The 288,358-nt window shown below is 41.0% G+C and overlaps 1 protein-coding gene across 1 annotated transcript; it reads left to right on the forward strand.

Annotated features, from left to right (window-relative positions):
- The first annotated feature begins 30,231 nt into the window (after window positions 1-30,231).
- On the forward strand, window positions 30,232-184,102 carry LOC136863582 (uncharacterized). The gene is made up of 5 exons (XM_067139961.2): window positions 30,232-30,396; window positions 129,594-129,736; window positions 140,864-141,020; window positions 158,015-158,129; window positions 180,815-184,102. Exons 1-5 carry the CDS (start codon window positions 30,329-30,331, stop codon window positions 180,953-180,955), a joined length of 624 nt encoding a protein of 207 aa, XP_066996062.2. The 5' UTR covers window positions 30,232-30,328; the 3' UTR covers window positions 180,956-184,102.
- Window positions 184,103-288,358: the final 104,256 nt, after the last annotated feature.

Consider the following 288,358-nt stretch of genomic DNA (forward strand, 5'->3'; position numbering starts at 1 on the left):
CTAAAAGGGGCGACCGAGGGATGATTGAATTAGAACCATGAAACTACTTTTGATTCGTACCATCACGTGGGGAACACCATGGGTTGCCTGTACTTGCGAGTAGTACCACTATATTAGGTACGAAATAGGTTTGTGATTAGTAGCAGCAAAAGGGGGTTCTCCTGTGGGTTTCCAGTACCCGTGCGTCATACCCATGTGAGCCACACCGCGGGTCTCGGCGTTGCCTGTGAGTTGTACCACTATATGAGCGACACCGTGTGTCTGCGTTGCCTGTGATTAGTACCCACTATGTGAGGAACACTGCGGGAATACCGGCACCCGTGACTAGTACACCTAGGTGAGGAACCTCATCGGTTTGCGTTGGCTATGAGTGGCGCCATTGAATGAGAAACACCATAGGTTTGCGTTACCTATACGAAGTACAATACTTGTGAGTAGTACCATCTTGTGTGGAACACCGTGGGTCTTCGCTACTTTTTATTAGTACCCCCAGCATGACAAATACCATGATTCTACTTTACTCGCGCCACGTACCATTTTGAGGGGCCTTAGACCCGGATTTTGGACCCCTTTAGACATCAAGCATCCTCAATTAAGGACTGTGCTATATAAGTGGTCCCTTGGCCAGTAATACTATTATTTATGACCTTTTTGAGTCGGATCCACTGTTTTTGTTTGTTTCTTGCGTGTTTTTATTTTTTGGGTTCATGTCCATCCATTCATTTTTCATGACATTTTTTTATTTTGGTCAGTGGATTTTTTGAACTTTTGTTGTCATTTCATTTCGTACCATTAGGGGTCGATGACCTCGATGCTATGTCCCTTTAAACAACAAGCATAAGCATATGTTTTACGCCACACTGACATAGGCAGGTCTTATTCCGACGATGGGATAGGAAAAGGCTAGGAATGGGAAGGAAGTGATCGTGGCCTTAAGGCACAATTTCTTCGCATACATTGCTTATAGCAGTCTCTCTCATCGAAAGTCTCATTATTGTAAATTTGCCTGGTGTGAAAATGGCAAACCAGGGAAATTCGTCTTCAGGACTGCTGATTAGGGCTGAAACCGTTAGCAACTCTTCGGCGTAGAATCATTCTTCAGTTGGCTGTCCTGAACGATCATCAAGTAAATAGGTAACTGAGTTAGTGAACTTAATTCTGTTGATATGATAATTCTCTGTGCTTCAGTTAGGGTAAGTTGAATTCTTCATAGGGTTGGAAGACAGACGTGTGTTCTCTTTTTAACACCTGTTAAAATATGCTATAATCTCCTATATCTTCTTCGTCAATTCAGGTCATTGATAGTTGTGTGTATAGTTATTTTTTCATCTAATTCTATATACTTAATTAATGGAGTTACCACTTGGGGGAAAAGGCCTTGTAATATCAAAACTTGATGCGATATGAAGAAGTGGCTGCAGGAGAAACCTGAATCTGAAAGGCAGATGACACGAAGGAAAGCAGTTCATAGAATGAACACCAGATGGGAGAAGCGAGCAATGAACAACGTTGCTGCTGTCTTATCAGTACATACTACACAGATACAATACAAACGGTGACTAATGTGCCGTGAATCGGATCACTGTATGGATTCAGTAACGTGAACAGAATGAAATGAATCGATTCAGTAAAATGAATAGAATATCCCATCAGTAATATGAGGACCTAGAACACCGTCAGATGTTGAGTCATCACTGTGAAGGACACGGAGATGCCGCGCACTCGTGCGGGAGAGCATTCTCAGCACCTGACATACTAAGAGTAGTTTGAAACGGGCCTCATTTTGGGTCGCCATTTGGCCCGCTGGCCAATTCTTGCAATATCAAGATATCTGGGGCATTCGGATATGGCAGTCGCCCGACGTTGGACTGCATGTGAACGTGAGGGACACGCGTACTCATCGTCAAGATTCCGGTCGACCACGTCTGACCACCACAATGGAGAATCGCCGTATTGTACACCGAGCACATCGTAAGCCCTTCACGTCTGCGCCTGCCATCCGAGAACAAGTAAATGACTCCCTGCAACATTCTGCGTTATTCCGCGCCATTGGTCGGAGACTAGCAGCAGCCGGACTTGCGTAGGCTTCCGTTAACACCACAACACAAATAGCTGATTAGGAAGTAGTGTGGTGACCGGGAGGCATGGACTGCTGATGAATGGCATCGCATTATCTTCAACGATAAATCGCGATTCTGTACGACCTTGGATGAACGTCGTCTACGGTTGTGGCGGCGACCTGGGGAGAGGTTCCCTTCCTCCCAATATTTTGGAGAGGCACAGCGGTGTTATTCCTGGCGTCATGGTGTGGGGAGCCATCGGGTATGACTTCAGGTCAAGGCTGGAAGTTATTTGACGGAACTTCGACGGCACAGCGGTACGCCACGGATATCCTGCGTCCTCGTGTATTACATCTCATGCGACAGTATCATGGTACCATTACTTAATAGGACAATGCTAGTCCACACACGGTGCGTGTCCCTATGAACTGTCTGTGTGATGTCGAGGTACTCCCGTGGCCATTAAGGTCACCAGATCTGTCCCCGATAGAACATGTGTGGGAGCAGCTCGAACTTACCCTGCATACTGGCACTGGGATGGAGTTTATCAAGGACCACTTACAAGAGGTGTGGGCTAGATTGCCTCTGGAGAGGATACATCGGCTTTGACACCCTTCCCAACAGAATCAGTTCTTGCACCCAGGCCGGAGGGTGTGTAACGTCATTACTGATAAAGGGGCTCGTACTGCCAAGTTCTTGGCAAATTTATTATGCAATCATTGAAATACCATCACACACCTTCTCAACACGTGAAGTATCATTTCGTTTCCACCTCCCCTTCTGGGTGCTTCAATATTTTGTCACGCAGTGTATAATAACCATTAGTTCTAATTCCAGAGTCTTCAGTTGATGTGAATAAAGCATTTAAACCAGTGATTACCTCTCTGTTCATCAGTAGTACTGAAACTCTGTGAGAAATGCACCCAAGTATATACTGCAAAATATTTCAGGTCTGCTGCAAAGTCCTGAAGGAAATCATTGAGCAGGACAGTAGCCTATTAGAGATCAACTTACGAGGCAAGACCAACATATCTCCTGCAATCTCCTGTTCACCAGTACGCTGCAATCTGAGAACAGCAGGGAGTAGAGTAATGAAACAATAGAATGAAACTGAAGACGTTCCGGAAATTGAAAAAAAGAACGTCGATGGATACTGGTCTAGAAACGAGCCGAAAAAGTCTTCGGTAAATAATATAACAGCGCTCTTAAATACAGGCTGGAGACTAAGATTGCCATTGATAATGTTATAATACTAAATGGGAACTGTCGTTAAAGCTAGTTATTTCAATGCGATGAGACCAAACTGCTGGCACAGAAAGTATTGGAACCTTAGTTCGAGACTGAATATCTGGAGAACCACCCGGTTTGTTTATTTATTTTATGCCTTTGTTTGTGGCGAACTTAGGGCTCACGGTCCTCTTACACTTAACCACATGAAATAAACCTCAAAAGTAATTTAAATTTAATAGTAAACAAGTGGAAATATATTCATATTTTAGACCGAATTAGTCATATTGTGGGATCGAGAATGGAAAAAGAGCCTTTTTAAAAATATCTTACGAGGTGGATAGAACTGTTGTTACTAACATTAATCTGCAACATTTATGAATCTTGTGTTAAAATATCTCACTGATACCTGTAAGAAGCTGCTGTTAATATTGTGGGACCCTTGTATTTGCGAACACAATGGTCCTAGAATGCATCACTCAGCGTCATTGGCGTCGTGAGGTGCTCGGTACCACGATTGCAGAATACTCGTAAACGTCAAGTTAAATGTATGTTATACAGTGATGTTCATTTTTTTAATATTTGTGTATCGCTTAATGTCGCTATCTGCAGGCAGGCATGCTGACAGAAACTGACCTCTCTCCCACACTGAGCTGTTCTTCAGAAACCAAGAGATGGAAATTAATTTATTTTACGTTTTCCCAACAATTTTTTCGCATAAACGCTCTAGACTTCCAAAGGAAGCTTAAAACATGCTTTTCTTGTTTATTTTATTTTTATTTTTGGAAGGTATTATTTGTTGTGGTTCGTGGTGTGGTTTACTGTAGTCACGTCCTAGTTCGTGAATCATGGGCAAGGACTAAGTAGTGGCCTCGCAGGTGGTCCTGAGAGTCGGGATACCAATTGCTGTGGACTGAAAGTGGACATCTCGGATATATTCTGAATAATGGCCTTCCTTGTTCCCAGGTGGCTTGAACTATACAATCCACTGTAGTCCCTAACCCGTTAAGAGAGATCCTCACTTGGACTATGTGTAAGTAAGGGTAGCATGCTGCTTCACTGAATTTTCACCGAGCACGCTCAGAACGTTTTAAGCAAGCCTCGGACCCATGGGAGTGACGGGGAAGAGGCAGGGGATTATAAAGTGTACTTGACAGGTGATAAAAAGGGAAGGGCAGAATGTGGGTTAGGACTGTTCATCAGGAGTACTATTGCATTCAACCCAGTTCCTGTAAGAACCCCTGTGGGTGGGGGACTCAGACGAAGAATACACCCATGGAATCCTCTGCCTATCGGAAAAGGCGACTAAAAGGGGCTCAGGGGCTCTCAACTTGGCAGCATGAGTTGGCGACCACGGGGCCCTTAGCTGGGTCCTGACATTGCGTCCACTTGTGTCAGGCTCCTCACTTTCATCTGCCCTGTCGGGCCTCCCTTGGTCAACTCTTGTTCTTTTCCTATCCAGGTGGTATTAGAGCGTTCGAGACCTGGGGAGACTCATTTTCACGCCCTTCGTGGCTCTTGCGTTTCTTCGTCCGTTACTTCATTTTTTCGAAGTAACTGATCCCTTCTCTCTCTCTCTCTCTCTCTCTCTCTCTCTCTCTCTCTCTCTCTCTCTCTCTCTCTCTCTCTTTTGTGGGTGGGGGACGCAGACGAAGAATACACACAGGGTATCTCATGCCTGTCGTAAGACGTGACAAAAAGCGGCGGCCAAGGGAAGATTGAATTAGAGCCATGAAACTACTTGTGATTACTACCATCACGCGGGGAACCCCATTGGTCGCTTTTACCTGCGAGTAGTACACTATGTAAGGTACACAATAGATTTGTGATTAGTAGCAGCAGAGAGGGTTTCGCTGTGGGTTTACAATACCTGTGTTTAGTACCACTCCATGCGAAACACCATGGGTCTGGACGTTGCCTGTGATTAGTACCACTACATGACAGACAGCGTGGGTCTGCGTTGCCTAAGATTTGTAACCACTGTGAGGAACAGCACGGGAATACCGGCGTCCTTGATTTGTACACCTGTGTGAGAAACAGCATGGGTTTGCTTTGGCTATGATTGGCACCATTGTGTGAGAAGTACTATAGGTCTGCCTTGCCTGTGCGACGTACTATACTTGTGAGTAGTACCGTAGTGTGTGGAATACCGTGAGTCTACGGTGCTTTTGATTACTACTGCAACATGAGATACCATTGGTCTACTTTACAAGCGATAAGTACCATTATGAGGGGCCGTTGACTAGGATTTTGGACCCCTTTAGACAACAAGCATCATAGATTCAGGATTGTGTCTTGGAAGCAGTCCATTGGTCAGTAATACTATTGTTTTAAGGTTGTTTCTGGGAAGGTAGGGCATTGTGGGTCGGATCCATTGTTAGTTTTAATTTCATAATCATTGTTGATCGTCGTCTTTATCAATTATCAGTGGATTGATTTTGGAATTGATTTTAACTTTCAGTATAGCGAGTTGGATCCGCTGATTATTTTAAATTAATATTCATCCATTCATTCATCATCACACTTTGAATTCTGGTCAGTGGATGAATTTTTTAATTGTCATTACCTTCCGTCATTTCGTACAATTATGGGCCGATAACCTAAATGTTAGGCTCTTTTAAACAACAAGCATAAGCGTCAAAATCTTGAATTCCTGTTAGGCACGTAAATGAGGAATGATGTGGGTAGATTTAGTAGTTGGAGGAATTAGGACGTTGATTGTGTCAGTGTACTCGCCATCTGAGGGTGCGGATGCGAATGAAGTTGACAAGTTTTATGAAGCATTGAGTGACACCGTAGTCATGGTCAGCTGCAAGGATAGAATAATGTTAAAGGACGATGTCAATGCACGAGTTGGAAATCGAACTGTGGGATACGAAAGTGTGATTGGTAAATGTAAGACAAGAAGGCTAAAAAATAGGAATGGGAAGTGTCTGCTGGACTTCTGTGCTAGTAAGGGATTAGCAGTTACGAATATTTTCTTCAAGCATAAGACTATTCACTGTGACATATGGGAGGGTGGGGCACTGGATTCATAACAGGCAGCATCAAAACCGACTTTGAATTCGGGAAACCTATTAGGAATATGTGGATTTTCCGGAGAATTTTCGATGATACGGACCACTATCTGATCTGTATTGAACTGAGTTGCTTTAGGTCTAAGATAGAAAAGTGAAATCCGTCTGCAGACGAACAAGGGTAGTACTTTTTCAGGACGAGTAAATTAGACGGACGTATATGGATATGATTAGTGAAAAAGTTACAAAAAATGAACAGTGAGCAGGTTCAGGATATAAAGAGTATGGTTGGCCTACAGGGATGCTGTAGTAGCAACAACAAGGGAATGCTTAGGAACAACTACTGTTTGTAAAGATGGGAAAAAGCGAACATCTTGGTGGATTGATAAAGTGAGAGCAGCTTTTTAGAGTAAAAAGAAGGCTTATCAGAAATGGGGTCCAATGGAGGGCTGACGTAGACGAGGAACTGCACGTAGAAGAATGAAACAGAACGAAACACTTGTTGAATCCAAGAAGGCGTGGGAATATTTGAAAATAACGGGCAGAGGCTACGACAAGCAGCAGGGAAATCTTTCTGAACAATGATAAAGAATCTTAGGAGGGCGGATGGGGGGGGGGGGGGAAGGAAATGAATAGAGTTTTGGGTAAATCAGGTGAACTCATAGATCCTGGGGTATCACTCGAAAGGTGGAAGAAATATTTTGAAATGTTGAGGAAAATGTTCGTGGCGATGTCGCGAACAACCGGCGCATGAAAGGAGGGAGGGCAGGGGGGGGGGGTTACAGTGATGCTGGTGAAATTACGTTTGAGGAAGTGGAAAGGATAGAAAATAAACTCCATTGTCATAAAGCAGCTGGAATAGATGAAATCAATCTGAAATTGTGAAATATAGTGGGGATAACATGGCTTCATAGAATCATATTAGCATGGACTAATAGTAAGGTACCTTCTGATAGGTTAAAAGCTACAATTCCACCTATCTATAAGCAAGGGAACAGGAAGGATTGCAACAACTAACAAGATAACTCATTGATCTCATCCATTATTATACCGCACAAGATGTTCACTGGCATATTGGAAGGGAGGTTGCGGTCAGTGGTTGAGATTATGTTCGATGAACGCTAGTTTGATTTCAGGCCACAGAGGGACTGTCAGGATCAGATTTTCAGTATACACCAGGCGATTGAATAATGCTACGAGAAGACTAAACAATTATGTTTGTTTCATAGTTCTAGAGAAGGCGCACGACAGAGTACGGAGGGAAAAATATATTCAAAGCAATCAAAGGTATTTGTTGCCAATTGGGCTGCTGTGAGAATTGATGGTAGAATGAGTTCTAGGTTCAAGGTACTTCCAGGGGCTGGACAAGTCTGTAATATTTCTCTGTTGTTCATAGTTTACTTGGATCATCTGCTGAAAGGTATAAAGTGGCAAGGAGGGATTCAGTTAGGTGTACTAAGCAGTTTGTCCTATGCCGACGACTTGGTCTTAATGGCAGACTGTGGTGAAAGTCTAATATCTCGGATCTTAAAAATAGGTGCAGTGAGTATGATTTGAAAATTAGTCTTTCCAAGACTGAAATTACACTGACTGACAGAGCAAATGCAACACCAAGAAGGAGTGGTCAGAACTTTATGCCAATTGCAGGGTAGACTGACGTCACTGAGGTATGCTCATGATGTGAAATGCGCCGCTGTGCTGCGCACGTAGCGAACGATAAATGGGACACGGCGTTGGCGAATGGCCCACTTCGTACCGTGATTTCTCAGCCGACAGTCATTGTAGAACGTGTTGTCGTGTGCCACAGGACACGTGTATAGCTACGAATGCCAGGCCGCCGTCAACGGAGGCATTTCCAGCAGACAGACGACTTTACGAGGGGTATGGTGATCGGGCTGAGAAGAGCAGGTTGGCCGCTTCGTCTAATCGCAGCCGATACCCATAGGGATGTGTCCACGGTGCAGCGCCTGTGGCGAAGATGGTTGGCGCAGGGACATGTGGCACGTGCGAGGGGTCCAGGCGCAGCCCGAGTGACGTCAGCACGCGAGGATCGGCGCATCCGCCGCCAAGCGGTGGCAGCCCCGCACGCCACGTCAACCGCCATTCTTCAGCATGTGCAAGACACCCTGGCTGTTCCAATATCGACCAGAACAATTTCCCGTCGATTGGTTGAAGGAGGCCTGCACTCCCGGCGTCCGCTCAGAAGACTACCATTGACTCCACAGCATAGACGTGCACGTCTGGCATGGTGGCGGGCTAGAGCGACTTGGATGAGGGAATGGCGGAACGTCGTGTTCTCCGATGAGTCACGCTTCTGTTCTGTCAGTGATAGTCACCGCAGACGAGTGTGGCGTCGGCGTGGAGAAAGGTCAAATTCGGCAGTAACTGTGGAGCGCCCTACCGCTAGACAACGCGGCATCATGGTTTGGGGCGCTATTGCGTATGATTCCACGTCACCTCTAGTGCGTATTCAAGGCACGTTAAATGCCCACCGCTACGTGCAGCATGTGCTGCGGCCGGTGGCACTCCCGTACCTTCAGGGGCTGCCCAATGCTCTGTTTCAGCAGGATAATGCCCACCCACACACTGCTCGCATCTCCCAACAGGCTCTACGAGGTGTACAGATGCTTCCGTGGCCAGCGTACTCTCCGGATCTCTCACCAATCGAACACGTGTGGGATCTCATTGGACGCCGTTTGCAAACTCTGCCCCAGCCTCGTACGGACGACCAACTGTGGCAAATGGTTGACAGAGAATGGAGAACCATCCCTCAGGACACCATCCGCACTCTTATTGACTCTGTACCTCGACATGTTTCTGCGTGCATCGCCGCTCGCGGTGGTCCTACATCCTACTGAGTCGATGCCGTGCGCATTGTGTAACCTGCATATCGGTTTGAAATAAACATCAATTATTCATCCGTGCCGTCTCTGTTTTTTCCCCAACTTTCATCCCTTTCGAACCACTCCTCCTTGGTGTTGCATTGTCACTGTCAGTCAGTGTATGTCAGTATGTAAGAAACCTACGAGAACTGAATGTCAGGTTGGATCATTTCAGGTACTTGGGGTGTGTGTTCTCCCAGGATGGCATTGTAGTAAGTGAGATTGAATCAAGGTGCAGCAAAGCTAATGCAGTGAGTTAGCAGTTGCGATCAACGGTATTCTGTAAGCAACAAGTCAGCTCCCGGACAAAACTATCTATACACCGGTCTTTTCTGTAAGAGGCTGAAATCTGGGTGGACTAAGGATATCCTGTTCATACATTAGACGTAACTGACGTGAAAGTAGCGAGAATGATCGCTGGTACAAACAGATGGGAACAATGAAAGGAGGGTACTCGGAATGAGGATATTAAGGCTTCTTAGAGATGAAGTTGCACGCATAAACCGGCTTCGGTGGTGGTGTCATGTCAGGCGAGTGGAGGAGGATAGGTTACGTAGGAGAATAATGGACTCTGTTAGGGAGGGTAAGAAGAGTAGGTGGAGACCAAGACAAGGATGTTTAAACTCAACTTCTAACGATTTACAGGTAAGAGGTATAAAACTAAGCGAAGCCACAGAACAAGTTACAAATAGAGAATTATGGCGGCGAATAGTAAATTCAGAGACTTCCAAACTGTATGCTGAAAGGTATAACAGTCCGTAAGCAAGATGTATGCGTACATTACTTGTTAGGATGTTTATGGTACTTACAGTATGTACACAGGCAGCTAAGATTTAATCTCCTTGTTCACAGTTCAGAATTATTCCTGTCAGTTCCCAGGTTTAAATCACTGTCAGGATTTGACCATAGTGGATAACTGACGATATCCTGTATACCTGCAATGTAAGTTCATCCATAAAATGTTTCTCTCAGTAATAGTTTTCAAATTTTTGGACATGATGTACGCATTTTTTTCACATTTCACGTGTAACTGAACGGAAATCTTCGTCATAAAGATTCCATATCTTATTAATAAGTCACTGTTGTCCCTTTCAGTCCTATTCCACCATGTCAACTTGAACAGTTTTAATATTTACGTAGGCCCAAGGTATCTCGATCCAATTTAACATGAATTGAGCTACTGGTTACTTAATCGTTTTCACATCAGTTCCTACTTCTTTCATGTTCTCGTAGGAGTTAAAAATGGGGCATGGCGCGTTCTGCGAGAGATGTTTTGGTAAAAAAAAATTCAAAATTCGTTGCATGGGGCAAAATAGCTGTATTTATTTTCTTCTAATCAGAAAGTTATATCAACTTCATTTCCCATGACATCGTCAGGTTCGTCGTTTCTTGATCGACCGTAATACGGTAGGGGGCTTGGTCTAGTAACACTGCCGACTCAGGTGGGAAAAGATTTGTAACCTTTCTATTCTCTGTAAAGTTGCGCGTTCTTCTCATTATGTTAAACTACTACTACTACTACTACTACTACTACTACTACTACTACTACTACTACTACTACTACTACTTCTGAGCGGCCGTTGCCTATAAAAGGAACTCTCCCGGCATTCTCGTATGGGAGCCGCTAAATCGACTGTGACTGGGTTTATTTGCTAGTGGCTTTACGTCGCACCGATACAGATAGATCTTATGGCGACGATGGGATAGGAAAGGCCTAGGAGTCTGAAGGAAGCGCCCGTGGCCTTAAGGTACAGCTCCAGCATTTGCCTGGTGTGAAAATTGGAAACAACGGAAAACCACCTTCACGGCTGCCGACAGTGGGATTCGAACCCACTATCTCCCGGATAAAAACTCACCGCCGCGCGCCCCTAACCGCACAGCCAGCTCGCCCGGTAACTGTGACTGTGTCGCTTTAGTGAGGAGAATGGAAAATCATTCTCAGGACTGCCAACGGTGGGGCCATCCCACTGCCTCTCGAATGCAGAGCTGTAAAGACACGATAATACCATATCCACTGTTAATCGGAGTTACCCTGCTGAGTTATAGTAATCTGAGCTGACCTCCTGGCCAACGAAACATAGTTCAGGTCCTCGCAGAAGGTCATTCTCACTTCCAAAGTGTATGTTAATGAAATGTTTTAGACCAGGAGAGGAGTTTTACAAACACCTTGCCAACCGGAAACTTTATGTAGATGTCCACGATACTGGTAATAATTCGCAACAGTACTCTGCAGCGCATCAATATTTCCTACCAGGACAATACATGGTTAGGTTTTGGCCAAACCAGGTTTGGTCAGTATAATATATTTGTAGCCATGACACCGTACGTTTCACACCATACATAAATGTGTGTGTCAAGCAGCAAATTCCATAAGCGCTGGCTTCTTATGCGGTGTTTTAAAACGAAACCCAATCAATATTATTTACTATTTGTCGAAGCTTTTTGTATATCGCTGGTCAGAAACACTCGATTGACGTAAAACTTCACAAATATTCCGAGGAAGATGCACAATCCAGAACGTCCACATTTTGAATGTTGCTTTTCAGTTGGCTGAGGTTCTTCTTTCTTCATATTTTCTTCGTTTAATGCTACGATTTTCTTAACAGCATTTACAGAAATGCTACGGCACACGGAGACAAGTGTGTAGACTGGAAATCGCTTAGTGTTAAATTTCTTACCTTTCTGTTAAAAAGACTTAGTTCAGCTGTAGTAATTCGTGTATCTTGCTGAGAGAATTGTGGTCTAGGTGGCATCTGGCACTTTAAGCTGGGACGTTCACTACACGGTATGAGAAGTTGAAGAAAGGATAATAATGTATAAATTTTTAATTGAGTATACTATAGGAAATTTTGACTATAGATAACAGGCAGCAGTAAAACGGATTTAAAACGCTGCAGGGCTGAATGTTAATAAACGGAGGGCTCTGCCAGCATATCTGCCTCCAGAACGGTACGTTCAGCGAGAGACAAATTTGAAGACAAATTCAATTATCTGTAAACTATAACTTTTACTTCACGTTTAAGAGCATTCTGTAACCGTAGTACCGAACACCTCGCGATGTCAACGATCTCGAGCGCTGGTTATTGAATCATTGTGTTTCCAGGTACCGGTACCGGGAACCACAGATACGACAACTCGTTAAACATGTAAGATACGGGTGAGAAATTTTGGCACAATGATGCAGGCATATGGCACTAAAATGTTGTAACAACATTTCAAGTCGTTTATTTATAACTGGCTTCCAAAGATCAGTTTTACTCGTAAGGTATAAAATACGCTATTTTTTTCTTTGTTATGATACCAGAGCATGACCTCATTTCAGTCTAAAATATATCATGCCGGGCTGAATGGCTCAGACAGTTGAGGCACTGGCTTTCTGACTCCAACTCGGCAGGTTCGATTCTGGCTAAGTCCGATCGTATTTGAAGGTGCTCAAATACGTCAGCCTCGTGTCGATAGATTTACTGGAACGTAAAAGAACTCCTGCGGAACTAAATTCCAGCACCTCGGCGTCTCCTAAAACTGTAAAAGTAGTTAGTGGGACGTAATGAACCCTTGAACTCGCCGTTCCATCGCTGGTCGTCTCCGTCGGCTGCTTCAGGAGAGCAATATCGAACTCATAGATCTTGGGGTCGTTGAGTTTTTTCTGTCACTTCATCGACCAAACGATAGGGTTCAGAGGAGAGCCTAAGTACTTTAAATTGGGAACAAAAATATGCTTACTAAAGTATTTATTCAAATTAAATCACGATAAAAATATGTATTAAATTAGCCACTTTAAATTTTTACAACGTGTTTTAATGCAGTCACATTGCATAACGTGAGTCTTAACTCTTTATTATTGTTTAACATTATATTTAAGAGAATGAAAATGTAGTGTAAAATTCGTGGACAGTAAAAAACCATAAAACGAGAATAAAACCAGAAAATCTGGCACCATTAATACAAACGATATCTGAGAGTTAATCCACACGATCCGTGGAAAATCTGACCTTCAACCAGTAGAATTCCAGATTTACATTTAATTATGTTTATCCACCAGTCTACTAGCCTATCGGATATTGGAACATCCCCCGAATGGACCCTTAATCGACTATCAGTTGCTTTGGATATGTTGCGAAATAGTACTAGAAAGCATGGTGTTCAATACAAGTTAACAGCAATTGTCATAATCAAAAATAAAATTCCACCATGTATTGTCATCTCGTGACATCCATAAGTTACAGGAGAATCCCGATGCTGAAACATGCATCACCCGAAACAGATGTTCAGAAGGAACCAACAACAACTTGATCTTACGTTACCTCGTCCTGAAGGAACAAAACTGCGAAATGTAGGAAAACATTAATTCATAATGCATTTAGAAGAAATGCCAAACACTGAAGTTAAAGAAAAGTGATGTCGCTTGAAAACGTTCTTACTAAACGAACTTTCAGGTTATAAAAAGGTTAAGTCGTAATGTTTGGTAAAATACATGTCCACAATATAACACAAATAAAAGGAAATCTTTCAAATATTGTAGAACTACGACTACTATTACAAATTTGCCTACCTACACTTGTCCCATTAAACTAAACTACAAGTAATCGGTAAATCAATGTCCCACCTACAATAAAGTGAATAACGAAAAATGAAAAAATTATATTAACAGGTGACGAATCGAAACCACATTCGTAGTGTAAATCCTGCATAAATATACTAAATGTCAACACAAGGCATTATCATAAGATACCGGACATCCGAACAATAAATCTAAAAGTAAAGAAAAAGTAAATAGAAAACTAAAGTTCATCGAACTTGAACACGCGCGAGTAAGCAGTAAGGATCGATCTCCATTAGCTAGGTTTCCACGTGGGACAACCCTTACATTCATGCCACTACTGATACAACGCTATTATGGGAGCACCTTCTGGCTAGTAAGAATTATGCCGAAACATGGTCTGAATAGTACCTGCTAATACCTTTCAGATTCGTATCCACTACTGCAGACACTAACATCGTTAAAGTCGATTCGTAAGACTGACTAACCTATGACTTGACCATATACAGACGGCGCCCAAATCCTATCGTTGATCCTACGTTACAGTGTCTACTCATCCTTAAATTATATAATACACGCAGCATCCTAAATCTATCGTTGAGCCAACGTTATGATATCTACAAATCATTTATATTGTCGGACGAAATCGAAACTATAATCAAAACCCCGGATATTTAAATCTAATCCTCGTAGAAACTCTAACACAATGAAGTGAAATTCGCCACCGGATGAACTCGAACTTGGAAATATAACTGTGTCCATTCCTTACTATAAAGCGTGAAATCGAAATTAAACATGTCCGAATAGTTTAATCTATTCCTCAATACAATCTCAACACATGCAGTGAAGTGCGCTAAATAATAACTAACTTAACTATCGTTTGACTTTACGTAATATCACTGAAAACAGTAATCACTACCATCACGATATCCACAGCATAACTCGAGTGTGAGGTTCCAAATTGCCCTTCATCCCAACGTTCCAAACATGTATCACTGTGAACTGTTCAATGAAGTATCATTTCATCAATCTACTCAAGCTAAACTATCGTTCTAATGAAATTCATTCTTTTCACACGAGCATTGTTTCTAGTCAGCGATAATTTCGTCTCGTAAAGATACAGAACAGAATACAATTTACAATAATCAAGTATTACCTTGACCGTGTGTCAGAATGTATTTTGTTCGTGAGGTCGGCTATCACAAAATGCACTTTGCTGGTACTGCATAGAATCGTCACTTGAACTTAATTACAAAGACCTACGGTCTCAGATAAAATAGTAATCACGGGAGAACATCAACTTGTACTTAAATACGCGTTACAAGGCGCTCACTTGTTTTTGACCACCTTTAAATTTGTTAACTGTTCTGGATTGCTTACAGGACATCGTCATCTTACACAGACTGTCTCAGAAATCTTAACACACACCCTGCAATAAAAATTCCTCTCCGTCGAAAAACAGGGCCTCTTATTTTCAGCCTTCTGTTCATTACACATCGCTCATAAAATACAGACTTACTCTGCTTTTAACATGTTCCTAACTATTCTCACTATACTCAATTTCCATTACAATCCATTTCTTCTTGTTTAAAACTTTTTCAAATACAAGCAATCCTATGACCAAACAATTTTATAAGGATCTCACAATTTTTCAGACCTCAAGAGCAAAATAGCCTACTGTGGTTTTCTGCATTACAAATACACGGTGTCACAAAATTTAAGTTACCCAAAAAATGCCAACTTTATCATACTTCACTGGATTTCGGTATAAATCGCAAATCTCGCTTGACATTATTCCTGAACACAATTTATCATCTCAAATTTATCCTGACGTGAATATTATTATTATTATTATTATTATTATTATTATTATTATTATTATTATTATTATTATATAATTTGATATTTGTCTTTATCACGCTCGCAACGGCTATTTTATCGTCATTGTAACTTTTACCGGCCCGAACATTATTTCATTGATTTTCATTACAATATTTAAAACTTCAACTTTTAAATTTTTCTAAAGAAATTCAAACACATTTTTAAAGTTTCGCGCACTGACATGAATAATAGACAATTTGCATCGACATTGCAATACACTTAATTTTTACACGCCACATATTAATTTAATGGGACAAGCTTGTACATTTCGAGCTACAGAACATGATATTTAAATTTGATAGACCTGTAACTTCGTCCTGGGCACGTAGTTATCTCTGCTCCATTTTGTGCCAGCTCGTCTCAAACTTAGCCAATCATAATTGAAGAGCACATTCTTCTCTTATGCATTCCTTATAATTACACAGACTCTACACCTTAATTGATCCAACACACGTAAATAACAAATTATTCTAGACACGCATAATATGTACAACAGCTCCGCTTCTTGCCGGGAACTCAAATCTCGTCTGTGGGAATTTCCACCTTCCCCTTAGGCCAGGTGTTTTAAAGATATGAAACCCGAAGCTTATCTCTGCCAGTCTACAGTTACCTTTACCGATTACAAAAATACACCGTGTCACAGTAATTCACGAAAGCTATCTATGAATTCGCTGTTTCCAATCGAGAAGTTCAGGAATACTATACCAATTCAATTAATAATTTTCTTTACTGATTATGATAGATGTCGGAACTACATTGTATCAATGGCTAATTGAGTCTTAATTTGTCATTTACCACTTGGTAAAATTCTTCTATCTCGAGCCAATTAACTTTATAAATTTCACAAGTTTCTTGAAGGGACAGTCAGAGACCTCTACTTGATGTCACCCGACGCAGGTTCACCCTTTCGAACCATGACACAATGAGTGAGTTGCTGTCTGAAGTGGGGGTATTTAAAGACTTTCTAGGGACGCTTTACTTTTGATGTATTGTGGTCTAATCATACAATTTGATAACCACTGGACCGAATTCTTCGAAACTCACCCCAAACATTCCACCTAATTTTCAAGTCATGATGGTGGTGTTTCCTGATTTTTGCCGTTCCTTTAACGGGCGTAATTAATTTTTTGCAGGCGATTTTGCGCGCATTTCGATTGCGTGCCCTTGAGACGTGCCTCCCATATGGCCAACATAAATGCCACTTCACTCCAGGCCTAATTAAATGCATTTCCACCCTGTGGATTTTGGCTTCATTAAGTATTTCTTAAAATTCTTAATTACGTATTTCTTTGTTTATGAAAGGGCCGAAATCTCTCGCAATGATGGTTGTTTCTAGAAGTTCATTATTAATTTCCCGAGGCCTGCCGAAGTGTTCCGACCTCGTTCGAATGGATGGCTTGCTTCCCACTTCGAGTTCTCATGCCACGGAATGTGAGATGAGCTTGCATTAAAGAATTACGGTTGCATTCGTAGTCGCATCTTGTAGTTGCAATTTTCTAGTTACAATATTTAGCAAGGTAGGATTATGGGTTCAGTAAAGCTAATAACATTATTATTAAAATATGTCATATTAACCACTTGATCGATATTAAGTGTTTCTTCATTTGGAAGATTATTTCGTGAAAATAGGCCGGTTTGGTTCTCCAGATATATCGTCAAAGTCTGATTCACATACTTTCTGCGCCTACAGTAGATACGTAAACTCTCAGTAGTCGGTGGTTATGGAAGCTCTGAATGTTCTTTTTGTCCAAAACATCTATCGTTTTCTTGGATTGCTAATTTGTGCATTTGTGTTAGTATTATAACACGACATTTAAACACCGGTTTACATACTGCGAATAGAAACGGTGTAAGTTTTCACGGCTGTCCCTTACAGAAAGAATATTTTCTGAGCTGTGGAGATGGGGTACACTTCAATTCCTCTTCCTTCCAGGCGTTTCTTCTACAACTTCTGTGGAAATCTTCAGTGACATGGTTGCCTTGATTATAGTTGGGTTCATGTCGCACAGGCAGCAACTGACTCAACTTCACGATAGAAGAACGATCCGGTGAAATTGGACAGGAAAAGGAAATTACACTGATAAGACACGTCTTGAAACACTGAGCACTTACTCAGCTCGTTTTCGAGTGAAGACCAGAGCATGAATATGACAGGATAGTGTAGATGTATTTTGTCACTGATGGAAAGGTTAGCGCAGGATACGATGTCGTTAAAAACTCCATGCTATAGACTGATGACAGCAACACCACCACCTATTTGTATTGACTTAAGAATAACCCGGGTTATTAGTTTCAACTAGCGGGAACTTGGATCTAATGACAATGATGACCTTCCGTGTCCTTGGCTTGCAATGTAAATTATTAACTTCATCAACTGGAATCAAGCCACAACTACCTCATCGAATTTACAGACATTTTTCACTTTTTCAGTAGGATCCCTTAACTCCTGGAGATTCACACACAATGGCACAGTGAGCATTTGTATTTAGTGCCAACATAACTTGAAGACTGAGTGTATTAATGGTCCTGCACCGGTGTCGTCATGCAGAGCTCAAGCGATGAGTTATTGTCAAGCCTTTTAAAATGTATACGATATACTGGGCGCTCGACTGTCCGGCTGCTATCGACCGTTATTACAATATTTCTGACTTCGCACATATTTCAACGAATAAATCCCCAATTGTGAACTGTAGACAGAGTTATGAAAGTTCCTATGGACATTTGTGAGAAGGAATGAGTGGAATGTGCAATGAATGAGGCAGTTTTAAAGAGCAAACTGGAAATCAATGTTGACACTCCCCATGTGTTCCATTCGCTGGCAGCGAGGATTATCTCGCTAGTGAAATTTTGCTAATGTAAATTCCATATTCCAAAAATATAATTCCTTCTTCAATAATTATGAGTAATGGAATAGTAGAACATTGACAGTAACCTTTTGTAGGGTTACATGGACAAATATGGAGTATGTTATGGAATTTTAGTTCAGTAGCGTAAAAATAATAAATAGCCCAGAGAGACGACTTGTTTTGTGGTTACTCGTATATTCATTAAAAACAAATTACATTTTTCCACCGAAGTCTGACGAATATTTCGGGCAATATAAATTCTCAAAGAAAATGAGGGAAGTAAAGATTAATAATAATAATAATAATAATAATTTCGTTCGAATCGGGCGAGTCGGTTACATGACACGGGTCGTGTGACTAGAAGCTTTCAAACGAGATATATTTCGATCCTTGCTGTCGGCAGCCCTCGGGATAAGTTTTCCATTCTTTTCCGCTATGCTTCGAGAGGCATTTTTATGGCATTATTTGAGCCGTTGATGTGTAGCGCCATCCACCTCTATAATCTCACGGGACTGTGATGAACAGCATCACTCCGAAGTCACTCATTTCTGTGCGTCTGTTTTGATCGAAGATCTTCCATCTCAGGATATCGTAAGTAAAACCCAATTCTCTTCATTTTAATACTTTCCCACTTAAATGTAAATTAGTCTCAACCCATAAATGAAATGGCTTATTATTATGAGAGTAAAATATATTGTATGTGCATCATAACGTATAGTCGTGACGAGGTAATATTTTGAATGTATAAACAATTACATTTCGCAACATGCCAATTCAAATTATTAATGACATCCAGTAAGTCTGTTACATAGGTTCGATTGCAGGTGTACTCCAGGAAGTTGCTGAGGAGGGGAGTGGGGCCGTACAGCTCCACCTTCATCTGTCTTAGATGACCTAGGCGTCACAAAAGAGAAGTACGGTACAAGGATACGAGGAGTGAGATACTTTCCCGCCGGTTTCCTCACCGAGGTAGAATATATACTATCATAAACACCACAGTCATACAGCATTAAGCAGATTAAATCTGATCACTGTGTTACCCCAATCTCTCTGAAGACAGTCTTCAAGCAATTAAGGACATACATTCTATGAAGAATTTAAGGACCATGCGACTGGCTGCGCGGTATGCACCACGTAGCTTTCGGCTTGCATTTAGGAAATAGTGGTTTCGAATCTTGCTGTCGAGAGTCCTGAAGACGATTTTCCGTTGTTTCCACATTTTCACACTGGGCTGCACCGTAATCATGGCCACGGTCGCCTCCTTCCCCTGGTTTCTTATGCCATCGTCGCCATAAGATCTATCTGTGTTTGCGACGTAAAACAAATTGTAAAAAAGTAATTGAAAGTATTGATGATTAGCAAGGCTCTCTAATAAGTGAATTGCCTTCGCTGACGAAATGTCGTCAATTTTGAACCCGTCCACCGTACCTCAGTAAATCGATCCACTGGTTCCGAAAAGTTTGCCATTAAGGAGCTGATTCAACTCAGAAAATTTGGAGGTAGATTTTCGCTATCTTGATTTCGTGTTTTGAATGACCTGTTCCTGGTAACTCATTGCCGATTAACGCGCCCTCCCCTCCTCCTGAGCAACTGCCTGGAGTACACCTAGAATCGAACCTATGTAACGGACTTTCTAGATGTTACTAACGGACTTTGAATTCTTATTGCATTACCATTTTCGGAAGAAGTGATCAGCATTTGAACCATGTCGGCCTTCAGGTTCAAGGCCCACATCGATATCTCGGCGCTTCACCACCGACTGGTAAAATGTGCCTGCGGCTCTCGTTGTCGTTATAAACAGAAGGTAATTGATCACTGTGACTTCAGCAGACGTGCAGGATGCCTCGCAGACGTATGCGCGAGAACCGTACCGTCAAATGGGAGCTTGAAAGGGGCCGCATTATTGGCATCAGAGAACGTGATGCATCCATCCGGGAAATTGCTACTCGTGTGGGACGAAGTGTGTCGGCAGTGCAACGGGTGAGCACAGAATGGTTCACAGAAGGCCGTAGAACACGCACCACGCAGACCATCTCCGAGGAGATCGTCACCTTATCCGAATGACACTGCAGGACAGATCTGAGTCGTCCTCGGCTCTGGCGCAACTGTGGAACAGTGTAACACATCGTACACTGTCAGGAGTGACAGTTATCTACTAGGCAACAGGACACATGCTGAACCTAGGTGACAGAAATGCTAATCGTTTCTGCAGAACATACTAATGAACATGTCCTGTGAATATGAAATTCCTATGTGTAGTCTTTCAAGGCGTTCTGCTTTTTGTGAACATGGGTGTAATTAACTGCGCCATTTACGGTGGGTAAAATAAGCATTCATACAGTACATGTGCGGTTTGTCACATATTTTCATTAAAAACGCAAATACTTCATGCGGTAGTACATGAATTATATTTCTTAAAGTGTGAAGAACCACCTACGAATAGAAATTATGCATTCAGTAAAACAAAACAAAACTAATATAATTTTCTGACCGCGTAATTGATATTAATACATGTTGAAACACTGTCCTGTAACACACACCGTTTGAAGTATGCATTCCACGGGTATCTACAACTGCTTGTAGCCTTCGTGACATAGAGCTTACAAGGTCTGATGTGGTTTGGCATCAATTTTCGACCATTGCTTCTTTAGATGATCGATAAAGTCTTCTTTCGACGAGCATGTAAGTTTTCTTACGCTCACAGAATTTTTATGCCATTGAGGTTTGGGGACTGCGGAGGCGTTAGAATTTGCTCGCGAAAATTATACGTCAGCCGTTCTTTAGTTATACGAGTTATACGAGCTGTTGAAAAGCAAATGAGTCCTCAAAGTTTAATTTCGCAAGGCTGTCCAGCAGATTGTCACGGAGTATGTTCACATACGCTATTGCAGTCATATTAACCCTCAACAACCAGTCCTCCCGCCCCACCCCACCCCACCCCACCCCACCCCACCCCACCCCACACCAGCGTAGCTCATGCATCCCCACACCAGGACATAACCTCCGCTATGCTTGACAGTTAGCAGGATACAATATTCTTAGGGTCAAATTCTTGAATTACTGTATGCCACACACATCTTTGCTCATCAGAACCAAAAAGTTGAACTAGCTCTCACCTGAGAATACAAACTTCTTCCAGTATTCCATGGGTTTGATATGTGCGAACAAACTCCAGTCTTTTCACCCTACTGCGCTGGTTGGTGATATTTTTCTTGCCACCTTGCCATTCAAGCTAGCTTCGTGAATGTAATTCCTTATGTTTTGAGCTCGTACTTCCTTGCCCGTTGCTCTTGCGATGTCTTCAGCAAGAATGGGGCGCTCACGCCCCAGTTCCTGGGCGTTTGTTACGCTACTACCACGACTCTCGATCCGTTAGAGTTCTTGGACGTCCAGACCCTCGCACATTCGCCGTAGATCTTGTTCGTTTGTATTTGTTCACAACATACTGGACAGCAGCATGCGAAAGGTTGTCTTTTAGCAATATTTCGGTACCAAGTCCCTCTTGCCATAAGAAAACTAGTTTCTTTCCTTCACACCAGTCTTCATCTCACCCAATCGACGTCCCATTCCTGTACACCATTGGTTCCAGGCACTAATACTCTGTTATTCTCGGTACACAATGATTTGTTTTCAGCCGTACTACTACTACTACTACTACTACTACTACTACTACTACTGAATAATTTCATTCTTCCCTTGAATGGGGAGGCGGGACTCCTTGCTGGTGACGCTGTCTCTCAGGCCAGGAGATTGATACCGGAGGAGATGTGCGGAGAAAGCGAGAGGGTTGGCGGCGGTCGTGGCCTACACTAAGAACTGCCCTGGCATTCGCCTTAGTAAAGGAGAATGGAAAAACACAGAAAACCACTGTCGGGACATCCGACGGTGGGGACCAGTCCCTCTCCCGAATACAGAGCAGTTTCTGTTTGTCTTTCTTCAAGTTTTCATTCCCCACCCAGAAAGGGTCGGGCGGGCCATCTAGAGGGTGTCGCCTTCTCCCTAACCAGGGGATTGGACGGGGATCTTAAGGATTGGAGGAAGAGGAAAATGATCATTGGTTTTGAGGATGTGTTGAAGGACTGGATGGTCTTGAGGCTATGGTACGATTACTCTTTATTAGATAGTTCAGGCATCGGAGGAACGGGTTTTTGTGCTTATTTACTTTTATTTATTTTTTGTTTAATTTTGTATTTCTTCACCTAAAATATAGGGCATCTGGTTGACATACTGGCATTCTTCGAGCAGTTATTTTTACAGACATCATGGATAGTTGCAATATGAACTTCGTGATTAACAAAAATTAACACAGTATATATAAGGAGATACGAGGGAAAATATGTTCGCCATACTGGGGGAATATGGAATTAAGGTTAGATTATTAAAATCAATCAAAGGCATTTATGTTGACAATTGGGCGTCATTGAGAATTGATGGTAGAATGAGTTCTTGATTCAGGGTACTTACAAGGGGTTAGACAAGGATGAAATCTTTCAACTTTGTTGTTCGTAGTTTACATGGGTCATCTGCTGAAAGGTATAAAATGGCAGGGAGTGATTCAGGTAGGTGGAAATTTAGTAAGCTGTCTGGCCTATGCTGACGACTAGGTCTTAATGGCAAATTGTGCCGAAAGCCTGCAGTCAAATATCTTGGAATTTGAAAAGAGGTGCAATGAGTATAGTATGAAAATTAGCCTTTTGAAGACTAAATTGATGTCAGTAGGTAAGAAATTCAACATAAATGAATGTCAGATTGGCGATACAAAGCTAGAACAGGTAGATAATTCCAAGTATTTAGGTTGCGTATTCTACCAGAATGGTAATACAGTGAGATTGAAACAAGTTGTGGTAAAGTTAATGCAGTGAGCTCGCAGTTGCGATCAGCAGTATTCTGTAAGAAGGAAGTCAGCTCCCGGACGAAACTATCTTTACATCGGTCTGTTTTCAGACCAACTTTGCTTTACGGGAGCGAAAGATGGGTGGACTCAGGATATCTTATTCATAAGTTAGAAGTAACAGGCATGAAAGACGCGAGAATGGTTGCTGGTACAGACAGGTAGGAACAATGGCAGGAGGGTATTCGGAATGAGAAGATAAAGGCTAATTTAGGAATGAACTCGATGAAGCTGTACGCATAAACCGGCTTCGGTGGTGGGGTTATATGAAGGGAATGGAGGAGGATAGGTTATGTAGGAGAATAAAGGACTCTGTTATTGAGGGTAAGAGAATTAAAGGAGACGAGGACGACGATGGTTAGATTCAGTTTCTAACGATTTAAAGTTAAGAGGTATAGAACTAAATGAGGCCACAACACTAATTGCAAATAGAGGATTGTGGCGACGTTTAGTAAATTCACAGAGGCTCGTAGACTGAACGCTGAAAGGCATAACGGTCTATAATGATTATGTATGTATACCTTTTACATAGTTGGAACAGAATAAATTAATAATAAATTATAATTACGTACACAGATATTTATCTTTTCTTATGGGTACCTGTGAACATGAACAGATTATTAGTACATCTAGACAATTACCTTGATATTTAATATATAATAATAGAGTATAAGTGAAGTATAAATGATCTTACACACGCACCTGAGGTTAAAATACATAAACTTTACATTAGAAAACTGGATTTAGCTGAAGCATTTACGTATGACCTATATTGAATGTAGCCTACTTATTTTGAGGGACTGAATTATCACTACACTAAGTATAAATTGATACAAAAAAGTTGACATGTACAGATTGACTACTGTGTGGTAGGCAAAAGGGGTGACGTGGTAACGATATTGGTAATTCGTGATTGTAATGAATATGAGAAATTGCGCCTACACAGTCTCCACATGCTGTCCGGGCGGAGGGGCCGGGTGAAGGGATTTGAGGATATGGAGTGAAGTACGGATAAAAAGAAGTGTTGAGAGGGAATTGTAGAAGAAGGGGGAGGATGGGAATTTTACGGCCAAGGTAACGTTGGAAATAGCGGGTAGCGAGAAGAGGGAGGAATGAATATAGTTTGGAATTGGGAAGATGTTGTACAGGTCAGAGGTGTGAAAGAGTGGAGGAAGGCGGACAGCGATGCGGAATAGGCGGCGTTCTATGGGTAGGAATGGTTTAAGGAGGTTTAGGTGGGACTCGGCAAGGGCCAGCCAGGCGGTGAAACCATAGACGAAGGCAGAGCGGATGAAGGCGGTGTAGGTGAGCAGGAGAAGTTTTGAGTTGAGACCCCAGTTGGTCCCGGCAAACCGATGAACCAAGTGGGCTCGACGGGAGGATTTGGTTGAAAGGATCCGGAAATGCGGGCGGGAAGTGAGGAACTTGTCTATGGCTACACCGGGGTACTTGAAGTGTTGAGAGGTAAGTGAGGGAGCGAGTTGGCCGTACGCGTAGAGGTGCGCGGCTGTGAGCTTGCATCCGGGAGATAGTAGGTTCGAATCCCACTATCGGCAGCCCTGAAAATGGTTTTCCGTGGTTTCCCCATTTTCACACCAGGCAAATGCTGGGGCTGTACCTTAATTAAGGCCACGGCCGCTTCCTTCCAACTCCTAGGCCTTTCCTATCCCATCGTCGCCATAAGACCTATCTGTGTCGGTGTGACGTAAAGCCCCTAGCAAAAAAAAAAGAAAGGTAAGTGAGGTGTCACGGACAGTGAGACGGAGGAGGTTGGGATCTCGGGTCTCAGAGAAGCGATGGGGGGTTACGACAGGTGAGGATTAATTTGGTTTTGCAGGGTATTATAAGGAGATGCCACTTGCCACACCCGGATAGGAAGGAGTCAAGGTAAGTTTGCAGGAGGTTGTTCATGGTAGCGACGGAGGGAAGGGGTGCAAGGATTGCAGTATCTTCCGCGAATTGAAGTAACTCAGTGTGGGTGGGTGGTTGAGTAATATCTGCTACGAACAAGATGAAGAGTACGGGGGATTTTGAGGAGCCTTGAGGAATGCCGTAGGACATGGTAAATGAAGAGGAAAGTACACGATTAATGGATATCCTGGTGGATCGGTGGGAGAGGTAAGAGGCGACGAGGCGAATGTAGATACCGGGTAGGGCAAAAAACCGTGAAGTTTAAAGATGACGGCTGCGTGTCAAACAGAGTCAAACGCCCTGTTAAAATCGAAAGTAATGAGAAGGGCGGATTTTCCATGGCTGAGGTGGTTGGAAACAATTTGGATGACCTTAAGGAGTTGGTCGTGGTAAAATAAGCCGAGACGGAAACCTCCTTGGGATAGCGGGAGAAGGTAATGGGAGGACAGGTGGGAGTGGAGGCGGCGGACCAGGATTTTATCTGGAAATTTGGTTAGGACGGCAATGAGACCTATTGGTCAGGATGAGTAGAGTTCGGACAGGGGTTTCCTGGACTTGGGGAAACAGGAGGATGATGGATTTCTTCCAGGTGGACCGAGCAAGTGGCCGTGCGGTTAGGGTCGCGCACCTGTGAGCTTGCATTCGGAAGATAGTGGGTTCGAACCCCACTGTCGGCAGCCCAGAAGATGGTTTTCCATGGTTTCCTATTTTCACGCAGGCAAATGCTGGGGCTGTACCTTAAGGCCACGACCGCTTCCTTCCGACTCCTAGCCATTTCCTGTCCCGTCGTCGCCATAAGACCTATCTGTGTCGGTGCGACGTAAAGCAAACTGTAAAAAAAATTCCTCCAGGTGGTTGGGTAGAAGCCGGTATGGAGGATCAAAGTGAAAAGGGTGGCAAGAAGGGTGAAGAGGATGGAAGGGGCTTCACGGATAGGGCGGTAACGAATATTGTTGGGGCCGGGTGCGGTGTTGCGAGTTTCAGAGAGGGCGATATGAATATCGGTGGGGGTGATGGGAGAATTGAGGGGGTTAGGGGAGGGTGTGTGTGCAGCAGAGGGTATGAGTTTAGGAGAAGATTGAACGGTGTGATAGAGTGGTACATCAGCAAGGCAGCAATGCTCGGAGCTTTGGTTGTTAGAAGCGCCAAGTGAAGTGTTCAGAGAAGATCTTCAGCTTTTCCATGGTGTTAGCGGGAGCCTTTCCTTGGTGAATGATAAGATAGGTAGGACTGCTATGCCGGCTGAGGAGGCTGGAAAGATGACGTCAATATTGGGAGGGATGAACATGTAAGGAGTTGAGGGTTGTGCAGGTTTGGGACCACGAGCGACGTTCATGGGCGATAAGGTTGTTACGTACTCCGCGGAGGAGTTGGCGTGGCAGGCCAACTTCCTGAGCTGGAAATTTCTGGAGAGGGAGAATTTTGGCGGGAGGTGCGGTTTGGAGTAGGAATTTAAAGTATTGGTCGGTGAGTGGTGGGAATTTGCGAGCGTGTTGGTGAGGGCGGAGCGATATGAATTAAAATTGGCTCGAGCGAAATTGTGTACTGGTTTTGGGGATGATTGGTTTGAGGCGACGATGGGGTAGGGAAGGCCTAGGAGTGGGAAGGAAGCGGTCGTGGCCTTAATTAAGGCACAGACCCAGCATTTGCCTGGTGTGAAAATGGGAAACCACGCATAGCCATCTTCAGGGCTACCGACAGTGTGATTCGAACCCACTATCTCCCGGATGCAATCTCACAGCCGCGCGACTCTAACTCGGCCAACTCGCCCGTTGGTGCGTGGGGATTTGTTGAAGAATAAGGAGACGGTCACTGCCAATGCTGGAAAGGAGTGTAATATTGATGAGATGCGTGAGTGTTACGGGTGATGATTGCATCAGGTATGCAGAGCCGTTAGTCGGCGACGTTTACAAACCATACATGACGGCGATCTAATTGTATGAAAATTTATTTTGTGTGCCGTTAAAAAAATACTCTTTATAAACCAGAGAATATAGTGCGTACATCCAATGTACATCACAGTTAATTACGTCAACCATTAATGCATCTGTAGTGTTGGCATAAATCGGATACCGATAACTCCTGTTTGTGTACCGTTTGAAACCATATATGTATGAATACTTACCTTACCCACCGTATGTGTTGTACAAATTTACCCATACATTTAAGTGTGAAAGTGTAAAAAAATAACAAAATTGAGTTTCACTTACGTTCTTCTGAGCTGGAAGATTTTTGATTAAAACATACTATGCACAAAAATAGGTGTCTTCAGAGCGATGCAGTTGGTCAGTCTCCGTGATAGATTGTAGAACTGGATGGCGCTACATATCAACGGCTCAAATAATGCAATGTGGAAAATACCGCTCCGAGTCAAGTGGCCGTTGGGAATATGAGGACTAATGCTTAGTACATTTTTCGACCTTTTGAGCAGGAGGTAAGAGGGTAAAATATTACAATGTGCTGGCTCCTACTTGTAGGCAGGAACAGGTCCGTACGCGTTATTTAATGCATACAGACATAAATGGAAGTCCATTTTTTGATGTTTGGTATCAAAACACCAATCTCCTGTTAGCACGATTTCCTCTAGCCCCTTACTAGTAGCACGCGGTAAGGAGTGCACGTAAGGGAGTTTCACATAACTCCATTATAAGGAATGTAGTTCGTTTTTCTTACCACATAAAGTCGCGGTCAGTTCTGTTCTGATAACTACCTATCATAGTGTGAAGTATTACTACAAATACTCAATTTACACATTTATTTCCATCCTCATTATTATGAAGTAAATGTTTATTTTAAAATATAATTTTTCCATATGTAGAATGTAAAGGCATCTACAGAACGCATTCCTAATTACATATGACCCATTAAAACGTTAAATATATAATTCTAAGATTACCAACTACTTTAACTAAAAACGAAAATCATAAAAAATAGGTAAAGTATTTATGAAGTCTACATACATGCGAAATACCACCCACTCATCAAGATTTCTGAAGAAACAGCAAACTGACGTGAGTGAAACATATTTGACAATACAGGTCGTAAGTAACTGCCAATAACGTTTTTGAAAAGCTTCGCCTCAAAGGGGTAAAATGTAACGATGTAAAACGTGAAAAATAGATGTTTCGAGGCGATGGGCCGCGTGCTATTATCGTACTTTATTATTATGCAACTTGGTGGCGTTCTCTTTTGCCGTTGCTTTCTGTATCGCTACAAGAAGACCATACTTTTTTGAGTATGAGCAGTTCGCAATTCTGTTTCTTGTTTTGTATCATGATTGAAAGTGAAAGATTCTACATATCTGATATCGAAGGAAATGTGACAATACGTTACTTGAATTTGCATTGTGTTAAATATACCCTGGGAATGTATGTTTGTTTATTCATGAGATAGGGGTACCGTGCTACATGGTGGCTATCAGGGGTTTTCTTTCATCCTCAGTATGTTTTCCATGACGACATAAGAATCAAGGAAACTTGATTATTTTATTTTTTACACACGTAAAAGGAACACAAAGTTTTATGAAGAGGAAAAACGTATGTGGAGAACGGGTGATTCCCATACTATGTACATAATTTAGAGCAGTTAAACTCTTTTGCTACTCTTCGAACTACAGCGGGAGAAGAATGGAGAGTTTGATTAAGGAAGGCAGTGATGTCTTTGAGCTGCCGTTCCAAATATTAATAGACGAAAAGCAAGCCCCAGAATGATGTTATAATTAATAAGATGAAGCGAAATGAACTCCGGGAGAGATGGTCGATCCATTTTACTCGTCAGGCACTTGTATGATATTCTACCATTCGCGCATTTATAACGTGAGTATAAGGATGCCATGACCTCTTAGATCATCTCATTCTCGGCGGAAGGGAGTGCAGTGGTAAAATACGAATAGCTGATTCACTTCCTGAACATCACTTGTCACTCTCATTTTTTTTAAAATGTATTGCTGCAACGGCAGCCGTACCCCGTAGCAGTATTCAAGTGATGACTTAATGAGGGAACAATATGTAACTTTCTTTTCGCTACAGTGGATGTAAATTCTAAATCGTTTCATTTTATAACACAAATTAGCATTGCTTCCATGGTAATGTGCTTATCAAATGAGTGCCTATCACTGTTCGAATTTATCATGTACAGTAGGCCTTCATTCACTATTCTATATAAAATAATTTATCGTAGTATCGTGCCAATCTGTGCTTAAATATTTTCCACTTGCATGAGAATAAAATAAGTGATACGTACATTTGAGTAATTTCTTCGAAGGATTTTATTTCCAAGTACGTCTGACATCACCCAAATCAAGCCGAGATAAATACATGAATGTACAATACTGATTGAATAAATTTATTTACGACAGGATAGAATTGAATTTTCTCCCTTGAATAATTGTAGTTGTTAAGTTTTTGTAGCTTTTATTTACAGGAAGAGCTGCATGGCATAGCTTGTTACTGGACAGTCCCGCAGTACATGTGGACCGTGGCATTCCGTGTCATAAATTCTCACAACGAGGAGACCAGCACACGCTACAAATAACAGTCTTGGCTTGAAGTTTAAACACTGTTTTATGCGGTCGAATACATCGAGAAACACTCACGGAAGATAGATTTTACCTGGCAGGGACAAAGCATCACCTTCGGTCTATATACTAATACAGTAATTTTCCCCGTATAAATCAAGCCAATATCATGAAAACTCATAGAGTATTGGAAAATAGAAGCCCTGATATTACGCGAACACCTCTGTTAGCTGTTGGAAATTTCCTTGCTTTATTGTTGTCTGAGTTTAATAATAGCCTTCAGTTCTACTTTCCATTTTACTGTAGGCCTCGTGAAACGTATTCCCTTGTTTAATTTGGTACCGAATGGCTAAGTAAATAAGTTACTTTTTCTCTGTTCTGTATTTAAAATCTTTCAAATTAATTTTTATAAAGGTGATGGTTTGGTGAGATATCAAATTATAAATCAATGGATTTCTTTATTTTCAGCTTGTGGAGGAGTCACAGCTCAGAATCATGAGGATGATCAAGGAGACTGTAGCAAAGATCAACTCATTCGCTGCTTAACCCCCCTAGAGATGATCACGGATGAAAACAAAGAGATAAGATTCGTGACCAACAAAGAAGAACTGGATCGAATGTGCCCGTGAGTATTTATTAGAGAAAGAAGTAATCGTTTCTGATCATTCTACTTTCCCTTGTCGTATAATAATTCCCAGTAATTCATAATACTTACCTAAGAGTGCTTCTATTTTTTTTTTACATTTCTTCAACTACTATTGAAATAAACGAATAGATGTCACACTCGTTGGCTGAACGGTCAGCGTACTGGCCTTCGGTTCAGAGGGTCCCGGGTTCGATTCCCGGCCGGGTCGGGTATTTTAACCTTAATTGGTTAATTCCAATGGCAAGGGGGCTGGGTGTATGTGTTGTCTTCATCATCATTTCATCCTCATCACGACGCGCAGGTCGCCTACGGGAGTCAAATAGAAAGACTTGCACCTGGCGAGCCGAACCCGTCCTGGGATATCCCGGCACTAAAATCCATACGCCATTTCATTTCAACGAATAGATGAACTGTTACGAAAATATAAATACGCCTTTCTTTTCCAAATGAACCTTGAAGTGTTGAAACTACAGTAAATGAGTGAATTTACTGTCTTGACCTTTAATATCTCTAAATAAAATTCGTTATTCAAGTAAATGCCGCCTTCTGGCTGCATAATGGAACTAAGCCCCAGTACTACCAACTGACAGTTTCTTTCAAATAGCAGCGGGCAATATACCTACTGCAATTTTATGTCGTCCGGCTGCATGCATAAATTGTTAGCATGCTGGCCTTTCGTCCAAGGTTTCAGGGAGTCCCAGGTTTGATTTCCGGTCGGGTCGGAGATTTTAACTTTCATTATTTAATTCATGTGGCTCGGGGACTGGGTATTCGTGCCGTCTTGAGCATTACTGTAGACTTCATCTTAAGTAGGGCCTCATCCTTACACACGTGCAGGTCACCTATACGGCGTCAACTCTAAAGACCTGCACCAGACCTCCCCGGGGGCCACATGTCATTATTATAAATTGATGTGAAAGGTAAAAAATGTATTATATTAGCTTTAAAACAACGGAAAAATATTTTTATTATAATACTAATAATAATAATAATAATAATAATAATAATAATAATAATAATAATAATAATAATAATAATAATAAACCTCGGTCTCTTTCATTCACCAGCCATTATTCTTCCCCTGTGGGTTTGGGTGGCAGAATAACATCCACAGTACGAGCCCCTGCCTGTCGTAAGGGAAGCAGGAGTCACCGCGCACCTCATCCCTCCTGCGGTCATCGCAAGCACCTGCTGTCCGGAGTCGTGCGTGAATTTTGAGACTAATTAGAATGTTTACTTTAGCTACCAGTTTGTAGTCGTGAGTTCTGATACTATTTGTAACTAATTTTAGCCCCTGAGTTTTGAAACTCGTGAGTTTTGAGACGTAACCGAGTTACGAAGCTCCATTTATATCTAAACCGAAGATCAAATTCAGTTAAGAATGTAACAGTTTCTCAATAAAACTCGGTCACTTCATACCCCTTGCTATATCATGGCCTCATCAACCTGCGACGCAACGCATATTCTAGGCACATTACAGCAATATATACAGGGTGGTTGACTAAAATGTTTCTACCAGGAAATCATGGACTAGCGTTCTAAATCTGCCGCCGTGATCCGAGTATTTCTTAGTTTTTCTCTTTTTTCACATTAAAGTCGCTTAGTTGCGTTATAATTTGCCACAACAAACAGTGAAAGTACCCCTCCTCCATGTCGTCTACAGTCTGTTGTTTCTGAAAGTGGAAAGGCATCACAGTAGCCAGTCACGTAAATTTATGGAGAATGTGCATACTGATATGTTAGAGTATCAATTCTAATTAATTACGGCTAAGATTTGTGAGCCGGTCGCTATGAAGTTCGGAGTACGGCATTTATTATGATTGGTGATGAGAAAGTGAGGGACAACCTTTCAAAGGTGACCAATGCTAAGATGAAACTCGTCTTCCGAGTTCAATAGCATTCAGGATCTGCTGGCCGGGTTGTGTAAGAAGCGCCAGAATAATATTTCTATGGCTCCCATGCCATGTGGTGTGATAGTACATATATCACACCCCCGAATTATATGTAGAAGTTAGAGATATTATTGTCAGTATTCAATTTATTATTATTATTATTATTATTATTATTAATATTATTATTATTATTATTATCAGTATATCATTTGTATATTTTGCCATTTATATTTTTAAGCTGGAAGATATCCACATGTGTAGGTATGAGTAATTTGTTTTGCACGAGTGGGAAAAACATTGCTTTAATAACTCTGGTAATGTGGTTCAGTCATATGGCTACCCCAGTGTTTGTTGTGATGTACTTGTGTCGGGTAATTCCATGAGTCATATATATATCCAAGCCTGATGAGATGAGCTTGTCGTTGTACCAGGGAAATTTGATGATTCATGTAAAACTCCCGAGTGTTTGTTTATAACTTGGGAGAAAGAAGAGGTTCACTCATGATTGGCTGGCAAGCACCAATCAAGATGTATCATGTGAGAGGAGGGGGATGTTGATGTCTATAGGCTAAAGGTTGATCATACGGCGGCAACGGAGACATTGTAAAGGTGATTGTAAAGGAACGAGAAGGAAGATAACTACAACCAGTGACACTGTATAAGAGAACTACAACTGACGCACTGTACGGGAAGGAAGTGGTGCTGATACACGGTACTGGAGTGACACGGCTGCAATGGACTGGACTTCACACGTTCGTGGAGCGTAGTCTTGTTATGTTCGTGGAAAGTGGCTGATTGTGGAGAGTGCTTGCACATTAAGTATTGTAGCACTTGTGGCGGCCTGGCATTATATGTTGGTGAAAGTTATCTCAGACTTTCCATAATTTATGTTGAGGATTGACAGACGTCTGTATATATCTTTACAATAAGTGTTAAAATATGTGAACACAGTATTACAAGATACAGTATCTGTGTGATGTCATAACTGCCGATTATGAGAATCGGTAAGTCGAATTGATATAGAGACAGTGAAGGGTATTCATCTTCATACATGTACATTGTTCATCGGACTATCTACAAATGGTAGCTTAGTTCTCGCTTTCGTTTTCCCACTGTTTTCATTATTGTTGTTATTGTAAATATGGAGTCTTCCAGCAATATTTTGTGTGTGTATTATATGTATAATGTTGTATGTTGATGAGGTGCTCATGCACAGAATTTGTTGAGAATATAGTTAGCTATTTTAGAATCAGTGTTATTGATGAACCTAGGTGCAGTTCCTACCTATTTAGTCGTTTTCAGGAGGTTAGGTAAGGCCTGCAGCAGATGTACCAGTACGCAGCATTATGTACACGCCCTGGGATATACAGTTTATCATGCTCTTATCTAAATTCGAGGGATTCATTCTGGTGAACTCTGGCGCCCATACTACGGATATTTCGGTTAATCATGTTTATTAATTTTATGAAATTTTTGAGTAATTTTATTTATATATTTTTATTCATGATTTTATTTATCAGTATTCATCACAAATATTACAGTGGGTACCGTGGGAAACTAATTAGCTGATAAAGCACATTGTCCCCGTTACCTTACAAGGTTCCAGTTAGCGATATTCGTTCCCAGCTGAGGAATTTACATATGGATCACGGGGGGGGGGGGTGTAGTGGGGGGAGTAGCAGGCCATCCCTCTTATAGCAAGATGCGAAAAGATGAAAGACAACCAAGGTATAGGAAGAAGACCAGTGGTCTTACGCAGTCTTTGGGTCGGCCAATAGTACTGTATAGCCACGCACTCTCTCTTTCTGAAAAGAGAAGGCCTCCTGGTGTGTAATTACGGTGTACATTTTACCGTAGTACACACCTCATGAATGCAAGGACCTGACCGATCTCAGCCGGGCTCTAAAATTACCTTGCACCAGATGTCGAATAATCAGTAACCTCGTCATCCCTTTTATGACGGATAGTGGTATGTTTTATCGTTTGACAACAGCAATATTTTATTTCTAAATTAAATTTATTTTAGTAATCCTTTTAACTTAAATTAAGCCTTCGACTGTCATCTACTAGTTATATATATATATATATATATATATATATATATATATATATATATATTTTATTTTTATTTTTTGCCTTTGAACAGTATAGATGAGTTTAACTCTTTCTGACGCAGTGATTTATATTTGAATCAAGTTTTCCTTTTTATTTGAGGTATAGTGATGCATATTATGCCTGATTCATGGTTTGGTATTACTGCCATGTGATGCAACGCGTAAATACCAAACTCGATAGCAGCAGTCGCTTAAGTGCGGTCAGTATTCAGTATTCGGGAGATAGTGGGTTCGAACCCGACTATCGGCAGCTCTGAAGACAGTTTTCCGTTGTTTCCCATTTTCACACCAGGCAAATACTGGTTGTACCTAAAGGCCACGGCCGCTTCCTTCCCACTCCTAGCCCTTTCCCATACCATTGTCGCCATAAGACCTATCTGTGTCGGTGCGACGTAAAACAATTTGTAAAAATAAAAGCAACGCGTAAATCACTTATTCGTCGTAGTTGTGAAGTTCTCTAACATTTGCCATTTGAGTGCTTACTCCGATATATGCACTTAGAGGCAAATAACCGAGGTCTGAACACTACTGCGTTGTGTTACCAATGTACAGGAAAGAGTTAAATCATTGCCTTACGGAATGTTACTGAATGTTATTCATTTTACGAAAAATAAAGCATTGTGAATGAGATCTACTGATTTTATATTCATAATCATATACATCCTAGTCAGTGGGTAAATTTTAAATTATCATTTCGCCTCCTACCATAAAGGGCCGATGACCTAGGTATTAGGCCTTTTGAAACCACCACCATCATCATCATCATCATCATCATCAACAGTAGTCTTCTGTAAATTTGCTTTGTTTCAAATAGACTGTACTAACTGGATGAAAGGTGCGAGTTTAGAGGGTCCCACGACGGTTCAATTCTGTGATCACAAGGTAAAGTTTAGTTGACATTAATATTACATGCTCGTGCCAGGTGAGCGCGAGATTTATCCATCTCTGGAGACTCTATATATTGACTTTTCGAGAGTCTGTGGCAGGCTATTGAAATCTGGGCTTTAAGTGCCAAAAATTCGTTATATATTCCGCTGAAGATGAGAACACACAGTATGTTATATTTTACAAATTGCTCTATGTCGCTCAGACACACAAAGGCCTTATGGCGACGATGGATAGGAAAGTGCTAGGAATGGGAAAGAAGTCACCATGGTCTCAATTAATTTGGGTCACCTAACTGTCAGCAAGGGCAGTGTGTATGCGAGGATCTACAGAAGGCAGAAGTATTCATTCACAGTATGCAAAGATTGTTGGTTACAAGGATAATGTCCAGATAAAGGAAGTGACAAATACTAAAGAAGTATTTACACTTAACTACGATAACAAAGATTTACAATAAGATACAAAGGATGAAAATAAGAAAAGTAGCTGGAATTGATAAGATTTTTGGGGATATACTAATTACAATGGGTTGGGATATAGTACCATATCTTAAATACTCATTTGATTGCTGTTTGCATGAAGGAGCTATACCAAACAAATGGAGAGTAGCTGCCCCTGTGTATAAAGTAAAATATGATAGACATAAAGCAGACTACATGCACGACTACCGGAAATTTTGAAAAGTGTGTCAACAATGGCGGTTTGTCTCCAGTCGTCTGCTACGGCGTTACTGCGATCACTAAGACATAATGCACGAGCTTCAAACGTATCCAAATGACAAGAAAATAAAAATCAAGAAAAGGCATCCCTAGCGACCCGTTCGACATTGAAGTACGTGTCCCATAAGTAACTGTTTCAACTTGAAAACGTTGCGCTCGTATCCTTTTAATACGAGTGAATTACTAGAAAATACCTGTCTGAAAGAACTCGACATAATAGACGACGAAACGAGGGAATTCAATTTAGTGCATGTAGATGGTCGATGCAGAGTTTAAAAATTCCTCACCATACACTGTATTTTTTAGCTGATCGCAAATCACAATATTTTACAAGGTTTACTACAGAGACATTGAAACCTTTTTTTAGGTGTTCGAATATGCAGATGGTGCAAAGATTTGTTTCTTTTATCCCAATATGCGGGGTGCACTAAACTAACTTCGTACATGGCGACAGGGGATACGGTCGAGAAATTGATAAACGCGCTCCTATATGCTAAGCGACACTTAAGTCGCTTGAAATTCCTTCACACCTTCACCGAGGATGATGCATTTGAGATGGAAAATGAAAGGTGCATGTGGCTCCTTTCCTTCTTCAAAAATCAATCCTTTAAACAAATAAGACTTGCAGATCAGTTGCTTGGAACCTCCTTATTACGAGCGCACCTGTGTAATAGATTGTCTCTCAACGTGTTGCCTGAATTTGACAAGTGTGCGACTGAATTCAGTGCATGAAGTTCCATTTTCGCTACGCACGTCTCGAAAGTTCTTCATTTGAAAAATCTGCAGTGTGCTAGGCTTTGACTCCGAGCATTTTACAGACACACATTAGGATTTTAGTCAATGGATATCGTTGTTACAGGACCTCGTTATTTGCAGAGAACGTGGACTCCCTACATGCCTATCTTCTAACAGATATGAACGTTCAACGAATGCTACAAAACCAAGTATACGCGTGAGAAAGCATATCCACGTTAGTGTTGACAACACAGTAGCAAGAATTGTAACTCACTGCTTACCGCACTCGTATGTTTACACAAAAGACATTTTTATTGTTTTTAAAAAACTGGGTATAAATATAAATGTTCTGTCTTTTGACACTATGAGCAACACTATGGAAACAATAACAGACACAGCAGTGCATCCGTTAGTGATGAAGCGTTTTAGTATCAGAGGCCGAACAACAACAATGACTGGTTCGACTGTTACATTTGTATGGAGCTCACTTCTACTGGTAGAAATACATTTTGGTTGAAAGGTGTGAACGTTGCCTCTTATTTAAGGTATAAAACGAGATGCTATACTGAATTACATACTCGAATAATATAAATGTACGTGGAAAGAGCTTCAAAAGAACTATTCCACAGGTTTTGCAAAGGGCGTCGGAAAATCCGAATCCATTGTTGAGCTGCCGCATAACTGGCAACCAATTATGTTAATGATATCAAAACATGGTTTATACGCTCTTGCGTTTCGCTCTAAACGTTCGACGGCTCAAATGTTTAACAGATGGGTGATCTACCTTGATGACACGTTACGACAAACTGGTACACACACGATGAACGGCAAGACAGTTGTACCAAACGAAACAGATAAAAAGTGGAAACTTAGCAATCATTTAGCGCAATCAAATTAGCAATTAACGCTAGTAAACGAAACACTTGTGCTGGAGCACAATGAAGCAGCAGAAGCGCGTAGAGAAGTAACTGCTCCAGCTAATAGGATGTCTGATATGGCACGAGACGTGGTCGCGAAACTGGCATAATTGCAACTGCGGCACACGCTTATAGTAACTGAGACTGTAAATGATGTCACAGAAGAACTTTCTGACGTTGAATTTTAATTTGTACGATAACTCAGAAACGTTTGACGGCCCGAGCACTCATTGTTGAATGCAAAGAACCGGGACGTGAAACACCTCTCTTTAGCTGTCTGCATGCCGAACGAAGAGACCGTTGTTAACTACCTGAACGAAACTCGGAAACGGACTAAAATTAGCTACACGGCTATGAACATCATCATTCGTCTGCTAGGCTCGTTGCGCAAAGTAGTAGTAATGGATTTGCTGACAGACATTTTAGAGACTAACAAAACAAAGAACTCTGTATAAATGCCTACTCGTTGAATGTAATTACAAAAGTTATGAATTCTTAACTACAGATTTGCTTTTTTGTGTAGTTTGATATTGCATTTTTGTAAATTGGTGCATGGTGCACATTAGGCCTGAATGTATTATAATCAAATAACAATTATGTTTAAGCTAAATTTGAAAGATTTAAATATTTTGTTTGTGTTTAAACGTCAACCCGCATTTTTCCTGTACAATAAACATATAATTGCAGTTAAAAACTGTTCCAAAGAGACCAGTAAAGGCAGCGCGTTTGACATTAGTTAGGTAATCACTTTTCAACTGTACATTTCATTGCAACAAAGAAATGTCAAGGGGAAATATTTTACACTACAATTTGAGGATATATGACGGGGCTGTTAAGTATGATCATTATTTTAGAAAACAATGAACATAGTTACAATCGACGGTTTGTAAGGCGAAATAATTCTGAACTCCTTCGATTATTTGGACGACGAGTACCCGAAAGTTACAGACGTGTGGTGTGAACGATGACGTTTCTTATTCAGGCATTTGCCACTGTTTCACTGCAATCACGAAATATCGTCAACGATTTTCAAATGTATCCTGATGCGAAAAAGGTATATAGTTGAATATCTGTCCGACATAACGCCGTTACGTTCGTTCTATCGTGTCCCAGTCTGCAAAATTTGAATATCGATTTGTCTGTAACTTTGGCCAAAAAATATATTTCGCACATTTTTGACCATTGTTCGTATATGAGAACGTTACGATCTCGTCCTTTCGATGCAAGAAAATTGCCAGAGAACAATTATCAGAAAACCGTTATTACAAACGCCGAAAACGAGCGAATTCGATGTACTCCACGTAGATGACCGATGCAAACGTTTAAAATGTCTCGGCATAGTTTGTGTTCGGTTAGCTGAACGCCAATTAGAATGTTTCAAATATTGTGTAAGTTTCAGGAAAGAAATGTTAAAATACTTTTCATTGGATGCTTGAGTAAGTAAGCGATGCATACATTTACTGCCCCTTTTATCGCAGTGTAGGGAATTAATAACGATAAAATTGTATCAGTCAATAATAGGTATGGAAAAGCAATTAGCGAACAATCTGTGCAAGTTTTGCAACGTGCAAATAAAAAATTTTCTATAATTTTTGATAAGATCTATTCGAAAGATAAAACAGTAAAAATAACATGAAAAGAATGCACGTTTCTATTTCAAAAGGTCAATCGCTTAAGCAATTAATAGTTGAAAATCAGTTACGTGTAGCATCTTTAATGTATAACGAGATTGCATACGACAGTATGTTTTGAAAATAATCTATTGACTTGTCCTAATTTGAAACGTTTTTACATGCTGTCTGTTTACGATTTCCCATTTTCGAATAACAAATTTTGTATTCTATTAATTAAACTAAAAATATTGCAAATGAATTCCTGTGTACCATTCCAGAAAATAAGGCGTTGTGAATCGGATCCACTGTTTGTTTTGGATTCATTGTGATTTTTTCATAATCATTCGTTTTAGATTCTAGTCAGTGGGTTATCGCTTCATTTCGTTGCACCTCGTATCATTAGAAGCCGATGACCTAGCTGTTAGTACCCTTAAACAACAAACATCATAATCATCATCAATTCTTGTTTGATCAAATGGGACGATTTACTGGCTCTTAACAAAGTATGGGAATGTAAAGCATTTCGACTTATCAAGAGTCTGCAGGAAGGTATTGAAGTTGTATTTCTCATTTTTCGAACGAAGTCATTCCCTCCATGGAACAATGGCAGCGTCTTGTTTTACACTACAGTACTACGCTACGCGCCTCTCGAACGTATGCCGTCTCACTTTGAAAATCTACAAAGTATCACTGTGGTAGGTTTCGACCCCGAGCATTTTACAGGCACGCCTTCTGACTTAATTCAACGGCAATCTTTGTTACAGGAGTCAAGGCCTAACCTCGTCATTTGCGAAGAACGTCGACGCCCTGCATACCAATGTTATGAGAGATAAATTCCAACAAAGAAGCTTTAAAATAACTTCTCCGAAGCATCAAGAAATATAGTGCATCCATCGAACTGCCGTATTGCTATAAACCAGATACTCTGATCTTACAACACAGCTTTCGTCCGCCCAGCGGTAAAGATTCATAATCACGCTGACCATGTTTCAGACAACAGTTTGAGGTTAGATATTGCGGAACTGTTAAATATGTTTATTAGCCTCTAAGGCATGAACGCTGTTACAATCGACGATTAGCCAGACGAAGTATTTCTGAACGTCTTCCACTATCAGCACGGCGACTACTTCCAAGTTCGAAGCATGTTTCAAAGATGGCGGTTCATGTCGAGTCATCTGCAACGGTATTACTGCCATCACGAAGACGTCGTCAACGGTCTTCAAACGTATCCAGGTGCAAAAAAATACACACCGCCGATACAGAATTGCTCAGGTGATAATTTTATCGTGTCCTAACCTGCAAGAGTTAAAAGTCGCTTCATATCGCACTTTGTCTACAGAATTCATTTCATGTTCATTTAGTAACCCCTTCCCATTCCTAGCCCTTTCCTGTCCCATCGTCGCCATAAGACCTATCTGTGTCGGTGCGACGTAGAGCAAGTAGCATTTAGTAACCGTTTGGACTTGAGAAAGTGCCACTCGTGTCCATTCGACACGAATGAATTGCCTGAGAACAATTGTCTCTAAGAACTCGTTGTAAACGACGAAACGGGTGAATTCATTTTAGTGCACATGGCTGACGGAAGCAGGCGTTTAAACCATTTTGTCGTACACCACATTTCATTATCTCAACGTCAGTTAAGGCATTTTAAATATTTTACCAACTTTAGCAACGAAACGTTGAAACACATTTCTTTGAATATTCGAATGTGTGAACAGTGTATAGATTTTTTACTCTTTGTCTCAATGCGCGGGACTAGCAAAATTCGTTTCGTACGCTCCGTTAAGGGACATGGACAGACGCTTGTCACGTGCATTTGTGCATGCTTGGCCTATACTTAACCGAATTAAAATATTTGGCATGCTTGGCATAGAAGATACGTTCGACATTGCAAATGTCGAGGATGGAAAACAAGACACTGTGCGTCGGTGTTGGACGCAGTGGATACGTAAGGGTACACACATTCTTTGGGAAGGCTCGTATCGACCCCGGTAGACCACCAGCAGGCAGGGTCATTTCATCGTGAAAAATGGTTTTCCGTGGTTTCCCATTTTCACACCAGGCGAATGCTGGGGCTGTAGCTTAATTAAGACCACGGCCGCTTCCTTCCCATTCCTAGGCCTTTCCTGTCCCATCGTCGCCATAAGACCTGTGTCGGTGCGACGTAAAGCAAATAGCAAAAAGTCATCGTGGACAAGGCTGCAAGCTTTCCACGAGCGTCACTTCACATCATCCCGAGACATGTAGCATCAGGGGATATGCCTGTGTCCACCGGTATTATATCCAGGTCGACACGGCGTCCCTTATGACTTCCACCATTACGACTTCTGCAGGAACGGACAGCGTGACAGTTTACGGATTGGCGAGGAGTGGTGTTGAGGGACGAGTACATACGATCGCTAAATTCGAGCCTAGACATGTCCTGACTTCATCGTACAGCTCCACGCTGCCCCAACGAGCGGTTTCATGATGTAGGGTGATATTTCCTACGATTCCCGCTCACCCACTGGTTGTGACTGAAGGGACCCTGATGGCGCTGCGATATGTCTACGAATTTCTGCTACCATATGTGGTTCACATCTCTGTGCAGCTCGACAACCCCATTTTCCAGCAGGTTAATGCCCGGGCTCACACAGGTATGGTATCTCCGGCTTAAATTCTTGATGTCAACATGTTTCCTAGGCTAGCATGTTCTGACTTCTCGTCCATCAAGAACGTTAGGGACTAAATTGTTCGGCAACTTCGACCAGCGGCAACTACGGCAGATTTGGAAGGCCCGTTTAAACAGCTGTGGCGGATCTTCCTCGGAAGATCGTCACACGTCTGCCTCCATGCGCGGTCGTACCGCCTCCGTATCTCAGTGCGGCAAATGGTCCAACACCGTTATTAAATGCATCCTGAGTTTGTGTAGTAATAAAGTATTTTAAAGTTAAGTTTGTACTGCCATGTCTTATTCCCGTATATACTTACGTGCCCCTGTAAAGGTTGCTTCATTTTCTAGTTTTTAAATTCATTAATTTCAAATACAAGTGTTTTTGTCAAAAACGAAAACATTTGTAATAACCAAGGCCAGGATCTAGATTACCTTAAGTTACTTATAGGACGACTTAAATGTTTTCAATAAATCACTGATAAAAAACAAGAAATTGAAAGAAGATATTAGTTTACTCAGAACTACATTTTATACACGTCTTGAAAATACCAGGTGGTTTCCGAACGCCGTACTTTCTACTTATAAATGTCCCGCATGCACAAATGATGAATGGGATATCTACCAACTGATTTTCACAGGTTACGTCAGAATATGAAGAGGTAACAACCGGACGGTCGCTCGCAGCATGTTACTCAGCGCTACGGGTCTAATGCACCCCTAGCATTAGTAAACCTAATTTTCCACCGCATAGTTCTAGGCTGGTGTAGGGTACAGCAGCACTATATTTGCTGTCTGCATATCGGCAATGGCTAGTGTGTTCAGCAGCGACGAATACACAGACATGTTAATCTGGACAACCTGGTCGGCATGCAGCTGAAGCTCCAAACAGATGTATGCCTTCTACACACGTATTTCGCCGAACAGTATTAGTTTCTGTTTCATACAAACAGCTCTTTTATCGAGTGGAATGTCTACACGTGTATAAATTAATGTTATTAAATTTCCTTTTCTGCATCTTTGGCGTTGTTACAAACAGTAGCGGCGAGTAGGGGGTGGGGCAAGGAGGGACAGTCGCCCCCCACTTTTTGGAGTAAAAATTACAATTTTATTCCACTTTAGCCAGCTGGTACTAGGAATTATAAAAAAAAAGCTATTTGTACAAGCCTTGCTGCCTTATCTGCTAGTTATTTCCTTTATTATCTTTAATTATTAACGTAATTATTGGCGGAAATACGCACAAAATGCCGTTCGTCGCGGCTAACCAATTTGTATAGCGCTACGGCAAGTAGTGGAGACTTCGCATGTGCTGTGAGGAAGGATAGTAGGGGTACATATTTTTTGCCAAGGTCGTGGACACTGAGTTATAATTCACTCGCTTGCCGCATGCAATAGTCAGTCTGGCAGTCTCTTTACTGTCTGTTAGTTTCTTTGTGTGTATTCAAATACGAAATGATTTTAATTGCATAATCATGTCGTACTTCTATTTAAATATACCGAGCAAGCTGGCCGTGGGGTTAGGGGCTCGCAGCTGTGAGCTTGCACCCGGGAGATAGTGGTTTCGAATCCCACTGTCGGCAGCCCAGAAGATTGTTTTCCGTGGTTTCACATTTTCATACCAGGAAAATGCTGGGACTGTACCTTCATTAAAGCCACGGCTGCTTCCTCCCAACGCCTAACCCTTTCCTGTCCCATCGTCACCGTAAGTCCTATCTGTGTGGGTGCGATGTAAAGTCAATTGTAAAGAAAACATATATTTAATTGTAATTGTAATTTCAACGGGAGATAATACCATCTTTACTTTCACCGGACTAAATTCTTTCGTTTGTGTTATTTATTATGTAAATGTAACTAACCTGCCCCGTGGTTTATTTGTAATAATAGTTTCTTTGAGATTTTGATTCAATGCTATAGAAAAAATTTCACATGTCTCCACATGAGCTTCGGCTGCATTCCGACCAGGTTGTCCAGATTAACATAATGTCTGTGTATTCGTCGCTGCTGAACACACTAGCCATTGCCGATATGCAGACAGCAAATGTAGTGCAACTGTACCATACACCAGCCTAGAAGTATGCGGTGGAAAACGAGGTTTACTAATGCAAGGGGTGCATTAGACCGGTAGCGCTGAGTAACATGCTGCGAGCGACCGTCCGCTTGCTACCTCTTCATATTCTGACGTAACCTGCCCGCTGGCAGTAGTGCGCCTGTGAAAATCAGTTGGTAGATATCCCATTCATCATTTGTGCATGCGGGACATTTATAAGTAGAACGTACGGCGTTCGGGAGCCACCTGGTATAAATAATATAATGGATTAATAATATTATTATTATTATAATTATAATAATTGTTATGGGGCTAACCGTGGACCAGCAGAGGTGAAAGAAGGTGGCGGGATGAATGGCTCTAACTACTATGTCAAGAAAGAAATTAAACTGAAGTGGAAGGTTACATTTTCAAAAAGCAACAAGTTAACAAATTTTCACTTAGTGAGATAACAATGACATATCAGGTACCATGACAAAGTTTAGACAAAGCAAGAAAATCTAAAATTTAGTGACTGTTTAGGGCTTCCAGCCCCTCGCTTCACAATTCTTGAGCACTCGGCTCAAATTTACAAAAAGAGCACAATTTTACAAGGGCAGAAATCCCCTAATACAATGGAGCACTAGCTCCGTAATTTACAATATCAAGCCTCCTACAGGCACTTTTACAACTATTGAAAAAGAGCTAACGTGCACTCAGTTTTCCAAGCCTATTCAAGGCGATATCAGAAAATTACAATCACTTGCCTTCAAGACACAACTTACAAATTTGAAACAGGGGTATCTAGTACCCAACCTATTGGGCTGTAGCGGGAAAGAACAGGTTAAGTAAATGTACCGAAACACAAATTGAATGGAGGCGTGTACTTGCACTCCTAATTATGCATTCTAAAAACCTAAGGGGCACTAGACCTATGAAACAGGGGCTATTCCCTAACTATGGAGGTGACTCGTATACGAAAGAAAATTTAAGACATCACGGAAAGGAAGAAAACTAGTTACAAAACGTAGTCAGCTCAAACCAATATGAAGGGGAGCTCGAGAGGGTACATCACTCTCTATCCCCGATTTACTGTTGAACTTTTATGAAGTTATTACAAAAGCCGGCAGAAGGTACATTTACAGAAATGTAGGTTACATTGTTAAGGTTTCGGACCTCTCCCTCGGGTTAAACTGTTGAGCTAGCAAGAAATAAAGATGTCAATTGCCTATTACCTTGCTGAAGAACTGCTGCCTGATGAACGAGGCGCCTCCCGCCTCCCGCTTGACACACACACACACACACACTAAGTCACATGACTATCAAATGGCCAAGAGACGTGAAAATCCGCAGTTTTTAAACCCTCGGGGAAAGTTCGAGACCTTTCATGAATAAACCAGCCACACCCTCTCACTTTATTGGTTAACATCAAAAGTGACACTCAAAATCGAGGAAGAAGCCTGTGAAAGGCAGAAAATTACAGAAATACATGATTGGCTAAATTAAAAACAGGCGGAAAGAAAAGATCAATATTCCCTACCCAAAAATGAATGAAAATCATTTAGTAAAAAAAAAAAGAACTTAGGAATTCAAAACTTCTTCAAATCAAAGTTCTTCCACTTTGCACCAGGGTGCATGATCATAGTTTTTTAGCAGTGACCTCTGTTAAAGAATGTCCTAACTTCTTGATAAATGGTAAACAAAACACGTAAAATTTCATACAGTACATGAAACTTCAAAATAACAAAATTTCATTAGATTTCTGTAGTGACATCTTCTGAGTAACGGTTTAAGTAGGTGTAGTTTCCAGTTCAAGATTCTCCAGAAGAGGAGTTCTTTTAGGCGCAAGATTTAAATGTGCGGCGTAGAGGTGTACCTCCTGGTACAATAATAATAATAATAATAATAATAATAATAATAATAATAATAATAATAATAATAATACACGACCACGAAAAAATAAGAAACGAGAATGTTACACTAGGAATGTCGATAACAAAACGTGAATAATGAATGCTGAAACACTTAACCACTGCAATATTTAAGTTGAAATTGACAAGGCATAAATCCCGATGACGCAGTGGATATTACTATTATTATTATTATTATTATTATTATTATTATTATTATTATTATTAGGTTGATTTCTGTGGTCCAGAGAGGGAAAGAAACGTGAGGTGTGAATGGCTGGACAAAGCAAGAATCAAAATTTTTCTTCAACACGATCTACTGGAAATGTTATTGTCTTTCTTTTCTTATTTGAGAATTCAGCAACAACCATAAACGTTTAACAAGAAGAATATTTCACAAAGGAACATAGAATCTCGGAAATTTACGACAGGGGAGCTTATGAGCTCAGAAAAATTACGTAATGGGGAGAATAACTCCCATCTAGAATAAGTTAAGAGGTTTCTGACCCGTAGATCTCATAAATTCACGCTTTACAAAAATAGGCTACCCTGTACATGACAATACACTAGTCAACACAGCTCAGAGAAAGAAGCCGTAGCTTCTAGAAACTACATCGGACGGGTCTCGAACCTTAGGTTTCAGTTTACAATATTACATTCACAAACGCTCTTTATTGGAACAGGAGATCACATTTATGGAAATTCTGACACTACAGACACTTGAAGCAGGGAATACTCTCTATTCCAATAAGTGAATAAGTTAATACCTTCGCTACCTTTATCATATAGGGGAGCCACACCCAAAGAAGGGTCGAAAGACGCAGATTAGAGGCCGAAGCCCATACTACACGACCACGGAAAAAATAAGAAACGAGAATGTTACACTAGGAAGGTCGATAACAAAACGTCAATAATGAATGCTGAAACACTTAACCACTCCAATATTTAAGTTGAAATGAAAACTAACAAGGCATAAAGCACGATGACGCAGTGGATAAGAAATTCTACTTCGTAACTAGGGAAGGCAAAACTAAAGTCCAAAATAAGGTAACAGAATTTGTAGGATGGAAAACTAGACGCTCGAAAGCAATTAGAAGGGAAACGTGTGTACACACTCGTGCGTCCTTACATTTTAGAAATTCGACATTAGGAGCGAGTCATTTTAAGTCCTAAATCAGCCTCAGAAAACGAACATGTGAAGTTTAAATGGAAAGAGAAAGGAAAACAAATTAAAGTTCAAGTAAACACTGGTCGAAGTAACCATTACATACTAATGGAGAACGCTGGAATCTTCTCACTAATAACACGTTCTTAATTTTCACACGATTAAAGGATAATTTGGCCTTCACCTTTTTCCGGTAGCTCCTCATACCAGCCCCCGCCTTAACATCCCCGGAGTGAGGACACTTTAGTGCGTTGCACACTCAAGGTTTCACTGATTAGACCTCTTACGAGGGGAACCCGCCAAGTGCAATATTCGATTTCCCACAAACTTCGCTCAGCGAAAGAGAGGCCGAAATAAGCGAACACATATTTCGACTTATCCATAGACACCCGACCGTTTCCGAGAACATGACTGTCAAAGATTCCGATATTTCCGCTTTTTAAAGCGTAACAGGTTGGTCTGACGCGGTGACGCAGCGGTTATCGCCGCGGCTTCACACTTTTACGCCCCGTGTTCAAGTCCACATTATTTTTTGTTTCATTTATCTACTTATGTCCATTGACGTTTACTACAGGAATGTTTCTTTTCAAGTTAGTGGATACAAGGGCGTTATGTTGATTGTACAATTACAACTGGGTTTCACAATAAGTGTTTTATATTATTTATTAGGCCTCTATATATATTTTGTATATGGTATTTTTCAGGGATTACAGTGTTTTGTAAGTCGATTCCTAGATTAACGCTTCAGGGAGATACGGTGCATTCTCTCGGATTATACGGATCGTAGGAACATGCGAAATATGAAAATTTCGCACAACACGAGCATAGTGCGAAGGTAGGTTTGCCACAGTTACATTTCTGGGTGGGAATGTCACTTGAGAAGGAAACTTCGTTAACATTACTGAAGATTTCATGTGCTGAAGATAAGTTTGCGACAAACCACGCATAACGGATTATTTTTCCAAAAACTGGCGCTCGCAATTCATTATGAATCAATGTTTGGATTTTTATTGCTTCGCATCTAGTTGTTATATCCCTTTTCTGTGCAATGAGTGTAAAACAATTGATGTTTTAAATTTCATTTAAAAGGGAGAACATTAATGGACGAGAAGAAATGACAACGATATTTCAAAATACGTTGAATAAAACCGTTCGTGTAGTAATCGTCAATGAATAACAGTAAATCAATGATATAAAACAACAACAATTTGTTGGTCTTTGAACGCGGGGTGCAGAAGTGTGAGGTCGCGGCGGGAGCAATTGCGCCACCGCGTCAGTTGAACTTGCTACGCACTAACAGGCACGTAAGGCACTTCGAGCGTCTACGGATAAGCCGAAACACGTGTTCGCTTATTTCGGCCCCCACGAACCTGCTACGCAGGCGTAGCAGAGGAGAGGTGATACTCCCACGTGGCGCGTCCCAGGTGGCGGATAGGGGGGTCCTAACCGGCTTGCCGGCGGACTTGAGGGAAATAAAATACCTCTCGCGGACCAAACACACACCCCCTGTGGGTGGGGGAGGCAGACGAATAATACACCCACGGTATCCCCTGCCTGTCGTGAGAGGCGACTAAAAGGGGCGAGCAAGGGATGTTTAAATTGGAACCATGAAACTGCTTTTGATTCGTGCCATCACGCGGGGAACACCAAGGGTTGCTTTTACTTGTGCGTAGTACCACTACATTAGGTACGAAATTGGTTTGTGATTAGTAGCACACAGGAGCACCGCGCGGTCGGCTTTTGCAGTACCTGTGATTAGTACCACCATATGAGCAGGACCATGGGATGATACCTACCATGGTTCTGCCTTGCCTATGATTAGTACCCACTATATGCGGAACACCACGGGATAGGGAGAGGTCCCTGTGGTTAGTACTCTTCTGTGATGAACACCATAGGTTTGCGTTGCCTGTAAATGGCGCCGCAAAGTGGGAAAACATAGGTCTGTATTAAATGTCGAATTTCATAAGCTCTGAGTAGTACAATAATGTGTGGAATGCCGCAAGTCTCTGCTACTTTTGATTAGTACCGTAACAGGACAGCTACCATGGTTCTATTTTGATAGCGATCAGTACCGTTATGAGGGGCCGATAACTTCGATTTAGGACCCCCTTATGACTGCACGCATAATCGATTCAGTGTTATGCTATAGCAGTAGTCCCTTGGTCAGTAATACGATATTGTCACGTCCGTTTATGTGACTGTGCGACATTGCGGGTCGCAACCACTGATTGTTTTAAATTCATGTCCATCCATTCATTCTTCGTTGTCACATTTTTGAATTCTGGTCAGTGGAGAATTTTAGACTTTTAATATGTCATTCCATTTCGTCTCATTTCGTACCATTAGGGGCCGATGACCTATATGTTAGGCCCCTTTAAACAACAATCATCAATCATCATATTTCGGCCCCTCTTTCGCTGAGTGAAGTATCCAGCAAATCGGGTTGTTAAAAGCTTTGTGGGTTCCCCTCGTTATTTAAAAAATCTCGCAGGTTTTATATGGGGCTGGCAGATAGTTCCAGAACAATTGTCATAAGTTTTGGATTGGGTGAATAGACTTTTATATCAAACCTTTCGATAGTCGGGTAAATTTATTAACAGTGATGATAACCCCAAAATATTCAATAAATAATTGAATGGTGATAAATTTACCAAACCTCCAAACACAAACATTCGCGATAAATATAGTCCCTTAACAAAAGGTAGCAGTAGGATATAAAATACTTCAGTCAGTTCAGAATAGATACCACTATCAGAGATGCGGCGGCAGTTTAAACTTATGTAGAGGCCTAACTCATTGTATAGTAATTGTACCTCTATGCCGCACATTTAAATCTTGCGCCTAAAAGAACTCCTCTTCTGGAGAAATCTTGAACTGGAAACTACACGTACTTAAACCGTTACTCAGAAGATGTCACTACAGAAATCTAATGAAATTTTGTTATTTTGAAGTTTCATGTACTGTGTGAAATTCTACGTGTTTTGTTTACCATTTATCAAGAAGTTGGGACTTTCTTCAACAGAGGTCACTGCTAAAAAACTATGATCATGCGCCCTGGTGCGAAGTGGAAGAACTTTGATTTGAAGAAGTTTTGAATTCCTAAGTTATTGTTTTTACTAAATAATGTTCATTCGTTTTTGGGTAGGGAATATTGATCTTTCCTTTCCGCCGGTTTTTAATTTAGCCTATCATGAATTTCTGTAATTAATTTTCCGCCTATCACAGGCTTCTTTCTCGATCCTGAGTGTCACTTTTGATGTTAACCAATAAAGTGAGAGGCTGTGGCTGGTTTATTCATGAAAGGTCTCGAACTTTCCCCGAGGGTTTATAAACTGCGGATTTTCACGTCTCTTGGCCATTTGATCGTCATTTGACTTAGTGTGTGTGTGTGTGTGTGTGTGTGTGTGTGTGTGTGTGTGTGTGTGTCAGGCGGGAGGCGCCTCGTTCATCAGGCAGCAGTTCTTCAGCAAGGTAATAGGCAATTGACATCTTTATTTCTTGCTAGCTCAACAGTTTAACCCGAGGGAGAGGTCCGAAACCTTAACAATGTAACCTACATTTCTGTAAATGTACCTTCTGCCGGCTTTTGTAATAACTTCATAAAAGTTCAACTGTAAATCGGGGATAGAGAGTGATGTACCCTCTCGAGCTCCCCTTCATATTGGTTTGAGCTGACTACGTTTTGTAACTAGTTTTCTTCCTTTCCGTGATGTCTTAAATTTTCTTTCGTATACGAGTCACCTCCATAGTTAGGGAATAGCCCCTGTTTCATAGGTCTAGTGCCCCTTAGGTTTTTAGAATGCATAATTAGGAGTGCAAGTACACGCCTCCATTCAATTTGTGTTTCGGTACATTTACTTAACCTGTTCTTTCCCGCTACAGCCCAATAGGTTGGGTACTAGATACCCCTGTTTCAAATTTGTAAGTTGTGTCTTGAAGGCAAGTGATTGTAATTTTCTGATATCGCCTTGAATAGGCTTGGAAAACTGAGTGCACGTTAGCTCTTTTTCAATAGTTGTAAAAGTGCCTGTAGGAGAGGCTTGATATTGTAAATTACGGAGCTAGTGCTCCATTGTATTAGGGGATTTCTGCCCTTGTAAAATTGTGCTCTTTTTGTAAATTTGAGCCGAGTGCTCAAGAATTGTGAAGCGAGGGGCTGGAAGCCCTAAACAGTCACTAAATTTTAGATTTTCTTGCTTTGTCTAAACTTTGTCATGGTACCTGATATGTCATTGTTATCTCACTAAGTGAGAATTTGTTAACTTGTTGTTTTTTGAAAATATAACCTTCCACCTCAGTTTAATTTCTTTCTTGACATAGTAGTTAGACCAATTCACCCCAGCACCTTCTTTCACCTCTGCTGGACCATGGGTAGCTCCGTAACAATAATAATAAAAATAAAAATAAATAATAATAATAATAATAATAATAATAATAATAATAAAGCCAATATCCAGTATTCGGGAGATAGTAGGTTCGAACCCTACTATCGGCAGCCCTGATCATGGTTTTCCGTGGTTTCCCATTTTCACACCAGGCAAATGCTTGGGCTGTACCTTAATTAAGCCCACGGACACTTCGTTCCCACTCCTAGCCCTTTCCTCTCTCATCGTCGCCATGAGACCTATCTGTGTCGGAGCGACGTAAAGCAACTAGCAAAAAAAAAAATAATGAATTCCCAGTCCCTTATGTTTCCAATGAAATCACTGACTATCTGCATGATATTGTTACAATAGAAGTATATAAGAGAAAATGTCTGATAAAAATTCATCACCGGCTAACCTAATACAATATCGAAAAACAACGGTGTAAACTATGCAACTGTAGTGTTCATCCCATGACCATATGTGGTCCTCGTTTTGTCCTTACTTCATTCCGGATTGTGGTAGTCTAGGTGTGAGTCGCCATGTGCATGATTCCGAAGATCAAAGGCTGACGGTTGCTGTCAGAATATTCTTGTACATCTTCAGATGGTTTTACTTTTGTATTCCCTACACAAGGAAACACGAATAAGGAACAATCACTCTATACCTCTCTCTCTCTGTTTAACACACATGTAGGTATATCTGTCCTTACATTACGTATTTCAACAACCGCACTGAAGTGGGAATTTGAAAATAAGTGCACTGCGTTACACGTGATTCGTCGCTAAGACCTACTCTTTGCTTATCACTTAGTCGCCCAGATTACCTCCAGGTTCTCGTCACTTCTGAAATGTGGGTTTTCAAAGTAAACGTTAAGGGGTGTACAAAGGTACTTTAGAAGTTCCTCAACTAAATGTTGGAAGTTAAGACGTCGTTTAATTCAAAGATGCAATTATATTGGAATGAATCGATCGAACATCACTGTGCAAAACGCAAAATAAAGGAAAAAGACCTAAAATATCTTGTCAACATAATGTATTTAGGAAAATGACACAATAAAGACACAAAACCGTGCAAAGTGACCTAAAAATAAGAAATAGAAAAAATGACCAAAATTGATTTTATAATTAAGCTTTTCTATAATCTAGGTATCATAATATAAGTTTCCATGCAAGTTAGCAATGCATGTGACATAGCATTTAAAAGATTACAGGACATCAATATCCGGGCTCTGAATAACGACGGTATGCGGGTAGGGCAAGGGATTTGCAGAGCTTTCATAGGGAAGCGCCAACTAGAGGAGCCTGGGAAACACTGTCCTAGACTGTGTTGTAAACGGTAAAATTTTAAGTTTGAATTTTCTGTTCTATTAAGAGAATCTGCAGCTTAAAGGTTAATCGCTCAATAAATAAAAAATAACGAGTGCAAATGATTTTGTGTTTCTTGTATCTAATATTTTATCAAACATAATTTTAATTAACGAAATATAATGCAACTACCATGCGGATACAAATCCTGTGGATACCCACAACAAACATTATAAATGCAGGATGTAAGAAGCATAATTTTTTAATATGTACCGTTCTTAAACATGGCCGCTGCAGCGCTTCGGTCGGCGTTCAGAGCATGCGCACTTAGTACGTACATCTGTAGGCTAGCACAAACGCCATTACGGAAGCATTCGCCCGTACTTACGTTTGTTTGTGGGTATTGAAAATGGCTCTGACAATTAACGGTCCCGGCGAGTGTGAAGTACGCTCCATGATTCGTTTTCTAATTGCAAAAGACGTGAAAGTTGTTGAAATTCATTGGCAGATTAGTAAAGTGTATGGGAGAGCACACTACGAGCGAAGGAATGGTAAGAAAATGGGTTAGAGCATTTAAAGAAGGCCGTACTAATGTCCACGACGAGAAGCGTAGTAGGCAATCGTCTGTCATTACTGAAGACTTGTGTGCAAAAAGTTGATGCAAAGATTTGTCAACCGAGCTCGATAGCTGCAGTCGTTTAAGTGCGGCCAGTATCCAGTATTCGGGAGAGAGTAGGTTCGAACCCCACTGTCGGCAGCCCTGAAAATGGTTTTCCGTGGTTTCCCATTTTTACACCAGGCAAATGCTGGGGCTGTACCTTAATTAAGGCCACGGCCGATTCCTTCCCACTCCTAGCCCTTCCCTGCCCCATCGTCGCCATAAGACCTATCTGTGTCGGTGCGACGTAAAGCAACTAGCCAAGATTTGTCAAAATGGACGCTCCACGATTTCACTATTAAGTTATTAGTTGCCTGAAATTTCAAGGGATGTTCAATATGAAATTATGTTAGGACGCTAAGAGTATCGGAAGTTGTGCTCACGCTGGGTACCGAGGATGCTGACAATGGTGCACAGAACTATGCGGCCGGGCTGAGTGCCTCAGACGGTTGAGGCGCTGGCCTTCTGACGCCAGCTTGGCAGGTTCGATCCTGGCTCAGCCCGGTGGTATTTTAAGGTGCTCAAATACGTCAGCCTCGTGTCGGTAGATTTACTGACACGTAAAATAACTCCTGCGGGATTAAATTCCGGCACCTCGGCATCTCTGAAAGCCGTATAAGTGTAGTTAGTGGGACGTGAAGCAAATAACATTAAATTAAAACTATGCGCGTAGGCAGTGCTTTGACTTTCGTTGAACGGTACTGTAATGATAGTGATGTGTTCGTAAGCCGAATTGTCACCGTCGACGAAACATGGGTGGCTTATGTTACGCCGGAATCGAAACAGCAATCCATGGAATGAAGACGCTGAACAGCACCCAAGAAAGTGAAGTGTAAGCAAACAATTTCAGATCGCAAACCCTGTGCACTGTGTTCTGAGATGGGCAGGGCATGTTGCTTGTGGACTTTTCGCATCGGGGTGACCCAGTAAATCCCGAAACTTATTGCGAGACCTTACGTAAACTCAGTCATGCGATCCAAAACAAACGGCGTGATATGCTCACAAGGGAATTCTTTTGCCTCATGACAACGCGAGACCTCACACGGCTAATCGAACCCTAGACTCCATAGCTTCATTTGGTAGGGAACAATTAGATCATCCTCCGTATAGTACTGGCCTAGCGCCTACTGACTGCCACTTGTTCCTGCATTTGTAAAAGCATTTAAGAGTTCAGTGCCACGATGACCTAAAAACGACCATGCTGCAGTAGGTGGCACATCAGGCGGCAGATTTCTGTAAGGATGGAATTCAACAGCTGGTTGGAACTTACGTGAGAAATAGTTTAATGTCCAGGCTTATATGTAAAAAAAAAAGTTTTGTAAAAATTGCATTACTAATTTTTTTATCAAAACGGTACTTACTTAAAAAAACACGCCCACCCCCTGCGGGTGGTACACAATAGGTTTGTGATTCGTAGCAGCAGTGTGTGTGCACTATGGGTTTCCAGTACCCGTGAGTCGTACCCATATGAGCAACACAACGAGTCTGGGCGTAGCCTGTGAGTTGTACCACTATAAGAGCGACACCGTGGGTCTGCGTTGCCGGTGATTGGTAACCACTATGTGAGAAACACCACGGGAATACCGGCGCCCGTGATTAGTACACCTAGATGATGAACCTCATCGGTTTGCGTTGGCTATGAGTGGCGCCATTGTTTGAGAAACACCATAGGTCTGCGTTACCTCTACGAGGTACAATACTTGTGATTAGCACCATAATATTTGGAACACCGTGAGTTTACGCTATCTTTGATTAGTACTTGAGAATTACCATGGTCCTACTTCACTAGAGATAAGTGCCATTATGCGGGATCGTTGACATAGATATCGGCCCATATATAATTTCCATTTATTCTGGAAAGACCTCCTGTATTTACAGGCTGCCGCTAAGAACAAGGTAAAACATATCAATTTTATGTACATATGTATTAATAAAAGAACATTCAAAATTAGCTGTAGAGGTGGTGCCTCATGATCTTGATGGAGGCTCGGAAGACGAGGGTCGCGATTTCCGGGATGAGCTTCAATGGGAGTTGGAAGTGCTTCCATGTGGCGACGAAGTGACGAGGTATGGTACCGCGAGCTCCGACCATTATCCCTATTATTTCAATTTCCTGAAGGTGGTATTTTGATTTGTAGTAAGGGATAGTTGGTTTGTATTTGTTAATATTTTCTAGATTAACCTCCTGTGGCTGACCGCTATGGTGCTCGAACCTGACCGTCGGATCTAATATGAATCCTTGAGAGCTGTTTTCTTTAAAGGCTATGATGTCAATTCTTTGCCAACTACCATTTACGGCCAGTCCGTGTACCACCTCATGTACACTGAATCCCTTCTTTCTCAGTTCTGCGGCAATGAAGGATCTGATCTGGTGGTGCCGCGTGTTTCTAAGGAGCTCCCCGCGTGTGGAGAATCCCAGGAGATGACCAAGAGTTTTCTCTCCGTGGCAATGCCGACAGAGGTTGTTGTCCAGGGATCTGCCTGGCACTGAGCGCACTGCAGAAACATTAGCAGTCATCTTTATAGCCTCTCTCCACTCATTACAAGACAGTCCGGTATGATCTCGCACCCAAGAGTTTGCTGGTGTATACTCTTTGTAAAGTTGTACTCCGAGTCCCTTTTGCGGTAGTGAACACCACGAGGTGAATTCACGTTCTCGTAGCTCTTGACGGATCTTCTTAGTATCGTACAAGCATCATCGATTCAGGATTGGGCTTTAGAAGCAGTCCCCTGGTCAGTAATATTGTTTCTGGGAATGTGAGGCATTGCGCGTGTTATCCACTGATTGTTCTAAATTCATATTCATCAGTTCATTCCTCATCATCATGTTTTGAATTTTGGTCAGTGGATGAATTTATTATTATTTTAAAATTGTAATCGCATTTCGTCATTTCGTACCATAGAGCCCGATGACCTAGATGTTAGTCCCCTCTAAACAACAAGCATCATCATAATCAAAAACAAGCCCCGCATAATACGGTACGGCCAATCGTTCAGGACTCTTCCTCATGCGTAGAAGAAAAAAAAACATGTTATATGGACACGGATCCAGAAACGCTTCATTTCCATGTTAGAACACATTTTTTACAACTCTACATAGTAAAATAACCATGGGGAAATGCACAGGAACAGAACGTACCAGCATAGCACATGAAACACTTTCTTACATGAAATGTTCAGAATGTCATCCGTTAACATGCATCAACCCGCTGTCAGCGCATTTGGAATTCAAGAAAGTTAAGTCTTGAAGCTTAATATGAACATAATTGTTTCTGCAAGCGATGTAATAATATCATTTAATATAGTAGAGTGTACCACAGCAGAATGTATTTGTTCCCTTTTGATAATAATAGTTGCCGTGTGTTGTAAGCCAAAAATGTGCAGTCATCATACGGTGACACTAAACACAGCAGCGCAAAAATAATTTGTTTCGTACACATCGAAAGTGGCTACTGTTCAATTGGTGATTTCGAGTTTTGCTGCCGAATTCCGAATGAAGAGGAATGGTTCACATTAAATGGCTCAGCGAAATATACTTACTTAAATTGTTCAAAACTAGGCCTTACGCACTTACGTTTCCTACTTTGTTATGGAAAGAGACGTTAGGTGAAAGCTGCTGTTTTGAGTATCGCGAAAATGCTTTACTCACGAGTGTGTTATGCTGGTCTTCGTCCACGAAAAAGGATGGGACGCTAGAATTCTGAAGAAAGCGGCTGAGCCTTGAAGTATTTATCTAGGTGTTCCTCCTTTTAAAACAATGACAAACACCTGCCCAGGCTGGTAAATTGGCTTCCATCCCGGCTTTCACCTGGACAGGACGAATAGAAATGAATAGTGTGACGACTCCCTCTGAATCACATGTTAACAGACACGGTGTACACGTTCTCCGCCACCTGCAGCGCTGCTGTCGATAAAAGGGCCAAGTACGCGCGCTTTTCGTCGGCTTACTGTGGAAGTGTGCAAACAGTTTGTGGTCTTTTTCAGTAGTTTTATACATTCTCCAGTTGTATACATGCAAATAGCTGGCATTAACTTTTCATGAACTGAAAAGTGAAAAAGATTATGCATTTGAGAAGTAGGACGTATACTTTGACATATGCTTCAATTTACTACCGCATGTGAATTGCTAGTTGCTTTACGTCGCACCGACACAGATAGGTCTTATAGCAACGATAGGATAGGAAAGGCATAGGAGTTGGAAGGAAGCGGCCGTGGCCTTAATTAAGGTACAGCCCCAGAATTTGCCTGGTGTGAAAATGGGAAACCACGGAAAACAATCTTCAGGGCTGCCGACAGTGGGATTCGAACCCACTATCTCCCGGATGCAAGCTCACAACCGCGTGCCACTAACCGCACAGCCAACTAGCTCGGTCCACCATTATCAAGTTGGAAAGATGAACAAATAGCTCCTTTCACCAGTTCAAAAATTGTCATTCATCAGTTCTATGGGTATATTGTTAAACATGCAAGCGAAGTGATAAGCTGTACACCATGTATTGGTTCTATGCAAAACAATACAGAGGAGGACCTAACAAGTCTAGAAGAATATTTTAACGCATCCAACTATCTTATTTATCCATCGAGTGAATTATTATTGATGTTTTCTCATGTAGAGGAAGTTGTTGTGAGAAATATTAGTGTACAAGAAGCATATGGGGTGAAATATTTCAAGAACGCCTGAATAGTTTACCTTCAATTACTGTTTCTTATAGACTTGGGTGCTGTACTGAACATGCTCAGGACTTGGTACCAAAATTAATTTTTTATTACATACGATGCCGATTTTATTTCCGAACAAAAGAAGTACGGAAAGAAATGCAAGCTTGTACGACCGCAAAACATACCCGGAAAATGTCCAAGGTGTCCTGTTAACTGACTGATGGGGTGAAGTGCTGATAAGATTCATTAATTTGAACATGTTAAATTATATATTAACTTAAGTACCGGTAGTTATGTAGGAATTACATATGTATGACATACCGGTACGTAACATCATCTGGGTGCCTGCAGAGTTTTAATGTGTTTATATTACGCAGCATGTACACTAACAGTCGAACGTGTGTTTTTTAAGGTTATAGCTGATAATTGCAACTGAATTTGATTTTGTGGTGAATTAATGAAATAGCCCGTTTGACATATTTAAGACACTGACGAACCAATTTCAGAAGTAATGTCATTAAATCATTACTAAATGTAAAATATTTCCTACGAATTTGTCACATTAGTTTCAAAACAAGGAACACTATAATCTTAATTTGCACGAAACACAGATCGCACATAAACACAGTCATCGGTCAGTAAAGAGAATGCACATTCCTGAAACATAACAATAATAGACACACGGTTTTAAATAATTTTTTAAACGATAAATTCCGAATTAAGTCGCATCAGATCTCATTTAAAATCACATGTTCAAGGACAGCTGATCCCTGTTTACCTACACCAGCGCCGCGTAGTGTAGGAACATATCAAACAGCAGAAGTCGTCACACTATGTATTTCTATTCGTCCTGACCGGGATTTTAAGTGGAAAAAAGATGTTGAACCACATCTAGGGTGGCCATGAGTGGGATTTTAATACACTACTTCTACCGAGCTCGATAGCTGTAGTCGATTAAGTGCGGCCAGTATCCAGTATTCGGGAGATAGTAGGTTCAAACCCCACTGTCGGCAGCCCTGAAGATGGTTTTCCGTGTTTTCCCATTTTCACACCAGGCAAATGCTGGGGCTGTACCTTAATTAAGGCCACGGCCGCTTCCTTCCCACTCCTAGCCCTTTCCTGTCCCATCGTCGCCATAAGACCTATCTGTGTCGGTGCGACGTAAAGCAACTAGCAAATATATATATATACACTACTTCTTAGTTCTGTGTCTTCCCATTCATGACCCCGTATATCTTGAAATGTGCCAGGGACAGAAATCGAATTCCGACGAACTGGATAGGGAGCAATGATGGTAATTCCTTCTCAACTGAGATATGAGCTTATGTGGGAGTATCACAGTGTACAATTTACATATAATGGTAATTATATTGTCTGGACCAGGGAGGTGAACACGTAGATTCCAGATTCCTAGTCAAGACAGGACGAGGTCAGTTCTGTCAAAACTCTGATAACAAAACTTGAAACATTTGAATTATATACCAGATTTTCTGGAAGTATCGCATCAACTTCCTCCCAGAGCACCTGAAGTAAGTACTGGGTAGGAGGTAGGATTAGCTATCCAGTTGCCTAAATAACATTTTTAAGATCTCTACAATTTCATTATATCTATAATTTGACATGATAAATACTCAGTGATTCACATCCAGGTGAGGATAGTCGTCCATAATTTCTTGACTTTCGGTCGATTGGTCGACGGTGCATCGTGGTTTGGCTGGTCCTTATTCCCAGAGGCCCATTAGTAATTCGTTTTGCTGGTGGGTGAGCTCACAAACAGCTACTGGAATGTAGGGGAAAAGCAAGTAACTTTGCTACAAACAGAGATCGAAATTGGGTCTTTTCTGTCAGCTTTTCTAATTTTAGAGTATAAGACTGCCATTGGCATGAAATAACCTTGCCATATTTTTCTAAATTACCGACAAAGAGTCTCGTAGTCAAATTTACGAACATTCAGACAATATTCAAGATTTTATTTTTGGATTCTGATTTCAAGATGCATTTTTAGTGACGTGTATATTCGACATAACTTATCTAATTTTGTATATATCTCCTACTCCGGAATGTTTTCGCTTATTATTATTATTATGTTGCTATATTTTTAACGTTGCACTAACATACTGAGGATTTCGGTGCTTATGATATTCTGTGTAGATACATACTACCATCTTATAATACGTTTGTAGACCATTACTTATTTTATATGAAATCCAATGGAGGTAGGCTTAATTCATAATTTCACTATTTCGGAAGCAAGGAAAACGTGGTTGAATTTGCTTAGTTTATCACCTTTACTTCCTGGTATAAAAGGCATGCGAGGTTGAAATTAAAAAAGAACAGTGTATAGCATAGAACAACAATTTGTCTCCTTTCCAAGGAGGAACCGTTAGAATTTACGAGGACTTCGCTTAACACATTATAGCGTTGTGAATAGAAGTAATGGACGTGACTGTGCGCTACTGGGCATTTATGTTTGCTGACATATCATTGGTAAGTGTGGTGATTTTTTAGTGTTGAGAAATCCGAAATTTATAATTCTGTAGCGTTTATATATTTGTAATTTAAGAGTTTATAGCATTTTGAAGGAAAAATACAAATTTAGGTTAGTTCTGGTAAATGGGGAAAGTCTATTGATGATGATGATGATGGTGATGATGATGATGATGATGATGATGATGATGATGATGATGATGATTGTACCAGGAGGTACATCTCGACTCCGCTCATTCAAAATAAGCGCCTTTATAAACTCCCCTATCGATCAAAAGTTGAAACTGATACTGCATGAACTTCGAACTTTAATCAGAAGATGTCACCACTGAAATATTAATTCTTTTATGGTGAAGTTTCCTAAACTGACTGAATTTCTCCAGACATTTTCCACAGATGTCACTACCAACAAACTCTGAACATGCACTCTGGTGCAAGGTGGAGGAACTTATAACTTAAGGAAATTTCATATTCGTAGGTTTTCAATAACTGCATCTATGTTCCTTTATTTTTGGGTTGGCAACACTTACTTTTCTTTCCGCTAGTTTTCAATCTGACCAATGAAAAATTTCTGTAATTAATTTTCAACCTATCACAAGCTTCTTGTTCGATTTTGAGTGTAACTTTTGAGTTCACCAATAAAATTTGAGAGGGCGGGTCTGGATTAGTCTTGAGTTCTCTCGAATCTTCGCTGAGGGTATATAAGTTGCGACTTTTCGAGTTTCCTTGCCAATTGATCGTCTTTCTGAGTGTGTGTGTTAAAACAGGAGGCGGGGCGCCTCTTTCTTCGGCCAGCAGAACATCTACAAGGTAATGGCCACATAAATTCTATATTTTCTTGCTGTATCCGCTAATTAAGGGGAATGTCAGAAAATTTAATTATGTAACAATACTTTTCTAAAATGTAAATCTTATTTCGGCTAATGTAAAGGTTTCATAAAATTTTAACTGTAAATCGGGGATAAAGAGTGAGTTACCCTCTCGAGCTCCCCTTCATCTTGGTTTGAGGTGGCTACGTTTTCGCAACCTTTCGTTTCTGTAATGTATTAAAGTTATTTCCATTCGAGCCACCTCATTAGTGTGGGAATAGCCCCAGTTTCATCGCCCAAGAACCCTGTAGGATTTTATATCTCATTATCTGGAGTGCAGGGTACGCCTCCATTCAGTATGTGTTCGGGCCGTTTATTTAACCTGTTCCTTTTCGCAAAGGCCCAGTAGGGTGGGTACTAGATACCCCTTTGTAAGATTATTCCCATTTATAATTCGTGCCTTGAAAGGCCAGAGATCGTAAGATTTTGATGCAATGTTGCCTTGAGTAGGCTGGAAGAAACTGAGAGCCTGTTAGCTCTTTTCAATATTTTGTAGTAGTGAAGGGTGCAACTGGAAGGCTAGACATTGTAGTTTAAGCGGCAAGTGCTCTTGAATTAGGGGATTTCTGCCCTTAACTGAATTATTTCTCATTTTGAATTGTAAATTTGAGCTGGTAGCTCAGAAATATTAAAACTAGTGGCTTGAAGCCCATAATTGTTAAAGTTCTAAAACTTGGAATTTTCCAAGTCTTGTTTCAAGATTGCTAATTGTACCTGTGATGTTATGTTTTAATTTTTGGAAATTCTAAAGAAATATAACCTTAATTAAAGTTTTAATTTAATTCTTGATGTTGTACTTAGACCCATTCAAGCCCGCACCTCCTTTTACTTCTTTCTGCGGTCCACAAATACCCCGGAACAATGATGATAAATTACATTTGCACCAGAGCTTATAGTAAAATAAAAATGCAATATATATAATGCAATTGTATATTTATTTTACATTTATGTAAGCTAAAACATAATAGAGAAATATTGATGCAAAATCAGAATAACCAGAAAATATAAAAATTAGCTCAAGGCATGTTCATGAATCATTAACGCTATTGAAGTACATCATAGAGAATATTTGAATATTTTATTTTGTTATTCAAGCTCTGCTGTCAGTTGAAATTAAAATACATATAGTGAAATACATTTCAGCATCTACGATCTTAGTCGGAGCCCAATTATACAATTTGCTTTACGTCTGACCGACACAGATAGGTTTTATGGCGACGATGGGACAGGAAAGGGCTAGGAGTGGGAAGGAAGCGGCCGTGTCCTTAATTAAGGTACAGCCCCAGCATTTGCCTGGTGTGAAAATGAGAAATTACGGAAAACCATCTTCAGGACTGCCGACAGTGGGGTTCGAACCCACTATCTCCCGAATACTGGATACTGGCCGCACTTAAGCGACTGCAGCTATCGAGCTCGGTACAGACAAGTCTAATGGCGACGGTGGGATAGGACGGAGTTAGGAGTGGGAAGGAAGCGGCCGTGGCATTCATTAAGGTACAGCCCCAGCATTTGCCTGATGTGAAAATGGGAAACCACGGAAAACCATCTTCGGGCTGCCGACAGTGGGGTTTGAACCCACTGTCTCCCGAATGCAATCTCACAGCTGCGCGACCCTAACCGCACTGCCAACTCACTCGGTAGCCAATTATATTGCAGAGCTGCTTGAGCATACTATGGGTATCTGAGCTTAACAGCCAACAGCATGTGCAGTGTGTCCAAACGTGCACTCATTTCGTGGTTTAAGCTTCTTGACGAAGCATTTTATTTTAAAAGCTCCTCGGTTTCGCATGTACAGTACATTTTTATTATATACTGCATATTTTGAGCAAATTTCGCATTTTACCTCTTTTCCCATTAAGAGTGGTTTACACGCCGTAAAAAGTGAAAGTACAAAAGTACAGGATTTTTAGAAGCATTTCACGTAATACCGCTATTGTGAAAAATCACCACCCGTATACACTGGTAAAGCAATGGGGCTTAGTGTTTTCGTATCCCCTATCTGTAGGTCAGCCCGGATTTTGTAGATCAATTCAGCTGTATGCTCGGTAAATAAATCCACAAATATAGTTAAAACTCCATGATTCGACAGTACACTTCTCCTGAATGAGATCGAAGTAAGACAACAGATTAAGATTTAACTCCAAATTTGGTTTTACTCCTTTTACCTAGTTAAGAAAAATATGGAAATACAAGAAAAAGCAAACTTATGACATTGTTTAACGTATCTTATGCCTTAATTATGTCGTGTTCGGAGCAAATAGTTTACCTGTTGACCATTTTGTTGTTTTAAATTTGCAGCATCAGTCTGTTTCTCCCGTTAAAACAATGATAATCATAACCACTGCCTAAATGCAGGACTTACTGTAGTTCTGCTCTGTGAGCTCCAGCTCTTTCACATTTAGCCACATTGATTTTCAATTTGACAACGTTGACATTTTATGAGTATTGAATAATAAACGAGTTTAAAGTGTTGCATAATGTGGTTAGACGAATATAATTCCAAAAACAGATGGCAGTAGTTACAGAGCCTCCTGAATACCTTCACCGGACAATTATAATTTAATCGGATTATATATGGTGACACGATTTTTATCACACTTCCGCAAGGTTCCCTTCCCATATTTCTCTGAGCATTCCCTGCCTAAATAAAATCAGGCTTAAATGGTAGGAGCTCATCTCACGTCACAAGTCACGCACGCATTCCTGCAAGAACCTCACGATTTCGGAAAAACGAGGGAAGTAGTTCCGGTTTCGTTTAGGACATACCAATATTTATTTAGTCATGTGCACTTAACTGTGAGGTTGTAACCTGTAATCGTAACACACGTTTTGACAAGTGAATCTCTTATTAGTTTCAGATAATTATGCTATGGTGATTAAGGAGCAAGATAAGAAAATGTTAATGTGAAGCACTAAATGGCTTGTTAGGCACTAGTTTCTTATCTTAATGATTCTTAGAAGGAATAGTAATGCGCGAGATGGGTTAGTGTCGTGGAACATGTGAAATTAACTGTACAGCCTGGAACTCTCACATTCCTAGAGATCGAGTATACACTGAGTGGTCGAAAGTCACGGGAAGAGGTGTTATGTTGAAAAATGTGCCGTGTATGACCCCTGAGCGTTGCTGCTAGCTTCAGAATAGCTGAGCAGTCTGTCATGACACCAGTGTCGTAAAGATGGCAACACGTCGCAAGTTAACAGATGATCATCGGCGCAAGACGAATGGATCGTAGCATTACGGAGATTACACGCGAATTCGGGTTTCCGAGGTCAGATGTGCCGAGAGAGAGAGAGAGAGAATCGCACACAGAATGTTACCACGCTCGTAAACCGCCGCACGCGAAGACAACATGTGTTTAACGGATATCACGTCGCTCCGCAGGAGTATACTGGGCGCTCGACAGGCTACTGTGTGTCAGATCACCGCCCAGTTGAATGTCGGGAGTCAGGAACCCATTTCTACCAGGAGCGTAAGGTGGTAACTGCACCACATAGGATTCACCAGCCGACGACCAACGCGTGTCCCTTTGCTGACACCTCGACACAGAGCTCAACGACGTGCGTGGGCCTGCGAACATCGGCAATGTACCATGGAACAGTGGTGGCGTGTGGTATGGTCCGATGAATCTCAGTTCCAGTTGTTTCGAGCTGATGGGCGCGTGAGAGTGTGGCTTATGCCCCATGAAGTATGGATCCTGCGTGTCAACAGGATTGTGTCCAGGAGGGAGGTAGCTCAGTTCTGGTCTGGGCGGTGTTCTCATGGTCTCAATTAGGAACCATTATCCAGATCTAGGGAGCGCTGACAGGTGCACGTTATGGGGACATTTTTCCAGACCATGTGCATCCCGTTCTGGCGCTAGAGAACCCTGATGGAGATGCCATGTTTCAACAGGACAATGTGCCATGTCACCGCTGTGTGGTGGCACGCATGTGGTAGGAGGAGCACTCCAATGAAGTTACGACCATTCATTGGTCCTCCAGATTCCCCAATCTTAATCCATTCGAGCATTTATGGGATGCTGTCGATGCTGGTGTAGGCTCCATGAACCCCGCACCAACTGCACAAGACTAATTGTGGGTAGCAGTGCAAGATGCGTGGGTGCATATCCCTTCAGATCGATTCCAACACCTTGTAGAGTCGATGACTCGCCGTAATGCTGCCGGTTTGACGGTTCGCGGAGGAGCAAATTGTTAACATCACACTCAGTGTCTTCCCATGACTTCTGGCTACTCAGTGTATTATACTTCAGATAATGTTGATCGAATCTGTACCCCTTGTGGTTTGGGGACGCAGACGAAGAATACACCCACGGCATTAGCCTGCCTGTCGTAGGAGGCGAACTAAAAAGGGCGTCCATGTGATGATCGAATTAGAACTACGAAACTATATGTGAATAGTACCATCACGCGGGGAACACCACGGATTTGGGCGTTGCCTTTGGATAGTGGTACTAATACCACCATATGAGCGACACCGTTTGTCAGCGTTGCCTGTGATTAGTACCCACTATGTGGGGAACACCAGGGGAATATCGGCGCCCGTGATTAGTACACCTATGTGAGGAACACTGTGGGTTTGCGTTACCTGTGCGACGTACAAAACTTGTGAGTAGTACCATAGTGTGTGGAACACTGTGAGTCTACGCTACTTTTGATTAGTGCCGCAACGTGAGAAGTATCGTGGTTCTACTTTACTAGCGATAAGTACCATTATGAGGTGCCGTTGACCTGGATTTTTGACCCCTTTGGAGAACAAGCATCATCGATTCAGAATTGTGCTTTGAAAGCAGTCCCGTGGTCAGCAATACTATTGTTTTAAGATAGTTTCTGGGAAGGTGGGGTATTGCGGGTCGGATCCACTGATGGTTTCAAGTTCATTATCACTGTTCTTCGTCCTCTTTTTGAGTTATAGTCAGTGGATCGATTTTGGAATTATTTTTAACATTCAGTATTGTGAATTGGATCCGCTGTTATTTTCAATTCATGAACATCCGTTAACTCTTCATTATCACGTTTTGAATTCTGGTCAGTGGATATTATTTTTAATTTTTAATTATCGTTACATTTCGTATCATTAGAGGTCGATGTCCTAGATATTGTGCCCCTTTAAAGAACAGGCATCATGATCGAATCTGTCGAAGCTTTATGAGCAATATTTAACATTGTTTCGTTCCGAATAAGAGTTTTCTGATTATTCTAATTACTCTTTGCAGATGTCTTGGTTGTCATATAGCAGGAGTACACAAGCGTATGGAAGCTGCAAAATTGACAGCAATACCAGTAATCTCAGAAAGTGATATTTTCATTTTGAACCGGAAAACAACTCGGAATGGCTCATGGCCGTAACTCGGAAACCGAAGACACATTTACTCAAACAACCATCGAATACTCTTTCATTCGGATAACTCGATTGTATGGATGAAAGCAGTTAACGAAAGTTGCTTCACATGATCACATGGAAGTATCGAAACGAGTGATCTTTTAGTTGTGCGAAAAATTCCTTTCCGAAATTACAGGCGAAAGCTGTCGTATTTTACTGTAGACACGCGGACTGAGCTGCATGTATATGATTTTCATTATGCAAACTTACCTCTACTGAGGTCTCATTCGGATACCCTTTCCATAATTAATATTCAGCAAACAGGAACTACTTTCATCACAATCCTGGAATTCGATAAATGTAGCACTAATAACTTTCAAATTATATAATTCGGCTTGGAGGATGCTGAAAAATTAACGGATACACTAATCACGGCTTGCACCTTCGTCCGACGCTATGATATAGGTATGTTCGAGTTATTAGGTTAGTTTCATAGTTATTTTAAATCAGGCTGCTCCAAATCCGTGATTTTGAGTATGCCCACGGGCGAGGACTCACCAGTGTTGCCCGGAGCACGGTGTGGGATGTGGGGGCGGGGGATAGGGGGTGGGTGGTGATAGCCAGTCACTGGGCGAAGGTCGTAGCACAAGTCCATCCGCTTCCCGCCAGTCTTGATGTTGTGTTGTTTCACATCACATCACAACATAACATAATATCCTATCACTATGTCAAGACCGGGAGGCCCGTTGTCTAATTCGTGGGAAGAACAATTCCTCTTTACGAAAAGGATAGACTCCCGCAGTGTCTGGTGTGTAAAAGAAAGTGCTATATTCAATGAGAAACTGGAACGTATGCTGTCATTACATAACACTTCATTCAAATCTGTATGAACAGATGGAAGGCGAATCACGGCAGGAGCTTATAGCTAGACTGAAAGCAGGCATACAGAAGAACGTATGTTTTTAAAAACAAATATAATTGTAGATTCCTTTGACATAAACCGTTAAAGATTGAATGGAAAACTTATTCATACGTTCTTTTCCAGGTGAATTATATTGAAGAAACTATACCAATAAGACAATACTTCGAGCAAGTTACAAAGTCGCTCACATCATTGCGATGAATGGGAAACGTTGTCGGTGGGGCCTATCGTGAAATCGTGTTTGCTGACTGTTGCGCAATGTTCAACTCCAGGGGAGAGGCAGAAATTTGAATCTGTCTCTCAAAACAGACAATGTCTCGTCGCATACGGGCGATGGGAGCGGATTTGGAGAGACAGCTGAAGTGTAGAATTCAAAACATGGTGGTCTTTTCGCTCGCACTTGATGAAAGTACGGATGTATTTGATTACGGTCAGCTAATTATATTTGTGCGCGGTGTTGACATGGGACTCCGAGTTACGGAGGAACTTTTATACGTGGTAACACTGGATTACACTGCTACTGGTCAAGATATATTCGCGGCGGTTTGTGAATCTGTGGACAGCATGAGCTTACCATGCGAAAAGCTCCATTGGTTTCAGACGGCGCGCCGCAAATGGTTGGGCGAGAGCAGGGCTTCGTGTCTCGGTTAAAAATAAAACTAAATGTGAATTCTGGAAGGACATGGTGACTATTCATTGTTTTATTCACCAAGAGGCACTTTGTGCCGCAACATTGTAACTGGAAATCTGTTATGAAATTTGTAGTGACGTGTGTATGTTAAATTTTGTCCGGCGATAATCGTTGTCGGTTGAAAGCATTTTAAAGATCTCGAAGCGGCTTACAGTGATATACCCTACCACAGCACTACTCGCTGGCTAAGCCAGGGAAAAGTTCTTGATGTTTTTTTTTTTTTGCCATTCGCGAAGAAACCGCTCTTTTCCTAGAAATGAAAGTACGGGCAGAGCAGTGTGTGTCTGATCCAACATGGGTAGCACCTCAACCAACCTGAATACGTCATTGCAGGGAAATGATCTGTTCATCGCAGATATGTACGATGAACTCAGAGCGTTCACAGAAAAGCTCCGTTTGTTTGAGAGGCAGATTCGAAATAGAGAATTGTTTTTCACTTGTCTTGTCTCTTTAAACATGCCTCCTGAGACCTTTTTGGACAGGTATCTAAAGAAGATCATGAGGCTTCTCCAGTCTTTTGAAATGAGGTTCCAAGAGCTTTATATTTGTGAAAAAAAATACGATTATTCAGCACTCCTTTCTCAGTTACTCCTGATGACTAACCGCCATCAATGCAGTTGGAAATAAGACTTCCAGAATTCTACTCTACTAAAAGACAGATATTACAGCACTCTGTATCTGTTACGATGGTATCGTTCACTGCACAAAGAAACCTTTCCCAGGCTGCACAAGAACGCCGCACAACTCATATATATGTTTGGGTCCACATTCTGTAGCGAGCAATTCTTCTCGGCCGTGAACCGAACAAAATGCAAAGACAGATTAATGCTTTACATATCATGTCAGCAAATTCATAGACTCCCGATATGAGCACTTGTCTGCATTGAACCGTGTACCCAATAAACATATTGTATTCTGTATCTTGAAATTGTCTTATGAATAACTCCTACATTCCCACTTCCACAGTCATGCAACCCCATTCAACAGTATTCTCCGTCACAGGTCTCCGTCAGTATCCGCCGCGCTGTGACGACAACTTATCCTAGAGTAATGTATTGCATGTTGCAGGCTTACTCACGCAAGGCGGCGAGTACTGCGCTGCTCATTGGTAAGCAGCTCGGCTAGAACAGCCTGTTGTAAATGGTTATTATGTACTGTACTTAGATTATAATTATGCATGAATCATTGTTTCTCTATTATTATTTTTCTTCTTCCTCTTATCATTAAATTATCAAACCTTATTCTGCGTCCGTACGTTTCCGTTTCAAAATAGTGTTTTAGCTCCAGTTGTAAAATTAGCTCTAGAGTGATCAGAGCTTCCTTGCAGTTTTTCTTACTTCGATATTCCTATATTTTACTCATGGACAATTTATTATAGCATTTCTTGAAACATACTGAACGCAGGTAAATATTAATTGTCTTCGTGGAGTATTTAGTTCGCAGGAAGTTCTTGTCACTCTGCCCAAGAGGCGTTTCAGTCCCAGAAACCATTTGTCGATTAGTGGCCTGTCAAGAAGTTGCCTGTGAGAGTAATTTACAAATGATAGTGGCGAATATTAATTGACTCTATACTGATATTTTTCCAATTTATCGAGCTGGTTACGAAGCCGAACATCCGGACCTACAGTTAGTTCCCGTTAATTTTTGATCCTGAATTCAACATTACACGATTTTGTTCCTGCAATATTTGAAATGTCTCTTCAAGTTAAAATTATACTGAAGATTCTATCGTAAAGAGTCATGGCGGAGAAAAATTCAATCTCATTGATCAACTACTGAATTCTTAAATAAGGAATCAGAAATCGGACAACTAATAAAATCCTTACTTAGACTTTCTCCCTTGCTCCTAGAAGAAATTGAATCATATTTGGTCGGAGATCTAATGGCTATCAAACTCATGAATGTAATGTTAGATGAAATGTTTGTCTCCTTGATACTTACATTCCCGCAGACAGTCAACATCTATCTGCAATTTGGGAGGAATTTTTAAGTTTGTCAGAACGAAACATCAATTGCTGTCAATCTTGTTACTGCAGTAGACAGTCCACTTGTGATTACAAAGCTCTCCTCTATTACTCAGAAAAGCTGATTGGGTGCAGTATTTAAAACAAAGAGCTATACTCGCAAAAAAAAGGCATTTTTCAAGATATACCGGATTGATTTATACTGCGCTCGATATAAACAGTCAATTTTATTTTCTTATGTTTATTCTCTCAAATAAAACTGACACGTAATTTTTTCTAACAATCCACAAAGGTACATGGTTTAAGCGTACAAGCTACGATTTACAATTAAAAAAAAGTAAAATTCCTGTTATTCATTAAGGAGAAAGTAATGTAATTACATAATTCAACAAGTTTACTGCTTGAATTTGTACAGTGTTGTAGTGTTGTGACTTTCTCTGTTCACTGAATTTCTGAAAATAGTATTTAAAATTTAACTGGCGCCTAATGATAATAGCTAGTCGCTGAATGGCGAGAGGGTGTTTCATCACAAGTGATGAAGTGGATATTTCCTATCCAAGATTAAAGTACAACAACAATGTAAATATATCTACCGGATAGCTATAAAGTATACCTTCAAATATATAACCTAACTGATGTTACTCGCGGTAAACGTGATTGGATTTTTGGTGAGTATATCAGATAGTTTAAACCTAACAACCACAAGCCACAGCTTTTGCACCGTAACTCCGTATTATATTAGAACTGTTTCTAAAGCACCTCTTAAAATTGAATAGTGAAAATTATAATTCATTACGTGCATTATAAAATATTTGGGATTGCAGGCGTAACTCCTTACTGTATCCGACCAAAATACATAAACTTCAATGAACATAAAAAACTAATATCTTACAAGGTAAATTGAAAATGACGTGAATTTTTGCCCTCTTTCTTTCATTATTTTCTCTCTCCATTTCAAACTCTGGTATCGCCTCAGTGATCGAGAGTGACTGAGAGACCTTCGTCCAGGCTTCACGCCTTGTGACGTAGCCACAACGTCACTGCGGTTAAATAGCATACGCTGCGCTCATCGCCTGCCAGTCCGCCGCTGCGAGCCCGCGGGACGGATTGCCCAGCGTGAGCACTTCTGGGTTAGAAGCAGAGCAGCTGGGAACTTTGGTGGACATTTCGAGTACGGTATTTTCAATTGCTTCGATACTGCAGAACTTGATTTAGCCAGAAACAATAGCGCTCTCACTCAAACACCCTGCACAACACAGGAAATCAGACAGCATTCCTAAGTAAAATCCACAAACCTTGACATCCGAAGGCCCCTAGACCACGAAAAAGCGCAAACAGGTCACCTGATACTAAATGATGTATGGTCCTAGATAAAGACACTTTGCCAGAACGGTTAGAACCACACTGGTACCGCAGAGGTTCACGATAACTTTCGGATATCCCGTGTCAAATCTCATTGCCGACATCGATTCCCTCCGAAATATCTCTTCCTGTACCCACTCGCTCCAGAAAACCGCTGGAATGTACATACCATATTTCAGACCACATGTCACAATTCGAATGACTTAATTCGGTTATAGTTACACACATTGCTGCAGATTCCAAAATAACACACTGTTTAACATACCTTTTCGAAATGAAGTGATTGGATCCGATGCAATCCTTACGCGAAAGTGTCTTCGATGGTGACTAACGACCACCTTTCTTTTCCCATACAGAGATATGACGGTGAATTAATGTCCTGAAGAAAATACTGTACGGATTTTATTTCAAATAATGGCAATTAAATACTGTATTAGTTGTACCGGGCGAGTTGGCCGTGCGATTAGGAGCGGTAGCTGTGAGCTTGCATCCGGGAGATAGTGGGTTCGAACCCCATTGTCGGCAGCCCTGAAGACGGTTTTCAGTGTTTTCCCATCTTCACACCAGGCAAATGCTGGGGATGTACCTTAATTAAGGCCAGGGCCGCTTCCTTCCCATTCCTAAGCCTTCCCTATCCCATTGTCGCCATAAGACCTATCTGTGTCGGTGCGACGTAAAGCAATTAGCAAAAAAAAATTAGTTGTTGGCAAAGGAATTTCTCTCGTCGCCCTTTCTTTGCTTTACGTCGCACCGATACAGACAGGTCTTATGGCGACGATGGGACAGGAAAGACCTAAGAATAGGAAGGAAGCGTCCGTGGCCTTAATTTACAGCCCCAGCATTTGCCTGGTGTGAAAATGGGAAACCACGGAAAACTATCTTCAGGGCTGCCGACAGAGGGGCTCGAACCCACCATCTCCCGGATGCGAGCTCACAGCTGTCGTCGCCTTTGTGTGAAATGATGGTTCCATCTTTTCCACATGAATACTATTATATTACTTGTATTTTCTTAATTAATATTTGAACTGAACCCGCGGCAACTAATTAAAACCTCGCGGTAATGAAGACTGTGATAATGTCGATAAGGAAGTAAATGATGCGGGAAGAGATTGACAAGCTGACAAGCTGCCATCATAGTGACTGACCGAGCGAGTGGCTCCGCGTTTTCAGTTGCGTAGCTTTTAACTTGTATGCGAAAGTTGGTATGTTCGAACCTCATTGCCGTCAGCCCTGAATATGGTTGCCCATTTTCACACAAAGGAGATGCTGGGCCTGTAGTTTAATTAAGGCCACGGTCGCTCCATTCCCATTCTTAGCTCTTTCCTATTTCATCCATAGTCGCTACAAGACCTCTGTATGTCAGTGCGATGTAAAACCAATATTTAAAAAAAACATAATGCCCATTTCACTCACTCCAGTGTTGCGTAAGTTGGAATTTAAATTTCCTTAAATACTAGATACATATATCACGAGATTTTCTGGTTCGTTTAAGAATTATTTTCTTCCATTGTATCGTTAGGCTGATATCACTGTAGTTGAGCGTTAATAAGAATTTTTCCTCTTCAACACCATTAGTTTTTAAAATATATATATTCAAGAGTTTCCATGATGTAATGAAAAGCCTGGAAGAGGACTAATAATAATGTTATTGGTTTAACGTCCCACCAATTCCTGCTACGGTTTTCGGAGCGCCGAGGTGCCAGAATTGTGTCCCTCAGTCGATTTTTGCGTGCCGGTTAAACTGCCGACACGAGGTTGACGTATTTGACCACCTTCAAATACCACCGGACTGAGACGGAATCGAACCCGTCAAATTCATCTTTAAAGTCAATATACTCAGACAAAAGGACTTAAGTGAGTTAATTGTTTGAGGAATAAGTTTCATATTTCGTGTTGGCGGTGTATGCGAAGATGAGCAGGTGTAAGAAATAGGCCGTAATAGGTCTACTGCTTGATGTAGTCAATTAGATGCTCTATTCCCCTGTCAAAATAGGCCTATGCAGTATTGAGTCCCAATGCAGTCAGTTTATACTGCTCCTGTACATGTGTATTTGCATGTGCATTGCAAGGGAAATTATAGGGTGAAATCCTGACTCCTTGGTGTCTCACATGACCATCTGCTTGTGAACCATTAAACGTATTTCATTACCCTCAATTAATAGTCTTTCGGGCTGAATGGCTCAGACGGTTGAGGCGCTGGGCTTCTGGCTCCATACTGGCAGGTTCGATCTTGGGCCAGTCCGGTGGTATTTGAAGGTGCTCAAATACGTCAGCCTCGCGTCGGTATTTAAAGGCACGTAAAAGAGCTGCTGCGGGACAAAATTGCGACACCATGGAGTCTCCAAAAACCGTCAGAATTAGTTAGTGGAATTTAAAGTGAATAACATTATTATTTAATAATCTGTATTCCAAACACACCGAAAGTGGAGAAATACCTAACTAAATATGCATTATGCTTCCTTTTGGTGGAAATATGATATCAAAAGTGGTGGGGAAGTACATTTAAGTTTAGCCAAATATGTCTTGTTCAATGGTTTACAAAACATGACAAAGCAAAATGGAAGTTGTAGTGCGAAATAAAGTATTGATAGTAATACTGTTATTGATTTAATGCTCTTGTGGTTTCTAGAGACTCTGAGGTGCTGGAATTTAGTCCCGCAGAAGTTCTACCGACACGAACCTGGCGTATTTGCGCACCTTCAAATGCTGCCCGACTGAACAGGATTTGAACCCGGCAGATTGGGTCCAGAAGACTGGCGTTTTACTGCCTGAGTCACTTCGCAAACCCCAAATATTAAAACCTCTGCGATATGGCCGAGAGAGTGTAGACTTGCTGTCAAGAGGGGAGTAGTTCGTTGTTACCTTGTGAAATGTTGCTTAATTCAATTGTATTTGATTAAAAACATCGATAAACTAAGATTTCATTTTCTCTCTTGTAAACAGGAATTGTTGCTGTAGGTTCTTCACAAACTCATTCCTTAGTTCTAGAGGTAATGCATACCAACAGAGGAAGTTGATTTACTTACACGAAGATTCCATTTAACCATATGACGTCCACGGTACGGCATTGGGAGTAGTGAAAGCACTTCCATCTTGGTGGAGGTCATATTCTGTGTGTAAACCATTTGAAATACCCCCTCCCCACTTCTCTCACGGTCTACTGGGATTATCAAGGCGTATTCCATCATAAACTAATTACAAACAGCCATATCGCTATTGCAGGATTTAGCGGTGCAAAACTGGACAGTCAGGGCAGATACAGTACTAAGCAGCCAGAGGGGAATAATTATGTCGCTTTGCTAGTATACGTCTGCGTACAATTAACAAGAAGAGCAATGCGGAAAATATAACGTATTATGCATTATTTTTCAAACCGAATGCTGATTTTTACAGCTGCCACCGTGATCTAAACGTTAGCATAGTAGGATTCCACCTGATTGGTGCTGGTTCGAAGCCCAGCTGTATATAATTAGAAAATAGTATTGTGGACAATTTTTAGGGGGAGAACAAATCCTCAACAGTGAGACATCCCAATAATACTATAATTTTCTACAAGTCTAGAGACTCTGATATGCTGGAATTTAGTCCCGCAGAAGTTCTACCGACACGAACCTGTCGTTTGAAATACCCACTCCCCACTTCCCACTTCTCTCATGGTCTACTGGGATTATCAAGGCGTATTCCATCATAAACTTCCTATCGACGTAAGGCATTCGGTCTCTTTTTTCTTAAAACATAATACCATGTGTTGAATATCGCTACTTTACAGCTGACCATCCACAACGTTCTGGTAATATACTGCGAAAGAAATTACAAAAATGAAGTCTATTGAAATTTCTGAAACCATTTCATTATTAATGTTTATTATTGGTGTAGGCCCTACTTCGGGTATGACATAACAGAAAGCGCAAAAGGGAAATATTAGAGGAGAAAGGTAGAATTGGTATAACTTTGCTTTCATTCAAACCGAGGGAAATTAATATCCTCTTTATTTACTTTTATTTATTCAAATAATATATTAAAGCGTGATCAAGAAGTGTGTATTTTTTGCTAAAAGGCCTATTTTAAAGATTCGATGACGAATTTAGCATCTAAACTCAACATTCACAGATTCGAAAGGTGCATGGTAGAGCTGTGCAAAAGGACGTGTAGACTCTTTCGAACTAGCTTGTAAAGGATTGGTCTCTCTCAATATTTGAAATCTAGACTCGTTCAGGTCTTCCTGATCGAGAACTCTGGTCAATGAGTGTTAGAAAGAATCAAACTCGAAAGGACGCTAAACTTCACCGAACAAATGAGTCTACTGACCTGTCCATACTGTCTGTTGGCAATGAGCAGACACGAATCTAGGCAGATCAAACAGCTCGGAAAGTCCGCGGTTGCAATGACTTACACACTATGACAGTATTGCCACATGTATTCCGGTTGGTTCTCTGTTGGCTCTTGACACATGTTTATTGTACAGCGTTCTTCTTTGCACCAACACTACATAACGCACGCACATGAAGTTGAAACATAGCAACAACTGTCTGATCACTCACTGTGTGGACTGTTATACCCAACCTGTTTTCGAGTTTCGGTTGACGCTCACTGCTCAGTTATCGCCCACTTTGAGCATCAATGAGTGGTTCGAATCTCTCTCTCTCTCGTCGTCGTAGCGATAGCGAAATGGCGGTTTCTTGACACTAATTTTTCTCGCTATTATTCCCCTTAGAAGTAATAACTTAAGTAGTATTCAGAAGGCAGGGATGAGTTAGATACTCATTTGTCTTTAATTTATCCAAAAGGCACTGATAATTTTGTTACTTGCGTGTGTCGGATTTATCCAGTTGTTTGCGTTTTTGCCGGAACCGTCAGCTGTCGTTTTATTTCTAGAACTAATGCTATTTAAGGTTTTTTTACAGTTGTATAAAACGTTTTTTTAATTACTTCTCTCTTAGTCAGAATCATTGTAGTCATTTAAACATACCTTCTATTACAGCCCCTTGTTTCTAAGATAATTGTGTTTCGCTAGGTTAGGTTACCTTTATCAGTCGACATGGGAAAGCAATAGCGAACGAGAATGCGAAATTTTAATGCATTTGAAAGTTGAATACTTGGTGACTTAAACGATTTCTTGCCGAAACAGGATTATTTCTACGAGTAGGGAACTCGAGTCGGTCATCTGTTCATTTCAACAAGGATGTCAGTCTCCTCCTCCAAACGAAACATGTTTTGAAACGAGGAGTACGTCCAATATTCGAATGAATTGCCCCTGTCTGTTTCTCTCTGTTCATTATCCTCAAGATATGGGAGATATGGTGCTAAATCCATTTTAACAATAAGATCATGGCACATTGGGTGCACGCAGTGTGGTGCTATATCGCTCACTCACGACCGGTAAACTTTTACATCGGATCACGAGACTTCCGATGCACGTGATATTCAACTTACTCGTGAGTTTATGTAGTAGATTACGAAGGCCTTGAAGCCTCTGTTAGTTGCTTCACCACTCGCTCACGACCGGTAAACATTTAACCGTAGTAAAACGTCAAAACATTTCAAAACCGTGCTTCATGCAACAGAAGATCAACTTAGCAATGGTAACCTATTCAGTTTACCACTGTTAAGTGGAATTGGGCTACAGATGACCTGATTTGTCGGTCCAAGGACTAAATCCGGTGTTGTTAACAGACGGCCTGACCAAGCGCCGGATTTCATTAGTTGGCTTTGGCCCCTGAACAGTACACCAGTTTAATGAAACGCCAAAATCGCGCTTGTAGCATCGTTAACCAATTTAAGGTAAAGAAAAATATGAGCACAGAAATGGCTAGTGGAACGAAATAATTGTCATGCGATGTTACTAAAACAACTGTCTGACTCGTTGGCTGAATGGTGAGCGTAATGGCATTCGGTTCAGAGGGTCCGGGGTTCGATTCCCGGCCGGGCCAGGGATTTTATCCTTAATTGGTTAATTCTAACGGCCCGGGGGCTGGGTGTGTGTGGCGTATTCAGCATTAAAATCATCCTAGGTAGTGAGACTTTCCTATATCTCTGACTAACTTTTGAAACATATTATCAATCTGCATTTAACTGGAAAATCTGAATATCTGCATTTAAAATGGAAATTATGAAAATTGACATTCATTAAATAAAATACACACTCGTCGAACCTTGTACTCACACTTACTAGTTACCTGCTTACTTACACATACGTTATTTGAAGGGCGCCAGCTGTCACTCAGTACAGCAATAATAGAATGAGACTCTTGACTATCTCTAGGGTGTAGGGTAATAAGCTTACTTTTGACAACATACCATATAAGTTCTGGGAAAAGGAGATTGGCGTTCGGTTTCCCCATTAATTTTGAGGTTAAGATATTTTACTTTCATTGAAATAAAACTATGAATTCGTTTGACAGAACAATATATATTCTTTAAATAATATATCAAAAAATAGTGAGTCTTGTTGCGATAAAACAGATGAGAATGTGAAATTATGACATTGCAACTGAAAGAAACTAGGCATGAATTTGAATTCTTCTTGACCGGACATTTAAGAATTTATACGAAATATTTCCCTCACTTATTCACTTGACTGTACCTTCAACACTTTTCGTGTAATTACGACGTATTCCTTTGATCTGGTGTTTACTGTAGATGTGTCACGCCTAACTTGGTGATACATCCTTGTGACTGCTTCTTCTCCATCTCATCTGACTTCTTTGTAAGTCAATATGGTATTACCTCTTGGTAGGTCCTGGGTTGCCCTCTCTGACTTCATGGTAAGCCCTTGCGTCCGTGTCTTCCACTAAGTGACGGACCAACCATTTGGTCTCACTCTCTCAATGACCAATAATGGCTCACTGAGTCTTCACCATCTCTCGTTCACACTGGTTGACTGACCAACTAAGGCCTCTTGATCTAGTAGACTACTTCACTGTACTGCATCCGTACAACTAATGAGTGACGCTACAATATGCATCCACCTTATATAGACGTTGGTTGACACCGCTACGTAATCTCCAGAAATAACAATGACATACTCCCACCTACGCGACAGATATTACATACAGTGGTGAAATAGCCCGGAGGCGGCTAACTCCGTGAGCGCATATCTAAATAAATACAATGCTGTAGCCATAGCGCGGCGATGACTTGGCAGAATCTCCACTAATCCTACACAATGTCCCAACGTCACATCCAATCTCTGATATATACAACAATTCTCACTGTACAGGTATTGAGTGTTATTCTACACATACGTATATATGCATACATCTAAGTACAATCTTGCAAGCAACAGGCAATTGCAAAATCGAATTGAATAAAACGGATAATTACAATAATAGTAACAATATCACAGATAACATAATGATAATACTGACATAGTAATAATAATAATAATAATAATAATAATAATAATAATAAAAATAAAATACAGATAAAATCATACAATAATAAAAATACAGATATCATCTTGTAACGAGATTTGAACCGTTACAGTAGGACCCTCATCTTCAGACATGCAGGTCGCCTAATAGGCCGTCTACGAGAAAAAGACCCGCACCAGGCCTCTCCGAAGGCGATACGCCATTATTTATTATACTAATACAACTGGCGAAATATCGAATTTGCCGTACAAGAACGAGGGAAAGCTCATATTAAGCCTCACGTCGCGAAGAACGAAATCACAGTCTAAGGCGCAAAAACGAACCATTTTCGAGATTCTAGCACCACACTACCTCCGCTGTAGAAATCTAATGAAGAAATGACCGGCCGTAACCATGGCAACTTCAGCTGAATGATTCTACAGTAGGACATAGGCCTGGTGTTCTAAGTAGGAACGTGCGTGAGCATAGACAACACCAAGGAGAGATTCTGTTTAAATATTTTAAACTCATAGCCGAGATACTTACAGCCACGTGATCCAGATTTCCGTACTATATCACGACAACGATTGTGAATAGCACCAAGGTGTTAATTTCGCCATTTACAAGAGATCCTGTTTAAATATGTCATTCATAAACAGCGTTAATCTGCCGATACACTTCCGATTTCTGGATCCACATTTTGATACTCTTATCACCACAGTGATTGCGAATACCACCAAAGTATTGAGATCGCTATTGAATGGCCGAGAAATGGAAGGAATTCTTTCGTCGTACATATACATGTTTAACTACTTCATTATGTGTTGTCGAAGGTAATTGCCTCAGTGTGTTTTGATTTTCTTCTCTCTGTTAGATCATTTCTATTGTTATTTCCATATAGACCCTGTGACATATCATTCTGAAGTCCGTACGTGATAGTTCGGTAATATATGTGCTATGTTATAAGGCAGGGGTTTTCAGAAAATTTGGAGCATTTGTAATCGTTAGACAGAGTGAAGCAGAGTACGACACCTTATTTCATAAAGTAATACCTTGCTGTCATAAACACATGTTTACATTCATAAATAGTTCTTTTACTTACTTTCTTCTATTCTCTTTTGTATAAAACCCTCATATTTTCTATTTTCTTCTTCACTGTCGCAATCGTTGCGTCACTTTCTGTAACTTTGAATTTTTCCAGTATGATCTGAAGAGCTTGATTTCTGACATCCTTATTAATATACTGCTTACTCGACATATCCTACAAGAAAATAATAATCCTTTATAAGTTACAGCTCCAGAATGTAGGACTGTTCGCACCGAAGGTTGCTGCTCAAATGACGAGTCAACCCGCCTGAAAACGCTCTAGACGATCTGATTCGGTCAGGCGGTCGTATGGCGCGGCCACCTGACTTCACCAGACAAGAGTTTCATTGGACGACAGAACTACACACAACCTGAGTTAGCGCCTGATCTGACCAAATCCACCCGACTGTCTGACCAAATCAGGTCGTCTGTAGGGCTTTGTAACAGAGGTTGACGCACCCGAGCATCGGACTTACACGTGGCACGGCTCCAGCGCACGGCCTATTGATAACCATCAAGAATGGTGGAATCACTCCTTGAAGATTCTCTCATAGACTAGGCTAAATGATAGTCCAGAAAAATACATTTTCGAACGTTATAATTAAACGAATTTGTGCTACTTTACGCTTATCTGATATCAAAGGTAATGTTGTCCGGCTCCATGGTTAAATGGTTAGAGTGCTGGCCTTTGGTCACAAGGGTACCGGGTTCGATTCACGGCAGGGTCGGGAATCTTAACCATAATTGGTTAATTTCGCTGGCACGGGGGCTAGGTGTATGTGCCGTCTTCGTCATCATTTCATCATCATCACGACGCGCAGGTCGCCTACCTGCATCTGGCGTGCCGAACTTGTCCTCGGACACTCCCGGCACTAAAAGCCATTCGCCATTTTCATTTCAAAGGTAATGTTATTTATGTGCATCCTTTTACTCTGCACAAATTTCATGCCTGTAGCTGTCGTCAATACGACATTCTTAGAGATATGACCTTCAACATAGTAAAATATGTATTTCGGGAGCTATTTATTTAAATAACTTACTATTTATTTTACGCCTAGGTTTCGCACGGTAATAGTTAATAATTTAAGGCGATATACTTCTTTTGACAGAGGACTTCCATACGACATTAGTCAGTTTTACTCCCGTAGTGCACAAGAAGAGTTTTTAATATAATACGCGAATGGGCCACGTAAAGCTGTCCATGGGAAAAACATTCTCCACAGAGATCAACTCTAGCCGCATTAAAGTGTCTGATCCTCCGCTTTGTTTGTCATGCCAAAGCAGACTCATACCAGGAATTAGACTCGTTTTGAAATCAAAGGGGAAATATGAAGGAATTATAGGGTTTCTCATTATTGAGACAATTTCTCCTATGGCACAGCCAGTTAAGAGTATTCTATTTCAAAGCTGACAAATATTGCCAGACAACAGACATTGTACATACCGAAACTGAAGCGTATTTTTTAAATTTACTAGCTGAAAGCCGTCAAAACATGGCGGTCGACGGGGTAAATATTTAGTGAAAGATTTCCATATATGACATTCTTTCTACAATTTTTTTTTAATTATTGCAACTTTAATGACGTCAAAGTTTCGCACTCTTGACGTTACAACTACATGGCTGAAAACTGGCTGAGGTAAATTGAAACCTGCACGTTCCAGTCTTTCCCCTTGAGCTTTATTTTTGCTAGTGGCTTTACGTCGCAACGACACAGATAGGTCTTATGGCGACGATGGGATAGGAAAGGCCTATGAGTTGGAAGGAAGCGGCCGTGTCCTTAATTAAGGTACAGCCCCAGCATTTGCCTGGTGTGAAAATGGGAAACTACGGAAAACAATATTGAGGGCTGCCGACAGTGGGATTCGAATCCACTATCTTCCGGATGCAAGCTCACAGCCGCGCGCCTCTAACCACACGACCAACTCTCCCGGTCCCTGTAGCTTTATTGATCATGATATAAAATGCCAAGCGAATTGGAGATTAGTGTCACTTAAAAGAAAATAAAAGTTTTTTATCTGTTTGAATTATATCATCTCGAGGGATTTTAGCGCTCTGCCTACATTGAATGTACAGTGCACTGGGCTCCTGGTTTGCTATGAACACAATGTTGGACAAATCATAATTGAAAATTGGCCCATTAGCAATTTGCCTGTAGTAAAAGGTGCAATCCTACGGGCTTTCCATGTCAGTAATTGACACTGAAGATCGACACACTTTCCTAATTACCGGAATGGAAGTAGTTCATAGCCTTAGTGTTAAAATGGCGGCATGGAGGAAAGGACTTTAACATTTCTCCCACATCACTTCAAGCTAGCTAGGGAAACCTACTAAGAGACAGTAACATTCCGATCTTCCCGACTACGCGACTCTCTGCAACACATCACAGACTGGAACAGCCTGACCAGGAAGACATCCGACTGCGCATGCGTGCTTGCCCCTTCCACCCCCCTCTCGTATTCCTTAGCGCTCCCTCAATCCAGATGGCCTTGAAGTACTGGTGGGCGCTTTGGCCAATCAGAATGCTACATTTGTCTTCAATAATTTAAGAATATACTGCAACAGAGGTTTATTCATTTAAAGACACTCTGTAAATCTAAAAGCCAGAGCTTCCGCCAGAACGCTTTAAGATATCGATAGGGTCAGTCGTTCCCTCAAACTGGCGGTAAAAAAAATCAGCCTTGTGTTTTAAGTATATAGATGGACTAATCATAACTCATAGCGGATACTCCTTATCGGGCCACAAACCACAAATATTTCTCCCCTGTCAAGACGAACTTGTACGTTTCTGTCAGATTATTTGCGATTGTTCCGCTCAACAAAGGATTCTCTCCCTCTGCGAATAATGTATGTTTCCATCATCCGAGAGACTGCCATTGCGGTCAGCAGATGGTTCTGCATTTCTCTTTGAATTATGTCTATCTCGATCTAAATACAGACGATTACGATCAAGAGGAGACTCCCTTTTTCTTTGTGAAGTAAATCCTTCTCTGTCCTGTGACAATCAAGAATCTCTTTGTTTCTCAATTTCATTGTTACGTGATAAACGCACTATTTTCGAAAGCAGTGTAGTGGGGTCTATATTCGCTTTCCGTCTCGGTATCATGAGTTATAATCTTTTTTTTATAGACAATGGAAAACAACTGGAAAACTATATACAGTTGTATCGTAGCATGCGCAACGAAATGTTCACAGGTGGAATTTAAGGAAAAGCTTAGGTGCATAAAATTAACAGCAAAACTCCTTGACTGTGTAGTCTGCGAAACGAAATCTTCGGAGACTGAACGAAGAAAAGTCTTGGTGCATCAAATTACTACGGAAACTCCAAACAGACTGGAACAAAATGTTCACAGGCGGAATACTGAAAAGCCGGGTGAATCGAATTAATAACGAAACTCCCAACACACTTGCAATTCTCTGAAATCCTAACTTTGCCGAGCTGAGTGGCTCAGACGGTTAAGGCGCTGGCCTTCTGACCCCAACTTGGCAGGTTCGATCCTGGCTCAGTCCGGTGGTATTTGAAGGTGCTCAAATACGTCAGCCTCGTGTCAATAGATTTACTGGTACCGTACGTAAAAGAACTCCAGCGGGACTAAATTTCGGCACCTCGGCGTGTCCGAAACCCATAAAAGAGTAGTTAGTGGGACGTAAAGCAAATAACATTATTATTATTATTATTATTATTATTATTATTATTATTATTATTATTATTATTATTATTATTATTATTATTATTATTATTATAAATCCTAACTCGACTATTAGAGCGTTAGCTGCTGGCCGAAGCCGCTGATAGCTTGGATGAGAGGTTCTCCCGCTGGCTCTTCTCACTCACTCTGTCTGAAACTGGTCATTTACATTTTCATAACTCAGAATGGAGATTGCGCGAAAAAATAAAAAGAGAAATCGACGATATCTCCGGAAGTATAGATGAAAAATTACATTCCGTAAATGGCATCGTAATCTTCATTAGTTAATTGAGGGAAATATAAAATTTATATTTTTAAAGATTTACTGATTAATTTAAAAATTTGTTTCTAAACTTGACCTGTTTTCCTCGGACACACAGAGACTGCTCGCCAGGCCGCGGATCCGCCGGCATTTATAGAAAACCGGCGGGCGCGTGTAAGGTGGAAACAGCAATCAGCAATCACGTAAAACTACAAGCTTGCTTCCTCTCAGTTTCTTAGAGAAGTCAGGGTGGTAGACATCGCACTTCAACACGGTCAAACATTGTTGCCGACGTAATCCAGGACCTAACTCTCCATTTTCGGAACAGGACAACGACTAACATACTGACCCATTCTAGTTAGTTCTATTACTGAAGGTTATAATCCCTCCTTCTCGACTTAATGCAATTAGAAGAAATTCTCGTACATAAGTCGTTTTCACGCAATGAGGGAAGTAGACCAAATCGTTTTCACGCAATGAGGGAAATCTACCAAATGCAACTGAACTAATTTTTCAATAGTGGCTAGAACATTTCATTTAGGAGATCATGAGTCGGAGTTCCACCGTCGATGGTCCTGAAGATTTTCCCCATTTTCACACTAGGCAAAAACTGCGGCTGTAACTTAAGGCCATGATTGATACCCCGCCAGTCCTGATCTTCTCCTTCTTAACGTTGCTGAAAACTCTAAGAAATTAGTGCGACATTCAACAAATTTAAAAAGAGGTTTGTACGCCAAATACGAAATTAAAGCGAAACATGTGAAAAGTAGATAACTCAATTTACAGTATATACAGATAGGTTTATATATTCGGAATGTGGAGTAAATATAATTGAATGTCCTTTGTAAGCAAGATGGTCCAGTGATACCAGAATGGCAGCTGAACCGTTAAAGGAAGTAGAAAGGTATGTAAAGTGCCCAGTGTGAGAAAGGGCATGCAACTTCAGTCTCCCCGTGGTGACATAGTTAAGGATATGCCCGCACGCTTCTCCGCGGGAAGTTATTTATTTCCTCTCGCGGGGGGTGGGGGGGTTGCACGCGGAGCAAGACTCGCAGACATCCTGCGGCGGCTCGTGTACAACAGCACAAGTGTACGTGAACACCCAAAATCTAGACCTAGGACCCTTGTTACCATTTACTTAATTGGTATCTGATTAATTAGAATTTTAATCTATCTCATTTTAAATTTTGCGGGTTCTACGCTTTAAACTTTCAGCATTGCGTGCATGTGCACATCGCTCTTTTGCTCTCGCTATGGTAGAGGTTGCGCGTTTGTGAGTGATGGTGAGGACATGCCTTACGGAGCTCTTACTGTATGGTAAATGTACACGTCCATTGTGCTCCTGTAACCAAAACTTACAGGATGGTGCTCCAATATCTACGAATTTTGTGCAAACTGATACTTCTTTTAATAGCGATAGTCTTGTTTTAGATTTCGGTATCCCGCGGAATATTATCTTTCGATTTTTAAAACGATTTCAGAAAATACGAAATTAGGTGGGAATATTCCAAATTAAGCTTTCTTTCGCCTTCATTTTATAGACAGGGGTATTCAGGTAGAAATATCATCTACTGCAATTTAATTATACATTTAACCCCACTGTCAGCAGCCCTGAAGATAGTTTTCCGTGGTTTCCCATTTTCACACTAAGCTGTACCTTAAGGCCAAGGCCACTTCCTTCCCACCCCTTGGCCTTTCTATCCCATCGTCGCCACAAGATCTATCTGCGTCGATGCGACCTGAAGCCAATTTAAAAAGTATGTGAATAAAATTTCACATTCTTCGTAGCGAAGTTGGGACACACAGCTAGTAAACTAAAAAACGTGTTTTTCTCAACCCACCGTCTCTTGTGCAGCTACCTAAACTTCTCGGTTATTTTGAGGCTCACTGGACTATTTGTCCCGGCTATACGTTGTTTGCGGTTATTTTGATACTGTTTTCTGTCAGTTGCAGTTTCGGATAGTTTGAGATTCCACCTTCTCATCGTCTGATAAATGACATGTATAAAGACGGGGAGGAGGAGAAGGAAGCATAGGGTGAACAGTATGAGAGCCTGTCTTCTAGTGTTGGTTTTAGGTAATTTAATTTTAAAGTAACCTTTAAATTTTTCAGTCTATCGAACACAAATGAACCACTAGTACATACCTAAAATTAAAAAAATAGAGATACAGTACACTGAAAGGCCAAAAGTAATGGGAAGACACTGAATGTGATGTTGAAATGAAATGGCGTATGAGTTTTAGTGCCTGGAGTGTCCGAGGATATGTTCGGCTCGCCAGGTCTTTTGATTTGACTCCCGTAGGCGACCTGCGCCTCGCGATGGGGATGAAATGATGAAGACTACACATACACCCAGCCTCCGAGCCAGCAAAATTAACCAATGATGATTAAAATTGCCGACCCTGCCGGGAATCAAACCCGGTACCCTGTGATCCAAGGCCAACACGCTAACCATTTAGCCATGGAGCCGGACAATGTGATGTTAATAACGAGTTGCTCCTCCGTGAGCCCTCAAAACGGCAGCATTACGACGAGGAGCTCGACAATGGGGCCTAATTGCGACCATGAGGACGCCGCCCAAACCAGAACTGAGCTACCTCTCTCCTGGACACAACCCTCTTGATACGCAGGATTCATACTTCATGGGGCATAAGCCACACTCTCACGTGCCCATCAGCTGGATACAACTGGAACCGAGATTCATCGGGCCCTACCACACGCCACCACTGTTCCATGGTACATTGCCGATGTTCGCAGGCCCATGCACGTCGTTGATCTCCGTGTGTAGGTGTCAGAAAGGGACACAAGTTGGTCGTCGGCTGGTGAAGCCTATGCGGTTCAGTTGCCTCCTTACAGTCCTGGCAGAAATGGGTTCCTGACTCCCAACATTGAACCGGGCGGTGATCTGACTCACAGTAGCCCGTCGAGCGCCCAGTATGGTTCTGCGGAGGCGACGTGATGTCCGTTCGTTAAACACCTGTAGTCTTTCCGTGCTGCGGTTCACGGGGGAGGTAACATTCTCTGTGCGATTCTCTCTCTTTCTCGACACTGCTGACATCGGAAACCCGAATTCGCTTGTAATCTCCGCAGTTCTATGACCCATGCGCCGTGCGCAGATGATCATCCCACGTTCAAAGTGGGTTAACTCGCGACGTGTTGCCATCTTCACGACACTGGTGTCTGTGGCAGACTACTCAGCTACGCTGCAGCTAGCCGCAACTCTCAGGGTCATACACGGCACATTTTATAATGGGTTACCACTCAGTGTAGTTTATAACGTGTGTCCCACACATGAAAAAGCTTGACGTTTATGTTAACTATGTTTTCACTGAAAATCATGGCTTACGTACTAATACATTTAATTTTAAGTAACTTCATCAGAACTTCGTTGTGGGCCTATCGTATTTATTAAAATCTTCCGAAATTTTTAAGTCCTATCTTCCGAAATATTACTTTGGATCTTGCAATACTGATCCCACCGACTTCAAGGTGGTAAAGACGATTTTGAGTTACTGTGATTGTGTAGTGTCAGTTTATCATTTGTGTAAATACAGGCTTCGAAAATGTACGGAGTAATCGTCCCTGACAGTTGAGTTTTCGAATAGATTTATTTTGATCAGGCAATTCAATCATAAGCTTGATAGATTCAGTGTTAAGAAGTGATACCTTTACTTAACAGCAGCGCAGTTGGGTGGGTGACAAGAATTTCATTTAATACGTTATTATTAACATTAAATTTTGCGAATATCCTATTTTCTCTTTGACGAGCCGTCACTGTTTATATCCCAGAAGTGGAAGTAGTTCTGAAACTTGCGAAGCGAAGAGGATGTAAGTGTTCTCTCAACATACACAAAAGAAGGTATTACTAAAGACAGGCACGATAGATGAAGCTTCTGCCAAAATATGAAACTTATTTAGGCTAAATATGAAACTATGAAAATATATTTATTAATATTACGAAAGAAATAAATAGTAAAAATGTTACCGTTTTAATTATCTTATTGGATTTAAATCAACACATAGTTATAACTGTTCTATTCACAGTGAGAGAACAAAATGAAACACTAGTTAGCAAGTACCGGGCGAGTTGGCCGTGCGCGTAGAGGCGCGCGGTTGTGAGCTTGCATCCGGGAGATAGTAGGTTCGAATCCCACTATCGGCAGCCCTGAAAATTTTCACACCAGGCAAATGGGGCTGTACCTTAATTAAGGCCACGGCCGCTTCCTTCCAACTCCTAGGCCTTTCCTATCCCATCGTCGCCATAAGACCTATCTGTGTCGGTGCGACGTAAAGCCCCTAGCGAAAAAGAAAAAAAGTTAGCAAGTAATAATTAATTAAAATATCCTCTTCTATCTGCCTAGTGTATAAAGCTATTTGCTGACATGTTTAATGAGAATTACAATAGGATACAAGCAGATTTTCAATATTTTCTCGCCAAAGATTGCGTCGTCTGTCAATAAGTACCGGTATTGTTTTGTACGATGAAAAATCGCTCCACATCACATGATGTAATGGGAGCATACTTGTACCGCGCTATATTTGGTGGCTTAATATTTACTATTATTCGACAGCTCTTACCTTCTACCATACCTTACTGATATGAAGGAGAGCAGGCCTGCTGTATGATGAATTATTTACCAGCAGTAAAGAAAAATTTGTAGGAACTGCTTTTCCAGGTGTCTCTGGAACTTGAGTCAATTCTCATTTCACGCTTTCTACGTAATGGACTGATGTCAGATGGAAACTTCTTCGCTTCCAATTTCTCCAGCACAATAGGTACTCTGGAAAAATGTACCTGTATGTACGCCAGATATCCTTTCATGTTTTTGCAGCGAAATTTCTCTTATGCAATTTAAACACTATTACTTGACGTGGGTCAAATCTATCTACAAAAATAATAAAATTCACAACAAATATTCCAAGTTTAAATAATGTAATTACCAGACGAGTTGGCCGTGCGGTTAGGAGCGCGTGGCTGTGAGCTAGCAACCGGGAGATAGTGGGTGCGAATACCACTGTCGGCAGTCCTGAAGATGGTTTTCTATGGTTTTCCACTTTCACACCAGACAAATGCTGGGGCTGTACCTTAAGGCCACGGCCGCTTCCTTTCAACTTCTAGGCCTTTCCTATCCCTTCGTCACCATAAGACCTATCTGTGTCGATGCGACGTAAAGCCATTAGCAAAGAAATCATTTAGTTATCTATCACTGTAGGAAAATTACCAAATAGGAGGATTATTGTCTTGAAGTTGCAATGCCTTGATGTCGTGTTAACATCTCCATTTAAAGAACTGTACTGTTTCCGAGATATTGGATTTGTATTAAGTTGTATATAATATTTTACAGAAGAATGGTTAATTACTTTAATTAGTAACATATATGGACTGGTATTAAAAATATTTCGGACCCCGCTTAGACATGTTTGTTCGTTCAACTGTTCGTCTGTGCCGCACCTGGACGGGCCTCCAAGTTGCGAAATTACGGAATATAAACAATTTCTGCGACGGCTTAGAGTGTGGTTTCAACCAAATTCTCAAACCATTTGTGTAATCTGAGGGCAAATAAGTTAACATCAGGCTTTAGGTAAAGCCGAGTATCGAACCCAGATTAATTTTGCGGAAAGCTACTATTTTGTAATCCTGTAACCACTGAGGCGTGCTTCGCTAAAGCAGTAATTCTGCACAACTAGGACTAGGTATTCGCCTCATTATTAAGTTCTAATGCCTCACCACTGTTTGGCAAGTCTTCAGTGTTAACATCAATGTCACAGTCTTGAGGCAAGAAGGCAACGCATCGTCTTCGTTAAGTCACAAGCCGATCGCAGGTAGGAGGACATTATCTATCCTGTTTGTTGATGCCGCAAGGACAGCGCTGCTCTATGTCCGCGATGTTCTGAGCTCTTATTTCCATCCTCGTTCAAAAAGGATTTGAAAATAAGTAACACCTCAATCTAAACGTCTCATATTGTCAAATTTCCCATTCTAAACCATGGCTACTCGCACCCTGGAAATTAGGATATTTACGAATGGCAAAGTAAAATCCTCATATTTTGTGAAAACCTTCATATTGCTTCACAATTTGTAAGATGTTAAAGGAATTCTTCCTTTAATATCTCCATTAACAATGCACCGCGTTTTCAAAATATTCTATCAATGCAGTTCTCCAGTGAACATGTCTGGAAACCCGAAGCCACACATTCTACACATTACAGAATCTTAGCAATCTGGCAAAACTTTATACCTACAGGCCGGACAAAGCACGAGATATTATTATTATTATTATTATTATTATTATTATTATTATTCAGTAAGGGCGACACCCTTGTTAGGTTCGCGCGCTGCGGCGTCACACCCCAAAAGCCAATGACGAGACAGATCTGTACCTGGAATGAACGTACAGGGCCTAATTACGTGTTCACTTGATGAGTGTACAGTAAGAATGTAAAACGAAGAGGTGCTCTAATTGAAATGCTTTACAAATGTAGTTCAGTTGTGGTGTGGTTCATTAAAATGGCCTACAATAATTGAGGATAACGTATCTGATAGGTTGGCCCCGTGGTGTAGGGGTAGCGTGCCTCCCCTTACCCGGTGTCCCCGGGTTCGATTCCCGGCCAGGACAGGGATTTTTACCTGGATCTGAGGGATGGTTCAAGGTCCACTCAGAATACGTGTTTGGAATTGGAGCTACCTGAATGTGAGGTAGCGACCCCGGTATAGTAAGCCCAGGATAACGGCCGAGAAGATTCGTCGTGTTGAACACACCACACCTCGTAATCTGAAGGCCTTCGGGCTGAGCAGTGGTCACTTGGTAGGCCAAGGCCCTTCAGGACTGTAGTGGCATGGGGGGGGGGGTGTTAATGTATCTGATAGTCTTTTCAAATAAATCTACACTGCCACGTACGATCAACGGCACAAAAATTGGCCGACAGAAAAATATTCAGACCCTAATTTTATAGATTCACGAAACGCAAGGATATTCGTAAGCAGGGATTGCCCGTGGCCAAAGAGATTATACAGTACTTGGAGCCTTACCTGCTGCACAATGCGTTCATCCTGTTTGAAACAATATGTTGAAAAGAAATCATCTGCGACGGCCATTTTTTGTTCGGTTGAGTGTACCTTAGTGTACACATCCAATTTATCGCGAAGAAGTTCGAGTCGTGTTCCTTGTACTTGGTTTCAGCTGCAAATAAAATTCTCACCAACGAGTGAAAATACTCAAATGCTATTGATTAATGATTTACTCAGTATATGACCATTGCAATCTACTATAGCATACATTTCACAACAATTTGAATGCATACAATTACAGTACATGGCTTCAAGTGAAATAGATACTGTATAAATGAAGAAACATTGCAGCAGTGTAAAGAAGTCCGTAACGTACAGAGTTTTATGAACGCCAGTTGCTATTTCTTAACTGCAGTGTTTTTGCATCCAACTTTTAGCACAGGTCAGAGAAAAATGTAGCTTCCACCAAGGTCCTCACTCAAATCATGCCTGGTACGCCTCTTTATGGCTACCAGCGGTTTCCCTTTGGTGTTGCTATTTGAGAATTCAGCCAGCCGCTGGTCCGATGTCAAGTAGACAGACAGACAGACAGACAGACAGACACAGACATGTGTCTGCTGAACACAGGAAGCTCTGTTCAAAACCAGTACTTACACCTTTAGCAGCACATTCACGCTTCTGTGATTCTTTGGGCTTAAACGTATGCTACTAAAATAGTAACGGATAGTAGGTTGTCCTTGAAGGACAGTTTAATGAATGAACCTGGTATGAACTCCAAACCTCCATTCCTTACTTACATACTTACTTACATAGTTACTTACTTAACTTTGCAGAGGTATAAACGACACTAGACTCCGGGAAAGTTCCTCACCGTCCGACAGGTGAATCTATAGATGATTACAAATTGTGGAACCAATTGCAGTCAAATTGACCGCATATGACACTTCACCTCATCCCATACATGTTCAGTAGGATAAGCTCTAGCAGAACAGTTGACACGTTTGATGTGCGCTGGTCCAGCGAAACAAACTGCGTGCACTGCGAAGAGGTTCTGAAGGAGCAGGATCACCTAGTGAAAATCCATAGCCTGTTTCTAGTCATTCGACCGGGTCAAGAATGGAATGAATGAAGCCCCCATCTAGTGTCGATGATAGGAATTGTGCCTGCTGCCGAAGCCTGTCGCATTCCTCTTGGGCAATGATTAATGAATTACAGATGAAATGATATTTCAGAGTGTTGCTGGAATGAAACACGACAGGGAAAACCGGATTACCCGTAGAAGAACCTGTCTCGCCTCCGCTTTTTCCAACAAAAATCTCGCATGGAGTGACCGGGATTTGAACCACGGAACGCAGCAGTGAGGCCGGCGCGCTGCCGAATAAGCCGCGGAGGCTCTCTAGGATCACCTAATTACTGGTTGAAAAATAGCTGTGAATTTGTATGTAAATTCTGTGTAATTCAGAGTTGTCATTCTCCTGTGACGTGTTGTTCTTGTTTGAATTATCCGTAACAGAGTGGCTTGATGCAGTTTTCCATGCCACCTAATCCTGTGCTAACATTTTCATTTCTGCGTAACTACTGCGTCCAACATCCGCTCGAATCTGCTTGTTATATTCATACCATTGTCTTCTCTTACCGTTCTTACCCGCCTACGCTTCCCTCAAAAACCAACTGAAAAGGTCCTGGGTGTCTTATGATATGTCCTATCATTCCATCTTTTCTTCTCGTCACATTTAGCCCAATTGATCTCCTCTTACTAGTTCGATTCAGTATCTCTTCATTCGTGATTCGATGTATCCATCTCACCTTAAGCATTCTTCTGTAACACCACATTTCAACTCCTATTCTCTTTCTTTCTGAGCTAGTTATCGTCAGTGTTTCACTTCCATACAATAACTTGCTCCATACGAAGATCTTTCAAAATATCTTTCTAATTCTTATATCAATTTTGGAAGTGAGCAATTTTATTTTCTTAAGAAAGGCCATTGTTGCTTGTGCTAGTCTGCATTTTATGTCCTCCTTACTTCTGCCAACGTTAGTTAGTTTATTAGCCATGTAACAATATTAATTTACTTCCTTTAGGACTTCATTACCATCAAGTATTTCCAGCACCATCTGACTTCGTACGACTGCACTCCATAACTTTTGTTTCGGACTTACTTATTATTTTATTATACTCCTTCCCCATGTGCCTCCGTGGCTCAGGCGGCAGTGCGCCGGCCTCTCACCGCTGAGTTCCGTCGATCAAATCCCGGTCACCCAATGTGAGATTTGTGCTGGACAAAGCGGAGGCGGGACAGTTTTTTCTCCGGGTACTCCGGTTTTCACTGTCATCATTCACTCCAGAAACATCCTCCAATATCATTTCATTTCATCCGTCAGTCATTAATCATTTCTCCAGGGGAGTGCGACAGGCTTCGGCAGCCGGCATAATTACAATCCTCGCCGATAGTTGGGGGCTTCATTCATTCCATTTCCTAACCCGGTCGTATGACCGGAACCGGCTGTGGATTTTCATTTTCATTCCTACCCCAGGACCATTCAGAAATTTCTCGAGATCTTCTGCAGTTTCAGATGACATAACGATATCATCGGTATATCTCAGGTTCATGATTTTCTTTCGTTAGATTGTGCTTTCCTTTCCAATTAATTTTATTTCCTCTACCACCCGTGCTATTTAAACATACAAAACGAGGGGGCGAGGCAGACGTAAGCCTTGCCTAACTCATCGATTCCTGCTTATTTTTCAAACCCCTCGATTCTTATCACTGCAAACTGATTTTTTGACAATTTGTAGATAATTTTTCGTTCTCGGTGTCTGATCCCGATCACCTTCATAATCTAAAGCAGCTTGGTGAAATCAACATTATCGAATGACTTTTCTAGCTCTACGAACGTCATGTACGTGGGCTTGTCCTTAATTCGTTCCTCTAAGATTAGACATATGGTCAGGATTGCTTCACGTGTTCCTACTTTTCATCTGAAGCCAACTCTCCCAACTCATTTTCTGCGTGTCTTCCCTTTCTTCTTTAAAGGATGTGTTAAAATTTTTCAGGCCGAGATGCTCAACTAATGGTGGGGTAGTTTTCATATTTGTCAGTACCGGCATTCTTGGGAATGGGTATAGCAATATTTTGCTTCTCCTGCACCATAAGTCTTTTACATTAATGGAATAACCTCGCCAGGCTGGTTTCTCTTAAGGCAGTCGATAATTCAGAGGGAATGTCATCAATTCCAGGTGCCTTCGTCCTGTTTAGGTCTCTCAAAACTCTGTCGAATTCTGACCTGAAAATTGGGTCTCCCATTTCATCAGCAGTACCATATCATCTACGTCTTTACATTGGTAAAACTGTTGGATACGTTCCTACTATCTTTCTGCCTTGTCTTCCTTCCCTATAAGTGGTCTTCCATCTGAGCTTTTATTATCCACACACAAAGTTCTCCTTTCTAAAAAGGTTTCCTAGATTTTGCTCTATGGAGCATCCACTGGGTGTCCACAATCAAAGTTATGGTATTCGGCGCGGTAAAGTACGGGTTGTAATGATCGTAGGAGTCTGAAATATCGTAGTTAGACTGACCAAGCAATGCGCTCACGAATTATGCCACAACAATTGTTAGTTCCAAGTTTTGCCATCAGACGAAGATATGGCATTGTAAGCGGCCAGGACGTGCAATATTCCGTAACCCTGACGTCAAAACGTTCTTCCGGTAGAATTGCGTTGTCAGTTTCTTGGTTGTTGCTTGGTGACGCTTGTTGATTCCTTTTGTGAAGTGAATCTTCGTTGTAACGTAAGAAAGTTGAATTTTTCCGTATGAAACGTAATGCCTATTGGGAAGAGAGACTGTGCACTACTAGTGAAGTTGTTTTATCAGAATGGCAGCAACAGAAACACTACATTGTGGTGATACCGCCGACGGAAACTGCAGAATAAGAAGTCCCATGACGGGACGGCGGCCCATCCTCATGGATGTTCTTGAAGTAGCTGTAGCAGACCATGCAGCACATTCTCCCAATTCTGTAACCAGTTCTAGAGCTGTTTAAAGTGAATTGTCGCTACCCAGGTTAACAGTTCACAAGATTTCGCGGCGCTTTTTACACTGGTATCCATAAAAACTTCATACTGTTCACAAATTTAAACCCCAAGATGTTGCACAACGCCATGATTTTGCCCTTCGGTTTCTGGCGCGCGTGAAAGTGGACAACATCTAGCCCAGGAATATTTTGTGGACTCACATGTCGCATTTTACCGTGGAGGGCGCAGTGAATGAACAGAACTGTCGCATATGAGTTTCGACTCCTCAAAACGTTGTGCAGGAACAAATATTGTCTTCAGCTTACATGACTCTTTGGTGTAATTTTACAGGCTACTTCATTCTCGGTTCGTTTTTCTTTGAGGAGGTGACCCCTCGTGGGCCTGTTAGGTGTAAAGTGACATCTGCACATTTTAGGGACCTAGTTGTGCAATATGCGATTCCAGCTTCAGGAACGCAACTTGACAACACCGTTATTTTCATGCAAGATGGGTCAACACCACATATCCCTCGCGAGGCGAAAGAATTGCTACGAGAATCCTTCAGTAAGAACCGCATTATCTCTGGCATTTGCCGGATGTGTGGCCTTCGAAGCCACCCGACCTAAATCCATGTGACTTCTGGTTGTGGGAATATCTGAAAGATCGTGTCTATATGGGATATGCCTGGTCTCTGCTGATCAAAAGGCTAACGACGACTTGTCGCTCTGATTTCACCAGACGTGCTGCGGGCAATTGTCGACCATGCAGTGTTACGGATGCAGCATGTTGGCGGGTTCGGAGGCCATATTGAACAGTGTTTGTAACCATAAATGTTAATAAACCTCACAGAACCACCGTCATCATGTGTTTGATCTTTCCTGCCTTTTTCTGCCTTTCTTACCATTGCATAGAGCGCCATATTTTCGCCTGGTGATGAAACTTGGAACTAATCATTTTTGTGGCATAATTCGCGAGCCCATTGCATAGTTAGAATATCTACGAAATTTCAGACTCCTACGATCATTACACTCCGTGGTGTACCGCGCTGTAGACCATAACTTTATTTGTGGACACCCGGTACCTTTCCTTGGACTATACAAATTTCAACGTCCTTGCACTTCTCTTTCAGCCATTTTTCCTTAGCTATCCTGCACTTTCTGTCCACTTCTTTCTTCAGTCGCCTGTTTTCCCTTCTGTCCTCATTATTTCCATTCTTTTATTTTCGTCCTTCATCAATCAAATAAAGTATCCCTGAGTTATCCATTCATTCTTAGATGATCTTACCTTTCTTCCTAACTTTTATTCAGCAACCCTACTGACCTCTTTCTTCAGTACTGTCCATTCTTCCTCTATTGCTTCCTTCAGCCATTTTTCGTGTAGTACTTATGCAACATGTTCCTTGAAACAATACCTCATACTCTTTTCTTTCAACTTGTCTAGATCCCCTCTCCTTGCATTCCTTCCTTTCTACAATTTCTGCAACTTCACATGGCATTTCATGACAAATTGTGGTCAGTCCACGTATGCTCCTAGGAAAGTCTTGCAATCCAACACGTGGTTTATGAATCTCTGCCTAATCATAATGAAGTATATTTGATACCTTCCAGTGTCTCCTAGTCTTGTCCATATATGCAGCTATCACTTGTGGTGTTTGAACCTAGTATTAGCAAGGACTAAATTATGATCGGTGAAGAATTCAGCCAGCCGAATTCTTCTTTCATTCCTTTGTTCCAATCCGAATTCTCGTGCAGTATTTTCTCTTCATTGGTCTACCACTGCATTCCAGTCTCCCATCGCAATTAGATTCTCGTCACCTTTGACATATTGTAATAAATCTTCATATATTCTTTCGATTTCTTCTTCATCCGTTGAACTGGTAAGCATATAGTCCTATACTATTGTGGTGGTCATTGGTTTGTGTCTGTCTTGACAACAATATTTCTTTCACTATGCTGGTCGTAGTAGCTTACCGGCTACCCTATTTTCGTATTCGTTATTAACCCTCCGTTAAACGCGCGCTCTGTTGTAACACCGCTACACGCGCGCGGACTGACATTCCGCGATTGTTTGTAAGCTTCCATTCCTTTCATTTCAATTTTTTTTAAGAATTCCTTATTTCTCTCTTTTGTCAATCTGTCTTACATCGTAATTACTTTATTTGATTTTATTTATATTGATAAATGTGTATACAATCTACATTTACAAGAAAATTTTAGTCCTTTAAATAAATTAGAAATTATCAACTGCAAATCACAGGACTTAGCAAAACTAATTGTAAATGAACAATAATTGGTTATTAATTTACTCCTTGGAATAAAATTGTAATCGTTACATTCTATTAATTGATGTCACGACGTCGTGATGTTCTTGCCATGGAGTAAGTGCATTTCATCCACCTTATCAACGCCCGACTTCGTGTCATTTTAGAAGGTAATCATTGAGGGTTTTGATCCATCTGAATCGTCATCAATAGAATGGTCTTCGTGGAAAGTAGATAGAACCAATACAACTTTGTCGTTCCTTGACTTGCATGACACAGGGGTATATATAGCGATTTGTGCATGTTACCATTTCTTGTAGCATTTCGTCGATAAAGAACAATTGCAGAGCTTCAACTGGCGTCTCAGTATTCATGGCAACTCCTACTACTCCAGGGAAATGTTTTATAATATTATGTTCAGGTTGCCTGACCCTTCTATTGCAGGGCGATGATTCCGCTCGGCCCCGTCCTTTCCAACATATATTCCATGTTGCTCACTTTCAATCACGTCCTCTTCGTACGTGGATTGTTTGCTCTCAGAATTATGATCACTATCGTTTACGACGTCCCGATCACTATAATCACTTGCACCAACTTCATCGTCGTCCAATGACTGCTCGATTTGATCCATAACTCTCGGAATAAATCGCACCAACACCTTGGAAAGAGGACGCAAAATAATTATTCATAGCTCATTTTGTAATATCGTGTTTATCCCACTGTAAATAATCACAAGTAGAAAATATATAAAAATGAGCCCACTACTACACTTGTACGTAATAAAAGTATATAATTTTATAATAAATAGTAACGGAAGAATGGATGACTTACCAAAAGAGTGAGTAAGACTAACAACTCACCAGTACACGCCTGCGGACTCAGACTCCGCAAGTCTGCAATTGACAATACAGCTCGGCGATTACTCAGACATTCTCACGCCGTCACGGCCTTTGTATTGTTGCATAAGCCCGCTGTCACACAGGGCATCGAACGATCAAGAGCGACCAACTGGCATCGAGTACTAACGACTGAATTTACCCTGTCACACTGCTCATCGATCGAGAGGGATCGACTGCACGGAAACAGCTGATACTCCCGCCCAGTACCGTACAGGCTACAGATGTATTCATATTCACGAGAGAAAAAGAATGTGTTGTGAAAGCGATAATTCGGGTGGAAATATGATTCTAACCTATGAATATATTAGGAGAAAGGAAAGAACCAGACGATCGCAGTGGACAAGGTAAAGAGCCATAGAGAATTCCACCAAAGTGTGCCTTCGTTGCGGAATGACGAAGAAAAATTCAGGAACTAGTACCGAATGCCCATCAATAATTACGGTATAAGGAATTAGAGGAAGAAATGAAGTCAATAATAAACATCAGGCAAACAAATTACAGGAAAAGTATAAGTTCTGAGGAAAGGCTGACACTATCGTTAAATTCAATATTCACAACGATTTTTTTAGGTTTAAAGTCAAAAGTGATGTTCACCTTCGAAACAACTACTGTATATCCGTGGCAAAATATATCAAATAAAAGATTAGTGGCATTCTGCAGGATTCTAATAAAATATTGATAAAAAGGACTGAAAACTGTTATGTACATCAATTTGAATTCATAATTTGAAGGTGCTACCATCAACAGTGGATATATATTTATTTAGGCCTACAGGTTTCTGGACATTGGTGACTCATACAGATTTAGGATTGCTCACAATACATCAGTGGATTTGTTCCTGTTATATATGATGCCATTCATAGAGCACTACAGCCACAATTCTTGACAGGGTGAAAATTCCAACAAAAGCCTCACAAAAGTGGCTCATTGTATTTCAAATATAAGACTAATACCATTTATGCTTATTTGTTTTAATGATGCTGGATCTTGAGGCATAATTACTGTCTTTTCAAATGATATTTTGAGGTGTTTATTAGATGGAGGTTAACAGCTTTTTTTTTTCATACCACTTGGTGAGATCCCACCTACCAAAATAATAGACATATCAAGAAATGCTTCCAGTCAAAATTTACATTACCTAATGTAGAAATAGTGTGTCAAGTTTCATTACAACCCTGTAAATAATTTTGAAAGAAAGAAAAATGGACATATGCTCTGAATATTGTGAAAATGATAAAAGCAATGGAGTTCCTTACATTGTTTCTCTCCCTCATGATCCTCTGCAAATCTCTTGTCACCTCTCCTCTTCTTTGTTATTGTGCCATGTTCAGAATAGTATCATATTGCTTTCATGACAAGCATGTTGCTGAATTTCTGTAGGCCTACTGTGTTTTGTGCAAAGAATCCAGGTCCATATCCAAACTTTGTAAGAATGACAATCCTGTCTTAATTTATATCATTGAAGACTACAGCAGCTTCGAAAGCAGCTAATTTTACCAAATGGCTGTGAAGAAAGGTTGTTTATGGACATCTCTTCCAAAGTAAATTCTCTTTAGGATTCTGTGTATTCACATATGTGTACATTTCTTGAGGAGTTCAGGTGAGGCTAGTGCTCTGTACACTAGCTTAATAACTATAGGAAAAGCTTCTGGAATATTGTTCTAATAAGTAAGTTGGCAGTGTAATGGACTGATACTTGTCACAACTACATGTAAATTACACACAAGGTCTTGTTTATTACCCTCATCACTAAGCATAAAGTACTGTCTCCCCAAACTTTGCACTGGCAAGCTGATCTAATTGCTCACTTGGCAATAATAAAACCAATTAATATAAATCCTGCACTTCCATCCAAATTGCTGGTAAACTCCTTGGTACAGAGTAACACCTTTTTCCGCAAAGGTCTGGTAGGACTCGCCTTCTTACCACAATGTTGATTTTGCCTTTCTGTATATTGTTCATATGTAACTTTTTTACTGATATGAACAGTGCCAAGCCTATCTATCCATCCTGAAATACTTTCCTTATGAATCAGTTCAAGGAAAATGAAAACTTTGCCTTCAATTTCACCAAAAATGAGAACCAACCACTGCAAAAAATAATAGGTGCTAATAACAAGCACCTTGCATTCTATTTTTAGAAGTGAAGAGTATGCCATTCTAACAACTAAATAGACTACTATTGCCGTCTACAGTAAAATGTTATTTAGGCCTCAGGTGGTAAATGATTTAATTTTGCTATATCTTACATTGCCTGTCAAAACTGTTTGTAAATACCAATTATATAAATGAATGTTTGACAGAGTAGGGTGTATGGGCCTTGTAAGATCTTGGATTGACTTACAGGGTAATTAATCTACTCAACCTTTTATTACAAGCATGTAACTGTCATATGAATATATTTTTTATAAATAATGTACATATTCTGCCATCATATCCCCTTAATATCACATCACACAAAATGCAGTTTTTTATGTTGTAGATTAAAATCTACAAAACTTTGGTGGAAACATCTGTCAAAATAGTTACAAATGAATTTTTCATCTTTGTTTTTCATTGTTTATAAGGATCTACAGCACAAGAAATAAAATAATCAGTCTACCTTGATGCCCTCTGTAGGCCTATATGTTATTAATAAATTATAAGTACAGTAACAGACATGAAAGTAGTGATCGCTGGTGCAGACAGGTACAATGGCAGGAGAGTACTTGGAATGAGGAGATAAAGGCTACCTAAGTTACAAAGTTATAAGGTGGCAGGGAGGGATTCTGTCAGGTATAACTGTAGTAAGAATTTTGTCCTATGCAAACAGCTTGGTCTATTGAAACTGTGCAATCTAATATTAATGGATCTACAGTACAAGAAATAAAATAATCAGTCTACCTTGATGCCCTCTGTAGGCCTATATGTTAATAAATTATAAGTACGGTAACAGACATGAAAGTAGTGATTGCTGGTGCAGACAGGTACAATGGCAGGAGAGTACTTGGAATGAGGAGATAAAATAGAACTGAATGTCAGGTTGAGAATACAAAACTGGAACAGGTAGATAATTTCAAATAGGTATTTAGGATGTGTATTTTCGCAGGATGGCAGTATAGCAAGCAACGTTGAACACAGATGCAGTAAACCCAATGCAATGAGCTTGCAGTTGTGATCAACAGTATTCTGTAAGAAGGCAGTCAGCTCCTGGACAAAACTACTAATGTCTTTACACTGGTCTGGTTTCAGACCACCTGTGCTGTACAAACCTAGTGCAATGAGTTTGCAGTTGCGATCAACAGTATACCGTAAGAAGGAAGTCAGCTCTTGGACAGAACTATCAATACGCTGGTCTGGTTTCAGACCACCTGTGCTGTACAAACCTAGTGCAATGAGTTTGCAGTTGTGATCAACAGTATACCGTAAGAAGGAAGTCAGCTCTTGGACAGAACTATCAATACGCTGGTCTGGTTTCAGACCACCTGTGCTGTACAACTGCTTACTACATACACACAGAAAGGACCTACTACATGTATTTCAAAATACTCCTTTCCTTGTAAACCATACATGTTCTACCACATAAAATATACAAATTAAGATGTTGTAATAATGCTAATAATTAATAAAAATTGGAGTTAAGGTTCTTTCCCATCAGGTGCTAATACACATAACTCACTGAGGATTCCAATAAATATTGATAGATAAGTATAACAAAAAATGATTTAATTTAAAAAGTAGAACATTTCTCAAGAACATAAATTTTATTAGATTCTTTCTTGGTCTAACACTGTATACAACAGTTTCTGAAAATTTTAACTTTGAAAACCCTTCGACCTAGTACACTCATTCTTTCCATGTTGTCATGAAGACACTAAAAATAACATTGATTATATTTTCTTTTCAGTTTTAAGTATCTTTTCTAAATATTCACTTAACACATCACTGTCACTTTCACATTTCTGTTTCTTTTATTTTTAACTGCTGGCAAAGCTGTTTGTAGAAGCAGAAGCCACTGGACTGGAAGTTGAAGTCCCTTCAGTAATTTCTGAACTGTAGGAGTTAAACCCCTCCAACACAAATTATTTCTGCTTCCTCCTCCTATATTTCAGCTTGGTGAAAAGGCTCTCATACACCAGGTGCCACTTCCATAGATGTGTTTGTTATAGAACTGAAAAAAATGAACAACATATTAATGCAATTCTTCTAAATTGGAGCTACATTTTAGTCTGGACACAAGCCTTCTGTTTAAGAAATTGTTACTTTCAATAATTATTTTAGTAAGATGATTGTTAGGTTAGATTATATTATATTACTTTCAGTTATATCTGATAAATTAATGAACAGATGGGTGGAACTTATGGCCTACAGACTGAATCTTCCCCTCACTCTTTCACAACTAGAACACTGGTCTGTAATGTAGGCCTACTTTTAAAAATAAATATTACAGAATTGTACCTTCTTCCAGCAATGAAGAGTTCCAGAAAGTTGAGGGCATTGAAGTAGACCCATTTTATGTTTTCTGTACAGCAGAACCTGGGAGGATAGGGAGGATGTTATCTCTCCAAGTTCGATATCCAGCCCTCAGAATTTGCCATGTTTTGGCACAACTTTTTCCTGAAACAATGAATCAGAATATTGTGACAAAGAAAATATACATGTAGTAGGCCTACTTATGGCATAGGCCTACACTTATTTGTCATTAAAGCAAACAATGGTATTCATTTCATTAGGTACGAGATGGAGGTTAGGAAAGCACTGCTTATGTTTTCAAACATTTCTTCAATTAAGTTACAAGAATGATAATTACTACTTCTCCTAGTGTAACTCTTTTTACCAATCTATTCCGTATAATATATTTTATCAATAAATAATCTAAGATAACACTATTCATAAGATAATCGTAATAAATCTAATAATTACTTACCAGTTTTTGTCCCAATTCTCCACACTATAGGATGCCATACAAAATTCACGGTCTCCCTATTACTATACCCAGGGAGTCTAGGATTATACACCACTTTGTTTTCATACACTAAGCAAATTAATGTTTCGATTTCATCAATAGATGACTATGTTGCGTCCGCCATTATCGAACGACTGCGACTGAAAAACGGACACGTCTGTTTTTACAAACCAGTCGATCTTCATCGCTCGTAGTTGATCGCTGACGATCGATGCTGTGTGACTGGTGCCACTGCCCTCTGTAGGTTTGTTTTCTTAGTCGGTAGATCGCAGTCGTTCGATCGAGCCTGTGTGACAACCCCCTGAGGAAGCTACAAGAAGGCAGCCCGTTCTGCCCTGCATTTTCGGCCTATGATACCAAAGAATAAGAAAGTGCGGACTCTCACTCCGCGCCGCGTGTAACGGAGGGTTAAACCAATTCCTGCATATCCCCCGTTTGATTTTGTCCAAAATTCTGTAGTTGCATGACAAAAAATATCCTTCCCTTCCTGCCACCGTACTTCACTCATAGCAACTACGTCTAAGTTTAGTCTATCCATCTCCCTTCTCAGATTCTCTAACCCCTTCCTGACGATTGCGCCCTCTCGTGTAGTCCCCAACCGGAGATCCGAATGGGAACTATTTTACCTCCGTAAAATTTTACCCGAGAGGAAGCTATCATCAGTATATCATTCATACAGAGATAGCTGCATGTCCTCGGGATTTAGTTACGGCTGTAGTTTCCCGTTGCTTTCAGCCGTGTAGTAGTAGTATCAATACAGCTAAGCCATGTTAAGTATTATTACAATTATCTAGACTGCTACCCTTGCCACTTCGAAGGGTTGCTACCCTCCTTTCGATGAACCATTCCTTAGTCTGGTCTCTCGACAGATACCCATCCTATATGGTTGCACCTGCGGCTCCGCTATCTGCTTCACTGGGATGCACTAGCCTCCCCACCCCGGCAAGGTCACATGGTTCGTATGGGTCGCATGGTTCCGTGACTCTGACCGATTTTCCTTGTCAGTTGACACCGTGGTTTCCATACCCAGGCGCTGCAAGTTGAAACGACGCATGTGACCAACTGCTTTATATGCTTTGAAACAACTGTAGTGAACGAGAACTAAAACACACTCCCTTAGAGTTTGTTGTACGAGGTATCGTTCCAGGCTATGGCAAGATTTCTCCCATATGCATACAAAGTGAGTAGTCTTAGGCTTATTTTGATAGTATTCGCCCTTTAAAGCAGTAAAATAATCAGAGTGAAACGATTATTCATGGGCACGATGGAACCTCAGACATTTCACTCGGAACAGCAATACAGTGTGGTACCACGTCTTCATTACGGGCGTTGCTTGACTTAACGTTTGTAAGATTTCTGTATTAGACTTGTTCAGTGTATGGCGTTTATCGGTTACTTGAACATGGAGATATTCTCACCTGTACACATCCGAAGGCACCTGAACTCGAAAGACTTTCCGCGTATACTTCTTCCTTCTGCCAGTTCCTCCTGGCGAGTTTGTACCTATGTATTTATGTATGAATGTATTGTTTTTATTTCCAAGAATACCTTGCTTAATGTTGTCGATACTTGTTTTAATTTAGGTTGCATGTTATCGAACTTGGGTAAGGCAGAGCAGTTCAGTACGGCGTCCTCTGTCCTGTAACTTCTGAATCCATTCTGAATATGAAATCGTGTCGAACAGGCGGAAGAAATATATATATTTATTTAGCTGTCTCCTTGAAATTAAATTATGATTCCTTGTTTTAAGTTATACGTGGTTATTTTTTCAATAACAGAATTGTAATTACATAACGATCGCTGTGTACTGTACCATGCGGAGCGCGCTCACTGACTGACAGTCCAAATTATCCCGGCCTCATCTTCAGTATGCTAAATCGATATCTGAACGGTCGATAGTTCACTTCGCCGGTAGTCAACTTTTCCACATCGGCAAATGTGGTGGTATCCTTCCCAAATAAAAACTTATTGTGCTGTTTATGGTGCAATAGTGATATCACCGGTGTGGGAGTGGGGGCGTGACAGCCGAAAGGTTTAGTCGCTTGCTTCTGACAAAGGTGACCGCGGTTCGAAACCTATCCAATGCATATGGGACTTCGAAATTTAAAGTCGCCTTCCTGTGATTCGGATTCTACGTAAACCTGGAGGAACTATTGCTATAAGCACAATATTGATAGCCACTCACGCCAACAATCATGTTTTTAATCTGGCTTAATGCGCTTCTTCTGTTTATAACTGGAATGGGTAAATTTTTGTTACTGGTTTTAGTAGGACTGGCCACTTCGAGTGCTCTATGCCCCATGTTCTTAAAACGTCCTACGCCAAATCCTTAAGAGTGCATCGCAAGTGCTTGTACAAGCTCTCCGCATTAACCTTGCTCTATTCAAGTACCTTATGAAGACTAATGATATTGCTAATCAAGATTCTGTGACAAAATTCCAAGTTTCTATTTAGCAAAACCGAAGGGAGTCATGTATCTCGTATTTGATAGTGCGCATTGGTACATTTGAATCACCGATGGGCGCGGAAGAGAAGACTGCACGGAAACTTGTGTAGAAGTCATAAAGGATTTGTCAATAACAAGTCTCTGAATTCTAAAAGGATTTATTGATAAAATACTGAATGCATTCAGGGAACATTATTACAACAAGGGTATGAAAATTTACCTTCATTTACATTCGTTGCTTGATTACTTCACTGACTTCATTTAGGCTTACGGAAAAGGTAACTGTGCACTGTTACGTCAGGTTTATTAGGTCGTTGAGAGGTGATGTGAAGGCATATGGAGTCTCAGTTTGCTTGCTTGTTTGCTATTTGTGGATGCTTAAGTGAGGAAACTCGGAACAATTCCGGAGAAGGAGAGATTATACAACGTTTCTTTCTGTAAAGGAAAATATGCCGATGACTTTAATTCCAGAAATATATATATATATATATATATATATATATATATATATATATATATACATACAGGGTGTTAGGTGTATACGTGCAGATATTTATTGTAGCAATAGAGAACGATGTGACGAACCACTATATATCAAACTTTTAGTAATCCGCGGAAGTTATTTTCGAGAGCAAAGGGGTACGATGTTTTTAGAATAGGTAGTATGCCTTGTTCTTGTGAATGAATAGCTTTCCTTTGATAACAGGCAAGTCACGCGCCATCCCTGCCAAACTGGTTTCTGTTCTGTTTATGTTAAGAGCAGCTACTGTGACAGCTGAGCGCTCCCTAATCAATGCCACGAGATGTTACGTAATATACTTGCCAAACTGGTTTTATGTTTACGAGCAACTGACCTACGGTAACAGCTGAAGGCTACCAGTCTACAACATGTTACGTTACATTATCGCCAGACTGGTTTGTTGTTGTTAGTATTTAGTTTCCGTCTTAGGGGTTTCAGACAACACTAGTTATCGGTTTCGGACCCTGGAGATGTATTGAATTCTCAGCGTTAATACTGGTTCATTTGCTGTTACGTCCTTTAGGGGATAGGGATATCTGTGGTCGTCAGCCCTGTGGTCTAGTGAGTATGGAAATGACCTGAAAACCTGTGTCGGTGCGCGACCTGTACGAGCGTGTGATATAATTATTGGTTGGGATACACACGCCGGGACGTGAAATGCGGTACGATCCCCGTTGTGCATTGAGTAAAGGTAGAAGAAGGAAGACAGTTCCTTGCGCCAACGAACAAATGCATGGCATAGGATATCCATATGAGTAGAATCAGAATTGAATTATCGAAGCACATCGAACGTTTTGTTTCAAACGAAAAATGGACATATTATACAACTAAGTAAATTAAACGTACCTACATTTCGTGCTTCCTGCCTGGTTGAGTGGCTAAAACGGTTGAGGTGCCAGCCTTTTGACTCCAACTTCGCATGTTCGAACCTGGCCCCGTGCAGTGGTATTTGAAGGTGCTCAAATACGCCAGCCTCGTGTCGGTATATGTACTGGTACACCGAGCTCGATAGCTGCAGTCGCTTAAGTGCTACCAGTATCCAGTATTCGGGAGATAGTGGGTTCGTACCCCACTGTCGGTAGCCCTGAAGATGGTTTTCCGTGGTTTCCCATTTTCACACGAGGCAAATGCTGGGGCTGTACCTTAATTAAGGCCATGGTTGCTTCCTTCCCACTCCTAACCCTTACCTGCCCCGTCATCGCTATAATACCTATCTGTGTCGGTGCGACGTAAAGCAACTTGTCATTCGAGCCAAGACACCACTGTGGTTCAGAATATCCTCTGGTGCTTAAACATACGTTCACGGAGGTCATCCGAAGTGGTTACCTCAGTTCGGTATACTTTGTTTCTCATGTCCCCCTAGGCATAACAATCCACTGGAATAAGGGCTGGCCAATTGATAGTTCCACATCGTCCTGTCTACCGTTGAGGAAATGTCTGCACCATCGTGTAAAATCCACGTGGTTCGGCGTAGTCGAAGCGACACGTCCTCTGAAAGCTCCAGTAACGTACTGTATCTACTGTACAGGAGCAAGATAACATTACTAAAAAGATGTAACCGACCTCCAACTACACCCATCCTGATATTAATTAGAACCGGTGCTGGAAACTATTGAATGGGGATATTCCACAGCTCATGAGTGGGATATAGTGGGTTCCAACCCCTCTGTCAGCAGCCCTAAAGGTGGTTTACCGTGGTTTTCCATGTTCACACCAGGCAAATGCTGGGGCTGTAACGTCATGAATGCCACGATCGCTTCCTTTCCGATACTAGCCCTTTCCCGTCCCATCGTCACCATAAGGAAAGCTACACCGATCAAATTTATGCAAGTAAGGTGATTGGTACCGGTCTGAGTGTCTGAGACCGTTGAGGTCCTTATCTTCCGACCTCCAACTTGGCAGGTTCAATCTTGGTTCAGTCTGATGATATTTGATGGGGCACACATACGTCAGTCTCGTGTCGTAGAAATACTGGCACGTAAATGAACTCCTGCGATATGACATTTCGTCACCTCAGCGTCTCAGAAAACGGTATAAATAGTATGTGGGACGTAAAGCAAAATAACGCTAATAAAAAGACGATTGGTCAAAGAGACAGACTTCCCACTGCATCCATCCAGATATTAATTGAGAGCCGGTGCTAGAGGTTGCCTTGGTATACTAAATATTAAACACTCCTTCTATAAAAATTGCCTCATGTGTCACTAATACACTTGACAGAAATTCTGGATTGAGTGCTTGATCAATTAACCAGCGGCAGAAATCCACTCTTAAATCATCACCGAGCTTGATAGTAGCAGTCGCTAAAGTTCGAACAGTATCCAATAATCGGGATGTACTGGGTTCGAATCCCTCTGTCGGCAGCTTTAAAGATGATTTTCCGTGGTTTTTCATGTTCACACCAGGCAAATGCTAGGGCTGTACCTTAATTAAGACCACGGTTGCTTCCTTCCCGATCCTAGTCCTTATATCTGTCGCCATAAAACCTATCTGTGTCGGTGCAACGCACCGATACAGATAGGTCTTATAGGACGATGGGATAGCAAAGGCCTAGGAGTTGGAAGGAGGCGGCCGTGGCCTTAATTAAGGTACAGCCCTAGCATTTGCCTGGTATGAAAATGGGAAACCACGGAAAACCATCTTCTGGGCTGCCGACAGTGGGATTCGAACCCATTATCTCCGGTATGCAAGCTCTCAGCCATGCGTCTCTAACCGCACGGCCAACTCGCCCGGTAATAATAATAATAATAATAATAATAATAATAATAATAATAATAATAATAATTTTTGCTGCCGGGCAGAGTGGCTCAGACGGTTGAGGCGCTGGCCTTCTGACCCCAACTTGGCAGGCTCGATCTTGGCTCAGTCCGATGGTATTGGAAGATGCTCAAATAAGTCAGCCTCGTGTCGGTAGATTTACTGGCGCGTAAAAAGAACTCCTGCGAGACTAAATTACAGCACCTCAGCGCCTCCAAAAACAGTAAGAGTAGTTAGTGGGACGTAAAGCAAATAACATTACCGGTATTATTATCAACAAGTCATTAGGAGCTGAAAGGCAGGGAAGAAAATAGTAAAATATGCGTGGTGTAGGAGGAAACAAGATGAAATGTACTTCACCCGTGCCTACATCGCTCGCAGTAGTTTACTACAGGATAGTATGCGTAAGTCCAGAACCAGGTCTCTTTGCGATGAGTTAGGTGTATCTTCGTATTGTGGTTAGCACTAGAGGACAAAGTGTGACAAACAGGTTTTGTGTATAAACATCAAACATACACACGCAATGTACCCAAACCAGTACAGTGTAGAATGAAGGACTGCCATGCTGTGTTCAAGGTCAATATCTAGCGTTTTAACAAGCACGTCTTCCGTGTGTTGTGTTCAGCTTGCGCCACGTACAAGGCAATCGCGAACTGAAACTCTAGATTTATAATTTTTGTTACCGGTACTTCAATTTTTCTGCTCGGATTTATGAGAATATCGAACTATCGAGACTCAAAATACTACATCGATTGAGAACTGAACTCCCAACTCAATACGCTGCAGAAATGGTGTAACATCTGACATACCAATGTGAAACACGTAGCAATTGTTCAAGTGACCACCCTGGACTACTCTGCAGGCTTCACTTCTCCGTACCCGGCGAGTTGGCCATGCGGTTAGGAGCGCACAGCTGTGAGCTCGCATCCGGGAGATTGGGGCTTCGAACCCCAATGTCGGCAGCCCTGAAGATGGTTTTCCGTGGTTTCCCAAGTTCACACCAGGCATTGCGGGGGTTGAACCTTAATTAAGGCCACGACCACTTTCTTACCATTCCTAGGCCTTCCTTGTCCGATTGTCGCCATAAGACCTCTCTGTGTTGGTGCGACGTAAAGCAACTAACAAAAGAAAATCACTTCTCCGAATCCAGTCTTCCGTAATATCCATTGGAGGTCTGGCGGGCCAGTTGATGGGTCCATGTCGTCCTATTCGCCATAGACCAAAGGACTGATCCAAATGATCACGCAGTAAGCGGCTTATATCAGGTGGTGGACCATCGTGTAAAAACCACATGTTTCGGCGTAGTCGAAACGGAGCGTCCTCTGAAAGCTCTAATAACGTACCTATGAGGAACTCCAGGTAAGATACCCCTATGAACTGTGCAGGTAAGATGATGATAATAATGTCATTGGCTTTACGTCCCACTAACTACTTTTCACGGTTTTCGGAGACGCGGATTTGCAGGAATTTAGTACCATAGGAGTTCTTCACGTACCAGTAAATCTACTGACACAAGGCTGACGTATTTGAGCACCTTGTCAAGACTGGACTCAGAAGGCCAGTGCCTCAACCGTCTGAGCCACTCAGCCCGGCAAGATGATTGGTGCAGCACTGCGTAAAGTGCTGGCCTTCTGAACCCAACTTGGGAGGCTTGGTCTTGGCTCAGTCCGGTGGTATTTGAAGGTGCTCAAATACGTCAGTCTCGTGTCTGTAGATTTATTTGCATTAAAAAATACTGCGATCAAAAAATTCTGGCATTTCAGCGTCTCCAAAAACCGTGAAACGTAACGTAAAGATATTATTATTATTATTATTATTATTATTAGTAGTAGTAGTAGTAGTAGTAGTATTTTTACCGAAGTTCTAATTAAACGGGTCCATTACAGTCATCATTTTACCTATCGGTACTTACTGTTCAGTAATAAGCCTTCCGTCCGCCTCTGTGGTGCAGTGGTTAGTGTGATTAGCTGCCACCCCCGAAGCTCGGGTTCGATTTCCAGCTCTGACAAGAAATTTGAAAAGTGGTACGAGGGCTGGAACGGGGTCCACTTAGCCTCGGGAGGTCAAATGAGTAGAGGTGGTCCGATTCCCACCTCAGCCATCCTGAAAGTTGTTTCCCGTAGTTCCCCCCTTCTCCAGGCAAATGCCGGGATGGTATCTAACTTAAGGCCACGGCCGCTTCCTTCCCTCTTCCTTCCCTCTTCCTTGTCTATCCTTTCTAATCTTCCCATACCCCCGCAAGGCCCCTGTTCAGCATAGCAGGTGAGGCCGCCTGGGTGAGGTACTGGTCATTCTCCCCAGTTGTATCCCCAATCCAATGTCTCACGCTCCAGGACACTACCCTTGAGGCGGTAGAGGTAGGATCCCTTGCTGAGTCCCATGAAAAACCAACCCTGGAAGGTAAACAAATTAGGAAAAAGAAGAATAAGCCTTCTATTAGAAATGCCCGGCGGCAATTCCACAGTAGGTCTTTTTCCTTCGAGCAATGTTCACGATGATGCAACTACGGTTTTTGACATTTGTCTCATTAATAAAAATTTCACTGAATACTTATAGCCTTTTCTTTCAGTGTCCACCGTCCTTTCAATGACCTAAAAAGTTTATGAATAATCATAGACAACCCGCATTATCTATTGCCAGAAATTCATCGTAGACTGTCGCAATAACAGCACAGAAATGTTGCGCCCATATTTCATTTACTTATTAACCATTTCCTTTCATTTTGTCAGCTTGGATCACTGAGTAATGCCATTGACGTCTTAAAAATCGCACACAAATACACAACACTTGATTCGCACGTATGTGCTTGTACGGATCTTCGACGTCACTGTAAGGATTCTGTGTACTTTTCACACAGAGTACCCTACACCGGTTTTCGAGTACAGCAAGTGACCTGGCACGTGAATCATCCTCTTCTACTTGCCAAGCCTTCAGGGGAAGTGCACAACAACATGTGTTGGCCTGCGATAAGAAACAGGTTCAACAAGCCCTATACTCGGCTACTGTACTTCCGCTACGCGTGGACAGAATGACATCACCGGCGTATCCTGCTACGGCCGTTCAAAACACATTAGGTCCTGAAATATTTGGCTCAGTTATGGGCAAACTAATAGGACAAGGTAAAAAGTACATAGCATATATTATGAGATGTATTTTTCTTAGCCGACTAGCTTAATATCTGCACGTATACACCTAACACCCTGTATATATATTACAATCTGTTTTACATCGCACCGACACAGATATGTCTTTTGTCGATGATGGGATAGGAAAGAACTAGAAGTAGGAAGGAAGTGGCCGTGCTCTTACTTAAGGTAAAGCCCCAGCCAACATTTGCCTAGTGTGAACGTGGGAAACCAAGGAAAACTATCAGAGCTGTCGAAAGTGGGGTTCGAAGCCACTATCTTACGAATGCAAGCTTATACTACGTGACCCAAACCGCACAGCCACTTTCTCGGTCCAGAAGGATTTAAGTCTAGCATGTAAATCTGTTACTGACGTTACAATCCGACACTGGCGTTGGGTCATGTATGGGCATTTTCTGTTTCACGAACCATTAGCCATTCTTGACCTCCGTGCAAACTATAAGGAATGACACTGCGGGAGGCCAGTGTTGTTTTGTCCGTCACTCTTTCTGTAAGTATTCAAACATTTCGTTGCTAAGCAAATCAAATTAAAATTGTCAGCTAAATATTGGCCATATTTGCTTCTATTTATTTATGTGAGCACCTATTTTCGCAGATGAAGTATACCAACTCAAAATATAGATCCCGTTTGACTGAAGAACAACTATGACTGAGCTGGAAATAGCTGAAGTAAATACAGATGTTAGTGAAATAATTGCAGATGTAAAAGAAACGTGTTCTAATCGAAAATAAAATCTTGTATTTTGTTATTTTTTACTGCTGTCTAAAGTATGCCTACATATAAACCGTAATCAGTATTTGTCTAAAGTCATTCTTATATCGTGAAGGAATAATGAGCTCTTACTCTCAGTACTTTCCTTGTATAAGAATAAAGCGTGCTTTTACCAAATATGTAGATTTTCAAATTTATATACACAAAAATAGTATATGTAATTTTATAGGAAATTTGATAGAAATCACGATAGTTATTACGAAAAATAGGTAAATTAGATTATTTTGTAAATGTACGTAGTTTCCCCACATTTACACATCCCCTTCCCATACCCTTCAGTTCTATTTCCAGCTCTAGCATTGAAATCCCACATTAGCACTGTCGTATCCCTGCTGTCGACCCTGACTGCGATGTCACTCATTGCTTCATAATTCTTGCGAAATTCATCCTGATTTGTTCCCTCACTGAGACAATTCTCTTCAAAATTCCTCCTTCTGATAAATATACCCACATCTTTTGCTAATTGACGTGCCATACAGAAACTGTTTTGCGGGCAATAGTAGTCCTGAAGAACAGTCCCACACCACACTCTGCCCTTCCATTTTTAACACAAGTTAAGGGCAGTTTATAATTACTAACCTTAACTCATGTAATCAATTTCTCTTTTATACCCGACATATCCATCTCTTCGGAAGAAGGCTATTGTGCTACCTCTTCCGAAAAGTCAAACGACTTCGAACGGGGGAGACTATCGTCCAATTATATTTTATCAGCTTCATCAAAAATCTTAGAATATGTAGTCCATACACAAATTTATCCTCGTAAAAATAAACTCCTTTTCCACCCCTGCCCCCCCATCCTCGTCAAGTTTATTCGCTCCCCTCAAATTTGTGTTTTTTAATTTTTAAAGGAGATTCCAAATACCAACTTTCACGTCAGTAACAATCAGTTTTTGAGATGTAAGTATCCCCATAAAAAGAATTATTATCACTTCCTTTCACCCTCCCCCTTAAGTGAATTTTCCGGAAAAAATAAGTGTTTCTTTATTTATAAACGAACTTCGAAATAACAATTATCACGACTGTAACGTATTCAGTTTTTGACATACATGTATCCTCATAAAGAATTCAACTCCTTTTTCACCCCAGGCCCCACCTTTCATTTACCCCAAAAAATGATTATTTCTTTACTTTTAAAGGAGATTACAAATATCCTACCAATTTTCATGTCTGTAACATCTTCAGTGTGTGAGAGATCGGTATTCTAACAACACCTTTTCAGTCCTTTCAACCCCCCCCCCCTTCCTAGTGTTTTTTTTCTAAAACAAACAAATACAGGTTTCTTTATTTTAAAAATATTAAAAGTACCAATTTTCACGTCCGTAACATGTTAATTTCTTAGATATACTCTAGATATGCTCATTTCAAAAATTCACCCATTTTTCAGTTCCCCTTAAGTGAATTTTCCGAAAACAAATCATCCATGTCTTTTGACTTTTACAGGACATTCCAAATACCAATTCGCACGCTTGTATCATGTTAACGTTTCTGGGATGTAGTTTTTTTCAAAATTCACCCCATTTTTCACTCCTGTTCATCCCTCCAATAATTGGAATTTCCAAAAACAAATGCGTGTATCTTTACTTTTAAAGGAGATTCCAAATATCAACTTTTACGTCTGTAAACTGTTCAGTTTTTGAGATATAGATGTACTCATTTAAACAATTCACGCCCCACCCCCACATTTTCACCCTCTTAGCGATGGAATATCCAAAATTCCTCCCTTAGTGAGCACCTGCACTTTAATATAAATATATTCCCAAAATTGCATTTCTTTATGTCCAGTAGTTTCGCTCGACGGTGATGAATCAGTCAGTCAGGACATGTTATATTATACGATGGTTGGGGCAAAAGTCATGACAACTATTTTTTTCTTTAAGATACCAGTCCGGTTGGAAAATGTGGCATATACAGACGAAAGGACAAGGTGTTAACTACATGTGTGGAGAATGAATAGCACTGAAATATCGTAACGCACCAGTTTATTACGGTAGTATACAGGGCAATGTGGCCTTCCCGGTGCAAAAGAATGACAACACAGTACACATAAAGTTGACATGACAAACCTGTGCCTAATGACCCTCAAAGTAGTCCCCTGCTGCTGACACCACGCGCTGCCGACGATGTGGGAGGCGCTGAATACCATCTGCCTCAGCATTTGCCGCACCATGTCTGAATCGGGTCACCTGTTGGCGCACAGCATTAGCAATGTCCTGTCGTGTTGCAAACCACCTACCACGCAGTGGTCCCTTAATCCTTCGAATGTCCTGGCTCAGTCCGGTGGTATTTGAAGGTGCTCAAATACGTCAGTCTCGTGTCGGTAGATTTACTGGCACGTAAAAGAACTCCTGCGGGACTAAATTCCGGCAGCTCGCCGTCTCCGAAACCGTAAAAGAGTAGTTAGTGGGACGTAAAACAAATAACAATATTATTATTATTATTATTATTATTATTATTATTATTATTATTATTATTATTAATCTTTCGAATGGGATCAAAGTCACAGGGCGAAATGTCGGGAGAGTGCGGTGGATGCTCCAATTATTCCCATCCCCAACGTCGCAGTAGCTGCCGTACACACTCTGCTTTATTTGGTTTTTCATTGTCGTGCAGGATTATTGCACTGTCCACAAGATCCGGACGTTTCTCCCTAACGCCACGTCGTACCTGTCGCACAAGGAAGTCCCTTGTAGTACTATGCGGTCACTATTCTGCCATGTAGAACAAAGTGGCAAACAATGACTCCCCTGACGTCATACGCGACGATCACCATCAATTTGACTGGGGAAGGATTCTGACGGACCTTTTGCCTCCTTGGTAATCCAGCATGTCGCCTCTCCACGGACTGACGTTTCAGTTCTGGTTCGTATGCCCAGTCCCAAAAATAATCGATGGCGATTATCCGTGACAAGAGTTGATCGCCGTCCTGTTGTCAGCGTGAAAGGTGGTCGGAGCATATTGCATAGCGCACCCACCTTTGAACTTCTATCAGTGCATGCGGTACCCACCGCGATGCGATTTTGCGCAGTAGTAGCTCATTACGCAATATCCTGTGGACGGTGCGTTTCTGGATGCCCTCTAATTCCAGTAGCGTCCATCGTCAGTCTTCATCCAGGAGCTGCTCGATGACGCCACGTGCTGCGTCGGTCCGCACACTGACAGGTCGTCCTGAACGTTGCTCATCACTGGTTGACACACGTACTTGCTGACTTGCTGAAACGTTCCTACCCACCGTGCTACTGTACGGTATGGTAGGGCATTATTCCGAAGGGCTTCCACTAATTCACTGTGACATTCCATCGCATTTCTCCCTCGAAGGACGGCTATTTTGATGTAAGCGCGCTGCTCAAGACGGGTTACGTCCATCTCGCACGATACTCGCTGACTGATTTCACAGCCCTCGCTGCGCTACTACCAGCTATCACATAGCCATCCATTATTCTGCAGACACACTATGCCTGCAGAACGTTCATACGACACATATACGTTTGTGATCCGTGCACACATCTACAAGAAAAAAATAGAGTTGCCATGACTTTTGCCCCAATCCCCTCGTGTGTGTGTGTGTGTGTGTGTGTGTGTGTGTGTGTGTGTGTGTGTGTGTGTGTGTGTGTGTACTAACCAGATACCCGTGCTTCGCTACGTTTTTAACTAAAAGTTATTCAAAGTTTTACATTTTGGAGAGTCCAGTCAGTTGAGCCTGTAAAATACGCCCTCAGTTTGTACGTCAAACGGTTTTAGGGGAATGATTATATTCTGATCTAACACTCATTTGGCCCCCGTACGGAAGAAATTGAATACTTTAAATCCTATCTTATTTATTTTCTAGGAGTTAAAGCGACCAGCCTGTGAAATTTTGATTTTGTACGTCGGACAGTAATGGAGGAATAGATACTTTTAAAGGAGTGAAGGTCTTTAAATATTTGTTAACATCTAGGATATAGAAGCCCACCCTTCATTAAAACAAATTTGTGTTTTTGAGATTCACCCACAATCTAAACCCCTTAGGGGTGAAATATTATGAAGTATGTGGTATTTTCCACCTAGGATATAAAAGAAAATCCTTCTCGTAAAATTACAACTGTGTACGTCAAACGGTTTTGGAAGGATGAATAATTTCGTTTACAGACCTAACCTCATTTAACACCGTAGGGGTGCAACGTAAGAAAATATTTCCTATTTCACACCTAGGATTTAAAATTTATACTGCTATTTGGAATTTTGTCTTCATACGTTAAACCGTTTTGGAGGAAGGAATGAATACATAACCCCCATTTAACTCTCCGAGGTGTTAAATTTGTTTCAACCGTTCTGTTATTTAACACCTAGGATATCATTTAAAATTTTAACTTCATAACTCGAACGGTTTCTTATAAATGCATACTTTTGTCATCATTCCTCAACCTCCCTCCCCCACAGTAAAAACCCCCTCAGGGGCCTATTGTTTTAAGTCCACTCCATATTTGTATCCTCATAAAATGAATTCAACTCCTTTTACAGCCCCTTAAGTATATTTCAACCCCCGGACCCTTCCCTGCCATAAAATACGTCATCCTTTTTAAAGGAGATTCCAAATACCAGTTTTCTCGTCCGTAACATCCTTCGCTTTCGAGATATAAGTATCCTCAAACAAAGAATTAAACCCGTTTTTCAATTCATTTGTCCCCCTTCCCTTAATTGGATTTTCCGAAAACAAAAGAATACTTGTTTATTTTTAAAGGAGATTAGAAATATAAAATTTTCATGTCTGTAACATCTTCATTATTTGAGATATAAGTATCCACATAAAAAGAATTCACCCTTAAGTGAATTTTCCGAAGAAAGAAATACGTGTTTCTTTGATTTTAAAGGAGATTGCACATACCAACTTTCACGTCTGTAATATCTTCAGTTTTGGAGATACCAGTATCCTAGTAAAAATAATTCAACCCGTTTTCTCAGTCGTTTTACCTCCCCTCCCCCCAAATTTTTCTTTCCGAAAAAAATGCGTGTTACTTTATTTTTAAAAAGATGAAAAATACCAGTTTTCATGTCTGTAATATGTTACGTTTTTTGAGATATGGATACACCCATTTTTAAAATTCACCCCTCTTTGCACCCCCATAGCAACGAATATCCAAATATCCTCCTTCAGTGATCACCTACATTGTAATATAAATGTGTCCTCAAAATTTCATTTATATATGCCCAGTAGATTTGGCTCGGCAATGATGAATCAGTCAGTCAGGGCATGTTATTTTATATACAGAGTGGCCCACGTAAATCATTCACAACAGATATATCTGGAACAACAGGAGATATTGAATGATGACTTTCACGGGCATGACGGCAGGAAAAGGGCTAATCAAAGTTAATACTATGAGCCAGTCAAAAACGTAAGAAAATATTTTCAACATAAACTTGTTTTTTTAAATGGGCACCCTGTATTATTCCTTACGCAATAGTTAAATGTATGGCGTGTGTTTCGTCGCAATAGGTCAGTTGCATCCCGAGGTATTGCGACGTGAAGTTAACGCTTGATATAAATGAAACGCGCAGCAGTTGCACATCCCGAGATTCAAGCGCGAAACTCACGTTTCTCTTAATCGCAATATGATTGACGTGCTAGGATGCGACAGGTGCTGTACTTAATGTTATTTGTACTGTTATGAAGAAGCTTGAAATAATACCTATCTCCATTCACACACAATGGAAAATAAAGAAAGATTTTGATGGTTCGTGTTCTAATGATCTCTACTACTGTACAGTACTAGAATGGACTTAACGGTAACGAAATTGAATATCACCGGTCGGGATATTACAAAATCAATCGCTGACCAAGGATCTAGCAGAGGGGGGAAAATGCTGGTTTACTGTACGTAGTTGTACGTCAATTACATAATGTTACATAACAAGTACAGAACATGTTACTGAACATTTTTAATTGCTATATTACAATTGAAATTTTGCACATGGTGAAGTGATGACATGAACATGTGTTTGTACAGTAGTACGTGCAAAACAAACTTACTTCTCAGTAACCCACAACCATGTAACTTTGCTATACGAATTATGTACACTAGTGTCCAAAAGTTAAGCATAATCACTAAATGAGGCCATACCGCCTGATAGGAATGTTAGACGGTTTGCTGAGCAAACTGAAGCTGACTCACGCACCATATGTCACACAACTTGTCCAAAAAGCCTGTGTCAGAAAGGTCCTGATAGCTAAGATACAGGTTTGACAACAACTAACAAAACTTGGCAATGTCTTTAACAACAAAATATGCTGTTAATAGGATGCATGGTTACATCTAACTGCCACACATGTCTCGCAACGACGTGGTATGCTCTCTATCAGATGGTGCAAGAGCTCTTGTGACAATCGAACCCATTCCTCCAAAAGGGCAATGCGAAGGTCTTGGAGGGTCCTTGGTGGAGGCTGGCGGGACGTAATTCGCCTCCCCAATGCATCCCAGGCATGTTCTACAGAATTCAGATCCGCAGACCTCGCTGGTCAGTCCATGCGATGAATGTCCTCCCCAGCCAGAAATTCATCCACCAGAGCAACGCGGTGCGGTCGGGCATTATCGTCCATTAAGAGGAAGTCTGGACCAACCGCACCTCTGAAGAGTCGGTACCTCATCCCTGTATCTCCTACCGTTAACAGTGTTTCTCGGACCACCATGAAGGTGTGCAGGTCAGTACGGCCATTCAACATGATATCGCCCCACACCATGACGCCACCACTACCATACTGGTCCCGTTCCACAATATTTTTCTGGTTGTATCGGCTACCCGGTTCTCTCCAGATTAATGTGCGACCGGAATCGTTCTACAAACTGAAGCGGGATTCATCTGTGAAACCACATGCCTCCATTCATTCATGGTCCAGTTTCGATGTTGACGGCTCCACAGTAAACGGGCCCGTCTCTGTGCTGGAGTGAACGGGACGCACACCGCTGGACGTCGGGCAAACGGCCCTGATGTTCTGAGCCTCCGGTACACAGTTTGATGGGAAACGGCAACCCCTGAGACGGCTGCGAGCTCCGCCGACAATTGTCTTGCAGGTGCACTCCGATTTCTTTTTTGTTTGTTTTGCTATTTGCTTTACGTCGCACCGACACAGATATGTCTTATGGCGACGATGGGATAGGAAAGGCCTAGGAATGGGAAGGAAGCGGCCGTGGCCTTAATTAAGGTACAGCCCCAGCATTTGCCTGGTGTGAAAATGATAAACCACGGAAAACCATCTTCAGGGCTGCCGACAGTGGGGTTTGAACCCACTATCTCCCGATTACTGGATACTGGCCGCACTTAAGCGACTGCAGCTATCGAGCTCGGTGACATTCCGATTTCGTCGGGCGGTTATGGCCAGACATCGGTACTGCTGTAGGGTGGTTACCCTTGGTCGACCTGGTACTGGCCTACGACTTAACATCTCTTGTCTCGAAATCGTCTCCAAAGCCTGGAAATGACACTTCGTGGCACATTCAATGATATGGCGACTTCGGTCTTTGTCTGACCTGCTTCCAGCCGGCGGAGTATTCTACCCTGCAAACCGGGGTCCAAATGGCGTCGTTGTGCCATTATGTTGTCACGTTCACCACGAGGCTACACTCCGCACACTATAACGGGGCAAACACGACTGAGGGAGTATGGGGCGCAGGTACCGACTGTGTTTACCTTGCGGTTACGCCGCTAGTCAAAGCAGGAATCTCTCCTTTCCTATACAGAGCGCACAAGTAGGTTTGGTAGGTGCATATGTCGTGCGATTTGCAGTCAATTTCCTGTTGCCCTGCTTACTCGTAACTTATGCTTAACTTTTGGACACTAGTGTAATTCAGGCAGAGTTACACTCAAACCCCCAGAAAGCAAAATCCCCTCATGATGAGCTCACCATTTGTCTTGTTTATTCAATAATTTCTGAAAATACCGGACCCATGTACTGTTACGTATATTGATGTCTCCCCCAAAACCCGGCTTCTTCTTAGTTATCTGGTTTATTCCATACTTTCCTCTCATAATTGTCCTTACACTTTTTATTTACGTCTGCAGCCTTCCTTTTTTACCATTCCGACTTCGTCTTTAGCTACTTGACATCCATCTGCTCTGTATCTCCTAAGGTCCTTCACATACCTCTTGACTTGTTCTTTACACGTTCTGTATTATACCATCCACATTTTATCTGCGTTTTACCTGAATTTAGCCTCATACATTTTCCTGCCATTTATATTAAATTTTCTTTCCTGGTTAGGACTTCTTCACCTCTATTCTCTTCTATCAATTTTGCAATACCTGATTTCCAAATCTCAAAATTCTCTCCAACGATACCTAGGTATCTTTCTTTCCTTTAAGCTATCGTAAACAATCTCCTGCACTCTTACATTTTGAATCATCATCTTCATAGATACTGGCATATGGTTTGCCTCCGTCCAATCTCTAATGTGTGTCTCTTTGATAAATTTCAAACTATCCCTACAGCCTACAGGTAGGTCAGTTGTACTGCCCCCCTTTTCTAATATATAGGTTAGCTTTCCACTCTCATCTCCGAACCACGGTCAATTCAATATATGAAGCTCTTCTACCGCGCATAATTCTAGTAGTTTTCCTCCTTTCTGTTACATTCTTTATCCCGGCTATTTCTATTAACTACTAACACCTCGTCCTCATGTTGACTGTAAACGGCCATCTTGTCCACCTATTCTCGCGTTAAGATGCCCCATAATTGTAATGCTTGCCGGATTATACTTACGTACTTCTCATTCGTCTAATTTCTGCCACTAAATTCTCAAAAAATTGTTCAGCGAAAATGAGAAGCTCAAAGGTGGATTATACATAAAAGCTATATTTCATTCCTCCAATTGTCCCTATCTAATATTCTTAACCAGATTAATTCATTAAACTCTGATTCTAAGAGCTGTATCTATAAATTGTCTTTGATTACAACCGAAATTCCGCCCGATATTTTTCCTCTATTGGATCTCCTTGATCCATTTTGACTCCATACAATACACCCTTCTATCTTTAGCTCTTTCTTACAATCAGACAAAGTTCCTAGAAGTACAAGGATGTCCATTTCATCAAGTAGTTCTTTAAAGCCTTTGTTACATATTTTGTTCCATATTCCTTCAATATTAACACATTCTACCTTTAACTCGTTATTTTTTAGTTCTGTGTTCTACTAAACTCCCTGACTTACTTCTAATCATTCTAGATCTCTCCATTTCCAATTTACTGCCCTCAGGTGAGCAAATAACGTCCTTCTCAGATACTGTAGTTCTTCTGTGATTTTTAATCTACTATCTGAACCCATCCCCTTCTTCTGAAAAATGTCTTTTAGACTCGCGAACTGTAGGTGCTTCTGCGTATTCTTTCACTTATAAGTGGCTTCTTTCGTGGACATCTACTACGCAGGTTCGCACTGTGCAATGCATTCCTTATAGTTTGCACACTCACCATTTTGTTGGACCTTGAAGCGAGGTCTCGACGATGGATGCAGCACTTCGAAATGGTTCCTTTCATGTCGAATGCACAATAATGCGTCGCTCCCGTACTGTCAGCACTTTTGGACCACCAGATCTTTTTTTTTCTGTTTGGCCGCTGCGCTTGTATTTATTAACTATTGAACTCACCGTAGTAAAGCTAATTTCCAGCTGTTTTCCAATCTGAGGATAACTTTTACCTTGTTTATACAGTTAACACCATTTTCTCTCGTTGACTCAATGAAAGTTCCGTTTTCTTTCGCCCCATACTAAATAATCTTATGGCAACGATAGAACAGTGATGACTGAAGAGAGAACAACCCCTACTGCAGACACAGCGGCGAAAATCTGTGCGACAACTGATTTAACCAATTACAAAGACAGTACATCCGTACTGTACGAATACTTTCTTGGCGGTACGATCTGCAGTTTGTATACAGTATCGTGCCGATCATATTACACTTTTAAACGATCTGTATGTTCAGCGTGTATATCTGATGTCTGTCATTATGCCATTTATAAATATGACTTCAGCTCGTATGCCGCAATGATATTCCATCACATTCCATAGGTGTACGAATACTTTTTGTGGCTACTGTATTTGACTCCACTGGAAGATCTGGCGTAGGCCGTTGAATCACCTGTCCAGTGTTATCAACACCAGCACTGCATGTAGACTCCGGAATCCCTCGTGTCATCACTCCTGCATCATGATGACCCCTTACTTACTTCCTTCTTTGAACATACCGCCCAGATCACTGACTGTCCACGTTCTCGGCCAGGTATCTCCTATCACATGCAAGCGGTTTCCTCATATAAATGCCCGTAGATTCGACTTTCTTGCTTGTCGTAATTGGAATTGTAGAACTATTTTCTCATGGAGAATTTTTCTGTCCATATCCCTTTTTATACAAACCTTGCTGCCCTTCAAGTTTCTCGCACTATTCAAAATACGGCTTGCCATTAATAAAGAAACAAACTTAAATCTAACAAGTCTTCTTCCCCTAATCTTTCCCATCCTGTACAAATAACCTACATTCCTTTCAGTACACTCAATGGCTAAATTTTCTCTCATTAGCTTTAAGACTGAGTTCATCAATTCCATCGTGGTCTATCCTTCAATTTCCTCCGGCCATAAATAATCATATTTCTTCTCTTCTCCTCCTCCGTTCTCCTGCTACCCCGCCATTGATGTACCTGAACTTGTTCTTCTAGCGCCTTTATCCCCCGATTTACTATCGCTCTTTCTTCTTTGTCTTCTCTTCTCTTCTTCTTTATTTCTGTTAGTCCTTTGGTTATGCTGTCCATATCGTTAATTTTTTTATACCGCACCTCGAACATTTCTTTGGTCTGGTCAACCTAAGAAACATCGCGCCACAACGTCCTTGATTTTCTCCATGTCCTCACATGTCAATGGGCCTGGTTTCATCTCGTTGTCTCCGATGACTAATAGAGTAGCCATTTTAGCTGCCGCCTTCAACAGTTCTGCCAGTCCTATTCTTTTATTAACTCGTAGTTTGCACTCCGTCTTGATAAACTTAACCCGGCTGTGCCATCGTTCGCAAGTCCTATTCTTTTATTAACTCGTAGTTTGCACTCCGTCTTGATCAACTTAACCCGGCTGTGTCATCACCCGCCAGTCCTATTCTTTCATTAACTCGTAGTTTGCATTCCGTCTTGATCAACTTAATCCGGCTGTGCCATCGCCCTATGGTACTTCTATACTGTTGCACTGTTACTCCCCTACTGCTTTCCCTGCACTTCCGGATCGTTGCCACACACGTCTGCTCACTAGCTCAGCTCAGCAAATACTGTGTGAACACAGTAACGCACACAATTAAAATGTATTAGAGTCCACTACGTGTAAACTAGCAGGCTCGATTGCGATGTAGGGAACAATGTATATTACGAATTAGTGCAATACAATTATGAAAAGCACACCTGCAACCCAACAGAATGCCGTACATTTACTGAGACAACAATGAATTATTCATTGTTCTTGTAGATTAATCTCACTCATTATTCGATCAGCAAGTCCAAGGCAAGATTTATAAAAAGGCAAAAACAAGCAATATAATGCTTGTACACTGCTATAAGTACTGAGACGACAATGAATTAGTGTCTGATGTAGTTTCATCTTGCTCATAACTAGTTCGAGGAGATCAAACTAGACGTATAAAAGAAGAAAAAAAAAAAAGCAAAATAATGGTGCCGTACTTAAAGGTAAAATAATAAAAATCATTAATGTATTAGCCGGGCCGAATAGCTCGGACGATAGAGCGCTAGCCTTCTGAGCCCAACTTGGCAGGTTCGATCCTGGCTTAGTCCGGTGCTCAAATACGTCAGCCTCGTGTCGTAGATTTACTGGCACGTAAACATTCCTGCGGGAAAAATTTGTGGCACATCTGTTTCTCCGAAAACCGTAAAAGTAGTTTGTGGGGCGTAAAGAAATTATGTTTATATTATTATTATTATTATTATTATTATTATTATTATTATTATTATTATTATTATTATTCATTCAATTTTGCTAATCGGCGTTGTACGGACCACGATTAGCCTCACTTTACATTCTGGCATTTGTTTATTCTTCGCTTGATCCACATCGTCTTCATGAGCTCAGAGTGTTTAGCACGATGTATTTCTGTAAATTTCGCACCAGTTGCCCGTTTTTCGTCCCGGAAAGTCCCAAATGTCTTGATGGCTGTCTGTAAAGATTTCGGTCTTGTGCATCTTCTGCTTGTATGCCCAGTTCTTCAAGATCTTTCTTGACATTAACGTACCATGGCATTGCCGGTTTTGGTTTTTAGTCAAATATACTAAAGATGCGCTTCGTCCATCCAGAGGCGATCATTCGTCGTTTGTGACCGTAGAAGCGAACTCTGCCTTTACGCATTGTTTCAGAGATCTTCTCAATCTTAGAGTATATTTCTTGCCTGGATTTTCTAATGAAGATGCCATTTTTGTAATTTGGTCCAAGTATGGTGTGTAGGATCTTTCTTTCTTTCCTCTAAATACGCGAGCAAACATTTCTGGGACAGGATAAGGCATTCAGATGCATACAGCTATACTGGTTTGTTGACAGTGTTGGAGTGACGAATTTTTGTGTTCATAGAAAAGCACTCTTTGTGTTATACTTTGCGGGTGGTTTGGAAAGTGACTTCCATTTTCTTGATTCTTGCTGCTATGGCCTCTTCGTCAAGTCCATTTTGCGTGATCTATTCCCCCAGGTATTCAGATTTATTAACACTGTTTTTCAGTCCATATTTGGTGTTCAGTTTTGCCGTCTCATCTTTGATGTTTTGCATTACTTCTGTCTATTGAAAGACCCCATGTAGGTAGGGGACGCAGACGAAGAATAACCCACGGTATCGCCTGCCTGTCGTAAGAGGCGACTAAAAGGGGCGACCAAGGGGGGTGATTGTATCAGAACCATGAAATTACTTTTGATTAGTACCACCACGCGGGGAACACCATAGGTCGCTTTTACTTGCGCGTAGTGCCACTATGTAAGGTAACAAATAGGTTTGTGATTAGTAGCAGTAGAGTGCGTTGCTGGCTTCTACAGTACCTGTGATTAGTACCACTTTAGGAGCGACACCATGGTTCTGGCTTGCCTATGATTTGTACCCACTATATGAGGAACAGCACGGGATAGTGCGGGTCCCTGTGGTTAGTACACGTATGTGATGAACTCCATAGGTTTGTGTTACCTGTAAATGGGGCCACAATGTGCAAAACACCATAGGTCTGTATTCCATGTGCGAATTTTATTACCTGTGAGTAGTACCATACTGTGTGGAATGTCGCGTGTCTACGCTACTTTTGATTAGTAGCGCAACATGACAAATACCATGGTTCTACTTTCCTAGCGATAAGTACCGTGAAAAGGGGCCGATGACTTGGATTTTAGACCTGCTTAGGCTAAAAGTATCATAGATTCAGTATTAACGTCAGTTTCTGTGAATGCGAGACATTGCGGGTCGGATTCACTGATTGTTTTAAATTCATAACCATTCATTCATTCTTCGTCTTCACGTTTTGAATTCGGTTCAGTGGAGGATTTTGGACTTCTAATTTGTCATTCAATTTCGTCTCATTTCGTACCATTAGGGGTGATGAACTAGGTGTTAGGTCCCTTTAAAAAACTAGCATCATCATCACCGCCACCATGTCTTTTGAAAGGAAATTTGTAAACCTGTTTGTTCTCCTACTTGCTTCAACACATTGATCTGTTCTGTCGCAATTTCGAAATTTTCCTTCATCAGCGAACGCTAAGGAATTTATTTCCACTCCGTTTTTCTTTGTCCCAGTCCTTAAGGGTTTGTAAAGTTTTCTTACTTTTAACGTCTTTCGCCACTCCTGTATTACCTTTTCAAGTACGCAGTTGAACAAAGGAGGTGACAGCCCATCTCCCTGTCGAACGCATTTCTTGATCTCAAAGGGTTCAGAGAGACATCCCTGGAATTTTACTTTGGATTTGGTGTTAGTTAGCGTTGCCCATATTAACGCCAGCAGTTTCTCGTCTCTGAAGATAATAAGCAATTTGATGTCTTTAGAGTGTACATACGGCGAAAGGGTAGCGCTGACGCTGATTCAGAATCATTTGATAAGATAATCAGCTAGGTGGGAAACTATAAGGAAAGGAACGTGATTGTAGCGCATGATATCAATTTACCAAATGCCAATTGGGAAGGTAATGCAAACGACATGAAGCATGACCAACAAATGGCAAATAAGTTAATATGGGAAGGGCATCTGATTCAGAAAGTGATGGAACGAACTAGAGGCAAAAATATTCTGGATGTGGTGCTGACAAAACCAGATGAGCTCTATAGAGAAACCGAACTAATAGATGGTACTAGTGATCACGAAGCTGTTTTTGTGGTAGTTAGTTAGGTAGTTAAAGATAAATATGAAAGAAAGGAAGGTATTAAAATTAGGACTATTAGGCAGTACCATATGGCTGATAAAACAGGCATGAGGGAGTTTTTAAAAAGTAACTCTGATCGGTGGAAAACGGCAAATAAAAATGTAAACAGACTCTGGGATGGGTTTAAAGCAATTGTTGAGGAATGTGAAAACATGTTTGTACCTTTTAAAGGTGGTAAGGATCCGCTATATTATAACAGAGAAGTAAAGAGACTAGGAAGGAGGTGCAGGTTGGAAAGAAATAGTAATGGCCGTGGAAGTAAGGAGAAATTTAAGGAACTTGCTAGGAAATTGAATTTAGCAAAGAATTCGGCTGAGGATAACATAATGGCAAGCATAACTGGGGTCATACAAATTTTACTGAAAAATGGAATAGTATGTATAGATACTTTCAGGCAATGCAAGAGGAATTCAAGAGGACAAACTGGGATAAATATTTGTATATAGGAACGGGAGTTGGGTATTGGAATAACTTACTAAGGGAGATGTTGAATAAATTTCCAATACCTTTGCAATCATTTAAGGCTAGGAAAACAGCAGATTAGGAATCTTCCACCTGGGCGACTGTCCTAAATGCGGATCAGTAGTGATCGATTGATTGATCGACTCCCATTTCTGCAAGTATCGACTCCCATTTCTTCAAGTAGGTTAAGCATGTTATTATTATCGAGTGGAGTGGCCGTGCGCGATAACACGCTACGGCTGTAGAGCCAAGTTCTGCATTCGGGATGCGCGTGGGTTCGAACCCCTCCGTTGGCTGTCATTCATTTCGTCTTAAATATCTCAGCTGAATTTGGCGTCAGGAAAGGCATTCGGCTGTAAGGACGCCATGTAAATTCATCTCGCCTCATCCCTAACCCCGTATCAAGAAATTGATCCAAGGGGTAAGCAGGTGATGATGTTGATTATGATTTTTATGATAATGTTGGAAAGCTTATGAAACGAACTTGCTGTGGCGATAGCGGTGGTCTATTCTGCAGGAAGTAAGTGAGTTCTCTCGGACGAAATTATCTTTACATCGGTCTGTTTTCAGGCCGACTTTGCTCTACGGAGACGAGATCTGGCGGGAAACTTGCTTCATTATTGGAAAGTATCAGATATGAAAGTGGCGAGAATGATTATTTGTACAATCAGGTGGGAACAACGGAAGGACTTCACTCACAGTGAAGGAGATGGAGGCTGTTGAGAATGAACTCGATGGATAAAGGTTTGCATATAAACCAGCCTCTGTTTTTGGCGTCGTGCGAGACGAATAGAAGAAGATAGGTTGCCTAGTAGAATAACAAGACTCAGCCACAGTGGATATGAGAAGCAGGGGGAGACCAAGGTAACGGATGATTTTAATGATTTAGAATTTGAATTAAATTAGACCACAGAACAAGGTGCAGAGGAACAGCTTAGGGCTGTGAGCTTGCATCCGGGAGATAGTAGGTTCGAATCCAACTATCGGCAGCCCTGAAGATGGTTTTCCGTGGTTTCCCACTTTCACACCGGGCAAATGTTGGGGCTGTACCTTAATTAAGGCCGCGGCCGCTTCCTTCCAACTCCTAGGCCTTTCCTATCACATCGTCGCCATAAGACCTATCTGTGTCGGTGCGACGTAAAGCCCCTAGCAAAAAAAAAGAACCGCTTAGTTAATTCACAGAAGGTTGCTGACTGAATAATCAAAGATATGACGGTCTATAACGAAGTAGTTTCCTTTCTCCTAATGGTTTTAACATCGCATTAACACATGGGAGGTTTTCGTGGCCTTAATTAAGGTACAACCGTGGCCTTGGTTACGATACAGCTTCAGCATTTGCCTAGTTTAGAAAAGGGAAACCACGAAAAACCATCTTCTGGTCGGGCTATGGTGAGACTCGAAACCAAGCGAGCAAGTAGCTGTGCAGTTTGGATCACATAGCTGTCAGCTTGCATTCAGGTGATAGTGTGTTCGAATCTCAATGTCGGCAGCTCTGAAGATGGTTTTCCGTGGTTTGCCATTTTCACAGCAGGCAAATGCTGGGGCTCTACCTTAATTAAGGCCACGGCCGCTTCCTTCCCATTCCTAGGCCTTTCCTGTCCCATCGTCGCCATAAGACCTCTCTGTGTAGGAGTGACGTAAAGCAACTAGCAAAAAGAAAACAGATTGTAATACATATGTATGTACGTTACGGATTTCGGGAATGACTTAACAGCCTCGTACATTAGGCGTGTGTGAAATCAATCTGATAGCCTGTTTCGGTATAGTGCCATCAATGTTGTGTGTTTTTAAAATCAATTTTCCTTTCAATTGGGATGGAAGAGACTGTGACCAGTATGTTGGTATCATTCCCAGACACTATACATATGAACTTATTTCTGGAATGTTCGTTTAGTTTCCGCATTTCTAGTAATACAGATTTTACTCATTGCAGACATCTGAATCATGGCCTGATATGCGTCTCGCAGTACACGCAGCGCTGCATGAAGCAGGAAGAACAGGACCAATTCCATCGACTTTACAGCGGAACCCGCAAAGTTATTGAAGACGTCTGCGAGGAAGGGCAGTATCAACAAGGTAAGAAAAATGGAATGTTTTTGTAGATCATGTGTCGTCAATTACCGTCAAATGTATTGATTTAATTGTTAACCTGCGATGAGTAGAAAATGATCTGTCGTTAAATTATGCATGGCAGGGATGATGGAAGATACCAGAGCAATAGTAGGTTTTAAATAATCATAACCGAGCTCGACAGCTGCAGTCGCTTAAGTGCGGCCAGTATCCAGTTTTCGGGAGATAGTAGGTTCGAAAGCCACTGTCGGCAGTCCTGAAAATGGTTTTCCTTGGTTTCCCATTTTCACACCAGGCAAATGCTGGGGCTGTACCTTAAGGCCACGGCCGCTTCCTTCCCACTCCTAGCCCTTTCCTGTCCCATCGTCGCCATAAGACCTATCTGTGTCGGTGCGACGTAAAGCATCTAGCAAAAAAAAAAAAACATATGTTGGAAACTGATAGCTGAGGTACCCTTTCACGAGATTAAGAAAGAAACTATTATATTTAAATTTAATTGTAGTCCTTTACAAAAACTGATCAAGAATGCCGACAAATAATAATGATCCTTCAGCATAACATTTTGAGGGTCACTGAATCTTACATTCTCACTCAATATGACACATTTTTCCACACACACTCGTCAATGAAGGCCTCGGATCTTCGGTTCTTTACATTTGCATCTGCGAGTTGTATTTAATTATACCAACTATTTTTATTAATTAGTGACTACAAAAATTTAAATAAAGCGAATAAAGATGAAAAACAATTGGAATGCCGTTAAATCAGTAAAAAAGTACCTATTTTTTTGTTTTTGTACCATTTAAAAGCACCAGATTCAACTGGTATGAATAAAGATCGCGTGATGCCAAATCTGCTTTGCAATATTTTGTACACTCCTTTGTTGGTTTGAGGGACTGCCTGGCCGAGACGGTAAAGGCATGCTCGGTTCGCCTGGAAGGACCTGGGTTCGAATCCCCGTCAGGAAGTCGTAAAATTTAAGAAACGTGATTTCCACTTCCGGAGGTTCACTCAGCCTACACCGAAAATGAGTACCAGGTTAATTCCTAGGGGCAAAGGCGGCCGGGCGTAGAGCTAACCACTCTACCCCACCCAGTGCCGAGAATACGGATAGTGGAAGCCTTTACCTTCCACCCATCCAAGGGCCTTCATGGCCTGTACGGGGATGACTTTGCTTTTTTTTGTTGGACTGCGATTATCCAGCAACCATCGTATGTTTCACTCATGACTTTCTCTATACTCGCTCTTCCAAAACCATACCAATAATACTTGCTAAACCTGCGCTACTTTTATCACATGAGGCATCGTACAAACCTACGAAACTATTCAATCGTATTTCAAACTCTGTACTGGAAAATTATGCTTAGTTAGCTGTTGCAAGACGCGTCTATTGTCTTGTTGCCTTGGATTGAAACAAGGCAATACTCTTGAATTTCTGACTTAATACTGGCCCAACAAAATTTATTATTTCAATTTCATTTTGAATCTCTGTGGAAATCCCTTCGTTGATGCAGGCTGTAAATGGTCTCGTATAACCGATTCATTCTGAGCAAGAAAATATAAAAGTTCTGAATAATTTCCCCTGTTATTTAATTCCATCTTTTCTGTAGCCACGTAAATGTATTTTTTGTTTGAACAAATACGATTATTTGAATTGGGTATCCAAGAATCTGTTCATATGATGTTACCTGTTTATTATGGTTTAATTCCTGAAGACGTGCAGCTTATGAAAACACATTCTGAATCCGATTTGTATCTGGGAAGCTAGTATTTTCCTTTATTTAACAAATGCACCTTTGATACTTGATGTTCATGGTGATTGATAATTCTTGTAAAGATACTTCCAATATGCCGTTCTGAATCTTTCTCATCGAATATGATACAAACGTAGCAATATATCTTGTTTGCTTCACAACTACCCGTAAATCAGGAGAACCTCTCATAACACGAAGATTAAAATTGACAGGTTTATGGTTTGTTAAGCTCCTTAATACTTAATTTTGGAGTAGGCCGTTTCGACTTCAATTCGTATTTTTCGTTATAAGTGTAATTTGATTGAGAGTTCGACCGTAATACACTAGTGTCCAACAGTTAAGCATAATCACTAAATGAGGCCATACTGCCTGATAAGAATGTCAGACGGATTGCTGAACAAACTGAAGCTGGCTCACACACTATATGTCACACAACTTGTCCAAAAACGTATCAAAAAGGTTCCTAGGGCTAAGGTACACCTTTAACTATTAATAAAACTTGGCAATGTCTTCCACAACAATATATGCTATTAATAAGGTGTATGGTTACCCCTAACGGCCACATATGCTTCGTAGCGACGTGGCTTGCTCTCTATCAGATGGTCCAAGGGCAATGCGAAGGTCTTGGAGGGTCCTTGGTGGAGGTTGACGGGATGCAATTGGACTTCCCCAATGCATCCCAGGCATGTTCTATAGGATTCAGATCCGCAGACCTCGCTAGCCAGTCCATGCGATGACTGTCTCCCCCAGCCAGAAAATCATCCACCAGAGCAGCGCGGTGCGGTCTGGCATTGCCGTCCATTAAGAGGAAGTCTGGACCAACCGCACCTCTGAAGAGTCGAACATGTGGTCTCAGTACCTCATCCCTGTATCTCCGAGCGTTAACAGTTTTCCTTGGACCACCCACGAATATGTGCAGGTCCGTATGGCCATTCAACATGATGCCGCTCAACACCATGATGCCACCACTTCCATACTGGTCCCGTTCCACGATGTACCTGTGTTTGTATCGGCTACCCGGTTCTCCCCAGATTAATATACGACCGGAATCGTTCAGCAATCTAAAGCGCGATTCATCTGTGAAGAGCACATGCTCCATTCATTCATGGTTCTGTTTCGATGTTGACGGCTCCACAGTAGACGGGCCCGTCTCTGTGCTGGAGTAAGCGGGACGCACACCGCTGGACGTCGGGCAAACAGCCCTCCTGTGCTGAGCCTCCGGTGCACAGTTTGCCGGGATACGGCAACCCCTGAGACGGCTGCAAGCTCCGCCGACAATTGTCTTGCAGGTGAACTCCGATTTCGTCGGGCAGTTATGGCCAGATATCGGTCCTGCTGTGGGTGGTCGCCCGTGGTCAACCTGGTACTGGCGTACGACCAACATATCCTGCGTCTCGAAATCGTCTCCAAAGACTGTAAATAACACTTTGTGGCACATTCAAGGATATGACGACTTCGGTCTGTCTGGCATGCTTCCAGGCAGCCGAGTATTCTACCCTGCAAAACGGGGTCCAACTGGCGTCGTTGTCATTATGTTGTCACATTCACCTCGAGGCTACACTCCGCACACTATAACAGGGCAAACACGACTGATAGTGTGGGGCGCAGTCAATGGCTGTGTTTACCTTGCGGTTACGCCGCTAGTCAAAGCAGGGAACACTCCTATCCTACACAGAGCGAACACGTAAAGTTGGTAGGTGTATATGCCGTGCGATTTGCGGTCTATTTCGTGTTGTCCTGCTTACTCGTAACTTATGTAAACTTCTTGGACACTAGTGTATGTTGCAGGTATGTCACTCGTTATGAAATAAACAACATACATTTTACTACACTTCACAAAGGAAATTCAAACGCGCGAAAAGAAACAGCAGCACTCACTCGGACTACAGTACTCGCGTACGCCAGCGTATAGCATGCTAGTATGTCAGGGGCTTGCGAGAATGGGAGGGGCAGGCAGGCGGTTGGTGAGGAGTTCGTGGTAGCCAGCGGGAAAGCCATATTAACCATATCACATGCAAGCAGCGAGACGCTGCCTGTTCCCACCGTAAGGCGCTGTTTTCGAACGCACGGAATGGCTTGTGACATTTGTGTTGCTAGTTGAATTATTGCTGGCCATCACTGCGATCTATGAAGAAACGCTCTTAAATGCCTATAGAAAATAACTTCCCTGCGTTAATGCTACTATAAAACAATTTAGCACACACAAACTGCGGGGACGCTCAGCGTACGAGCGTCCTCTGAAGGGATGCCACTGGTAACACTCTGCCATTGCCTGCCGTACACTTTGAAAGACTCCAGGCGTGTAATGTATGACAGAAAGCAGCTGCAAGCATCACGAGTGACGAGCTCTTCCCCATAAGTCATAATCAGTTGGAGTCCCATATAACAGGCTCTTTCAAGTGTTCCCTCACAGAAGCTCAAGAGATGTGAGGTCGGGAGAACGAGCTTTTATTGTGGTAGGAGGCTGCACTTTCGAGTATTCATAAGCGATTACAATCAAATTTAAATATAAATGTTTCATTCTCAACCCCACCAAAATGTTATTAACTTCGAACCTATGGGTAATTAAATCATCCATTTTGGTTTCTTCGGTTATCCCTCGAAGTTTGGGAATTTTTTACAACCTGTGTAATTGGATATCCGCCTATGTCTTAAAACTATTTGTCTGTGATGATGTGCGCGTCAATATATCGGTATTGTGCCCTACAGACTCCAATGTACGTCAAGCAAATGCTGAGAACGTACCGGAAGTACTGTAGTATCGTAGAAAGACATACCTTTGTGGGTCGCAAATATCGGCACATAGCTTACCAGAAAGTCCTGTCCTCTTCTGCACCAGGCTGCACAGTCGGAGATATGCGTGGAAAATGTTCTCGTGACTTATGAATGAAATTAAGAGAGAGAGGGAAAATGGCTAGGCCTGTCGTCTACACTTTTGTGAGCATTAGAATGATTCAACTTTCAATAACAATTTATTACAACATAAGGATGGATGTGAAATCCCAGAACAAACATTAAATTTTTAAGTAATTTTTTTGCAAGTGGCTTTACGTGGCACCGACACACAAACGTCTTATGGCGATGATGGAAGAGGAACGGGCTAGGAATGGGAAGCAGGCGGCCGTGCTCTTCATTAAGGTACAGCCCCAGCATTTGCCTGGTGTGAAAATGGGAATCCACGGAAAACCATCTTCAGGGCTGCCGACAGTGGGGTTCGAACCCACTATCTCCCGAATACTGGATACTGGCCGCACTTAAGCGACTGCAGCTATCCAGCTCGGTAAGTAATTATAGTACAATGCGTACACAATCTACAGCCATGAAGTGGCAAAAATCAATTTTCATTCGGCGTTCACCAGAGACAATTCATTAGTGCTGGAGAGGTGACTCGGCTTGGAGAGACTCGATTTCTAAGTTATTAAAAATTTTCACTTAAACAAAAATACACACGAGATTAGGGAGGGAATCACTTCGCATTACTTACTTCATCAGTTCCCATGTGTCGGGAAATATTTACACTACACTACAGGACTGTATAACCCATACAAAATACTGATATACTATACACGCAGACGTTACAGCAAGCACAGCTGGGATACGAATACGAGATCACGCCTCGCATCCATGCGATACCTCTAAGCGTAAAAAATGCAGACGAAGTAAAACAATACAATGACAACCCAAAAAAATGACTGCAGCTTCAATAACCTGAAAAAATGTACAATAATAGAATATGGAGAATCTTGCAGCATACAAGAATAATAATAATAATAATTTCGTGTGGCTATTTCTAGCCGAGTGCAGCCCTTGTAAGGCAGACCCTTCTTTGTGGATGGGAGGCATCTGCCATGTGTAGGTAACTTCGTGTTATTGTGGTGGAGGATAGTGTTATGTGTGGTGTTATTTGCAGGAATGTTGGTGACAGCACAAACACCCATTCCCCGGGCCATTGGAATTAACCAATGAAGGTTAAAATCCCCGACTCGGCCGGGAATCGAACCTGGGACCCTCTGAACCCAGGGCCAGTACGCTGACCATTCAGCCAACGAGTCGGATAGCATACAGAAATAACAGAGACCGTATTATCTCAAGCATCCTTACCTTGGGCTGATGACCTCCTTGTAGAGTGAGAGGCTCACAAACCCAAGTGATGTCACAGACAGCTCCCCATTTCCACTCAAGTTCCCAGATGTGGCCATACGTCACGGCAGCGGCCATTGCTACTGCAGTGCAGACCGCTTAAACTACAGACCCGTCAGTCTGATTCCTCTCTACTTGGCCCGTTACAAAATATTAATCACTTTCTTACATTGCGTGCACGCAAATAGTGATGCTTATCTGCCTGGCCATTTCTACGTCATTACGTATCACAATGTTTTAAATTATCACCCGCATCTCATGCGTATATACGCACAAAATAAGCCTCATCTGCCAAGCCATGTACAGGCCACTCAATATCGCACTTTTCTCATTTATCTCTTGCGTATCCACGCAAACAAAGTGCTAACTGGCCAAGCCATCTACAGGCCAATAAAACTTCACTGTATGTGGTTTGTGCACAATCTCTCTGGACTCTGTGCTCCGCAGTTCAAGCCATGCTCATGTCTAAGGAATACTTGAGGGAATCATTGTGATGACCTTTCTGACTAGAACGTTGAAAACATCTGATAGTGTTAAACTGCGCCTGTAATTCATGCGCATGCAAATCTTCTATCTAAATAGCTCACCTAAACCACAAGGTTTGCCTAATGATGTTAATGGGCCGTCCCTGTCTCATACCTTTTAATGATCTTACACTGCAAGAAATAATCCACAAATCTATTTACATAACACACTATCTAACTTACATCTCTGACCATAAGACACTAAACAATCCCTGATATAAAACTACATTATCTACACATGCAAGTCCTTAGTGTGACAAATACATCATTCTTGTCTGAAGGGCTTAAACTAATTATTTACAAACATTTGCGAAGATATCCTATACCTAAACCATGCATAAAAGAGGGTCTGTCGAACCTTACATAACCTTAGTGGTCTTCCATCTTGGACCATAGGCTACTAGCACTCCATGGTACTGCTGCTGTCAAAGGTCCACAGACCTCGGTTCATCTCCAGTAGCTGCACCATGGTTTTGCTTCTTGACAGTGTTGATCCTTGGTTGCTGCCTCCTACTCGACCGTGTTAATCCTGGGGCTTCTGCTTGGTCCTCGATCTTCTTCTCCCGGCGGCACATGTTGTCTTCTTACACCCTCTCGTACGACTGGGATGCGCAGTAGGTTATCAGCGCTTACTGATGGTTGTACATGAGCGGTCTAACATTAACTGCAAGGAGACATTGAATCAACGGTCATGTTTGTTTATGTTTATTTCTTCTTACTATAGCATAGCACCGTTGCTCCTATCATTCTCCTGAGGGAAAGTTCTCAGGTAAATTACCGTGAACAACCGCACACGCACCTTTGTCCTAGCACTCTATAAAGCAGAGTTTGATGCTAGTTCATTCCTCCTACTGCTATGCTTATTAATGCTAGTGCTATTCATAATCACAGTTGTAGCTTCATCTAGCTTAGCGCCCCGACCATCCGCAGATTAATTACTGTCCACACGAAAGCCCAATTAACGATATTTCTAATTTATACAGTTTAGTCTGAGTTAGCACAGTTCTTTAGAGCAAGTTGGCAATCTAGCTTTACTGGATTTAAGCCTACACAGTTGGCGATCCTAGCTAGACCGAGAATGTCCATGATTAGAGACATAATTATCTGATATCTGTTCGCTTTTACAATTCAGTCTAGAAGTAACTGACCGGTATTCTAACCGTCCAGACAAAGAAAAGTTCTCCAACTATCTAACACTGTTCAAATGATTATTCTTTGTTACACAAATTAAGCTTCAGCGCGACCGACACGCATTACGCACTTCCAAGATCAGAGTTGAGTATAGAATGGGGTCTCTGCTGCTGCTGCTGCTGCTGCTCAGTATTTATTCCCTCGACAACCCACACCAAGCCATGTTATTCCCCGTCTAACACATTTGAAGTCCACTTGACTCCCTTGTGTGGAGTTGGCTTGGTTCTCACGGTCCGCGAACACCTAGTTACAGGAGATGGTAATTAGCATTGCCAAGCATATCATATCAATCGAACAATTATTTCTTATTTTTCTATCATTTTATCTTCTCTAGGTTTCGTCTGTGGGCGAAGATACATCTCAAGTTTTTCTCGTCAGCCCTGGATACTCCCGCTTTTTTTCTCCATAGATTGGCATAAGAAAATCTCCGGGCATATAGTGGTTGGTTTCCCTTCTCTCTATCCTTGTTACACAGTGAAACACGCCCGAAACTGGCGCGGTGATTCTCCCAAGCGCACTGCAACTCCAGTTCGCGACCTTTTCTGTGGTCTCATATAATTATTACCAATGCATTAAATATTGCCTCAAACGGAGAATGAACAGAATGGTTCAGTATATTATGAGGTCACTTCTTTTTGGCTAATAGCTTTACTTCACACCGACACAGACAGGTCTTATGGCGACGATGGGTTAGGAAAGGCCTAGGAGTTGGAAGGAAGCGGCTGTGGCCTTAATTAAGGTACAAGCCCAGCATTTGCCTGGTGTGAAATCGGGAAACCACAGAAAACCATCTTCAGGACTGCCGACACTAGGATTCGAACCCATTATCTCCCGGATGCAAGTTCACAGCTGCGCGCCCCTAATCGCACGGCCAACTCGCCCGGTATATGAGATCACTAGGAACATAAGTGTCCAGAGGACATTTTAACTGTGGCTTTTCAATTTGATGCAGAATATAGTTCGAGTAGTACATGGAATCAGTTTCACTTCTTGATAAGCCTTATTATTAACAGTTGTCCGATGGAGGGTTCTGAATGCCGCTTAGTGAACGTGGATCAGCTCTCAGCCGCCAATATAAGTTACCATGACCTCTACAGCTTCTTGAACGTGGCTGATTTGCCTGCTTCTCATTTAATTATTTTATAATATAACGTAAAGCACGCTAACCATTTGACCATGGAGCCGGACATTTGATTCTTCTGAAATGTTGAATTAGTTTGTCGATCAAGATTCGTCATATCTGATCGAGATGTACAATTGGGGCAGTGTACATGTTCTATTCATGTAACGGGTGAGTCAGCTAAGTTGTTCAACTTAACTCGCGTACCGTTGCAGATATCGAAACTCCAAAAACCGTAAAAGTATTTAGTGGGACGTAGAAACAATAATATTATTGAAGATATCGGAAATTTATTTTCACTTTCAGTAGTGTTACTAAGGGCCTCACTGTCGAGCTTGCAGTACTTTTCCACAGTTGCGGTATCTGTCGAGGTAAATGTATTAACTTTATCAGTGGAACTACACTGTTTTCTTTATATACCATTAATCATGGACATAGTCAATTCAGAGGAGTGAATATTTTAAAAATCCTGTAAGTAGTTCTTGTGAAAAAGGAACGCATTCACGCAAGCTTCTCTTTTAAGCCGATGGGCCAGCCTTTTCGAATGAATCACTTACGAGGAGGCCGAAGCACCCGCTATGATTTGATCTTGAGCCCGTGTGCATACAGTGACCATACACCTTCGCCTGACGGCTATATATCCGTTTCAATGTACACGTAAATCCACTATAACATTTTATGATTATACACCTTTAATATTGTCGTAGTTAACGGGTAAAGGATACGCTGATAAGCAGTGGCTTCTGACAGACCCCTTATTATGCAAATCTAGCCTTTGTTGTGTATTCATATTATCGTTTACGTAATAAATAAGACTGTGATTTAATTTTGACCAGTGATATTTGTTAAATGACAGATTTTCGTAGTGTACTTACGTGCTCATTCTTCTTATAAAGTAATTTACCAATTGCTGTATCCACCTTTTCCTTGACCACCCTAAACCTCGTCTTCGCCTAGGAAAATACAATACCGGGCGAGTTGGCCGTGCGTTTAGGGGCGCGCTGCTGTGAGCTTGCATCCGGGAGATAGTGGGCAGCCCTGAAGGCCACGGTCGCTTCCAATTCCTAGCCCTTTCCTATCCCATCGTCGCCATAAGACCTATCTGTGTCGGTGCGACGTAAAGCCACTAGCAAAAAAAAAATACAATATTGTTTGTCATAGCAGACTATCATGAGGCATCCTTTCACCGTTGTTGCACCATTTCCTCTGATATTTTTGAGTGTCTTCTACCATGTTTGATTGGCAATACTCGTCTGATTTCTTTACTCCTTACCCTATCACTCAGACTGAGCACTACGGTTAATCTTGAAAACCTCATATTTCCTGTTTCTGTTCTTCTCAGGCTCCCTTCTCTTGTGACCCAAGTGTCTTTGACACAATATTCCGGGGTCGTTGTTACGTCTTCCTCAGTGTCTTCCATAATTGCTTTTTTGACACAACCATTCGTTATATTTTCTAATGGTGTAATATAAATAAAATACCTCACGCTTGAGCGTTTGTTTAAATCATAATATAATAAAATATAATAAACATGAAGAAAATAAAAGTATTAACTGAAACGTCCATAATTTGGGCACCAGAGTTCACAAAAATAAAACCATTGAATTTTGATAGAGTACAATAATTCTCTCTCCCCAGGGCGTGGACAAAAAACTGCTTTGGTACATTTACTACGTGTCTTATCGAACCATCTGAAAACGATTGAACAGGTAGGAGCTGTACCTAGGTTCTCCAACAACTTATCCACTGATTCTAAAATAACTATATTATGCCTTGCATCAGAGCATTAGCACTTCATCAATACACAAAATATACAATGCACATCCAGGCATTAACAGCTGCGAGAACAGAACTTCCATTTGTAGTGAATCCTACAGCCAATAATATTTACAATACAGATATATTGCTCTCGACTGTTTTTGTGTATCAGTACAAATTGCCGACTCTCACCAACGATAACACTTCGATGCTGTACTTCATTATGCACTGGCTTTTAACACTTGGTTTAAAGATACTTTCGTATACACACGCTGTTGGTCTATGCCTTGACATCTGCCTGTAGATTATTGAAAGTTGGCATAAGACATAGAAGTAAATAGTTCGATACACTACAACAAGAGTTGTGTAAGTATCAGTAAGTAAGCTATGACACTGCTCAGTTCGCAACATGTAAATAGTTAAGTGAGAAGTTACCTAAACCGCATCCATCACACCCATATATAGTCTTCCTGATCCCCGTCTCGATATGTCCCAGCTCGTTTGGGCAGACAAGAATTGAGAACTTTTCCTGTGCATTATTGAACTGAAAGAAAATATGATGGTGTACAACAGGCATAAGGTAAATGTAATTAAGAATACATTCTCATCGTATTGATGACTGAAATCCTTCATTATTTCTTTTCAGAATATCTCCGACATGCTCCTTGCGTCCAGAAGGTTCGAAGTGATGACGAGAACTGTGCGGCGAAGTACCAAAGAGAACTTCTAGATATAAACCAGGAAACTCCCTCGAACGTCAGCTCACAATCTGAAAGCAACAAGAATGTGCAGAAAGTTTGCTGGTAATGGTCTTAACATTATTTACACTGGCTGAAGAACCTCGATATCTTGTACCTCCATTGCTCGAATTTTCATTATCTCGAAGTAACTTAAATTTTCCTGCCGTCTGTCCTTTTCTCTGTAACCATACAATACTTCTTCATTTCTCAAAGCAGAATTTTCCTCCCTAGAAGCTGCAAATATTCTGTAACTACAATTTTGTACAACATTATCTGTGCATTACAGCATTTAATGTATGTGTGTTACTGTTCTTTACCTCTTCCTGGCCAGCCTCGGTACGTTTATATAGCGGCTTATCTGTCCACCCCTGGTGCGTTCACCATAGGCAGTTGGAACTTCACTAGCTGTCTCTCGTATTGTCAGCACACCAAGTGTTAGGTGTGCCGGGCTGAGTGGCTCAGACGGTTAAGGCGCTGGCCTTCTGAACCCAACTTGGCAGGTTCGATCCTGGCTCAGTCCGATGGTAATTGAAGGTGCTAAAATACGACAGCCTCGTGTCGGTAGATTTACTGGCACGTAAAAGAACTCCTGCGGGACTAAATTCCGGCACCTCGGCGTCTCCTAAAACCGTAAAAGAGTAGTTAGTGGGACGTAAAGCAAATATTATTATTATTATTATTATTATTATTATTATTATTATTATTAAGTGGTAGGTGCAGCAGCTATTCCCCGATCCTGCGTACAGAGTCAGTCGAATGTAAATTATAGTGTTTTCAGAGCAGTATCTGTTGCTGAAATCGATCTGGAAGAAAATAAGCTTAAGAGTAAGGAACATATGTAATTTACGACTTATTCCCATGGTATTAACGGAGGTAGGCCTATGTTTCACGTTATTCTACTATATGTACAGTAGGCCTATTCTGGTTTTGAGTTGCTATAATAAATGTAATTAAAATGACAAAATACTTAGATTTCATATTGTCGAATAATACTGTATAGAGTAGCAACCTGTAGATACATTTGGATCGATTATGTGCTATATAGTCTCAAAAACGGGAAATCTCTATATTTCGAATTTCTCTCACTGGCTTGAAATAAAATTTAACTCCCGAGGTGATATGAGATATCGAGGTTCAACTGTAATTATTGTATAATAATAATAATAATAATGGTTCATGGTGTGGGTTACTGTAGTCACGTCCTAGATTGTGAACCATGGGCAACGGCTGAGTGGCCTAGTAAGTGGCCCTGAGAGTCGGGATATCAGTTGCTATGGAATGGGAGTGGACTTCTGGGACATATTCTGAGTCGTGCCCCCCCCCCCCTTTGTGCTCAGGCGGCTAGGACTATACAATTCACCGGTGGCCCATAACCCGTTAGAGGAGAGATCCTCACTTGGACTATGTGCAAGTAGGGTAGCATCCTGCTTCATGAATTTGCCGAGCTCAGAACATTTTAAGCAAGCCTCGGACCTATGGGATTAACGGAGTCCCACTCCCATTTGACAGGCGAGGGACGCCTTGGAAACAACTTGGCAAACGAAGTGGAATTCGATGGGGAGCTATCAATATTAATGGGGCTTATGGGAGAAAGAAAGTAGAACTGGCTGAGTCAGCAAAGAGGATGCATCTGGATGTGCTAGGAGTAAGTGATATTCGGGTAAGGGGAGATAATGACGAAGAGATAGGAAATAATAAAGTGTACTTGACGTGTGTTAGAAAGAGAAGGGCAGAATCTGGGGTAGGGCTCGTTATCAGGATTCCATTGCACGCAACATAGTTTCTGTTAGGCACGTAAATGAGCGAATGGTGTTGGTAGATTTGTCATTTGCAGGAATTAGGACTAGAATTGTCGCCGTGTATTCACCATCTGAGAGTGCAGATGAGGAAGAAAATGACAAGTTTTATGAAGCATTGAGTGACATCGTGGTCAGGGTCAACAGCAAGGATAGAATAGTGCTAATGGGCGATGTCAATGCGAGTGTTGGGGATAGAACTGAAGGATACGAATGGGTGATTGGTAAATGTGGGGAAGATATGGAAGCTAATGGAAATGGGAAGTGTTTGCTGGACTTCTGTGCAAGTATGGGTTTAGCAGTTACGAATACATTCTTCAAGCATAAGGCTATTCACCGCCACACATGGGAGGCTAGGGGTACCAGATCCATAATAGACTATATCTTAACCGACTTCGAATTCAGGAAATCTGTTAGGAATGTACGAGTTTTCCGGGGATTTTTCGATGATACAGACCACTATCTGATCTGTAGTGAACTAAGTATATCGAAGCCTAGGGTAGAGAAAGTGAAATCTGTCTGCAGACGAATAAGGGTAGAAAATCTCCAGGACGAGGAAATTAGACAGAAGTACATGGATATGATTAGTGAGAAGTTTTGAACAGTAGACAGTAAGCAGGTTCAGGATATAGAAAGTGAATGGGTGGCATACAGGGATGCTGTAGTAGAAAACAGCAAGGGAATGCCTAGGAACAACTGTGTGTAAAGATGGGAAAAGGCGAACATCATGGTGGAATGATGAAGTGAGAGCAGCTTGTAAACTTAAAAAGAGGGCTTATCAGAAATGGCTCCAAACAAGGGCCGAGGCAGACAGGAATTTGTACGTAAATGAAAGAAACGGAGCGAAACAAATAGTTGTTTGTATCCAAACAGAAGTCGTGGGAAGATTTTGGTAATAACCTGGAAAGGCTAGGTCAAGCAGCAGGGAAACCTTTCTGGACAGTAATAAAGAATCTTAGGAAGAGAGGGAAAAAGGAAATGAACAGTGTTTTGAGTAGTTCAGGTGAACTCATAATAGATCCCAGGGAATCACTGGAGAGGTGGAGGGAATATTTCGAACATCTTCTCAATGTAAAAGGAAATCACCCTGGTGGTGTTGCGAACAGCCAAGCTGATGGGGAGGAGGAAAAGGATGTTGGTGTAATTATGCTTGAGGATGTGGAAAGGATGGTAAATAAAATCCATTGTCATAAGGCAGCAGGAATAGATGAAATTAGACCTGAAATGGTGAAGTATATTGGGAAGGCAGGAATGAAATGGCTTCATACAGTAGTATAATTAGCATGGAGTGTTGGTAAGGTACCTTCAGATTGGACAAAGGCAGTAATTGCACCTATCTATAAGCAAGGGAACAGGAAGGATTGCAACAACTATCGAGGTATCTCATTGATTAGTATACCAGGCAAAGTATTCACTGGCATCTTGGAAGGGAATGTGCGATCAGTCGTTGAGAGGAAGTTGGATAAAAACCAGTGTGGTTTCAGACCACAGAGAGCCTGTCAGGATCAGATTTTCAGTATGCGCCAGGTAATTGAAAAAGGCTACGAGAGGAATAGGCAGTTGTGTTTGTTTCATAGATCTACAGAAAGCATGTGACAGGGTACTGAGGGAAAAGATGTTCGCTACACTGGGGGGCTATGGAATTAAGGGTAGATTATTAAAATCAATCAAAGGCATTTATGTTGACTATTGGGCTTCAGTGAGAATTGATGGTTGAATGAGTTCTTGGTTCAGGGTACTTACAGGGTTTAGACAAGGCTGCAATCTTTCGCCTTTGCTGTTCGTAGTTTACATGGATCATCTGCTGAAAGATATAAAATGGCAGGGAGGGATTCAGTTAGGTGGAAATGTAGTAAGCAGTCTGGCCTATGCTGACGATTTGGTCTTAATGGCAGATTTTTCCGAAAGCCTGCAGTCTAATATCTTGGAACTTGAAAAGATGTGCAATGAGTAAGGTATGAAAATTAGCCTCTCGAAGACTAAATTGATGTCAGTAGGTAAGAAATTCGACAGAATCGAATGTCAGATTGGTGATACAAAGCTAGAACTGGTCGATAATTTCATGTATTTAGGTTGTGTGTTCTCCCAGGATGGTAATATAGTAAGCGAGATTGAATCAAGGTGTCGTAAAGGTAATGCAGTGAGCTCGCAGTTGCGATCAACAGTATTCTGTAAGAAGGAAGTCAGCTCTCAGACGAAACTATCTTTACATCGGTCTGTTTTCAGACCAACTTAGCTTTACGGGAGCGAAAGCTGGGTGGACTCAGGATATCTTATTCATAAGTTAGAACTAACAGACATGAAAGTAGCAAGAATGATTGCTGGTACAAACAGGTGGGAACAATGGCAGGAGGGTACTCGGAATGAGGCGATAAAGGCTAATTTAGGAATGAACTCGATGGATGAAACTGTACGCATAAACCGCCTTTGGTGGTGGGGTCATGTGAGACGAATAGAGGAGGATAGGTTACCTAGGAGAATAATGGACTCTGCTATGGAGGGTAAAAGAAGTAGGGGTAGACCAAGGCGACGATGGTTAGCCTCAGTTTCTAACGATTTAAAGATAAGAGGTATAAAACTAAATGAGGCCACAACACTAGTTGTAAATCGAGGATTGTGGCGGCGTTTAGTAAATTCACAGAGGCTTGCAGATTGAACGCTGAAAGGCATAACAGTCTATAATGAAAATTCTTTTGCAGATAACTAGGTTTGCTGCATAATTTCCTTGTACACTACAATGATATCAGCGTTGTTACCTTGAGACCTCAGATGTAAAATGCACTTGATCTTCCATCATGTCTGCTACCGATCTCATTGGTGCAGTTAATCACTTTCTTGTTTCGAAAATAGATGTTTTGATCTGTGTCGTCGTTGGTGGCATTAGGGGTTGTCTATCTGCGATAAATACACGTTGCTGGCTATCGCCACATTAAAGAGCCCCTGCTGGAGATAAATGAATAAATAAATAAATGAATAAATAAATAAATAAATAAATAAATAAATAAATAAATAAATAAATGATGAACCTATACATAACCTGCTTAATGACTAGAGTCCAATGTAACTGCAATTAAATTATGTAAGAAATGAAGTCGTGAATAAATTATTCAGAGACGAAATGGATCCGAGAGGATTAGCAGGCCGCTACCAATAGGAGAAACTAGGGAATAATAGAACAGTGTAGGCGAGTAAACAACAAGGTCGTAAATCTGTTGAATCGGCACTGAGCCGACATAATAAAGATGAAGTGGAAGAGGGACAGGCAAGATGTTCCACTGAAGACAAAGCCGTTCAGACAATGTCTTAATAATATCCGGCAGCTCGTGGAAGACCAGGACCTCAAAACGTTTGGTGAAAATTGTAAAAAAAGGGACGACCCCGAGATGCTATAAAATGTAAACGTTGCAGGGAGAAAATATGAACCATAAAAGAGTATTCCAAGGCAAAACAGACGGCCGACTAAAAGGGGTTTGGAACGGAGATTTGTAATTTGTGTGAAGAATATGGAAAGTCCAGAACGCCAGCTTCGGGCTATGAGGCGCGAACAATGATATTCAGTCCCGAGGACGTCGGTGTAAAATATCAGCGGTGATTGGTGAGGTGCCCGAAGACTAACGCGGGTCAAAGTTCAGAAAGTTGGAATTGAAGAACTGATACAGACCGAAGGCGGGTTGTAGAGAACAATTATTCGGACAGGTAGACACTCAATTATTCAGTTACATGACAGTCAGTTGGTTATTCACTTACTGACGTGCGTTGGTTCACTTAGTTACTTACTCAGTCACATTCATACGCTTATATTCAATCACTTGATCGTATGAGAGAGGTGATTAAGAGTAGCTGTGGATTTACGATTTTCGAGTGAGAAGACTGAATTTAATTAACGTTACAGATTGTAGAAATATAGTTTGGATAAAACAGGGAAAGATTAGATACCAGAAAGATGGCCGTAATTTTCGCAATGGACAGACAGACAGGGAGACAGACAGACAGACACAGACAGACAGCGCTCAAGTACAGTGGTTTTTCGCAGATACGGACACAAGAAATTAATTTGGAACAGTAGCGGCATGAAATAGGCCGAAGATAGAGACGGAACTATAGTCTTTATAAAATGGTGGATTGGTTAAGAAATTCACTGATCGCAACAAAGTGCAAAGAAAAGCGGGTAACTCAATGAGCTAAGTTGGTAATATTGTGACCATGTCACTTGTTACCTGGCCACGAGAGCAGACAGATTAAGAATTGCATAGTATTCTATACGAGAACAGAGCGAGGTGGTGCGGCACGAATAAATACGAGGGAAGCAGTTGATGAGACGTGGACCGCAGACCCAGTGCTGCAGTGTCACCATCAGACATCATGGAAGAGTAAACGAGAGTAGCCATCCCGGATTAAGATGTGAGGCTGTTGCCAGAAGAATCAGTACAAAATTCATGTATATTATGTAGTGCTTGCGTAAATGTCTAGAGAGGTATGAAAATGTCAGTTTTGTGTTTTGGATATGAATGAAATAGCTGCCGGTTATAGAACATATTGATATAGAAAATGTGTTGATATAGATTGGGTGTGTTTCAGTTCATTTGTCTCATTTCACGACTAGTGTTGGTTTATTTCAGGGGTATTTTCATGTCACTGCATGGGAATTACTTGTGCTGGACTAATGTAAATAAGGAAGAGACAATGTAAATCAAAGTAAGAATAACCTTATGGGACTATATTAGCAAATAATTTTCACAAGCCGCAAAAGGTAATGTCAAGTCCTTGGGAAAGTAATTTAAATTGCGTGTTCTTGTGTTACGGTAGAAGGAATGAATGTGTTGGAGTTTCAAAGAAGGTTTATTCCAGTGTGGAACAAGGTAACTATTGAATTGTAAAGTTGTTAAATTCGTTGTGATTGAATTTTGATTCACTGGAGATAGTGGCATCTTGGTTGAGCGAGATCGTTGAAGCGAAGCCAGGTTTTCGATAATTCAATCGTGAGACGATGTTGTGCCACTATAGCATCAGCTTCAGTTGGCACCAGAGTGACACAGCGAACTCTAAACAATCGACTACTTGAGGGACAGAACCGAGCCAGACGTCCCGTGGCATTCATGCCACTAACTCCAAATCACTGCCATCTGCGTCAGGCTGCATGACTGAATGGTTAGCGTGCTGGCCTTTGGTCACAGGAGTCCCGTGTTCGATTCCCGGCAGGGTTGGGAATTTTAACCATCTGAGGTTAATTTCGCTGGCACGAGGGCTTGGTGTATGTGTCGTGTTCATCATTTCATTGTCATCACGACGCGCAGGTAGCCTACGGGTGTCAAATCAAAGGACCTGCCCCTGGCCAGCCGAGCATGTTCTCGGACACTCCCGGCGCTAAAAGCCTTGCGCTATTTCATTTTTACTGCCATCTGTGACTTTAGTAGTATCAAGCTAGATCTCATTGGAAGGTGGAGTGGAGATTTGTTGTGATCTCAGATGGTTGAGGCGTTGGCCTTCTGACCCCAACTTAGCAGTTTCGATCCTGACTCAGTTCGGTGATATTTAAAGGTGTTCAAATACGTCATCCTCCTGTCAGTAGATTTACTGGCACGTAAAAGAAATCTTCCGGGACTAAATTCCGGCACTTCGCTGTCACCGAAAAACCCATAGAAGTAGTTAGTGGGACGAAAAGCCAATAACATTATTATTGTTCTCAGATGATAGGAATTCTGTCGGTGCCAGAGACGGTTGTAGTTTGGTGAGTAGGAGGCCAGGTAAACGCTTGGAACGAAGCTGTCTGAGGCGTCGACACACTGGACCTACACCAGCAGTTATGGTCTGGGGAGCCATTTCCATGGATAGCAGGAGCACTCTTGTAGTTATCCCGAGAACTTTGACAGCGGATTTTTACGTCAGACTGGTGACTGAACAGGTTGTTCTGCCTTTCATTCATCATATTCAAGGGGGCATTTTCCGACAGGGTAACGCTTGTTCTTATACCGCAGCTGTCACACAACGTGCTCTGCAGTGTGTCCACAAGTTGCCTTGGTCTGCGAAATCGCTGGACCTTTCGCTCTTTGAACACGCATAGGACATTTTTGGACGACAAATCCAGTATCCTCCAATACTAGCATTAACTGTGCTTATCTTATTGACGAAGTTCAACAGACAAAATGACTATAGTAGAATAGTAGTGCCAGTTCTTCTCTTCAGTCTGGCAAGGAATTTTGGCGCAAGATGGAGCAAAACACCTTGAAGAAAGGCTTCTGCAGAGTGAACATAGCATTGAAATGTGCACCAGGGTATTTGATACTTTTATTACCTGTCCAGAATGGAAGGAACTAGATAAGTTTTTAGAAAATGAGATCGAAGCATTGGCGCAGCGTTTGAAGAACCAACTTATGGCTTCTACCATGGGCTTAGAAAGAGTAAAGGAAGCACTCTACACAAATGATAATAATTCAAAGTTCTAGGTTAGGGGATGAAGGTACGCGACTTTTTTTTTTTTTTTTTTTTTTTTTTTTTTTTTTTTTTTTTTTTTTTTTTGCAAAGTTGTGCCAAAAACAAGCTTCATATTGTCAGTCTTATATGCGTTAAGTGTTCCTTGTGAGAGAGGGCTTAGTGTAAAGAATCTAATGAAAACAATTTGAGGTCATCAGTGCTGTCGGACAGGCTTCATAATTTGTTTATTAACATGATTGACCCATCTTTTGAGAATGTTGATCCATCTAGAGCAGTGATAAATTGATATTTCAATGCTCAAACTAGGACTACAAGACATGTGCATTGAAATAAAGCACACAAATCATTCTCTGCTGGTTTGTAAAACACCCTTATCTTCTTCATTTGCTGTAATCTTTGAACAATAGACTGTACTAACTTAAGTTTTTACTTTTCATAGCAGTAACGATCATTTATGGCCAAAACATGTAGGCCTATGAATTACACTGTACTCGTATTCTTGTGGCGCCTGGTTTTCAGAACTAGTACCTAGGTCAGAAGAACATTTTTCGAGCCCTGAACAAAAGAATGTGAACTATAAAATAAATGACACGAATATGGTATTTACAAGGGAAAGGCATACCAGGATATGCACAACCATCTTCGTGAAGGAGGGATGGAGCGACCAAAGCTGAGCATATCAGCTTAGGAGACAATGATCCAAAAGACTGAAAATGACATTCAGAACTGGATAGAAACGGCTTCCAGATCCTAAGTATTCATTTAGTGCGGAAACTTGAATGCCATGTGGAGTACGCAGTAAAGTTATTATCTCATCGCATTAAAGAAACGGGGGATCCTTCCAGCAAACGCAGACACTTCGTGTGAATGTGGTGATGAAGAAGACCCAAGCCAACTACTTACCTCTCCTCTCGTGGGCAACCCACGTACATCACAAGACGATTTGAGAGGAAACAGCGAGGCCATCACAGCTGCAGTTTTTTGGAAATGCTGACCTGACACGGAGATGGATGAATGAATGAATGAATGCATACTTCTTACTCCATTATTTCATTAACTTATATTTCTATTGATAGGATGTGCACATTTCATTGGCATAAACACATTTGTCTAGTTCAATGCGTTACTCATTTTTTCGTTAGAAAAGAATAGGCTAGTTCTCCTTACTGTGTTAACATAACCTAGCAACTATAACTCTTTTGATTTCATCTTCATCTGGAAACTAGTTTTGGTGGGGATAGGAACTACATAAATTTATAATTTCCTATATACTGTACACTGTCGATGGTCTCATTATATTTTTCAATGTGAACCGTACGTAGCTTGTATGTTTGCAGTCTTTAACAATACTATTGAATTCTCCGATCGATCTCTCTCGCTCTGAATTTGTTGAAACATTGTATGTGGTCTCGTCACCAAGCTCATGAGTAACGGTAAATACGTCAAGGCCTAATTAAACCATTCACTGTGTTAATGAGCCATCATCTCTCGCTTCTCTCGTGCGGAACGCTCTCAAGAGTTGATCTACAAAACTGGATATTCGAAACAAGAGAGAAACTGATGTAAAAGTGAACATATGTTCCCTTTTGTAGTAATCAAGTTTATAACGCAGATTGCTTCTGTAGTCACAAAATTATTGTGCAGAACGTTTTGTTCAGGGTTCACGAAACATACCGTCCAATTATAACAGGCCGTGATAAAGGCAGTTGGGGCAATTAGCTCGAAGTTATCATTCAGTATCAACTGGGGGAAAGTTAGGTACGTAATCTGCGAGTAGTTTTGCGACAATAATGTATCGGGTAGAAATCTGTACGGTCATTCGCCTTTGTCTCGGTTAAAGTGTTTACCTTCGAATAAGGATAGAAGTTAAGGAAGCATCGTATTCTTGTAGAATATCTACCTACCTAGGCGCTAAAAGAGTCGGTATCGCAATATAGCAGTGATTAAGACGACATGGAGGCCACATTCAATTCATTTCAAGGGGCCGCAGACCTCGTCTGAAATAGATAGCACGTTACATGCCCCAGTTGAATATGTATGCACATTAAAGAGTTCGAAGTATGGTTCCTATCCTCATTTTAATTGTTCTGATCCCATTTACGTCGGTCTGTGAATATTGGACAGCATTTTTCGTATGCCCGGTATACAAGCCTATATGGATTTTTTATTACTGTGTAAATAATTTCCGTGCTGAATGTTTCCGAAGAAATGTACTAAGTTGCATTAAAAAGTGATTCTTAACGAAATTGAATAAAGCTCTAATTCAGAAAATTAAGAAGGTAAGGAAATGAAATATCTTACAAGTTATTCAATCATTATTCCACAAATTATATTCGTATCTCGAATTGCCTCCAAGTAATCCCACATAGTTCTATTAGGGGTACCCTAAGCTGGTTTCAAGGCTGAAATTTGTTCAGCTTCTTGACTGAATGTTTAGCATATCTGAATTCGGTTCAAACGGCCGCGGGTTCGATTCACGGCTGGCTCGGGGAATTCAGGCACGCTTGATTAATTCTTTTGAACCGGGTACTAGATGTTCATGTTCGTCTCAGATGTATATATTCATTTATCATTTCAGATCGCAATTTAAAAATATGACTATCAATAACATGTATAAAACATTTAAAAAATCAAGTCTGGCTACATTCTCAAAAAAATAACAAGAGCCAAAACATTCATTAAAGGGAGAAAAAGAGAAGAAAGACTCCCAACTGCAAGTTCAGCTGCTTTGTGTTGATCTGCATACACTGAAAACCGATCAGTGGTCCGGAAACCATGTTAATATATTCTTGCCTTCATATTCCAATTACTAGCTACTTGTTTAGTTAATAAGGGCTTAAAATTGGCCCCATATTCAATCAGAATATTAGGTTGCATCATTTAAGATTTTAGATCTTCGGTCATCTCTGATGAAATGGGTGTTTAATTGGAGGGAATGGTTTGAGCCCCTTCGGGTTCCTTCTTATTAAAATAACCGTAGTAAATGTTGACGATGAGCTGCATGTACCATTTTAACCACATACCAGAAATCTAGCCATTTCTAAATCTCTGGCAGTACCGGGAATCGAACCCGGCTCACCGAGGACGGCAGCTAATAGTACTAACCGTTACTCGACGGTGGCAGACGCAGTGGTAATTGATGGATGGTAGCTTATATGAAACGAATAATTAATACATGATAAGAGATGCAAAAGCCTGAAAATGAACATGAGTATGTAGTTGGTAGTCAAGTGTATTGACGACTTGATACAAAGATGGTTTGGTCAATGGCTTCACATTAAGATGGCCGCGGTTCAAATCCCGGTCATTCCATTTGGGAGTTTTGAAATGAATAGTCGTGTCCCAGTGGTTCGAATTGCGCGTAAAACTGCTGGAGGTCCTGAGGTTATGATCACGATGTCAACAGTCATGCAACATCTCAAGTTTGCTTTGCGTTGGTGACTTGTGAGAGAGAATACAATCCGCACAGCACACCCTGGGGAATAGTAGAGAGGTTGCACACTCGTCTTCTGGAGTGCCAGAGCTGGGCTTATTATTATTTAAAAGAAAGAAAGAAAGAAAGAAAGAAGAAACGCACTTCAGTTATTCTTTACAACGTCTACCGCAAATATTTACTAGTTAATTCAATTCTTTTTCTTTCCACTTGGAACAAAAGTAATATTATCTTACACTGTATTCACAGTTAGAGGTTAACTTAGGAGCAATTAACTGAACAATACTACTATCATCTGGTAAGCGGATGTTTTTCTGCGACGTTAATGTGTCCACTTTGAAGAAGAGGAAACTGTTCCGAAATATAAGTGGACTTAAACATAGCGCCAGCTCTGTTGTCAAATTTTCTGAAACATGGATATTTAATGCGATAGTTACATATTTGTTTAAATGCCACAATACAAATTAATAATATGACATGGCGTATGGCTTTTAGTGCCGGGAGTGCCCGAAGACATGTTCGGCTCGCCAGGTGCAGGTCTTTTGATTTGACCCCCATAGGCAACCTGCGCATCGTTATAAGGTTAAATGATGGAAGACGAGATATCCACCCAGCCTCCGTGCCAGCGGAGTTAACCAATGATGGTTAAAATTCTCTACCGTGCCTGAATCGAACCCGGGACCCCTGTGACGAAAGGCCAGCACGATAACCAGTTAGCCATGGAGCCGGACAATATACGCGCATATATTATGTAACTACGTGGGGGACTTGATCAGCTCAGTGGCTTAGCTGCTGGCTTCCTACCCAGAAGGTTGAGGCTCGAATTTCGATATCTTGCTATGAGATTTTCATCTCAAAATTCTCGTGGCGTCAGGGAAGGTGTCTGGCCTTAAACCCCAACACAAAACCAAAATGTGCTTGAGTGGCTCCAGCGGGCATAGAAATAACGGAGAGATTCTGAAGAAAGTATAATGTAATTGTGTAAGAACATAAATAAATCTACTCATTCAAAAACGTCAAAAACATTATGTTGTATGTCTGCTGCCTTGGCAAGAATATCACATTCTTCCTGACTAATATTATGTTAATTAACTAGAATGTTTACCTAGAAACAAGTTGTAAGATATTTTTTCTGTGATTCTTACCGAAGCGAACGTTCTCTTGAAACATTTGTGAAGAAGTAAATTCTGTAAACATCATAATATGGATCAAGAGTGAATGGATAAATTCGCTGCTGCTACAAGAACTGCAGGACTTTCCTGTGCCTGAGGAGGGAGCTTACCGAAGAGAGAGAGTTGTGATGTCATAGTTACGCTTGACTGAGTCCAAGAGCACCTATTCGCAAGTACACATTTTGCGATCACTTGTTAGCATTTTCCTTAGATTATTTTCTCCAATATGCTGTCTACCAACCTCTGTAAAAGTTCCAGTCATCACCATAATAACCTGTTTGCAACTAAAACTTTGACGTCTCTTATTTCTATGGCTCCTTCCTTCTCATATTTCCCATGGACGAGTCAGTTATTCCTCTACTCTCAACTTGTCCTCCATTTACCTGTAGCTGGTACATACACATTTCCATACACTAAATTAGACTTAAAACTGAATGCTGTGGGGATCAGCTTGAAAATGAAGTTCTTGCAAAGGGAACTTATATTTTAGCTCTACTACATCTTAAATGGATTTCTGTCACTAGACTTCTCCTCTGGGAGAACACACATCCTACGTTCTTCTAAAGTTCTACCTACCGGGCGAGTTGGCCGAGCGGTTAGGTGCGCACAGCTGTGAGCTTGCGTCCGGGAGATAGTGGGTTCGAACCCCACTGTCAGCAGCCCTGAAGATAGTTTACCGTGGTTTACCTTTTTCACACGAGACAAATGCTGAGGCTTTACCTTAATTAAGGCCACGGTCGCTTCCTTCCCACTCCTAGGCCTCTCCTTCCCCATCGTCGCCATAGGACCTGTATGTGTCGGTGCGACGTAAAGCAAATTTAAAAATATATTACATCTGTTAACATTTCACATTTCTTTTCTTCCTAATCAATGTCGCTTATAGCCTGGAATTTGTTACACCGTACTGACCGCTCTACTACACTCCTTTTGAAGTTTCAATTTATTGCATTGCACGATACCAGTAAACTGCCATTAAGACGAATCATCGGCGTAAGTAAACAGCTTTCTACTTTCCACGCAGCCTAATCACAACCTGCCGTGTTATATTTTAGTTATATCATTAGTGAAGAATCCTTGAATCAGATGAACACAATTTCTGTACTTACTTTGAACCAAGGACCCTTTCTGTCCTAAAGTTTCTACGAAGCAGAAAACATGACTGTCATTTCTTTTCGTAGCATTTTAATATTTGATTTCGGTTTGAAATCGAGCCTTTATAGCCTCCTTGTGTTCCAAAACCGCACCTGTCTTCTTTATCGATCGTGTCCTTCAGTAGTGATAGTTCGTCTTTCCTGAAATTCCTGTAAACATTTCCTCGTATCCTGATTAAATAATACCTCAGTTCATGCACCTTTCCTGTTCACATGCATGTATATTGGTGCATTTACTGTGATCGCCCTATTGGAAGGTAACTTACTCAATGCTCAGGTTAAACGTATCACGATATATGGAAATTTTATCGCAGCCTTGTCATTGTTTTACCATTGTCGATGGAATTTCACCCAATTCTTCTGCACTAAGGCAGTGTAGGTAGATTTCATTCCACTACTTGAAGCACTTTTCTTTACCACAATCTTTCCCATCTTATAATACTGTAATTCAAAGTTTCTTTATAATCATTTTATAACAATGAATATATTTTAAAACCTTTACCCCATTAATCCAGTAATATCCTAGAATTAATGAGACTACTCATTCGAGACACTATTAATTTCCTTTACCATCACTTTTTAAGATACATTATTATACTTCAGTAAGGCTTCTTGCTGGCTGGCATAGCCATTCTGTGTTATTTACAAATTTTTTCGCAGAATTTCCTTTTGGACTTGACAATTTCTTTTAATTTTTTATTATTATAATTATTTACGTCTTCCGTTTGGCGTTCCCAGCTACCAGTATTTCTTATTTAGACACATTTTTGGAAAGTCTTCTTTTTATTTTTACACAAGCTGTCCTGGCTCTTACACCACCAAGATACTTGCTTTTTAAATATTTTATTCACTGTTGTTCCACAATATTCTCTTGATGTTTCTACTGCAGTATCCCTGTATGTCATTTAATCTCCTTGAATGTCCTTAACCTGCTCAATGAGTTTTTGTGCTTTTCGCAGATCATGTCGATGTAATTACCATGAGCTTTCCTACTCGTATCTAGCTGCAGATAGACTTTGTCAAGTCTTAGGTCTGATAATATTTCGTTCATTCTCCGTCAGATATGGTTCCTCGTCACCAAAAAATCCCGGAATACCGGAATGTTCCACATTGACTTGTCGAATTCAAAGTCTGTTATGACTATTTTTTTTTTGCTAGTTGTTTTACGTCGCACCGACACAGATAGGTCTTACTGCGACGATGGGACAGGAAAGGGCTAGGAGTGGGAAGGAAGCGGCCGTGGCCTTAAGGTTCAGCCCCAGCATTTGCCTGGTGTGAAAATTGGAAACCACGGAAAACCATTTTCAGGGCTGCCGACAGTGGGGTTCGAACCTACTATCTCCCGAATACTTGATACTGGCTGCACTTAAGCGACTGCAGCTATCGAGCTCGGTATGACGATTTTTATTGATCTGGTACACCTACCCTGCCCTCTAAATGGGTATACTACCCTGTACTTAGAGAAAAAGCTCCCATATTAATCCCACATTTACCCATTACTCTGCAGTTATATTTTAAATTCTAGCATTGAAATCGGCCATTAATACTATTCCACCTTTGTTGCCAATCGTGATTGATGGCCACCACTCGTTGATTTACATATATAACTATGAAATAATCCCACCCCATACACTGCCCATCCCCTTTTCAAGAGTATTACTAGTAGATTATCTTCTACCTTACATTTTTATTTGTCCTTGCCCGAATAGTTCTAATTCCGAGGCCTAAATTATTAATGAACGAACACGTTATATTTTGGTTGCTAAAACGACCAGTTCTAATTTTCTCCTTCTATAAGAATTATAGCATCGCGCCGAATACAATTTTCTTCGCCGAATTTTTTGCAAGGAGACTCTGGCCTGTCCCATAGATCTATGGCTTGTTAAAATCATTATAAATGTGCTCTGTAAACATTTATTTACAAGTTGCTTTACGTTGCACCGACACAAATAGGTTTTATGGAGACCATGGGATAGGAAAAGGCCAGAAAGCGGCAGTGGTGTTAAATAAGGTTCAGCCCTAGCATTTGCCTGGTGTGAACATGGGAAAACACGGAAAACAGTATTCAGTGCTGTCAACAGTGGGATTCGAACCCACCATCACCCGAGTGCAAGCTCACAGCTGCGCGTCCCTAGCCGCTCAACCAACTCGCTCGGTATTCTGCAAACTTCTGGGAAGCAGGCTGCTACCCTTCTTGACATAGTTAATGCGAGAGTTTTCAATCTAATGATTTAGGGATCATCGTTGGGTTGGGTAGCGCTATCCACTCGAGTAAAGAGAGCGACGAGTCTTCTAGGCCGTTGTTTTTAGCTTTCTAGATCGGTGTCCATATCTCAGTCAGGCTGCTCCTTAGTTGTTCTCGCATAGGCTGAGTGTACCTCAAACCAGCCCTTAGATTCTGATAAAATTCGCTGGTCTGTATGGAAATTGAACCCGGGGCCTCTGTATAAGACACCTCTAGGCCGTATCTTGTCCGACTCGTTGGCTGAATGGTCAGTGTACTGGCCTTCGGTTCAGGGGGTCTCGGATTCGATTCCCGGACGGGTCGGCGATTTGAACCATCATTGGTTAATTCCAGTAGCCCGGGGGCTGGGTGTTTGTGCTGTCCCCAACATCCCTGCAACAAACATACACACACACCACACATAACACCATAATAACACGCAGTTACTTACACATGGCAGATGCCGCCCAGCCTCATCGGAGGGTCTGCGTTACAAGGGATGCACTCGGCTAGAAATAGCCACACGAAATTATTATTAGGCCGTATCTTTGGATTTCTTAATAAATTGTTAAATGACTTGAAGTGGTGTGTATTTGATGAACTCCCCATATTCTCTTGGGCAATATAAAACAGTTTAGTTTGTCACAGCCTACAACACAACTCGATATTCAGTCACGTTCTTTAAGTCATACTTTCTGGATCATTTGCGTTTAACTGAATACTCCACTTATTGCTTACCTTTTTAAAGGTTTTCTTACTCTCCTTTACGTTTCGTGATATTTTATGTGCTTATACTGTGTGAAATTTCACGTTTCCTCTAATGCATTTCTTGCAATCTGTTCTTTACAGTTCACTCCAGACATACTTAGAGTGCTCAGAAAGGGCGGTGTTGACTATGTGTGGTCCTGAAACAGCCGCCTTCACCAAGGGCCTCTTAGACACCATGGCGTCATCTCTAATCCAGGTATGTGAACCGTATGAGACGAGAAGTGCTACTGAACAATCATATTAACATAACCTCTAGCGGTACTGCTGTTTACAACATATTTGACAAAATTAAACCTACTAATATTTGTAATTTCGTAACCCCTATAGCCTAAATGTTATTACTGTTATTACCCCTATACAGTGCAATGAATTTTAACTCGGACTTTTCTTGCTAGTTGCTTTACGTCGCTCCGACACAGATTGGTCTTATAGCGACAATAGGACAGGAAAGGGCTAGGAGTGGGAAGGAAGCGGCCGTGGCCTTAATTAAGGTACAGCCCCAGCATTTGCCTGGTGTGAAAATGGGAAACCACGGAAAACAATCTTCAGGGCTGCCGACAGTGGGGTTCAAACCTACTATCTCCCGAATACTGGATACTGGCCGCACTTAAGCGACTGCAGCTATCGAGCTCGGTGCTCGGACCTTTCATCGTACCACGTAGGATATACAGATTCCCTCGTTCTAACCATTACTCAACTTAAAGTATTTATTTATTTATTTAAGACTCTAAGTGATGTAACGGAGAAACGCTTCATCTACTTTCAAAACTACATATACAGTAAATAGTGTAACACGTATATAATGTGTTATTTTAACAATAATTATTTTTTAAATTAATTCTAAAATCCCTCGTATTACATGTGTGAATATTTATTAGCAATCGTCAAATATTTCACAGCAACTTGTGTTGAGATATGTTTATACTTCTCTGTTTCTTTACGGTAAATTCAATTAGTAGCGAGCAAGTTTGCTAATATCATGTTGCTGTAAACTTGCATTCGGGAGAGTTTGTTCTCGAACTCTACCATCGGCATCTCTCAAGATGACTTTCCATGGGTTTCCATTTTCACATCAGACAAACGACGGTGCTGTTCCTTCTCATTGCTTGCCTTTCCTTCTCTCAGCGACGCTATAAACCTATTTCGGTGCTACAAAGAACCGGTACCATACAAATCAGTCAGTGGCCACTTGTTGCCTGGGTCGTATATAAAATATGAATTGTGTTCGTACCTGGCTGTATTCACTTTGGAGATTTCTATCAGTGTTGGTGTTAGCTATGTAGACATTTTTCTAACTAACCTTTTTTATATATTTTTTATTTTGACATTTTCTGATATTTTATATCGTCATATTGACTGAAATAGTATTCTGACCTAGGGCTGGTATAAGTGCCGCAGAATATTAGGGAAGTATTCACCCTCCATTTTCATTAAGTGTGAAAAAGATGGGGAAGAACGACACTCGTCAGAACATAGATCATTCAAATGCCTTGCCTGTTTTTCCATAACGTCTATGGTAGAGAGTGTGTTTCGCTGTTGAGATCACAGTCAGGATGAGTAGTTCGTAGAGGTTCTCACCTTCTCTGCTCAGGACAGGGGGAAGAAACCCGACGCGGTTGGTTGAAATTTAAACGTGATTAATATCGAAAGACCTGTGTTGGTAGCAGTACTGATACGTATAAGAATTCCTCCTTATGACAAAATTCTCCCATTGCGGCTGCTCTTCTCTTCTAACTTCATTCATTCATTCATTCATTCATTCATTCATTCATTCATTCATTCATTCATTCATTCATTCATTCATTCATTCATTCATTCATTCATTCCTTTCACCGAGCGAGCTCGCTACGCAGTAAAAGTCGTGTAGCTGCAAGTTTATATTCAGATTCGATCCCTTCGTTGCCAGCCGTGAAGATACTTTTCTGCGGTTTTCGTTTTTCATACCTGGCTGATGTCGGGGCTATATTTTAAGGTCGCATCTGCTACATTCTCATCCCATCGTCGACGTGTACGTGCATGTGTTGCTGTGATATTACATCGCCTGCGATGATGATAATAATAATAATAATAATAATTTAATTCAGGAGATAGTGGGTTCGAACCTCATTGTCGGCAGTCCTGAAGATGGTTTTCCATGGTTTCTCGTTTTCATGCCAGGCAATTGCTGGGACTTTACCTTAATTAAATGTCCATAACAACTGATGAATCACCTGCAGTGAGTGGGAATAATACAGGAGTACGAGATATCTCCGAAGCAAATTAAAATAAACAGACATCCAACACGATCTTCTGTCTGTGCTCTGCATTATACGCGAAGAAAATCTACGTGCAAAGCAGATCCAACTTAAAACTGTCAAGCGTGTGGTTACTAAAACGACTAACTTCATCAGATCAAGGTGATTGAACCATAGAAACTTTTAAGAGCTCCTTCGCGACATTGAAAGAGAGTGTGGTGATACTCCGTATCATACTGACGTGCGGTGGTTAAGTAGGGTGAACGTTTTATATAGCTACAATGCTTTGAGGAAAGAAATAGTGCCCTTCATATAAATGTGCAATGAACCACTAGAACTGAACAATGGAAAATGGATAAGAGATTCGGCATTTCTAATAGATCTCGCCGGCAAGCTTGATGACGATAATTCCTCCTTACGAGGGAGAGGTCTTAAAATTATTCACCTTTTTGACCGTATTAAAGCTCTTAAGCCAGAAGTACTGCTGTGGGAAAGACAGTGCGTGAATGAAGAGACAGCACATTTTTGCGCATTGAATGCCGAGTTACGTCCAGCTCCAAACGATTCCGGTTCAACATTGGAAGGATATAAAGAGGTTATAATAACACTATATGACGAATTTGAGAATAGGTTCCACGATATTCAGGTATCAGAAAAGGATTTGTGGGTGTTCGCTACATACTTGTCAGTGGACGTGAAAGCTATTAGACCAGCGCTTCAGTGTGATGCTCTAATGAAAGATAAGTTAGCAAAATACAAACGGTTTGAGTGAAATTTATGTTTGTTTTCTACGAGATATATTTCCTGTATTGCTCAAACGTAAAGCACATATTTTAAGTAAATTCGGATCAACTTATTTATGCAAACGGCTGTTTTTATTAATGAAAATTTGTAGATCTAGACACAGAAGTAGGCTCACCAATGAAATCTTGAAATGTGCCTTGCGACTTGCCAGTACGCAACGATAGTACCCAACACAGACACAGTACTATTTACACGAGCCCAAAGGTCCCGTAGAGGAGTAGTACACCAGTGATATAATTCAGTTCGTGTGTTTAGTTTCTTTCTATAGTCATGAATGCCATGCCATATTGAAATGTATGTTAAAGCGAGTACAAAGAATGTGTACAAATCTCTAAATTGTATTTTTCCAAATAGTAATAATGAGACGAATTGCAGAGAGCAGGTCATACATCACGTTCAGGAGAACTCTTATGACGGCACGAGGTACAAATCAGGGTGTCTTCAAGTAAGTCACTTAACAGTATGGAAAATACTTCATCATAAACACCACCTGTACTACGCTGACTTTCACTAGTTATTAACAGAGACCGATTTTGGATACCCAGTCTCCTTTTGTCAGTGACTGTTAGAGAAAGCATGTGAAAATCCTTGTTTTCTGCAATTTATGATGGGGCTAAATTTCAAATTATTGGGGAAGTGAATCGGAAAAATCTTCACTATTGGAGTATCAATATTTTGCACTAGATGAGTGTAATCTAGCTACATTCAAAGAATGCTGGGATGTCAAACTGTGGGGCAGCATGCGTTGGGAGAGAGTTCAATCAGTCCATATTTCTACGAGGCGGAACTGAATGCAGTTTGGAACCTGGATTTCCTCCGAAGCTAGCTGTCACATTTACTAGAACATATCACAGTACCCCGGTGTCAACTAAAATGGCTAACGCATGAACGACGCGTCATCCACAAAACGTTTAAATCAACCGAACTCGACCTCCTTCGGGCGTTAGATCGGGAAAAGCGCAACTATCCCTTGATCTACTAGAACCGTTCATATGACGTTGGCGACTCATCCGACGAGTCCGCAGCGGCTACGGCGTCACGTTCGGCGGGCAGTCCAGTCCATTCGGTGTCTCAAGCTACGTAAAATCATCTTATTTTCTAAATGCATCTAGCAAAGAGGAAGACACCTAAAAATTTGCTGATGTAGTGACATGTTGCCAGTTGGGTACTTCTTCTTCTTCTTCTACTACTACTACTACTACTACTACTACTACTACTACTACTACTACTACTATTACTTTTTGCCCTCCTCCTTCTTTCCTGGCCTTTTTCCTAATTAATTGAGGTCTGTACTAATGTTTAGTAAGCCCCATTTTACAGCCGGATGTCCTCCATGTCGCCACCCGTTTATGGAGGGATATATTCACTACTGTGTGTTTCAGTAATGCGTTGTATGTACAGGAATGAAGGAGATTGCGTATTAATATCACAAACACTCAGCCCGCGAGTTGGATTTATTAACCAAACGTGGCTAAATCCCCGAAACGATCGGGGATTGAACCTAAGGACCTCTAAATTGAAGGTCACTACGCCGACCATCTACTCAATGAGCTGGACAACATTGATGGATACATCAAACTAAATAAAACTTCATTCCTTCATTTCACATTTAAACAACTCTTTGTTTCTTATCATTGCCTGCAATCGAATTTATTGTTCATGGTGCAGTATTGTAAGAAAAGGCACTTTGTAACTTTAACTGATTCTTCAAACACTGAAGAAGCTATGTCCTTGGCAAACCGTAAGATTCTTTAAAGACCTTAGAAGCAGTGTCCTTGACAAACGTGAGACTCTTCTAAGACAGTAGAAGCAGTGTTCTTGGCAAATGGTAAAATTAACTTTTCCGTCAATGACTTTTGCTTGTTTTCTTACGAATAATACTGTACATTTCCACATTAGCAGGGTTAATTTGAAGTGACGTGAGGCTTACGAGCGTATACCAACATGTCTATTTCCCTGCTTTGTGGGTAAACAAATATAGACACGCCAACACAAAATACACTGCTTTATTTCGGCATAATTTCTTTATTTACGGACACACCATAAAAGTTGAAATTATTGTTTCCTTTCCTTGACCATAGGAAGATGCGTCCTGTTTGTTGAACACGATTACTAGCTCTGCAAATCCATGCCTAGGAGGAGTGGAAAGTAAAGGCTTCCACTATCCATAACCTTTGCACAAAGTTGGATGGAGTGGTTAGCTCTATGCCCGGCCGCCTTTGACTCCAGGGATTAACGTGGCACTAATTTGTGGTGTACACTGAGTAGACCTGCGGCAGAAGTAGAAATCTTGCCTTTTTTAAATTTCTAATTCCGGATGGGTAATCGAACCCGCGACATTCGGGCTCAGCCGAGCAAGCTTTTATCGTCTCTGCTAGGCAGCCTATCACACAGACACAATCCTCGTATGAACGTTGATATGTTCCGTGGTTTTTGCCCGCAGAAAACTTACCAATATGCCGACCTCGTCTTTGTCACCACACATTCAGTAACTGCGCACCGAGCGAGATGGCCGTGCGATTAGGGTCGCGCAGCTGTGAGCTTGCATTCGGGAAATAGTGGGTTCGAACCCCACTCTCGGCAGCTCTGACAATGGTTTTACGTGGTTTCTCATTTTCACACCAGGCAAATAGTACCTTAAAATCCTTTAATTAAAGTCACGACTTCTTCCATCCCACTCCTAACGCTTTCCTAGCCCATCGTCGCTATAAGACCTATGTGTGTCGGTGCGACGCAAAGCAAATTGTGAAAATAAGTATTAACGTCGCCATTTTGCAACTATCGCTGTGTTTCGGTTCTCCGTCGTAAGCGCCTGTGCTCATTCTGTTGATATTACTACAAACTATCGAATATCTAAGTTGAAGTGTGCTCCATTCCTCTGTTTCTTAGCAACAACACTTTTTGACCTACACTCGTAAAACTGTTGCATGAATACTTGGCAATATTTCAGTAATTAACCTGTGTGAAATGTGTTCACTCTGTCAGGTATATGCAAATTCTAATGGCCAAAAGCAGAATCCAGACTGCACGGGTGGATGTTCTTAATAAAGCCAAGCTTTGGCGGCTAGTAATGAGTAACTGGTGTTAGGACGTAACATGAAGTTAATTGAGTTTGTAATAGTTCAAGAAACGAACCATAATACCCATCTTTTTAGCGTATTAAAGACGGGAGTGTCCGAAGATATATTCGGCTCTCTAGTTCTGTGGCTGATTTTTCCCGGTACACTTCGAATCTTACTAATGTATTACATGCTTGGAATGGTATTTATTGACAAAAACATGATCATTGGTCTTAACAGTGGCACACTCAGGGAGTGTAAGTTCCATAATTTCGGAAGAATGGTATTCTAAATTAAAAACTGCTTGTAAGTTTCCGGAATATAGTTCCTCTGCTCTTAAATGTGTTTCGGCTAACTCCTCTCCATTAGAAAGTTTAGGTATTTCAAAATTTACCCGAAAAGTGAAATTCTTGGTCGCTAAACAATTGCCTTGCCCTGTAATATTGGGGTCTGATTTCATGTCTTCTACTGGTCTTGTGGTCTACATTCAGAGCAAGTCGTGCACCTTCAAATTTTCTAGTAATTGTAATATTCCCCTTTTGAAATGTAATTCTGTGTCATGTTCATCTGTTTCCCCCACCCAGGGTTAGATGTTGTTAGACCTTGGTCATCTACCTGAGGAAAAGGCAGAAAGTATTCGAAAGTTGTCAGTCCTTTCCTGATGTATTTTCTGATACTCTTGGTGTTACTGACCTTATCGAATATACGATCGAGGTAATGGATTCGATTACAGTTAGGTATCCGCCTTATAGACTGTTCGCACCTAAAATGAAGGCTTTTAAGGAAATAATCGATCAGATGTTAAAGGATGGTTTCATTCGACCTTCTAAGTCGGCGTGTTCATCGCCCATTTTTCTTGTGCCGCAACCCCAAGGTGGCTTCAGACCTGTGATTGATTACAGGGCTTTGAACCGTAAGGTGGTGTTAAAATCTGTGCCCCTTCCTGATCTTCACTCTTGTTTTTCATGGTTTCGAAAAGCCAAGTTCTTTACCATCCTCGATCTTAATCAGGCCTACAACCAGATACCTATAGCAGAAGAATCGAAATATTTAACGGCTTTCGCCACGGATTGGAACCGGTATGAGTGCAACCGCGTGCCTTTCGGGCTCCCCACGGGGGCAGCTGTTCTTCCTAGACTGCTAGAGAGGGTCTTCCCGGACATCAAATTTGAATATCTATAACACTACCTCGATTATGTCATTGTGTTTTCCGAGACCTTTCAAGAACACCTAGATCATTTAAAGGAAGTACTCAATCGCCTTCGTAAGTCTGGGTTGACTGTAAAATTATCTAAGGTAGCTTTTGCTAAACCTTCCATGTCGGTTTTTAGGGCATATTGTGTCGCCCGATGGTGTTTCCATTGATCATTCCAGAACTCAGGCTATCCGTGATATCAAACCTCCTAAGGACATTAAAGGCACTGAAAGGTTTATAGGAATGGTGAATTTCTTCAGGAAATTTATTCCTCACTACATTGTATGGGTGTATAGCTGGATGGGAGTTGGACTGTTACGGCAATGATATGTCCTGTTTACATAACAGAGGGCTTCACTTCCATCCGGATGTTTAAGAGGTGTCAACTGGTTGGAGCATCCGTAATCATATGATGGCTCACATGAAGGAACTTGAGGAAAACGCATTATTTATGCATAATAATGCTAGAGCACATGATGCCAACATCGTTCGGAGAGCCTCGCAGGGGGATCATGCAGCAAGAGCACACCTGCAAGGGGCCACCTAGAAGTCCCGACTTGAATCAGATCGAATAATTCTGGGACAGCCTGGATCTACGCGTCCGAGCGAAACATTCTCCACCCCAAACAATGCAAGCCCGTAAAGACACCGTTTAGGAAGAGTGGGGATGTCTTATACAATTGAATGTGCGGTGCATTGTTAGAAGCACAATATGATATTGTGAAGCAATTATCCATGCGAGAGCTGCAATACTCCTTATTAAGATGCTTAATTACCTTGTAGCACTTTGTTTATGACACGTTGTACAAAGATGTCGCGTTTTGAGTGCCTAAATAATAATTTTCATTTAAATTCCTAATTGTTTAAAAGAGGAAAGTTTGTTTTGATTGCGTCTCAGTTTTCATTTCTATATGTGTACGTATCATGGAGGTATCAACATATAAAAAAGTGTTAACATTTTTTATTTTCAGCATTGTTTAAAAAGAAATAAATCCGAACGGTGAAATTGGGTTCGTTATATCAACTTGCTTCGCATAATTTTGTTACTTTGTTTAAAATAAAGTTGCATTTCAAAGACAATATGGAATATTCATTTGCTTAAAGGAAAGAGACGTAGTGTTTAAAACTTTTGTTTGGGTAAAAGGAACTGTATGTTGATAATGTGCCGCGCACAATTAGATAGATAGCCGGGATGAGTAGCGCAGACGGTAGAGCGCTTGCTTTCTGAGTCCAACTTGGCAGGTACGACTCTGGCTTAGTCCGGTGTCCGGTGTTTTGACGTTGCTCAAATACGTCAGCCTCGTGCCGATAGATTTACTGGCACGTTAAAAATCTCCTGCGTAACAAAATTCTGACACCTCGACATTTCTAAAAGCCGTAAAAGTTGTTGGTGGAACGTAAAATCAATACCGTTATTATTATTATTATTATTATTATTATTATTATTATTATTATTATTATTATTATTATTGTTGTTGTTGTTGTTGTTGTTGTTATAATAATAATAATAATTATTATTATTATTATTATTATTATTATTATTATTATTATTAATTAGATGGACACCTTCTTTCTCCAAAATATGGTTCCTATGTAGCTTGATAGCTCAAATCGTGAAATAAAGAAAAATCATCGTCGTCTTTTTGAATAGTCAGTGGGTGGAATATGGATTTTTTAAATCTTTCAATATAGTGAGTTGCATCTGCGGATTATTTTAAATTCATATTCATTAATTAATGCTTCATTATCATGTTTTGAATTCTGGTAAGTGGATGATTTTGAAATTTTAATTGTCATTACATTTCGTCTCATCTCGTACCATTAGGGACCTGTAACGCAGTTCGTTAACTTGCAGAAAACAGACACCATTTCTTGTTGATCCATTCCCTGGATTTCTCGAAGACAGGGAGAAGGCAGGGGTTCACTTCCCTTAACAAAAATTGGTATGGAGTCCAACACTCCTAGTCCTTCGAATTTGCACTTCGATGAATCTTGAGATATCAGGGGTTTTAAGTTTCAGCAACAATTTTGTAACCACTTGCATGAACGATGCCTTAGCAGCTGCTTAAGTGGTTCCAAGTCCGTCTAATGCAGTCCTCGTGGCAATGGATATCATACCCAACTCCAGCCTCCTGAAATGAGACATTAGCTTTTCTAAATCCCCATACAAGAGATTTGCAGTTAGGTAGGTGGAGCTCTTAACGTATGTAATGGGCTCTATCAAGCACTGGCAGTGTTCTGCGACAAAGTTTGCCTTCGTACGAACTGCAGCAATGTCCGCAGAACTTACAGGAGCAAAATATTAAAATTTGCAGTTAGTGATTCCTGTAAGTTAATCCAATTTGCAGAACTCTACAAGGTACGGCATGTATCACTCAATCACTAAAGATCTGCATTTAGGGAAGTCGACCAGGTGGCAAATTCCCTATCTGTTGTTTTCCAAGCCTTTTCTTGAATGATTTAAAAGAAATTGGAAATTTATTGAACATCTCCCTTGGTAAGTTATTCCAATCCCTAACTCCCCTTCCTATATACGAATATTTACCCCAATTTGTCCCCTTGAATTCAACTTTATCTTCATATTGTGATCTTTCCTACTATTAAACACACCACACAAACGTACTCGTCTACTAATATCATTCCACGCCGTCTCTCCACTGATAGCTCGGAACATACCACTCAGTCGAGCAGCTCGTATTCTTTCTCCCAAGTCTTCCCAGCCCAAACTTCGCGACATTTTTGTAACACCACACTTTTGTCGTAAATCTCCCAGAACAAATAGAGTTGCTTTTCATTGGATTTTTCCGGTTCTTGAATCAAGTAATCCTGCTGAGGTTCCATACACTGGAACGATTCTCTGTGTGGTCTTACCAGAAACTTGTATGCTCTCTCCTTTACATCTTTACTACAACCCCTAAACACCCTCATAACCATGCGCAGAGATCTGTACCCTTTATTTACAATCCCATTAATGTGATTGCCTGAATGAAGATCTTTCCTTATATTAACACCTAGGTACTTACAGTGATCCCCATAAGGAACTTTCACCCCATCAACGCAGTAATTAAAATTGAGAGGAATTTTCTTTCCTATTTTTGAAACTTAACCTGACTTTTAACCCCGTTTATCACAACACCATTGCCTGCTGTCCATCTCACAACATTATGGAGGTCATTTTGCAGTTGGTCACAATCTTTTAACTTATTTATTACTCTATACAGAATAACATCATCCTCAAAAAGCCTTATTTGTGATTCCACTTATTTACTCATAACATTTAGATACATATAACAAAATGTAAAGGTCCAGTAATACTACCTTCAGGAATTCCACTCTTAATTATTACCGGGACAGATAAAGCTTCGCCTACTCTAATTCTCTAGGATCTATTTTCTAGAAATATAGCCACTTCTTCAGTCACTCTTTTCTCTAGTCCAGTTGTATTCATTTTTCCCAGTAGTCTCCCATAATCCACCCTATCAAATGCCTTAGATAGGTCAATGCGATACAGTCCATTTGACCTCCTGGATGCATGATATCTGCTATATCTTGCTGGAATCTTACTAGTTGAGCTTAAGTTGAATAACCTTTCCTAAACCCGAACTGCCTTTTATTGAACCAGTTATAGATTTCGCAAACATGTATACTATAATCAGAAAGAATGCTTTCCCGAAGCTTCCATGCAATACATGTCATACTGACTGTCCTGTAATTTTTAGCCTTATGTCCATCACCCTTTCCCTTGTATACAGGAGCTGCTATAGCAACTCTCCGTTCATTTGGTATAGCTCCTTCATGCAAACAATAATCAGATAAGTACTTCAGATATGGTACTATATCCCAACACGTTGTCTTTAGTATATCCGCAGAAATCTTATCAATTCCAGCTGCTTTTCTAGTGTTCAACTTTTGTAACTTCCTGTAAATGTCATTGATATCGTAGGTTAATTTAATACTTCTTTAGCATTAGTCACCTCCTCTATCGGGTCATTTTACTTGTAACGAACAGTCTTCACATACTGCTGATTGAATACTTCTCCCTTTTGAAGATCCTCACATACACATGGACTTCTTGGAACCTGTTTCTGCCTTAAAATACCTCTACATACCCTTCCATTTTTCACTAAAATTTGTATGACTGCCAATTATGCTTGCCATTATGTTATCCTTAGCTGGCTTCTTTACTAGATTGTTACCTAGTAAGTTCCTTCGATTTCTCCTTACTTCCACAGGCACTTCTAACTCTATTTCCTTCCAAACTGCACCTCCTCCTTAGTCTCTTTATTTCTCTGTAATAATAAGGTGGGCGTTTCATATTCCTTACCACATTTAAAGGTACAAACCTGTTTTCACATTCCTCAGCAATTGCATTAAACTCATGCTAGAGTTTGTTTACATTTTGATTTACTATTTTCCACCGATCATAGTTACTTTTAATAAACTCCCTCATGCCTGCGTTATCAGCCATATAGTACTGCCTTATAGTCCTACTTTTGAGACTATCTGCTCTATACATTTATTTATAAGTACGACAAAAACAGCTTTGTGATCACTAATACCATCTAGAGTTCGGTTGCTTTACAGAGCTCATCTGGATTTACCAGCACCACGTCCAGTATATTCTTCCCCCTGATTGGTTCTATCACTTTCTGAATCAGCTCTCCTTCCTATATTAACTTATTTGCTATTTGTTAGTCATACTTCATGTCTTTCGCATTACCTTCCAACTTGACATTTGGTAAATTGAGATCACCGGCTACATTCGCGTTCCATTCCATGTCGTTTCCCACATAGCTGATCATCTTATCAAGTAATTCTGAATCAGCGTCAGCGCTACCCTTTCCCTGTCTGTACACTGCAAAGGCATCAAGTTGATAAGTATAATTGGAAATGAGCCTTACAAGTAGAATATCATATTTGTTAACTTTAACTTATTCGTAGCTTACAAATCCTTCTTCCATCAGAATGAATATTCCCCTCCTACCATTCCTATCCTATATCTACAATACACACTCCAGTTTCCTGAGAAAATTTCTGCATCCATTATATCATTTCTCAGCTATGATTCAACTCCTATAACAATATCTGATAAGTATATATCTGTTGAATTAATTAATTCTATTCCTTTCTTTAAAGCACTTCTGCAGTTCAACACAACATTTTATGTCATCACTACTTGACTTCCAGATTCCTGCACCCTTGTAACCGCTCTCTAGACCACCCCGTTTCCCCGAATGTACCTCCCTATAACACCTCTAAACAAATTTCCTAACTTATACGTACCCTTGCGGTTTAAGTGAAAGGCATCTAGCACAGATCCCCATCTCCTACCCACTCATTAGGATCTAGAAATCTCACTCTGTTTCCCACATACCCACTCCATAGTCTCATTTAAATCCCCAATCACCATCCAGTCAGTATCCCTCTTACACAGTATTCCAATGATAACAATCTCCGCTTCCTTAAAATTCACTCGTGCTGCATTTACCAGATCCCACACATCCCCAACTACACAGTTATAATTAGGTGAACATACTTTGTAACGTCTGGTATGTTCCAATGGGGTTCCAATGGTCGTATAGCGTACCCTGAGACATTAGCTACTCAGGGTACGTCAAATCGATGTCATACTCCATTTGTAGGCGTAGTCATGCATTAAACTACCAGGTGACCCTTCAAAACAAAGTGAATAAGGGTGCGTCCGTGTGTCGCTGTGAGGTACACAGACTACTGCGGTCATTAGAGCACGTTTTTCGTCAACCAGCACATCCCGTGAGACATCTTAACGAGGTTCAGTTTCCAAGGACCGTCACTTTGATCCAGGAAGTGTGGACCTTTCGTTGTGTTGCTGCGGATATCAATGTCTCTCCATCAGTTATTCACCGCTTGTGGAATCGCTACAGTGAGACAGGCCAGTTCGCAAGGAGGGTTGGACAAGGTCGTGGACGCATGACAACCCCACAACAATGACCGATATCTGACAAGTTGTGCGTTGCGGCTCGTTCAGCAACTGCCAGAGAACTGCAACAAGACCTCAGGAGGGTCACTGGAGTCACGGCTTCTGACTGGACAGTAAAGAGCAGGTTAATAAAAGTGCCCTTGCGACCTATACGTCCTGTTTGACTGTCCCGTTTAACGCAGCAACATCGCGCAGCTCGCCTTCTGTTTGCCCGTACCCACGTCACCTGGCAACTTCGCCAATGGGGACCTGTGTTGTTCACAGACGAGTCCAGATTTACCCTGACAGTCTGATGGACGTCAACGTGTATGGAAACGCCGTGGTGAGCAGTACATTCCAAATGCTGTCCAGGAAGGCGTCCGATTCGGACAAGGTTCTGTGATGGTGTGGGCTGGCACCAGTAGTGATGGCCGTACGGATATTGTCGTCGTCCGTGGTAATCTTACCGCTGCGGGGTACATCGAGCAGATACTGCTACATCATGTGTTGTTTTCTGCATTCGGTGTTAGCCCTGAGTTCGTAATCATGCACGACAATTCCCCGGTTCATATAGCGCGCATGACCAGAGCTGCCTTGCTATAACTGGACATTCAAGAGATGGTACGGCCAGCAGTGAGTCCCGACCGTACTCCCATCGAGCATGTGTGGGATAGGCTTGGTAAAATTTTTTGTGGGCGTCCTGTTACACCACAGACTCTCCAAGACCTCAAACAAGCTCTCATTGAAGAATGGGACCCGATAACGCAACGTGACATCCGTCGACTTACACGGACCATGCCACGTAGGTGCCAAGCTGTGATAAATGCTTGTGGAGGACATACCCACATACTGAAGCTCTCCATCTGTGATAAGAATCCACCCTGGAGGACTGTTATCACTTTGTTTTTGCCCCTATTTGGACTTTCCATTGTGTTATGAAAATGAACGCGAATCCATCGATGTTCTTTTGTATACTTCAACGGTAAAGAATAAAGGTTTAGTTGGTAATATGCCTGGGTGTGGGGTATTGTATTGTGGAGCACGGCATACGGTCAAAATCGTGTCCCCCTAATTTTTTGAACTCCTTATGTAGGTACTTATACCGGCTTGCCTTACGTTGTTGGTACCAACGGGAAACACTACCACCCTCTCCTTTCCCTTCTCTTCTACTTCCTTCAACATCTGCTTCAACCTAATTCCTGGATAACACTCTACTCTGGTTCCCTTTCCTCCACACACTTTCACCACATATCTAATAATGGAATCCTCCATGTCCAGAGCCTCAACCCTAGTCACCTTCCTTGATCCCCTCCCCTCTTTTTCAGCCCTATATTTCCTGACAGCTGCAGAAGCTACTTCATCCTCGCTTTCTTCCCCCGCCCCCCTCCAAGTCCCTGTTCCACCTGTCTGTTCATATCGTCTACTCTAGATTTCACTTGTCTATCTTTTACCTTCCTCTTCCTTCCACACTTCTCAGCAAGAGTTCCCTGGTCCTCTTCTTCCTTCTGTTGTTCTACCTGCAGCGACTCGTACCGATTTCTTACAGGCACCTGTCCTGAATTCTGATCCTGAATACAGCCCTTAACCTGCAATTTCCTTCCCTTTAGAAAATTCGACCACCTGACTTCTACAGTTCCCCTCTTTCCTTTCCATCCCTCTTTTATACCTACACTATCCTGTACATTGTTTGAGGGAGGTCTACCTTCCTTCCCATCTTCTGAGGGACTCCTAATTATCTCCTTCATACTCCTTAATGTCTGGCTACACTGCCGTTAATTCCTACAGATACTTCTATACTACACAAATAATTTACAATAGAATAAGCACCATAATTTCTAATAAGGTTGGTCTACTACAATAGCGGTACACTACATCAATTTTAAACTGCGTTCATACGTATCCCAATTACAATATGTTACTACTAAGAACAAACTTTTTTTTTTGCTAGGGGCTTTACGTCGCACCGACACAGATAGGTCTTATGGCGACGATGGGATGGGAAAGGCCTAGGAGTTGGAAGGAAGCGGCCGTGGCCTTAATTAAGGTACAGCCCCAGCATTTGCCTGGTGTGAAAATGGGAAACCACGGAAAGCCATTTTCAGGGCTGCCGATAGTGGGATTCGAACCTACTATCTCCCGGATGCAAGCTCACAGCCGCGCGCCTCTACGCGCACGGCCAACTCGCCCGGTCTAAGAACAAACAGAAATTATAATTGCAACTTTGTAATTCGCAAGAACTATTCAAAAAATTACCAACAAAGCTAAACGCGTAGACAGATTATTATATGTACCGGTACTGTTTTATCCTACTATGCTCTAATAGATACACACCAAAGATACATACGAATATAGCAGGCAAGATACTGTATAAATATACCGTTTTTACACTACAATTCTCAACTGAAATGTGTTATATGATTTTCACAGCTGGTGGATTACTATTATTTTCCCTTATACGCAGGACGGAGAGTAAACGTGTCCTTAAATGCTTTAAAACAAGAGGGTGTCTATAATAATTTGTCAACTAAGCCGGGTAGTTGAGCTTAATATAGGAATTTGACTATCAACTTTTACTCGATGAATAAACGAAGATGTAATGTCTACAAATCATCGGAATACAGTAATCAACTGATTCGTATATTTATTATTCAGCAACAATATTGTCATTGATCTCGTTGGAATGCAGCAGAAAGTCTTCAACAATCCAAAGACTGTTGAGTAATTATCGAGTTAAATGCCGTGTACCGAGCTCCATAGCTTCAGTCGCTTAAATACCGCCAGTATCCAGTATTCAGCAGATAGTGGGTTCAAACCCCACTGTCGGCAGTCCTGAAGATGGTTTTCAGTGATCCCTATTTTTACGCCAAGCCTGTACATGATGAAGGCCACGGCCGATTACCTCCCCATCCTAGCCCTTCCTGTCCTATCGTCGCCATAAAACCTATCTGTGTCGGTTCGACGTAAAATAACTTGTAAAGAAAAGAAAGCAATACCGTGTTTCTTCTTTAACTTTTTTCTTAAATCGAAGTTTACAGGCGTATCTTGTTATTTAATTGAATAAATTATTACCTTCGTGATATTTTGAAAAATAGTCTATACGAAACACCTGAAAAGCTGCGGAAGTTACAACTCCTTATTATAATCTGCCTTTGTAAGTATTATACCAACGTACCTACAGATATTTAAAAATAACTTCAAAGAAGATTTAATATTATTACCTAAACCTAAATTCGAAATAAAGTGCACCTAGCTAGCCTACTTAACCTAGAAAATGTAATCTACTGGACACCAACTGAACTACTTGTTATAAAATTCAAATAAATATCACTACTCCCAATTTCTACCAACAAGCACTAAACACAAATATATAAACAGCTCGTAATGGATATCTCGCTCACATACACACACACACACACACACACACACACAAAAAAAAAATTAAACAGTTTCAATAGGTTTTAACTACTTTATAACTACGATGAAATCGCGTATGGCTTTTTGTGCCGGGAGTGTCCGAAGACATGTTCGGCTCGCCAGGTGCAGGTCTTTCGATTTGACACCCGTAGGTGACCTGCGCGTCGTGATGAGGATGAAATTATGATGAAGACGACACATACACCCAGCCCCAGTGCCAGTGAAATTAACCAATGATGGTTAAAATTCCCGACCCTGCCGGGAATCGAACCCGGGACCCCTGTGACCAAAGGCCAGCACGCTAACCATTTAGCCATGGAGCCGGACATAACTACGATAATGCAAGAGCACTCTCAACAGCCGACCATTCACAAGCGCATCCTATAAGAGGAACCAAGGATTCAAGCGTGTCATAACTGGTGTAGAAAGAAAGGGAACATGGCTTCCCCGTTTTTCTTTGACAAAAAGAAAAATGCGAAGGTTTCCTTTTCCTAGTACTGTGTTTAAAATGGACATTATTTGTTTTTGCTGCTCTTCTGTCCTCATTTCTTTGCATTCTCTCTACTTTCGCCGCGCCGGGTTGAGTGGCTCGAATGGTTGAAGCGCTAGCCTTCTGACACCAACTTTGGAGGTTCGAACCTGGCTCAGTGCGGTGATATTTGAAGGTGTACAAACATGTCAGCCTCGTGTCGGTAGACTTACTGGCACGTTAAAGAACTCCTGCGGGATTAAATGCCGGCACCTAGGTGTATCCGAAAACCATAAAAGTAGTTTTTGGGATATCAAGCTATTATTATTATTATTATTATTATTATTATTATTATTATTATTATTATTATTATTATTATTATTATTATTATTACTTTCGCTTTTCGTCAGTCGGATCTAATGTCTCCTTGGTTATCCATTCATTCTTGCTTGATATTGTCTTTCCTCTCATACTTTTTCAGCAGTCATACTGATCTCATTCTTCAGAACTGTCCACTCTTCACCTGTTGTTTCTTTCAGGATTTTCATTTAGTTCTTGTGCAACATGTTCCTTGAAACAATCACTCACTCTTTTCACTCCGTTTGCCTGGATCCCGTGTCTTTGCCTGAAGGAGAAGCCTTAGATCAGCGGTGCCCAAACGCTGCACAGTTCAGTGTGTGCAGTTGCCGCACGCTGACTTCGCACGCGTGGAGAGAGCTCGGTAGACGTGTCCGCTCTCGGAGCGAGACACGTAATGTGGTGGGGAGCACTGACCGTACAGTTGGCCAAGTGTATTGTATTAGGGAACATACCATACATGGTTCAGGACGGCAGTTCGTTGGAAGTGCTGTTGCACACGCATTATGCAAAGCACATAAAAAGAAAGAGAAGTGACGAAAATTTTCTGTCCTCTAAAACGGACTGGGAATTGCAGTTCTTTTTACGCCCGACGGAAACACTTCTAAATGTTCATTATGCGCACTATCGGCGGACACCGGAAATTTACTTTCGAGAGTCACTATAATACTTTCCACGAAGAAGAATGTCCGACTCGTTGGCTGAATGGTCAGCGTACTGGCCTTCGGTTCAGAGGGTCCCGTGTTCGATTCCCGGCCGGGTCGGGGATTTTAACCTTCATTGGTTAATTCCAATGGCCCGGGGGCTGGGTGTTTGTGCTGTCCCCCATATCCCTGCAACTCACACACCACACACAACACTATCCTCCACCACAATAACACGCAGGTACCTACATATGGTAGGTGCCGCCCACCCTCATCGGAGGGTCTGCCTTACAAGGGCTGAACTCAGCAAGAAATAGCCACACGAAATTTAAAAAACGAAGAAAAATATGACACGTTAGTAGGCGAAGAACGTGAAGCAAGGCTTAGGGATCTGAAAACACGTGATTGCAGTTAGCAGGCAGATTCCGTCGTAAGTTAAGCATTTGAAAACATATTTTAAGATTCAATCTTCTGTGGCATATAAGCGCAGTATGTTCAATAGTGCCCTTCTCTCCTACGTTCAGGAAGATGACCTCGAAATACCGGGATAAATAGACAGTTACAACATAGCGCGGAAAATAGCGTGATTGGGGAAGCCATTTGCGGATAGCAAAATGTTGAAATAGTGTTTGGTTGATATAGTAAAATTTCTCTGCCCACAGAAGCCAGCAAGTTTGAAAATGTCCGTCCTTCTCGCCAAAACAGTGGCACGTCGCATTGTGCGATGGCTAGTGATGTACAAATACGTCGACAATTAATCAATGCGTTGCAAGGATTTCGTCAGCTTTTCAATCGCCTTGGATGAGTGCACAGACATATCGGATACTGCACGGCTAGGTTTTTTTTTTTTTTTTTTTTTTTTTCGAGGAGTGGACAGTTACCTCCGTGGTACAGAGGACATTTTAGATATAGTGTCCATTAACAGCACCACCACAGGTATAGAAATCCTTGGAGCCGTAGACGAAGTCATCGATGCAGTCGGTTTGCATTGGTATCAGTTACGACGGATGGTGCACCGGCAATGCGAGGCAGCAAAAAGGGTTCCATTGCCTTGTTACGAAACAAACTTGGGCGAAATAAGACCACGTTGCCCGGCGTTCATTGCATTTTGCACTAACAAGTGCTCTGTGTGAAGTCAGCCAAGTTAGATGCATGGGAGTTGCTGCACGCACTGTAAACAACTACGCCTTGACGCACCGGCAGTTTCGGAAATTTCTGAGAGAAGACGACGAAGAGTATGATGACTTCATGTAACATAGTGATGTCCGATGGCTTAGCCGCATTTTAAACCGGTACTTTTTGTCGAGACTCGCGATAGTGAACTTCTTAAATGAGAGACACAAATATTTTTCAAAACTGGAAGATCCTCAGTGTGTAGCGCACCTTGCGTTCATAGTTATTAACAATCAAATGAATGCTCTCAACATTGTTATGCCAGGTAAAAAATGTAATATCTGATATGGTCGAGAAAGTGGACGCGTACATTAGAAAACTTGAACTTAGGGAAAGCCTGCTCAAGTGCGGAAACGCAGCGCATTCTGCAACGTTGGACTCTGTTCGTGAATGTGCTGCATTTGAAGAGTATGTTTCAGTAATCGTAGATTTCAAGGAACAATTTGCAGAACAATTGCAATATATTAATATTCTAAGATAACGATAAGGTTGTATTCTGCCCGAAGTCAGGTCCGAACCTCCGCGGAGGTGTGCCTGAGCCGGAGTTTACGTACGGTAGGGTGGCCAGTTCCGTTCCTCCATTCCCTTACCCCCACCAAAACCGCGTGGCAACCCATCCAAATCTTGACCACGCCCAATGTTGCTTAACTTAGGAGATGTCACGGGATCCGATGTTTCAACACGGCTGCGGCAATATTCTATCTCCTCCTCTTCTACAAACATTTGCGAGACCATTCAGTCGGTGATGCTCCTGTTCACTTGTAGATTGAACTTATCGATCTCCAGTGTATCGCACGCCTTCGCGCAAAAGTACGAAATAATTTTACGAACTTTCCACGCCTCCATTACGAGGCTGCTAAAGCTCTGTCAATATTTGGTTCGACATATTTTTGTGAGAGGTTTTTCTCTGTAATGAAACCACAAGCCACGGTTGCGTGTGAGATTATTTGATGAAATCTTGCGAAACAGCTTACGCTTGTCTGTGTGCCGTACGTTTGTCCCGGATGTTTGTTTCATCATTACTTCGACAAAGCGTTGATAAGATACAATAGCATTTCGTATGTAATTTCTTGCTAAGTAGAATATACCATCGCTGTTCGGACAAAGGGTCATATCATAATGTTCTTTCTATCCATTATCTTCCTTCAGACCAGTCACGCTTCCCAGCCTCATATGGATATGCAGTCCATCAGAACAATTTTCGTTGTGTTCATTTTCGTATGCTAGCGTGTAAAGAAAAATTAACCTTAAGTGCATTACACTGTAGGAGTGCGTAAGCAAGACGTGCAAACATACATTCATAGAGTGCGGTATAGTAAGGTTCATTTTCCTTTACACATAAGCGGAGGAAAATGATCACAACGAACATTGTTCTGATGGACTGAATATCCATATATGACTGGGGGGCTTGACCAGTCTTATGGAAAATAATGGATAGGGAGAGCATTGGAAGATACGACATTATGCCCGAACAGCGACGATATAGTCGGAGGTTTACTCAAAAAGGACATATCGTATGGATTTGTATTCTTTGTATATGTCGTATAAACCACAATAAAATTGTATAATATATATCAATAAAATAATGTGCGGTGTGAAATTTTCGGACTCAGAAAGGATGTGTGCTACGACTAGATGGCTGGGGTGTCGAATGCTTGTTAATCGGGTCGGGGGGGAAGCACGAATGGCTAGTTGAGTCGATCACGCTGGGTGGTGCGGTTCCGGAGGGGTGGTAATATTAATGTTCAAGCGTGAGGCCAGCATAACTTTTTTTACAATTTTTTTTAAATTTCGAGTGGTGGCGAAGACCGCTCTCCCCGCGTGGCGATCGACTCAAATCTATATAGCCTCCGACATGCTACTAGTTCTAAGAAGAAAAAGATAGCAGGGATGCTTGGGAGTGTGATACTACAGGAGTATGCCCCTATCCCCATGCTCAACATGCTACCAGGCCAGAAGTGGTGATGGGTATCAATAGCGGTGTAATCGGGTAATAATATGGGTCAGGACAAAACTACATAGACAGAAATAGAAAAATGCCTGCATGTAAAACCTGTAAATAGCACATGTAAGGATGTGGGTCTGGAAAGGTCCAGGTAATTGCGTTAGCTGAGAATAGGTATCACGCACAAGTCATAAGCCTAATTCTCGCCAGTCCAGTTATTCAGGGGATCAGTCCTTCTGGGTAGTGCCGTGACCAGCACGGGCCTTGCCGGTTGCCGAGCCATGCGGCAATAGCCACTAGGGCCAGTCGCACCGCTCGGCGCCCGTTGTGTCCCTCGTACTCACTCTCCGATCACAGAGAATGAGGACAAGCCCGCATAGGCGGGGGCCCATGGGACATGACGCCGGGCTGCCTTCCTCTCTGCCCATGCCATGGCGCCTCGCACGTTGTTGGCGCACCCCGCGCACCTCCTTAAGTGCAGCGCAGGCCGTGTAGCGGTGATCAACCCCACAATGGTTGCACCTCACTAGGAGCCCATACTTATCCCGGCGGTGGCCCCACCTCACGCAGCGGAAACTCTGCAAGAGCTGCCGACTTGGACGTACAGGTGTCACCTGACTGCCGCTACCCGCTGAGGTCCTATCCTGATTGGCTCCTCGGTCGACTGCTGCCCTGGGAGTAGTCTTGGACTGCGGCTGCGTGGCCTCTTGGTGGGTCGGCGTCGTATTCTCACTCCTGTTCTGGGGGTGGCGTCTGCTTCTTGGTGGTGACTGTGTCTTCTCGACACTGGAAGAGGCCTCCTCCTTGGTGGCCTTCCTCCCGGCCTGATGACCGTTGGGTAGCGGGTGGACCCACCGTAATGCCGGCTTGCCCCTCATCCTGGTTGGCGGCGGCGGCGTCGATCAGTGCTGACGTCTGTATGCATTCACTGCCCTGTGGGAAGCACATCGATATCTGCATGGTGAAAGAGACGCTAGCAGGCTATGTCTGATTTAAAAGCCTCTGAACGCCCGGGGCATCTGTCTCCGGGGAGCCAAGAAGCGTGGGTTCGTGCCCACCTGCTTGTGCTTCTGCCTCCTGGCAGTCTGCGTGGTCGTCGTCCGCAGCGTCGGGGCAGCTGCCTGCTGTCTGGGAACGTCCTCTAGCCTATCCCCCCGACCAAACAATCGGATGGCCTGCCGTGTCTCGGACAACTGCCTCTCGTAGTAGTCGACCCCACTCCTGAATCGGCGGGCGGATAATGAGCTCCAAAGTAAAGACTAAGTCTTAGTCGGCCTCGCCGCCTATCGCACGCAGTGCCGTGATGATAAGGCGCGTCTCTCGTTTCCAGCGCATGCCCTTCTGGTTGTAAACCAATAAGACCGGCAGGGTTGGGTCGGCACGGCCCGTCCTTGCTAACTGGAAATCTGCACATTACACCGCAGGGAGCGGGTTGGTTGTGCCTCTAACCTGGTTTGATGTATGGAAGAGCGTTTATTGCTACGTAGTTCTCGTATCTTTATCATACATGAAAATGGCTATGTGTGAAAAGTGCTTGTAAACAGATGAGTGGAAAACTTCGAATATGCTTCATATGATTATGAATTCTTCAACTGTACTGATTATCACTAATTATCACTAATTATTTGTGCCCTCTTTTTATTTTTCAGACCCACTGCGAGAAGTACCCTGCCGGATCGGAGGAGTGTTCTTCAAGTGGTTCCTTGCGGCATGGAATAGGCACTATGCAGCTTAGTCTTGGGCTGGCTGCTGTGATCATCTTGCTCGTTCTACAGCAGATCCGCACTTGAGGGCACGACAACTTCAGTAGTAGCCACATAAATTGTGATATTCACACCAGAAGAGAGTTTATTTATATTAAAGTCAGGAGTATTACACTACAGTATTAAGAGTCTATTTTAGTATCAGTGCTAATCATTTCCATGTTGTCCTTTCGTTCATTAAATGTAACTTATAAAATATACGTTAGACAACATGGAAAAGGTGTAGGCAGCTGGGTACTTGGGCCCCATCTCTTTCACCTCCAGCTCCACTTGCCTTCACTAAGTACTCTCATTGCTATCATAGCTTCCTCCTGTATATTGTATATTATTTAGGTGCCTCATATATTCCTGTGAAACATTTCCTATTTTCAACCGGCTGAAGATAATACGGATGACTGGTGTTGAAGTATAATTAACAGAATAAATGAACGACATACCCTTGATTATGGTGAACTAAACGGAATTAGTTGTAAGTGTTGGTTTCCTTCCGATTAAATGTGATTACAACAATTAGCGATGAATTTGTGTTAGTATTATAATGATAGTACCGTGCGGTGCATCCAGTGTCCTTAATGAGCTGAATGATCCCTGCAGCGTTCAGTGTTGCAGTAGTTCTGGCACAGATTTAGCGTTGTTTGTCGTAAGTGAGTGCAAGTGGAGCTTACGCCATTCAAAAACCGCTGTAATGTACTTACACGGGATCTATTTCAACAGTGCAAGCGGAGGAATTGTTCACGTAACTCAAAAGCTTCACGTTCCATACTTATGTATTTAGACGGCCGCTTTTCAAAGACCTGTGATGGGGCTGCACTTGAACAAGAAGAACTGGCACACGCCAAGTTCATATCACATATCTGCTATATCGATTGTGCTTCGGTTCAGAAAATGTATACCATATAGGTATAGTATTTCTTACAAGAGATGGAATAGCAGTCATCTGTTGACATTGTGGAAAATTGAATACTTATTGTTAGTTGACTTGAAACTGAAATATATACATATATTTTTAAAGAACATCTATATTAACTACTATTGTGGATTTTGTTCGATTCACAGTCGGAGTGGTGTTTGCGTGGGAGGAAGTGAGAGTGTGTACGGGCTGGAGAGACTTGAATAATTAAAAAGCTCAATCGAAACATTTATCGGTTTTAAATTATTGGAGTGTAGCATTCTCCTGACTGGACGGCGCCCACTCGCTACGTTTTGTAATGATTGTAGCTTCCTTCCTTCATTAAAGTAGGCGTTATGCAGGTTTCAGAATCAACGTTTCCTTTACATCCACACTGCAAAGACGATGGCTTTTAGTGTAGTTAAGACTACTGTATGTTAGTGTAGGTGCACCCTGTTGTTAAAAGCGTGAGTGTTGAACTTAGTTTCAAATCACAAGTTATTTTACATATTATTCCTTTTGAAACAGGTACGATAGTTATTAATTTATATCAGAAATCAGTGTGCAAATTATCAGTTAAGTTTGCTTAGTTATTTGAGGATAGATTTTCCTAAGATTTTTCACGAAGAAACCACATCTTTCATTTTTCTTGATTAGATAATGTAAGAATTCTAAGAATTGTATTTAAATTCATTTCAAAATCTGCAGCATATTGAGAGGTTGTAATTTAAATTATTGTATGGCAAGAATGCATGTTATTAGGACAGATTATGAATGGCCAATGTCGAAGGTTTCGTTTTGTCGAAATGTTTTCCGTTGTTCTTCACTATGAATTTGTAAGAGGTATCAGAATTGAGATTGAAATAATCAGGACCAGGGGAAAATATTTGTAATGAGGGCGGGGGACTTCTAGCAGTATATATTCACATCGTCAATACTTGGAACTGAATCCCCTGATCCTAAAACAGTCTATACATTAAAGTTGCTCATTTATAAATCAGTGTTCCTATTATATTTCATGCTTTAGATAACAGATAGTACTTCATTCTGTATTATTCAGAAATATCACATTTCTAGCATTAACAAGGTAGTGGGTCACATCACGAAGGTATACAGAGGTGCAGAAATAACTATGGATTATTATTACTTTTTTGTAATGGTGCATTCTGGAGTCAAGTTTAGTTCTTAAGAAACGGGAAGAGATTTAACTCGGTAAGAATATTCAATCTAATTACCGATCTCTATATCTGATTTTCATTTTCAACTAAATTTCTTTTTCATTCTATTCTTATCTAATCGGAATGAATGGTAAGATTTCATGGCTTACACATAATTTTCTGTTCTGAACAGAACCGTACAACACGCACGATGAAGATACCAGCAGCCCTACTCGGCTTTAAAATTATTCAACACGATCTGATAAACCTAGAAGCCGTCTTGGTGATTTTAAAGCTGATCTTTTAGCCTTGAAAGTTGACCAGAAAATAACTTTTATGAACTGGTAAAGTACTTACGGCCCTTGTAATTAAGTATATATTTAAGACATGAGATTACACTCAAAATGAAAAAAACCCGAGTTGTTTATCGGAATACACCAAAGTAAGTAAACTGTTCTGATACCTAGGGATGGAGGGAAGAATAATATGCTCTTTTGCATTTTAACATACTTAGTTGCCTTACCATGCTTCAGTAGCCTACACGAGTTCCCTGTGTTTAATTTACTGCAGTCAGCACCCGCGAATGTGCTTAAGATAAGTGTTCTGGCTGATGCTATATTTCACCCTCTGCAGTGGTATTACCTGTCTGTTGTACTGTTTATGCACTTTAACCACCCGTTAAACTTTTCTATAATTCTTGGAAAGTGAGGACAAATGCGAAACAAAGCATGTCGTATTGAATGCTACGTTAAATTGTACCTGACGTACATTGGCATCTGCAATTAGTTGTCATCCAGCATACATGACAATTGGAGGAAGTCTCCCTTTGTTAAATCGCAGTGATGTGTCGTGCAGGTATCATGGAGAGCACAGCTGGATAAGACAGGGTTGACTGACGCTCACGGTAATATTACGCTGCCGTGCGACGCTGCGCTCAAGGAGGCAAGAGATGTTGCTTAATATGTGGCACGCCAGCTTTGATCTGCAAAGTTTCTCCTCCACTTTGCAGTCTGAAGAACATTGCTGTATAAAGTAACTAATGCTTACGGAATAGTCTGGAACACCCGTTACAAATTCAGAATTGTTTGGTGAATGTGAATTTAACCTTTCTGTATGTATGTATGTATGTATGTATGTATGTATGTATGTATGTATGTATGTATGTATGTATGTATGTATGTATGTATGTATGTATGTATGTATGTATTTAAACAATTGCAAAATTGTATTAAGTGCTACCATCTTATATCCAAAACGTGTTTTAATTTTTCGTACTTAATCGTAATAAAAGCTATTGTGGACACTATTATTTTAAAACCATTCTGATTACAGTACGTTTTCAATACCCCCTTCCTCATGTTACGTGATGTATTATAGGTATATTGAGGAAAAGTATTAAGAAATTACTGTTAACCTTCAAATGAAGCTTCTGGGGATATGAATGGACAGTTCGCATTGCAATCTCTCGCTCTAATGGAAGTATTTGCTTTCGAGGTACAAACGTTATTAAATGCCCTTAACGTCACCGAAGTAATGAAGATTTAATTTGGACTTGTGGAAAAACCGGAATTCTAGCTTTTCTGTGATATGAACGTTATTTTTCTGCATCGACATTGAAAGGACATACCAGATTATCTGAAAGATGCAATGCACTTATTATTCATTATGTCTGTGAAAATATCAATATTCAGTAGTCCACGGTGTGCAGTATGTTAATTCAGCCATGGTCTAAATGACAGTTCGACCACATTTCCCAGGTGTAGCAACGACGTAGTAGCACACTTGCCTCTGCAATATTACAGATCAGCAGCGACTTGGTGAGTTCACTGCTCATGTTTCTATATCGTACTCTTCGGGAAAAATTCATTGTAATGTTATTATACACAAAGTTTTCACTCGTAATTGTATCACAATACACTTGCCAAGAGATCAAGGAACTATTGAATTTCAATTTCATTCAGTTATTCTTCTTGTTTTAGAGGAATGAGGCAGCAAATTATCATCTTCAACGGTATTGACATGTAATTTACAGTAATGTATTATGAATTCATAAATGTGATTGCTGTTGTAAATACCGAGTGATATTTCTTGCGTTTCAGTCAGGGTTGTAGTGATGTTGCGTACTTGGTGTTTCCTATTTAAAAAGTATGTCTTGTTCATTTGCTCATTACTTTAAGAAAGACTAATTAATTATTAACTAATATGTGAAAATTGTAATTACGGGGTGATAAAGAGCACATTTTCCGTTCGCGAAAAATGTTCAGCTGTGTGTATTGTTAGTGTAATGAGCCACAGCTTCTTTCTGGAGAATTAATAGTAAGAGGCCACCCAGATCCGGACTTTTGCTAGACTTGGTGCCTTTATTGACCATTTCCGAAATAAGCGAATATGCCACTCAGAGATTACTTTCGGAATTCATTAAGAAATATGAATGTTGTTATCTTCAAATTCCATTCTTAATTTATGTATTTAGTTTATTAGTGCTGCACAAATAATGTAAATGCAGTCAAAATGTTCAGAATTTTGTTGTGTGGCAAGAATGAACTACTTGGTAAAAAGTTAAGTTTGGTACTTCAGAAGTTTATCATATTCTATATGGTACTTCTACTACCACGTTTTTGTATACATTTATCTTTTAGTAATCGCTGATCTGATTGGTTTTAGATTAAGTTATCAAATGGTATGCCTAATTAGTTTTGTAAGGTAAATGAGCCGTAGTTACAAATTGTTTTTAGAAAGTCCCTTGTCATTTCAGTACGTTCCCATGAACTGTTTCTCGTGAAATACATTTATATAAGCTACTGCTGGTCGAGAGGGTGGAATCCTCAGCTTCTATTAATTAAACTGTTCTTTCATTTGCATCTGATTCAGATTAAGAGTAATGTTACAATTAATACGTAGGGGTAAAGATAACACTAAATTAATAATTCAAGAGAAAGGAAGAGTATATTAAATTACAAGGGACCCCTGCTTCCGATAACTGTATTAAAAAACCAGAGACAAATCGTTCAGGAAGAGCACAGCTGGTGTCCAGCAAGTGGCTATGCCAGGAATGTTAAATGCATGCAGATTATCCAAAGTATTGGAGAAGGTGAAAGCGAGATCGTAGAGATAAATGTAAACTTTTGAAGATGAACTTTACCCGTTGGAAAAATCTGTGTAGTTCATGTTCGTTAAAGATTCGATACGTAAATAGATTGATCCTGTTGATTCTATGGAATAATATGATGAGCGTTGGCACCGAAGTGCTGCAAATAAGTTTCCATCCAAGTATTCAGCACAAATAGTTTAAATGTAATCAAGATGTTCAGAATAGTGTTCTATGTCGGGAATGCACTACTTAACGAGTTAAGTTTGGTAGTGTAGAAGATGATCATATTCTATAGGCCTATAGCAGGTCTCATTACACGTTTTTGTACGCATTTATATTTTAGTCGGTGTTCTCTCCGAGTATTATTTAATTTTAAATTTATCCTCGTGATTACGTATATTATTCTCGGAAACAAGTTGTCTTAATGTCCACGGTAGTCGTAGAAGAGACTAGATGAATTTCTCCAATCGCGAACGTATGAAGCACAGTTCCTTACGGTTATTGAAGTCCATTACGACGACTTTGAACTTCAAAATGTACTACTACTACTACTACTACTACTACTACTACTACTACTACTCGTGGCGAAGGCGCAGTTATCTTAGTTACGTATCCCACACCCCAAGAGTAAATATCGTTGGCAGTACAATTTAATGAAATCCGACTTACTTCTTCTAATATGTTAATACTTAAATCATTAGTCTTAATTTATTGATAAATTCAACCACAGGAGAGTTAATTTTGAAAAACACTTCGTTGCTGAATCACTCCGTAGACAAGAGATAATTTTTATCATGAATTTCTCATATTAGAGATGTTTTTGTTTTCATTCCTAACACAGTTAAATCTTAATATCTTAAGAGATTAACGAGTTCCTCTTGGTGTAACATTCAAGCTACATGATCAAATAGACATTTTACCAGCAGAAAATTACATCGAAATATCAAATCACTTCAGAAGATATTGATCAGTCTTAACATTATTTCATTAGGTATTCGTTTCGTAATATTCACCACTATACTCATGGGAATAAACAGTACCTTCCACGAACGGAAAAGCTCATCTCTGGCTATTCACTCCCTCTCGTAAGAAAACAACCAGGTTACCTTCTCTATACAAAATAATTTTAAGAGGTGTTAACTGGTATTTCCTGATCAAGACAGAAACTTGGTTTGAAGCACTGTTGGGGAGGAATATAACTGTGTCTGTGTCTAGAAACTATTCCAGTCGAAAAATATCCACATACAGCAATGCCATCTGAAATGTCAGAATAAAATAAAAATTGTGTAACAGGCAAGAGGTCGTTCGGTCATTTATTCGATGCACAGTCCCATTCGTATTTCTATCGACATCCATTTTTCTCGCACTGTCTCTGCTGATGTAGCATTGGTGACCTAGCGATGAGACGAAGTGTAATGATTGGCACGGCACACTCACCCACACTTTCCTGTCCACAGTGAGGTGCGATAACTGTTTTCGCATTAATTCCCGACCATTATTGATTCCAGCATAGCTTTCATTGAAGTGTGGCCATGTCTTTCATTGGCTTGGGAATGAATGTGAATGCTTAGTTCATTTAACACAAGGTTTTACTGTCAACAGAGTTAATATTCATTGAAATGAGTTATTCTTGCAGCGAGCACATTTATCTTTGAAAGTGTTAAGAGTTATTTTACGTGTTTGATTGAAGCATGTGCGAATAATGTAGATACGAGATATTAACGTGGACGAATTCGTGATTGTACATGATGAATTCCGATGTAGAAATTATATATATAATATTGCCAGTCACGTTTCTGTATCCTTCCTAGTGTATCATAAAACTTAGATGATTAAATTTTCCTACAAAATCCATCCGTAGTTTTATATTCCTTCAAACTGTTATTAACGTATTGTAACGTATGATTATATATACTCAGTACACATATATATTTAAGAAAATTTTGTGTGTTATTGTAGTGGTTTAAATGATGTCTCATGTATATTTTGTTTTCAACGAGAGTTTGCCATCTTAAATGAACGATGTATGTATTCGTATCATTCTTAAGAAAGGAAAGTTGAAGTTATTGACTTATAGTATGATAGTGGGGAAGAGGATACAATGGATGAATAAGCATATTATGACTTCCCGGTATCGTTATTAATATTGCCAGTCACGTTTCAAAACCCGTGGCGAAATATTCTGTATCCTTCCTAGTGCATCATAAAATTTAGATGATAAAATTTTCCTGCAAAATACATCCGTAATTTTATATTCCTTTAAACTGTTGTTAACTTATTAGTGGGCATGATATATTGCCAAGAATTCAATCCTAAATAAACTATTGTATATACTCAGTCTGGGAATAATGGCATAGCAGTTGTATTCTAGATTACCATCCGTGATTGGCTTAAGTTCCATTTAATTTACAGTATTGTAGTATATTGTGAAACTGGTGGGAAGAAGTTCCTGTATTCCATTTTCGATTTCATCTAAAAGTTGGAATGCCATGTCAGTATCGGGTTTATTGCTTCAGCGTTAAATACATACAGAATGCGCGTGTCCCCCAAGCAACAGAGAACAACTATTTCAATCCGTAACATTGACACATCAATCCAATCAAATTCACACGCTTCGCTGTATACCAGTTAATCCCATTCACGATTTCCACACTGTATTTTCTCAGGTACGTACACAATGAACCTGCACGTTTTACAATTCACATGAAATAATCCGTATAAAGAATTTATTGCATATCCTTCACTTCTTGCACTGATCCCAATAAGACTCGTATTAACTGTAATTCAGTACTCTCAGTTGCAGTTTTAAGAAAACAGTATTTTGATTCCGTAAAATATCTCTAAACTAACTTAATGGTCAGAAATATATCTACACGAGTGTTCCGATGAATAAAGTGTAGGTATTCTGTGAGAACCGGCTAACGGATCAAAGTAGTAAGAATACCACCATTTTAAATATCTTTTATTTAACTGAAGATTAGTTTTTCTGTATAAAAGCACACGCCTTGTTTGATATACACGTTTCATTCTAGGTATATGTACTGCTATGTGTAAGAGTCAAAGATACATAAATGGAACTGCACATTCGTAATTAGTAATCGTAGATTCTACACATGCTTCTATTCAATATACACATACTACTGTATGGATATAAAATAATTGATTACTATGGGCAAGACTTTCGGGTTTCCTATGATCATTCTCTGAAAGGACAAGTTATCAACAAATAGCGAAATCACTTTCCTGAAAAGAGTGATTGTTCAAGGTTCATGATATTGTTAGATAGTATGATGATCGGTCTGGCAGTGGAATAGCTTATATTAAATCTATTTCAGTCATAGTGAAGATTGCCATATTTACTTAAACTTCCATAACCCTGGGCTGATAACGATATTGTCCCTAGTTCATCAAAAATTGCTCATGAAGTATCGAATGTTTCATTTGTAAATCTTCACATCGCCAAAGTTTTTATTCAAAGAGAAAATACAAATCCTTGAAAAGCACGGTCAGTTGTTATTTCACTTGGAATAATATTCATACTTCATTAAAGCAGTATTCTCTTGAGAAAATACATAGGCTGATTCAGAAAGAGTGCGACAACACTTAGTATGTTATTCTGGAAGGCAAGCTGATCATTTTCCAAGGGTTAGCCCATTTCCGAAAATCCACTGATTGGGCGCTGTTGGGCGTCAAAATTTGACAACGCTTCAGGTATGGTGATTGGTGTGCAGTCCACATTTTGTCCAAAAAAGGAAAAAACTCCACAGATCTAACAAGGGCCGTGCATGAAATTACAGGAGGGATTGGAAATGTTTACCTCAATCTTGATTGGAGCCTTCATTGGTGACGCAGATATTGGTACACACTGTCAAAGACGTGTGGTAGTGCGCTCAGTAGTTCAGTTACTCTGTGCATTTTTGCGAAAGTGTCCTCCTTTGATTATGCAGGAATCTCGAACACAATACCTTTGATAGTACCTCAAACAATGACGGAAGTAGGACCCCTCTTGCCGTCCCGCACAACATTCTAGGCTTTGGCCTAGTCATTCTGATTCATCCTAGTTACAGTGAAATTTCATTCTAAGGTTTTGAAAATTATGAATTTAAATCCAAAAGTTTCTTGGTTATTTCTCTAGTATAAGCCTCATTCACGTAAGTGCATCCGAAGTGTACCGATCGTGGTTCTCTTTCACAGAAACTATACTTGTAAATTCCTTCTCCATTCACGAAATTTGTTTACCACATTACTTAGGAAACAGTGGGTTCTTGTTTCCCTTCCTATGTCTTTGAAATTGCAGAGATCTTAAGAACCGAAGCTTCCTATTAGGGTAACATTGAACTGTCAATATATAGTGCCTCTTTGTTGAAGCAATTTCCAACACAATCAATCTCTTGCAATATAATGTACATATAATTGTTTATCCCTACGTCATACAGAATTCTCAATTTGATTTTCTCGCTTATCTTTCAATCTGATGTCAACTTACCTCTTTTCATGTACAAAGTTTCCATGTCCGTTCGTAAAATTTTCTTTTAACATCTTCAGCTGGGTTCTCCTTAGTAAAGTAACTGCTATCATTCACGTATTGGCTTTCAGCCACGAGAGTTTTGTCCTTAGCAAGAAATGAAGTTAAGAGAATTTGTACTAATTAGCTAACAAAATTATATACAATGTCTAACATTTTGTACGGCCATGTACAGTTAGAGGTACATTAAAACAAGCCGATATGAGTCATATATCTGTAAGTAGTGGTACTTGCAAATCATCGTCCCGCACTCTTCTGTTCACTTGTTCAACTCATACGGAAAGTCTAAATACTTGCTTCAGTTTTTCATACTACGTAATAAATTACAAATTTATACAATGAGCAGAGTTATGCATAGATCAAACTTCTTAAGAAAGCGGGTTGCGGTGAATATGAAACTCCTGAACACTAATAATAAATGTATATATATTGTCTTGGGTTTGATGCTATTTAGCGACAGAAAGGAATGCGCAAGGATCGGAGTTTAAATTTAGTACTCACTATGACCTGTAAAATGGCTAAGGCAGCAACAAAAATGTAACTTCTAACAGTTATACCGTTTGTGAAATTAAGATGCTCACTTCTTTCTGAACCTCGAAACATTTCAATGAATTTTAAGTACGCTTGAAGGATATGTTCAGTAAACCATATGTTATTTAAATTACTAAATTACTAGACCCCAAATTACCAAGGTGAAATTTTTCATGTCAGTCTGTGTACCTTATTACCACCTTGAGGAACCACTAAGAGCTTCATTCCTTGTAGACTCGTTCCATAGAAGCTTTACGGTACATTAATTCACTGAGACACTCTAACAGAATGGTTTCAATTGTTTTAACTTAATGAAAACTACTACTCCTTCTACGTCACGCTCTCACTGACTCTTGGCGAACGTTATAGATTTTACCTCCAGTTTTGGAGGTGCCGACGGTCGTAATGGAGGTTATGATGTTGACAACAAATCCAGGCTGTGTGTGGCTTTCATGTACTACTCATTCTCTGTCTCTATGAACATTTCTCAAGAAGCCATGGTCAGTAGTTCCAAATGATCCGTCTGAATTAAAATATTTATACCGATTATGATGTTTTTGTAAGTAACTGGTCCATGATTGTATATAAAATAATACATGATAATTACAACCTGTAACTAAATTATACTCTCTATAGAATTGGTTGTGTATGTCACTTTTGGACATTTTTATTGTTCATACGATAGTGGTAAATGGTGTTGTTTACTTCCGTTGAATAGGTTTCTGAATTGTTGATTTTCCATTTACATTGTACTGTATGTTTATCTATGATAAATTGAAATTAAAATAAATGTTCTATCTTTGTCATTTTCACTTTATTCTTTATTCTTCCTGCTTATTTCATCACTTCGATAGAATCACTGGTCACATTTCAATGAAAGCAGTAATCTTTTATCTCCTATAATAAAATTGTGATATTGTAAATGTTTACAATGCGCGAAAAAGTCTGGTACGTAAAATAAGTATATAGACGTCATGATTCTATATTTATACTATTTAACTAAGAGCCACTATCATTGACCACCGTTCAATGTTATTGGATCAGAAATTAAATGACAGTAGGGACACACAGATCATTTTATACAGCTTGTTTGATTTGATCATGAAACTATAATTATTCGACTGATTTTTGTAGAAGAGGACGTTCAGCGCAGCTTTAGCAACGACGTACCGTGCAATTCAATGATTGAGGCTACTTGAGGTACAATAAATAATGCCTAAGGGGACTTAGACGCCAAGTCGAAAAAGTTTTGCTTAGTTCACCATGAAGGACAAAGACTCGATTATACAACAAAGTCAAGGAATCAAGGAAATTTTTTCTGTGAGCAAAGGTCACCTTTCTACCACTACATTCCAACCTATGCCGAGGTTATGCATAGTTCAAGCCTTTATTTTCCACTTTCCCAGTGGACTTCATACCTTTTATTGTTGAATTATTTACCTCGGTGTAAACTTGTGATCCATGGCTGGGTAACGGATGAATGGCCTAATAAGTGGTCGTGAGTGTCGGTATACTAATGTAAAATAATAGCAGGCATATCGGACAAAATTCAAGTAGTGGTTCTCTTTATGCTCAGTACCCAATACTCCGGTGATCCCTAAACAGTTTTGAGTGAAAATTCTCCCTGAATCTGTGCACAGAAGACCAACAGTTGCTTCCGAGTTTCAGACTGCGCGAACGAAGTGGAATTCAATGAAGTGCTGTGAATACGATATAAAAGTGGTTGTTGGAAGAAATAAGAACTGTCTGAGTCAGCAAAGAGGATACGTCCGGACATTTTCGAACTTAGTCTTATAAGAGGAGGTAATAAGGAAGAAAATAATATAAGGATTTCTTAACCAGAGTTAATAGGGGAAGAACAGAACATAGAGTGGGACTGTTTATAATGAAAACCATAGCACAAGACGTATTTTGTAAATGAAGAAATGACGATGATATATCTGATGATCATAAGAATTAGGACTTAATTTGTCTGTGTGTATTCAATATGGGAAACAGAGATAAGGATTAAAATAATACTTTCTTATCTCAATTTTTATTATCACCACAACGGTAGGAGATGGGAAGAGGCGGTAGAGGTGATATCCCTGGACACATATTGACCGCAAGACAAAAGTTGCAATTTTATTTCTCTCTTGTTTATCTTTTCATATATCAAACAACACGAGTAAATGTTTTATCAACGAAAATAGTTATGATTTTAAAAGTTTAGCTCTTAGAGCTTCATTAACGACTGAGGAGAATTAGCTCCCAGTTCCCCAAAGCTTATTAGCTCTTACCATGTAAATACGATTCTTTGGTAGGTATATTTCACAACCATGGAGAGTGAGCTCCCAGTTTGATATACTTCGTACTCTGTAAAATTAATTCTCCACAGGAGAGCGAACTACCAACCTTCAAGACCTTAATGTCCTAGTAACAAAATCAAGGCACCATCTTAATTTACCACCTGAGGGTGAGAGGCGCAGACGAAGAATACATCTACGGTATCCCCTGCCTGTCGTAAGAGGAGACTAAAAGGGGCGACCTTGGCGCGGACATGGATTGCGGCTTGATATGAGTTGGACCTCCTGTGGATGGGAGAGGCTGAATACATTCACAGGTAATCCCTGCCTGCGTAGAAGGCGTCTAAAAGTGTCAGGTGGCCATCGGTCCCCTCTTTATTTTCTTCGAGGGTTAGTTGTAGACCAATTCAAAATTCTTGATGTGCGTGCTGCTCGGAGATGGGCCTCTTGTGTGTGCGATTATGCCCGAAAGCCCGCTTCTGACCACCCAGGAAGCGGCGGGTGGGAGCGTCATGTACCCGTCCGGTAGTATCCGCCTGGCAACACAGGTCTCCCGCACAGCCGAAAGCCAGGAGGACAATTTTTTCTCTATATTTAGTGCTCTGTACACGCTATTGGCTACATGCTATTGCGGGTAATTGGAGGAAGAGAGTGGCTCCTGATTGGAGTGGGTGGCATTCGCGGAGGATGATTTCGGGAATGGCTGCCTAATGTCTTCGACCTGCCTAAGGTGGTCCCCCACCGAAGCCTTTAACTCTGGATTCCTTGAGGAGTTCAACCCCCTGGGAACATGCGCAGCGTGAAGGAATGGGATCCAGCTTTCCTAGATTGCTGGTTGCTACCAGAACCGATGGGTACGATTTTAAGCTGGTAAAATCGATCCTTTTCAGCAGACACATTGAAGGAGTCTACGGTGAACTTGAGGATCTCATGAAAATGCGCAACGGTTGTTTGCTTTTGAAGACTCGCACAGCACTGCAAGCCGATCAGTTGATTATGTGCGACCACTTTGGCGAAATCCCCGTCAATGTGGAGGAGCACAAATCCTTGAATCTGGTTCGCGAAGTCACCTTCCACCGCGACCTTATTTTGAACACTGACGATGAGTTGGTGGAAGACATGAAGAACTCATTTTTCGCCCCAGCCCGTTAATTTGAATTCCCCCCCCCCAAAAAAATTGTGGGTTTCTTTATTTTAAAAGAAAATTCCAAGTACAAATTTTCACGTCTTTAACATCTGTAGTTTTTGAGTTATAAGTACCTCGTACAAAGAATTCAACTAATTTTTCAATACATTCACCCCCCCTTAAGTGGATTTTCCAAAGACAAAGAACACGTGGTTCTTTACTCTGAAAGAAGATTCCAAATGCAAATGTTCATGCCCCTAATATCTTCAGATTTGAGATATAAGTATCCTCATGAAAGTAATTAAACTAGTTTTTCACTACACCCCCGCCCGTTAAGTTGGTTCCCCCCCCATCTAAAAATGCGTGTTTATTTTTAAAGGAGATTCCAAATACCAATTTCCACGTCTGTAACCTTCAGTTTTGAGATAAGTTTCTCTTGAGAAATAATTCAATTATTTTCACTTCCTTTTACACCCTCACATAAGTGAATTTTCCAAAAAACAAACAGTACCCGTTTCTATAAAAGAGCTTCCAAATACGAATGATCATGACTGTAACATCTTCAGTGTTTGAGACGTATGTAGCCTCGTAAAAGAAATTCATCTTCGTTTCCATAAACCCCCCCCCCCCCTTTTACCAAGTTGATTTCCTCCCGAAATGCGTGTATCTTTATTTCACGTTTCTAACATCTTTAGATATTTTGGTATATATGTTCTCCTACAAATAATGCAACTAATTTTTCAATTCTTTCTCCCCCTCTCCCCCGTTAAGTTTTTTTCGAAAACAAATGAATACGTGTTTCCTTATTTTTGAAGGATATTCCAAATACCAATTTTCACGTTTGCAACATGTTTAGTTTTTTAGATATACTGTAGATATGTTACTGTAATTTTAAAAAATAACCCCTTTTTCAGCTCCCGTTAAGTGGATTTTCCGAAAAAAATATTTATTCTTATTTACTCTTACAGGAAATTCCAAATACCAGTTTTCTAATCTGTAATATGTTACGTGTCTGAGGTAATTTGCCGATATATTTTTAAAAATTGACCCTGTTGTCACTCCTGTTCACCCCCCTATTCATCGGGTTATCTAAAAACCCAAAAATACGTGTTTACTTCTTTTCAAAGGAGACTCCAAAAAACAAATTTTCGTGGCTGTAACATCTTCAGGTGTTGAGATACAAGTCTCCTCATGAAAGGTGTTTAACCCATTTCCCCCTTTTTCACACCCCTAAACGGGATTTTCCTAAATAAAAACACATGTTTCTTTATTTTTAAAGGGAATACGAAATACCAATTTTTATGTCTGTAAACTTTTAAGTTTTTGAGATATAGATATCCTCATTTTAAAATTTTACCCCCCTTATCACCCCCTTAGCGACGGAACATCCAAAACTCCCCCCCTTTTATTGAGTACCTACACCCTAATATAAATGTACCCCCAAAATGTAATTTTATGTCTATTAGTTTTGGCTCGGCTATTATGAATCTGTCAGTCAGTCAGTCAGGTCATGTTATTTTATATAACTATATGGATGAAACGTTGATGATTGGAGTCACTTCAATGATTATTTAAAATCCTTTTACTTTACAGCACTTCACACTTAGTTAATTCCAAGGCCTCAAGAATACGCCATGCACTACAATCCCGTCGTATTTAAATGGAAATAATATGGTTATCCCAAACCATGAAGCAAATATCCTATGAAAAACCCATTAAATAAAATACTGGCATCTCTCTGAAACAGCGTATTAACAATCTACGTACTGAAGTATATATATATGCAAAGTTACTGATTTAATATTTACAGTGGTGATAGCGACTTCCTGTCAAGAGTGGTTTGAAGAGTGTGCTCATCACTTCTGCATTACGAACAGCTCCTTAGGTAAGTACACTCAAGGATTTACACACATCATGATGGCTTCAGCGGCGTGAAGTCCTAGGTTCACCTGCTGATGAGTAGCTTGCATGGTGGCTGGAACCTCATTCGGTGTTGGACGGTCTGGAAGCTTTCTGCCTTGGAAGGTGAAAACAGGCAAACTGCTCGATATCTCGTTCAGTACACGACGTTCTTTGTGGTTCAGTTATGCAAATGAGAAGAACTGACTTAGTGTAAATGTGTTAGTTTATGTTACACACTACATTTACTACGATTAGAAACACTCATATCACTTCCTCGCCGTTTTGGTCTGCACACTTGGTTATACGTTGTGTGTAATTTATGATAATCAAGCCGCACTTGCTTTGGTCGGCAAACTTTATATACACTGCACATTCGTATCACTACATTATACAGTGATCAATCTCGCAAATGATTATATCACCATTCTACACTGTATACAATCAAAATCACAACTTGAAAAAAACGCAGCCAACTTTCGCAAAAGCACGTAACAAGTAGCAAATGGATGTAGCGAATGAATGTAACTAAATGGATGTGGTCTGCCTTAAGGCTCTTTCTTTATAGGCAAAACGCTTTGGTGTGAAAAGAGATCAAAAAACCACGCCACTTTGCCAAACTTTAGTCAGCTAATACGCGACCCTCTACATTGACTGAAGTATCATATTAAAGCTTTTGCACTCCTCTTCTTACTGATCGAATTTCATTACGATCGCATCATTGGCTTGCCTGTAATCTTGAGTCTTCTGGCATTTTCCAGTGCGCGGCGCTAACCCAGTGGGAATTCTAGAGTTTGCTCGCGTTGTCAGAGCTCGACATCTGTTTCTCCATTAAGTCGCACCCTTGTTTACTGCGTATTTATTGTTAATTCAATTATGTAGAGCACTTCCTGGCCTAAGAGGTCGGCGGAAAGTCCTTAACTGTTGCTTCACTGAGAGGTTCAACTCCCTGAGAATATGCGCAGCGTGAAGGAATAGGATCCAGCTTCCCCAGGTTTCTGGTTGCTATCAGATCCGATGGGCACGATTTTAAGTGGAAAAATCGATCCTTTTTCAGTAGACACGTTGAAGGCACGAACGGCGAACTTGAGAATCTCAAGAAAATGCGCAACAGTTGTTTGCTTTTGAAGACTCGTACAGCACTGCAAGCCGATTATTTGCTTAAGTACGACCACTTTGGCGAAATTTCCGTCAAAGTGGAGGAGCACAAATCCTTGAATCTGGTTCGCGGAGCCATATTTCACCGCGACCTTATTTTGAACACTGGCGAATAGTTGATGAGACATGGAGAAACGTGGCGTGACACACGTCCGGCGCATTACGCGCAAGGTCATCGGTGAACACTTTGCCACTGGTGTCTTCATTGCCTCTTTCAAGTAGTCAGTTTTACCTGAAAAAGTCAAGGTAACAACTTATCGTTGCGATGTGAGGCCGTACATCCCGCCTCATATCCGATGCTATCAATGCCAGAGATTGGGACATATGGTATCTCGTTGTTCGAATCAGTCTGTGTGTGGTACGTGTGGAAGAGTAGCTCACGGCGCGGAGAAGTGCACAACTCCGTATAAGTGTACTAAATGCTCTGGCCTTCATTCTCCTCGTGATCGGAATTGTCCGACATATCTGAGTGAGAAGAAGATCCAGGAGATCAAGACCCTGGATGGTTTATCCTACCAGGAAGTGCGCCGTAAGTTTAATTCCACGAATACACCTTCCCGTTCACTCGACTACAGCATGATAGCTCAGAATCTCCCAGGTTCGTCTTTTACGACATCATTACCCCTGATGATCGCTGCGCCCAAAGCGACTGTTGCTCCTCAGAGCAAAGTCGCAAAGAGTAAAATCTCGAAGGGGGGCACCACCCCACCTTCGACCAACCAGAAGTCTGTGCCGGCTGGCAGTTCTAAGCCGGCACAGCAAGGGAGGAAGGCCAAGTCTCCTCCCCTGAGAGGTTGGCGGAAGCCGTGCCCCAGCCGGCGGAGGCGGCATCGTCGACCAGGGCTGGGAAATCATCTCCCAGCCCGTCTATACTCCAAAAGAAGGCGGCGAAGAAGGACGCCCGTACCGGGCGCTCCCAAACTTCCTCTGCGAAAGGGAAATCATGTCCTCCATCTGTAGGGTATTAGTCTGTGCCAGCAGGTACTTCCGCTCCAAAACCTGTGTGCTACCCTCGTAGGGGGTCTTCCCGCCCCAAGAAAGCGTCGAAGTTCTGGGCGTCAACCCCGCCGTCTGTCGATGACGCGGGATGGACGTCGAGCTGTCATCTACATCCGTAGATATAGATGTTGATAGTGTTTAGGTTCACGAGCAAGTTGTCGCTCACAACCTAACACTCTTTTTGTTTTGACAGGCATCTTGCTGAGCTGCGTCAGCCCATTAGTCAGTTAGCGGCGAGTATAGTGTGTATTCAGGAGACAAACTTCAGACCAGGTCATCATACGGTCTTGAGAAATTTCAGACTAAACTCGACAGAACGATATTATGCTCACCGGGCGTCCGGTGGCGTGAGTATTTTTGTTCTTTCTGATACCTATAGCGAAGAGGTTCCTCTAAGAACCCCACTGGAAACAGTTGCGGTGTGGATACCGCTGCCTGTCATAACAACAGTGTGTAACGTTTATTTTCCACCAGGCCAGCCTCTTAACATAAATGATGTCACTGATCTTATAGAAGAGCTTCCTCCTCTCTTCCTTTTCTCGGGGGATTTTAACGCTCATCACCCCATATGAGGCTCTGAAACGCCTTGCACCAGGGGAAGGGAATTGGAAACATTAGTAACAGAGCTGGATTTATGTATTTGGAACACAGGGGAACCAACTCATATCAGTGTAGGTTACGACACATACTCATGCACAGACTTATGTCTATGCAGCCGAGCGTGGGTTCAGCTGTTTCGGTGGAATACGTACGACGACCTATGTGACAGTGACCATTATTCTTTCGTTGTTGATACCTAAGTCCGTCGAGGCTCCTCCTGGATGGATTCTTATACATGCTGATTGGCCAAACTTCAGATCACTCGCTATCCTTAAGGACTAGACCAGGCGGACTGTAGATGGCGATATAACTTATATAACACAAGTTCTCTTTGCTGCTGCTGCTGCTGCTGAGTCCATTCCCTCATTCTCACGGACTCTTCGCTGAAAACTCGTTCCTTGGTGGAACGAAGAAATTGCTGCAGCTATCAAAGAACGCCGTTGCGCTCATAAACGTTATCGTAGGCAGCCTGCTGTGGCCAACTTGGTAACATTTGAAAGACTCCGCGCTAAGGCGCGAGTTCTTATTCGCCAAAGTAAGAAAGCTTCGTGGGAGAGGTATGCGTCGTCTATGACGTCACATACTCCATCTCAAGCGTGGACTAAACTTAGACGTATTTCGGGTATCCAAGGTTCATCTTCTATACCGGGAATTTCCATAGCAGGCAGTATCGTCACAGAACCACTCTCGATTGTTAACCATCTAGCTAGCCATTTCGCGGATGTGCCTGGCTCCGGGAATTACCATCGTTATTTCATGGCTCTGAAGCCGAGGCAGAACATTATCACCTCAGTTTTGACACTCAAGCTTCAGATGACTCTAATATGCCCTTAACGGAGTGGAACTCCGCAGGGCCTTGGCGCTTTGCAAGGACATGTCCCCCGGGCCAGCCAGTTTCCATAACCAGATGTTGAAATACCTTAGTGAGGATAGTGTATTATATCTCCTTCGAGTGTTCAACCGAATCTGGATAGAGGGTATGTTTCCGTCTCAGTGGCGAGAGGGCATAGTCATTCCTGTCCTCAAGCCTGACAAGAATCCCAAGTATGCAGGAAGATATAGACCTATTTGTCTCACAAACTGCTTGTGTAAGCTATTTGAAAGGATCTTAAATCGCCGACTTGTATTGTGTCTGGATAAACGCGGACTTTTTTCCGAGTACCAATGTGGCTTTCGAGCCGCTCGCTGGACCACTGACCACCTGGTACGCCTGAAGAATCCGCAGCGAAAGCTGTGAGTTGTTTATACTCCTTAGCTTACGAGATCTGACAATAAGCCTTATTTAGGTTCATGTGGTGAAATACCTAGTCTTGCGAAACCACGAAGGGAATGAGTGCATGTCATGAAAGGGCACAGCCTCTGTGATGACTTTCTTATTAAAAACCGTATAATATACCACTGAGCGAAAACCACCTTGTGGTTTAGGTACTAGAAAAGTAGGGGATGAGTAAGTCGAAGTTGATGGACGGATAATTCCGACGCTGAGCACTTGATTTATAATCTCTCACAAGGCGTTCATCTCTGGAACGCTAGACTATATGGAAGAAATCTCACAGGAATCGAATACGTTACTTCAATCTTATACTCAATCACATTGGTGACCACTAAATTTTCTGAGAACACATCATAAGATGTTTTACAAAAGAACTGAATACAACGCGCCTAGTCCTCAGGGGAGTTGCAAAGATCTACTGGGGGCCCCTTTAAACAAGCATCATCATCATCATCAAGATCTAATGGCATCTAACCCTGAGCGAGTGGAACAACACAAGATGAAGCAGATTTACTTTTTAAAAAGGTAAGTGTTAACTTCAAACGAAACATGAACCAAAACTCACGGTTTTGAAGGCCTAACATAAAACCGGAACGACACATGACATTAGCACCCAGAATGACGAGGCATGATAATTTTCTAGGAACAAAGAACAAAAGTTTCCAGGTAAAACTGGCAGTCCTTACTATACATAGAATAAAACCCAATAATTCTAAGATTGAGCAATTAGCCAAAACACAATTTAGGAAAGAAAATTTGCTAACGGATTTCATTCTTAAATATCACTCTTCACTAATGAAGTGGAAACTTCCAAAATTCAAGTAGGGTGAAACTGGCTCATTCTTAATTCCAATTGCCATAAACTAGGCGACTCACAAGCGTTATACGAGATCTTTAAACACTCACCTCAGCTCCGCGTCCTAGTCAAATGTTGTTAGGCCAAGAACTAACACTACAAGGAGAAGACTTAGAGGCATTACATTATCTAGCGATGTGCTGGAGGGATCCACACTTGAAACATCCCACTGTTGGAAAAGTTCCCCCGTACCGTGGTTTATTAATAGCACTACAATGCATTAGACATAAAATTAGAAGGTGAAGGTTTGCGAACAATTCCCAGTGTCCTATGTTTGACTCCCTCAGCTGACAAACATGGCGTAAATGCAACAATTGTTCGAGGACGAGACGAGAAACAAAGCTACGATTTTTAGGCAGGAAAAATTCCCCCGATAATAGTAGAGACCATCTGGGCTCCAGAATAATGTAATATAAACACCTTAGAATAAAAATTTATATCGTGAACAAAATTAGCCAAGTTCTCATCAAAGCATTGCAAACGGCAATAGTACTTTTGGACCAGGGACGAGAATGCCCTACAGGGAATGAAATGACCCAATAGATGAATGTGAAAACGTGGAAAAAAACTCTCGTCGGATATAGCTTTAATTATTTTAAGTGCCAAAACATCCACCCTGTAAGGATAGATCATTTGAAATACCTGCTTGTGACGCAACTCAACCACTAACGCATTCTACGAAAACTCAACAAGAAAACGAATGAAATAAATGACTTCACTGGTGGAGTAATATGGCAAGATGATGGGTAAAGTTACTGGACCCCAGCGAAAGCAGAGCTGAAATGAACTGGAGGTAATGGCTGAGGTTCGAATGTGCCGGAAACATTCTGGTCGTATGGAAATATGCTTTCAGAAGTCATTGTGTTCCTCAGCCACGTTATTAGTAGCACGCTGAATATCATAATTACTATTTTTTTTTGCTATTTGCTTTACTTCGCACCGATACAGATAGGTCTTACGGCGACAATGGGGCAGGAAAGGCCTAGGGATGGGAGGTAAGCGGCCGTGGACTTAATTGAGGTACAGCCCCAACATTTGCCTGGTGTCAAAATGGGAAACCACGGAAAACCATCCTCAGGTCTGCCGACAGTGGGTTTCAAACCCACTATCTCCCGGATGCGAGCTCACACGTGCGCGTCCCTAACCGCACGGCTATCATACTTACAACTAGTAACACATAGGAAGATGTTTACCTCTGAAGATAGGGAAGAAACTGTAGCACTTTAGGAATCATCAGATTTACGTTGTTCTGCAGATAACTGTAGACACAATAGGTCCCCAACACGATTTGAAAATGCAAACGTCGGGCTTAAATACGCTTGAGCTGATTAAGGGAAGAGTCACCACCTTCCAGAAAGCTAATTAGAGTTAGTCCCTGCTATACTAGATGCTATCAAAGACTACCTTTTCCTCAAAAGCAGGAATTGCAATTGGCTGAGTGAAAGCCGCTTTGAGAAGTGGCATATGCATATCGGCATTTAGAGTGCCAGCAGATGCACTCTTCTGATGAGTTCGTAAATAAGTTTCTCCTTGCGAAGGTACGATGGGCAAAGAACATCCCTACGGTCAGACATAGTGAAAAATGAAGAATATCGAAATAAGTGACGGTTTTCAAAAGAGGTAACGAAGCAGTTGCAGGATTGAAAAAGGAAATATGTGGCATACAAGGCTGCCGTGTAGGAACCACAAAGGTATGCCTTCGAACATCAGTGTGTAAAGATGTAGAAGTGCACATCTTGGTGGAGTGATGGAAGTCATGGGGGCTAGTAAATGTAAAATTTATCTGTATCGAAAATAGCTCCAAATGAGAACTGAAGTAGATGGGGAAATAGTACGAATAGGAAATAAACAGCCATACAACTATGGTGTCCAAAAGACATAATGGGAAAATGTTGGAAATAACCAGGAAAGGTTAAGTTAGACGACAGGGGAAAGTGTAATACAACGATCTTAGAAAGTAGGGGAATAAGGGTGATGAATAGAGCTTTGAATCAATCAAGTGAGCTTATTGTATTGTGAATTACTGATCATATGGAAGGAATATTTTGAAATTTTGTCATTGTAAGAACAATGCAGTTTATTGGGAGGAGAAAAAATGTTCGCAACGAAATTACGACTTAGGAAGTAGAGAGGATGGTCAATAAATTAGTGTTTTCAAAAACACGAGCTGATGAAGTTGAGCCTTAACTTAAATGGTGTAATGTGGAGGGATGTTGGGGGTTGGTTTGTGTAGGATAGTGCACTGCCACGGTGCACGATAGGGTATGTGGAACTGTAATGGTGCTGATGCATTTTGGAGATTTTCTGACAGAAGGTTGTATGCCATTGAGTTCCATTGTAAGTTTAAAGCCATTCACAGCGTTTACAAGCATCGGTTTAAAATGTGGTTGTAGAGAGTAAGCTAGACGAAAACTCATTTGGTTAGTGTGGGGTGAACAATATGGAGAATATAGCGACAAAATGCTAATAAAAAGTTATCTCGAGTGTGTTGGTACTGTTTAGGTAGGTTAGGAATAGCTAATGATAAGACTGAACACAGGAAGATGGTGTGCGAAGGCGGAAGATATGAAAGACAGTTTTGATAGCTATATCGTCCATTTAATACAGCAACGTCATAACTCAAAAACTGCCTATTTTGAGTTTTATATATATACTAGCAAGATACCCGTGCATCGCTACGGTATTATACTGAAATTTATAATTGAATGCTTATTGTTTTAGGTTTATAATCCGCCGAAATTCGCGGTCTCACTCGTTTTCTGCGAGAACCCACCTAAATTCCCGATCTGACTCGTTTTCTATTAGATTACGGCATGTTTCCTCCCATTTTTCAATCTTCTTTTCCAGCAATCGATTTCGTACTTCCCGGGCTAGGCTCAGGTATTCCTCCCGGTCAGTTGGGTCCGTAAATCTTTGCCATCTTTTCCTATAATAATTTTTAATATGGATAAAATCCTTAAGGAGATCCGGCGTGGTGTCATATTGGGTGCCTAGAAGGCACTGAACCCGCGGCCGGACTGCATTCATAGTCATTACCCGTCCAGGAGCGGTTTCCAGCGCGGTCCGCACATTTGACGGTCCGGAACATTATTATTATTATTATTATTATTATTATTATTATTATTATTATTATGTGTTGCTGGAATGGATGATGACAGGAAAACCGGAGTATCCGGAGAAAAACCTGTCCCGCCTCCGTTTTGTCCAGCACGAATGTCACATGGAGTGAACGGGATTTGAACCACGGAAACCAGCTGTGAGAGGCCGGCGCGCTGCCGAGGATCCTTATAAGTACATTAAGAACAGTAAAATCAATTGGTCTCACCTCCTTCTACACCCCACCGCCGTTAAGTTTATTTACCGGCACCCCCCCCAAAAAAAAATAATTAAAAGAAGGCTTGTTTCTTATGTTTAAAGAAGATTTCAAACACCAATGTTCACGTCTATTACCTTCAGTTTTGAGATATAAGTATCCCCATAAAAATAATTTACTTTTTCACTTCATTTCACACTACTCCCCCCCCCCCCAAGTGAATTTTCCCGCAAAAAGTACTTGTTTCTTTAATAGTAAAGTATCTTCTAAATACCAATTATCACGACTCTAACTTCTTCAGTTTTTGATTTATGTGTCCTCATGAAAGGAATTCAACTTCTTTACACTCCCGCCCTCCAAGATGGTTTCCACCAAAACACGTTTTTCTTTGTTTTTAAAGGAGATCCAAATACGAATTTTCACGTCTGTAACAACTTTAGTTTTTATTAGATGTATGTATTCTCATTCAATTAATTCAATTAGTTTTTCAATTCTTTCACCCCCCCCCCTTCATTGGATTTTCCGAGAATACGTGTTTCTTTACTTTTAAAGCAGATTGCAAATATCAAATTTCACGTCTGTAACATCTTCATTTTTGAGATATCAGTAGCCTAATTAAAAGAATTCAGCACAATTTTGAGTCACTTTTACCCCCCCCCTCCACCCAAGTGGTATTTCCGAAAGCTAAAAATACACGTTTCTTTATGTTTAATAGAGATAAAAAATACCATTTTTCACTTTTGTAACATGTTAAGTTTTTTGAGATAAACTGTAAAAATTCTCATTTTAAAATTTCACCCCTTTTGAGTTCCCCTTAAGTGGAGTTTCCAAACACAAATCACCTATTTTTCTTTAGATTTACAGGAGATTACAAACACCCAATTTTTACGTCTGTAACATTTTAAGTTTCCAAGATATTCTGTAGATATAGTCTTTCAAAAATTCACCCAATTTGTCACTCCTGTTTAACCGCCATTAATTGGATTTTCCAAAACTAAAAAATACGTGTTTCTTTATTTTTAAAGGAGATTCTAAATACCAATTTTTACATCTGTAAATTTTAAAGTTTTAAGATGTATACACACTCATTTTAAAAAATTTACCCTCCCCCCTTTTTACCCCCCAGTATTTGGATTTTCCAAAAACGAAAAAAATACGTGTGTTTATTTATTTTTAAAGGAGATTCTAAATACCAATTTTCACATATATAACCTTTAAAAATTTTGAGATAGATACATTCATTTTAAAATATTACTCCCTTTTCAGCCCCCCTAAATTGGATTTTCCAGAAACAAAAAAATACGTGTTTCTTTATTTTTAACGGAGATCCCAAACACCAATTTTCAGGTCTGTAATATCTTCAGTTTCGGAGATATAGGTACCGGTATCCTGATTAAAAGCATTCAACCCATTTTTCCCCATTTTCACCCTTTTTGACCCCTCCTATTGGGATTTTCTGAAAACAAAAAAAATACGTGTTTCCTTATTTTTAAAGAAGATTCTAAACACCAATTTTTACATCTGTAAACTTTTAAAGTTTTGATATATAGAGCAACTCATTTTAAAATTTCACCCCCGTTTTCACCCCCTTAGCGAAGGAATATCCAAAAATCCTCTCTTAGCGAGCACCTACGTCTTAATATGAATATATCCCCAAAATTTCATCTCTTTATGTCCAGTAGTTTTGGCTCGGCGATGATGAATCAGTCAGTCAGTCAGTCAGTCAGGACAAGTTATTTTATATATATAGATATAAATCATTTAAAAGTGCATGCAAGGACCAATACAATAGTATACTTAACTCATAATATATGCCTCCATGAAGATGGACAGTGGGCATGAGGATGGGTGTGATGAAAGGTTATGGTATCTGGAAGTAGAGTATGATTGATGTCAATGTTGGTAAGAACTATGAAGTAGTCCCTAATTTGTATTGCTTTAAATTTGCCATAAAATGACAAAGAATTTCACAAAAAAATCTTTTAAAAATGAGCAGAAGCCTGCATATATGAAGGGAAATATTACTTACCCAAAATAGGAAATACGTAGTCATTATTAGCTCTGATTCATAATGACTTTAATGATAATTATATGTGTCACCTAATAATATAATAATGATAATAAAAGATCCCATAACATTTCTGAGAAAGATATTTCAATCCTCTGTTGGACATACAATTTTCATAAGGAAAGAGGTTGGGCATCTGCAGTATATGCCATAAACATTGAGATAATACATAATCCTGGAATACACCTGAGAAGAAAACTGACAACACCTAGCGAAACAAGCGTGTTACCGGACGATAGAATATAACATGTAGCGTACAACTATCGAGATTAGCACTTCTTCCGTATTACAGTATAGCGAGCTCGATAGCAGCAGTCTCTTAAGTGAGGCCAGTATTCGGGAGATAATGGGTTCGAACCCCACTCTCGGCAGTACTGAAAATGGTTCCCCATTTTCATACTAGGCAGAATGCGGGGGCTGTACTTTAATTAAAACCATGGCCGCTTCCTTCCCACTCCTATCCCCTTCCTGTCCCATCGTCGCCATAAGACCTATCAGTGTCGGCCGGACGTAAAGCAACTTGTAAAAGAAAAATGTATTACAGTACATAACGGTGATCATACACAGTTTCTCGACCGCAAACGAATGCTGTCTGCCGACATGTTCTTGTTCGAAAAAAATTCCAACAAATCACTGAAACTTCCAATGAGTGAGTATGCACGTTTATCCAAAGCTCTAGTGATATTAAGATATGTTAAATATACGACGTAAATGCGTGAAAATGACAATTTAAAGCAAAGTATAGTAAATAAAGTCCGAGGAGTCATCTCCGTACAGGCCATGAAGGCCCTTGGAGGGGTGGAATCTAAAGGCTTCTACTATCCGTAACCTCGGCATCTGAGACGGTATAGTGGTTAGCTGTACGCCCGGACGCCTTTCCTCCCAGGAATTAACCTGGTACTCAAACAAAGAAAGAATATGAAAACAGGACATTAAATGAATTTCTAAAAGTAACAAATCAATGACAGAAAATTGAAAGAAAATACCTGACAAAAATATGTCAAAAATGACTAGTAAATGACTTGATAAATACACATTTGTGTAATATACTACTCAAAAAAGAAATGTGGTCACGTTGTAAGATCTTCCTAACTCATGGTTTCACATTTTCACACCAGGAGAACATGGGGCTGTACATTAAATAAGGCCACGGCCGCTTCCTTCCCACTCCTAGGCCATTCCTGTCCCCTCGTCGCCATAATACCTAATTGTGTCGGTGCGATGTAAAGCAAATAATAATTTAAAGATATTCCTAATTACATTGCACGAATGAATAGTGGAATGGGGATTGAACTGTTATGGCAATAATATGTCGTGAGTAGGTATAGTGGGGGGTTCTGCCGCCGCCTCCGCCTCTGGCTCTCAGGGGCCTCCTCCGCCTCCGCCTCCCGGAGGGCCTTCCCAGGGGCCCGCTCCTCCCCCTCGTCCTCCCGGGAGGCCTTTCCAGGGGCCCGCTCCTCCTCCCGCGGGAAATTTGAATTGGTAAACAAAGCCACGTGCTTTTTGAGAGCTATCATCGACAACTCCTCATCGCTAACTTCAGTGCTGCCATCTTAACGGGCGTAAACCTCAGTGGTGCCAACGTAACCTCACTAGCGCGAGATTTGAATCGGTAAACAAAGCCAAGTGCTTTTTTGACATCCACGTGCTTTTTGACAGCTATCATCGTCAACAACGCATCGCTAACCTCAGCGCTACCATGTTTCAAAGCATGAGCTCTTGTTGGTAAACAATGCCACGTGCCTTTCTTGACAGCTGTCATCTTGATGGACCCTAACCTCACTTTGAAGGACAATAGAGCATCGCTAACCTCACTCTTGCCATCTTTACTGCGCTAAACCTCAAGTCTGCCACCTTATGCATGTAGTAGCGTGGAATTTAAAATCCAACTACAGAACATCGCTAACCTCACTGCTGCCATCTTTACGGGCTTAAACCTTACTGTTGCTACCTTGGTTATACGCTTTTTGTTAGTTTACTGTTAACCGCTAAGCTGTTCGCATCATCGAAGTAGAGAGTAACAAGTGTCAAGTAGATTTAAAGAAGAATCTGTTAGCAGGAGATAGAAGTCCGTCATGGAAAAACCTATTTCTAGGTATAATTGGGAAGAGTGTGGAAAAGCATTTTCGCGAAGCTATCACAAGAGATGTCATGAGATATCATGTAGGACAATTTTTATTGCAAACATTGTAGAAGAGGGTTCAAGAACGCAAACAACGCTCAACGTCATGAAGCCGCGTGTAATGTAGCCTCATCGAGAACAAAATACAAAGAGCTCAACGGTATTCAAGCGAACGCTGATTTATATTTATAAAGTACACCTCTGCGAGAGATTTTTTATTCTCCCTTGTTGTCTAGGCCTGCTACAATTTCTGTTACTAAGCACAAACTTCAAGATAAAGAGAGGTAAGGTCATGATTATGATAATAAGGATAATGATGTTGATCAAAACAGTAGTAAAGGGGAGTAGAAGAAGAAGAAGAAGAAGAAGAAGAAGAAGAAAATCATAATGTTTCATTGCCATTAGAGCTTGATGATTTTACTTGATTTCATAAGCCTACTACACGTTCTGTCGCAGTGCAAACATCTCAGGAAGAGATGCAAGATAAAGAAGAAGAAAATTTCAACGCTTCATTGCTATCGAAACAAGTTAAGTTTGTGCATAGAAACGCTATTGCTGAAGCACGTATTACATCAAAAAAGTCCCTACACATCAACTGTCTGCATATAGACTCAAAGTTCACAACAAGCCTCTGTTACTCTATGTAGATATCAGATACTGTAAAGACCCCAACGTACTCGTAAAACGTTTACAACTAAGACCCTATCATGATGCTGGTTACACACAGTACAAAGCAGATATTTTTGAAATAGAGCATGAATTACGTCGTGTAGGTATTATTAAATAATAGCTCTCTCTCGACAGTACAACAGCTTAAACACCTTCCTACAATCCCAGCGCTTACCCCCACCTAAGCCATCCTTCTGTAGTATATAGTCGATCGAGTAGCTATATACGTATATATTATTTTTCAACATTCTCCCTTCCTTAGGGTGTTAACTCCGCCTCTAGTTGTAGAGCCGGTCTCAAGCCCGGATAGAGAGAGGAGAGGCAACCTAGCCCTTTAGCCCTTTAGCCCTTTTGCCCATTAGCCCTTCAGCCTATTAACCTATTAGCTTTTAAGCCCTACAAGGAATGTGCGGTAATCTAATCTTCTTAGAACAAAGGTATCCCCTGACGTGTTCTAAACACATGTCGTATCGAGTACAGTGTTCTATTTTAGTCTTAATCACTTATTTGGTGTTCAAAACACTTCAATCAATGTACCGATCACATGATAAAGTTAACGACATCGAGTGCAGTGTTCGATTCTGGTCATGTTATGTTTGTCCGACTCGTTGGCTGAATGGTCAGCGTACTGGCCTTCGGTTCAGAGGGTCCCGGGTTCGATTCCCGGCCGGGTCGGGGATTTTAACCTTAATTGGTTAAATCCAATGGCCCGGGGGCTGGGTGTTTGTGTTGTACCCAACATTCCTGCAACTCACACACAACACATAACACTATCCTCCACCACAATCACACGCAGTTACCTACACATGGCAGATGCCGCCCACCCTCGTCGGAGGGTCTGCCTTACAAGGGCTGCACTCGGCTAGTAATAGCCACACGAAATAATATATATATTGCACCCATAAGCGAATTTACGTAATTAATTTATGAATTAAAAGTTGAATAATTCGCATATGGAATACTACAGTAGGCTGTGAAGCTAGCAGTCACAAAGCAACTTTCTGGCGCCAGTCAGTCGGCGAGGAAATCCTCGAAACTTGTCTTAGAGCACGAACAACCTGTAGACCGACCTGAGTACTGCATCCAATAAATTTTATGGTACCGCCTAGGAATGGCAACTTTCTACTTGGTTCTCACGAGAAAATCACGCGTTGAGGCTTGACCTACTTAGAAGCCAAAAGAGACAACGATAACACCCACCAACCCTTGGGAGAAAATGGAAGCATCCACGCTGCAAAGAGCGCGAAAGTCTCAGCCAATTACAAAATTCCCAATTTGAATGTCCTGTCATAGCGGGAATCTACAGTCAGTATTTCGCTATTTGGAGCCCGGAGTAGTGGTGTGAAACAGTGTCCTGACTTCCTAATAATATTTGAAAATTTATCGGTGCGAAGGTGTGATTAATTATTGGCTAATTAATAAAAATTTAACTTCACACGGAAGAGTAGTATCGCCCAGGAATTGAACTGTCATGGCGGGAAGAAGCCATTCGCTGGAAGAAAATAACGCCGGTGACGCGCGCCGTCGTGTGGATTATCCTGTGATCGTTTCCCACGGCGCAATATAACAAGTAAGTCAGACCGAAATTAGGAAGATTTTGTACATAATTTTTGAAGCTTTAACCTACGGATGTATGATAAAGCGCTCCCAAGTGCTAGATTACTACGCCACATCCCTTCCACAGAACTATTTTCGAGGTGGGGGGAGAACTGATTATAAAACAAAGCGACCAGAATGGTGATTCTTCAGTGTGTTAGTGTGTTCAGTGTGTTTAGAATGTGTCAGCTAATTCAGTTAGTCAGCTTTCAAATTCAGTCTTGTTTGAACTTTTCTTTGGTGAATTCCGAGTCTGGTAGGAAAGCGATCAGAGACACTTGTTGGCATCCGAGTGAGCCATGAATTTTACTTGGGAGAGTAATATTTCAGGAGAAATGAACACCTTAACAAACTTTTACTTTACTTTGAGCTTATGCAGACATAACAGGCAATAGCTATATTTTTCAACACTTACCTTAAATGAACTCACATTACCAACCAAGAGGGACAATGGAACATGTTGCGACTGCATAAAACCTTTCTAATCCCCGTGTAGTTTGACATTTGTTGGAAAATTATTTTATTCTTTCACTTTGGGAGGACGATCAGTATAAAATTTCCCCACGTCATTGGAAACTGTACTTTTAGCTTGCTTTTCATCACTTACAATAAGCTGTCATGGCAAGCGAGATGTTTCGGGGAGAAACTAGTTAAAGCAGACAGGGAGCAGAATGACTTTTTCATTAATGGAAGGCCGCAATGTTAAAGATCTTGAGCAAACTGTTATGTTCCGAAGAGGTGAACAACCGGTAAGCTGTAAGTAAACAAGCTGAGAGGGGTGTGGAGACCAGCAGGAGGCATCAGGCAGGTAGCGGAGAGAAAACTTTCGACTTCGTCAGATGTTATGCAGTGCTGTTGTATCATCTTCACTGAAGTGCTAAAAAAATGCGTGTGTTATGTTAATGTGAGCATGTGTAACGCCATGATAAAAATGTATCAAGTTTGCGTGTGTGAAAATTCGGAATACCACATCAGCTTCAAGATGGAATTCTAATTCATCATGGCGGAGCCCGGAGGGTGATCCAACATGCCTCCAGCACCCAGGTATGAGCAACAACTAAGATAATGTGTAAATAAATATGTAGGACTGTGACTAATCGATGATCAAATGTAGCTTCGACTGTTAGATAGGATTGTAAATAATTCACATAATAATAATAATAATAATAATAATAATAATAATAATAATAATAATAATAATAATAATAATAATTTTTGCACTTTTAGCTAGGGTTATTTCGCGCACTTCCTTTACGTAGATGTGTTTGCATAATTATTATGGATCATTGGTAGTAAGTCACTTTGACAGTTTAAGATGCTATATTATTAGATCTCTATGAGTGTAATGCCGATTTCTATAATTATAATAATAATAATAATAATAAACATGTTGTTATAACGTTAGTTTTGAGCGATATTTCTGTTGGAGTTGTAATCTTGTAGACGCCGCCTTGTTGATTTTAATGCTTATTTTGCTATTTACGCATTCAATTTGTTTTATGTTGTGGAATCATCATTCAGATGGCCGTTTCCGGTAGTCCTTATACCGTGTATTTTTGCGACGATTTTGGTGGACGCGAGTACTTATTTCTGTGTGTAGTTGCGGTTACACATTTTTCAATAGCTGTGTTTTGAGAGGCAATCTCGTCATTTTAGTAAACAGTTAGTGACAGGAAGCCATTGATGAGTCAGCTCTGATATTTTGTGATATGTGAAGCAGAGAATGATCTAGAGATCGAGCTAAGTGAATAATATCCCTGATGATCTGTGTTGATAATGGAAATGTGATATTTGGACCATGTCATGAACTGTCGTAAGAAATAGAGATGTGCACGACAGATATTTCGCCCGCCGGATACGAGCGAGGCCGTATTATGAGGTACTACGTCGAGAATAATAATGAGTAAATAGAATTGAGAGATGAATAATTTAACCAAGAGTGTTAAATACGTAACGACATGGGTTATGATTGTAGGCAGAAGCCTGTATTTTGTTTCAAATAATTCCACGGAAAGTAGATGCTCGGAATATATGCTAATTAAAGCACGAGGTATATGTGAGCAGAGCGACGAATCAATGTGCATTTTGACAGTCATGTAGAGTCATGGATGACATGGAATAGAAGTAATTATTGTCCATAAAGGTTAAATAGTGTCATGGCCAGACATTTGTCGTCTGAGGTTAGATTGCCGTCAAATTCACAATATTGTTTGCTACTCGTAGCGGGAAAAAGAGTTCTTTAGACTCCGATATTTGCGCATTTATTCTTATTAATTTTCAGCAGGCAGCGATGTTGGGATCTAGATTTGTTTATTTATTTATTCTTTCTTCGTGTACCTTTTACTACCGTTTATTTATAGGATGTGATCGTACGTGAATTATTTGCACTTGATTAGATGTGAATAGATAGGTGTAGTTAGGCTAGTTTTGATTTCTGTATTTTCTTTTGTTGGAGCAATGTTTCTCCATTAACAAGTTTAATTATGTAAATAAGATTCCATGTGTTAGGATAAGAGATCATCGATTAGGTCATAGTCAAAACCATAGTAGTGGTATGCTCATACCAGACATTCAGTAATTACCAAACCTTTAAAATCCACTACATTTTATTTAGGAAATGAAGCGATTTTAATAAACCAGTTGTATAATAACTGCCGCAATGAATGAGGTAAATAAGATGGGTCTGCCTCCATCTAGTAGTGGTACCACAAATAATGAGTTCGCAATGAAATGCAGTCAGCGGCAAATTAAGTAAAATTTTAATGTACAAGGATCGCTTTCATTTGAAATGTAAACATGGGGGCACTTGGCCTAATTATTTATATTTTAAAGAGGTCCAGGCTATCACAGTCATGCAAGTGAAGTCTAAATAATTAGATGAGTAAATGTAACACTCAGGTTCATGTTTCAATAATTTCTTTTTTTTGTTTAATCACGAGTAGTTTGAATATGGCAGTGGTTATGTGGTAAATGAAGTACGATGTTCATGGCTGTTTTCTTTGAATTCTGTCTTATTTTGTTACACATGGTTAGTGCAGCCCACGATTATTTTAAAGTTGGGTGTTTCCCAACTGAGTCACATGTGTTAAATATTTGATAAACACCTCTCAGTCAGTGTTGATTTGATGATTAATTAATTAATTATTCAACTAATCTAATTTATTTTATTAGGCACTTTTCTATGTAATATAATTCAATACTTCAAATGAGGTGGTATTTTCTGACCAGAGTTTTGAATTTATCCACGTCATCGTCTTGAAGACAGTGTCAACATAATCTGTAATATTTAAATTTGACTGACCTTTAGTCAATTTTATTTGGCAGACATTGAGTTATTATAAGGTAGATCTTCAATCCTTTTTTTTTGAAATTTCATTTCATTACACTTTGCTTATTTTTCACCAGTTTATCTTCATAATTTTGACACTTTGCACTTTGTTCAATAAATCAGTTGGTTATTTAAATTTTAATTCAGTCTTTGGGTACCGTCATTTATAGTTAGTTTACCCCATCTTTTCATTTCCTCACTCTCTGATCGACGTGTGGCCTATCTTCGGGGATATCATCGGACGCACCGCGACTGAGGAAGAAGAGTCTGCATGCAGCGGTGAGTATCATTTAAATGTCATTTATTACAGGAGCAGCCGGCGCACAGAAGAAGGAAGAAGTTCACCGCATTTATTGCCTTGAAAAGGTCACAATATGTTATGTTTCAATCACTTCTTTCATGATTTGCAAGTCTAAACATGCACAATGACGCCATCACTGTAGCACGTGCTTTCTCTAGCTATCCCGATGCAGGTTTAAACTTGTTCGATAGAGCTATGCCTTGACATAAGAGGAGGCCTTAACAGCTTATGTATAGCCCCTATTGTTTAAAGATAGCTGCTGTCAAGAAAAAGCACGTCGAATTTTTCAAATTACCCGCCATCCCATTTCAAAGTTATGAGGTTTAGTTCTGTAAAGATACCTGCACGATGCTCTGTTGATTAAAGATGAGAGCTGTAAAAAAATAGCACGTGGAATTTTACAAACGAGAGCACGTAGAATTTCAAATTGTCCTCCACCGTATGCATAACAGCAGCCGCCATCTTTTGCAGTAAGCTAGCTTTCTTCATAAGAGCGGCGACCATCTTGCGCAAGCACCCTTAAGGCGTCTCATAAGGAGTCGTGTATAGCCGCCATCTTGTGTTTGCCATCTTGCGCAAGCATCCTTAGGGCGTCTCATGCCATCTTGTGCAAGCACGCTTAAGCCGTCTCGTAAGAGCAGCCGCCATCTTACGCAAGCATCCCTAAGGTGTCTCATAAGGAGCCATGTATAACCGCCATCTTGCGCAAGCATCCCAAGGGTGTGTCATAAGAACCTATGTATAACAGCCATCTTGCGTAAGCACCCTTATGGAGTCATGTATAGCCACCATCTTGTGCAATTAGCGTCGAGAAATGGCTGCTGTAGAATTTTTTAAATTATCCACCACCATATTTCAAAGGCATGTAGCTAAAAAGTGCAGCACTGAGGTTTGTGATGCAAGAAAGCGGATGACAGCTGTCAAAAAGCACGTGAGTTTGTTTCCAAACAAGAGCACTTGGAATTTTTCAAATTGCCGCCACCACATTTCAAAGGTAGCAGCTAAAGGTGGCAGCACGGTGCACTGTTGATTAAAGATGGCGGATGACAGCTAACGGAACTTTTGAAATTGCCCGCTACTACGATAAAGATAGCAGCACGCTGTTCTGTTGATTAAAGATGGCGGATGACAGCTGACGAAATTGCCCGCAAGATAGCAGCACGGTGGTCTGTTGATTAAAGATGGCGGATGACAGCTGTCAAAAAAAGCACGTGGGTTTGTTTCCAAACAAGAGCACGTGGAATTTTTCAAATTGCCGCGACCACATTTCAAAGTTATGTAGCTAAAGTGGGCAGCACGGTGCTCTGTCGATTAAAGATGGCTGCTGTCAAAAAGCATTTTTCAAATTATCCGCCACCACATTTCAAAGATATGTAGCTAAAGAGGGCAGCACGGTGCTCTGTTGATTAAAGATGGCGGATGGCAGCTGTCAAAAAAGCATGTGGATTTGTTTACCGATTCAAATCTCGCGCTAGTATAGTTAAAATGGCAGCACTGATGTTTAGGCCCGTCAAGATGGTAGAGCTGAGGTTAGCGATGTGTTGTTGACGATGATAGCTGTCAAAAAGCACGTGACTGTCAATAAAGCACGTGGCTTTGTTTACTGATTCAAATCTCGCACTAGTGAGGTTACGTTGGCACCACTGAGGTTTAGGCCCGTTAAGATGGCAGCACTGAGGTTAGCGATGCGTTGTTGTCGATGATAGCTGTCAAAAAGCACGTGGCTTTGTTTACCAATTCAAATTTCCCGCGGGAGGAGGAGCGGGCACCTGGGAAGGCCTCCCGGGAGGAGGAGGAGGAGGAGGAGGAGGAGGAGGAGGAGGAGGAGGAGGAGGAGCGGGCCTCTGGGAAGTCCCCCGGGAGGCGGAGGCGGAGGAGGCCCCTGGGAGCCAGAGGCGGAGGCGGCGGCAGAACCCCCCACTATACCTACTGTCCTGTTTTCCTAAAAAAGAAGGGGCTCCACTGTCATACGGATGTTTAGTAGGTGTCGATGTCAGTTGAATTGCAAGAGTGCCCCAAATCTAAGCGTGTGCAATTATTGGTCCGTATAGGTTGTATTGTTTAAGTGTCACAGCTGATCATGCGGACTGTCGTAGACAAGGGTGGGGTGAAGGAGTTGTCGAATGATGCCTCTCGTGCACGTATACGGTTTTTTTTTTTTTTTTTGCAACTTGAGATAATACATAATCCTGGAATACACCTGAAAAGAAAACTGACAACACTTAGCGAATCAAACTTGTTATCGGACGATAGAATATAACGCGTAGCGTATAACTATAGAGATTTCACCACTTCTTCCGTATTACAGTATAGTGAGCTCGATATCTGCAGTCGCTTAAGTGAGGTCAGTATTCGGGAGATAATGGGTTCGAACCCCACTGTGTGAAAATGGGAAACCACGGAAAACCATCTTCAGGGCTGCCGATAGTGGGGTTCGCACCCACTATCTCCTGAATACTGGATACTGACCGCACTTAAGCGACTGCAGCTATCGAGCTCGGTCTTATACGGTTTAAAGAAGGCTACTCGCAAAGGTACGTTGAAATAAACTGTAGTGGTTGCCCAGAATAAAATTTATTATCTGTGAAAACTTTCCTCGGAGGTTGTGTCAGGCACCCTATAACTGCCTGCCAAAGGTAAACAACCGCAGGGTAAAATCGTATTGTGCGAAAAGCTGTCCGAAACCACGAAGTTGCCACATCAGCACTGGAGGTCTGTATAGATTGTACAGAAGGCTTCTGGTGTAAGAGTTAGAAACAGGCTTTGAGAGGCCATTTTAAGATCCCAAAGATATGTCAGGTGATTGCAGTTTTCTGGAGATCATCTGCACTGACACCTGAGACACTGGCGTCCTGTGCTGATGAATCCCGTTTCGCGTTATATTGTTCAGACAATCGTCTACTAGTCTGGAGAAAACGTGGTAAGCGAAGTCATCCGACAACTGTATAATATATCGATGATTATGAAGATGGATCTGTTGTAGTGTGGGCAGGCATAAATATTGACATGAAAACTGACCTCCTGATTTTTTCGAAATGGTTCCTCAATTTCTCGACGGTGCATTTTCAAGATAATAGTACCACATATGATTCCTCACGGGTGACAACTTTGAGAAAATTCAGTATTCATGCAGGATAATGCTATAGCGCACGATGACAAAGTCGTTTGGAGATATCTGTAAAAGTACCATCCAGTAAGAGCACATCTGCAAGTGGACTTAAACCCTTTCGCACTCAGCGCGCCGATCTATCGGCGCGAGAGGTTATGGCGAAAATGCTCACGGCGCCGATACATCGGCTCTGTCTTATTTACGGATTTTGGTCATTTGCGTAGCTGTTAAATCGTAACAGTTGATCGTGACGGTACATTAAAGCGTTGAATTTGCGTTTAACTCAACAGATATATCCACCAGCCCTACAAAATATTTTTATTTTCGACAAATGAAATCTGTTGACCGTGAATGTTTATGTTGTGGTTATTTGAAGTTGTTATTGCGTGGATCTGTTTTGATTGGCTTATGAATACAAGAAGTTGATCTTGCTATGAGTTCTGTTTATAGTTTATTTCGTTTCTTTGGTATATCGTGTGTTCGATGCACTTCGTAAACTACAATTTTACTCCTTTTCATAACTCCGTTGTTGCACGTGCTTGCGTCATCTTTTTATAGAAATAGCTAGGCCATATTCAAGGCCGAATGAGGCCGATATCCGTGAATTTTCAGATGATTTAGACAGTAATAATCACCTTCTTTTGCCGAAAGTGATTCCCGTTATGTGGGAAGTGACACGGTTGTAACTGCTCACCGTGCATCGGACCGCGAGGCCCTGACATCGATGACTGTTACATGTACACTGAATAAATTTGTGCAATGCCTCATGAGTGAATTGCAGCACCCACATCATATTGATATCAAATTATTCAGAATGAAATGTTCTTTCATCCACGTCTAAGAGTAAAGAAGGAAGACGCAACAATGTCTAAATTTTCTGTCATTGAAAACAATAATTTATTTTAAAAAAATTATTTTCGAAATTCAATAATTATTTTGGGCTTAACCAATAACAATACGTCCAAGGTATATTCATTTCTGAAATGCTCATAGTTTCCTGTATTAGTGTGATTAATTTTATTTTAATGTGTGTTAAACTCTTTATGTGTTGAATTTTTGTAATTTGCTTTGGAAAATCACAAAAATTAGTCTGAGTGTCTTCGAGCAAACACCTGCATATAGGCTGAGTGCCAAAGGGTTCCGATCGAACAAGTCTGAGACCAATTGGAGCAACGCAGGTTATGTGTGTTCTCGTTACGGTATGTCACTAACTTACGATTGTATAAATAAGGATAAGTAGGGACGGCTGATGCACCCGGTATATTTATATATTATTTGGAGCTGGCTACCCGAGATAGTAAAGGTGTACTTGATACATGCGAAGTGGCATGGATAATTCTTCCTAATTTGAAGTCGAGAAATTTAGAAACGTGGCTTTCACTTATGGAGAGGCGCATGGCCCTGCAACAGAAATTAGTTTTTTTGCTAGTGGCTTTACGTCGCACCGACACAGATAGGTCCTATGGTGACGATGGGATAGGAAAGGCCTAGGAGTTGGAAGGAAGCGGCCATGGCCTTAATTAAGGTACAGCCCCAGCATTTGTCTGGTGTGAAAACAGGAAACCACGGAAAACCATCTTCAGGGCTGCCGACAGTGGCATTCGAACCCACTAACTCCTGGATGCAAGCTCACAGCCGCGCGCCCCAAACCGCGCGGCCAACTCGCCCGGTCAGGAATTAGTAACAGAGGCATAGATTTAGACTGGGATCAATAAACACATAACACAATTGTTTTGAATTGTTCAAAATATATATATCATTAGTCTATTTCAAAAATCGTAACATATTCTTTATTATTTATTAACGCGTGGCGCTCTTTTGTTAACTGTTTAGCACAGGAGTGTGGGTTACAGCCCTTGATGCATTCGTTTAATCTACCAGATGTACTCATTGCTAGCGAGGCGTCTATTGTGAATCTCCATTTCGCGTATAGGCGTCCTTTTGAAAGTTTATTTTCCGACCACCTTTGATTGTCGCTTATTCCCTTTTGGACTAGGACGAATGAGGTTGAGACCAAGGATGCAAATAATTTTCTCACTAACGTAGTAATCCCTTTCTTGGTTGGTCAAAACTCTTATTATATTTCCTTCTCGTTCCTGAGGGTGGAGCTATCACCTAAGAGCCGACTATGTGTAGCCTTCCTCTAAATCGGTAAACAATCGAGAGTTAACCTTTGCAGCTGAAGACTACTGAACGGATCACAAAGCGTGGAATTATCTGTTACAGAAGCAATTGTATGACCACTTAATCGTTCAGTTTATACCGCGAAGAAACACCTACTCTAAAAATATTACGCCGAGCCTGTAACATTTATATATAATCTTACATTACTTCTAATTTAAAATCTGTTTTAATTCCCTTTCTTTCTCCATTACATTGAAATATATATCTTTATAATGATTATCTTTCTGTTTGTTTGCTAGCCTTATAAGCGGTCTCCAAGTAGTGGAAAAGTAATTTCACGTTACTTAAACCTGTAGAGACAATCGATGTGCAGCCCATGTTTTTTCACGCTGCTCGAGATGTTTTAGATATCGGTCCCCCTCTTCCACTTAGCTCACAAGAAGAAATGTCACAGTATTTGATTTTCTTAAGGTCATTAAAGAGGTAAAAATGAGAAAGGTCCCCCAATTCTGTACAATGACATTTCTGCCACAGAAATATGGGAGTAGATTAAGTGTTTTATTTCTAAGCAACTTGAGTCTATTGTAAGATCTTTTTGCTTTCGAGACGTATTTCCTCACTTCTAATCCACTGTAAGATGACTCGTCGACTATAATATAACTTTCTATACCAGTAAACTTCGTAGTGACATTTAGGCCATTATGTGGAGTCCCAATCACAAGAAAATATATTGCTGTGTATACATTCCCACAACATTTCGAGAAATTTAAACTGCTAACCCCCTTTAAAAATGCTAGTAGGCAATTAATGCCCCGTAGTAATTTATAATAGTAAATTATTTTCAATGTCCCTCCGACTGTTACAAGTTTTAATAGGCGTCAAGGTATCCGCATTTCCTTCCTTCCAAAGAAGTCCTTTATAGATATGGAAGCCAACGACATGGAGATGTCTCATTTAAACACACTCAAACTTCACCGATCTCACAAGGGATGGGATCTATTATCTTTAGATCAGAGGGATAATGGCCAGTCAACTAGATCGCTGAGGTCATCTGCATAATTTGATAATTTTTCCCTCATGTACTGATGTTAGGATATTAGTTGTTCACTGTGCCGATACGACGTAAAATAATAGCATAAAAACGTTCTTATGCTTTAAGCTGTCTTACATTGGTGGGCAAAAAATGTCAATACCTCAGGAGGCATATGAAAGAAACTTCAAATTTCGACAGGTAGTGGCGTGTAAGTGGATAACTCAAAAACATTTCTTCTTACCCTACCACTTTATTTCCACCCTGGCAGCTTCGTGCGTGTGACCCTTGTAGAACGTGTTTACTTGGTCCTATTCTACTGCCAGTTACCCTTCTTGACTCCTATCGTATGTGGAAGGAGATATTTAGCTACAGTAGATGCTCTTTAATACGGCACATTCGGGACCACGACCGTGCCGAATTAGCGATTTTGCTGGATTATCGAACATCAGTACTGTATTTTTAATCTCGTCATTCTAAGAACTAAAGGGTTGAAAGAAAACCATAGGATCCAAAATTATATTCAAATGTTGAATATTGATTCAATTGATTATTATTGTATTAATAAAATGCAGAGAACAAAAGGAAAATTAATACAGTACAATTATATTTAAAACAAGTTGAAATAATCTGATCTAGGACAAGAAAACATACACATGAGCGTTAGTGTTTAAAAGAGCCTCTGGTATCACGTTGCTTCCTTGAATCGTATCTCTTCTTCAAAAATTCGCTATGGATTATACACAAATTTACGAATTCTGCAGAGTTGTAGCTTTGGTCGAATCAGGTACTAGACAGCACTGTTTTTTTTTTGCTAGGGGCTTTACGTCGCACCGAAACAGATAGGTCTTATGGCGACGATGGGATAGGAAAGGCCTAGGAGTTGGAAGGAAGCGGCCGTGGCCTTAATTAAGGTACAGCCCCAGCATTTGCCTGGTGTGAAAATGGGAAACCACGGAAAACCATCTTCAGGGCTGCCGATAGTGGGATTCGAACCTACTATCTCCCGGATGCAAGCTCACAGCCGCGCGCCTCTACGCGCACGGCCAACTCGCCCGGTAGACAGCACTGTATAACTGCGTGTAACCAAATACAGTATAAACAACACCCGACACTTCCGGTCTTAGCTTAGTTAAAATGGGAGACAAATCGCAAGTGGCGCTCCTAGTGGCGTGACGTGGAATTTCACGCCAAATTCGAATATCAATGGAAATTCATATACGGAAATGTATATATAAATTACGTATAGAAAGCAAGTGTTATTAAGATATTAATTTTAAAGTTGCTAAAGCAATTGTCGATAAATGAAAAATTATTATTTAACGGGTTATTATTTAAAGACTGAAATTACACTTTAATCAAGATGTGAAATGAACTGCTGTGAAAGGGCCTGATTATTGATTTATGCATTACTTCTTTTTGCTTTTAACATTCCTGCCTGAGCTTTTACGGTTAGATTACGATTTAACTTGAGTAACTTGAGCCTTCAATTTAGAAACCAAAGCATTACTTTTAGAGATAATCTTTTGAGCTTTATGCAATTTTTCTTTGAGGAGTTTTAGTTTTTGGACACTAATCTATTTAGGGAGTCTTGCATCTTGCAGAATAGCTGGTGATCCTACACGAATATTTTCGTCTGGTGCTGATGTTCCATCGTTCTGTCTTTTTCTCATGGAAGGACTACCTCTTTTGGAAGGGGCGGTGGCAATTGATGTTTTAAATTCTTGGAGATGCTGTGTTAATACAGAACCCGGCTTTAATCTGATAAGAGGGATAAAAGAAAGAAAATCATGAAAATATTGTCGATAGTTATGTTTTGAGGCATATTTACGTACAATTATAGTAAAAATATAACATATCCTTGGCTGTATAGTCGGGGGATTTCTAAAGTCGCTGGACCGGAAATGATCTGAACAGATCTTATAATTTTTATTCAAGTGTAGCGTCCCTTCATTCTTGTACACCTTATCAAAATCACTTCTCTAACATTTCAATACCCACAGATCACACATACAACAACACATCGGCATTGAATGTTAACCGATGCACTATACATTATAATAAGTTTATTGTATTTTAAGCCAGTTAAAATATGGGGGCGCAAGTCAGAAGTGTAGGAAGTACTATACAATCTCTGTGTTACTGAAAGAATATATATGCAAATACAATATTTACTTACATTTTCTTGTCACGAGAGAAACGGAAGGAAGACGACGAATCCTTCTGCATTTTATAGTTATTGCAGCCAAACACAGTTCTTATCTTTCTACTCATGTTGAGAGGAGATACAAATGAATGATGCATGCTACTATTTACTTATGTTGACTTACTGCATACACATAAATAACACCAAAACCTTCGCAAACAAATACACGTGCTCCCATGAGAGAATTAGTAACTCCAGGTCATTCAAGTAGACAGAGCTCTAATCGCTGCCCTTGATATCTTGCAGACTGTCGTATATTATATCTACTGTATTCGGTAAAACACAGACAAACGGCAGGTAACTAAAATAAAATGGCGGTTTCACCAGCGCAGTGGTGCGACGTGGCGATCAAGGTTACCGAACCCATTAATCAACTCGACATATTTTGAACGCGAGCGCGTCGAACTGTGCCGGATTACAGAATGTGCCCAAATGTAGAATGCCGCATTAATGAGCACCTAGTGCACTGAGAATTTTTTTTATTTGGTAGTGTAGTTCGGTGCCTTGTGTATTGAGACAAACAACCTACTCCAAGAACAGATTAGGCTAAACTCCCCGTACCGGTCGAGAAGGGAACTTGGGGCCTTTTGAACCTCTAGCCCTTATGCTGACTCAGGCAAGAAGCCGAAGAACGGAAAAATCATGTAATTTTACGTGACTGTTGATCTCGTAACCATAGCCACGGGCCGTCCAATTTTACTAGGGATCTGAACCCACAGAACGTGAAATTTAATTTCAAAAATTCAACATGCATTCCCCGGGATTCTAATCGCAGCCACCTTGGTGAGAAGCCGAAGACATTTTTTTTCTAATGGCTTTACGTCGCACCGACACAGATAGATCTTATGACGACGATGGGAGAGGAAAGGCCTAGGAGTTGGAAGGAAGCGGCCGTGGTCTTAATTTAGGTACAGCCCCAGAATTTGCCTGGTGTGAAAATGGCAAACAACGGAAAACCATCGTCAGGGCTGCCGACAGTGGGATTCGAACCCACTATCTCCCGGATGCAAGCTGACAGCCGAGCGCCCCTAACCGCACGGCCAACTCGCCCAGTCGAATACAAATTCACTCGGCTGTCACGTCCAAAGTTCCGGACGTGTCGATCATTATTGCTGCACCAAGTCAAATTGGCAGCGATATGGAAATACGGAAGGTGCGGGCTTCAAGACCGAAGGCTGAATACCAGTGACGGGCAAGGAGAGCCATAACGCAGTCAGCGAAAACCGAGTCGTTGTAATGCTGAACATTTATTACAATAATAAGTGCGCACAAATAAAGTCCGTATTCATTGGGGGACCTGCCCTCCAACAATTCAAATATTACAACTCTCAATTCTCAATTCTTAACAAACTCCTTTTAGTAACAACATGTTGAATTAAAAGAAACCCCGTTAACACATTAACTTTTACAGAAGCAAACCCTCTTACTATTCTATTTACTGAGGCTCTTAGCCTCTATTAACAAGAGAACAAATACGTTACATTCTCAATATAAGGCAACTCCCTCCCTAATCCTAACGTTGGTTGGTAAGCTTTCCTACCTCCACGCTCGCGGCTAGATGACCAAGCTGCTTGCTCGCTCCAAGCGAACTGAACGAAGTTTACTGCGAGCACCGTGCCATCCCTCGGCAGAGGCGAGGAGGGGCAAGGTGGAGAGGGAACACGACAAGTGCGCAGGTCGGAGGAAAGCTTGCCAACACAATTTGGAGGGTGCCACCAGGGCGGAAATAATTTTACATTTCCCTGGGGCCATAAGGGAACGGGACAACATTTGTACTTTATTAAGATAGGAAAAAAGAAACACACATGTTACAAGATATAATATATGCAGATCGATCTGTATGAATTATAAATTTAAAAGTTCATGACGAAGGAGAGTTCCTCTTGGTACAGACCTCCCTCCCTAAGTTTCCAACCAGGTTGGAAAAAGTCTTTCTTCTTCTACTTTAGACACCACAAGAGCTCTTGATAAAAGGTTCTTTTTTCCCAAACAAATAAATATCAGTTTGCTTAAGCAATTAAAAACACTTGGAGAAAGAGTCTTTGCTTAGGATACACCAACAACTGGCCTAACATTTCATTAGGTAAACGCCTTTTAGCTTGGCGAAAGGCAATAAATGCCAGTCCGTGAAAATCCATATTTCAAGATGCACATCTCGAAGATTAGAATAAGTTGAAGGAGAATCGCCGGGCGAGCTACCGGCTTGCAAGTCCAAGTGAGGACGAAACTGGCATGGCTCAAAATGAATGACGAATGCCGAACACACAGCAACCAGGCACACCAAGATGCAATAAGCCAGATGGACGATGCGTGCCACAACTGGCGGCGAATGCTAGCCAGCGCCAAACATACAACATGCAGAAAAACGGCCCGGAAGGACGGCCGATGGAGTCAGCGCATGCCAAAACACGCCCACATGAGGGGCCCTTCTCACGGAGCGACGGCGAAGATGGAACCTCCATAATGCTGAAACATACAAGTTTAAGGCCAGCAGTTTTGTCTTCACAAGAGCCGATAAGATGTAAGAGTCAAGGTGGAGAAAGACAATCCCGGGTCAGCGCGCCGGGCGTGGAGGTAGGAGGCTAGGTAGGGCTGCAGGAGGGCTCACATACCAAATTTAAAATCTCTTACAGACTAAGTAAAATACAACTCCCTATAAAATACAGAAGTTAACAAAACAACAGGGGAACAAACCCCGCAAACATGAACACCACAGACGTATCGGTTCTCGCCAACCAATTAAAGCAAAACTTCATTGAGCAGATTGAAGCTGAGAAAGATGAACACTAAAAACTCACTCGGTCACGGGGTCTCTCACCAACAGGGTGACCGGGGTAAGAAAATCAATAATCCGGAAAGGACCACGGAACCTGGGTGCCGACTTCCCAGAGGGAACAAAATTCTTAATGAATACCTCATCCCCGACAGCCAGGCTGGTAGGCTGACGCCCCTTATCGTAGCGCTCCTTCTTCCTCTGGTAGGAGACCTGAAGGTTCTCTTTAGCTTTCTTCCAGTTCGCGCGAATATTAAGAGGATCCACCCTCTCAGGCAACAAATCATCAATATGCCACAAATTGGAAAGCGGCGAGTTCGGAAGAAACGAAAACATGAGAGAGAAAGGGGAAAACTGGTGCGCCTCATGCACCGCAGTATTAAAAGCATAAGCCAGCCACGGCAAAGTGGTGTCCCACCTCTGAACATCGTGGTGATGGAAAGCAATGAGGGCCGAGCGTAAATTCCTATTAACTCTCTCCGCGTACGAAGGCTGGGGGTAGTAAGGGGAAGTCGTGACGTGAGTAATCGACAGGCTAAAACAGAAGTTCTTAAATAGATTAGACGTAAAGGCTTTAGCATTGTCTGAAACCAAATACTGGCTAGGACCAAATGATGAAAATATGGTTTTTAAACATCTAATGGTTGTTTCAGCGTTGGCCATCCTCGTCGGAAATAACCATGTAAAACGAGTGAAGCCATCCACGCAGACCAATATAAACCTATTTGCTTCAGATTTCGATCTCGGGAGAGGTCCTACGAAATCAATATATAGACGTTGCATAGGACGGGTAGCTTGGGTAGAGGATAGCAACCCAACCCGAGAATTAACACATGGCTTACTAATCCTACAAACCTTACAAGCCTTGACAAGTTCGCGAACGTCTCCGTCCATTCCCTTCCAGATGAAATTTTCTCTGATCTTCTCCCTTGTTTTAAATACTCCCTGATGACCTGCGAGGGGAGTTTCATGAAAATACTTAAAGATCATAGGGACCAACACAGATGGAATTACAACCTTCATCTTACGATCATGACGGGAGGGGCAACAAAGAACTCCGTTCCTCAATACATACGGATCGACAATTTTCCCATCCTTCAAGTCTTGGACGATAGGAGCCAAGAGCGGATCTTCCAATTGAAATTTACCTATATCGTGATACAAGAGAGGGTATCAGATAAAATCGCTCCAACCAAAGATATTGCTAGAGAGGACTCAGAAGGACCTGGTTCGTCATCAAGAATAGGTTGTTCAGAAAACATCCTGCTGAGAGTATCCGCTACAACGTTCTCAGAGCCCCGAATATGACGAACGTTGAATTGAAAGGCGGAAATTCTAATGGCCCAACGAGCCAAGCGACCAGTTTTCCGTGGTTTCCCAAGCACCCAACTTAACGCCTGGTTGTCAGTTTCAAGCTCAAACTTAACATGCTCTAGGTACACACGAAAGCGTTCTAGAGCAAAAAGAACAGCCAAGCCTTCAAGCTCATACACGGAGTACTTAGCTTCTAAAGGGGTAAGAGCCCGTGAAGCATAAGCAATGGGGCGTCTCCCTAACTCAGATTCCTGGAGCAAAACGGCTGCGACAGCTGACGAAGAAGCGTCGGTTTGCACTATGAAGACCTTAGTGAAATCCGGCATAGCTAACACCGGAGCGTTAGAAATGGCCAGCTTGAGATCGTCAAAAGCAGCCTGCTGAGAAGCTCCCCACTGAAACCTTACTCCCTTACGCCGGAGTGCATTAAGAGGGGCCGCACGACTGGCAAAATTCGGGACGAATTTTCGGAAGAAGTTAACCATTCCGACAAAGCGGGACACACCTTTCACATCCTGCGGAGGAGGAAAATCCTGAATGGCCTGAGTGCGGGAATGATCGACCGAGACACCGTTAGAGGATACAATATGCCCCAAAAAGGACATCTGAGGTTTGGCGAACGAGACCTTGGACAATTTGACTGTCAAGCCAGCCTTCCTCAGGCGTGACAATACTTCATCGAGGTGCTGGAGATGATCCTCGAACGTCTCCGAATACAAAACTACGTCATCAAGATAGTGATAAAGGAAGTCAAATTTAATGTCGGAAAACAACTGATCAAGGAGTCTCGTGAGAACGGCGGCGCCTGTCGAGATCCCAAAAGGCAGCCGGCAAAATTCATAAAGGTTCCAGTCCGTCGCGAAGGCCGTCAGATGACGAGACTCCTCCGCGAGCGGAATCTGGTAATAAGCTTGATTGAGGTCCAGGACAGTGAAGTACCTCGCCCTCTTGAACCATGAAAAACACGTATGTAAATCCGGGAGCGGGACAGACTGCAAGACCACTTTACGATTAAGAGCCCTGTAATCCAAAACAGGCCTATAACCACCCTGGGGCTTGGGCACCAGGAAAATGGGGGAAGAGTAAGCCGAAGTAGAGGGCCGGATGATCCCTTCCTCAAGCATGTTGTTAATGATCTCCTTTAATGCCTGCATCTTAGGAGGAGATAAACGGTAGGGCGGAAATCTGACAGGGACCGAATCCGTGACCTCTATTTTATACTCTAAGATATTCGTCATCCCCAATTTCTCAGTAAACACATCCGGGTAGGCCTCGCACAACTCCCTAATACGCTGCGCCTCATCCTCAGTCAAATGGCTAAGATCTGACACCACTTCGTCCTGAGGCGGCGATACCGACGACGCTGAAGCAGAATTACTAATGTGCAAAGGTATTTTATTCATTTGTGAAAACTTAAACCAACATGAACGCTCCTGATTATCTAAGACTAAACCAGAATGATCAAAAAAATTTGAACCAAGAATGACAGGATACGGTAAATTACTCGCAACATACAAGGAAAATTTCCAAGTAAAATTGGAAAGACGAATTTTACATTTTACCAGTCCCAGGACTTCAATTCTGGAAGAATTGGCTGATACAAACGAATGCAAAACCGGAGATAAATGAGGAAATTTACAGACAGCTTTATGTAAAGCAAACCATCTTTCACTAATAAATGACACCACACTACCAGAATCAAGAAGGGCCGAAACGGGCTCATTGTTTATTTCGACCTCAACCAACGGACTCAAACCTTTAATTTCCGTAGATATCTCTAAACAGCCCACAGGGCAAATAGGAGCCGGTTCACCAAACGAACAAGATGTTTGATTAATAACAGGGGAAGGCAAGGCGGTACCATTGTCCTGCACCACATCCCGCTGTAGTCAAGAGCTATTTGAATGGGTGGTACAATGTCGCGCAAGATGACCTGCGACCCCGCACCGAAAGCATACAATATTACTGGTTCTGGGCGGAACCTCTACCCTAGAACCAGCACTAGCACCCTGACTGTTGTTACGAGACCGAGAGGGGCATTTATTACGCAAATGATTAGAAGCGCCACAATTATAACACTTTCTTAATAAGTTAGGCTTACGAACCACCACAGACTCCCTGTCATTAGAACCAACCGGGGGCAAGCTAGCAATACGAAATGAGTCCGCATGGCGAACACCTTCAGCCGATACCACTATCGCTTCGAGCTCCGCAAAACTGTGAGGTTGAGCAGCAAAACAAAGACAGGAGCGGTATAACGGGGAAATGCCCTCTACGATCGTGAGAACGATCTCCTCTTCTGTATAATGTAACGCAAACACCCTAGCGTAAAATTTAACATCAGCAACATATTCTGTTAAAGGCTCGTCCGAGCGTTGAACCCTGAAATAAAATTTCAGCACTAGAGAGCTGAGAGCCCTAGCCGGAATAAAATGAGTAAGCAAATAAGCATGAAACTGCTGAAGTGACAACTGATCAGAAATAGCACTAACTATTTTATTGGAAAGCACCCCTGTAGTATACGGATAAAGAATTTGCAATATTTGAACGTGAGTTAGCCCGAACACAAGAGCATGATCCTGAAATTCCACAAAAAATCGCAAAAAGGTAACTACATCATCGGCAGAATTTACCGAATAACGAGGAACGTTTTTCAACATACTACTTAACGGGTGAGGGATACTAGAAAAGGGCAAATTCACAGAAGGCAAGATCGATTGCTGAACTGGAAGATTAGCCTGGGGGAGAGTCCTAGGTAAATAACCTTGCTGCGATTCCAGCAAGCCTTGCACACCATCCAACTCAGGATTACCAATAACCTTATTGGGTTCCTCGTCAGCCCGATTAACAGAAGGAGTGACAGGTTTAGATTTAATGGAAAGTGCGGCCAACCAAGCCTCAACCTTTCCTAAAAGTTGGACCGCCTTGTCCTTCAAAGCTCCAATTTGACTCACTAGTTCCTCCTTTAATTCTAAGGAGAGTAAATCTTCCGTCCGATAAACATAATGGGTTAGACGCCCTTGGACTCGTTTTAACTGATGGAGAGACGCTACATCGTTCTCTAAAAAATCCATAATTGAGGATATTTCAGTCAAATTGGCCTGAATAAGGGACGCCACACTCGCAGCCTCACCGTCAGAGAGCTTGGGTACCACAACAATTTTATCTAAATTAGTTCGTAATAATAACTCATCCGCTTTAACTGTCCCTTTAGACTCTACATTACGAATTGACAGTTCGTATAACAACTCTTCTTTTCTAAGAGACCCAGGATATGCCACGTCTCGAGTGGCCATGGTAAAGATATCGCCGGCCACCAAGCTGAACGAGAAACACCGTAACCGAAAGAGAGAGAGAGAGACCACGCACACTCAAAATTGCCCGAAAGAACTGGTAGGAGCACAAATAAACGCTCTGCTACCAGACTGCTGCACCAAGTCAAATTGGCAGCGATATGGAAATAAGGAAGGTGCGGGCTTCAAGACCGAAGGCTGAATACCAGTGACGGGCAAGGAGAGCCATAACGCAGTCAGCGAAAACCGAGTCGTTGTAATGCTGAACATTTATTACAATAATAAGTGCGCACAAATAAAGTCCGTATTCATTGGGGGACCTGCCCTCCAACAATTCAAATATTACAACTCTCAATTCTCAATTCTTAACGAACTCCTTTTAGTAACAACATGTTGAATTAAAAGAAACCCCGTTAACACATTAACTTTTACAGAAGCAAACCCTCTTACTATTCTATTTACTGAGGCTCTTAGCCTCTATTAACAAGAGAACAAATACGTTACATTCTCAATATAAGGCAACTCCCTCCCTAAGCCTAACGTTGGTTGGTAAGCTTTCCTACCTCCACGCTCGCGGCTAGATGACCAAGCTGCTTGCTCGCTCCAAGCGAACTTTAACGAAGTTTACTGCGAGCACCGTGCCATCCCTCGGCAGAGGCGAGGAGGGGCAAGGTGGAGAGGGAACACGACAAGTCCGCAGGTCGGAGGAAAGCTTGCCAACACAATTTGGAGGGTGCCACCAGGGCGGAAATAATTTTACATTTCCCTGGGGCCATAAGGGAACGGGACAACATTTGTACTTTATTAAGATAGGAAAAAAACACACATGTTACAAGATATAATATATGCAGATCGATCTGTATGAATTATAAATTTAAAAGTTCATGACGAAGGAGAGTTCCTCTTGGTACAATTATAATATCTCAGTTAATAGTTATTTTATGTAAGACAGGTAAAATTTCATTGGCGTCTAATAAGAGAATCGTGCAAACCAAGGAAGCAGATCAACAATTAAGAGGATCCTGTAGATAGTTTTACTGTGTATGGTAGACTATTTCTTTGATGAAATTTGGCCTCTGGGTATTATGCCTGGTGAGTAATGGTGGCGAAAATACATGAGGCTGTAAGATCTTCTGACTTACCTCTCCGCTCTTCTTGCCCCTTAAAATATAATTAATGGCAATCTGCTATCACTACCGTGCCACCAAAATATCTTTCAACATTGACTGTAGAACAACTTCTCTCCTTATTTCTCCTCCATACGCACACATGGCGGTCTTCTGTGGTGAGACAGTGAAATCAAATGTCGTATGGATTTTAGTGCCGGGATATCCCAGAACGGGTTCGGCTCGCCAGGTGCAGGTCTTTCTATTTGACTCCCGTAGGCGACCTGCGTGTCATGATGAGGATGAAATGATGATGAAGACAACACGTACACCCAGCCCTCGTGCCATTGGAATTAACCAACTAAGGTTAAAATCCCCGACCCGGCCGGGAATCGAACCCGGGACCCTCTGAACAGAAGGCCAGTACGCTGACCGTTCAGCCAACGAGTCGGACGCTGAGACAGTGATGGGATTTATCGTCGAATTCAATGCGCCGTTATAAACTGAATTCCATTTTAGCTCTCGCTTTTAAGAAAACTAATTCAGAAGATGAAATAAATACTCGTAGGAACTTTAATGATTATTTGTGACTTCAATTTCTTTTATTATTTACTATTATTATTGTTGTTAAACCATTATAAATTCAATGTACTTGTATTGTGATAACTGATAACATGTAATCTGCAATAAAAATCCATAATGTTTTTGAGTGTTGTAAACTTGTAAGATTTATTTGTGATTTGTTGCTTTGTAACAATATTCTTGGAGGTACATTTTAAAGTAATAGATTCGTATAGATTGCGGTTTGAATTTCAAAAATAAAGGGTACAATGTTGATAAATATTTTGAGTACATTTTAGGGTTAATTAGTTATAAATTTAAAAAAAAACTTTCTTGATTAATATACGTACCATGTCCATAGCAGAAGTATGTACTAATAGGTCGGAAGTCTTCATTTACACCTTTGGCAATAGTTGGATAGGCAGAGGACCATTATGTGGCCTTCACGTTCACCTGACCTAAGTCAGATGGATTACTGCCACTGGGAACACACGAAGTCAGTGGAGTACTCCAGTCCTCCAGTTCTTTGGAGAACGCAGAAGACCATCAGTGCATTATGAGTGCTTTTGAGACGATTCGCCACAGGTCTGCTGTCTTCGAGCGGGTTAGGTAGTCAATGATACGACGTCTTGTTGTCTGTGTTGAAACCCATGGAGCGCATTTCCAACACCTCCTGAATACGTTTCTCCTCGTCCAGCATGTTGCAGACATTGTGCAGCAATACTTTAGTCATTATAAATATTTAAGTTATGTATACTGCAAATTTGTGATAACGTTGTATTTACACTGTTCAGCTGTTGCACCTATCAATCTACTGAAAGTCGTAGTGTTAAGGTACTGGAAATATGTTCTGTGTGAAATTGTGTGAGATGATGTATTCACAGTTTTAGACTACTAGTAATTCATTGCACCTCTCATTCTACAGTGAATCGTAGCGTTAAGGCTATGGAAATATTTTAGTTGTGAGTGAAGATATATGCGATTGCCTTGCAATTATTATTGTGATACACTACTTGTAATGGGACATTCTGTTAATTTACAAATTATGTTACATTACATGTACTATGTAGGCCTAGTTTGTTTTAATTTTTACTTCGCTGTCACCGGGCAAGTTGGCCGTGCGGTTAGGGGCGCGTGGCTGTGAGATTGCATCCGGGAGATACTGGATTCGAATCCTACTGTCAGCAGCCCTGAAGATGGTTTTCCGTGGTTTCCCATTTTCACACCAGGCAAATGCTAGGGCTGTACCTTAATTAAGGCCACGGCCACTTCGTTACAACTCCTAGGCCTTTCCTATCCCATTGTCGCCATAAGACCTATCTGTGTAGGTGCGACGTAAAGCCCCTAGCAAGAAAAAAAACGCTGTCGTACTACTGCAAGTAAGCATTGCAACCAGGATATTTCCTAGTTGAAATATAATAATAATAATAATAATAATAATAATAATAATAATAATAATAATGATAATAATAACCACTATTTGATGATTTACACATCAGCTGTTAGTTTTTGTGACGATACTGTAGGAGATAGTATGATGCAGCGGCGGTGACGAAATTGACTATAGAAAAACAGAGCCAAAACGAACATCTACCGCATACGCTTGTTTTGTCTCAATCTGTGTGCCCCCAACCAATGCGTACTCCGCTCCCATTACCGGTCACGCGCTCTCTGTTGTGATGCCTAAGGTCGCACGCACAGTCATTCTCACTGTCTGTTGCAGAAGCTTCGTAACACTATGCAACCACATAGCTCCATGGCTAAATGGTTAGCTTATTGGCCTTTGGTCACAGGGGTCCCGGGTTCGATTCCCGGTAGGGTCGGGAATTTTAACCATCACTGGTTAATTTCTCCGGTCCGGGATGTGGGTGTATGTGTCGTCTTCATCGTCATTTCATCCTCATCACGACGCGCAGGTCGGCCTGCGGGCGTCAAATCAAAAGACCTGCACCTGGCGAGCCGAACAAGTCCTCGGACACTCCCGGCACTAACAGTTATAGGCTATGCCATTTCATTTCATTTACCATATACTTTCTCGAAAAGGAGCGTTTCCTTGATATGCCGATTGCGGAGTCTGCTTTATATTCCTCCAAAGATGGCCGTCCTGATATTAGTTAAATGTTCTTTTTTAAACAATTTGCTAGGGGTGGGGAAAAAGTGACCGCGGCCTTAATTAAGGTACATCCCCAGCATTTGCCTCGTGTAAAAATGGGAAATCACGGAAAACCATCTCCAGGGCTTCCGACAGCGGGTTTTAAACTGCAAGCTGATAGCTACGTGGCCCAAACCGGGTGGCCACTTGCTCGGTCAAAAATTAATTTAAAAAATTGTTCCAGACAGAACCTCTGCAGTTCCAGTAGGTGCAAGTTCAAATATGAGTCACAACCAATGTTACATTTGCGCCCGTATGCATTTAAGTACCACCCATATTATCTTTATACAGGGTGGCACAGTTGCCCCTACTTTTTCGCGAACATATGCAACCAGCTAGAAAATAAACGTCCCTTAGTCCTATCTTACGCAACGTCTTATAGCAATTTTATGTGCAGTTAGCCCTATATAGACTTCCACGCACAATGCACAAACGGTACAGGAGGCGGTAAGTGAGGCCCATCTCAAAAACACTATAGGCCTACCATTTTACGTAGAGTGGAGTCCAATACTCCAGTCATTTTTACGATCTGTTACTGTACTGTACAAACCATAGCTACTCCTACAGCTGTCTGTAAAGATTGCGAACCTGATTGCTTCAATAGGCCATTTTATTTTCATAGAAAAAGGTGGTCACGGTGCCATAGAAAACGTGATAGAGTAGGACCAATTACAGACCTGTCAATTCACCGCCATTTTGTATAGTCTCATCACATCGAAATTGTTAGAAATGTGTTATTCACAGCATTTTGCAACCTATAGCATGCAAATGATGTACAGCAGATAGCGTTCAATAAAGTCATCAAACTGGACCATAAGGCTGTAACACATCAGTAAATTTACGAAGCGACTACTTTCACACCCAGCATGAATACAAAGTTTTAAGAGCTGTACGTTCACGCAGGAAGTAGCTGCGTGGAATTAGGTATGGTAGATGTACGTGGGTAAGCTACACGGAGCTGTGAGGGTTTGAAACCTTATTGAGTCATGCCTTTAAAGAAATCATTTCGTTCTCCTCTAGGTATCCTTTACGAAGACTTGACTCTTCTGAAGTCTCAGATCTTCTTCTAAGGAAGTTATAATAATTATCGCCACGTAAGCACCGACCACGGACAACTTCATGGTGAATACCACCTGAAACATTATACTGAACTCATTTAACCAAGTAATAGGTACATACTCCACCCTAGGGAATGGTTGCAACTACCTGTACTTAAGAGAGACATGATTCTTTAGCATACTGTGGTGTCTGCAGCAGGGTAAACCTGTCTGCACATGCCAGAAATAACTTGTAACATAAGGGATCAGTTTCGAAGCAATAGCGCAGATTATTCGATTAGTACAGAGATAAGAGACCTACTCTTCGTCGCTTGGAGTGGATGCACGGTACCAGTCGCAGCAAGCATGTTTTTTTTTTTTTCGACGGATTCATTGTTCGAATCTTGCTACGAGCTTTTTCATTTTAATACTCTTAAAGGCATTCGTAATTAAGGTTTAACTTATTAAGCTTTAACTTCTTTAAATCTCAAGTCACTTTTCACCTTTAAAAAGAAAGCATACATTGTAAAGGAATCATAACAAGCGACTTTATTATTGCAAACGGCGACAACGAATCAAGTGCACTACACTAACTGTCAGCATTATGACACACCCATTCAACAAAGCAACTGCGTAAGTTCGACTCGAAGAACGATTGGACTTCATACGTACGGCACACGAAACAGCACGTAGTAATCTTTACAGCAAAGTGCAGGCAGGTTCCATCACATACATTGCAGCAAGCATGAATGACTCACCTTTGCCGTGCTCAGATATACAGCAATGAAGGAGGTGGTCATTTTGAACATTTGCTTCAATAATCGAATGGCCATGCACAAGCCCATTGCACCTCTGTCGGTAATAGCTTACTTTACTGCAAACTGCTCTTTTAAGAGCTACTTAGATACGAACATAACAGAGTACATGCAACATGAGGACTGATCATGACATAGGTTTGTCTTCAACAACGCGACCACACGAACTTTTAACAACAAAGTACAAAAGTCGTCCTATATCGGACTCGAACCTCCGACTAACGAGCAGCGCTTTCCTCCTCTAACTTCAAGCACGCTCAGCTATCAAGAGCTGTCGTTTGCTAGCTTTATACTATCATTACTTCTAGTCATTTAGCCATCATACTCTTTGTACATGAAGTTCCTGTGATACAGAATTACCACGATTATTTTCCATCATTCGGTATTTTAATATTAATTCTGATTTTGTTGACACGAATAAACGAATTATAGAAAGCGTAGTAAAACCAGACATCGCTGTGAGTAGCCAAGGTCAATGTTTTTAAGTTAACAATAATCGGCGGGTTGCATAAAACTGAGTGCATAGGGGCAGTTGTACCACTCGGCATATTTGCAGTTTTTGGAGATGCACTATTCTTGCAGAGAATACTACTGCTTGAAATTAAGTCATGATCAGTATTACATCCTACTGCAATTTGTTCCCCTATATCTTGGTAACTAGAGGATGGTTGCCAAGTTGTATTTCCACTTAAATCAACTATCACCACCACGACGACCACCGCCATCACAACCACCACTACCACCACTACCACCACCACCTTAGTAACTACTGTACCACATATATTAACTGTGAATATCGAAAATATAGCCCTGTATATTAATTTGAAGAAGCACTATTCTTGCACTGAAGACTTTTGTCTATAGGCGTTAGCCGTGTAACCGTGGATAATATGCCTTTAGATCAATTTGGCTGATATTTTACTCAGGGATATCTCTATGTTTAATACTGTACACAAACGATATTCTGAAATTAACACTTAAATTCTTAAAATTACCACGTACAAGTAATTTTTATAGACGATAATTAGTATGAAATACTTGCTATGCCCTGCAACTGACTACACATTTGTCTCACTGCCATCTCTAGATATTGGTGTGTCATTGGCTACCTGTCGGACACTTCAAATATCTCTATCATTTACTGTACTTGGATAAATATGAGCAGTATTTGATAATAAAATCGTGATTGCATCCCACGTGTACGGTATTTTGTTAATATTTGAAGCTCTAATCATCGTAAGGCTATTTACCGAAATTCCTGTGAATTAAACGTCACGAACCAGAAACCATATACTGAACTTTTATCCTTCTGTAAAATATTGGGATCCTATGCACCTTACATCAGTGGTTGATGTGAATTAAATGAACTTTCAAAAGAGAAAATGTATTTTCCCAGTCTTGATGCACATTTTGAAGCTTGTAGTTGCCTGTTTGGATCATCACACAGAAAGCTGTGTCTGAGGACAATGTAAGCCAAATTGATCCAGAAGCACATTGCCCATGCTTACACGGTAACATCCACATTTACGATTTTTGAAGAAACATTATTACATCATATTTCAATTTTTTGTCTCCGTATCCCCGTAACTAAGACGCATATTAATTACTATTGTCGAAAATTGTCCTGTAAGCAGAAACAATTCTTGCATTCTTGAGCAACCACCCGCTCTGAAAAATCTGTTTCGCTACTCTAGTTTGAAGGACTGCATGATGAATGAGAATGGGCGAGAGAAATTCCATTTTATTCCCCCCATCCGCCTTTCAGTTGTATTCATGCTGGCATATTTTCTGGAACCTCATTCTAGAACTAATTTGACTTACTATGTTACGCAGTTCTACTGCAGTACTATTCTCCAACTGCCGCGGCTGGCAGACCATTCAGCTGGCTTAATGCATGACGGAGCTATGTTATTCCACCTCGTTATGAGCAACTAACGGGAATGTCAGCATTACAACTGAACGCGAGAATGAAGTGGGAGGGGAGGTACACTTCTTGTAAAGAGCTAGAAGTGAACGCTGGCTTTACAGGACAAATTGGCGAGCTAAGGGCAAGAATGAAGAGTTCTGCATGTATATCAGTTCCTTTAGCACCCAGCCTTTTGATAAATATTGAGATCATTATTATTTTATGCAGGTACCTGAGGTCATGATCGTCATATAAATAATTCATTTTAGTGGCAAAAGGCATAACAGGGTTTTGTGGAACAGGAAACGACTGTCCTGATTCCTTAAGCTCATTATTCATGTGATTAGAGAAGAAATCAACTAAGATGACGTTTATTACATTTTACTTACCTAATTTTCTGCTTGAGAATATAATTTGGAGACAAGAATATTGTATTAATTCACTTGTTAGCTGTGAAGCACAGGATATCTGACTGAGAAATATTATTGTTGTTTGTGGAAATGACTGCCAAACTCGGCTTCTTGGACGCTCTTCACTTCTGTTAGAAAGTACAATGTAGACTCGCCATGCAGGCGGTCGGCATTTAAGGGTATGTAAATTGAATTCGAAACTCCGTGACGATAGATGACATTAGACGGCTTCCTTTTCAAGGAAAGGTTGTGATACAATTGCGTCTAAAATCTCCAATTGTTGCCGAAGGGATTGTCAAGTGACATTGTCACTACTCCGTGACGATAGATGACATTAGACGGCTTCCTTTTCAAGGAAAGGTTGTGATACAATTGCGTCTAAAATCTCCAATTGTTGCCGAAGGGATTGTCAAGTGACATTGTCACTGGCTTCTCACGAAGTTGGCCGCGATTATTATTATTATTATTATTATTATTATTATTATTATTATTATTATTATTATTATTATTATTATTTATGTAACGAAAGAACTGAAAATGTGATCACCCTCGGGACGCGAACACGAATACCCCACTGTATGAATAGATATGTTAATGATTTCTCAAGGTCAGCCAAGTTACGAGAGCGATACACTCACATCTTTGAAGTTGTATTGACTGTTTATGGATACATCTGCTGGGAAACGTCTGGATCACTATAAAACCAGTAGTTAATACTGAAGAATGCTCTCTGTCGGCCAATGCCAAAGCTGAAATTTTTATTGGTTTTATTCTTCCCTCTGAAATGAATCTTGAATTGTGCACCTGCAGCTTATGTTTATTTTTTCGGTAAATATTTATAACGTTGGGTAGATAAAAACTCCGTTGTCAATTATCTGCAGGTTTCTTGAATATCATCAGTTCAGTCAGAGTAAATATAATTTACACAGTGTAGTCAACACTTACTGTATGTTAGCTGTCTTATAGAAAATGCAAGTATTGATTGAGACAAGAAATGAAGTACTTCTTAGTAATTTTTCTATAAGCCTTATCGATCATCGCGCTCCCACTTTGCGAACTGTAGTTGCAGATGCTGTCCAATTAATAATTTTTTTTTTTTTTTTTTGCTAGTTGCTTTACGTCGCACCGACACAGATAGGTCTTTGGCGGCGATGGGATGGGAAAGGGCTAGGAGCTGGAAGGAAGCGGCCGTGGCTTTAATTAAGGTACATCCCCAGCATTTGCCTGGTGTGAAAATGGGAAACCACGGAAAACCATTTTCATGGCTGCCGACAGTGGGGTTCGAACCTACTATCTCCCGAATACTGGATACTGGTCGCACTTAAACGACTGCAGCTATCGAGCTCGGTCAATTAATTATTACTGACTTCGTAGTACAATTCGTTGTTTCAAATAAGGGCAGTAATTCGGTATGTTACTTAACTTAGACGCTAATAACATGTCCACCGGGCGAGTTGGTCGTGCGCGTAGAGGCGCGCGGCTGTGAGCTTGCATCCGGGAGATAGTAGGTTCGAATCCCACTATCGGCAGCCCTGAAAATGGTTTTCCGTGGTTTCCCATTTTCACACCAGGCAAATGCTGGGGCTGTACCTTAATTAAGGCCACGGCCGCTTCCTTCCAACTCCTAGGCCTTTCCTATCCCATCGTCGCCATAAGACCTATCTGTGTCGGTGCGACGTAAAGCCCCTAGCAAAAAAAAAAAAAAACATGTCCCAGTTTCGGTTACTGAAATACATGTGAACATGGATGAAATAATATAACATTTTCATGGGAAAATAAATTTTAACGTTCGTAATTTCTTGATAAAAGCTTAATGACAAACAGGCTGACATGTGTTGGTTCTGATTATCACGAATAGGTTTGCTCAGTGCTCTGTGGCACGGCCAGTTGTGGTTGCTATCTCTGTACTCGGGAGACTTGTTTGTTCAAATCCCCCGATGGCCAACCTTGAAGGGATTTTCCGTGATTTTCCGTGGTTTCCCATTCCTACTTTAGAAAAAAGCGGGGTTGTTGCGATCTCAAGGCTACGGCCACTTCTTCCCATTCCTATCTCATACAATTACACATGCACCCACAGAGCTCAGCCCCAGGGGGCGCGTCAGGAAAAGCAGCTGCAGAACTAATGAGCCGAACATGTCCTCGGGCACTCCCGGCACAAAACGCCGTACGCTAAAAGTGGTGCTGAGTTTTCATTGTAAAGAGGACATGGAACACTTGATTTACCTCATTTAGAGGGGTTTTATTGAAGGGGAACATGTTGTTCAGGTTGAAGGAACCTTTCATGGCAAGCGCGAAGCTTTTACGTTTATTCGTCGTTAGTCACAAGAATAATGAATGGTTCAGATACAAATTCCGCTGGTCTAAACTTTGATGAGTTACGGACTGAAGTAAGTCTCAGATTTATTTTAAGGAAAACTGAGATGTGACACTGCACAGTGAATGTGGTACAGTCTACAGTTAGATTCATTAACTGTAATCATACTGGAAAGGATATCTATACTGTACTCGATAGAATCAAATACTTAATCTTGTATGAGTAATTTAGAAAAGGGAAGCTCAAGAGAATTGTCCTTTGTGGAGGTCTATCATTATTGACCGTTGAGGTACAGAAGTACAAAGGATAACATAATGACAGGCTGAGCATGCTGACACGAAGAGAAACATTATTATTACACAAGAGATAAATTTCAAACTCCACATACAGAATGGGAGTAAGTATATTCAGAATTATGCAACATATTATTTTCCACAACATGAAATTTATTGAGAAGGTTAAGCCAGGAAATAAATAAAACTGAAGAGAATAATAGTTGAGTTCTCTCTTCATCATTTCCAGTTCTTTCTGATCTATTAGCCCTTTCTGAGAGCGTGAACACTGGACGAAGCTGAGAAGCAGAGATAAGGAAACAGAGGGCTGGTAGGAAATGGATCAGGAAGTTGATGATGATAATGATGATGATGACGAAGACGACGAGTGTTGATTAGAAGGACCAAATCAGAAATAAATATGCATGATGGAGAGAGAGCTCTTCAGTTAAGACATCAATATTTCGAGATATGAAGTTTGCTCTTTTACTTGTGTCTGCCTTCTATTCCATCTTCTTCTCCTATCAGTTTGCTTATCTTTCTTGTGATCCCATTCCTTAGATTCCTGTCATGATATATTGTAATAAATAACGGGGTTTCCTTTGCATTGCACAGGTATGATAGAGAATGGCATGACATACGGAATTATCGACATATAAACAGCCAATTTTTATTTACCTAGAGTAGGAATTAAGTATATGCAGCATATTTTTCTACAATGTGAAATTTATTGAGAAGTTTAAGTGAGTAAATAAATAAAATTGAATTTATTACTCGCTAAGAGAGAGAATGAAATTAAAATTAAGGTTACACCTCTTCAGGGATTTAGAATATGATTTTATTTTAAAATTTACCTATTTTCAAATATACTTGTAATTCCGCCGGGCTGAGTGGCTCAGACGGTTGAGGCTCTGGCCTTCTGACACCAACTTGGCAGGTTCGATCCTGGCTCAGTCCGGTGGTTTTCGAAGGTGCTCAAATATGTCAGCCTCGTGTCGGTAGATTTACTGGCATGTAAAAGAATTCCCGCGGGACTAAATTCCGGCGCCTCGGCGTCGTTGAAAACCTGTAAAAGTAGTTAATAACTCCTTGTAACTCACATTTGTTCGTAAGATTTCACTTTCCTTACACTTGCATTTTAAACACAGAGTCCCAAGTGATTATAAATGTAAACCTCTAACCTAAAATATTATACCGAGCTCGATAGCTGCAGTCGCTTAAGTGCGGCCAGTATCCAGTATTCGGGAGACAGTAGGTTCGAACCCCACTGTCGGCAGCCCTGAAAATGGTTTTCCGTGGTTTCCCATTTTCACACCAGGCAAATGCTGGGGCTGTACCTTAATTAAGGCCACGGCCGCTTCCTTCCCACTCCTCGCCATTCCCTGTCCCATCGTCGCCATAAGACCTATCTGTGTCGGTGCGACGTAAAGCAACTAGCAAAAGAAAAAAAAAAGTTATAACCATGTTGGAAAATGTGGCATGCAGAGACAGGGTACATGAAGTCACGTATTAAAATTAAAATTTGTACCGCCAGTCTGTATGGCATAGTCGGCCAATCGTTGGCTTTTTCTTGTAAAATGTGAAGCGCACACAAATGTATAGTCACCCAAAAATACGTGCATGGTTCTGTACACTGTTCACATGTAATATTTCATCAGATTTAATTTTAATGATTATCAAACTATGGTTCAACTCTTACGTAGATAAGAACCCTGTGGATACCCACAAGGAACAATTGTTTCTGAGAATAGTGTGACTGCGAAGAACTTATAAAAATACCCTGCGGTTATTTTCTTTACCGACTCTACATTAGGACTCAGGATATTCCCAAAAGTATTTTGTTCTCTTGAAAAATTTACTTACGTTGTAAATTCACACTGGCTGTTGTACAAAAAAATCTTCAGGAACGCACTGCAATGATCGCTCTTGAAATAGTGTACAGACACAATATAGTTGATGATGCAATCCCTGAATCTCCAATCTTCGCATATCGTTGCTTGGTCCAGTTCAGGTTCGATTTAGCATGGTATCGGTTGAGTTGAAGTCTAGCTTGATTTCTGTTCGTCTACTTCGTCTGGTTCGTAGGAATTCTTTCTCCTCCTGTGTAGGTTGGAACTGCAATCTGGTTCTTAGAATTTCTATCAGGGCTATGTCAGTGGCCAGTTCCTATGCCATTCTTGAAGGTGGCACCTTGGTTATTCGTAGTGTACTTTTCAGGAACCCAGCCTTAAAACATTATCAATAGTCCTTATTTCGGTGCTCCCAAGTCGGTTTCATCTCATAAGTTAGCACGGGGGGGAACCTTATCGTACAGGTAGAAACTGGCCATAACCGTGGTGAGAGGCAGTCTACTGGGCTCATTAATGTCATATACAGAATGCTCCACTAGCCCCTTAAAATTTACAATGATACGCAACCCCTCTAACACTGCTAGTTCTTGAGGTTGATACTGCTCTGCTATACATAAGGATTGCCCGAATGAAACTGACACTTTTGTTGGTTTCTGGAATACGTGAACATACAGGAAGTAAATAATGATGTACGGGCAATATATTTTCCGAAATATAGTCACCTTGTTATTTCAAGCAAGTGACCCGGCGGTTCCCTTGATAACGGGCACCCCGAGCGAACAACGTCGGTGGTTGGCGACGGAACCATCCTTCAACTGCCTCTCGGGCTCACCATTGCTTGTGAACCAGCATCGCTTGATTGTTTCTTTCTTTTCATTTCCTCAACAAGCTGCCCGCTGTGCCTGATCTCCTTTTGGCATATCCTTACTCGTCCATGATGAAATTATCAGTTTCATCTGGACGCTGTAATGTGTGATACACGCTCATTTGTTCACTCATCCTTCGGACGATGGTAAATTTCGGCTTCACCAAAACCATCTGTCACCATAAACTGAATAAACGACGCTGGGAAATTCTGGATGAATTCATGGCAAAACCGTACCTTGTCACTTTTGTTCCGCGGGTAAAACAACACACTAACAATTTCAAGCGATACCATATTACTTTTCGATATGCGTGGCCATCCACCGGCGCTTGTGCAGTGTTCCCTTTCTTCCAATAACGCCGCTCGTAATGAAGTATTAGTATCATCCTGACGCCAAAGTGAAAACTCAATTCCACAAACATACCGTACTGTTTATTTTGTGTTGCTTTAATATAAGTACCAGTAATACGGTTGGGTTTGTATGGATCTGTTGTGACTGAACTTAATTGAACGTTATAGAACATCATATTTTCAATGGGTGGTGGTATGGGGATGGAACAGGGACTCTGACGTTAATAACAGGGGGAGGGGATAGTGTCGTAGCGTTAACCTTACGGACCCAAGTCCAATACCCAAGGCTGCAAGCTTAACCTAACAGTCAACGTTATCATGGACAAGATTGCAAGCTTAAGAGTACAGGCTCTGATTCGATTCCAGCCGTAATTTTACAGGGGCGTTAACTATACTAACTCAGGTTGGATGCTCAAGGAGGCTAATCGTATAAAATTGCAGAATTAACTTTACAAACTTAAACTAACTAGACAAGATGGCGCTATTCATTGTCCTTATGAGCCACTGTACAGGGCTGCCTAAGGGCCTCGGATTCGAACTATTACTGTTGAACAAGATGGAGATTATACATCGTGCTTATGGGACTAGAGCGGTGGTGTAAAGGCTAATACGTATGCATTGCTTATATAGGACTAACTCTGGTGGGCTACCTCATGGTCTTGGAGCTGAGCTAGTAATTCTGAAGAAGATAGCGGCTATACATTTATTTCATGAGACTAGGGAGCTGGCGCAAGGGCTAAATCGTATGCAATACTAATATGGGCATAACTATGGAGGGTTACCTCAGGGAATAGGAGCTTAAAAATAATCTATATGAAAATATTGCTGATGAAATGCTTCTGGTATTTTAGGTATTCCTTGGCCAAATAATCTAAATAAAGACAGAGTTTCGTTGCTGTTAATTGATGCTGCTCCATACATGGCTAACGGCTGGGAAAGCAAGCACGATATTCTACCCCAATCTAAACCATATTACGAGTCTTGAACACGGGCTCAATCGTGCTTCAGAAGCAATGCGATCTAACAATCTCAGTGTCAATAATTTGATACCCTCAACTAGAAAGTTAAAAAGAAATGTGGCAGAATTTAATACTTCTAAAATGATACTTTGTTATACATAGGTGTTTTTAAAATCCCCTGCATGCGTAGTTTCTTACAAAGGGAGTATACATGACTTACCATTACCTCCTCAGCCCATCCTCACTAGATGGTACACTTGGTTGGAAGCTGCAATAATTTACTCTGACAATTTCGACGTCATTAAATCGGTATGAAATTAAATTGATACTCAGTTACCGTACCTAACTGTAATGATTGAAATTATTGTTTGTCTTATCTCATTCCAAGGTAAATACTTTTTCGTTTTACGTAGTAAACAGTCTCTCGTTGGATGATGCAGTGTGTATCAGAGATGCACACGCAGCGGTTGAATGTAAACATGTGCAGCAGAATTCGATTTACATTAAAACAAGCTTCTGTAAACTGCCCCTTTAAAATAACCAGATTAGAAGCCACATGTCTACCACTACTATACTCAATGTCAATTGTTCAGGAATTCCATAGGTCACTCAGTAATGCCCGTGGGAAAGTGGATGAAAGGGCGAAGAACAAAGTGGACAGGGTCATAGCCGTGAACCTGGACTACGAATTATTCCATTCAAGGAATAAGGTTCTTTATGGAGAAATTTTGAATGAAGAATTTGCTATGAAACTGACAACTATCTTCATTTCACCCATGACTTCTTGTGATGTAGAGAAGTCATTCATTCTCTGCCTGCAAAAACATACTGACTGATAAGTGAACGAACTTCACAAAACAGTTTAAGAAATGTTAACTGTGCCAAAGAAACTGTGAAGTGAAACAAAGAATTTAGAAATGATGTTTGTTGTTAACTGTGGAAAAAAATTAAGTGAAGAGAAATAATGAATGAAGAAATGTTGTTTGTTATTAATTGTGCCAAAAAAGTGAAGTGAAATAAGAAATTTAGACATGTTGTTAACTGTGCCAAACAATGTGAAGCGAAATAAGGAAATTGGAATAAAAATGAAAGTGCATATTTTAGTGTATTTGCCCCTCGATCGTGCGTGTTTCATAGTTTGACAGTGTATGAATGCATGCCTATTTCGGGATTTTACAGTGCACGAAAGTTTATTTATAATCCTGTATGAATTCGTATCAGTCCAGACGTTTCTTTATAATGACTCATTGTACACCTCGGTAACATTCTCAGAGGTTGTTTACACAATATTCATAAGAAGGACTGTAACAGCAATTTTATTTAAACGTCTATAGGGAAGAAAATAAATTAAACTGGACGTACTGTTATTCCACTGTGACTGGAGAGGTTGGTACTGCGTGTCTGCTTGATGCCTCGTCTATTTCAGGGAAGTGGTGAAAAGTGCGAAATGACTGGAGGGAAGAACACACTCCAGAATTTTATAAATTTGTTTCTGCAAGGAAATTAGAGCCTCTTATGTGATAAATCTGTGATTTTATCAGAACAGTGTTGGAACAGCACCAAGTCACGCAATGGGAGGCTTGCTTGATTAATAGATCAACACAATACTACAGCCAGATACTGCGAATCTATTGTAAAGATTGTTATTAAAATTTCCAGTTTCTTACCGATACGCAATGGTCCTGGACGATGTACTAAACAAACTGCTAATTTTACTAGCAAATGTTAATATTCTGTGAAAGGTCATTGAATATTTTGTGTTCAGAGGGTCCCACGTTCGATTCCCAGCCATGGCGGGTATTTTAATTGCAAACGGTTAATTCATTCTGGCTCGGGAATGGGTGTTTGTGTTGGTCTTATTATACATCTTTTCATTTAAATATAACGCACTACACTACCAACCACCACAGAAACACGCAATAGCGAACACATCCCTCTACTTAGAGTTGACATCAGGAAGGACATCCCGCCGTAAAACGGAGCAAAAGCTACCTCAAGTACCGGCCTCAGTAAAATGGTAAGAAGGCCGAGAAGAAGTAATATAAAAATAATAAGAAGCAAAGAAAACTGATAATTATTAAAAATAAGCATAATGTATGCATATCATAGAAACACTTCAACTACAAGTCTGGCGTTTGAGCAATTGAATTGTTTTATATAGATACGTAAACAATTGAAGTTAATTCTGTTAGGATGCCAGACGTAGCAAACCATAAGCATGACGCCATAAGTAATAACAAAACCTTCTACATTCAGAGCATAGTGCGGCTAACTTGTCGCCGTTCAAAATGCCAAGAAGACTTGCCAAGATCAGCTATGACTGAACTAGCTCAAATCATTCAGAGTACTTATGTGGTAGCGATTGATCTTCAAGGAGGAAGCAAGAAGAAGCGCTGTGTTCACTATATTTCTGACGACTGTTGAAATTCACTCGGAAAAAACTAGAAGAAATAAGGTAACCAACGAATGTGGTGGTGTATTATAAAAACCTATGCAATTTAGTAGGCCTGCTGCCATTTCTTGATGGATACAGTACTTTGTATCCATCTCTTGGCACAGGCCAGAGTAAAGTGTAGCTTCCACCGAAGTCCCAGTCTCATCCATGGCTGTGACAATATGGAAGCTGCTGGAGTATGGGTGGTGCTGAGTAATGACATTCAGAGCACGACTAGTGCATCTGAGTGTTATGAAAGGTGTTGCTCATAGGGTCAGTCGTGCTGCAATAGCACTTTCTGACCCAGTGAGGAAAGCAATGGCAAACTACCTCACTCCTCGTCTTGCCTAGTACGCCTCATTTTGGTGCTGCCATTGGTTTTTGCGGTTTCCTTATAACCGCATAACCCTTGGTGGTGCTATTTGAGGATCCAACCAGCCTCTGGGCTGATGACCTAACAGACAGATGCAATTTAGCTTCGGATTTCACAGTCTCTTTCTGACAAGCTCAAATAAACTTATCTCATATTCCACATGGAAGTTTTCTCTTTCTGATTTGCATAAAACAGAAAACGTATATCCATTTGAAAAGTAAGTCCACTTTCAGTTTCTATTCCTTAAAGTATAGGGTAATTTACCGTGGAATCTGGAGTATCAGGTGCTTACCTCTGTAACACAGTCATTTGTCGTCTGTTCCCAAGATATCAGACTCGATCTCCACTGATCTCGGTGGCGTTCTCACTTAAATGTGGCAACTCCGGCTCGTTAACGAACTGTTGCTGGACAGTCTGGCGTATCTAAAAACCTGTAGATACTGATAGGACTTAAACACAATTATATTATTATTATTTATTATTATTATCATTATTATTGTACCGGGAGGTACACCTCAACTACGCTCATTCAAAAGAAGCACCTTAATGAACTCTATCTATCCAACAAAACGTGAAACTGCTACTGCATGAAGTTGGGACATTAATCAGAAGATGTCACTACTGAATAATTGAGAAGTTTGTTATTTCCAAGTTTCCTAAACTGATTGGATTTATCTTGTTTTGCTTTGGTGTACATCTAGAAGCTTGGACATTTCTCCATTGATGTCATTACAAAAACTGAGGTCATGCACTCTGTTGCAAGGTAAAAGAATTTGTTATTGAAAGAAATTTTGTGTTTATGGGTTTTCTCAAGTAAATTAACTTTCATTTACTTTTTTTATATATTTCAAGGATTGCAACACTTCCTTCTCATTCAGCCAGTTTTGAATCTGGCCAATAGAAATTTTGTGTAATTATTTTTCAGCCTATCACAGGCTTCTTGTTGTTTTTTGGGGGTAACTTTTGATTCTGCCAATAAAATCCAGAGGGTGTATCCGGATTAGTCCAGAACCGTCCCCTCGTGTATATAAGCTGTGGCATTTCCCGCTACCTTGTCTCTTGATCGCCGTATTTCTGAGAGTGTGTGTGTGTGTGTGTGTGTGTGTGTGTGTGTGTGTGTGTGTGTGTGTGTGTGTGTGTGTGTGCTAAGACAGGAGGATGGGCGCCTCATTCTTCGCCAGGCAGACCAGCAGCCAAGGTAATGACCACCAGACTTACTTTTCTGCAGCTACCTCCGCAGACTTACACGAGCGGAAGGTCATAATTTCTAACTATGTAATCTGTTTTCTAAAATGTAAATTTCCTTTCGGCTAATATACAATTTCATAAGTCTTTAACTGCAATTCGGGGATAGAGAGTGCGTTACCCTCTCGAGTTCCCCTTCAACTTGGTTTGAGGTGTCTACGACTTTGTAACTTTTTTCTTTCCTGCAATGTATTAAATTAACTTTCATTCGAGTCACCTCAGTAGCTTGGGATTAGCCTCTGCATCATCGGGCCGAGAGCCCAATTAGGGTTTTAAAAGTTCTAGGAGTGCAAGTGTACGCCTCCATTAATTTTGTGTTCGGGCCATTAATTTAACCTGTTCTTCTTTCCGCGAAGGCTCAATAGTTTGGGTAATAGATACCCCTGTGTAAAGGTAATTTCAATTGTAAATTGTGCCTAGTGCGGCCAGAGATTGTAAGATTTTTGATGTAATGTTGCCTTGAGTAGGCTGTAAGAAATTTGTTAATGTTGCAGAGCATGTAAGCTCTTTCCTAAGTTTACTGTAATATTGAGGGGTGCCTTTGGAAGGCCGTACTTGTAATACTTGGAGCAAAGTGCTCTTAAATTTTGATATTCCTGTACCTGTCTAAACACTGAGATTTTGTAAATTTTGTAAACGGGATCTTGTAGCTCAAACTTGTAAATCTGGGGCTTGAAGCCCAAAATTGTTCAATTCCCTATTCTGGGGTTCTCTATTTTAATCCCCAAATTTGTCATTGTTATTTCAATAAGTGAAAGGTTGTTAAGTTTGTTTTTTGAAAAGAAATATAACCTTTATTTAAAGTTTTAATTCAGTTTTTATATCGTAGATAGACCCATTCTATCCAGCACCTTCTCTCACCTCTACGTTCCACAGATACCCTGGAACAGTCATTATTATTATTATTATTATTATTATTATTATTATTATTATTATTATTATTATTATTATTATTACATTTCGAATGGAATGAGATACATACAGACGTTATTTTCTGCCTCATGAATCATACGTGCATTGACTGGAATTCGAAATGTGATCGTGTTCACCGGAAGACTCTAAATAAATATTGGGAATGGCCAATTTATCATATCTCCCTTTCAAAGAAAACCATAGATAGAGGATACGATAGGAATGACATTAACTGGTTTAGAAATTTCTCTGACCGTATAGGCTGTAAAACGCTGACAATAAATGCAATGATAATAATGAAGATATTGGTTTTACATCCCTTAAAACAATTTAACTCATAACCGTTGAGTTGTCGGTACTTTGTCCCATAGGAATTCATTTATATGCTAGTAAATCTGTGGACATGAAGCTGGCATGTTTGAACACCATACGTGCCACTGGACTGAGGCAGTATCAAACTCATCAACCTTGGCTCAGAAAGCATGCGCTCCACAGTCGGAGCCACTCAAGCCGGCATATCCGCGAGGTTCAATGTACGTACGCCCCTACTACGACGAGATTAGGAAGCGAGATTCGATCGTCTGCCGCTGCGATTTAATGTGACTAAATTGAGCCTATTTATTTTCCTTTCCCTTCTAGCGACTTAACGTCACACTTGCTCAGATATGTTTTCGGCGACGATAGTATAGAAAAGTTCTAGGACTGGGAAATAACATTTCTTTATAAGTTGTTTTAAGTCGCACCGACACAGATAGGTCTTATGGCGACGATGGGATGGGAAAAGGCTCTGAGTGGAAAGGAAACGGCCGTGGCCTTAATTTATTAATTAAGAAACCACGGAAAACCATCTTCAGGGCTGCCGACAGTGGTGTTCCAACCTGCAAGCTCACAGCTGCGCGCCCCTAACCGCATGGCCAACTCGCCCGGTGACTGGGAAAGAAGTGGCCGTGGCTTTAATTACAGTCGCAGCATTTTCCTGGTGTAAAAATGGGATAGTATGAAGAGCCATATTTAATGCTTCCGATGGTGGAGTTCAAACCCACTATCGCCCGAATGCAAGTTTACAGCTAAAAGAAGGAAACTCGCCTCCTCGTATTCCCCGAGGTGGTTAGGGCCTTTCTCGGTGTACTGTACCTTTAATGGAGGTTAGCTGCGTGTACCATTCTAACCACCTACCAGTCCTCCTGTTAATCTTAAATCTCTTAGAGTGCAGGTAATAGAAACCGGGCCCTTGAGGACGGCAACAAATAGTGCAAACTGTTATGTTGCGAAGGTGGTCAGCTTAGTGACTCGCACAGCACGGCCGACTCGCTCGGTATGTGCCTGTTCTTTCTTCTCAATCATAGGTAAGCAACATTGCTATCCACTGTCCTGGTAACTTTATTGCTGCTTGACACATCGTGGTCAATAGTCACATGCACTTCGTGTTGGTTGTGTAGGGATATGTGGTCTGTTATGAAGCAGTTATTAGCGGCTACTATTCGGATCGAGGCTGCCATAATATATGTACTATATGCTAGGTATCATCCCGTGTATACCTGAAGGTTATGCAGGAAACCATTTCTGGAATGTCAGGGAGTAGAACCCTTACTGCCTATTCGTTGCAGGTGCGTTACGTGAGGCTGAGTGTATTCCGTCTGGACAATAAGCCAAACTATTTTCAGTTTGCTTTATGTCGCACCGGCACAGATAGGTCTTATGGCGACGATGGGACAGGGAAGGCCTAGGAGGGGGAAGGAATCTGCCGTGGCATTAATTAAGGTACGGCCCCAGCATTTCCTGGTGTGAAAATGGGAAACCACGGAAAACCATCTTCAGGGCTGCCGACAGTGGGGTTCGAACCCACTAACTCCCGGATGCAAGCTCAGAGCCGCGTGCCCCTAACCGCACGGCCAACTCGCCCGGTGCCAATTAATTTAATACACTAAAATTTGGGCCACGTTTTAATCCAGGTGATTTTATTCGTTAAAACAGATCGCACGGAAACAAGGGAACTAGTCAGTACATAATAAGTATGTCCGTTTTATGACAACGATCCTGGTCACTAAATTAGCCCACACATTCATCGTAGACGGAATCACTTTCTCCAACATTTTCAACAGCTACCAGAGCAGGCAAACTATGTCTTGATTATACACCCTATCAATTTTCCGCTTGACATCCACTTTCCAAGATCATAGCGCAGACAGAATATTTTCAAGTCCGTGTTCACTGACATTTTATACATATGTATTGAATTTAATTTGCACTCATTCGGGAGTGAGGCAGGTTTGGCCCATGTTAATTACTGTACATTATGTTCGTTTTGGTATTAAAATCTACGGCCAAGTTACAACTTTTTACGTTGTTTGTGATAAAACTTATCGTTTTAAAACCAACATAAATTAAGTTATTGCGCTTTAACAGGCAAGCAAACAGCAAGTCCCGTCAGTTATTGGATGTGATGCCGCAGTTGTTTGCAGTAGCTGTGGGTAAGCCGATTACTGTAGTTGGCAATTCAGGCCAGGATATTTTTCCCGTTTCCTGCAGTGGAAATAACAAAGCAAGAAGAAAGAATAAACATTATTTTCGTAGAGTATAGACATAGAGATGAAATTTTGTCATAGTTGATCTGGCTGTCATTTCCCTGGTATGAAATACTCAGTGATAATTATTATTAACTTACCATATTTTGAGAGATAATTACGAAAATGGATATGACAATCAAACCAGGGAGTTTATACGATGACAAATAGTATCGACCGATTATCAAATGAATGAATGAAGTAAACAGCCACATGATTAATAACAATTAATTGGCAGGTATGTATGTAACTGGACTAGATCACTAATTAATGCACGTAGGAAGTCATGAATTCAATTCTCTGCCAATGTTGAACTCTTCTCAAACGATGCTTGAAAAAACATGCGCAAGAAAACTCTACGATTTCAAATCGGGTGCCTTCTAAGCTCCCTAAAGAATCCTACTTCAAGGAAAGTTCCGTGTTATCCCACAGCACAGGTGACTTCGTTAACTACACGTCAGTATTTAACACTTGAAAAGGACGATAGGAATATTATAAACTATCGTGATGGCTACAATTATACAAAAGTGACCAACTAAATATCCTTAAGGCACTACAAAGACCAATAAAATACATGCAGCCGGGCTGAGTGGCTCAGACGGTTGAGGCGTTGGCCTTCTGACCCCAACTTGGCAGGTTCGATTCTGACTCAGTCCGGTGGTATTTGAAGGTGCTCAAATTGGTCAGCCTCGTGTCGGTAGATTTACTGGCACGTAAAATAACTCCTGCGGGACTAAATTCCGGCACCTCGGCGTCTCCGAAGACCGAAAAAGTAGTAAGTGGGACGTAAAGCAAATAGCATTATTATTATTATTAAAATACATGCAAATAAATCTGTGATTTCACTCCAAGCTATTAAAGACACAAGCTGCTAATCAGCATTTAGCATTACAACTATACAAAACTATTTACAAATTGGTGAGGCCAGTTTCTTTACATAAACGTAATAGTAAGACAAGAACTTAGCTGTAGTCGATTTCTGATAGCCACTCGCCTCATCCCGACCCACTGGACAGTATAACAGCACATGGTGACACTGGATAGCACTGTCTGAACCATGGCCACCATCTTGATGCTCTTGATCATATACTTTTGGCTTTTCACTTCACTCAGCACTGCTACACAGTTTCTGCCGCACAGGAAAATTGGAAAACCAAAGGTTAAGTGATCGATTCAACTCCCACACCAAGTAAAACCTTTACGGCAGTCCTCGAACATAGGACTCCCTAGGATTCTCAACTCGTTACACTCGGGTAAAATTGTTACTTAGCCCACGAACTTCTCATAACATGGGTCCATTCATCTGCGTCTGAAATTACTCGGCATGAATTAATTGAGTAATTAAATTTACAGTGTCCAAAGTAACTTGAGATCGTTTATTTAAAACAGTTTGTAGAACGGTCTTAAGTCACCAAATATTTATTGAAACAGAAAAAGGCTCAGTGTTCCAACGTCCCATGTTAAAATCAAAGTGAACAAAGAATCTATTGTCCTAAACTTCAGATTATATTCACGCCTGCGACACGTCCTCTGAATTAACTTTGTCAACATTCAGTATGTTATAACGGCCTATGACATTCATTAATGATTATCTTGAAAATAAGATGCCAACAATGCAATTAAATTTGCACACGACAGTGGGAGAAACCGTAAGACCTCAAAAAATATAGTCCATAGGATGCTAACAGTATGATATATATTCGGACCGAAATTAAGGTAAGAGCTTTATGCCGTGTGAAAACATGTATGATTTAGGAATACTTTAACAGCACTAGAAATTCGTGAAATCTTTAGATTCAAGCAAACGAGACCATTGGATTAGTAATTCGCAGAGCTAAAGTGTGAACCTCAGAACGATAAGGAAAAGTTAACTGATCAATTAGATCTGGAGAGAAAAGAGACACCATCACGGGTCATTCTTTTCCGCTCGCCACAGACAAAGCTCATGTCGCCCAGGGTTCGAAAAAAGGACCTAGTGATAGTCACTCAGTCTTTTAAGCTCATCAGAGGCGAAGCTCACGTCAATCAAGGTTCGATCAAAGGATCCAGGAATAGGCTGTCTTTGTGATCTGAGGACTTGTAAAATTTTATATATAGACTGACTGACTGACTGACTGACTGACTGATTGATTCATCATCGCCGAGCCAACACTACTGGTCATAAAGAAATGACATTCTTCGGATACACTTACATTAGGGTTTAAGTGCTTACAAAGGGAAGATTTTCGGATATTCCGTCGCTAAGAGGGTGAAAAGGGGTGAATTGCTTAAATGAGTATATCCGTATCTCAAAAAATTAAAAGTGTACAGACGTAAAAATTGGTATTTAGAATATCCTTTTAAAATATAGAAACACATATACTTTGTTTTCGGAAAATCCTATTGAGGGGGATGAAAAAAGGTGAAAAGGGGGTTGAATATCTTTTATGAAGACATTTATTTCTCAAAAACTGAAGATTTTGCAGCTATGAAAATTGGTAATGGGAATATCCTTAAAAGACGTATTTTTAGTTTTTGGAAAGTCCAATTAATGGGGGTGAAGAGGGGTCACAAAAGGGGCGAATTATAAAAAAGAAAGATTTTATCCGCATTATATCTCAGAAACGTAAAACACAGATGTGAAAAGTGGTATTTTGAATCTCTTGTAAAGTAAAGGAACACAGACAGTTTCTTTTTAGAAAATCCGCTTAAGGGGAACTGAAAAAGGGGGATGAAGTTTTAAAATGAGCTTATCTACAAAATATCTCAAACATTTAACATATTACAGACGCGAACATTGGAATTTTTAATCTTTTAAGAACAAAGAAATAATATTTTTTTTTTTTACTTTCTGAAAAACACTTAAGTGAGAAGGGGTAAAACGGACTGAATGTGGGATTGAATTCATTTTATTAGGATACTGATACCTCAAAAACTTATGATGTTATAGACGTTTAGTTGGTATTTGTAGTTTCCTTTAAAAACAAAGGAATACTTATTTCTTGTTTTCGGAAAATCCATTCTTGTGGAGGTGAAATAATTGAAAAATAAGTTGAATTTTTTGTATGAAGGTACTTATATCTGAAAAACTAAACATGTTACAGGCATGAAAATTGGTATTTGGAATCTCCTTTTAAATAAAAAACATATCTTCTTTTGTTTTTGAAAATTCTCTTAGGTGGGGAGGGGGTGTTAAAGAATTGAAAAATTAATTGAATTATTTTCATGAGGATACTTGTATGTATGTTTAGTCCTCAGCCCGAAGGGTGGTTGGATCCTCAACAGTTCCGCCATCAGTTGTCATAGATGGCCTAGGCATCACTGGAGAGGCGTACTAGGGAAATGAGGAGTGAGGTGGTTTCCCGTTGCTTTCCTCGCCGAGCCAGAAGTTGGTATTACATATCACTCTGCCAAGCCCACTGAAATGCATGCACTAACTGACCCTATGAGCAATATTTTCACACCATTCATAGCAGGGATTGGCTGCAAAAGGAATGGCATTACTAGCATCGCTCACACCTCAGTCACTTTCATTTTGTCCAAGCCAAGGATAAAGCTGAGACAGATCAATGAAAGTAACAAAATTGCTCTAGCCCATACCAGAAGACACAGTGCACTGTAAACACTAGGTCCTGCCAGCAAAGGCACAGAGGATACTTATATCTAAGAAACTAAGGATGATACAGATGTGAAATATGGTATTTGGAGTCTCCTTTAAAAATTATGAAACGAGCATTTCTTTTTGCCTTCGGAAAATCGAACTAACTGGTTGGGGGTGAAAATAAGTAAAGAAAAGAATTGAATTATGTTTATGAGGGTACTTATATCTCAAAAACTGAAGATGTTTCAGACGTGAAAGTTGGTATTTGGAATCTCCTTTAAAAGTAAAATAGCATGTTTTTTTCCGACTTGAGAGACGACTGTTTCTCACATGTACAGTCCTATGTTGCATGGTCATGCCCCAGAAGGCAATGCCACAAACGTGGTTTACAAAGAGTTTCTGGGGTAAATTGAACTCAATTTTTCGGTGAGTTTTTATACTTTAGAGCTTTTCAGGTAATGTCTTGGTACAGTAGCGAGGAATGATTACTTTTATCATATTGTAAAATCCTCGCGAGCGAAGCCGTGGGTAACTGCTAGTTTCAAATGAAGTAACAGTTGGGGCTGAGTCCAAGTTTTGCTGTGAATAATATTTGGACCTGGAAAATGTTCAGTAACAAACAGTGTGTACGCTCAAGTTAAATACTGCAGAGTTTGAAAGCAAATTACATTCTTCTTTTAGAATGCGCAGCTACGACATTCAGTTGTGCAGAAATAGCAGCCACTATCAGCCTTTTATATCCTATTACCATCTGGCTATATGACTAAATAGTTTGTGTTCTCGCCATTGGTCCTGGGCTACCGGGTTCGATTCGCAGCCGGTTTCGGGGATTTTAACCTTAATTGGTTAATTTGTACGGCTCGGGGTTGTGTGTGTGTGTGTGTGTGTGTGTGTGTCGTCTTCATCACTAGAAATCATATATAGGGGCTCATGTTTGCAGGCATGCTGGTCCGCCTATAGGGCACCACGCACCTCCGGAGACCATACGCCATTATTATCGTGTTATTAGCGCGGGAACGACTGAGTGACGGTCATCTTTCGTCCGTGAAACTGGAAATCAGGGAACATTTACGTCGTCCGATATTAATGAACATATTCGTCGGTCGAACTTCGCGAACGCGTGCTGACTCACTAAAAATGAGTACGGTGTTACTTTTCTGTACCGGTAGGTGAAGTGTATTTCCTTTAACGTATATCGTTTAATGTTAATTTAGTGATCAACTATGTAAGATGATGTTGCTGAACACAAGATTCCAATGGTTAACGAGATGGAAGGTTAAATTGAAGAGCTGTGCTGATGGAGCCGTGACCAAACGATTTCTCCAGAATGCTGTACAGTAAGAGGGGCTGCCTGGCCGAGGCGGTAAAGGCGTGCTCGCTTCGCCCGGAAGGACGTGGGTTCGAATCGCCGTCAGGAAGTCATAAAATTTAAGAAACGAGATTTCTACTTCCGGAGTTGCGTATGGCCCTGAGCCTCACTCAGCCTACACCAAAAATGAGTACCGGGTTAATTCCTGGGGGCAAAGGCGGCCGGGCATAGAGCTAACCACTCTACCCCATCACGTGCTGAGGTTAGCAATGGTGGAAGCCTTTACCTTCCACTACTCCTGGGGCCTTCATGGCCTGTACGGAGGTGACTTTGCTTTGCTTTGCTTTGCTGTACAGTAAGGCCAATACAATGATGCTCATGTAAATAGCAAGCCTAAATTAGCTGTCAATATTTTAGGTTAGTGTGTTAAATCCTAGTACGACGTAGATTTTAAAGTCAGTCTGAATGTGTGGATTTATGACAGAGTTCGGTGGTTTGGAATACATTCAAGTGTGTTTTAGATTTCAAATCTCCTTTATATTTTTGATTGTGATAAATTGATTTTTGATAATAATAATAATAATAATAATAATAATAATAATAATAATCGCGTTATAAAACGAAGGATAAATAATTGTTGAGGCCATTTGAGTGAAGAGTAGATCGTGTATGACTAAATTTTAAAGTTTATTTTACCAAGACTACGCCAGATCAATATTTCATGGTTGTATGTGATCCAACCCTAGGTTTAGATTTTGAATATCATATCTGGCTCGTGGAAGTGAATTTTATTGGATGATTAGTTGTCCCAAGAGATCGAATAGAATCAGCTGTTTATGAATACACGTCGAGTGGTGAACTGTGCTATTGCTTTGAGGTCCCAAGGGGAAAAAGTCATGTATTTTTGAGAGTAAAGGGTGAGTTTTGACAGCGGAATAGGGACATTTGCTTACTGTGATTGATCTCCACTGTTTGTTGTTGTTGCAGATATAATGGGATTCTTACGTTGAGCAATATGAGTAGTTCCCTCAGTTAGAGCTTTTGTGGTAGATCACATTGAACATGCAGTTGTGTTTAATCACCACAGCAGGTGTGAAATTATGTAGTTATTAAATAATCGAAGAAATCTAGATCATTATTTGAATTGGTTATGGAAGTATGATGAAAAATACATGTTTCATTTTTATTGTGAATTTTCAACGCTATTATGCTGGCAATTTCATCTCATATAGGCTTGTTGTAGTGAATTTTGTTAATGGCGTGAGAATTTACTTTGAAGTTTCATAATTTTGTGTTGCTTTGGTGGTGTGATGAATCCACTAATTGAATCATTAGAGTTCGAGAATTTGAGTTTAGTACAGACTAACAGTTTATGTAGGTAGCTATAAGCTTCATTGGATAACCAACAATAACAAAATTTTTACATTAGCGATTATTATGTTAATTCAAATCCATTACGTGTTCATTTTTTAATTTAACATCTATTCAACTCATTCATGTTGGAAGTATGATAACTGTGACATTAGTTAAGCCTCTCCCTAAGTTTGATTTGCTGATGCATCTGATGACTGTCATACTACTTGGTGCCTAAACAAAAACTGAAGTCTGAAAGGAGGGTTGAGAAATTTAGAAAAATAAAAAATTTCGTCACCAGAAAACAAGGTGAACAAGGGAAACGTGGTTGCGCAATCGTGCGTCCTTACATTTTGCATAGTCGCCATTGGAGGTGGTTACATAAAGTTCGTAGACTGCCAAGAACACCTACATTTTAAGTTTCAATGCAAAAAAAACTACCTTAAATTCAAGTAAACGCGGTTCACCTAAGTGTTAAATGCTAAAGGGGACGCAGGAATCTTCGCTTTATTACACTTAGATAAATATTACATGGTTAGATTAATGTTTCACCTTTACCTTATGATGCTACCTCTTTACGCCAGCCGCAGCCTACAGTATGTATCTCCCGAGGAAGACTTCCTCAGTTACGTAGCACTCTCTTACTGTCCGGATGAAGATTGACATATTAGGTTCAAATTTCCCAGTATGTATTGTGACGCTGGCTGATAGTTCTAGAACAACGACGTAATGAGTTTTCCCATTGGTGGAAACCAAATGTCATAAGACAGTAAACTGATTGGTTGATAAACCTTACAACAGTGCTGACAATTCCAGAATAACAGAAAAACACAACAGAAGGTGACAAGGTAATTAAACCTTAAAACATAAAGTTTCGTTATCAAGCTAATTAAAGTACATTCCACTAGGTGGCAAATCAAATCAACAGTGGAGACATCTTGTGAAGATACTTTGAAATCCTTGGACATGGTAAAGTTCCAATAATTTTCCGTAGATAGCGACCTTCCGTGAAGCACAGTAGCGGGCAGCGATTTGCGCTCTAGCACAGCAAATACGGCAAGTTCGTGAATTTGAATCGCGTGCCCGGAAGTAACAAATTTATCTCATTTTCTCGAAAAGAAAAATTTTCTCGAAAAGAAAAATTTTCTCCGCCAATCCGATTGCGCCATTGTTCTTTATATAACGCGAAGAGCATACCTGATTTCTGGTTCATATAATTTAAATACATCCATTGTAACTTGGGAACTGACTCATAAATTAATCTAATGCCTAACAAATGGAGTGTTCCCAGAAGCACAAGCATTCCCTTCTCGACCCATAGCACTGCGACAGTTTTATTGCAGTTGACCTAGACGTGACTGTACTGATCTGACACTAAGATACAGGCAATGACTCAAGTAATTAGCACCTTCGACACTATAAATGTCACTAGTGTAGAAAGTTTTATGATATGTTTCCAATTACTTCAGACAAACAAAATCACACCGTACTCCATATCAGTCATTAACTTAGGATTCTTTGTGACTGAGATCCTACATTGGACTCAACATGTAATAACTATAGGTATTTATGTTCATAAATGCTTACACCTACTCAAACGTTTCTCTAATGTATTCTCAATTCGACTTAAAGTAAAAGTAATTCACTCTTTCATACCACCTACCATTTACTATTATGGCACTTTATTAACAGATATAACACAAGAAACTAGTCAGGAACCTGAATAGCCGCATATGGTACATTTTTAATCTACGATATAATGCTCATATATTCCAGTAATATAAGGAAGTATTATTATTTAGATTACTTGAACTTCATATATGTTATCACTTCTGAACACAATACTTTCCACAAAGATTCCCAACTATCACTCTTAATGCGTTGATCGATTTTGTGTCAACTCCAGATTCCTCTAAAATGTTCGGTAGCGAAACTCTGTCTACTGAATCGCACGCTTTTTTGAAGTCCACAAAAATTATGACATAGCCTTTATTCTTTGTAACCCTGTCTGGTATTATAATTTTCAGGGTTAGAATATGTTCTTCACATGATCTGTCTTTTCTTAACCCACCTTGGTATTCTCCCATTTGTTTGTCTATTATTGTTTCAATTATATTATGAAGAGCTTTTGTCCGTGTTTTATTTGTAACTGCTACGTGAGAGATTCCTCCGTAAATTTTCCCATTTTTTTTGCCACCTTTCTTGGGTACTGGGTATATCAGTGCGTTCTTCCAGTCATCAGGGATTTTCTCCGTTCGCCTAATTTCTTGTATTAGGTGTGTTAGTTCCTACCTTTCCAGACTCTCAATGAAACAAATCCCAAGGTGAAATTTATGGGATGGATCTCAGATGAATTTGAAATTAAAACCGGCGTCAGGTATGGAGGCGGGCTTCTACCGATTTTTTCAGTAGCGTCCTGGCAAAGGTAATATGAGTATGAGAAGAAAGACTCATAAAAAGGGGACTCCATCATGAGATAAGATTACGTTGGTGTAAAATGTTTGGGCTTCGCAGGGAAAAGAAATTTGGATGGTGGAATGAAGAATGTGAAGTGGACATAAATGAGAGACTGACAGTCTGGAGTATCTAGCATTCCTCTTAAACTGATAGGAATTTCCAGACTATGCGGAAACAAACTTCTAAAGCTAATAGAACTGTGAAGAGAAAATATGAAAAAGAGTCGACTCACGCAAATTGAAGATGATTTCACAAAACGTAATAAAGGAAATGTGTACAAAACATTCAAACAGGAAACAAAAACTGTCAACCACCCTGGACTGGAATAAAAGACGATATGTTAAAAGGAAGAACAGCTTTCAGAAGATTGATACAAAATTTCATTTATTTCCAGAAGAAAGAGAAGCGAAAAGGTAATCAAATCTGGACACAAGAGAGGATGAAACAGCAAAGTGAAAGGATAAAGAACTATTGGAAGTCAAGGAAGGAAGCGTCAAGATGAATGCACAGGGTTGTTTACTTTCCTCGAAAAGAGGAATAAGCCGAGATAAATACTGAACATTACATTTTGAAGAAGTAAGATTAATCGACGTATCAGCTTGTCTCCACAAGACTTCAAAATATTCAGGTGTTTAAAGGATTGCCTAACTCTAGGGACCTCTTCAATGTTCTCCTCTTACACGTGTTGAGAAAGGGGACCCAGTTGTACGTTTTAATATATTATAATTTAAGAGACTGGATGGGTCTGAAAAGTGTAGATTGGTTCCTGTATAATCTTTCTATAATCTCTTATTGGTGCGGTCGAGCTATGTATTGCACCGGAGTTATCTACAGTCATTTGCCGGCAGAAACAGTGAAACAAACCCGTTACTATTACGCATTAAATCAGTAGAACAGTCTGGTTCTCGCGACGTTAGATAGGCGACCATGGGGCCTACAGCTGAGTTTGGAATTGCTTCTATTTATTTGTGCCCGACTCCTCACCTTCCCCTCTTCTATCCACTTCCCTTGGTCAAGTCGTGGTGCTTTCTGATCGCAGTGGTATTGGGTTTGTGAGGCCTAGGGAGTCTTTCATTTCCACGTCCTTCGCTTTCTTTGCCGGTACCGTCGTTCTTCGTTCTTCGCTCTTCCACTCTCCCTCTGATTAGTGTTAAGAGGGGACGGTTGCCCATTTGCACTTCCTCTTAAAACAACGAATACCAATACCACCACCACCACCACTACCATAACATTTTTATGATGGCTTATATTAAGAAAACGAAATGGACAGAAAAATGGAGCCGTATGGTTCTTTCGTCAGGCTCTGCAATTGGTGAGCACATCTGAAGTTATTGACGACCACTCAGCGTATGAGGATCGTCCAGGCAAAATAAAAAATGCCCAACAATTAAACATTTAGGTAAGCATTGTTTTCGATAAAACGGCATCGTTTAAATCTCTTTCTCAACTCAAATCTGTCTTGCTCCATGACTAAATGCTTAGAGTGCTGGCCTTTGGTCACAGGGATCCCAGGTTCGATTCCGGGCAGGGACGGGAAGTTTAACCATCAGTGCTTAATTCCACTGGCACGGGGGCTGGGTGTATGGGACATCTTCACCACCATTTCGTCCTCATAACGAAGCGCAGGTCCCCTACCTGCACCTGGCCAGCCGAAGTCCTCGGATATCTCCCGGGACTAAAAGCCATACACCATTTCATTTCAACTGAAACTGACCAAAACTGAACAATATCCTTCTAATTATGAACATACAAATGTCTAGGTCTGAGCTAAAGTAGAAATGCCTTATGGCTGAGCTCGAGAAAATGAAAATATGTCCAAATCTCCAATCAAAGACCGAGTAATTGTCACGTGACTTCCCGCCTCACTATGCCCCAGGTCCTGCTAGCATCTGAGCAAAATTAAGCAAGTCACGTGTGATTTGGGCAAAACCAATCATGGCAATTTTTACCGATAGAATTCATTAAATTGTATTAATGTTTTATCTGTGCGGATCACACAGAGGTGTCTATAAAAGTTGTTCGAAATGTTGCAGAACTAAAAACTTTTATACATTTGATATTAACGTTTTTATTCCCTCTTGAAAGTCTAAATCTGGCGGAGATAAATTTTTTCGCCGGGACGCTCCTCTTATAGTCTGTAGCAATCGTTCGATCGTCTAAAAATTGACGACACATTCATCTGCTACATTCTAAGACACAATACGTCGGTAGGTGTGCACAGACTGTGAGTTACCGATCATCATTCCTTGGCAATTCATCCTATAATTCAATTTCATTCTTGTGTTGTTCAATTGCGGGACTACACTCTGGTAGGTGTATAAATTACCAAGAGCATGACTATTTGTTTCGGAATTAGGACCAAGGCTACTTTACTTCCCACCTAGCCTGTGTACTTATAGAACGAGATATATTTATACCCGATTACATGAATCTATATTGGTACACCTCCAGTGAAAACTAGTGAAATAAATCTTCGTGCAGGACTTAAAAATCAGGACTACCAGACTGCATACTAAAGCTTTCAGTACTGGAAAATTCAGCCAAATCAACTCAAGTATCCTCAGGCTACACTAAACTAAACCATACGCATTATTAAGGACATTAATATTGTGAATTATATATGAAAGACTTTCAGAGATCTACTGACTGTAGGACTGTCAATATTTACAGTGAAATTGCCATACACTACCTGATAGAAAGTACCCGGATATCTACCTGAAATTGTACTTGGACATTACCCGTGTCACGGTCCCTATTATTGGACATTAATATGGAGTGGGTCAACCCTTTGTATTTATGGCGACTTTAACTCTGCTGAATACACTTCCACTAAGGTGTCTGAATGTCTTTGCCGGAATACCAGCCCATTCTTCACGAGCCGAAACAAGACAAGTTAGTGATGTTAGACACTGGATCTGGTGTGAAGTCGACGTTCTAACTCATCCCAAAGTTGTTCCAATGGGTACACGTCTTGACTCAGAGCAGGCCAGTCCATTTCATGAATGTCATTTTCAACAAACCATTGCCTCACAGATGCAGATTTATGAAAGTGTGCATTGTCTTGCTGATAAAAACGAACATCGTCTCGTAAATGATCCTCTACTGTACGCAGTACACACTGGTTTAAAATGAGTTCATATCCTTCCGCATTTAGAGTTTTCTTAAGCGCAATAAGGGTACCACATCCTAATTACGAAAAACACCTCCTACGTACTTCACTGTTGGCAATTCACATGATTGCAGGTAATGTTCTCCAGGCATTCGCCAGACCCATACCCTTCCTCCGGAATGCCACAGGGTATAGCGTGATTAATCGCTCCAAATCACTCTTTTCCAGTCATCCACAGTCCAATACCACCTCAAATGTCGCTTAGCATTAGCTAAAGAAATGTTTGGCTTATGAGCAGCAGCTTGACCGTTGTACCCATTTATTTTTAACTCCCGACGCACAGTCATTATGCTGGCTGGACTGCTGGTAGCACTTTGGAGCTCACGAGTGATTCCTTCCGCTGATTTTTGCGATGTTTTACAAGCACCATCTGCAATGGTCGACTGAGTCTGTCCTTCATTAAATGAGGTATGCCTGGTCTTGGTTTAGCTGCGGCTGTTCCTTCGCGGTTCACACTTTACAGTCACATCACCTACAGTCGACTTGGGCAGCTTTGGATGGGTTGAAATGTCCCTGATGGATTTTTAACTCACGTGACATCCAATGACTACTCCATTTCCGAAGTCACTGAGCTCACCTGACCGACCATTTCTGCTGTTACTGCTTCTCAACTGACAACACAACACTCTCCGCCTCCTTTTTTTAATGACGGATACGCCTTTCGTGACATCTAAGGTTCGATTCCTTATTACATATTGGGGCCGATGACCTCGATGTTAGGCCCCTTTAAACAACAAGCATCATCATCATCATCAACCTTATTACATACGGGTGTCGGAATACTTTTGGTCCGGTAGTGTATTTCAAATTTATTTCAAAGATTTCATGAATAGGTTAATTTATTTGAAAACACATCTTCATGTATTTATATATTCATATTTTTAACAATATATTTGCTTGTAGCAGTACTTTCGCCTCATTATTCAATAAAGCATGAGGGAGTCTTACCTTACAATCTTTTAGTCTAAGACATTTCTGCATAACTGCAGTGCTACTAGGTGAATTCTTAGGTAGCAATACATTTTCCTAAATCCTGAACCTAATTAGCATTGTACATTTCACTAAATTACGATCTCAAACATCTGATTTTTCTTCTTTCTTAATCTGTTTACCCTCCAGGGTCGGTTTTCCCTCTGACTCAGCGAGGGATCCCACCTCTACCGCCTCAAGGGCAGTGTCCTGGAGCGCCAGACTTTGGGTCGGGCTATAAAACTGGAGAGGAGGACCAGTACCTCGCCCAGGCTGCCCCACCTGCTATTCTGAGCAGGGGCCTTGTGGAAGGATGGGAAGATTGGGAAGGACAGGCAAGCAGGAGGGAAGAACGCGGCCGTGGCCGTAAGTTAAGTACCATCCCATTCCGGCATTTGCGTGGAGGAGAAGTGGGAAACCACGGGAAACCACTTCGAGGATGGCTGAGGTGGGAATCGAACCTACCTCTACTCAGTTGACCTCCCGAGGCTGAGTGGACCCCGTTCCAGCCCTCATTCCACTTTTCAAATTTCGTGGCAGAGCTGGAAATCGAACCCGGACTTCCGGGGTTTGCAGCTAATCACACTAACCACTACACCATAGAGGCGGACTACGAACTCATACTATAGAATTTTAAAATAACTAGTCTCGAGGAAACGAATATGGTATTCATCTTGAAGCTTGGACTTATTCCACACTTTTTCTTTCCGGAAACCCAAGTTGTTCCATAGATAAATTCACTTGGTGACATTCAGCTTCTAGATACTACTCCTTCAGTTTCATTGGTTGCTAAAGTATTCTACAATTTTCTGGGGACGAATTGTGCGCGGCAACCACACGTATCACTAACTCAGTTCCTTTGTGAAACACGAATGTCTTTGAAATTAGTGGTCAAGCCATTCATCTTATGAATTTGTATGAAGTTTCTAATAAACTTCATGACTATACTACGTGTACTATGAGGAATAGGTTTGGTATAATCACCCCTGTACTCAAAATCAAAAGTCATGCGGGAATTGACGTGGAATATTAAAAACCCAAGGTAAAATATTATGGATGTTGGGCATGTACATGTCACAGCCTTCTAATGATCATATTGTACATTTGGTGTGTACTAGTGAGTGACTATGGAAGCCAAGAAAGCAAAGTAGTTTGGGGTCTTTAGATTTTGTTAGATTTCAATTTAGAAACACGGATTCATAAAGTATAGATACGTACAAACTTAACTCTCAATAAAAGGGCTCGTAAAATCTGAGAGTTTATCAAAATTGCATCTTCTATCTAAGATCGCGAGTTCAAATTCTTCCGTCGTCGGAGGACAGTAATATTTAGAGTTTATGATGTACTACAGTACATGTTGATATGTAAAATAACATTGGTGTGAATCTTCCTATAGGTTCTCAGTCACAACCTCCGAGCGGTGCTGGTAAGATTTCTAACTATATGGTTAATCTATCAACAGGGTGTTGCGTGATGTCACCGAGGTGGTATTAACTTAAAATACTTCCGTTCCACATCCATGTTCGTATGGTGTATTTATTATTTGTATTTTTGTTTTCTTATAATTTGTGGTTAATTCCGGGTATTCGCCAACGTTTACGCTCAAAATGTCGACTTCAACTCACAAAGGAAAATCTCATCCAGAGAGAAATCCACTGAGTGAGGTGGGCTACAAATCGCAATCACTTGGGGGTTGTCGGACTAACTAGCTGGCTGACTCATGCCAACGATAGAGTATTGGTATTACATCAACATGCATTCTATTCTGGAGTGGAGAGAAGTGAGGTTTTTTCATTAAGATAAGTTCCAAATTTCAAGTTTTTAAGGATTTAAATAGAAATAAACATAACTATTTAAACATTTATAAATATTTTTGAGCGTGATTTGGTAGAATCTGTTGACGATCTTTCACGAACGAAGCATGCTATTCTGTTTCAATTAAATTGTTACCATATCTTTTATTTTTCCGGTATTTTATATATTTATTTACATAAAATTAATTTCGACAGACTGAAGTACCAAACAGTTATAGGCGTACATTACCTTCACCATCCTACGTGAAAAAAGAACAAAAAATACTGACAATCCATTTTAAAGATTTATGCCTAATTAGGTTCCAGCGTTCTGCTACAATAGCAAGTACACTCATACATTACTGTTAAGAATATTTCAATGGAGAGGAGGGGATATAAAATGTACAGAACGTAAGGATTCTGAATTTAGAAGAAGAATACTGATTATTTATACTTCGTGAAATTAAAAATAATTATGGATTATTATAAAAATAGAAAGTATATTTCCCTGCACTCGTTGTTGTTTAGAAGACAACCAAGTGAGTAAAAATTGTGTTCTCAAAAATAATTTTACTTCGAACATCATTGGTCTGGAACAGTGTTTGAATCCAGCGCTATGGTTAGAGAATTAAAGAAATATTTTCCATATATTGCCAAGTTCTTTGTAATATTCATTATTCTTGCTTGCTATTGTGTTCTTTGTCACAGAGAATATTCACGTCTAAGTTCGTTGTATTCCCGTCGCTCTTACGTCCGCTATTATATTTCTCCAGTCCTCTACCAGCTTTTTTTAGTAGAGTACAATGCTTCAGAACACAAGTCTTCGTACGAGAAAACTTAAGTTAATAACAAGACTCCTTTGTTGAGAGGGAATTGTCATTTCGTACATATCAAGCTACATGTTTGTGGATATTTCTTATCTTCGAGCATATAAGAAAATAGTGGTCCTTCTCCGCACTAAATTATTGCTTTTGGTAATAGAAACCAATGCCCTTAATGATTATTTTTTTTATTTACTCACTGTACACTCTTTCGGGAAGGAAGCAACACTAATAACAGCCGTACCATTCACAATCAAGATTTGAATCTCGTATACTGCCACGTGTTCTGTGTGACTAACGAATTACTGGTGGTAAAAACGAATTCGGTGCAACCATCATTTAATTTATCTTCTTCCACAGCAAAATCAATTCACTTGCTCACTGGTTTGTTGGTTGATTTTGTGCCACTCTTGCAAATCATGACTTTGCAATAGACTAGCTAAATATAATCGGAGTTCTATCGACGGTAGGATATATAATTTTAACGAATTTCACTTCTGAAGTGTCAAGGCGTTATCACTGCTACCACAACCGTTCTATCCATCAATAAAAACAGGTTTAGATATACTAGCATGTTCAGAGAGCAAATTAGTCCGGTAGATTAAGGGTAGCTTGTCTGAATATTAAATGAAGGCACCGGGTTCAATTTCGACCTTGTCTAAGTGCAGAGGGCTCATTCAGCCTCAAGGGTCCAGCTGAGGAACTGTGTAATATGAGGCAGTGGATCCATTTAGAAAAACAGGAATACAGCTGAGGAAGTTGTCACACTGACAACGTGGCACGGTCATCTCGCTGGGCGGCAGTCGCCTTGGCAGAACAATGACCTTAAATCACTGAATGTATCAGAGAGGGCAAACTTTGATCACTCCGGCATTTTTCAGATCGATGAAATTTGAGTAAATATAATACATAATGGTAATAATCAGGGCTAGTATTTATCTGTATATATAAAATAACATGGCTGACTGATTTATCATCGCCGAGCCAAAAATACTGGACATAAAGAAATGAAATTGTGGGGATACATTTACCCTATATTAGGGTGTAGGTACTCACTAAGGGAGGATTTTTGGACATTCCGGCGTTAAGGTGGGTGAAAAGGGGGGTGAATTTTTAAAATGAGGATATCTATATCTCAAAAACTTAAAAGTTTATAGACGTAAAAAATGGTATTAGGAATCTCCTTTAAAAATAAAGAAACACGTATATTTTTGTTCTCAGAAAGTCCTATTAACAGGGTGAAAAATGGGGGGGGGGAAGGGGTTAAACAACTTTCATGAGGAGACTTATATCTCAAAAACTGAAGATGTTAGAGACATGAAAATTGGTATTTGGGATCTCCTTTGAAAATAAAGAAACAGGTATTTTTGTGTGTTTGGATAATCCGATGAATAGGGGGTGAACAGGATTGACAAACGGAGTGAATTTTCAAAAAGACTATATCTGCAAATTTAACATATTAGAGATTACAGAATCATTAATATTTTTTCGGCAAATCCACTTAAGTGAAACTGAAATAGGGGGTGAATTTTTAAAATAAGCCTATCTACAGTATATCTCGAAAACTGAATATGTTGCAGACGTGAAACTTGGTATTTGGAATCTCCTTTAAAAGTAAGGAAACATGTATTCTTTTGTTTTCATAAAGCCCTTAACGGCGGGGGGGGGGGTGAGTCTTTACAGTGACATAAGGATGAGAAAAGTCTAGCGATCATGGCCTTAATTGAAGTGAAACCTAGCAATTGCCTGGTATCAAAGCCATATTCAGGGCTGCCGACTGTCGCATTCAAACTTTCCATCTCCCGAAGGCAAGCTAACAGACATGCAATTCTAACTGAGGTGTGAAAGCCATCTTCAAGTCTGTAGGCAGTAATATTCGAACCTGACATCCCAGAATTTGGCTCACAGCTGCGGGACTCTAACTGCAAGTCCAGCTCGCTTGGTATATCCATGAATATTCTCAAACCTAGAATCAAACAAAATAAATACAACCTCTGACAATAAAGTTCGGTGAATGAAGTCAGAACGGTCAATCTGGCAACACTGACGACACACAACTCTCCACCTGCATATCAGCAGGTTTTGACCACCTGTTCCCAACGTGTTCAGTTATGCATCGTGTGTGTGCCGTGTAAGACCTGTTTGACACAGTGCGTGTTTAGTGCGTTGGTTCTGAACGGCGATCAGGAACATGAACGACCAAAAGATAAATGTACAGTTTAGTTTTAAGCTTCGCAATACACCGACAGAAACGCATGCTATCTAGTACGTGTTTATGAAGATCAAGCACTTCCTTGAAGTGTGTGTACGAGTGGTTCGCCCGTTTTCGAGTAGGCCGGGAAAGTGTTTCTAACAACCCCGTAGCGGAAGACCGGCGACCGCCGTCTGCGACGAAAGCATTAATCACGAACGATCGGCGATTAACTGTGCGCATGATAGCGGATGAACTGCAGATTAACCGTGAATCATTGCGACAAATCGTTACCCAGAAGATAGGGAAGAGGAAAACGTGTTTTCGTCTTGTGCCAGATCACTTGACTGACGATCAGACACAGGCACGTTTAGAGGCTTCACAGGATTTTGTCGAAACGGCGGATGCGACACCAAATTTCTTGATCTGTATTGTCACTGAGGATGAAACGCAGTGTCTCAGGTACGACCCTGAAACGAAACGGCAAAGCATGGAATGGCATTCAACGGGATCACTTCGTCGGAAAAAGGTCAGAGCCGAAAATTCACTCATGAAAACGGTGCTCATCACCTTTTTCGTTAGTCAAGGCATTATCCACAAGGAATTTCTACCTGAGGGAACGACGTTGAATGCTGCACGGTAAATTTGAAATTTTGATCCGTTTCATGAAACGTCTACGCAGTCCGACTCGTTGGCTGAATGGTCAGCGTACTGACCTTCGGTTCAGAGGGTCCCGGATTCGATTCCCGGCCGGGTCGGGAATTTTACCCTTCATTGGTTAATTCCAATGGCCCGGGTGCTGGGTGTTTGTGCTGTCCCCAACATCCCTGAAACTCACACGCCACACTTAACACTATCCTCCACCACAATAACACGCAGTTACCTGCACATTGCAGTTGCCGCCCACCCTCATCGGAGGGTTTGCCTTACAAGGGCTTACTCGGCTAGAAATAGCCACACGAAATTATTAACGTCTACGCAGGGTAGACCCCAGTACGCACAACAAGGTTCATGGTTTTTTTCCATGACAACGCTCGCCCACACACAGACAATGTCGTCAAACAGTTCATGACAAGAAAGCGGGTGGTGCAACTTGACCATCCCCCATATTCGCCAGATTTCAATCCCACAGACGTCTTCCTATTCCCATGAGTCAAACTCGCATTGAAAGGAAAGAGATTTGTCGATATTCCTGACATCGAACGGAACGTGACGAGGCTTTTGAACATCATCCAAAAGGAAGCCTTCTTGGAAAGTTTCCAGGACATGTATCGCCCATCTCAGCAGTGTATAGATTTTTTTTGCTAGTTGCATTACGTCGCACCGACACAGAGAGGTCTTATGGCGACGATGGGACAGGGAAAGGCTAGGAGTGGGAAGGAAGCGGCCGCGGCCTTAATTAAGGTACAGCCCCAGCACTTGCCTGGTGTTAAAATGGGAAACCACGGAAAACCATTTTCAGGGCTACCAACAGTGGGGTTCGAACCTACTATCTCCCGAATACTGGATACTGGCCGCACTTAAGCGACTGCAGCTATCGAGCTCGGTGAGTGTATAGTTATGGGAGGGGACTATTTCGAAGGACAGTAAGGACACTGTCGTGAATTGTTCGTCTATGTTGATAGTACAGGACTATTCACCGAACGTTATTTTCACAGGTTGTTAGAAGCAAGTAAGAGATTCGCTTTTATACTGCAGATGATTTACACATCTCTCTATCTGCAGAGGGAGCACAGGATGTGCTAAGAGAGCTTCAGCAGAAATCTGGAATTTCCGCTGCGTTTCTCTCGCTAAGTTACACACACTTTACCCGTAGTATGCATAAGTCTTTTACGGTTTCACTAAGGGATGGCGCCAACACATACAAGTCGAGTCCGCCAAACCCTATCATCTGTGTTTTATCGTTCACTGATCATGTCGACGTTTGTGCCTGAAAGTGAATATTTGCGGCACGCGTTGCATTTCTTATTTAATCAAAAGAAAAGAGCTGTGGAAAGTCATCGTTTGCTAGTAGAGACGTATGGTGAACACGCTCCATCGGTTAGAACATGTGAGACAATTTAAACGTGGTGCTTTCAATGTGAAAGTCAGTTCGCGCTCTGGTAGACCACAAAGGTGCAAATACGAGAAATTGCAGGCGTATCTGGATGATGACCCAACTCAAACTCAACAGCAATTGGCACAAGCATTAATTGTGCCACAAGAAATAATCACAAGGCTATTAAGAGCAATGGGGAAGATCGCTAAACTCGGTAAATGGGTCCTACACGATTTGAATGAACGTCAAATGGAAAATCGCAAAGTTACTTGTGAAATGCTGCTTCAACGCTACGATAGAATATCATTTCTGTATCGAATTGTGACGGGTGACGAAAAATTGATCTATTTTGAAAACCCATAACGGAAAAGTCGTGGCTGTCACCTGGCGAAGCCGTTCCGTCAACACCAAAATCAATTCGCTTCGGCAAGAAGACCATGCATTGTGTCTGGTGGGACCAGAGCGGAATTGTTGTGAACTCTTAAAGCCCAGCGAAACCGTTAATGCACAATGCTATCATCAACTAATGATTCATTTAAATCACGCATTGATCGAAAGACGACCGGAATGGGCCAGAAGACATGGCAAAGTTATTTGGTTACATGTCGATGCTCCGCCTCACAAGGCAAGACCAGTGAAAGTCACGTTGAAATCGCTTAGATGGGACATCCTTCCACACCCGCCGTATACCGTGACCTGGCGCCGTCTGTCTATCACCTCTTCTCATCAATGGAGCACGCGCACGCAGAGCGGCACTTCAGCAATTTCATGGACGTTGGAAAATGCCTCGACGAATGGTTTGGCGCAAAAGACAAGCAGTTTTTCTGCTTGGTATTCACAACTTAATAAGAAGATGGGCGAAGTGTGTAGAAGCCGATGGCCAATATTTTGAATAGACTAAAAATGTATTTCCCTTGAAGATTGCGTGTTTATTTACCACAAAAGCCGGAAAAAACTTATGCATACACCTGGTATTTTCTCAATGAACTTTTCCTGATGTAAGACTTTCCCTTTTTTGCTGAGAATACTGTATAAAGTAAGCTTATCTTGCCCTAATCCGTGGTATGTATGTGTGATATGCTAGGACTGTTAGGTTAGATTGTGACCCATGATAATGTCAGATGACACTGACCTTCCTGACGTATGCACTAATAAAAAATGCTGACTTAGCAAAATTCAAGTCGCCCGCCTTTGCTCAGAACGGCTGTTACCCTAATACTCGCAGCTATACGTGTCGTGATACTGAAACAAACCATTTCTAATGACAAGTATCTTTCCTAGGGCTTTTTTAGCATACTTTGCGAATGATGGAAGTAGTTTCTGTTTTATTTCACAAAGAATTCTGCTGTTTCATAACACAACTCAGTTTCATAATACCACCTCTCATCTACAGAATATCCTCTCGTACATAGGTGGCCAGCAGATTCGGTAAAATTGAGAAAAATATCAGGATATAGTTGTATCTCGTTAAAATTTAGAACTTCAAACGGCGCCCTATGATTGCAAACCCTAATGACTGTACCAATGTGTGCAGCGGCATTGCTAAACATACTACTTGCATTTGTCAAATTTGGCTAAAATATCGTTCAAGATTGTAATGGATAGTAACGTTTAATTGCAGTAGGTCCGGCTCATTGGGTGAATGGCCAGGGTAGTGGCCTTAGGTTCAGAAGGCCCGGGATTCGATTCCCTGATATATTTTAAGTGTATGTCGTTAATTCTTACGGCTCGGGGAATGGGTATTTGTGTTCATCTCAATACACATTACTAACCACTACAGCAGCACACAAGAGGGATTACTTCCTTTACAACCGGTTGGCGTCAGGAAAGGTATCCGGCCGAAAAACTTGGTCAAAGCCTCACACGTGGTGACCTGAAGGAAGTTTAGAAAAGGGGCCAGGATGATGACAAAGAAGAAGAATAAGAAGAAGGGAAACAGCACTAATGTAACCCCGACTTTTAATGTGTTTTTTTTTTTACTAAGAATCACACCAATTATCTGCAATGAGGGCTGTCGTCCAGGTGCAAGATTCCATATCACTTGTTTACCTGGACTTCTTACATATGATTTCAGAGAACTTGGATATTCACCGAACATCTCCCTTAATACATAATTCTAATCACTAGTTTCTCTTCCTATGAACGAATATTTGCCCATGTTTATCCTCCTGAATTACAATTTTATCCTCATACTGCACCCATAAGCGAATTTACGTAATTAATTTACAAATTAAAAGTTGAATATTTCGCATATGGGATACTACAGTAGGCTGGCAATCCAGCAGTCACAAAGGAACTTTCTGGCGCCAGTCAGGCGGCGAGTAGAATCCACAAAACTCTTCTTAGAGCACGACCAACTTGTAAACCACCCTGAGTACTCCTTCCAATAAATTTTATGACACCGCCTAGGAGTGGCGACTTTCTTCTGGTTCTCACGAGAAAATCACGCGTTGAGGCCTGACCTACTTAGCTAGGACAAAAGGGACAACGACAATACCCGCCAATCCTTGGGAGGAAATGGAAGTATCCACTTTACGAAGAGCGCGAAAGTCTCAGCCAATCACAAAATTCTAAATTTGAATGAACTGGCATAGCGGGGAATCTACAGTCAGTATTTCGCGATCTGAAGCCCGGTGTGGTGGTGAAAAACAGTGTCCTGATTTCTTTATAATATTTGGAAAATTATCAGTGCGAATCTGTGGTTAATTAGTGCCTAATTAATAAAATTTAACTTCACACGGAGGAGTAAGTGGGCCCAGCAGAATGAAGTGTCATGGCGGGATGGAGCCATTCACCGGAAGAAAATAACACCAGTGACGCGCACCGTCGTGTGGATTATCCTGTGATCACTTCCCACGGCGCAATATTACATGTAAGTCAGACAAAAATTAGGGAGATTTGTACATAAATTTTGAAAATCTTAACCTACGGATGTACGATAAAGCGCTCCTGAGGGCTAGATCATTACGCCACATCCCTTCCACGGAACTATTTTCTAGGTGGGGGAGAACTCTTTACAAAACCCAGCGACCAGGGGGTTGACTTGTCAGTGTTTTCCAGAATTCTCAGTGAAACTTCAGTTTGACAGTGTGAATCAGAGCGACAGTGAGACAGAGTGCGACAGCTAATTTAGTTAGTCAGCTTTACTTTCGGCTGGTAAGAAAGTGATTAGAGACACTTGTAGGCATTTTGAGAAGGCCTTGTATTATTTCACTTGGGAGAGTAACATTTCAGAAATGAACACTTTAACAAACCTTAGCTATTTATGCAGAGACAACAGACAAGAACTACACTTTCTACACTTGGCTTAAATAAACTGACATTACGAGTCGAGAGGAACAAGTCCATGTTTGCAGCACAATTACATAAAACCTCTCTAACCCACGGGTAGTTTCACATTTTGTTATCAGCATAAATTTCTCCACAACATTGGAACTGTATTTAGCTTGTTTTTACCATTTAATAAACTGTTTGGCAAGCGAGATGTTTACGGGCAGAAACTAGTAAAGACAGACAGGGAGGAGAATGACTTTTCTTTAAGGAAGGCCGCAGTGGCAGACCTTGAACAAACAGTTACGTCCCGTTGGGGTTAATGTTCGATAAGCTGTGTGTGTAAACAAAAGCTGAGAGACCGGTGTGTAGACTAACAGGTGATTTCCAGGCAGGTAGCGAAGACGACCGTCTAACTTCCCGACAGGAGTCTGCAGTGGAGTGCGAGAAATACGAGTGTTTTCTGTCAACGTAAGCGTGTGTTACGCCATGGCAAATATGTGTCAAATTTGCGTGTGTAAAAATTTGGAATACCACATCAGCTTGAAGATGGAATTCTAAATTCACCATGACCGAGGCCGGAGGGTGAGTCAACATGCCTCCATCACACAGGTATGAGCATCAATAAATAATGTAAATAAATATGTAGGACCGTGACTAATCGATGATCAATGTAGCTTAAAGTATTGGGTAGGATTGTAAATAGTTCACATCTTTTAAATAATCATAATTGTAACTAATAATAATAATAATAATAATAATAATAATAATAATAATAATAATCGAGTTATGTGTGCAATTCGTTTAGGTAGATGTTGTTTGCATGTTGATATGGATTGTTTCTGTAGTATGTCACTTTGACAGTTTAGGCAGCTATGATATTTGATCTATGAGTGTAATGCCGATTTATAAGTAATTTTTATATACATCATGTTATTATATCGATGGTTTAGAGTCATATTTTGTTGGAGTTTTGATCTTGTAGACGCCGCCTAGATGATTTTACTGTTTATTTTTGCTTTTATGCGCATTCAGCTTGTTTTTATGTTGTCGGATCATCCTTCAGATGACCGCGTCTGATTGTACTTATCCCGTGTCTTTTGCGACGATTTTTGGTAGACGCGAGTATTTATTTCTGTGTAGTTGCGGTTACACATCTTTCAACATCTGTGTTTTGAGAGGCAATCTCGCCACCTTTTTTTATATAGAAACAGTGAGTGCCAGGAAACCATTGATGAGTCAGCTCTAATTTTTTTTGTGAGATGCGAAGCAGAGAATGATCAAGAGATCGAGCTAGATGATTAATGTCCCTGATGATCTACGTTGATAATGGAAATATGATATTTGGACCATGTCATGAACTGTCGTAAGAAGTCGTAATGTGCACGACAGATATTTTGCCCGCCGGATACGAGCGAGGCCGTGTTGTGAGAATAATGAATAATAAGACGTCGAGAATTAATGAGTAAAGAGAATTGTGAAATGAATAATTTAGCCAAGAGTGTTAAATGTGTTACGACATGGGTTATGATTGTAGGCAGAAGCCTGTATTTGTTTAAATAACTCCAGGGAAAGTAGATGCTCGACAAATATGCTAGCCATTGTACAATGTGAGCAGAGCGACGAGTCAATGTGTTTTCTTTTTATAATCATGTAGAGTCATGGATGACATGAAATAACAGCAATTATTGTCCACAAAGGTTAAATAGTATCATGGCCAGACATTATTCGTCTGAGATTAGAGATTGCCGTCAAATTCACAATATTTATATTTTGCTACTCGCAGCGGGGTAAATTTTTATGGAGACTCCGATTTTATTTTGCGCATTCCATCCTTATTAATTTCCAGTAGGCCGCGATGGTGGGATCTAGCTTTGCTTATTTGTTTTTCTTTCTGAGTGTACTTTATTATCGCTCATTTGTAGGACGTAAGCGTATGTGAATTATTTACAGTTGATTTGATGTAAATAGATAGGTGTAGATAGGCTAGTTTTGATTTTTTTTGTATTTTCTTTGTCGGAGCAATGTTTCTCCATTTAACAGATTTAATGATGTAAATAAGATTTCAGATGTTAGGTTAATGGATCGTCGATTAAGTCATGGTCGAAACGATAGTAGTGGTATGCTCATACCAGGCATTTAAGTAATTACCAAACTTTTAAAATCCACTACATTTTATTTTAGAAATGAAGCGATCTTTAATAAACCAATTGTATAAAACTGCCGCAATGAATGAGGTAATCAAGATGGCATCTGCCTCCATCTAGTGGTGGTACCACAAATAATGCGTTGATAATGAAATGCAGTGAGCGGCAAATTCAATAGAAATTTCAATGTACAAGGATCGCTATCATTTAAAATGTTAACATCAGGCACTTGGCCTAATCTTTGGATTATTTTTAAGCAGTCCAGTCTATCACAGCTATGCAAGTGAAGTTTAGAATTAGATGAGTGGTTGTAACACTCAGATTGATGTTTCAATAATTTATTTGTTTAATCATGAGGTGTTTGAATAAGACAATGGTTATGTAGGAAATGAAGGGTGATGTTCATGGCTGTTTTCTTCGAATTATTCCTTATGTGATACATTTGGTTAGTGCAGTCCATGATTATTTTAAAGTTGGGTATTTTACCAAATGAGCCACATGTGATAAATATTTGATAACTCCTATGAGTCAGTGGATTGATGACGTAACTAATTACTTTATTATGATTCAACCATTTTAATTTAGTTTGGAGAGATATTTTCTACGTAATATAATTCTGTATTTCAAGAAGGTGGTCTTTCTGACCAGAGTTTTAATTGATTCACGTTATCAACATGAAGACAGTGTCAACATAGTCTGGAATTATTTTAATCAATGTGTTTGACCTTCAGTCAGTTTATTAGGCAGATTATGGTGTTAGTGTAAGGCAGATCTTCAATCTTTAATTTTTCTTAGTCTCATTTATTTCATTTGTTTACATTTTTTCACCAGTCTAGTTCACTTACATTCCTTTTGGCATTTTGCATTTTATTCAATAAATTAGTCTTTTATTTAAATTTTAATTCAGTCTTTGGGTACCGTCATTTTAGTTAGTTTACCCCTCTTTTCATTTCCTCACTCCTTGTTCGTCGGGTGGCCTCTCTTCGGGGATAGCGGACGGTCACGACTGAGGAAGAAGAGTCTACATGCAGCGGTGAGTATGATTTACATGTCATTTATTACAGGAGCAGCCGGCGCACAGAAGAAGGAAGAGTTCACCGCAGTTGTTGCCTTGAAAAGGGCACAATACTATGATTTTGCCTACGTTTAAAAACTCCGTTCGAGCTTTTCGTCAGCTAATATCATTCCACGCCATTTCTCCACTGACACCTCCGAATATACCGCTTAATAGAGCAGCTCGTCTCCTTACTCCCAGGTTTTCCCAGCCCTAAGTTTACAATATTTCTACTCTTTTATAGAAAAGTTTCCAGAAGAAAACATACTGTTTCCATTTGGATAACTTTAATACCCCATGAAGATATCTGTAGATATAATTTACAATCCCGTAAATGTGATTTGAAACGTGATTTCCCCAGTGATGCTATCTCCTTATATTAACACCACCTAAGTACTTACAGTAAACACCAGGCGAGTTGGCCGTGCGGTTAGGAGCGCGCAGCTGTGAGGTCGCATTCGGGAGATAGTGGGTTCGAACCCCACTGTCGGCAGCCCTGAAGATGTTTTCCTTGGTTTCCCATTTTCAGACCAGGCAAATGCTGGGGCTGTAGGCCTACCTTAACTAAGGCCACAGCCGCTTCCTTCCTATTCCTAGGCTTTTCCTGTCACATCGTTGCCATAAGACCTATCTGTGTCGGCGCGACGTAAAGCAACTGGCTTGCAGCGAACCCCTTGAGGTACTTCCTCTCCATTAACCCACTAATAAACTTGATTAAACTTACTACTTAATTTTTCACCTAGTTTATCATCATACTGCACTCTTACTGGGCTTTACTAGCAGACCCAAGCATCATAATGCGCCTGTGTAACCTGATAAACAACCACGGGTGAGACTGTATCGAAGAGCGGCCAGAACCGCCAACATGGGCTTCGAACTGACTGTACTCCTCCTACTTTCTAGACCAGTCTCGGCATTGCTTGACCACAATAGGCATGGCGACGTTCGAAAAAAAGTAATATTTAAGATGGAGTCTTATCTAATGTGAAAGTAGGATTTGGAGGGGGGAGTCAACGATGTACTGAATACTGCTTAGCACTAATAGGAATGACAAGAATCATGTAACGGGATCACGAATATACATTTTTTATGAACTCCAACAGAAGGATACACAACACTATCATAATACAAATCTCCACACCAGAAAAACAGTAGGCTACAGTGCGCAAAATAAATTGACTCGCCTGAAGGGCGTTCAATGATCTCAAGGCATCACAAACTTCATCTGGCAATGCAGTGTAATCTAAATCTGGCAGTTAAATATCATCTTATCTTCTGTCAGAGTTAACCTTTCTTTCGTTCGATCACCTTCATCGTGTCATTTGAGTAGATGTCGCCTACATAATGCTCTCTATTTTAGCACGTACAACCGTGTCCCTAGCCTACATACTTATCACATGAGGAAAATATTTACATACACACACAACACTTGAGCAAAATTCTCCGAAGTCACCGTATACTCCGACACCAAGACAACTTGATGACCAATGGTTCTGTTTGAACTCAAGGAAATAAAATAATACTGAAGAAAATCATATGTAAAAAGGGCCATTTCCGAAAGAATAATGGAGACACACACTTATTCTGCCCCGTGTGAAAGCTTAGCACGGAGCTCTCGCATACTGGCACAACCCGGTCATTGTCCGGATTCAAAAGGGGCTCGTCCGACTGAGATACACACATCTCAAATCCCCAAACCATCTACCTATCCGTAATTCTGACCAAGGGAACATCTCTTAACTATCAGTTATTATTACCATATTATCATTTAACACAAGTGTTATTCGACCGAATTATTGAACGAAAAGACAGTGTGGAATTCAGGGGTCCATGGCCTCATTCGACAATAACATGGCACGCCGCTCTGCACGGAGGGGAGAAAGAACGAAAGAAAAGGTTTCCCTTCTACTGTGGTCGACTGGGTCTGTCGAACGGTCCTTCCTATTCACTGGCTGCCACAGCTATACCTGTAATAATTACAGCGGCTAATTCTTCTCCTAGGGTACACGTATTATTGCCCCAATTCATTTATTTCTCCTATTTATTTCATATCACCGCAGAGTTCCCAAGGACAATAGTCCTTGTCTCCCATACTCACTAGCATATTACAAATCATTAACAACGAAAATACTCCTGATGAAACACCAGAAAGAAAAATGTTGTTTTGTCCGGAAAATTTAGCTCTCTTAATTTTACGTTAGCATGGCGAATGAAATATCACATTCATTAAAAAGAAAACCCTAACTCATTGACCCCAGTTGATGAGTGCATGCTATACTCAATATCTACTCTTCTGTTTTGGTGGTCATGTTTCTTTCCGCGGGGAACCCATAGTAGAGTTCTACTCGTTCATTATCTCGGCGTTTAATTTAATTTCGTGTGGCTATTTCTAGCCGAGTGCAGCCCTTGTAAGGCAGACCCTCCGATGAGGGTGGGCGGCATCTGCCATTTGTAGGTAACTGCGTGTTATTGTGGTGGAGGATAGTGTTATGTGTGGTGTGTGAGTTGCAGGAATGTTGGGGACAGCACAAACACCCAGCCCCCGGGCCAATGGAATCAACCAATGAAGGTTAAAATCCCCGACCCGGCCGGGAATCGAACCCGGGACCCTCTGAACCGAAGGCCAGTACGCTGACAATTCAGCCAACGAGTCGGACATATCGGCGTTGTAGACGAGCGTATCAGCCTTCGATCCTCGTCTGCGACAGCCCAGCATGCTGGCTCGGCTCATCCAACTGCTACAAATCTTGAAGTAATCCAATTGGTATCAGCTCCTGCACTCGTCACACGTTCCTTTCTGACTACAACGACACATACACAGAATTTAACACAGGAATTTCCCATTATGGAGGCAGGCCACTCTAGTCATGGGCGGCACGCACTAATGTAATGAGTAGGTAGATTCATAAAACTTGAGAAACCCTTACTCCGAAATGCGGAATTGTCCCTCTCGACGCTATTCTACCGCCGAATTTTACTGCTCTGAATTTGATACTACTAATTGACTGTTATCGGGTCGTACCTTATGCCGGCATTATCCTAGCCAACTCCCGCTATTTATTTATTCAAATTTTTCCAGCGACCTAGTTAATTATGCACAGAACTGAGACATTTGTTTAGGCTCGATGGGCTATTGTTCAAGTTTCCCAGTACACAATTCACAATATGCAATCCCGAGTTACAAGGTTTATGATCGCGATGGAGAATAACTTTGTCCTTTATTAGCTGTCACGAGACTGCACTGGGTGGGCCATGCCCCCCCCCCCCCCCTATATTTCCATCTCGCTGGCATTTGTGGTTTGAGACTCTGTCACGTTTAATTAAAGAAATCGGCTCTGTTAATAACTGGAGTTCAAAACATTTAAAGATATCGAGTTCCCCTTTCTCTATATCTAAGTGCGATCGCAGTTCGATCGGCAGGTTTTAGGAAATTAAGCTCCCGCCCTTAATTAGAGCAGTCGGCTGGGCTGAGTGGCTCAGACGGTTGAGGCGCTGGCTTTGACACCAATTGGAAGGTTCGATCTTGGCTCAGTCCGGTGGTATTTGAAGGTGCTCAAATACGCCAGCCTCGTGTCGATAGATTTACTGGCACGTAAAATAATTCTGCGGGACTAAATTCCGGCAATTCGGCGTCTCCTAAAAGCGTAAAGCAAATAACATTAAATTATTAATTAAATTAGAGTAGTCGCGTCCTTTTGTGGATGGAGTTAACTTTGGGCGCAATTCTCGTTTCCTAGACGTTTGTGGCTGCACATCCGTTAGCCATTCATTACAGATAGACATCTGGTGATTTCAATTCGCCCCGTGAATAAAGTATTCCATATTTTCAGTCTGGGATACACAGAAAATTCAGCTCTATTCATTGATGTTCCAAACATATCCTATGTCTGAATCAGAAAATCACATAATTTTGCGCGCCAAAATTTGACGTTGACACTCGTGAAACATGCAGGAAAAACAGAAAGTTTCTTCTGTAAATAGGCTCCAACTCTGTGTGTATTAGACTATTTGTTGCGTCGCTTCTTGTTCCTCACTCTCTCTGACGAGAGAGAGCGCTTTTCCGCGGGGACTGGTTTCACCTCCACCTTTCCATTGTCTGCCAGTCTCTCTTTCACAGGTACGGTTTTGGCCACACGCCGATCGATCTCCGGGGATACTCCTTTCGTACAGCACGTTACAAATAACGTGACTTTTGAAATGATCTTAATGCGATGGAAATATGCACATACTTCCAATGAGCTGTACAGGACACTGTATGGTTTGAGTACCACTGTCTGCTTTCTATCTCACAAAATTTCCGATGTATTTTCGCAGTAGCTCAAAATCATTTATTACAGTACTGTACGATGATCACGTCATGCTCGAAAACCTTATCTGCGATTCCAGTTCTTTACGCTTATTATTTATATACGTTGTATACAAGAAAAATTAAAGTACAATAATATACCCTTACGGAACCCAGATGTTTATCGTTACGGAATAAGATAAAGGTTCACCCACTCGAAATTTCTTAGATCTGTTTACCAGAAATTTATCAACGCATTCAATCACTCTTTTTTCTAGTCGAATGTTCAGCTCCATAGCTAAATGTTTAGCGTGCTGGCCTTTGGTCACAGGGGTCCCGGGCTCGATTCCCGGCAGGGTCTGGAATTTTAAAATTAATTGATTAATTTCGCTGGCACGGGGGCTGGGTGTATGTGTCGTCTTCACCACCATTTCATCCTCATCACGACGCGCAGGTCGCCTACGGGAGTCAAATCAAAAGATCTGCATCTGGCGAGCCGAACTTGTCCTCGGACACTCCCGGCACTAAAAGCCATACGCCATTTCATTTCTAGTCCAATAGCTCTCATTTTCGTCAGCAGTCTCCCATGATCTAACCTACCAAAATCCTTGGATAGGTCAATAGCAATGCTGTCCATTTGACCTCCTGAATCTAAAATATCTGCTAAACCTTTGTGGAATCCTACACGTTGAAACCCACGGGAATAACCTTTCCTTAACCTTAACAGCTTTCTACCAAACCCATTAGTTAAATCGTAACCATGTCTGATAGAGTCAGAAAGATCGCTTTCCCAGGGATTGCATGCAACATATGTCTAGTTGACTGATCTGTAATTATATACTTTATATTCAACACCCTTTCCTTTGTACACAGGGGCTACGATAGCAACTGACTCTCCATTCATTTGGTATGATTCCTTCATTCAAACAGTAATCAAATAAGTTCTACAGATATGGCACTACATCCCAAGGCTTTGCTTTAGTATAGCCCAGAAATCTTACAAATTCCAGCTTATTTTCTGGTTTTCATATTTTGTATTTTTTTTAATTTAAAATTATTTTTAGGGGCCCATCCTCATAGAAGCGTTGGCAGCCTATAGAAAGACCTGCACCAAGCCTCTCCGGAAGCTATACGTCATTATTGAAAATCCCTAACACAAGCTGCATCTCGGCATACACACATTCCTAATAAAAGTTATCTGCTGCATTACCGTCACAATCATCGACAGAAATAATAACAGTTTCACCTCTACTACTACTATTATTACCATCAAGGGAGACTAGCTGCGTAGCGCAGTTGGTTAGCACTCGCGAACAGTGCTCAAGGCTTTCAAGGTCGAATCCTGACACAAACGGTCGGAAAATTAAGGGAGTTCAAATTCAACAGATTCTTCGCGACCGATATCTTGGCCTGTAAAGTGACTATTTTTCAGGGCGAAAATTCGGCTCTCTGTTTTGCCCTACAATCGGTTGCCATTGAAAGGACTTTTATTATTATTATTATTATTATTATTATTATTATTATTATTATTATTATTATTATTATTATTATATGTGCAAATTGTGATCGGTGATTTCAACAGCCATAGTCCTCTTTGGGGCTATGACCATGAAGATGAGAATGGGACAGCAGTACAAAAATGGGCAGAAATAAGCCAGCTGACTTTAATTCATGATGCAAAACTACCTGGATTCTTTAACAGTGGTAGAGCTTACAATCCTGACCTCATGTTTGGCAGCAGCAATATCAGCCAACAATGTGTAAAATCTGTCTGTTCCCCAATACACAATACACAGCATAGACTAATAATGTGCCATGTATTTGCTGCTATAAGACCCCAGAAGGTATCCTTTCGGAGGAGGTTTAATTTTAAGAAGGCAGACTGGTCAAGATTTGCGGAATTACTGGACGCCGAAATATCTGCTATAGAACCAGTACCCAGTTACTATGACACCTTCACCAAAGCTGTAAAGAGATGCTCAAGGATGTCTATCCCCGTGTCTGTCGAACATCTTATATCACCGGGCTTACTTCAGATCAAGCCACCCTACTTGCAGAATACAACAACTTATTTGAAGAAAATCCTTTCAATGTAGCAACCGTGGAAGCAGGGAATAAGCTTATTTCCTCTATTAGAGAGACCAAAAGGGATCAGTGCATACAAACTGTTGAAAACTTGGATCTGAAAAGAGACAGTCATAAAGCTTGGAGACTTCTGAGATGTCTAAGCAATGATCCAACCAAGACCACCGCACATCATAATATCACTGCTAACTAAATAGCACATCAGTTACTGCTGAACGGGAAGGCAACCCACAAATCACAAAAACCGAAAGTGCAAAGAGAAGAGCATGAGGAGAGCGACGACCTAACATCATCTTTCAGCATGGAAGAATTAGACAAGGCTATCAATCATAGTAAAAATGGAAAATCAGCTGGCGTGGATGATATACGAACTGAACAAATTAAACACTTTGGCTTAATGACAAAGAAATGGATTCTCCAACTCTTCAATAACTGTTTGAGCAGAAACCAAATTCCAAAGATATGGCGGAAGAGCCGAGTGATTGCCTTGCTGAAATCTGGCAAGGAAGGGAATGATCCAAAGAATTTTAGACCAATTGCGCTACTATGGCACCATTACAAACTGCTGGAAAGATTGATCTTAAATCGCCTGTTACCTGTAATTGACCCATTACTTATACCTCAGCAATCTGGATTTCGTCCTGGTAAAAGCTGTACTGGACAGTTATTAAACCTCACACAGTTTATAGAAGATGGGTCTGAGATTCATAAGGTGACAGGAGTGGTATTTGTCGACTTATCAGCAGCGTACGACACTGTCAACCACCAGCTACTATTAGTCAAGGTCTACAATCTAACCAAGGACTTTAACCTAACAAGACTCATCGCCACTCTTTTGCAGAATCGCAGGTTCTTTCTTGATTTCCAAGAACAGCGTAGTCGATGGAGACTAGAAAAAAAAACGGTCTTCCACAAGGAAGTGTGCTGGCTCCAATTCTGTTCAATATATACACAAACGACCAACCCATAGCCCCCAATTGCAGTAGCTTCTTGTATGCTGATGACCTCTCTCTAGCCACTCAGAGAAGAGATTTTGAAACAGTGGACAACATCCTCACGAATGCCCTTAATGATCTTTCTAGATATTACAGCACAAACCAGCTTCATCCGAACCCCTCAAAGACACAAGTGTGTGCTTTTCATCTGAGAAACAGGGAAGCTACTCGCAAGTTAAAGATAGTATGGTCAGGGGTCGAACTGGAACACTGCGTGTCTCCAAAATATCTAGGAGTGACACTTGATAGATCTCTTACTTTCAAGAAGCACTGCATGAACTGCAAATCGAAAGTCTCCACCAGGAACAAACTTTTACGGAAACTGTCCGGATCACAGTGGGGTAGCCAACCTGAAACCATCCGAACTTCTGCAATGGCACTATGCTATTCTGCGGCAGAGTATGCGTGTCCTGTTTGGTATAATTCAACATATGCCAAACAGGTGGATATAGCTCTCAATGAAACTTGCAGAATTATAACAGGTTGTTTGAAATCCACTCCAGTTGAATGGCTCTACCACCTTGCAGGAATAGCACCTCCTTCTGTTTGAAGAGAAATAGCTGCGAACAAGGAAAGAAAGACAGTGTAACAGGAAAGGACCCATCCTCTATATGGGCATGAACCGCATCTGAAACGTTTAAAGTCAAGGAAGAGTTTTCTCAGAACCTCAAAGGAACTTAGAACCACTACTGAAAAAGCCAGATTGCAATTATGGAGGGCTACATCCGAACTTCCTCCTGGCTACGACGAAGAATGGATGCCCTGGAAGTCCCTGAATAGACTGAGATCTGGAGTTGGCAGATCCAAGGTTAATTTGGCAAGATGGGGCTACATAGATCCAGAAAAAATCAAATGTGACTGCGGAGAAGACCAGACCGTCCAACATATGCTCCAGTGTCGACTATGTCCAGCCGCTTGCACGGAAGATGATCTATATCAAGCATCAAAAAATGCATTGGAAGTGGCCATGTTTTGGGCAAATGTAATATAGTAATTATAACTGTGTACAACATGTATGTTTCTGATACGCGAATAATAAAAAATTATTATTATTATTATTATGATTATTATTATTATTATTATTATTATTATTATTATTATTATTATTATTATTATTATTATTGAAATTACAGAAACAAAAATCTAGGAAAGGTTTTCCGAACTTCCTAGATATATTTTAGAATTTTCTAAGTGTGCAGCAACGAAGCTGTAAATCATCCTCAGTTTAAACAGTGATGGACGTTAAATAGGAGGGTTCAGAAAGCAGACAGTAGTAACTTCGTGTTTGTCTTCTAATGTTACGAGCGTATTTTATCACGACAGTTAAATTAGTAAACATGGCACGAATATTCAGTCCAGAGAAAAATCGTGTGATTCAGTGAAATTATCTTCCATTTTTTAAGCACGATGAGTGGGGAATGTGTTGTGCTCTGTGAGAGAAGCTACAGCATCATAGCTACACACGGTACAATTCATTACCTTTTGAACTCTCCCTTTTTCTCGTCTGGTGGGGCACAAGTATGAAACTTCAACAGAAAAAGGAATAAATGGCTAAGAGTGATTAAGCATGGTATTATTCTCTTGTCACGAAATGTACATATAATTCGAGCTGGAGTTAGAATTGAAGGGCATAATTTCTGGAGAGAAATATGAAGCACTCACCAAGATGTAACTCTAAAGCTTTTCATTACGTCGGAAATACTAATAATAACACTATAATATACTTGTAAATATACTCAATATTATACAAATGACATGTTTCGTTCTCCAAGAACATCCTCAGATTCTATCAAAGCACTTTACATCATGCGCATATATGTACAATATTGCTTACATTGCGTAAAGACGTCAATGATTGTGACATAGTGATGTCGTGAAGAGGTACGAACACATTATTAACCTTCCTCTATCTCCTATGTATCTTTGAGAAATATTTCTGTACTTACCTACGCTGCTAATTGTGCGTTACATCCAGCAACTGCGTTTGGGCTGAAGCCAGTTCCCTTGCTCTAGTCATGGTTACTATGTAATAGGGTGAGGGGAATTCTGTAGGCAATAACTCTGTAGCCGGGCAGAGTGGCTCAGACGGTTGAGGCACTGGCCTTCTGATCTCAACTTGGCAGGTTCGATCCTGGCTCAGTCGGGTGGTATTT

Source organism: Anabrus simplex, chromosome 2 (genome assembly GCF_040414725.1).
Source record: "Anabrus simplex isolate iqAnaSimp1 chromosome 2, ASM4041472v1, whole genome shotgun sequence".
NCBI classification, from domain to species: Eukaryota; Metazoa; Arthropoda; class Insecta; order Orthoptera; family Tettigoniidae; genus Anabrus; species Anabrus simplex.

What these genes read in the sequence shown, in the direction of transcription:
- LOC136863582 (XM_067139961.2), top strand. Translation starts at nt 30,329, where the DNA reads ATGATCACGGATGAAAACAAAGAGATAAGATTCGTGACCAACAAAGAA. An exon ending in GAACTGGATCGAATGTGCCC is followed by an intron (nt 30,397 to 129,593) that starts GTGAGTATTTAT and finishes TACTCATTGCAG; the next exon opens with ACATCTGAATCATGGCCTGA. An exon ending in GGAAGGGCAGTATCAACAAG is followed by an intron (nt 129,737 to 140,863) that starts GTAAGAAAAATG and finishes ATTTCTTTTCAG; the next exon opens with AATATCTCCGACATGCTCCT.